We start from the raw sequence: 283,177 nt of genomic DNA on the forward strand, positions 1-283,177 counted from the left end.
CCACAGCAGGCTGTAGACCTAAAATGAAAGATAGCTGAGAGAAAAAAAAGCTGAGAGAAAAGAAAGCCGAAAGCAAGACCCTCAACTGAATATTAGCATGCCTAACAATCTCTGTATCTAGCTTAGATATGCAAAATCTGAATTATATAAAAGAACATTTTAAGCAGACCTGAGATCCAAAGGGTTCCTCTTTCTGTGATGGTGCTAGATACCCAGAATCTGTACGGTCTTATTAGGATCTACAAAAAAAAAAAAAAAATACACCTTATACAAATTATAAATACTTTTAGAAAATTTACTGAAATATAAGAATAAGCAATGGTAAAATAGTTCTTGGGCACAGCTGTGATTGATGCATGTCTGGGACACATGAATTACAGCTGCATCCACTATACTCATTCGGCATCCACTATACATACACACAAACATGCTCACTTTGCATCCGCTATACATACACACTGCATCCACTATATACATACACACCTTGCATCCACTACACACGCACTAATTTCATCCACTATACACACACACTGCATCCACTATACGCACACACATACACCCTGCGTCCACTATACATCCACATTACTTATCCTTGTGGACGGACTCAGGGGTGCGTCCAGTAGGCAGACTCGGAAGGAACACTGTCCTAAGCCTTGAGCTGTGTAAGGGCCACAACATTTCTGATGGCAGCCCTGAATACACACACATGCTCACATTCATATACACATATTACAATTCTCAATACACACATGCATATTCAAACACACCCACATACATTCACATTCATATATGCACAAATTGACAAATACTCACATTCATATACAAACTTATATTCATACACCTATACACATTTGATTAGTTTTAGGCTTTTATTTCTGGCAGTAGTGAACTTACCAAGGGGGTGGAGTGGAGAGGGCGGTCTTGGAAGATGGAGACTCCTGGGCCACTGTATTCACACTCCGCATCCACTACACTCACTTTATCCACTACATATGCACACTCTGCATCAACTTTACACACAGACACACATGGCATCCACATTACACAAACTGCATCTAATTTAAACACACACTGCATCCACTGTATACATACACACACACTTTGAATCCACTACAACCTTCATTCACTATACACACATTGCATTCACTATACACACACATACTTCATCCACTATATACACACCTTGCATCCACTATTTGCACAAACATATACATTAACACACTCACATTCATATACACATGTTGACCAACACTCCCATATATACACTTACATTCTTAAACACATACACTCACATTGATATACATATTTGGTTTGTTTTAGCTTTTATTCAAGGGTTGAGGGGGGTGGCCTGCTCCACATGACAGGTGAGGCGGCAGCGGGTGTACATAGCACCTCTCGTTCACCTGAGCCAGCACCTGCCATGCTGACAGTGCCTGATCTTCAGATTTAGATCCAGGCACACCACAGGCGTCAGAGAAGCTGCTGGGATCAGAATGTATTCTCACCGCACTACTCCCTCGCCACCCTGTACTAATGCCATGAGCTAGGAAGTAACATCACCCCTGTAACGGAGCTCCCTGTACCCCTGGCTGGGTACCTCTGCCAATTACCGCTTCGTAGCTGGACAAGGGGACAAACCGCAGCACTTCTGCCCACAGTCGCCGTGGCTTGACTGGGGCCCTGGAACCGCTCCTTCCTGGAGCTGAATGGGGAATTAGCTCTAGTCCTTACAAGGACTTTCCCCGTTGAATCCCCTGCAAGCTGGAACAGCAGACACAGGAGTAAATCTTCTTTCCCTCGAATAACAGGATGACACACACAGTTTTGGAGTGTAAGCTGGAATAGATTTTAATAATGACACACTTGGCCTTTCATGCAAGTCCCCAAGCAAGGGGTACGCCCACATGGACCTTGTTGGGGACAGGGACACAAACTTACAAACCAATAATAATACATTTACAATGTAAGGCACTCCCACACATTACACACAATCCCTCCCCTCTGCCTGGGAGATAATTGGATCAGTAACTGTACTAATTCTAATCCAATTATCTCCAAGCACAGAAAAAAACATACATTTCTAAAAAGTCCCAAAAGTACCCCAAAACACATGATATCCCCACGAACATCGCCTGATAGCCCTGATCTGGGTGACCAACATATCCAAAAATCACCCAAATCAGTTTAGGGGTTCAGGAATTTCCTGGAAGTTGTAATTTTGACCGACCATGCACATGGTCCTATGCCCAAACAGTTCCATAACAAACGGTCGGTTAAGTTTGGTAGTCTTTTACAGGTTTCCCTGCAGGGCCCATAGTCTGTGGGCAAGAGGCTGACAAGCAGGCTCCTCGAGGAGCTCGTGGCAAACTCACTTGGAGAGGGGAGTTTCTCACAACCCCATTCTCAGCGTCAGTATCATAGCACAGACTGATCCCAAAAAAAACAACTAAACACCATATGAAAAGCCTAAATATAAAATCAAACATGTGCATGAGTGTATATGAATGGGAATAAATGTGTGTACATATATAAATATACGTTATGTCTATAAATGTGAGTTTGTGTCCATATGTTTGCGTGTGTGCATATGAATGTAGCTCCCAGCATTTGTACGGAGTGGCGAGGCAGTTGTGCAGAGATAATATATACTGATCCCAACAGCTCCTCTGTCACCTGCGATGTCTGCCGAGGTCTAAATCTGTAGTGCAGGCACTTGCCACGCATTTCTGTCTCCGGTAGGCAGCACCTGCTCTGGCAACAGGGGGTGCTTTGTGCACGCCTTTGCCGCATTTCACCTGTGGTGTAACACACCATGTCCCCCAGGCAAGTTGCTAATAAACCTAGGTACACGTAATATACCCCACAAACTTTCCTATTATTATTGAGAACAATTACTGTAAAAATAAAATACTAAACAGATTTTCTTTATAACTGAAAGCATGTCCCAGCTGGATTGTCGCGATTACGAGACAGCCACCAGTCCTGCTTTCACCTGCCTTAAAAAAAATCAGTTGTAGTGTAAAATAGTAAGCTCCTTTGAAATCATAATCAGTGCTGCAAGGAGTCTCAAACCACAGTCTTGACATATGCATAGTTACCTATTTGGAATACGCTTCATATAACCTCTCCAAAAAACCAAGGATACTCAGACACCTTATTTTTGGTAAAATTATCACAGCTTTAAAAATTTAAAATAAACACATAAAAATGTAAAGTCATTGTCAACAACTTTCAACATTACAGATCAACCCCAAATCCCTTAACAATTCTACCCCAGACAATGACTCACATCAACAATAATTGATACCACATAACATATACATGACATATAAACCATTGCCACCGAGGGCATGATCTTCACAGTTTCACAATGTAGGGGTATACCAAGATACACCCTACACACACCAGGTTCGGAGCTACCAATGAGCACAAACCTAGCAATAAATGGAGAAACAAAAGGTGGAATAGCGCTAAGTTGAGGGTAGGGAAGGCAGCACACCTAAACGGGTACGTCTCTCTTAAAAACCCTGGATGGGTCATCGAGGATGCTGAGCTGGAGAGTGATAGAAGAGCCCAACAGCCCAAGGGCTCTTCTATCACTCTCCAGCTCAGCATCCTCGGTGACCCATCCAGGTTCTTAGTAGGGAGAATACGAGGGGGATTCTAGTACACAAACCGCTGAGACCAGGAACCGGCTGACCTACAGTTTTTTATCTTTCCAGTGAGCACCTCACAAAGTATCCCTGGTGGGGATTATACCATCCACGCTGATTATACTGAGCGGATTATCTGCTCAGAAAAATGTGAGTATTATTCATTTATTCTTACTCCTGGTTTTATACATTTTATAAAACATTGCTAGGAGACAGGCATAGAAGTTGTGTAGTGTTGGGGACTGGCTAGAAAAAAATTGGAGGTGGGGTTTTTGCTATAGGAATATATATTGGGGCCATTTTAGATTAGGGGCCATCTTAATGTTATCCTCACTTACCTGTTTTTGTCCCACCACCCCTCCCTTTGTTTTTAGCTTCTGTTTGATCATGGCGGCAGGGAATGGATAGACACTAGTTTTGCACCCCTTACTTTTATTTCCACATATTACCTGCCAACAAGAAACGTACCGGTCAATACTTTCTACCAGATCCCTGAAGTGGGGGAATAATTCCACTGCAAGTGCTTCACACTAGAGCTGGTTTTAGCTCTACCACATGCATATTTACCTGAAGATACAGGCAAACTTTTATAGACTTACTCACACTTTTATATCTCACCCTGGACTTTTTGCTTGTCCTTTTTACGTATATACAATTTTATATTATCTTATTGGCAGTGTATTATTTGTTTTTCATTTGTCTTATTGAGTCTTCATTTGTCTTATTAACACCTTGATCCCTAACCCCTGGCGCACCCTATTGCTCTGTATTATTACAAACCTACTAATATACTTCTAATCCTATTCTTAGCGAACTAAAACTATCTAAACATCTGAACAAATGACCTAAGCCCTAACTTGTCTATCCATTCCCTGCCGCCGTGATCAAAGGGATGGGGGTGGGACAAAAACAGGTAAGTGAGGATAACATAAAGATGGCCCCTGATCTAAAATGTCCCCTATATATATTCCTATAGCCAAAATCCCACCCCTAATTTTCTCTAGCCAGTCCCCAACACTACACACCTTCTACAGGGAGTGCATAATTATTAGGCAAGTTGTATTTTTGAGGATTAATTTTATTATTGAACAACAACCATGAACCCCAAAAACTCATTAATATCAAAGCTGAATATTTTAGGAAGTAGTTTTTAGTTTGTTTTTAGTTTTAGCTATTTTAGGGGGATATCTGTGTGTGCAGGTGACTATTACTGTGCATAATTATTAGGCAACTTAACAAAAAACAAATATATACTCATTTCAATTATTTATTTTTACCAGTGAAACCAATATAACATCTCAACATTCACAAATATACATTTCTGACATTCAAAAACAAAACAAATCAGTGACCAATATAGCCACCTTTCTTTGCAAGGACACTCAAAAGCCTGCCATCCATGGATTCTGTCAGTGTTTTGATCTGTTCACCATCAACATTGCGTGCAGAAGCAACCACAGCCTCACAGACACTGTTCAGAGAGGTGTACTGTTTTCCCTCCTTGTAAATCTCACATTTGATGATGGACCACAGGTTCTCAATGGGGTTCAGATCAGGTGAACAAGGCCACGCTGTGGAGTACTTGGACGCGTGTGATGGAGCATTGTCCTGCATGAAAATCATGTTTTTATTGAAGGATGCAGACTTCTTCCTGTACCACTGCTTGAAGAAGGTGTCTTCCAGAAACTGGCAGTAGGACTGGGAGTTGAGCTTGACTCCATCCTCAACCCGAAAAGGCCCCACAAGCTCATCTTTGATGATACCAGCCCAAACCAGTACTCCACCTCCACCTTGCTGGCGTCTGAGTCGGACTCGAGCTCTCTGCCCTTTACCAATCCAGCCACGGGCCCATCCATCTGGCCCATCAAGACTCACTCTCATTTCATCAGTCCATAAAACCTTAGAAAAATCAGTCTTGAGATATTTCTTGGCCCAGTCTTGACGTTTCAGCTTGTGTGTCTTGTTCAGTGGTGGTCGTCTTTCAGCCTTTCTTACCTTGGCCATGTCTCTGAGTATTGCACACCTTGTGCTTTTGGGCACTCCAGTGATGTTGCAGCTCTGAAATATGGGCAAAGTGGTGGCGAGTGGCATCTTGGCAGCTGCACGCTTGACTTTTCTCACTTCATGGGCAGTTATTTTGCGCCTTGGTTTTTCCACACGCTTCTTGCGACCCTGTTGACTATTTTGAATGAAACGCTTGATTGTTCGATGATCACGCTTCAGAAGCTTTGCAATTTTAGTCCTTCTTTTGACCCATTTTGCCAAAGGAAAGGAAGTTGCCTAATAATTATGCACACCTGATATAGGGTGTTGATGTCATTAGACCACACCCCTTCTCATTACAGAGATGCACATCACCTAATATGCTTAATTGGTAGTAGGCTTTCGAGCCTATACAGCTTGGAGTAAGACAACATGCATAAAGAGGATGATGTGGTCAAAATACTCATTTGCCTAATAATTCTGCACTCCCTGTATTCCTGTCTCCTAGCAATGTCTCTTTATGAGTATGTAGTTAAGCCTGGAGACAGTCTAGTCACAGTGGTGAACTAGCATGTATGGGTTTGACAGACATCTCCTGTCCTCTTTGTCTAAAGGTGGAGTAACAGTTTTATACATAAGAATGTGGCATATTTGTACAAAACTGGTGCAAACATGAATGTGACAATAGTTACACATAACCCCCATGTGTCTATATTTGTAAAGTAAGTGAAGAAGTGTGTGTGGGAGGTGGGGGTTGGTAGTGATTCTGCTTTGGAATATCATTTTCCGAATCCCTTACTTTCCCCTCTAAGAAAATACTTGTGTGCCGGGTAGGTAAGGCTTTGAAGTAGGACAGCAGATTGAAAGTGTTCTCAGTGCAAGTTTTTAGCAGCCATCTGTTTTATTGCACAACAATGAGTACAACAAGGCAGCAAGTGATTAATGCAGTGTCTGGGCTGGCAACTTGTTAAATAGCTTATGAAGGTATAAGAAAACTGTTGAGGGAGACATACTGCAGATCCAAGTTTGAGATTACGTTGAAGTACCCCTGCAGCACTGCCTTTTAATATTTTGTGCATTTTCAAGCAACTGGTACCAGGGTATGAACGGATATCCCAGTGAACCTCTGCTTTTAAGGTGAATTGGCCAAAGGGAGGTGTGAAGCAGGGCCAGACTGACCCACCGGGATACCGGAACATTTCCCAGTAAGCCTGCATACTTTCATGGCAATGCAACCATAAGGCGCCATAGGTAGCGGGTGCAATCGCCGGATGACTGGAAGGAGAGGAGTGCATAGCACTGCCAGCCCGAATAGAGGATACAGAAGATCCTCCACCTTGGTCTGCCCGACCACACTAAATGAAGGGAGGCCAACCGGCATGGGGGATGAGATACCACAATATGAGGGGGATGGAGGAGAGACACATAGAAGTGCTGGGGGTAAATGAGACACCCAGAGGGGCTGTGAGAGGGAGAAAGAGACAGGGTTGGAGGGGAGGAGACACGCAGAGGGGCTAAAAGAAGTGACACATAGAGGGGCTGGTGGGGAAGAGACGCACACAGGGGCTGGGGGTGAAAGAGAAACACAGAGGGGCTGGTGGGAGAAAGAGACACACAGAGGGGCTATGGGGAAGAAAGAGACAAACAAAATGGGCTGTATTGGAGAAAGACACACAGAAGGGCTGGGGAGAAAAGACACACAGAAATAAGGGAGAAAGACACAAAGGGGTTTGGCGGAGAAAGAGACACATAAAGTGACTTGAGGAGAGAAAGAGACACACATAGAGGGGCTGGGGGAGAAAGAGACACATAAATGGGATGGAAAAGGGGAACTAGAGACACACAGAGGGGCTGTGGGAAAAGATACACACAGATGTGCCTGGGTGAGAAAGGGTCACACAGAAGGGCTGGGAAAGGGGAGAAAGAGAAGAAAAGAGATGGGGCTAAGAGACACTGAAAAGGGCCTTGGAGATAAAGACACACACAAGGGGCTGGGGAAAGATACAGAGGGTCTGGGAGATACCCAAAGGGGGGTTATACGGGACACACAAGGGGGGCATAAGACACATAAAATGGAAAAGGGGGATAATATACAAAATTACAATAAAGAGGTGATAAGAAACACAAAAGGTGAGTCTCCTGCTCTCCCTGTAACTCATTTCTTCAGCACAGGAGTCAATGCCGATGAGCTGACTAACAAGTGAGAGAAAGACCTCTTTATAAAATACGTTTATGTTCCAATGTATACATTTTGCCAGCAATCCTGCTAACACAATGTACTGATAGAAGTTGTAATTGATGTGATACATATAAACAAATATGCATGTATATTAACATGTGTATTAGTCACATATATATATATTTGTAGTCGGGGACAAAGGCAGAGAATGAAATTAGTCGGTTGTATCGTGCCAAAACCGACGTTTGGGTAAGCCTGTATAAAATAAAGAGGGCAAAAGGTTCTAATGAAAATACACACTTTATTGCATTTATACAACATATTATAATACCAAAGTTTGAAATGCTTGTCTTAATTCTAATTCTGGTTCTGGGATATACCTAACATGAATTTGGTTGTAGTTAGGGGATGCTCGTGTAAGGGTAGTAATGGTGTATTACATGAATAAGCTGTGAAGTCTGACTATATTCGTTTAGGACTGATACAGGACATCATTTGTTTCCTGTGGGGTAAAATGCAATTTCTACTGCCGGACCTGTTTGTTTATTTTTGTTGTGTTTGATGATAATCTTGTAATGATCTCCTGTTCTAATGAGATCTCTGAATTTCAAACATTGTGGTGCCTCCACTGAGGAACCTATGGTAAATTCACAAAGGCGTAAGAAACCATAAAAGGCATTGGCTTGGGAGTATGTGTATTCAGCGGACTGTGTGTGTGTACTCAGCAGTCTGTGTGTGTGTATGCTCAGCAGTCTGTCTGTATGTGTATTCAGCAGACTGTGTGTGTGTATTCATCAGTCTCTGTATTCAGCAGACTGTGTGTATGTATTTAGCAGTCTGTGTGTGTATGTATTGCATTTGTTGGAGATACTAATAAATATAAGCTTAATTGTATCTATTTATATCATTATTTAAAAATTGTATAATTTAACTCTCTGTTGTTGTGTTCTTTTAAAACAAAAGTTGTTAATTAGTTTGGACAACTGTACGAGTTGTTTTTTCTAAACTTAAACCTCAGTATTCAGGTTTAGTTGCCGTGTTGGCACTTTAAGGAAAAAAAAGTTGGCATGTATTGCTGTTTGGGCACTCGGGTTCAAAAAGGTTCGCCGTCACTGCTCTAAGCCATGTGAGTTTGCTACATTTAAAGTCTTTCCAAGCTATTTAGTTCCAAGCATACTGCACCAATTGTCTCCATTTTTTTTCTCTAGATACTTCCATACTATAGATTTGTATCCCCTATTATAAGGGTAAGTTTTTTTTTTTAATAAAATAGCGCTCCACTGGGTTTTGTTTGTTGTGACAATTCTGTCCCACTAATAATACTCCACTTCTTTGCATGCATCTGTGTTAACCCCTTAACACCGCAGCCAAATGTACAAGTTGTGAACGAAACAAAACGTAAACAAAACCTGGCATTTGCGCTATATGTCTGTCCAACCGTAATTCACCTCTTTCATATTAAATGCACCCCCCCTTATTATATATCATTTTATTCAGGGGAAACAGGGCTTTCATTTAATATCAAATATTTAGCTATGAAACATAATTTAATATGAAAAAAATGGGAGAAAATAAGATTTTTTTTTATTTTTTTCGTTCTTCATGACATTTTAACTGTCAATGTCATAATACTGTTTGCTTTTACTGCAATAAAATACACATATTTGTATTCAGCAAAGTCTCACGTGTAAAACAGTACCCCCTATGTACAGGTTTTATGGTGTTTTGGGAAGTTACAGGGTCAAATATAGCGTGTTACATTTGAAATTGAAATTCGCCAGATTGGTTACGTTGCCTTTGAGACTGTATAGTAGCCCAGGAAATAAATTTACACCCATAATGGCATACCATTTGCAATAGTAGACGACCCAAGGTATTGCAAATAAGCGATGTCCAGTCTTTTTTAGTAGCCATTTGGTCACAAACACTGGCCAAAGTTAGCGTTTGTATTTGTTTGTGTGTGAAAAATGCAAAAAACGCCAATTTTGGCCAGTGTTTGTGACTAAGTGGCTACTAAAAAAGACTGGACATACCCCATTTGCAATACCTTTGGTTGTCTACTATTGCAAATGGTATGCCATCATAGGGGTAATTTTCATTCTTGGGCTACCATAGGGTCACAAAGGCAACGTAAGCAATCTGGCGAATTTTAATGTGAAAAAAATTAAACACAAGCCTTATATTTGACGCCATAAAACCTGTACATGAGGGGTACTGTTGTACTCAGGAGACTTCGCTGAACACAAATATTTGTGTTTCAAAACAGTAAAAAGTATTGCAGCAATAATATCGTCCCTGTAAGTGCTGTTTGTGCGTGAAAAATGCAAAAAACGTCACTTTTACTGGCGATATCATGGTTGTAATACATTTTACTGTTTTGAAACACTAATATTTGTGTTCAGCGAAGTCTCCCGAGTAAAACAGTACCCCCCATGTACAGGTTTTATGGTGTCTTGGAAAGTTATAGTGTTAAATATAGTGCTAGCAAATTAAATTCCCTATACTTTCGGCATGGGTGGTCAGGCAGGTCCCGCTAATTGTAATTAATTAGGATACCTAATTATGTAAAATTATTACATAAATATATGTGTAGAATTAATATATGTATATATATACATATGTGTATATATACGTATATATATATATTTTTTTTTTAAATATTTTTATTTATATATAGGTATATATATAGTGATATATACGTATATATTTATGTATATAGATATATATATTATTTCGTTATAAGTGTATTTTGATATAAATATATATATATTAATATCAGAATACAGTTAGAACGAAATAAAACACATCTATATATTTTTTAATATTTTATTTTTAATTATTTTTTTTATTTAATTTTTTTACGTATTTACATATTATTTTTTTTTATATTATTTATAAATATATATATAACAATAATTATATATATATTTAATCAGTATCAGTCTACGTGTAATTTGATATTAATATATATATATAATTATATATATATTAATATTAAAATACACCTAGACGGTGTATGTGTATGTGTGTATATGTGTATATATATACTTAGATCATATATATATAATATATATATATGATCTAAGTATATAATTTATTTATTTTTACACTGTTTTAACATTTTTTTATTTTATTTTCAGCCAGCAGGGGGACCAACTGTCATTACAGTTGGTCCCCCTGCTGGAAATGCAGCAGGCAGCTATACCGGCCATGTGATTGTGAGGTCCTCGCAAGGACCTCACTCTCACATGGCCGGGAGGGCTCCTGGAGGGCGGACGTGCCGCGGGGGGCTCCCTGGGAGTCCCCCGAACCGCGATCGCCGGCGTGGGACCGCCAGCGACCGGGTAAGTTACTAAAAACCGGAGGGCGTACTATTACGTCCGGCGGCGTTTAGAGCCGCTTTTAAAAGGACGTAATAGTACGCCCTCCGGTCTTAAGGGGTTAAGGTTAGAGGTACCTACACGTGTGTTGAGCTGCTCACCAGATTTGGGTTCTGTATTATATTGAATTTAAGCGCCTATATTTCACAGTTTATCTGTATTTTGTAAAATTTGGTCAGTGTTCATGCTATTTAACAATATCCAGATGTTGCAATTTCAGATGGACAGCTGTATGCTTCAAATTCAGGCCTGGATTTTAAAATTGCAAACTATATGCCTGCTGGTGCACTATGGTTCAGATGGTTAAAAATCTTTGGCAGCTGGGGAGGCTAATGATATGGTGATATATACATATTGCTGTTTCTACCAACAGGTGGCGCTTTACGGCTCCACAGCCAAATCCACCTACTTGGTAGCAAGCATCAGCAGGACAGAAGAGCACACAAAACATATATCAATAAAACAACAATGCATAATAATGGGTACAGGGTGACTTAGACATAGGCGTAGTCCAGAGTCCTACATAAAGTGTCCGTATAAATCTCAGGTGTTGGTGATTACCGTCACACTACCTCACCCTAATAAACGTTAGTGTGGGGCAATAAAACCAACTAATACCTGTAAAGTAAAAAAATTATATATATACTCACCATCTGTTTTTCTTCTAACGTTTCTTTTCTTCAATCCCAAAGAGGCCAAATAAGATATTAATTTTATTGTATCTAGGTTTTGGATTTTTTTTGCGATTCAGGTTTTTTGGTTTGTGTTTTTTTGATTGCATGATGCTATTTTAGGACAAAAGAAGAGTTAGAAGAAAGGCATGATGGTATATATATATATATATATATATATATATATATATATAAATAAAAACAAAATAATTCCTGCACTCACGCTAATGCATCCCTTAGTGACCGGGTGCCAGCCATACGTAGCTAGTGTATCCAAAAAATCCAAGTAGATGACTGCACTCACGGTTTTATATAAAAGTCCAAAGTTTATTGAAGAAGCATAAAAGTATTTGCGATCCGCAAATACTTTTATGCTTCTTCAATAAACTTTGGACTTTTATATAAAACCGTGAGTGCAGCCATCTACTTGGATTTTTTATATATAGAAGCATAAAAGTATTTGCGGATATATTTTACAGGTATTAGTTTTATTGGTACCACCCTCACTATTAGAGTTGAAGTAGGTTGGTTGGAGTCATTATTTTTAATGGGGGGTACCTAAGGATTGGATGCCCCCTAGGTCCTCCCCTTTAATATTTAGTTAAGGCCCCCACAATGGGAGGAGGTGTCCAGAGGAAGGATACTAAGTCCTCCATCTTCAATATTATAATTATAATTAGAACCCCCACCCAGGGGTGAAGACCAAGGGAGGACTATAATTAGGGTCCCCATCCACCACCCATGGACAGCACTAGGCCCCCCTTATTTTATAATAGCCCCAACCCTCTGACTACAGGTGGGGAGAGGTGGGAGGGACTATGCTGCCCCCCATTTATAACATACCCTATCCCCATGGAATGGCTCCTTTCCAGCAAATGGGCAGCAATGGGTGCATGTGGGGGCATAGGGAGGTTTCAAACCTCCTTTATAGTAATATGGGGGTCTTATTGACCCCATAAGCTTTTTATTAATTTATATTTAACTATTTAACTTGGTGACTGGCTGGCAAGCACTGGCCAGCCACTATATAATTTACCCTTTCCCTGCCGAGGGTAAAATAGTTGTACTTAAGATTTATATTGCCAGATGCATTCAGTTTCAAATTTTAGTTAAATTGGTGGGTTCTGAATCTTCTGAATCCTATACATTGTATAGAGTTCAGATGCAAAAGCACTGATTTTAATCTGGACACTAAATGCATGCATGCGATTGCTGCAGATTTGCTCTGGTCATTTTCACTTGATTTTGTACACCTGAACAAAATAAGGTCTTTAGTGAATAACACCATGGAAATCTGTTTCAGTTCAATTGTTTTTAATACCTAAACAGCAATTTGTTTATCAATGCAATTCCACGAATCACCACATGAGGGATGTCACTGGTAAGGAGATGTAGCAGTTGCTGTAGCACTGTTATGCAAAGGCAGACACACCAAATAGCATTGTGTTGTCCTAGGCATAGGCAACCTTCGGCACTGCAGATGTTTTGGACTAACCCTTCCATGATGCTTTGCCAGCATTATGGGTGTAAGAGCATTATGGGGGGTGTAGTCCACAACATCTGGAGTGCCAAAGGTTGCCTACCCCTAGTCTGTATATTACATATATGTTTATAATATTAGAGTGTTCCTCTGCATGTTTAGATTATGGGCACCTCGTTTAACAAAAAAAATAATCACATTTAATCCAGCTGTCCCAGTTTCAGCACTGCAGTCGTTTTGATAACCTGAGCTGGGATTTACCAAGGGGCAAGCTACTAAGTTTCTCTAAGCTTTTGTCAGGGCAGATGCGGCCCAGTGCGCACCGGTCGGGGGGTGCCCAGGGCCCTCTAAGCCTGTACAAGTGTGTTGTTTTTTTTAAAACATCGCTCCACTGGGTTTTGTTTGTTGTGACAATTTTGTCCCACTTATAATACTCCACTTTTTTACTGACCAAATTTAGCAGAGAATAATCCCATCAAGTGAGAATTCAAAGTGAATTAAAAAAGTTATTCCAGGGGTATTGATTCTAGGACCTCCCCCCCCCTCATCTTAATATTCTTCCTCTGACCCCTGTTGTCTAGTATGTTCACCTGTCTGCAGGTTCCAGTCTGCTTGTAGTTGTTGTACATTTCATAAGCATTGTGCCTTTTTAGGCAGGAAAAGGTTGTTGCAGCTCATAGAACTCATTTAAAAATAAAAACAATTTATTGTATAAACATACATAAAATATAAATAAAATACCACCTTTAGGCCTTGCTTTAGGTCAAACACTTCTTCCTCGGTGGCCTGGGTGCGCGCTGTAACGGCTTGTACCACAGTGGTGAGCAGGGGCGTATTAGCCGCGAGGCAAACAAGGCATTTGCCTTGGGCGGCATTTTCCAGGGGGCGGCAAAAAAAGCCGCCCCCAAATGCCCAAGGCAAATGTCTTGTTAGCCTCGCGGCTAACAGACATGCCGGCGGGCTGCTGGGCGATCGGGCGGCACTGCCTGGCGGGCGGCCGGCGAGGGAGCACTTCCCCTGAGCTGTCTGCTCAGCTCCCTCGCCAGCCGCAGAGTGAGGCTGGGAGGCGGAGCCGGAATATGACGTCATATTCCGGCTCCCAGCCTCACTCTGAGGCTGGCGAGGGAGCTGAGCAGACAGCTCAGGGGAAGTGCTCCCTCGCCGGCCAGCCGCCCGCCCGCCAGGCAGTGCCGCCCGATCACCCAGCAGCCACTGGACCACCAGGGAGGAAGAGACACCCCCCCTCCCCAGCATTCCCAAAGGTAAGGAGGCGGGGGGGGGGGGGGGGGTGGTTAAATTTAAAAAAAAAAAATGTGTTAAAAATTAATTTTAAAAAAAAGGGTTAATGTGGGTGGGTGAGTGTGTGTCTGTGTCTGTTAGTGTGTGTGTCTGTTAGTGTGTGTCTGTGTCTGTTAGTGCGTGTCTGTGTCTGTTAGTGTGTGTGTCTGTTAGTGTGTGTCTGTGTCTGTTAGGGTGTGTGTCTGTTAGTGTGTCTGTGTCTGTTAGTGTGTGTCTGTGTCTGTTAGTGTGTGTCTGTGTCTGTTAGTGTTTGTGTCTGTTAGTGTGTGTGTGTCTGTTAGTGTGTGTGTGTCTGTTAGTGTGTGTGTGTCTGTTAGTGTGTGTGTATGTTAGTTTGTGTCTGCTAGTGAATGAGTGTGTTTGTCTGTTAGTGTGTGTGTGTTTCTGTTAGCGAGTGTGTGTGTGTGTATTTAGAATGCGGGGTGTGGGGAAAGGTTGGGTGGGGGTGGCGCGGGGGGAGGCGGGGCGCCTGAGTTTTGTCCTGCCTAGGGCAGCACAAAACCAGGATACACCACTGGTGGTGAGTACTGCCAGATCTGCTTCCCACATTTTCCTGAGGTCGTGCTGGAGACCGGTAAGCATGTCCTGTGTTTCATGTTTCGTTGCGGGAGTTGTTACCTCTGATGTGCATGGAGTCGCTTGGTTCGTTGGTTCGTTGGCGCAGGGCTCCGAGGTGAGACCCTGCCGTTGGATTGTGAGGGTGATGGCTAATGCAAGGGTGATGGCTCCCGTGAGGCCGGCGCTGGCAGGGCCGCCATCAGGGGTGACAACCATGATGGTTGTAACGGGCCCGACGACCCTGGGAGGCCCGGCCGCCTGAGCCCCACATGTATGTGTCTGCATGTATGTATGTCTGTTTGTGTATGTATGTATGTATTTATATGTCAGTGTGTATGTCTGTGTGTATGTCAGTATGTGTGTATCTAATTATCTATGTATGTATGTGTATGTATGTCTGTTTGTCAGTATGTATGTGTGTATGTATATATGTCAGTATGTATGTCTGTGTGTATGTCAGTATGTGTGTATGTATGTGTGTATCTATCTATGTATGTATGTGTATGTATATATGTATGTCTGTGTCTGTGTGTATGCCTGTATGTCTGCATATATCTATCAGTATGTATGTGTGTATGTATATATCTTTCTTTATGTGTAGGTATGTCAGTATGTATGTATGTATGTATGTATGTATGTCTGTTTGTATGTCTGTATGTCAGTTTGTATGTATGTCTGTTTGTCAGTATGTGTGTGTGTGTCAGTATGCGAGTATGTATGTACGTCAGTGTGTATGTGTCTGTATGTGTGTGTATCTGTATCTCCTTATTTGTGTGTGTCTGTATGTGTCTGTATAGGTGTGTGTGTCTGTTTCAGTATGTGTGTGTCAGTATGCCTGTATGTGTGTATGTCTGTTTCAGTATTTGTGTATCTTTTTGTGTGTGTGTCTGTGTCCTTTTGTGTCTGTGTGTGTGTATTCATGTGGGCGGGATTTGGAGGCAGGGCTTGGAGGTGGGCACCCAGGGGCCCAGACCTTGAGCTGTGTTAGGGTCCCCAAAATGTCTGATGGCAGCCCTGGGCGCTGGTGCTGGTGTTGGAGACTGCAGCATCTGGCCGATGTCGCGTTGCGTCCTGGCGTTGCTCGCTGGTGGTTTTTGGAATTTTCTGTTGTTGGACATCAGTGCTGTCAGGCCTGGATCGCTCCACATTGGAGAGGCTGGCCATCCACGCAGTAGGCCTTGAGGTTTTAGCTGCCTTTTTGTCTTGCCCAGAGTGAGAACGGGACAGGGCGGTGTTCTCTAGTTATAACTGCCCTTGTGTTGGCTGTTTGTGGTAAGATGCAGCCGGTATTTAGTAGATTGTGATTCTGGCACTCAGAGCTTTGAGATATGGCGACTGCTCTGGTGTGCTGCTCTGCTCCGCCCCAACAGCTTTGTAATTTTGGCCTGATATGTTTTAGTATAGAAACCCTGACAGTTTCCACTTATATAAAGAAGTGCAATCAATCTTTAACTGTCACACAGTGGCGTACACACAATCCATGGGGCCCTGGTGCGAAACTGATCCGTGGGTCCCCCTCCCCTATTCCCCACACCCCCTCTCCCTATTCCCCCAATCCCTCTTCCCTATTCCCCCCCCTCCCGACACACACACACACACATATGCATACATACACATAGACACATACAGATAGGCACACATATACACAGACAGACACACACACACCGACACATACAGACAGACAGGCACACACACAGACAGGCACACACACACACACACACACATATACAGGCACACAGACAGACACATACATACAGAGACACACAGACACATACAGACAGACACACACATACAAACAAAGACACATACATACATACAAACAGACAGGCACACATATACACTGGCAGACACATAAAGACATACACACATACAGACAGGCATACATACATACATAAACATACACACACACTCACGCAAGACGCACATACATACAAGCACACACATACAGACAAGCTGACACAGACAGACAGACACACACACACATACACATACATACAGACCGACACATACAGACAGACCGACACATACAGACAGACAGGCACACACACAGACAGGCACACACACACACATATACAGGCACACAGACAGACACATACATACAGAGACACACAGACACATACAGACAGACACACACATACAAACAAAGACACATACATACATACAAACAGACAGGCACACATATACACTGGCAGACACATAAAGACAGACACACATACAGACAGGCATACATACATACATAAACATACACACACACTCACGCAAGACACACATACATACAAGCACACACATACAGACAAGCAGACACAGACAGACACACACACATACACATACATACAGACAGACCGACACATACAGACAGACAGGCACACACACAGACAGTCACACACACACTAACATATACAGGCACACAGACACACACATACAAACAAAGACACATACATACATACAAACAGACAGGCACACATATACACTGGCAGACACAGACAGACAGACACACACACATACATACACAGACAGACACACATACAGGCAGACACACACACACAGACAGACACACATACATACATACAAACACACACACACACACAATATTTAAGTCACCCTCCTGTTTCTTACCTTTTAGGTGCAGGAGGGTGACTGGGGTCCAGTGGTGGCTCAGGTGGATGGGAGTCAGAGTTCTCACTCTGACTCCCCCTGCTTCCTCACGCGCAGCTCTCACTGTTAGCTGGGAGGAGTGACGTGCGATCACTTCCTCCCAGCTCTGTGTGATGTAATCACAGGGGGCCCAGTCGCGCTGGTAAAGCGCCCAGCGCTGACAGGGCCCCTTTACAATCCATATCCATCGGGTGGCCCTGACACCATGGGCCACTCGATGGACCCCTTGGACGGCGGCACTGGCGGTTTGCCGCGCGGGCCGGGGCCGCGAAAGATAATGGCGGGTAACCGGTCGCAGGGGTCCGCAGGGCGGCCGGGCCCCCTGGAGTGATGGGCCCGGTCACAGCTGCGACCCCTGCGACCGAGGTATGCACGCCAGTGCTGTCACATCTATTAAAGCAGATCTGTCTGTTCGGAACCTGAGGAGGCAGGCAATGCTAGCCAGATCAAGGAGCATGTGTGAGTGTGGGGTGTGTGTAGGAAAGAGTGATGGGATGGGGCTGGGTGTGGTCAGCAGTGAGTGATTGGCATGGCAGGGGGTGTAAATAGCAGACATGTTCTGTACTTCCCCCCTGCCATTTTATAATTGGCTAGGAATTTGTCCCTACTTTCTGCCATGGCATAGAGCATGGATATTGACGCAGTGCTCACTGTTCTTAGAACTGAGGCCCTTCTTGACAGTGGCAGGCACCTTCAGACACAACTTGCTCATCTGCAGGCTGCTGCCGTAGCTCCTGCCCCTTTGCAGGGTGGCCTAGACACTGTGAGGTGCAGGGGCGAGGTCTCCGTCCCGCTACAGCCCCTCTGGCTCTCCGCCGGAGGCATGCCACAGTAGGAGCCCCAGCACTGGCCCACAGGCTGGTTGCTCCGTGGCCAAGGGTCGGGTGGCTGCTCCCTCTGGTGTTTAGTACCAGGATGTCTATTGTGAGACTGCATCGGTTTGTTTTTTGATCTGCTGTTCTAAGATGGATGTGTTGGTGCGTGGAGCATGGGTTGCTTTACAGGGCATCCTAGGGTCGGTGGTCTGATCGGTGACTTGTTTTCGTCAGTTTCTGGTCCTCCACCCCTCATGTGGGGGCCCCCTCCTGGTACACCAGGATGCTAGTTTTCTATCCCTGTTTCAGTTTATCCGGGTGTTTCGCTTGGCGCTGGATGCTCTGGGTATCCCGAGTTCTTAGTTTTGGGGGCATTCATTCCACATCGGGTCTGCTACGGAGGTGTTGCGCCTTGGGTTTTCTGAGCAAGCCATTCACAGAATAGGGCGCTTGGAATCAGGGCGGTTCAGGAGTTATGTTTGGCCCTGTGGTCTGATTGCGTTTCTCCCTGTTGTCTCGTACATCTACTGGGCCCAGCAGAGGGCCATGGTCCGCCCCGGAGGATGTCAACTGAGTCTGTCCCTGGCAGCAGCGAAGGTGTGATTGTTTGGGGTCTGTGGTATGCAGTGGGCGCAGATTGTTTTTGACTGGTCTGTTTGTCCCGTCTCCTGGGAGTTCCTGACGTGCTGATTATCCATCTTGGGGGCAATGATCCCTGTGAGGGAATTTTCTTACTTAATTTTGCAGGACTTTTACAGTATTTATGTGCTGTTCCCTGACCTCTGTCAGGTGTGGTCCGAGCTTGTGTCCCGTAATTGTTGGAGGTTTGCCAGGGATCAGAGGGCCCTGGATCGGTGTCGGGTGAAGCTCAATAGGTGGGTTTCTAGGTTTGTGTTGGGAGTTGGGGGCTTTGAAGTGCGACATCAGGTGTTTGAACAGTAAGTAGACATGTGCAATTTGATTCGTTGTAAATGCAAATTTGACGAATTTTCGAAGTGCCGAATTTCGGAATGCCGAACCGAGCCGCTGAAGTGCTTTGGATTTCAGGAAAGGGGCAAAACAGGAGAGGGTTGGGGTAGGGTTAGTAGGTCGAGCACCGATGTCTGAGTAGGCCCCCTCACCAAATCTTGAATATACCGATACTATTGTGGTTTTCAGCCTTGATTTCGCAGTTAAGCAACTACCTACCTGACACTACAAGGTAGAGGGATCCCTTGCTCCATTATTGAGCTTATTGGGCTAGACACAAGCTGTAAATGTGTGGGGCTTCTACCAACTTAAGATGGCCAACGACATTGGTGTGGCTGAGCTCCACAGGGAGGTCAAACAGCAACAGTAGTGGTAGAAGGCAGTTTTTGATGCCATATGCACTCGATCCTGGCGCAGACAGGAAGCAAAGTCACATGAACCATCTTTACCTGCGGATAAGTGAGCTGCTCCACTTCTGGGTTGGAGGCGGGTGGGAGGCTTACCCCTACTTATAGTCAGTACTGTACCATTCAAGATCTCTGCCTTGGGCACTAGCACAGCAGCCGCCTCCGAGGACCGTCAAGCGGGCATTCAGCACCTCCCGACTGAGAACCATGCACAGCCTTCAGTCTGTAGCTCTGCTGAGTGCAGAGCTGCAGACTGAAGTGTCTCGTATGTTACCTAGGCAACACTGATACTTCTGGAGATACCAAGACTTACCATGTGGTCTGCAGCTCTGCACCCTGCGGAGCTGCAGACTGAAGAGCCAGCTCACCGGACCAGCAGGGAAATCTACCGGACCACCAGTATAATAATACAATAAAAAAAAAGGTATTTATGACCCCCTTCTACACCCTGTCACAGCCTCTACACCCTGTCACAGCCCCTCCAACCCATCCACTATACCCTGTCACAGCCCCTCAAACCCCCCTCTACACCCTGTCACAGCCCCTCCAACACCTCACCGTCACAGCCACTCCACCCTTTCACCCTGTCACAGCCTCTCAAGCCCCCAACGATGTCACAGCCCTCCTACCCTGTCATAGTCCCCCACTCTCTCACAGCCCCCATTACCCTCTCACAGGCACCCCTACCCTGTCACAGCTCCCCCTCACCATTTCATAGCCCCCCTACCCTGTAACAGCCCCACACACCCTGGCACCCCTCTACACACAAATACACACCCTGTCACAGCTCCCACCCACACACACACCGGTCACAGCTCACACACACACTTTGTCACACACTCAGAAATACACACACCAGCACTAATGTATACACGACTGCAAGGCTATGTAACCATACCTTGCAGTCGTGTATAAATGATTTGCATAATTGCAAATTAATTTAGTTTGCAAATTATGCCATAACTACAAAGAGCTCACAACGCAGCGGCACAGGGAGCCGCGACACTGCAAGCCTCTGAGCAATGAATACAGAAACTAGCTCTCTGTATCCAGCACTGCAAGCTTGTCCTTCTATACAACTACAGCACCTTATACACACAATGCACCAATATTTCTTTTTTTTTACTTTGGATGTTAGTGGGGGACTCATGTTTGAGTTTCCTCACAAAGTCTAGAGCCGCCACTGGATACAGGGTCAAATATATGGCTTGCAAATTAAAGGGAAACTATAGTGCCAGGAAAACCGTTGCGATGGCCTGTTGGCGCTCACATTAGTACTTCCCCCATAGGAAAGCATGTATAAAAGCCGTCTAACGACCTGGATGTCCCTCCAGTGGCTGTATGATAGACAGCCAGTAAAGGTGGACTTAACTCTCAAAGGTAATCATCGCAGTTAATAAAAAAACTGCAATAATTACCTTTGCAGGGTAAAGGGACCTGGGAAACTGCACCCTGGGTTGTCAGGCAGGTCCCTCGGTATATAATTAATATAATCACATAATTATGTAAAAATAATACTTACATTTTTTTTTATTAATTAGGACTAATTATGGGATCTGTCTAACAACCCAGGCAGCAATGTTATTTGCCAAGCCAGCCATGTGTTTAGCAGATAAATCCCCCAGTGAATACATGCATTAATTTTTTCTATGGACAGCAGCCTTTGCAGTCAATTATTTTCTCTGTAATAGACTACCAGGGTTATTCACCAAAGTGAGAATTCGAAGTGAAGCAGAAACGTGTCACTGAACCACCATAAAGCATTGGACCCGGGGAACTCAGGTAGGGGGTCAAATCTTTGCTAAATGGTTTGCCCCATTACCGAGGAACCAGGCCAGGTTACTTCTGCCATCGTAACAACTACAGCGGGCTGTATTGATTATGATGCGTGGAGGAACCTTTTAATATGCGGTATCACACTAAAAACTGCTATGTCCTATCTATCGTATGAGATCATTTACCCCTTAAGGACCAAACTTCTGGAATAAAAGGGAATCATAACATGTCACACATGTTATGTGTCCTTAAGGGGTTAAACCTTATTACACATCAGCTCTTAACCCCTTCCTGCCCCAGTATCTAGAGCGGGGGTAGGCAACCTATGGCCGGTGAAATAGCTCAGTGGGCTAATGCATCAGCAGAATCTGTTCTAACCTTTGGGTTGCAGGTTCAAATCCTGGCAGCCCTTCATTCTTCTGAGGTAGATAAAATGAGTACCATTAAATAACAACCCTTGGATGTTTGGCTAAGGTAACATCCCCAGGATGTACTTGGAAACCAGAGTAATCTGAATGTACCTTTCCTGGTTAAATACTTTGTTGTTGTTGTTGTTGTTATTATTATTATTATGTGTGCCAATCAAGGCGTCTTTGCACGGCCCTCAAGGCTGCTAGAACCAAACAGGCCTCTTTGTCCTATCAGGAGTCCCAGTGAAACTTTTCATATGTGCTAATACGAAAAAGTGGTGAAGGACAGTTCTCAATTTATGCATTGCAGCACAGTAGAGGAAGTGATTTCAGATCACTTAATTCCAGCATTGTGAATGGGAATCCACACAGGAGTAGAGGAGCCTGTCCTGGACCTGGTCCCCACTGGACCCCAGGGAAACCACCCACACACATAGATGTACACATAAATGCAAAATAACCTTCATACAAATAATACGAACAGCCCAAACACAATCCGCACAAACGTAACACCACTAACAATCCACATACATGCACACAACCCCACACGCAATACCCCAAACAGCCACACACACTACCAAACACACAATGTGACATATCCATCCACACACATCTCCACAAGCAGCCCCCCAAACACAGCCCACATTCATAGGTATGATACACGATACCATAAACTACTCATGAACATATACAATATTATAGCTCATATACACACAAATACACCGATACAAAGCAACTGCTGGATAAATAACACAAGCAGAATACAGCATCATACACACCTCAATTAAAAATAGGACTGGGGCGCTACAGGACATCAAAATCTTATTGCGGCACAGTGCTGCCTACCCCTGGTCTAAAGTATTAACCTTAGGATAAAGATCATAAAAATGCTTATCTTCAAGTTAAAAGTCACATAAGCACAAGAACACATAAAAAAATACAATATTTAAACGCCAATCTCTAAATATGCTCTTATGACCTGTGGATTTAGCTATAAATGCAAATAATAGGAAATTAAAGAGATCTGGCACAAAACAACATTTATTATTATTCCTTGCTACACGTCCATAAGCCCACTAATGAATTCCCTAGTTAGTAGATACAGCCCACCAATCCTGCTGGAGAAGTGAGAGGATCAGCAGGCAGCATGGGCACATTCCTATTGATTTGCGACTGCCTTTCTACTTCCTGTACCAAACGGTGTCACCTGATCCCTCCAGTCACGTGACTGCAGTGACATCACTGGACCTTTAGTTGGATAGGAAGTAGCTGATGCTGGTGCAGCTCATCAGACTCTGCTGCAGAGAGATCATATGCTTGGTAAGTGATCAAGGGAAAATGACTCTCAAAATCCAAAGTATAACATTTTAGCATTTTTCTTTTCAATTTATTTATTTTTCCTCTATAATGTGTTTAGTTTTTTTGGGGGGCTGCATGGCATGGTTTCACAGCTTACTCTGCAAGAAATCAGAAAGAATCAGACACTCAGAGTGACTATTTCAGTGCCAGTCAGTACAGTGAATTGTTATAAACTATCACCAGTCCATACGCTCATCACTGTAAATTTAAGGCATGCTTCACGTGTTCCAGATATTTAACACATTAACACATTAATACATTAATACATTAAAGCTGCTCTGTCAGCTTTTGGGGATCTTTACATAGACATAAGACAAAGTAGTCCCAACTCAGTCTTTATGAACATTTCATAAAGTTGTTATTCTCATAACTAATTTTGTGGTGACATAGCCTCTTAAAAAATAAAATAAAACAAATGTTTGCCTCAAGTCCACATGATATTACAGTTTCTATAATTAATGAACACCAAACCAGGAACTGGCTGAATCCACCCAGCCTATTCTGGTGCCATTAATATAAAGGAATGGGATGAGTATATGCACTAGAGCCCTTTAGTATGGCATTTGGGACCTGTCATTTTTTTATGGAATGGAAGGATAAGCTATAAAAAAAAAATGCTTTTTAAAGTTAGCTTTTTAATTGTCCTAAAGCCAGAATATTTTTTTTCTGATTGGGCACTGGCATTGCACATGAGCTCTTGCCTAAAATCCATGATGGAGCTTCTCAGAAATAAGCTATATGTCACCTAAAATGTCTGAAATAACTACCTACACCCACGCTTATCAACTTGAAAGCATACCTCTGGTAATATCTTCTTTGTGTGTATGCAATAAGGATGTGTTAAGATGTTTGAAACATGGTTAGCAGAAGAGGTGTAGCAAAATTACATGTAATCTATCTCCACATGCTGATACTATAAAAATATGTTTCTGTCATTTTGCATTTCTTGTGGTCCCCAGCCCATATTAGTAAATCTAGATATGGGTCGCACTTTGTGCACAACTTATTATATATATGTTGGATGTGGTTGCAAGAAGAGGTGTAACGCTTTTTTACAAGTTACCTGTAATTTTATGTACCTTGTGGTCCCGTGATCCAGTTTACCCATCCAGCTATACAAGCAATCAATGAAGAACATGGAAAGGTGTGCAGATAGATGTTCACAATATGGTCAGGATGAGCTGTGCAATGTAAAAAAGGAATGGAGTAGTCCTTTAACTTATTTTGTTGATCAGTAGGCAATATGACACAATGATTTTATTTACACAGTCTAGGTTGAAAAGAGACTAAAGTCCATCAAGTCCAACCTTGAATTGATTAAAGGGTTACTCCAAGCACCATGCTCACTTCAGTGATTTGAAATGGTCATTATACCTAGGTCATTTGTTTGCGCAGTATATAGCATTGAAACACTACACATACAGAGATTAACCCCTTATCTGCCAGAGGTGTAATGTATTTCTGCATGTTGTTACTGCTAAATATGTTAGCTGTATTTTAAAGGAATACTATAGTCACACTGACCATTCATCTTAATGAAGTTGTCTGGGTGCAGTACCCCTGTCCTCTCAAAGGGAAGCTATATTGCCCAAATACAAAATAAATAAAAATCAATGTTTTGGATGTACTCCAAATGAACACTTGCATGCATTTAATTACCGTATATACTCGAGTATAAGCCGACCCGAATATAAGCCGAGGCCCCTAATTTTTCCCCAAAAAACTGGGAAAACTTATTGACTCGAGTATAAGACTAGGGTGGGAAATGCAGCAGCTACTGGTAAATTTCTAAATAAAATTAGATCCTAAAAAAATATATTAATTGAATATTTATTTACAGTGTGTGTATAATGAATGCAGTGTGTGCGTATGAGTGCAGCGTGTGTGTGTATGAGTGCAGCGTGTGTGTGTATGAGTGCAGCGTGTGTGTGTATGAGTGCAGCGTGTGTGTGTATGAGTGCAGCGTGTGTGTGTATGAGTGCAGCGTGTGTGTGTATGAGTGCAGCGTGTGTGTGTATGAGTGCAGCGTGTGTGTGTATGAATGCAGCGTGTGTGTGTATGAGTGCAGCGTGTGTATGAGTGCAGCGTGTGTATGAGTGCAGCGTGTGTATGAGTGCAGCGTGTGTATGAGTGCAGCGTGTGTATGAGTGCAGTGTGTGTGTGTATGAGTGCAGTGTGTGTGTATGAGTGCAGTGTGTGTGTATGAATGCAGTGTGTGTATGAATGCAGTGTGTGTATGAATGCAGTGTATGAATGCAGTGTGTGCAGGGCCGGTGCAAGGATATTTGCCCCCCCCATATGTCCTGACCTCCCCTCCTCCTCCCTCAGTGGTCCTTACCTCCCCACCCCCGTGTTCCTTCACCCCCCTCCCCCAGTGGTCCTGACTCACCCCTCCCCTAGTGGTCCTTACCCTCCCCTCCCCTAGTGGTCCTTACTTCCCCCTCCCCTCCCCTAGTGGTCCTTACTTCCCCCTCCCCTCCCCTAGTGGTCCTTATCCCCCCCTCCCTCCCATAGTGGTCCTTATCCCCCTCCCTCCCATAGTGGTCCTTATCCCCCTCCCTCCCATAGTGGTCCTTATCCCCCCCTCCCTCCCATAGTGGTCCTTTTCTCCCCCCCTCCCTCCCATAGTGGTCCTTATCCCACCCCCTCCCTCCGATAGTGGTCCTTATCCCCCCCTCCCTTCCATAGTGGTATAGTGGTCCTTATCCCCCCCTCCCTCCCATAGTGGTCCTTATCCCCCCCCCTCCCTCCCATAGTGGTCCTTATCCCCCCCTCCCTCCCATAGTGGTCCTTATCCCCCCCTCCCTCCCATAGTGGTCCTTATCCCCCCCTCCCTCCCATAGCGGTCCTTATACCCCCCTCCCTCCCATAGTGGTCCTTATCCCACCCCCTCCCTCCCATAGTGCTCCTTATACCCCCCCTCCCCTCCCACAGTGGTCCTTATACCCCCTTTTTTTTTATTTTTTTTTTTTTTTTATTATTATTAGTATTATTTTTTATTATTATTTCTTTTTATTTATATTTGTATTTATTTTTCGTCCCCCCTCCCTGCTTGATACATGGCAGGGAGGGGGGCTCTCCTTCCCTGGTGGTCCAGTGGCAGTTCAGTGGGGGGGGGAGAGGGGTGCTGGCAGAGCTGTACTTACCTTTCCTGCAGCTCCTGTCAGCTCTCTCCTCCTCTGCGCCGTCCGTGCAGCTCCTTCTATCAGCTCACACTGTAAGTCTCGCGAGAGCCGCGGCTCTCGCGAGATTTACACTGGGAGCTGACCGAGGTGCTGAACGGACGGCGCGGAGGAGGAGAGAGCTGACAGGAGCTGCAGGAAAGGTAAGTACAGCTCTGCCAGCACCCCTCTCCCCCCAGTCTGTATTATGGCAATGCAAATTGCCATAATACAGACTCTGACTCGAGTATAAGCCGAGTTGGGGTTTTTCAGCCCAAAAAATGGGCTGAAAAACTCGGCTTATACTCGAGTATATACGGTATGTATTTTTTCAATGGGTGTATATGTAATATGGCTTGCAAAACTGCTGCAGTTCTCTTGTCTGCAGTCTTTGTAAGCCTTCCCTTTCTAACCCTTCCCAGACTTACTGTTGCTGTCTAGTCACAGACTTCCTAATGTAGCTTAAGGACCACTATAGGCACCCAGACCACTTCAGCTCAATGAAGTGGTCTGGGTGCCAGGTTCCTCTAGTTTTTACCCTGCAGCTGAAAACATAGCAGTTTCAGAGAAACTGCTATGTTTCATTGAGAGTTAATCAAGCCTCTAGTGGCTGTCTCCCTAGAGGCGCTTCCGCGATTCTCCCTGTGAAAATCACAGTGAGAAGATGCTGGACGTCCATAGGAACGCATTGAGTAATGCTTTCCTATGGGCAGTTTGAATGCGCACGTGGCTCTTGCCGCGCATGCACATTCGGATCTGACGTTGGCAGGGGGTGGAGCGTTCCCCAGTACAGAGGAAGCCCGGCAAAAGGTAAGTGGCTTAAGGGGTTTTAACTCCTTTAACCCAGCGGGAGGGAGGCCCTGAGGGTGGGGGGTACCTAATGACCCTAGTTTGTTTTCCTGACACTATAGTGCTCCTTTAATGAGAAATGTTTGCAAAACAGGTGCTCTGAGCAATTGCTGCCTTGTTAGTTTAGCTCCACTGAGCTAACCAAACCAGGAAGTAAAAGGACCTGTTGTCTGCTTGAAAGTAAAGTGGGTGTTACCATTTATAAAAGTGTTGATTTCTTTTGTAATCTGCACTTTTTGCTAAATTAAAAAGTGGGCACACTCTTCACACATAAAGCTTTTCAGTAAGCTAGAAGTCTCGGATGTCTCTTTAGCCCTGTAATTTTAAAACATTGCACTTATTGAGTATTAATTATTTACATGTATTGAGAATTAATTATTTACATTGTACGGTTAAAAGGACACCGTAGACACCCAGACCACTTCAGCTAATTGAAGTAGTCTGGTGCTATGACCCTTTTGCACTTAGTGCTGCAATGTAAAACATTGCACTTCCAGAGAACTACAAAAAATACCAAAACGGCAATCTACAATACAGCAATAGAAATAGACATAGGGCAATATTGTTTGCAAAAATTATGGGTTAATAGATAAGGATGATTTGCACTCACAAACCCAATTTGATTGTAGGCATATCACTAGAATCAATGTAGCGACTTCAGGACTTTGGAGCCTCAGTAGCATGCATAGGAAGAATAGAAAATAATAATAGTGCAGAGTATCTCAGTAAAAATCACACATTTTATTAAATGTCACACTTACAAAAACGAAGTGTCAGATAGGCACATCAGGTGGAAAAACTCTTGATCCGAAATCCACAAGAGCAGGAAAGCCAGATAAAACAAATGAATACAAAATACATAAAAAATAAATAACTAAATACTCTGTACACTAAAAAAGCCCTACGCGTTTCGTTCAAAGTTGAACTTCCTCAGGGGCAAATATCCAGATGCTGTCCTCATGCAAGCATAACATGAAATGCCAAACTTCTCCTTTTTAAATCCGTTTTCGGCGCGAAGTAATCAGCCGTGCGCCATACTTCCGGGTTCGGGCTCCGGTGCGCTTCCGGTTACGCCTACGTTGCGTTCCGGAATTGGTAACCAAGCCTCGTTTTGATTCTCATCAGTAAGGACGGCCAGCCATGCGTTCCAAATGCGTTCGAATATTCGAAAACGAGCAGAAAGTCCCCAAAGTAGAAAACCACAGTAAATATAAAAATTAAATAGTCAATCAAGGGAAAACATCCCAAAAAGTAAAATATCAGTATGAAAGAATGGATAGAAATAAAAAATATGGGTAAAGAAAAAATAAGACAAAATACAATAAAATAAAATAAAATAGATACAATTCTATTTTATTTTATTTTATTTTATTGTATTTTGTCTTATTTTTTCTTTACCCATATTTTTTATTTCTATCCATTCTTTCATACTGATATTTTACTTTTTGGGATGTTTTCCCTTGATTGACTATTTAATTTTTATATTTACTGTGGTTTTCTACTTTGGGGACTTTCTGCTCGTTTTCGAGCATTGGAACGCATGGCTGGCCGTCCTTACTGATGAGAATCAAAACGAGGCTTGGTTACCAATTCCGGAACGCAACGTAGGCGGAAGCGCACCGGAGCCCGAACCCGGAAGTATGGCGCACGGCTGATTACTTCGCGCCGAAAACGGATTTAAAAAGGAGAAGTTTGGCATTTCATGTTATGCTTGCATGCGGACAGCATCTGGATATTTGCCCCTGAGGAAGTTCAACTTTGAACGAAACGCGTAGGGCTTTTTTAGTGTACAGAGTATTTAGTTATTTATTTTTTATGTATTTTGTATTCATTTGTTTTATCTGGCTTTCCTGCTCTTGTGGATTTCGGATCAAGAGTTTTTCCACCTGATGTGCCTATCTGACACTTTGTTTTTGTAAGTGTGACATTCAATAAAATGTGTGATTTTTACTGAGATACTCTGCACTATTATTATTTTCTATTCTTCCTATGCATGCTACTGAGGTTCCAAAGTCCTGAAGTCGCTACATTGATTCTAGTGATATGCCTACAATCAAATTGGGTTTGTGAGTGTAAATCATCCTTATCTATTAACCCATAATTTTTGCAAACAATATTGCCCTATGTCTATTTCTATTGCTGTATTGTAGATTGCCGTTTTGGTATTTTTTGTATTTGCTATGAGGACATGAGAGGAGTCCTTTCATCTACAATACTTTGTAACTAAGGGTAATTTTTGTGTGTTCTCCTTCACCCATTACCCACTGTGTGTGTTTTGATCTGCACACAGGTGTATTTGTACCTATTTGTTGTTTTATATACTTCCAGAGAACTGCAATGTTTACATTGAAACGCTAAGTCTGCCCTCTGTGGCTGTCTAACAGACAGCCACTAGAGGGCTTAAAGAATTCAAACGGACTTTTGGTCCGTTATCTGACGCTGGGCGTCCTCACGCATCTTGAGCATCAGATTTTCCACATAGGAAATCATTGAATAATGCATTACTTAATGCGGGGCGTGTGGGCGAAGCCTGACAGTGCCGAGGGACACTGGTAAGTGGCTGAAGAGGTTTTGGATTCAGGTAAGTGTTTGAAGGGGTTTCAACCCCTTCAGCCCCAACGGGAGGGGGGCACTCCAGTAGCCTATAGTACCAAGAAAACGGGTTTGTTTTCCCGGCACTATAGGATCCCTTTAACTCCTCCTTTGATTTAACCAGCACAGAGTGGGAAAAAAGGTGCATTATTATATTCCTTTAATGGTACATAAATACATAATGGTGAACTATGTATTATGGGAAACTATTAGCATTGCAGGATATTGGAGACATCATAACAAACCATGCGAACAAAGGTCAAGTGATTTACAAACATTTTCAGAACCTCAAGATGGCGTTACCTCCCTCAATACTGTCATCATCAGGTTATATTTTATGTAATATATTTTTTAATAAGTGTTGGTATTAAGGTAATGCAGAATAGTACTGTACTTTAAAAACAGGTTAGTTTTTTTGTTTTGTTTTGTTTTATTTTTTTACGTACGTTGGAGTTATCGTCCCAAGTGGCGTCCTCCAGCTGCCACTAATAAATTCCACAGGCATGTAGATAACAGTGCTGTTGCTAGGAGACTGGAGCTGGCCTGGCTCACAGGTCGTGAGCAGCAAAATGACGGGAAACTGGTAAAGCATGTAAGCAGCGTGTTAGCGTGCACGGACGGACCACCTCATTACTGCAGAGCTTACTGGCTCAATGGTTATGGAAAATCTGATACCTTAGCTGGCAGATGTTGAAATTGGTTGAAGAGCTGTTTTTGGATCTGTGTGCTTCACGCATTTATTGAGTCGACTAATGGAGCTGCCACATGAGAAGGAAGGTGCCCTAAAGTCTTCATCATTGTATAAGCATTCATGTGTGAAGAAGCAAAGGAGAGTTGCGACCTGTCAGCAAGTAGATGGAAGACATGTTACCTCAGAAAAGAGTTCTCTGTTAGGTTTTTAATTAAATGGACGCTATAGGCACCTAGACCACTTCAGCTCATTGAAGTGGTCTGGTGCAGTGTTCCTGTTCCCTTAACACTGCAATGGTAATTAGTGGCTAGCTGTCAGGTTTTGAAGATTTGGAGCAGCATATACCGATTTATTGTTTCTACTGCCTTTAGTAAAAATAAATAAGTACAAATTCTGCAGAGCATAAACCTTGGGTGAAGTGTAGATTAATTCCACGCTCATTTGATAAGTTATAAACATTTTTGTATTTTCAGCCATTTATAGGAAAAAGAATATCAGTATTTTATAGTGGATTTTTCAGCAGTTTAAAGCCATTTGAAGGCTTATTTAAAAACAAAACAAAAAAAACCTTTAAGGCAGGGCTCGACAAATCCCAGATGTCAGGTTGCCATGGGATTTGTGAGCCTGTTCAGCCCCCCGAGGTGAGTGGCTGCCTGAGAGCACAGGTGGGCAGTCAGCTCACAGAGGGCTGAGGTAGGCGGGCAGCTCATGGAGAGCTGGAGGGGGGAGGTGCTCAGCCGGCTTTCTATCTCATGGAGTGAGGCGGGCGGGTGGATAATGGAGAGCTAAGGGAAGGAGGCTGGCGGCCAGGTAATGGAGAGCTAAGGGAGGGAGGCGGGCGGTCGGGTAATGGAGAGCTGAGGGAGGGAGGCGGGCGGCCGGGTAATGGAGCTTTGAGGGAGGAAGGCGGCTGACTTACTGCGGCGTTGTGGGAGGGAGCTGTAATCTCCCTGCTCTGCCCCTTGCGCACTTTGCAGTAATGCCTGGAGCCGGAGTATGACGTCACTCTGGCCCCAGGCTCGCTAAACCATGAGAGGGAAATGACAAAAGTCTTACTGCACCTCAGGGAAAGCTGATCCACCCCAGCTCTCCCAAAGAGATTATCAAATTTGATGATCTCAGCCAATCCAGTAGGAAGCATTGGGAGGCTATTGCACATGCACGGCAACATGCCACAGCACCAATCAACGTCTCCTCATAATGATGCCATGAATCAATGCATCCCTATAGGGAACATTAACGTAGGTGCTGCACAGTGTGAAGCTCTGAACCAGAAAGCACCTCTAGAGGCTGTCTGTGTGACTTGTCACAATAAGGTGTCAACATCTCAGCCAATCCAGTAGGAAGCATTGGGAGACTATTGCACATGCACGGCAACATGCCACTGCACCAATCAACGTCTCCTCATAATGATGCCATGAATCAATGCATCCCTATAGGGAACATTAACGTAGGTGCTGCACAGTGTGAAGCTCTGAACCGGAAAGCACCTCTGGAGGCTGTCTGTGTGACTTGTCACAATAAGGTGTCAACAGGCAGCAATGTAAACACTGCCTTTAGTCTGAACAGTGAACTTAAAAGCAATTAAAACTCACCTTATTTCCAGCGCAGCGCGAGTCTCCCGGCGCTGGCTCCGCCCACTTGACATAATCAGAATCGACGATTTATAGCCAATCCAATGCTTTCCCATAGGGAAAGCATTGCATTTGATAAAATTGGCAAGGGGGCGGGGCCAAGCGCTGTTTTGGCCAATCAGCACCTCCTCATAGAGATGCATGGAATCAATGCATCTCTATGAGGAAAATTCAGCATCCCCATGCAGAGCGTGGAGACGTGGAACGGCAGTGCTGCCTACTGTGCAGCACTGAACCAGGAAGCACCTCCAGTGGCCACTTGGAGGTTTCCCTAGGGGCAATGTAAACACTGCCTTTTCTCTGAAATGGCTTGAATATAATCAAGCTGAAGTTGTTGTGGTGACTATAGTGTCCCTTTAAATGTGGTATGAGTTGGAAACCTCTGGGGTTGCCCCAGAGGTTTGTAACATCAAATTCACACAGGTCAACATCTGTTCAAATTGCTTCTAAATGCTGAACAGCCCACTAGCCAGCTTAGCTGGCAATCTCTGGGACAACATTAAATTCAGCCATAGACCAAGTTCAGTGAGCTGCTTTAATAGCCTTACAGTATTGTCCAGTCAGGGAAGAGATTCAATTCACAAAAGAATGGACTCCACTAAAGTTGGATAGCCGCCTTCCTTATCTACAAATGTATCCATGCAAGGTGAAAGCCAAGAAAGTATTGTTTTTGCTGAAGGTTTTAGGATCCATGTTGTGTCTGGTTTGGGATGCATGCTTGTAAACTCAAATTCTGTTTTGGGCTAATTCTCCATTTATAAATTGCCCGGTTGGTGCGTCATGACATTTTGTAATGACGGTTGCTAAGTGTCCTGTGCATTGTTTGTTGATGCACTTAGCTAGATTTTTAGTTTATGAGCATGGACTTGGTGGTAAATGGTATGGAAGTTGGTTAGATCATGTAGGACTGACTGGCAATTTGGTGATGTTTAATACATAAAGTTTGTAAAGTTATGTTATTTGTTTAATCGTTTTAAAGTGCATGCTTGTTATGCCCCCATTGAGCTTTAAATAAAACACTGTGACCTAGCCCAGTAAAAGTGACCAATTTGTGTCTGTTTTCATTGTGTGGTCTCTTTATTCAAATATATAATTTTGTCTACCATACATATATTGCTGTGCGCAAAGGTTTTATTACAATGAAAACAACTTGCACTGTGTGAGAGGATTCACTCCAGACCCTATGAAAGATCCCCATATGTTGTAAAACTACAACTCCCTTGATGCTTTGCACAACATCTGGGATCTACCTTTTGAGCACCCCTGGTGTAGCACAATTTGAGATTTCCAATAAAGTGGTAGCATCTGCTGCTCAAGGTCCAGTAATCTTGGCCAGATTCCTGATTCCAGATTCAAGAATAGAGCCCCTAGATTGCACAGAGGGGATCCATGATTTATTCCTTGTTCACTACAAGGAATAATGGCAAGGATGGTGTTCAAAAACTTCTATCTATCCATCTATCTATCTATTTGTGTGTGTTTATATGTGTATAGATATGATCTAGATAAAGTGTTAATACAAATAGTCTGAGTGTCACCTAAAAGTATTATATTAAACCTTTAACGAGGCTTGTGCACAAATGAGTGTCATCTGCTAGAAATTAATCTGATGCCTTTTGTTCTGTGCCCTGGCGGATCAATTTGTTCGGGCACAGATTAAAAGGAAATTTGATTAATTCATAGCAGATGAAATTCATTTGTGCTTAAAGGACCACTATAGTGCCAGAAAAACATACTCGTTTTCCTGGCACTATAGTGCCCTGAGGGTGCCCCCACCCTCAGGGTCCCCCTCCCGCCTGGCTCTGGAAAGGGGAAAAGGGGTAAAACGTACCTTTTTTCCAATGCTGGGCGGGGAGCTCTCTGCCTCCGATCCTCCTCCGTTCCGCCCCGTCGGCTGAATGCGCATGCGCAGCAAGAGCTGCGCGCGCATTCAGCCGGTCGCATAGGAAAGCATTTACAATGCTTTCCTATGGACGCTTGCGTGCTCTCACTGTGATTTTCACAGTGAGAATCACGCAAGCGCCTCTAGCGGCTGTCAATGAGACAGCCACTAGAGGATTTGGGGGAAGGCTTAACCCATTTATAAACATAGCAGTTTCTCTGAAACTGCTATGTTTATAAAAAAATTAGTTAACCCTAGCTGGACCTGGCACCCAGACCATTTCATTAAGCTGAAGTGGTCTGGGTGCCTAGAGTGGTCCTTTAAGTTTAATATTAACCCTAAAGGAAAAAATGGATGGTAAGAGAAAATCCACCCACAAACGATACGTGTTTTTGTAATCCCCCAGGTACTTTCTCAACCATTTTGAGAAAGCAACAGGGGGGTGCGAAACGCGTCCAGGGTACTCACTGTCTCTTTTCAGCGGGTAGTGGTGTTGGAGGTCTCCTTCACGTCTGGCAGCAGTAGGTATTGCAACTTTGTGTCTATTTGGTTTTTAAAGTGCTTCCATCTAGCAAACATGTTGCCTCTGCTTGGAATTTCACTATCATGTTTGGACATGTGAACCCTATGCATACTGCTTGATATACCTACCTTTGCATTCAGTATCCTGATTTCTGCCAAGATAATTTTTATGTCGTTGACCGCTGCAATTTTGTTTAAAAATGTGCACTTTCATTGTTTCTTTTGTTCATCATTTATTTTTCCGTGGATCTTAACAAGCTCTATTCCTCAGTGCGGACTACATCATCAGTTCTGTTCCAGGAAACATTGACTTTGAATATATGTTAACCCTTTTAGTTGCAGTCAGGCTAAAGCTTTGTTAGCCCGAGCAACACAGAGGGGAATAATCTGCGGGAAACTCTCAATTAGCATAAAAAAAAAAATAGAAAATGTTGAAAACACTAAATGGAAGGACAACAGCAACATGGTATTCCAGAAATTATAATCACTTCAGCAATCAGCTCTGGAGTTTATGTTAGCCATTTAGAGATGCCAGTAATAAATAAGCTGAAGCAGTTACAGTGCCTTAAATGTCCCTTTAATAGCTGTGCTTATATCATTGAAAGTATATATTAACCTTTTCAGTCCTGGAACTGGCATTGGCAATGAATAAATGTTAATACTTTAGTACCTGGGCCTGGTAAAATCAGGTACTTAATTTTGGAACGGAAAAGGTTAATATACATTACATGAGAATCTATGAAGATGGGAAGTATTTTATAAGCAGATGGAGATAGGAAAAGGGAGCAGACAACTTTTGTGTTTATAAAAACCAAAATGGTAAACATATTGTTTAATAAGTGGACGGGAGACCAAGGGTTTTCCTACTTTGTAGAGGGAGAAAGGTGTTTTTTTAAAAATAGATATTTTTTTATTTTAGCAGTGCTAGTGATCTAAACAGAGCTGGTTTATTGAGTTGTCAGGATTTTTCCCAGCGTTTCTCACAATATGGGCATATTCCTAAAAGATTTTTGCAGGATCCTGTGTGCTCTTTTGTACCTGGTTCTTTAAAGTGACGGAAGTATCTGAGCTGGTAAAAAAGGTATATAACTTGGGTTAGGAGATGCCGTGTACAGTAGAATAAACATTCTGTCATTAATCCTTATTACATTTAATTTTTACTTGAAGTGCAATTTTAATTTATAGAGTACCTGAATGAAACAATAAGTACTGTAATTTATTTTTACATATTTGTATTACTATTTAAAACAACCATATGCTGCTAAATGGAGAACTAGATATTTAAGAGTAATTTTTTTTCTTGTCGTGAGTGGCAGTACTGCAAACAGGTGGGTAGTCACTTCCTTAAGTGGACAAGAAGCTTTGCAAGTTAAAGGACCACTATAGGCACCCAGACCACTTCAGCTTAATGAAGTGGTCTGGGTGCCAGATCCAGCTAGGATTAACCATTTCTTCTATAAACATAGCAGTTTCAGAGAAACTGCTATGTTTATAATGGGGTTAATCCAGCTTCTAGTGGCTGTCTCATTGACAGGCGCTTCCGCGCTTCTCACTGTGATTTTCACAGTGAGAAGACGCCAGCGTCCATAGGAAAGCATTGAGAATGCTTTCCTATGGACTGGCTGAATGCATGCGTAGCTCATGCCGCGCATGCGCATTCAGCCGATGAGGAGGAGAGTCCCCCGCCTGGCGCAGGAAAAAGAGGTACATTTAACCACTTCCACCCCCTAGAGCCTGGGGGGGGGGGGGACCTAGAGACCCTATAGAGCCAGGAAAACGAGTATGTTTTCCTGGCACTATAGTGGTCCTTTAAGGGATTTAAATTTCCCTCCTCCCTGCCTATAAAAGGCCATAACATCCCCATGGATATTTTTATATTTTCTTATGTTATTTCCAGCCCTGCATCTCCAGAAAAAACAGATAAAGAGAAAATGCGAGCACCTACGCACAAAAAGGCTACTTGTAAGGCCAAACATTTTTGCTGTAGTGCAGGGCTTGACAAATTTGTTTGTTTCAATAGCTGTTTTGTGTGAATTTTTTTTTTTGAGAGGAATAAATTATTTGGTTCCCCACTGGAAATGATCATAAAGCAGATGGCGAACACCAAAAAGGACATTTCTAGGTTTTTTTTAAAGCTGGTTTTCTGAAACGTCTTCCAAGGCTTTCTTCTTTTCCCACATGGGATTTGTCCGTTGTTCTCAAGGCTTTGTGCAGTCCTCCTTTTGAACCATTGGATACTATACCTTTTGAAGATTTTATCAATCAAAAGAGCATTTTTGGTGGCTGTTACCTCCGCTACAAGGGTTGAAGAATTGCATCCTGCTCTGAGTTTACAGTTTTTCACAAAGATAAAGTGGTTTTACACCCAAAGCCTTTTTTTTTGCCGAAAGTTCTCTCCAGACGAAACCTTAACGAACCTATCGTTCTACCTTCTTTCTGCCAAGCTCAATCTTCTGACTCTGAGTAGAAATGGTACTGCCAGGATTTTAAGAGGGTGTTTTAAGCTCATCTCCTCCGCTCTGCTCCTCATAGACAATCAGATCATCTGTTCATCAATTTCCAAGGTGCTTTTAAAGGAAAAGCGGCTTCTAGTCCAACTATCACTAGATGGTTTAATAAATATGTTGAATTTTTAAAGCAACTAATCTAATGCATTTAGCGAGATTTATCGTATTAATGCTCATTTGAGGTGATTGCGATTCCAGTAAAAACCATTAGTTTCTCAGAGTTAACCTATATAGTAGCACAATAGCTATAACTAAAAACATGTATTACTAACAAGTGTTGTTATGACTATTTAGATTACCACCCCCCTCAAAAATGTAAATATATAATATACTTACTGATGTTAGGACATGTTATGTTAGGACATGTCGTTGCGTCATGAGCGGCGTGGACTTGAACGGCGCTAGGGTGTAATGACCTATCCTAACATCTGTGACAGTGAAGCCTCCCCCAACCCATCTCCCCCATTATACTTACCTCGCCGGAATCAATGGGGGGGGGGGGAGGGGGCTGGCTGACAACAGAAAGAAGTCTTCTCGCTGCCATTCCTACAGATCCAATCTGGTGTCATCGCGATCACATGACTTGGATCAGCTGGATTGAACTGCCTGGGTTGTCAAGCAGATCCCCCCCCCCCCCAACATGTAATGAATAAAACAAACATCTCATATATATAATGCATATCACACACTTGGAATTACATTGTATATGTTCTGCAGTATATTCTAAATGTATTTTGATATGTATTGTGATTAAAAAAAAATATATATATAGGGGTGTGTGTGTGTGTGTATATGTATATAGGTAGACTTTACAAACTAATTGGTTCCAAAGCCACATCCAGCATCTTCACCTCCAAGATCGTCTGAAACCAGCCACCCAGACAGCTGCTGCAACAATCGGTTTGCATAACCAAAACATTTCTGCACAAACTTTCAGAATCCGTCTCAGGGAAGCTCATCTGCATGCTTGTCGTTCTCATCGAGGTCCAGACCTGACTGCAGTTTGTCATCATAACCGACTTGAGTGGGCAAATGCTCACATTCGATGGCGTCTTGCACTTTCAACAGGTGTTCTCTTCACAGATGAATCCCGGTTTTCACTGTACAGGGTAGATGGCAGACAGCGTGTATGGCATCGTGGGGGTGAGCGGTTTGCTGATGTCAACGTTGTGGCTCGAGTGGCCCATGGTGATGGTAGGTTTATGGTATGGGCAGATGTGTGTTATGGACAATGAACACAGGTGCATTTTATTGATGGCTTTTTGGCCCGTTGTTGTGCCATTCATCCATGCCACTCATCCATGACCATCACCTCATGTTGCAGCATGATAATGCACGGCCCCATGTTGCAAGGATCTGTACACAACTCCCGGGAGCTGACAACATCCCAGTTCTTGCATGGCCAGCATACTCACTGGACATGTCACCCATTGAGCATGTTTGGGATGCTGTGGATCAGCGTATACGACAGCGTGTTCCAGGTCCTGTCAAGATGCAGCAACTTCGCACAACCATTGAAGAGAAGTGGACCAACATTCCACAGGCCACAATCAACAACCTAATCAACTCTATGCGAAGGAGATGTGTTGCACTGTGTGAGGGAAATGGTGGTCACACCAGATACTGACTGGTTTTCGGACCCCGCCCCCCGGATCCTCCTATACAGTAAAACTGCACGTTTTAGTGTGGCCTTTTATTGTGGCCAGTCTAAGGCACACCTGTGCAATAATCATGCTGTCTAATCAGCATCTTGATATGCCACACCTGAAAAGTCTTAGATCTTTGAGTTCAACTCATGAAAAATGGGGGCAAAAACAAGTGTTGCTCAATATAAAAAAAAATCTCTAAAAAGAGAGTGTTACTTTACAGTGCCCGAAAAGTAAAAGCTGCTCAACACTAAAAGTGGAATACCGTTACCCACAATAAAAAACAAATACACAAAAAATAAGGTATACATATTATACCAAACAACAACATACCAAAATAGCACGTCAGGAACTCCATTGGGGAGTGTGCTATTCCCCCCTAAAATAGCACTTTGTTTATCAACCTCAGAGCCGGGATTTCAGGGCTCTGGAGAAGGTGAGCGCAACTATTTACACTTTTGATTTTATTATAGTATGTGCTATTCTACACAGTCGCTTTTCTGGTTTCTTTCTCGTTGTGTATTCCTGGAGGGATACTGCCTGGGCTAAAGGGGTGTTTGCTGCCCAAAGAGCATAAAGGATCCTTTTACAGAGCCAATATTGCATAGGCTCCTGTCCATGTGAGTGGTTTTCAGTCATTTATTACCATCAATTGTCTATTTTGGGAAACCGTCTGCACTATATTTCTTATTTTCTTGTTCCCTTTTATATGTACATTCAAGTTTTTCAAGACTGTCACTGTACTTAAGGGGTGAGTGAATCCCTCTACTGTTTAGAGTGCTCCACTTGTTTGGTATAATATTTATACCTTATTTTTTGTGTAAAAACAAGTGTTGCATTTATAATTTCGTTCAATGTGTGTATATGTATGTATGTATGTATGTTTGTATGTATATATCTATATAACCGGGGGGACCTTCCTGACAACCCAGGCAGAAATAACCGAGAATGTAATTTGCAATTTGCCCTATAAATTTAATTTGCCCTATATTTGACCTTGTAACACCCAAAAATTTTGTTTAAATAATAAATAATTATGAATTTAATAATAATTATTATACCAGTATTGATTTATTTAAAACATTATTTTGTTTCAAAACCCTAGTATGTGGCACATGTGATAGGGGTAATTCTCATTCCTGGGCTGCCATACAGTCGCAAAGGCAGTATAAGCCAAGCAAACCAAACTGGCAAATTTCAATGGGTAAAAACTGAAATGGGCAAGCCCTATATTTGACCGTGCACCTTTCCAAAACCCCATGACACCTGTACATGGGGGGTAATGTTGTACTTGTGAGATATCGCTGAACACAAATATGTGTTTTTAGAGCAACGCAATATATAATGATGATGACATCATTTGTGAAAGGGCAGTTTTTGTGTGAAAAATGCAAAAAACAAATATGAACACTAACTTTGGCCAGGGTTTGTGACTAAGTGGTTACTAATAAAGACTGCACATACTCCATTTTGAATACCATGGGTTGTCTCCTTCTACAAATGGTATGCCATGATGGGGTAATGATGCTTAGACATTCTTTCACAAGGGCAAAAACTCTGTTGGCTGCCTTTAATTTCTCTCATCAGGTTCAGGCAGTAGGTGCACACTGGGATCAGTGAAATCCAAACATGCACCCGCTCACCGGCTTTTAATTTTAGTTTTTTGGCTAGATCTCAAGCATTCTTGAAAGCATAGTTCAAAGTCTAATGTGGATGAAGAAACATGATATGAGAGAGATACTGGAAGCCTACAGTTTTGATTACTGCACAGCACAAAAAAACAACCAATACAAAGTATGTTCCTTTATATATTTATTTTATACTGAGGGCATTTGCTAGGCTCACAAATAATGCAGTACAAATTCTGACAGTGTGGCTTTTAAATTAAGATTCTGGCATTGGTATGATATTTCTTTCACAAAACAGAAATATTAACAGGATTTTGATTTTTTTTTTTTAACGCTTTTTGCTGTCTAATGTTTGAATTATTAGCAGTCTTTTTAACCCCTTAAGGACCAAACTTCTGGAATAAAAGGGAATCATGACATGTCACACATGTCATGTGTCCTTAAGGGGTTAAAGGACTACTCCAAACACCAAAACCCATATGGCCTGGCAGGAGTAAATTATTAAATTGTTTAATAACAGTTTGACAACTTGGTTCCTGCTGGGTGTTTCTTGCTGCCTCCACTTCTGCCGTATGCTCTGCCACTGAGCTAATCGTGGCCGTGCACGGACGCACATGCTGCCTGAGAGCAGTCAGCTGATGCTTTCAACCAATGAGCCGATTTAAATGGCATTGTAGGAGTGTCTGGCAGCAGGGGAGGCGGTGACTGGCACACTTAAAGGAACACTATAGTCACCTAAATTACTTTAGCTCAATAAAGCAGTTTTAGTGTATAGATCACTCCCCAGCAAGTTCACTGCTCAATTCACTGTCCTTTAGGAGTTAAATCACTTTGTTTCTGTTTATGCATCCCTAGCCACACCTCCCCTGGCTATGATTGACAGAGCCTGCATGAAAAAAAAAAAACTGGTATCACTTTCAAACAGATGTAATTTACCTTAAATAATTGTATCTCAATCTCTAAATTGAACTTTAATCATATACAGGAGGCTCTTGCAGGGTCTAACAAGCTATTAGTATAGCAGGGAATAAGAAAATCTTAATTAAACAGAACTTGCAATAAAGAAAGCCTAAATAGGGCTCTCTTTACAGGAAGTGTTTATGGACGGCTGTGCAAGTCACATGCAGGGAGGTGTGACTAGGGTTCATAAACAAAGGGATTTAACTCCTAAATGGCAGAGGATTGAGCAGTGAGGCGGCAGGGGCATGTTCTACACACCAAAACTGCTTCATTAAGCTAAAGTTGTTCAGGTGACTATAGTGTCCCTTTAATTGGTTTGACAACTTTGGGAGGGCGCTAGGGCACAGTGGACTGTAGTGGTTATTAGAGATCGACTGATAGAATTTTTCCAGGGTCAATGCAGATACAGATTATCTTTAATCTTTCAGCTCAATTCTCGATAACTGGTGCCTATATTCTGTAAATTTATTGTTTTGAAAAAGCAACATGAATTTTACACAAATCTGGCATTAACTGAACCTCACTGAGATTCCAGCATGTTCAATGCTGTTACTAATCGGTGTGGGATTGCTTTCAAATCATACTCCTCTCATTATCAGGAAGACAGCTCAGTATATTAGAGCACATTATTTGGAGAACAACATATTTTCCTAGACCTCAATGGCTGGTACTGAGCTGATATTGTTATATAGCTTATATACACAATATTTGCTTAAAGGATCACTCTAGACACCCAGACCACTTCAGCTTAATGAAGTGGTCTGGGTGCCAGGTCCAGCTAGGGTTAACCCAATTTTTTATAAACATAGCAGTTTCAGAGAAACTGCTATGTTTATAAATTGGTTAAGCCTTCCCCCAAATCCTCTAGTGGCTGTCAAATTGACAGCCGCTAGAGGCGCTTGCGTGATTCTCACTGTGAAAATCACAGTGAGAGCACGCAAGCGTCCATAGGAAAGCATTGTAAATGCTTTCCTATGCGACCGGCTGAATGCGCGCGCAGCTCTTGCCGCGCGTGCGCATTCAGCCGACGGAGAGGAGGAGGAGAGCTCCCCGCCCAGCGCTGGAAAAAGGTAAGTGTTACCCCTTTTCCCCTTTCCAGAGCCGGGCTGGAGGGGGTCCCTGAGGGTGGGGGCACCCTCAGGGCACTCTAGTGCCAGGAAAACGAGTATGTTTTCCTGGCACTAGAGTGGTCCTTTAACTTTTTAACTTGTATCTTGTCTAGCATTATCTAACCTTTCTGTTCATATTTACATTTGATGTTATTATAAACAGTATTTTTCCTATCAGATTAGAGGCAGTGCTTACACCATAGGGATATCCAATCTGGAGGGAAAAAACAGGCAGGCAAATCTCCAAACATTTTAACCCCTCCCCTAATTACCTCCTTTCCAATAAGTAGCAGCTCCTCCTGATCATCCCCAGTTATTTGCCTGCCTTCGGCAGGGGAGGTTATGCAGGAAGGTTCTCCAGGAAGCAGGTGAGAAGGGCTGAGGCTCGGGAGGCTCTGCTTCCTTGATGTTCGGGTAAGTAGCGTTTAACACGCCGGACGGCGTGGTCCCTCAGAATTTATTCCGTCTCTTGCCGTGCCAGGTGCCGGTCTGACGAAGGACGCAGGCGTGCGTCGGCTGGGAGGTCCTGTCGGTGGAACGCACACACAGGTTGCGTTGCGTTCCACCAGGGAGTCGCAGAGCGCTATGCACATGCGCAATGCGAACCTGGATTCAGGCGCCAAATTTGAACTTGGCGTTTTTGTTTGGTTACAGGACTTAAAAGGAGCATTACCAGCAGCAACCTCTGTTTGCCAGGAGCTCTCAGAACGGTTGCAAAGTGTGTTTCTCACCTGCCCTCCAACACACTCTCAGGCCATTTAAGGTAAGACTGATTAAGTTTTTATTTAAATGGTTCTAGCCTGAATCTTTAGGGAAAAATTTTGTTTATTTTCCCTTGTTTGTTTTCTGTTCCCAGTATATAATCCTGAAAATTTGGATAAAGTTGCTGAGAAGGGGAAATGTACATCTAGCCAAGCATTTAATGTGCTCTGTGTGTGGCCATCTTATGCCAGATGGTTGTAAAAAGGAAACTTTGCTCTGTGTGTTCAAAGAAGCTTCAGAGGAAGCACAAAGAACAGATATGTCCACTTTATCAGCTGGTTGCAACAAAGTATGCAGCAAACAGTTGTGGATATGTGGTCAGCAGCATTACAGACAATCCAGGCTTCGGTTGCCCAGGATTCTCAGATTGTGATACATGCTAACAAAAGCCTAAGATCTTGGGAAGTTCCGATTCTAGTTTGGAACTAGTGGTTCTGAGTATGGCGATAATTCAGCAGTGTCTCATCAAATGAGGAATCTGCATTCCCAGTAGAATCCATTTGGGGTATTGATTAAAGAAGTGCAGTGGCATTTGAACTTGAGGAACAGGGTAGAAGTCCAATAGGTTTCTTTTTCACCCACAGATTGGGGAGTTGATTTAAAAGATTGGAAAATTCCCAAGTCACATGCTGTTTATTGGCTAGACAGTTTTTAAATCTCTCTTTTCCATAGGAGCGGAACAAGACTGTAAGCTGGATACTATCCCTGTAGTGGGCGTTCCTATTGCTCAAATAGGTAAGAAGACTACATTACCAATTGGAGATTCAAGCGGGCTCAAGGAGGTCATGGATAAACGCATGGACTCCTCCTTAAAGATGTTGTTCATCTCTTCTGCAGCCCAAGCTAAAGTTTTGATTACGGGGTCATCCGTTACCAAGGCCCATAAACTTGGTTGGAAGAACTAGAAAAGGTATATACGGGAGAAGCTAAGGAAGACCCGTTAAAGCTATTAAAAAATATCAGTATGGCATCTGATTTTTTTTTTTTTTAGTGGATGCCTCTGCAGAAAGCCTGAAATTATCGGCCAAGAATATAGGTATTTCAACAGTCGCCAGAAGAGCGCTTTGGCTTAGAAATTGGTCAGCAGATGCGGCATCTAATAATTCACTGTGTGAACTGTCTTTTGAACCAGGTAGACTTTTCGGTTCAAAACTGGATGAGTTGCTGAAACAGATGAAGGAAGGAAGGAAAGCTTTACCAGTATCATATAGGAAGCAGTTTAGAAGCCGTAACGCAGAGACACTTCCCTCATTTAGAAGTTCCTTTCGTAGAAACTATTTCAAGGGTCAACAGAAAAGAGCCTTTGATTATAGGAAGAAGGAAAGGTTTACTGCCAAGAGAAATAAAAAATGATGACGCCAGGCCTGTAGGTGGAAGGTTGAGTCACTTCCTAGAGCACTGGAAAGAGACAACATCGGATCGCTGGGTCCTTACAGTGATGGAGCACGGATACGCTCTAGAATTATCACAAGCCCCAAAGAACATGTTTCTATGTTCCGAGATTCATTCTCTAGATATGGAACTCCCTCTGATGCGGGAAGTATCGACTCTGTTACTAAAAAGAGTGGTGGAAGAAGTTCCTCTAAAGGAAAGACATCAAGGCACCTATTCAAGACTTTTCTTGGTGCCAAAACCAGATGGTTCGTTCAGACCTATCCTAGACCTAAAGGCCGTAAACAAGCGGATTATCAAAAAGAAATTCCTCATGGAAACAGTAAAGTCAGCTGCTCTGCTTATTCACCCATAAAGTTGGTTTGCGTCCCTGGATTTGAAAGATGCCTATCTTCATGTACCCATAGCAGAATCCAGCAAAAGTTTTCTACGGTTGCGGTGTGCTGCCAATCGGTAACCAAACATTACCAATTCAGAGCACTGCCTTTCGGCCTGTCATCAGCGCCCAGAGTATTCACAAAGCTTCTAGTAGTAGTTTCAGCTTTTCTAAGAGGTATGGGCATCGCTGTCATTCCATATTTGGACGACTGGCTGTTCATTGCAGAGTCCCAAGTTCAACTACAGTTAGACCTGGGGACAGCCATCAAATCGCTGGAAAAGCATGGCTGGCTAATAAATTTCAACAAATCGGAACTAGTGCCAGTTCAAAGGATCCAGTTCTTGGGTCTAATTTTTGGATTCTATCGCGATGAAGTTATTCCTGCCAGAAGAGAAGATACTAAAGATCAAGCGGTTAATCCGGAATCTCAGAGAAAAAAGTGTGTTTTCAATCAGAGAAGCCAGGTGCTTGCTGGTTCTGTTTACAGCCTCAATCCCGGCAGTCGGTTGGGCAAAAGCCAGAATGAGACCTCTACAAAGAAACATTCTGCAAGTTTGGTATCGACAGGATCTCGGCCTAGATGGGCTGATGAGGTTTAACGATCTAACTTTGAAAAGTCTGCAGTGGTGGACATTTTCTCGATTCCTCCACGAGGGTCTGTCAGTCCGGATGAAGTCCTTCACTATCATAACAACAGACGCTTCTGCGCTGGGCTGGGGGGCCCATCTGGGAGACATAAAGAAGCAGGAGTCCTGGCAAGAGAAGGATATGAGAAGTTCCTCGAACTTCAGGGAATTAAAGGCCGTATGGATGGCACTCTTGGCGTTTCAGTTTCTCATCAAAGATCAACATATTCAAAATCGTTCAGACAATCGAACGACAGTGGCATATTTGAACAAACAGGGAGGTACGAGATCAACAAGATTAGTAAGCCTTTGTTCAATAATCATGCTGTGGGCAGTAGTGCACCTTATGTCAATCTCTGCAGTTCACATTTTAGGAAAGTTCTATGTGGTGGCAGATGCCCTGAGCAGGCATCATTTGAAACAAGCAGATTGGTCCCTGTCATGCAGAACTTTCAAGTTCATCACAGACCGCTTCGGTGTTCCAGAGATAGTCCTGATGGCATCCAGAGTGAACAGGAAGACAAGACGTTTTGCATCCCTAAATCCAGCAGACAGGCCGGATTTCATAGATTCCCTGTCAGTACCGTGGAAGTTCAACCTGGCATATATCTTCCCGCCAGTAGTGCTTCTTCCCAGAATACTTCAAAAAGTAAGGCTGGAAAATGTAAGTGTTATCCTAATCCTTCCATGGTGGCCAAGAAGAAGTTGGTTCTCGGTTCTCCTGAACTTTCCGGGGGCCACCTTTTGGAAGCTTCCTCTTTCAGGAGTAATTCTAGAGGACGCCATGGTGCCTCTTCCGGCCCTTCGGAGATTCCGTTTGACGGCCTGGTTTCTGAACTCCAGATTTTAGAGGGTAAAGGTCTGGATCCTGAAGTTATAAAAAATTTTTTTTTGGCATCTTACAAGGAATCTACTTCAAGGTTCTACGTTAGGATTTGGAAGTTTTTTCAGCGGTGTTGTGGGTTTGAAGTCAACCCTGTTTCCGCGTCCATCCAGAAGATTCTATGCTTCCGTCAGATGGGATTTGCAAAGGTCTTAAACCTGCTTCATTTAGATTACATGTTTCTGCTATCAGTTGCTTCTCCCTCAGATGTTTCACCTCGAAAATTCTGATTTCAAGGTTCTTCAGAGCTCTGACACGTTTGGTGCCCTTTGTTAGGGAAGCCTGTCCTCCTTGGGATCTGAATTTGGTCCTTTCCGCGCTTTGAGTACCGTCTGTTGAACCATTGGAAGAAGTTTCCCTGAAGATGTTTTCGTTGGATACCGTTTTTTTTTTGGTGGCTATTCGTCAGCTAAAAGAGTATGTGAGATCCGAGCGCTTCGGGAGTATTTTCCCTTTTTGGTTTTCATCAGGACAAGGAGGTTCTGAAGCTCGATCCTTCAGGTATCACTAAAGTTTTTTCTGTTGCCAATGTCAACCGAGAAGTGGTTTTGCCGACCGTTTGTCGGAATCCGTCTAATGCCTTGGTAAGTAATTTTCACTGCTTAGACGTAAAGATATGTCTTTGGCAATATCTAAAAGCTACGGAATCCTTCCGGTAGGATATCAGTATGTTTGTCTTGTTCATAGGCACAAAGAAAAGGTATGTTGGTTTCGAAGAGTTCTCTGGCTAGATGGCTGAAGGATTGTATTCTGTTATCTTATTCTAAGAGTAGCACGGAATTTGCAGGCCCTATAAAGGCACATTCTACTAGAGCTGTTTCGCCGTCATGGGCTCTGCGTGCAGCTGCTTCTCCGTCTCGAATTTGTTCAGCTGCTATTCGGTCCTCTCTCCATTCGTTCTCAAGACACTACAAGTGGGACATACTGGCCTCGGAGTATGCAGCTTTTGGGCGCAGGGTGCTTCAAGCAGTAGTGAACTGAAACCCGCCCTCAGGATCTGCTTTATTATATCCCTATGGTGTAAGCACTGCCTCTAATCTGATAGGAAAAACATAAATTTTACTTACCGAAAATTTCTTTTTCCTGAAGATTAGAGGCAGTGCTACAATTCCCGCCCCTTTTTCTAATAAACTCAGTAATTTTGCAGCTATTTGGCTTATGTATTGTCTGGGGATGATCAGGAGGAGCTGCTACTTATTGGAAAGGAGGTAATTAGGGGAGGGGTTAAAATGTTTGGAGATTTGCCTGCCTGTTTTTTCCCTCCAGATTGGATATCCCTATGGTGTAAGCACTGCCTCTAATCTTCAGGAAAAAGAAATTTTCGGTAAGTAAAATTTATGTTTTTTTTGTGCAGGCTTGTTAGGAGACCAGGAAGTATAACTTACAATGTTGCTGAGCCCAGTAATTTCAAAGTTGGCAGGAAAAAGAGTGGTGCTGGCTAGTGCATCTCCTCGAAGGCAAGACATACTTTCCAATGTAGTAAGTATTTTTTAAAAAATGTAAAAAAATAGCCGCATGCATGGGGAAAAAAAAAACATATAAGAGTTTAAGGGAAAAGGGAAATTCAGGTGTTGGCTCTAACCGCGTCCTCGTTTTAGTAAACTTTCCCAATTTGTCTACAAATATTCCCATAGACTTTAGTGGTGACTTCTATTGACAAATCATTCATAACGTTTTTCCAATAGTATTGAATCACTTGGAAAGCTTATTAAAACGAGGCCCACGTTAGGGGAAATATCTGGGAGGGTAATGACAAATGTGGAGCAAAAGAACCTCGTCAAATACTACATTTCCAAAATAACATTATTTGATTAAATTGCAAATGTACCGGGGTATATCAGTGCAATATATCAATAGCGACCATTTATGTCTGACATACTGAATTTAGTGTTGTGCATTCAATTATGTTTAACAAAAAGACCCAATTCACATGCACATTAAGTTACTTTTTTCAATTAAACCATTAAATAAAAACTACCGAATACATCTTTATACTAGCGAATACAAAACAAATGGTTGTTTGAGCCCTAGCATTAACCATTTTCACAGGAGGTAAGATTTTTTTAATGAAAATATTTAGATCATCTTAACCCACGTCTGCTGTCTGACCCCTCTCATACTTCTCTTTTGCTGTTTACTTTACTGCACTATGTGATGTAAGTTTGTACCCTGTGACTGAACAGAGTTGGAAAAAAAATAGCACCATTGGAGTAAGAAGAGACAGACAGATAATATGTAATTGCACGTATGCCTGTAGAAGTGGATATCCTGATACGCAAGGTGCAGTGTTTGAATAGAGTTAATTATAGTGGGCAGATTTTTTTTTTTTACATTTTTTTTATATGCATCCTCCCTACCTTGCCCTGTATCTTCTCTTCCTCCAATAGCATCATCAGGAACACAGCTAATGTTTTGGGGTGTTTTATGTCAGCTAAGCGATTTTAGTATGTAGAAAGTGGATAACTGACAAACATTGCACTGAAACCCCTTCCTTCTCTGTCCATAAAGTAATGTCAGTACTTGTCATAGAACGTTATTCCAGCATCCTGATTGATTAATGCCTTCCTGGTCTGGGCAATGGTCTTGCGAGGGTGCATATTATTGCAATCGCAGCAACTTAAAAGCAAATGTTAATCTGAAATTGCAATAAATTGGGATCATAAGTGGGATCATAACATAAAATGACTTTTATTTTTGTTCTTGTTGCTTAGGGACTTCGATTTGAAGTTGTTCCTTCATGGTTTAAAGAGACGCTCGATAAGTCTGTATTTTCAGCACCTCATGATTATGCAGTCGAAACAGCTAAACAGAAGGCACTGGAAGTAGCCAGGCGCATGCATTTGGTCAGTATAACCTATACTCTTCTTCTTGTTTGTTTTATCAGGGGTATTCCTCCACATTCATTGAGGATAGAGTAAGTTTTACTCTATTACAAATTGGGCTTAATGTCAACATATAGTCTGACAGCAAAATGTAAACATTATGGTGTTTTGTAATGGCGGTGTTTTACTTTGCCAGACAAAAGGGGCAACATATATGCACCAAAACCACAGCATTAAGATGTAATGGTTTTAATGCTTAGAGCATCCATTTAAGGAAGTTCAACTTGTGGCTCTCTGTTTGTCAGTCACCACAGGTGTGGTGTCTGACTAATTTTTCCAGAAACGACAATGCTTTACATTGTCATATAGAAGCGTCTGAAGTTCCCAGGCACCATGCAGCAGTATTTGTCAAACCATTGACAAGCAATTACTTGCTGTGTCCGGTGTTTATGGTTCTCTCAGTGTGAACTGGTCTTTTAATTCTGTTATTTTCTCATTTCAAGTTTGGTCAATGTTCATTGGCTGCAAGGGTTAAAGGACCACTCTAGGCACCCAGACCACTTCAGCTTAATGAAGTGGTCTGGGTGCCAGGTCCAGCTAGGGTTAACTAATTTTTTTATAAACATAGCAGTTTCAGAGAAACTGCTATGTTTATCAATTAGTTAAGCCTTCCCCTATTTCCTCTAGTGGCTGTCTCATTGACAGCCGCTAGAGGCGCTTGCGTGATTCTCACTGTGAAAATCACAGTGATAGCACGCAAGCGTCCATAGGAAAGCATTATGAATGCTTTCCTATGTGACCGGCTGAATGCGCACGCAGCTCTTGCCGCGCGTGCGCATTCAGCCGACGGGGAGGAACGGAGGCGGAGAGGAGGAGGAGAGCTCCCCGCCCAGCGCTGGAAAAAGGTACGTTTTAACCCTTTTCCCCTTTCCAGAGCCGGGGCGGGAGGGGGTCCCTGAGGGTGGGGGCACCCTCAGGGCACTCTAGTGCCAGGAAAGCGAGTATGCTTTCCTGGCACTAGAGTGGTCCTTTAACTGATGGTCTCTGCCTGTTAAATACCAATTCATAAAATGTTTATTTTTTTTTTACATTTAAATGGTGGAGACTGGCTAGCAAGTCAGCTGTAACATGATTAAAACTTGCACTGCTGAGGGATTTTGCTTAGGTCTGAAATGATTGCATGGACAAAATTTGGATGAAACGTTCTGACATGTATTAAATTCTGTTGGTCTGAACAAACATTTTTCTGGAGAAACCAATTGTTTTTGCCGTGCATGAGTCTAGTATGTATTGTTTAAAAAAAGATATTAGTAACTCAAGTTATTTATTTGAAATTATATGGTGGTACATATATTATGCAAATAAGTTCCCTGGGATTTCTGTTTCAATTCAAATGTTAGAAACGCATATTAAATATTAAAAATACATAGGCTATTCTACTGTACTGTTGTTAAGGCTGAGTTTAAGTGTAATACATAATGTACACTCTTTGTTCTATTTTCAGAAGCATCTTAAAACACCTGACATTGTTATTGGAGCAGACACTATTGTGGTAAGTTACAAATCATGTCTTACAGTTGAAATAAAATGTAAGAATTAAACATTGGTTGCCTTAACTTACCTTGCAGGTTGCATCAATCACTTTTTCATATCTAATACATATTACAATTGGTCACGTTTAGCTGGGATTATTTATTGGGGGGAAAAAAGCATGCTACTGAGATTTGAAGCATGTGCATTAGTAGTTCTGACTATTGCATTATCAACTGTATTTGCAATTTATAATTGGTGTTTGGCATACTGTAGGTGGTCAATTTTCTTGACTTCCTGTGGTTTGGATGCCTTTACATTACTAGTCTTCTGTATTGTGTCCTGGGACATATTGGTTGGCTCTATCTCAAATCCAATGCATAATCCTGATCATAATAAGCTACTGTGTCTGTTTAAGGAAGTTCCTACTCAGGAACTTCTGGCTTTCCACTGATGCTAGACTGACTCCAACCTTAAAGGACCACTATAGGCACCCAGTCCACTTCAGCTCAATGAAGTCCATCTAGGGTTAACCCTGCCTGCTGTAAACATTTCCGAGAAACAATGTTTACAATAGGGTTAATCCAGCTTCTAGTGGCTGTCTCACTGGCAGCCGATAGAGGCGCTTCCGTGCTTCTCACTGTGATTTTCACAGTGAGAAGACGCCAGCGTCCGTAGGAAAGCATTGAGAAATGCTTTCCTATGGACTGATTGAATGCGCGCTGGGCTATTGCCGCCATGCACATTCAGTGGAAGAGGGAGGAGAGCGCCAAGGGACACCTTCCTCCCCCTTCAGACCGGCGGGAGGGTTGCCATGAGGGTGGGGGGCCCTATTAACACTATAGTGCCAGGAAAATAAGTTTGTTTCCCTGGCACTATAGTGGTCCTTTAATCAAAAGATGTTCAGAATGATTTACTAAAGTTAGAATTGTAAAAATTCAAAGTGTATTTCACATTTAAGGTCACATTGGCTGAATTGTAGAAATTATCCAAGTCAGCTATGCTTTCAGTTCGGCTGTTTTGTTTTTTTCTAAAATTTGAAATATACTTTGAATGCTCAGCAATTTTCATTTTAGTGAATAGCTCTGTTATGATGTATAAGACAGCAATTCTGATCATAAACACTAGTCATGTGTTTTTTAGTGGCTGCCAGTGGTGTGTGAGAACCTGTTTGGTATGAAATGAAAATTAGTGGTAATAGCCTTACACAAACAAGAATTTCCCTTTTGATTGAATAAACTCACTCTTGTAGTATAGATGTAATACTTAATGTATGCAAGATGTATTTGTTTTCTAATTTGAGGTTTTCTGAAATATCTTACAGACTTTGGAAGATGCAATCCTGGAAAAACCATTGGATAAACAAGATGCATATAATATGCTATCAATGTAGGCAGCCCTTTTATTTCTTTCTTTTAAGGATAGCTGATCTTAAAGAGGTTTGAAATACAATTGAAAAAAAAATTACACAATTGTAGAAGAAACAACAATAATATATTGCAAAGGCATAGTGGTTTTTGGAAATCTGTCTGAAATAGAAAGTTTCTAAATTCTTTTTGGAAGAAAAGCTATTGTTTACCACTGGGAATTTAATGTACTCTGCTCTACGTACTAGACGTGGACGAGTCTGAATCAAATTAGTTTTAACCCTTTAAGGACACACTACATGTGTGACATGTCATGATTCCCTTTTATTCCAGAGGTTTGGTCCTTAAGTGGTTAAACTACACCCAATCCACCCATCTGGTATTTACTTGTGGAGTCTTGCTCCTGGAAAATCATTGTAAATCTGTGTTCAAGTGTGGAATAAAAGGAGTTTGGTTAAGAGAAACCAGCAGCAACATATTTTTTTGTACAAGACTACTGCAAACTGTGTGCATGTCATTGTCTCTCTAAATGTACTGTACTTTCACACTTTAGGTTTCTTTTGGATTATGTATTCTTATTTTTAATAACGCCAACTAATTCCGTAGCACTGTACAATAGGTAAAGTAACAGACATGTATTTGCAACAAGACTAGTTGGACGCACAGTGTTGTGAACCCTGCTTAAACAAACTTACGTTCTAACTCTTCTGTTTGCAAGATTGAGGCCCAAAAGATTGAACTGGAAAGTCTTCAACTGTTCATTATTTATTAAACCCTTAACCCCTTAAGGACCAAACTTCTGGAATAAAAGGGAATAATGACATGTCACACATGTCATGTGTCCTTAAGGGGTTAATTAAAGACCAGTGATGACCTATTTCATCTTGACACTGTTCTTTAAGGATCTTATTTTAGAACGGAAGAACATTGTACGGCTAGTTGGAGTTGGCAGACCTCAATAAGTGGAACATGCCATTTTGGTATAGGGTGTATGTTGATAAATTGTAATGACAGTATAGAATAGAGTTTGGTCCCTAAGGGGTTAAATGTGCAAGTATGCTGCCTATAGTGTTGGGTTCAGGGCTAGACAAATTTCTCTACATTTATAGAGCCAGACGCTTGTTTCATTAAACCTTTGAGTACCTGATGTCTGCAAAGTACTGTCTAGAAGTGAAATTAATCATTCTTTCCTTGGCATCTACTGACAGAACATGCTGTCTCTGCTTACTGTGAGATTAGTGACTGCTTCTGGAATTTACTTGCTTTCTAACTTAACATTCAAACAGAGCATCAGGTGGAGGTGATATGAAGTCATGTCCTTCTGACACTAACACTTGCCAAACTACAAATCTCATGAACCGATGCCAGCCCAAAACACAGATATTGACTAAAAACATTGCTCCTGTCATAGAATGTTGTCTTTCGTTGAGCTGTATCACATCTCTCAAAATATACTGTCTGCTGTGGGTTAAAATATTGTACCTTTTTTGACTTTAGGTTGAATGGTAAAGAGCATAGTGTGTTCACAGGTGTCGCAATTGTTCACTGCAAAAGCAACAAAGGTAAGGTTTTAAAATCCATTCTATTTTTTTTTTTTTTTTTTTTAATTATTATCATTCTAATTTTAAATGAAAAATTTAAAAAACTTTCAATTATACTGGATTCTGTAGATACAGGTCCAGTAGATCTAGTGTTCAAACAAAAATCAATATGTAACAATGAAACCAGATATTCACATAATGTTTCCACTTCTACTGTTACGAAAAATGTGCGGACTAACCAACTATTCCCCAAGTCCCTTTAAATATTCCGTTACAAAGGTGCTTGTGTTAGCTCAGAAATTTAGTTCCCAGGAACTGCTTACCTACTGACTGAGGTATGGGGGAATTTAGCTAGCCCTTTGCTATGTTTCTATTCTATACTATGATTTTCAGTAGGCTGCTTTCACACTGCAGCTGTGGTGTTTTCTGTATGTAGCCATATAGTTGTATGTTAATGTAGATCACAGGAATAATCCACCTGGTGAATGAGGTTTTGGTGAATTCAACTGGCATTTCTATCTAGTTAGCTATTGCTGTCTTCTTAGCCATATTTGAGACAGTATACAGTAAGGATAGACTTATAGAGGGAGTCTGCTTTGAAACCCTTGTTTGTAATTGGGCGTTTCAACACCTGAGGTTGTCAGTCACTTAATTGTACTGATATGTGTGTGGGGGGGGGGGGGGGTTCTTCATACAAAAATGTATATTAAAACAACTAATACCAAGTAGGCTTCCTATAATTTGATGACTGGAACATAGACCCCGTCTTCACAGTTTTTAAAAAGTTAGGTAGTTCAGAAACAGAGAGTTATCTCTATATCTTTTGTCCTTTTTTTATTTTTGATTAATGATCGTGGGCCCTCTCGGTGACATTTCAGGTCAATAAAGCTGTGTTTGAGATACCTTGGCACTATTTGTTACAATTTAAAGGGACAGTTTCCACTTGGAGGATAGTTGGTTAGTTTGCATATCTTTGTAACAGTAGATGTCTGTGAATACCTTGTTTCATTTTTGTTTGAATTCTCAACACTACATCTGCTGGACCTGTCTGTACAGGGTTATGCCATATACCAGTTCTAGTGCTCGTACTGAACCATGCTGACCTACTGGTTAGTCTGATATTTCTCTTCTTTGATTTTAAATAATGTTTGTCTTTGGATAATTGTATTTCCTGTTCTTGTAGCACTATAATTTTCTTAAACTCCTAATCTCTCCTCTCTGTCTAGTCTTCTGTTGAAGTAAATCAGTAACCCAAAAGTGACCAAGGGAACTAGGAAACTACCTTTTGCTAGCAGATTTGCAAAAGCATACACAGATAAAGTTGAGAGCTGCTGTTCAATGACCTTTTCCGTACTTTGTGACATAATTGACAGCGTGATGCATAGTTGGCACTTTTTCTACTTTTTTCCTTTGTTGGATAGAACTGCTACTTTATTATAAATCATAATGGTTAAAACCTGTTTCCAAAGATCACATACATATTAATAGAATGTGATTTTTACTAACTTTTTATTTACATTTTATTTTCATGGTTTCTCCATATCTGCATTTTCAGGTCCCTGAACAAACTGCATTTCTACCCCTTACCCACCCCAACTGTTTCATTTTGATGTTTTATCCCTTCTTCTTGCATATTCTGCATTAATCAGACTTGCTTAACCCCTTAAAGACACATGACATGTGTGACATGTCATGATTCCCTTTTATTCCAGAAGTTTGGTCCTTAAGGGGTTAAATTGACTGCATGCAGCACCCAAATAAAATGATCAGGAACCTGACATGTGAAACCAGCAGTAACCTATTAGAGGAGAGATGAATCATTTATGTCCTACAGTAATGTTCTAAAAGTGAAGCAATCACCTTGGAAACCAGTGGCATCAGCAGAAAAATGTCATTGGTAATTGTTTCATTGTTAGAACTTTTCCATAGTTTTCTATGAGAGACCCATTTCTACATCTCTCAAAATGTTAGGTCTGACTTCAGCAAACAGGTAAGATCTACCAGACCTCTGGTGTTAAAAGGACACTCAACACCAGAACCACTACAGGTTAATGCAATTGTTTAGGTGCAAAACAACTGTGCCTGCAGTTTGTACAGTGTAAACACTACCTTATCTGTAAAAAGGTAGTGTTTGCATTGCTACTTAAAGACAGCTCTGTTTATGTTACGCAGAAAAACTGCATTTAGGTGTCTGCTAGCCATGCTTCTTATTGCCGTCATTGTTTGCAGGACTAAGAGTCTTCATCTTCATGCTTTCCATGCATATGCGCAGTAGGCCTCCCGCAATGCTTAACCCTAGGGATGAGATTATCGGGGTTGGTAGGGAAGGCAGGGGGCTGTGACCAGTGTTCCCCAGGTAAATTGTCAAACTGTCCTTACATTGGGAGAGGTGCACTGGGCACGTCTGGCACCATAACTACTACAGCAGTAGTGGTTATGGTGCTTGCAATGTTCCTTTGAACACACTATGCAATAAGAGATGTTTAAATATCGGGCCTCTTTCAATATATATAGGGAGGCATTTTAGTCAAAGCTAGGTGTGGATAGGGCTGCTTAAAAGGACACTATAGTCACCTGAACAACTTTAGCTTAATGAAGCAGTTTTGTTGTGTAGAACATGCCCCTGCAGCCTGTGGCAAACCTAGCCACTTCTGGACTGTAGTTAGTAAAGGTTGTCTGTAGGCTGAATATGTACTGTATATTTTAACCTGTGTATGTACCGTATTATGGCCGTTCGCATGCTGGCAGCCGTACGCTGCCAGCATACAAATCCCTTTCGTTTGACGAAACACGGCTATCCAGGCCGTTCGCCATACGAATGCGGGCTCCCCAGGTAGACCACCCACTCACCAGTCGTGTGGCATCAATTAACCGATTGCAACAATGTTGCAATCGGTAATTAAGGGCTCTCCTAGGTGGCCGTCGTTCGGCTACCAACCATGCGGCGGTCGGCCATCTTGGATCCTTTGTCTCTGCAGCGGTGTTCGGTCGTCGAGAGCCTGGAACTGAAAACGGCTACTCAATGATCCGAACACCGCTGGACTTCCAGAGCGTTCGGGAGTTCCGCGTTCGGTACATTCTGTTCCCCATATATGTTCGGTACTTTTAAACCGAACTCAATGTTTTAACGTATTTTGTGCGGCGTTCGGTTAGTTTAGCTGGGATCGGAGCGGTATTCTCACTAAATGTGCCTGCCGACCCCAGCTATCTACCGAACGGTCATTCGTCTAAAAGCGAGTAAAAATGTATAAAATATGGATTTCTGTGTAAATTGTCGGTTTTGCTCCACGAGGGGATAATCCACTTAATCGTCCATTTTAGTGGGAGTATCCCTCTCGTGCAGCAATGCCTGTTGGGATAATTACAATGCCTGATGGGAGAAATCCCCTGTAACATCTGTAAGGAAACCCCTTGCAAGGGGAACTGCATAAATATGGAAGTCTGTGAATAAAGCAAGTTAGTTGACTCCCAAACTGTGTTTCGTCCGGTTATTGGGAGGATTGGGGAATATTGCCGTGCTTTCTGCTCTGACTGTGGATTACCTGAATATACCAACGGATATCGTGGACTAATATACTGCATTCCGTTACAATTGGTGGCAAGCGACGGGATCCGAACCTTACAGCCGAAAAAGCAGTGTTCGTATAAACTGGAAACTACCGAACAAGGAAAGCAAGGGCAATTCGTATGGAGATTGATTACACCATACTGAAACGGCAGACTTTAAAAGAGCTACTGGAAGCCAGGGGTAAGATAGCCAGCAACAAATCTAAAGCTGTGCTGATCGCTGAACTGATGGAAGGAGACAGAGCAAGCAGCGCTACACCTCCACCAGCCATGGAAGAGACCCCATACCAGAAAGAGCTAAGAACCAGGTTGGCGTTTCTGCCACAGCCAGTACCCTTGGAAATATTGACCGTGCTGATATCAGATGTGCATGATTATCTGATGGCAACCAGCACACCAGAGACACCGCCTAGGGCAGAGTCTGTTACTGCCTCCATATACGGACCGGTAAAACCCAAAGTCCCACATCACGCATTTAAAGCGTTTTGTGAAGAAAAGGACGAGATCGACGGGTATTTACAGGATTTCGAGAGGCTGTGCGATTTGCACGACTTGGAACCCGCAGTATGGGTACCCCTACTGGCAGGCAAATTATCGGGTAGGGCAGCTGAAGCCTACCGCGCTGTGCCCCGAGAGGACAGCAAGGATTACCCTAAAGTAAAGAGGGCGATCTTGGAGAGGTATGCCATTACCCCAGAGGCGTACCGGCGCAAGTTCAGGGGCTTGCGCAAACCTGAGAAAGATTCTCATGCAGAGTGGGCGCACAAGCTGGATCAAGCATCGCAAGGCTGGATACAAGCCAGCAACGCTACTAACATGGAAGAGTTGCGGCAGTTAATGCTGCTGGAGCAGTTCTTTAATGGTTTGTCCCCAGAAGCACAAGAATGGGTGAGGGATCGTAAACCACTCACCCTAACCGAAGCCGCTAGATTGGCGGATCAGCATTTTGATGCCAGGAGGCATCACGGACTCTAAAATAAGACTCTCCCTCGGATTACCGGGCCACCCAATACTTTTTCTCCTACCGGCCCCACAGTACCCCTGTCCAGGCCAGCACTGAATAATCCACCACCCCCTTCCCGATACAATGGCCGGGCTAACATTCAGTGTCACACCTGCAAGCAGTGGGGGCATATTTCTCGTGAGTGTACGCAGAACCGGAGCCGACAAGCTTGGAACCAGGTGCGACAAAATTTGACACCCAGGGCTGCTGCGCATCACTACCAGGTAGCACCAGCCACCCAGGAAATGTTGAGCGCTCAAATCGAGGAACCTCTAGGGGTGCTCCACGAAGTAATGTCGGTCCGAGCCACCGACAACCGACAACATCATCGGCAGCTAGTGACCCTGGAGGGGAAGGAGGTACAAGGGCTCTGGGATTCAGGAGCCACCCTAACTTTGGTTGCACCGCATTTGGTAACAGGCGCAACCCACACTGGCGGATCAGTGGCAGTGCGGGTGGCAGGGGGAGCAGTATACCGGCTACCCACTGCCAAGGTACATTTGGATTGGGGTGTGGGAGAGGGAACTGTGGAAGTGGGGCTTATGCAAAATTTACCCGCAGATGTTGTACTGGGGAATGACTTGGGCCAGATGACTTCCGCTTTTATTCCCCAGGCTCCGTACCAGGAGGCCCATCCCGTAACCACACAGCAACATGCTCGCACCACGGCTACACCGATACACTCTGAGGCTCAGGTAAGAGGCCATGACCCCCAACCGACTTCCATGTCCTGGGATACCCCGACTACCTTTGCAACCGAAGTCCAGACAGACCCCACCCTACAAGTATATAGGGACCGGGCACAAGCTGACCAAGCAGGGCTAGAGGGGGAGCGGTACACGTGGGAGAAAGGGTTATTATACCGTGTCACGGCAAAAGACGTGGGGGGGCTGTCACCTTGACTAACAAACAGTTAGTGGTACCGCAGAAGTATAGGCAGGAGCTACTTAGAATCGCTCATGATATCCCCTTGTCAGGACACCTAGGGATGACCCGTACCCGATACCGCTTAACGCATGCCTTTTTCTGCCCCGGAATCTCTCAAGATGTGCGGCAGTATTGCACCTCCTGCGACGTCTGCCAGCGAGTAGGGAAACGAGGGGATCGCCACAAGGCCAAGCTATGTCCCCTACCCATTATCGCAGAGCCCTTCAGCAGGGTAGCTGTAGACATAGTAGGACCCCTGCCAAAACCCAGTCCCTCTGGCAAAAAGTACATTTTAACTATAGTGGACTACGCCACCAGGTACCCCGAGGCTGTGGCCCTCACTAACATTCATGCGGAGACCGTAGCTGAAGCCTTAATGAAAGTGTTCTCCAGGGTAGGGTTTCCCCAAGAGATAATATCAGACAGGGGCACCCAATTTACGGCCGAAGTCACCCAACATATGTGGAAGGTATGTGGCATTAAGCCAATAGTTAATTCCGCCTACCACCCCCAGTCCAATGGACTATGTGAGAGGTTCAACGGGACGCTGAAGCAGATGCTTCGGACGTTCGGGGAGACCCACAAAGATTGGGAGAGGTTCCTGCCTCACCTACTCTTTGCATATAGAGAGGTTCCCCAGGAGTCGACAGGATTCTCCCCGTTTGAGTTACTATTTGGGAGGAGGGTGCGGGGACCCTTGAACTTGATTAGGGAACACTGGGAGGGAGAGAGTACCACTAACGAAACCCCTATTGTATCCTACGTACTGGAGTTCAGAGACCGTCTGGAGGCGCTGACTCAGGCTGTGCACACCAACCTCCAGGCGGCTCAGCAACGCCAGCGACGCTGGTACGATAGAGGAGCCAGGGACTGCAGCTTTCAGGTGGGACAGAAGGTGTTAATTTTAAAACCCGTCCACACAGACAAGCTGCAGGCCATCTGGCAAGGCCCATACCAGGTAGTGGAGCAGCGATGCGACACTACCTATGTGATTGGCCCCTGCTCAGGGGTAGGGAAGAGACGCATGCTCCACGTGAACATGCTCAAACCCTACCATGAGAGAATAGAAGATGTGACGGCGATCTGTGCCTCCTCCTTAGAAGATCAGGAGAACCTGCCCCTACCTGACCTACTAGAACCAGAAGAACCGATAGAGCCCTCCCGGGGAGTTCAGCTGGGAGAGCGGCTAAGCGCCCATGAGCGTGCCCAGGTACAAGCGCTGATTGTAGCTAAAGGGGCTACCTTCTCTAATTTACCTGGATACACTCCGCTAGCCACCCACCGAGTAGAAACCCCGGGACAGCTACCTATGCAACAGGCTCCATATAGGGTTCCGGAATCAGTCAGAACCCATATGAAAGCCGAGTTAGACGAAATGATACAGCTAGGGGTTATCGAACCCTCCGATAGCCCCTGGGCATCGCCGGTAGTCCTGGTGCCTAAAAAGGATGGCACCACCCGATTCTGCGTCGACTACCGGAGGCTAAATGACAAAACGGTGTCTGATGCCTACCCGATGCCCCGGATAGACGAGCTGTTAGATAAGATGGCACGGGGCCAGTATCTCACTACCATTGACTTGTGTAAGGGATACTGGCAAATTCCTCTAGCCGATGACACAATCCCCAAGTCGGCGTTTGTCACTCCGTTTGGCCTGTACCAGTTCAAGGTCATGCCTTTCGGAATGAAAAATGCTCCGGCTACCTTTCAGCGGATGGTAGATCGGCTACTGGACGGCTTTCAGGAGTATGCCTGTGCCTATTTAGATGACATAGCCATCTTTAGCCAGACCTGGGAAGATCACCTACGCCATATAGGGGCGATCTTAGACCGTATTGGGGAAGCTGGGTTAAAGTTAAAACCTAGTAAGTGCCACATAGGTATGGCCGAGGTGCAGTATCTGGGACACCGAGTAGGGTGTGGGCAGCAGAGACCCGAGCCAGCCAAGATTGAGGCCGTAGCCAAGTGGCCTACCCCCAGGACTAAGACTCAAGTGCTGGCGTTCCTAGGGACGGCTGGCTATTACAGGAAGTTTGTTCCCGACTACAGCACCCTGGCCAAACCCCTAACGGACCTGACCAAAAAGAACCTTCCCCGACTGGTTGTCTGGGCCCCAGAGTGTGAACAGGCATTCCAACAACTCAAGACAGTTCTAACTAATGCTCCTGTGTTAACTGCTCCTGATCCAACTAAAAGATTTCTTGTTCACACAGACGCTTCAATGTTTGGATTGGGGGCAGTGCTGAGCCAAGTGGGAGCCGATGGCGGAGAACATCCCGTAGCCTACTTAAGCCGAAAGCTGTTGCCTCGTGAAGTGAGCTACGCCGCCATTGAGAAAGAATGGCTGGCCGTGGTGTGGGCCCTTAAAAAGTTACAGCCGTATTTGTATGGACAACCTTTTTCATTACTCACAGATCACAACCCGTTGGTGTGGTTGAACCGTGTGCCTGGGGACAATGCCAGGCTGCTGCGCTGGAGTTTGGCGCTGCAGCCCTTTGACTTTACCATCCATTACCGCCCAGGAAAGCAAAACGGTAACGCCGACGGGTTATCCAGACAGACTGAACTCGAGAAGTGATCTGTGAGTACTCCCCCGGACATCCCCAAGCCGATCCGTTGGGATCAGACTGTGTATGCCGGCTTGGTTCTGGGGGAGCATTGTGGCAAACCTAGCCACTTCTGGACTGTAGTTAGTAAAGGTTGTCTGTAGGCTGAATATGTACTGTATATTTTAACCTGTGTATGTACCGTATTATGGCCGTTCGCATGCTGGCAGCCGTACGCTGCCAGCATACAAATCCCTTTCGTTTGACGAAACACGGCTATCCAGGCCGTTCGCCATACGAATGCGGGCTCCCCAGGTAGACCACCCACTCACCAGTCGTGTGGCATCAATTAACCGATTGCAACAATGTTGCAATCGGTAATTAAGGGCTCTCCTAGGTGGCCGTCGTTCGGCTACCAACCATGCGGCGGTCGGCCATCTTGGATCCTTTGTCTCTGCAGCGGTGTTCGGTCGTCGAGAGCCTGGAACTGAAAACGGCTACTCAATGATCCGAACACCGCTGGACTTCCAGAGCGTTCGGGAGTTCCGCGTTCGGTACATTCTGTTCCCCATATATGTTCGGTACTTTTAAACCGAACTCAATGTTTTAACGTATTTTGTGCGGCGTTCGGTTAGTTTAGCTGGGATCGGAGCGGTATTCTCACTAAATGTGCCCGCCGACCCCAGCTATCTACCGAACGGTCATTCGTCTAAAAGCGAGTAAAAATTTATAAAATATGGATTTCTGTGTAAATTGTCGGTTTTGCTCCACGAGGGGATAATCCACTTAATCGTCCATTTTAGTGGGAGTATCCCTCTCGTGCAGCAATGCCTGTTGGGATAATTACAATGCCTGATGGGAGAAATCCCCTGTAACATCTGTAAGGAAACCCCTTGCAAGGGGAACTGCATAAATATGGAAGTCTGTGAATAAAGCAAGTTAGTTGACTCCCAAACTGTGTTTCGTCCGGTTATTGGGAGGATTGGGGAATATTGCCGTGCTTTCTGCTCTGACTGTGGATTACCTGAATATACCAACGGATATCGTGGACTAATATACTGCATTCCGTTACACAGCCTCACTGCTCAATCCTCTGCCATTTAGGAGTTAAATCCCTTTGTTTATGAACCCTAGTCACACCTCCCTGCATGTGACTTGCACAGCCTTCCATAAACACTTCCTGTAAAGAGAGCCCTATTTAGGCTTTCTTTATTGCAAGTTCTGTTTAATTAAGATTCTCTTAAACCCTGCTATGTTAATAGCTTGCTAGACCCTGCAAGAGCCTCCTGTATATGATTAAAGTTCAATTTAGAGATTGAGATACAATTGTTTAAGGTAAATGACATCTGTTTGAAAGTGAAACCAGTTTTTTTTTTCATTCAGGCTCTGTCAATCATAGCCAGGGGAGGTGTGGCTAGGGCTGCATAAACAGAAACAAAGTGATTTAACTCCTAAATGACAGTGAATTGAGCAGTGAACATGCAGGGGAATTATCTATAACTAAAACTGCTTTATTTAGCTAAAGTAATTTAGGTGACTATAGTGTTCATTTAACCCCTTAAGGACACCTGACATGTCATGATTCCCTTTTATTCCAGAAGTTTGGTCCGTAAGGGGTTAAACAAAATTATTTAACTACTAAATGGCAGAGAATTGAACTCTGAAAATGCAGGAACATTATCTGTGCACTAAAACCACTTCATTAAGCTAAAGTTGTTTTGATGTATGTAGAAAATTGGGCAGACTAGATGGGCCGAACGGTTCTTATCTGCCGTCACATTCTATGTTTATTTAAACCTATTCCTTGTTCAGTCTCAGCATTTTTTTTTCCCACAGATAATCAGTTGGAGACCAATATTATTGATTTTTATGAGGAAACAAAGGTAAAGTTTGCAAATTTGTCAGAGGATCTGCTATGGGAATATGTTCACAGCGGAGAACCAATGTAAGCACGCAAATCATTACCAAGTACTTACTTTCTGAATATTTCTGTAGTAAACCCTTTCTTTTACTGAGGTGTAAGCATTTTAACAAATGCTGCCCTTCTTACCTTGTATGCATGTATTTATATATTTATCTTACACCTTTCACCCAGTTTATCAGGTTTTACTGCTCAATCCTAACTGTTCCCCACATTTATCCCCTCAAATGTATTTATTTTTGTGACCACTAGTCCCTTATGTTTATGGCTATGGTTCTCAAGTTTAAGTATGTGTTGTCCTACGTTTCTTGGACATCTCTGCACTTTTATGCTTATCACTAGGCAATTTTACATAACGCCTGTGCTTGTATATACATATTATCACCTTTTCTTTTAATAGCACCTCCTTTTTAAAAAATAAATACAAATTTCAATCAATAAAGTTGTTTCAAATTAATTAGGTCATAGCTAATAGGATTTCTTTTTTAAATCTTTCCTGGTAATCTCTCCCAACTGGTTACGAGCTAGAGCCAATGCAGTCGCCATTCATTGGATGAGAGCATCAGCTGATTGCTCTCAGCCAATGAATGGCACACTGAGCAAAATAAAATTTGTACAGGATTGACATTCGCTCTGGGCTGACTGATGACACCCCACGACCCTGCCAGAGGTGAAGTTACACTTCCAGCACCCAAGGAGTTAAACTCTGAATGTGCACTTTTCACAGCGAAACATTGCACATATAGACTCCAGGCATAATGACCACTTAAAAAAAAAAAAGCTGAAGTAGTCATTGTGCTTGGAGTAACTTTTTAAGGAAATGTTGATTTGTTAAAACCTGAACATTTGGATTTGATCATCACTCTACTATTTTTAAGGCATATTTTATTAAATTGGTGAAAAACCATAAATAAACTTAACTACTGTGACCTTTTTAGGTTTATGGATTAATCTGAAAACGAATATACTTTGCTAAACAGGACAGAAGTTGTTTAAAAGAAATAGAATGTGAAAATCATAGGGAATTTGAAGTTTTATAAAAGCCCTATCTATCTATCTATCTATCCACATTTAATATGTTTATTGATTACTTGCTGTTCCCACTGTTTTATTGCTGCAAAGGTTGTCGCTATGTAAACCCTAATGATACCACAAGCACTTTCCTGAATACTAATCTAATCAAGAACATTGCAGTAGCTTATGAAAACTGTAATATTAGCAAGTTTTACTAATTACTTTAAATTTGACTTTTGTTTTTTTTCTTGACAGGGATAAAGCAGGGGGATATGGGATCCAGTCGTTAGGAGGGATGCTTGTCGAATGTGTCCATGGGGATTTCTTAAATGTCGTAGGATTTCCTCTGAATCACTTCTGCAAAAAACTAACTGAAATCTACTACCCGCCATCTAAAAGCACCATTCACAGAGTGAAGCATGACTCGATTCCTTACGTAGAGACATTTGAAAACTTAAGTGATGTGGAGACAGACTGCACCAGCCAGAGATCATTATTTGAAGGAAATAACATTTTAGAAGAAAAGAGCGTTCCTGGCTATAGTAGCGAAGATTTGGACTGTTCTTTGCAATATACATCAGGGTTCCAGAATGGAATTGTAGAAAAACCAAGAAAAGATTGTAAACTCCCATCAAATATCCTCAAACTTTTGGATGGATTTAAAGCATCTAAGGTATAATATCCGTATGCAGTAAAGATATATTGTTTTATTTGTAACTGTAAAAATATAAAATCTAACAAAATTGCTCACCATATGTTCCTTTGTTCATCTAAAACAAAAACTATGAACGGTCAAACATCTCTCATGAACTTTAGTTTTTAGGGTTTAGTCTTTATTATGATAGTGTGTATTTTGTGTCGTAACTTTGTATATAAATAGCCTAAAACAAAACTTACATAGGCTTGAATTACAAAGGCTAAGATACTCTAAGCACCAAATTTAGCTTAAAATGTTACTCCAAAATCCATGATCACTTTTGCTTTTTGAAGTGGTCATGGAGGAAGGAATCTAAATGTACAGTGTTTCAGCTTGGAACACTGCACATCCAGAGATATTTGAACTTTTGTTCTGGGGCTGTTTTCAACCCCTGCACATGTGATTTTTGGCATCCTGGAGAAGCTGTGTTTATGTGCAAAATTGACTTATTGTCAGCAAGCACTGCACACTGGCATCAGATGTTCCCTGCTGCCCCCTTTACATGCAGAGCCTGCAAGTGGAAGCTTGTGTAGCCCCAGTCTCTATCACTGCAACCCTTTTGCCTCCCTAAACCTTCTGTTTTTGTTTGTTTGTTTTTAAGTTCCCTCCCTGTCTCCCTTTCCTCCCCACTCTTTCTCCCCATCTCCTTGCTGGCCCTGAGCTCGCCTTTTGATTCGACCTGTCAATGGCAACTGTGACGTCAGATTAGGGGAGGCTGAGCAGCACCGGGAGCTTCGGCTGTTGCTGGATTTCAGGTGAGTTATTGCTTATTTTATTTTAGCATTTGTGGGGTGTAACTTACTAAGCAAAAAAATATTGCTAAAAAAGGTTCAAGTGACCCTTTAAGAAGCAGTTTTGGTGCCTAGATCATAACCCTGCAATCTTGGTGCTCAATGCTCTGCCTTTTAGTAGTTAAATCACTTTGTTTATATATCCCTAGCAAACGTTATAAAAAGGTTTTATTTTTACAGTACATTGTGTTTATTTCAGAGGTTCTTATTTCCTGCTCTTTCAATTTAACTTTAATCACACACAGAAAAGAAATTGAGCTCTGTTTCAGGAAGTGTGTAGGCAGGTTGTGTGAGTCCCAGCCAGAGAAGGTGTGGCTAAGGCTTCATAAACAAAGTGATTTAATTCATATGGCAGAGAACTATCTATACCCTAAAACCAAAACTTTTAATAGCTCACTAGATGGTTAGTACAACAAATAAATGAAAAGCAAGGCTACAAAAATACATAAACCTGTATGCAATTTAATTTACAAATCAGCAAGCTGTAGTGATTAGTGTGCCCTTTTAAAGTTGTGATGAACTTTAGGTTAACCTTTTGTTTGTTCTCAGTATGTGTTTGTTTTGCCTTGGGTTTCCACTTATAAAAATCTGTCCATCAAATTTGTTCTAGGTTCTTGTTTTGAATCAGGCAATATATTTAAATTAAAAAACGCTGCAAATGTGTTATGAAACTTTTTTTTCTCTACAGTAGAGGTAGCAGATTTACTAAACCACAACTTTCCAAAAATGGTTAAATGTTCTTAAAACTTTATATTCATCTGTATCAAGTGGTCAGTTCTCCAGGTACTTCTCAATCTAAACTTCATTATCTAAACAGATTATTATCTTAAAAAACTGTTTTGAAATGTTCAACTTAGTTTGTTGTCTCTTGATTTTCTTGTTTCTTCTTCTGTGTATAGGCATTGTTTGTGGCATCTAAATTTAAGATCTTTGATAAGTTGAAAGAAAATGGTACCTCGAAGGCCGTTGAAATTGCAGATATGATTAATGCTTCCGTACGTGGAACAGAGCGGATTCTTGATGCTTGTGTTGCCCTTGGCCTGCTCGAGAAAACACATCAAGGTGAATCTTATTGGTAATTTATTTCCATGAACTGTTATTCTTGATGGCAAAGTATTGGTTGGGACATGTCTTCAGGCAGTTGATTTCCACAAGTTAAATTGCTAGAGCTACACTTGGAATGCACCAATTTGATTTTTTCCTGATTTTCAAACAGCCAGAATGTAAATTTAGAAAATCCATCCCTTCAAGTCCCATGAGCTGAAACATTGCTGCTGTTAACCCTGTGGGAATAAAGGCACTGTGATCAGATCCTGTGTGCCCTTACTTTTCTTCCTTTTACAATTTTGGAGTTGGCTACTACAACCATGGCGCACTAGGTACATTTGTAATAAGGATGCTATTCTGGTTCACAGCTTCTTCTAATTATTGGTAAGGCTAGAACACTAAAATACAAATACAGCCATGCATTGTTGGGAATTCACCAGGGTATTTGAAAATTCTAGGTCAAGTTTGCTAAATTGGGATATTTCTCCAAGACAGCTATTTTCCAATACAGCAATCGGTTATTTGATGAATTCCCTACATTTTACGGCTGAGTAAATAAGGGTCTGCTTTGTAGTATTTTATTTCTCGATCACCACTTTTACAGCTGAACAAAATAAGCAGTGGTATACTTAAATCATATTTCAATTTGGTGCATTTTGGTGCAGTATTAGAATCTGAATATTGCATGTACCTAATGTTTATATTTCAATATATAGCCCAGAATAAACAGATAAGAACTGGCTTATTCTTTTTTGTCTTTTTTTTTTTTTTTTTTAGTGTATAGCAACACCAAAGAAGCCAATACATTTCTGGCTTCTGATGGTGAATTTTCTGTTCATGACTATATTATCCATACAAATGACAACTTGTGGCCAATGTTCACACATCTGGAATCTGCTGTCAGAGATGGGACACGCCATCGAGAAAATTCCCTCATGAAAAGCACAGAGACCTCACACTGTGTAAGCTTTTGTTTTACCTTTGTGTTTAATATATACATAAAACCTATTGACAGTGCTAAAAAGTAAATAAAATACTTAAATGGTCCACTTAAAATCCAATACTATGCATGGAGCAGTTTTGGTGTACAGATCATGGAGCAGTTTTGGTGTACAGATCATGATCCTGTAGTTTCACTGCTCAATTCTCTGCCATCTAGGAGTTAAATCATATTTATGCATCCCCACCTCCCCTCAATGACTCATAGCCTGCATCATTTTTTTTTTTTTACATTTTTTTATTTTCAATTAGATGTTAATTTGCATGTCTGTAAATTGAACTTTAATCACACACTTTTGCAGGCTGTAGCAGTTTATTAACAAAAGGAGATACGAAATTCTAAATTAAACAGATTGTGCAATAAAGGAAGTTTAAACTTTAGAGCTCTCTTTATAGGAAGTGTTTAGGAAGGCTGTGCAAGTCACATGCAGACTAGGGCTGTATAAACAAAATTAGTTGACTCCTAAATGGCAGAGAATTGAGCATTCAGACTGCAGGGTCATGATCTATACACCAAAACTGCTTCATTAAGCAAAAGCTGTTTTGGTACCCTTTAAAAATAGCCTTTGGAAATTGTATGGATTTGGAACAAATGTCTTTCTTACACAGGGTATCAACCCAAATTGTAGCAAACTTGTGGAATCGGTTTATCATCATTCCCATGTGTACAAAACCAAACAAACTAGACTTAATATAATATTAATATTAATAACTTTTTTTTTTTTTTAATTCTTTATTTGTAATGTGCCACAACAGCACGCATAGTTTATCCATCAAGATTTGCAGGTTGGCACGAAAAATACTGCACATTTTTCTTTTTTGTCATCGTTGTTACAAGCTATTAACAGTTTTAAGCATATGTAGATAGATATCAATGGCATTATATCGTAGGTGTATTACACATAAGGAGCACAACAAGTCATAAGAGTAACAACTGTACAAAGCGTAACATGTTCAAGGCATTTTAGTGTACTACACAAGTTTTTAGAAGTGGTTTGTTAGAAGTATTGGGCATGCAAACTTACAGCGTGCAGTAACAGTAGGTTAAAGTAAAATGAGTGAGATAGACTAGTAGAGTGTGTCTGATGTGCGAGGTGTGTGGATGAGACAAGAGTGGAGTGTCATACAGCGTTGGAGTGTGTACAGTGTGTTGTTAGAAGCTTAAAACAGAAGGCATATAACATAAAACATAGTTCAAGAGTCAGCATGTGGTTGCGGGGTAACCTCGGGCAGTCTCTGATAGGCATTCAACCCACTCCCGACCTCAGGATTCGCCGCGGCACAGCCAGCTGAACCTCCATAACCCAGCGATTCCATCTGGCACTGATGAAGCAGGATGACTGCAGAAGTATGAGGCTGGGAGATATGGGCATCTTGCTCGGGAGGTGATTCCGCTGGGTGCCCTGCCGAGGTGTGAATTGGTGCGGGCCCCTGGTCCGGCATGTGGGCACAAACGTCGGCCTTGTGGGTTTCAAGCTTGTCCCCTGGCTCCTTGTGGTCAGATGTGGTCTCGACTGTGCTCGTTGTGGGGCAGAGTATGGAGGAGGGTGCCCGTGCAGGAGCCTGGGAGGAGCAGCGTGTTGGGCTGCGGGGTTGCATGCGGTCATCCGTTTCACCCGCTGCTTGCGTTTTATCCGCCGCCCCTCCGCTCCGGAGGCCCGTAGAGGTCGCTTCTGTTGCCGTTTTCGGTCGTTTGGGCGGCCCCGGTTTGGAGTAGCTTGGTCGGCTGACCCGTGAGTGCTGGGGGTATCAAGCACGGTTAGCCTGGCCCAGAAGGCGTTGAACAGGCGGTCTAGCCGCTCCGCCAGAGGGGGCAGAGGTGCAGGGTCCCATGCTTCATCCGCCATGTTGGATTGTCCTCGTTTCTCGCAGCAGGTAGGCCTCTGTTGGGGCTTCTCTCCTGTGTCACACTCTATGCCGGGATATCCCTCATCGGCAGAGGGGGGGGGGGGATAGAGTGTACTGGGGAGACCTCCGGTCCTTGGTACTGCAATCGGCAGAGGGAGCGGCCGTCTCCCCCATGTTGTTCAGATAGGTCTCATGCAGGCCGCAGATCTATCCCCAGGTCGTGGTGGTCAGTACAGGCTGAGAGCTTGCTGGCGGTTTGCTGTGTTTGTGGTCCCCCCGTCGCCAGGGTCAGTGCACTAGCTTTTGGGGCTACTTGCTATGGGTCTTGGCAGAATTCAGGCTTATTACAGGATTTTTGGCACGGAGCTCGTCCGCCATGCGACCGCTCAGCTCGGCTGTTAGCTCCGCCCCCTAATAATAACTTTTTAAATACAATTTAAACTTTGAACTATTCTTTTTAGGTTGCTCATCACTGCCATCCCGAGGCCAAGAAACAGTTTATGAGTGCCATGCATGGCATCCTTAAAATAACTTCAAACGATGTTGCTGCTGCATTTGATCTCTCCAAGTTTGACTCTGCTTGCGATCTTGGAGGTATGTACTGTTTTACTTGACAAATTTTAATAATTGTGATTTTGAATTATATTCTCTTACTCTTAAGAGTATAACATTGTTTTTTGTGTGTAATATTCTTTGGTCCCATTGCACTTGCATCATGCCGGAGTCCTCTGTAAGCCCTATCACCTATGCACCAGAATATTTGCCCTTTTATCCTTCTTACATTTCGAAACACTTTCTTCTACAGTTTCTTATTCTTTCCTGATTTATATTGTTAGTAATATTTACTTTTCTCATGTTTATTCAGCCATGTTCAGACCTCCTTTTAGGGGCACACTTACAATATTAACAGTACACATGAAGAACCATGCCTGATTAGTATTGGCCTGGTACCTCAACACATTTATGTAAATACAATAAGATGCAAGTATAAACCTGTTCTGACTTTTATTCTTTATGAAGGTTGCACTGGTGCACTTGCTTACGAACTGGTTCATCTCTACCCAAATATGAGGGTGAATGTATTTGACCTACCCGAAGTTATTCAGCACACTCCTCAATTTCAGAATTCTGATTCTGATTGTTGCCAAGATTCCTAGAAATAGAGCAACACAACACGGGCGCGGACATTAAAGAGGCCTCCCAGTGGCTTTCTTGATTTCTTAGATGGTGTTTTGGTTTGGAGATTCCAGTGGGAAACAACCTAAAATGTAATTCCTAGTTATATTTAAAGTGAAATGATAGAATATCTTATTTTAAGGCAGGTAAATTGTTAATGAAGGAGAGAGTAAACCGGATGCGTTTTAATAACTTTCTAATATGGAACCGGATTAAAGAAATGTAAATTTGTACCTAAATAGTAGAATTTCTTGAAACTTCTAATTTCTAATTCATCCACTGTTTGCCGTTTTTTCCGTCCATTATTGTTGGTTGTTTTGAGTGGAGACCATTACTAAAAAGAATTTTAAGTAGTGAGAAGAATTGGCAGTTCGTGTAAATTCTATGGCTCCCTACAATCTTTAGAGTATACACAATCAAAGATGGATCCGCACAACAGACTTTGCAACAGGATTTTTACTCCCTTATGGTGTGCGGCTCTGCCATTGCTTTTGTCTACTGAATAGAAAAAGGATGGACAGTATTGATGTATGAGATAATAGTAAGCCCCATAAAATATATCATGAGGATACAAAACACAAAAGTAACATCAAATATTTTTAAACAATGGAAAAATATATTTACCCTGGGCTAAAGGGGAATAACTAAAATGAAAACGAAGCAGCAAGTAGAAATTATCACCATAGATCAAACTGTCAAATTTGTCGATCAGCAGATAACAATTCCAAAGTATGGCCAATATAGTATTTGTTTAGTGCAATACCCAAAACGACCAAACTGAATTAAAATAAGAAGTATTACTGAGTTTGAAGGAGATTTCATCCTAACAAAGTGGAGATGAGACCACCACATGTCAGGCTGTTCCCACTAGTCAACTGGAAGTCGTATATCAAATGTAATCACTTGTATCACTTGGCATAAATTCTGTTTCACCACTAAAAACTGAAGTACAGGTAGTAAAATGTGCTATTCTGAAAATACAAATTATATTGATAATAGAAGTAAATTTGTATACTATGCAATGCCTCTGATGCTGTATAAAAATGGAGATTATTGTTCTTTTTAAACTTCATTGTAATGTGTGTGTTTAAAATACATATTTCTTAATGCTGTTAAAAATACACATGTATTACTTTTCCAATATTCCATTCCTAATTGCTGTAAATTAATTTTTATTTTTTTTAATTTTTTTTAGCTGCAGAAGTTGTTTCAGCACATAACAAATTCTTTCCATTTCTAATAATCTGGAAAAAAAAAATACAATGTTGCAGCTTCTTTGATGCTGTCAATACATAGTCTGCAAGCTCCGGAGGTTTATTTATTCTTCCCAATGAGATACTTATCTTATCTTATCTCATGCCGGAGTCCTCTGTAAGCCCTATCACCTATGCACCAGAATATTTGCCCTTTTATCCTTCTTACATTTCGAAACACTTTCTTCTACAGTTTCTTATTCTTTCCTGATTTATATTGTTAGTAATATTTACTTTTCTCATGTTTAATTCAGCCATGTTCAGACCTCCTTTTAGGGGCACACTTACAATATTAACAGTACACATGAAGAACCATGCCTGATTAGTATTGGCCTGGTACCTCAACACATTTATGTAAATACAATAAGATGCAAGTATAAACCTGCTCTGACTTTTATTCTTTATGAAGGTTGCACTGGTGCACTTGCTTACGAACTGGTTCATCTCTACCCAAATATGAGGGTGAATGTATTTGACCTACCCGAAGTTATTCAGCACACTCCTCAATTTCAGAATTCTGATTCATCTCGGATTACATTTACAGCAGGTATGGTTTGGTGCTGCAAATTAGTAGATCTTTCACAATACTGTGTGAGCATGTGCATTTGATAACATTATCTGCATTTCACCTTATTTGGAGCAATTATTGATTTGTCCATATTATATTTTCATTTTGTGACTTTTATACTTCAGATTAATAGTTCTTACACTCAACCTTTCATACATAATATTTACATTATGTCATACTTAATTTAATGATATTCGTTACTACCTTAAATCAGGCTTGTTCTCCAATATGGGATTAATTTAAAGAGACACTATAGTCACGAGAACAATTACAGCTTATTGTAGTTTTTCTGGTGTGTATAGTCTGTCCCTGCAGGCTTTTTAATGGGGCAGTGCAGCACCTTCTGAATTTTTCACATAGAGATACATAAATTCAAAGCATCTCTATGAGGAGATGCTGATTGGCAAGACTGTCATGTGACCCTGCCCTGCCTCCTTGACGATAGCCAATCCAATGCTTTTCCTAAGGGTGTCAGCGCTGGCAGACCCGCGCTCTGCTGGAAATAAGGTACGTTTTCTTATCATTTTAAGAGGGGGCAAGCCACCTAAATGGTGGTTTTAACACTATAGGGTCAGGAATACATGTTTGTGTTCCTGACACTATAGTGTTCCCTGAAATATCAATGTCTGCACATTTCATTGAAATCTAAAAATGACTTTCTAAGGAGTACTTAGGAATGTATTTTTCTAGTCCTGCAGGGGTACTTCTCCGTAAAAGGTTGAGAAATATTGGATTTATGCACACCAGTGTCTCTCAGAACATGGCTAATAATGTTTTTCTTGCAGGAAACTTCTTCGAAGACAGTCTCCCGGAGGCTGAGTTGTACATTCTCGCCAGAATTGTGCATCACTATTCTGATGAACAATTAAACTGCTTGCTACGCAAGATATCTGAAAAATGTCATAAAGGTATAATGTTACATGTTAATGTATATTATTTTGTTTTACAATGCATTGTATGTTTAGATTTTAGAAAAATGTTTAGATCGCAGAAAAAAAAAAGATTTAGCTTTAAAAGAAAAGAATAGCTTTAAAAGAAAGCTCACAGTGTGAATGTGAAATCTTCACCAAATAGTTTAGAGCAGAGGAGAGCACTTGAGACGGTGTCTTAGAGCATCCTTTGTGTTTGGATAAATCTAAGAGAAAATACTGACCCAATAGAATCCAAAGCATCTTTAGACAAAGTCCATCACTGTGACAAGGAGATCAAAAATGAAATAATCAAAAGTACAAAGAAAAGTCGAAAAAAACATTATTCAAATTACTATAGGCTTCAAAACCACTTCAGAATAATGAAGCAGTGATGATGTGTAGATCATGCACATGCAGTCTCATTGTGCAATTCTCTGCCATTTAGGAGTTAAATCAATTTTGTTTCTGTCCATCCAGCCATAGCCACACGTCCCCTGCCTGTGACTGGCACAAACTTCATGAATATATGGTTTAATTTTCAATCATTTGTTAACATACTTTAGAATTTTGTATTTCCTTCTCTGTAAATTGATCCTATATACAGCAGGTTTTAAGAGGCTTAACAGAACAGGTGATAAGACATTTTCAGTTAAACAGAATGTGCAACAAAGGAAGTTTAAATGTTAGATCTCTCTACAGCAGTGGTTCCCAAACCAGTCTTCGTGGAACCCTTACCAGTCCAGGATTTAAGGATCACTCTGTTGTGTCCAAGGTGTTTTCTTTTCTTTTTTTCTTAAAACACCTTGGACACAACAGAGTGATCCCTAAATCCTGGACTGGTAAGGGTTCCACGAGGACCGGGTTGGGAACCACTGCTCTACAGGAAATATTTAGGAGGCCGTGTAAGTCGCATGCAGGGAGGAGGTGTGACTAAATCTGCATAACCGATGTGATTTAACTCCTAAATGGCAGAGAATTAAGCAGCGAGATTGCAGAGACATGATCTATACACCAAAACTGATTTATTAAGCTTTAGTAAAGATACAAACCATCTCTGGAGGGCTCACTTAGGGACTCTATATCAGAGGCTGTCATAGTGTCACTGTCTGCAAGAGTGTCCCTATCAGAGTCTCACAAAATGGCATACACTTCCTCTGCCGTATAACAGTGCATGATGATAGGGGGATTCATTTAAGCTATGTTATTAAGAGGTTATTTTAATTAACCTACTTGTCTAGCGCTCAGAAAACAAAACACCTAACCCAACAATTAAAATACATTTTTTTTTTTGTCTGTGTATATATATAGACCAAGGTCGGGTCCACGAGGTCTGACCACTAATAGTAAGTTTCCTGACGGGTGCCGCTTAGCACACCGTCAGGACCAGTGGCCTGGTCCCCTTCCTACTCACCGGGTCACCACGCTATCAATTCACGGACCCACCCACAGACACGCTGGGTTTACCAGCTATTCCGCGCCACGTTTGGCACTTTCATTTCGGCTCTTTACGAGCAGTCTTAAAATAAGGGTAAGGGATATTGCATTCTGCTAATTTCAGCGGATTTTCAGCCATTCGTTTAAGAGATTTGCAGGTGACTATGCCAATATCGCCACCATGTGGCCTGTCAAAGTAAATATTTTGTTAAGTACTATACTTTGTCTGGGTTAGGTTTGATTCCTGATTAAGGTATGGTTTTCTTCAGCCAGGAATATTTGGTTTCATTGGGCGCATTTTCCGCTTTCTTGTCGCTTCAGCTTTATTAAGTCCAACATATCCTGACCTTGTTAGCCAAATCAGAAGTCCCAAGTGTCTTTCGCATATGTTTTAAGATCCTGTCTCTTACTGCGTCAAGTGTATGGAATTTTGGTTTCCAGCATATTCAGGCCTAATACTCTGCGCCGTCAAACAGGTTGATGGTCATTGCGGTCTCATGTCCGTACTATCACTTTAGCATTTTAGAGGTGCAGCACCCCTGTCTTCAGAGAATCCAATGTTAGAAGATGTTAGCCTCCACTGACCCCCTCCCAGCAGAGGAGCTGGCATCCGGGCAGAACACGGTCGGCCCCTGCCCTCCCTTGCCCTCTTGGTCAGAGCCTGAATACCTACCGGCCAACCCAGCAGAAGCGCTGGCATTAGGGCAGAGTGCCGCTAGCCTCTGCCCACTAGTTCCCCTCAGCAACCTGGGACATACAGGCCAGAGCCGGACACCAGGAATCACCAGGTGCAGTAATGGTGTATTGTGGGTGGGCTACTCTGTTAACTTTTTGTTGTGGGTGGGCTACTTGACAAACTCAGGTACTGACCGACAGAAGGTCAGGTACCTGGTTTGTCTCCCCCCACCCCCCAATGGGAAGATGTGTGACGAAATGCCCTTGGCCACTTGTGCCTGGAGAGGTCTAATTAGTGATTTTCAGACACTAGGGAGTGAGACCCCCTAGTGTCTGTAAAGAATCTGGTTGGGTCTCCCTGCATGTCCCCCTGCAACAGTGGCTTTGGCTGTGCCAGTTGGACAGCACCAATCACATTGTATTGGCAGTGCTAGCATGCAGGACTTGCAGCATTAAAGTGAGATCTCCATCTCATCTCAGCTGGGAAGTCCCTCTGCTAATGTTGGCACTAACAACAGCAGAGGGAATTCCTTTAAAGTAGGCTTAGAGTTGGTGTTAGTTATAGGGTTGGTGTCGGGTCAGAGGAAGAATTGGTGGTAGGGTTAGCTTTTAAAAAAATGCCAAAGCTTGATTCCGCTCAGTACAGTGATGGTGTCACTTCACCAAATTGCATCCCTAGTAAGTGAGCAAAAATGGTTGTCAAAAGGGCATGTCTGTTTATTAATCCTACATATCCCTCAAACTCCTGGCAAAGGTATACATGTGTTGTACTCAAGAATAGTAATCTAACAAGAAAGAGAATGCACACCAAAAAAAGCCACAATAGTCACTTAACCTGGTTTAATAAGCCAATATCAGATACAGGCAAAAACAAACAATTATAATTAGAGTGACAAAATTAGGCACAAAAAAATAAATTTAAAAAAAATCAATGATTATTACCAAAAGTTTTCACAAGCCTAATAGGGCAGAAACAGGACACAAAAAGTAACCCCCCAATGTTTCGGCAGCTCCTGGTTGCCTTTATCAAGGGAACATTATATCTAGGTACACCACAGTTCCTTTATAAAGCAATAAATCACCTGATGGCCATCAGTATGGAAGAGGAAAGTCGAAACCGGAAGTGACATCATCACTTCCGTCCTCAGACTCATCCACTTCATATAACACATTAAGAGAAAAAAAAAAAAACGTGATCAAACATCTATGCGTCCTGAAAGAGAAAAAAAACGCCATAGAGGTTCCTGTCTAAAGCCTTAGCCCTAGCAGAGCATGCGCAATGGTGCACTAAACGCATAGAAGGACTCGCGTGTATGCAAAACTTCATAGAGGTTACTAGCAAAAACCTCTTTACTCATGCCGCGCATGCGCAAAAATGCGCTAAGCTGGTTACATTTCACATGCGTGCGCATCAGCAAGCATAGTTGCAAGAACTAAGTAATATATCTACGGAAAGATAACCATTAGCATAAGAAATGTGTTATACATACCAAACTGACCCACCACAAAGAAATGAATATAAAGCATGCAAAAGTGAAAATTTACCTACAAAAATAATCATAAACTAAAAAGAAAAGTGGTGCTTAACATATAGGGTTGCTAATAATACCCAAATATTAATACTATTGGTAATAATACACCAACACCATTATCTTAAAGTAACACACCTTAAAAAAAGTGATATTATATATAAAAGTGCATCAAATGTTAATTAATTATCTTCAAAGTGAAAACCAACAATAGATTGGTAATTCATACAGTTATTTTAATAAATTTACATTAAAGCAATATTGGATCAAACCAATGGTTTCTATCAATATAATACTACATATATAATTCACACAAATATGAAATATGATATAAGTATATGACAGTGTATATCTTATAATTTAACAATAACAAAGTTAAATAAACATTTATACATATATGCTGTAACCTCTGAATTATGTAGACGCATTAACAAAAAGTATAGAAGTAATCGCCAAGGCACACTATATTACCAATAACGCATATATAATTCAACTAGATATAGCTTATAAATAAGCCATATCGTCTATTTTCACAATATCAAAAAATTAGCTGACTATAGTCTACTTCATACAAGGTAATAAACGGTTACAATTCATCTTGAAAATCATATAGTATAACACTGAGTCATTGCAACATATACAACATATACTATATATAGATAGAACAATATAATACTATCCATTACATTATCCCATAGGATCCAATATAATATCCGTAGATCTATACATATTTCATGATCAGTCTTCAAATAATCTGATCAAAGGGATTTTTTCACCAATTCCATATTTCGGCACCAAAACCATCCAAAACGGTACACTTGAAGATCTAAATAAACAAATGAAATTAAAAACAATCAAACAAGATATAAGGAACAATACACAAGCAAGGTGGATACCTATACTATCAAAAAAGGAGACAGAGAGGAAGTCACAAGAAAGGGGAAAGATCACGTTCTTCATTGAGACCTTTAGGATATAAAGTCTGCAACTCGTATATCCAATACAATTCACGTTGTTTCAACGTCAATTCTCTAGATCCTCCCCTAGCCAGGGGTTTCACCACCTCCAAGACCATATACCTCAATTTAGATACAGTGTGTTGTTTCTCGGTAAAATGTCGAGCAACTGGATACTGTGTTTTTCCAGTCCTAATACTGCTTTTGTGTTCCCTCAATCTTGCAGTAAATTTCCTAGTGGTTTCACCCACATACGCTAAGCCACAAGGACACTTAAGCATGTACACTACAAATTCCGTTTGACAGTTGTGGAATTCCTTAATGGGATATCTCTTGCCAGTTCTTGGATGGACAAAATAGTCCCCAGTGATTACGCCACTGCAATTAATACAGTGCCCACATCTGTACATACCTACTTGTGCTTTGAGCCATGTTTCGTTTGCAGCCGTAGTTGCTTGTAAGTTCACGTTTCGCGTCAGTCGGTCCCGAAAGTTTCTGTGCCTTTTGAATGAGAACAATGGTTTCTTATCAAAACAAGATTGTAACTTGGAATCAGATTGTAAGACATTCCAATGTCTATTCACAATATGCCTAATCTCTTGTGAATGTGTTGGGTAGGTCGTCACACATGGGATACCAATATTCTTGTTTCTTATTTTCTTAGTTAGCAATTGCTCTAGACAATGATTTTGCCTTGTTTTTACAATCAATTAAAGTCTCAGTCTTGTATCCCCTACTGGAGAAAGCTGTGATTAAATCTTCAGCACGTTTGTCAAAGTTATTATCTGCAGACACAATGCGTCTTGTCCTGACAAATTGCCCATAAGGTAAGTGTTTAATAAGATGTGGTGGATGAAAAGACCTAGCATGTAGGTAAGAAGCACGATCTGTAGGTTTTTGGTAAAGATCAAAAGTGATGCGCCCATCACTCACCTCCATTGAAACATCCAAAAAATGCATCCTCTGTGCATCAAATTCTATTGTAAACGATAGAGTGTCTAATCTGGTGTCCAATTTTTCTTTAAAGAGAAGCAGGTCTTCCATGCTACCTGTCCAAAGAAAGAAAATATCGTCAACACAATGAATGCATGGCAGCCGCAGAGCATCACAGAGCCACCACCATGCTTAACTGTAGGCAAAATTTTCTTTTCAGCGCATGCTTCATTCTTCTTCCTCCAGACATAACGCCGATCCATTGGGCAGAAAAGTTCCAGTTTAGTTTCAACGCGCCACAAAATAGAATTCCAAATCTTCTTTGGCTTATTTATAGGATTTTGAGCATATTGGAGCCGACTTTTCTTGTGCTTTTGGGTTATTAGTGGTGTACTTCTTGGTGATCTGACATTAAAACCTTCTGCGTTTAGTATGCCCTTACTGTACTTACTGAAACTTCAATGCCTGTTGCCACCAGCTATTGTGCAGGTCTTTTGCAGTCACTCAAAGGTTTTTCACACTCTACCTTCTCAGAAATATGGTCCATTGATAGCTTCCTTTTCCTTCTCCATTCAGGTAGGGTAACCACTGTTCCTTCAACTTTGAACTTGCAAACTATGCTTCCATCGCTATCTCCAGGAACATTCAGTGCCTTTGCATCTTTTTGTAACCTTTTCCTTGTTTGTGAAAGACAATGATCCCTTCTGTTAACTTTGTGAACCATTCCTTTGACTTAGTCATATTTTTAACATGCAGTCAAACGTGACACTCAACAAAACGCTTGCTTGTTCGGGTATTTAGAGTGTTCCTGAAGCTCTTGATTAGTTGCATCAGGTGTGCTTGAGACGACACCAGTTTTGCATATTTTTGCTTTTGTGAGGGATACTATTTAGGGGGTGAATGGTGTTGAGACTACTATTAAACCTGTAATCTCAGCATGTCACATCTTGCAAAGGTTTACCTTTAAAACTGTTATTCACTCCTTGAAATGTTTGTTCTACAACTTCCAAAAATTTATTGAAATCCTAGACATATTGGGCATTTTAACAATCAGGAAAAAAATGTGTTTTGTAGTTATGTATGCATATAGATGATAAAAAAAAAAAGCCCTATATCTCCTTTACATGTTAATGTATAATATTTATTGGTGCACTTAAACAGTTTAATTGTGGTAGAATGAAAGGATGGATTGCAGATGTGCCAAAAAGGCTTTGGTCATAAACTTGTTGCATCTCGAGATATTTGGTCCTTAAGGATTTAATATTATTTATCACTATTCTTTTAGTGGCTTATTTACCGGAAATACTGTTTTTGCGCTTGCCTTTTTGAACATTTGCTATAAAACATGAGCTGTATAATTTGCAGGCAATTTGTGTTCAAGATTTCTCAGTGAATAGTAGAATGAATAATGTCCAGCACAGATAGAAAAGTCTGTGCTGAACATAAAGGGGATGGTTTACAGTTGCAGAAACTAGTTATTCCTGTTTAAGAATTTTTTATAGAGTGCTAGCTTAAAGGAACATAAATGTTTTGATATATCCCTCTCAATGACCCTCAGTTACACTTTCAGGATTATTCACAAACGTATATTTTTTTTCTGAAATTCTAAATGAAGTTCAAATTACAGCCCAAAACAGACAAACTGTATATCTTTGGTTTTCATTTGACTATTTTGACCTAAAATGTGAAATACAGTTTGAATACCTTATAATTCATACTTAGCGCGTGACTCCATGTAAGTTTTTATATATATATATATATATATATATATTTATTTGTGTAAGGGGCAAAGTATTTGTATAAGAAGTGAGACTTCAGTAAGAAATGGGAATAGTATAAAAGAGCAAGTCGGTTGTGGTGTGCCGATACCGACGATACGGTAGGCCTGTAAATAAAGAGGGCCCACCAAGTAGTATGAGAGTAAAGAAAATGGAAAGAAAAGAAAGAGAAAAGTGTTGAAATGAGGAGTGGGTGGGAGGGGCATTCAGACGCTGACCTTGATCGGTAAGGAGTCAGGTAAGGGGTGTAGCTTATATAGGGTGGTGAGTTAACTTAAGCCCCTCCCACAAATACAGGCCAAACGGCCTTATTATATATATATATATATATATATTTATAAGTGTCTGTGTGTGTATGTATGTATATATGGCTTGTTCATAATTGTTTTAAATAACAATATGTCTGTTGTCTTTGGTTATTGCAGGGTCGGGTGCTTTACTGGTGGCTGAAATTGTTCTTGATGAAGAAAAAAAGAAACCAAGAGCTTTATTGCAGTCTCTCTCAATGAATGAAGGAAAGGAGAGAAGTAGCACGGAATACTGCAAACTCCTTGAAAATTTTGGATTTAATAGCGTGCAAATTAAAATTACAGAGAACCTGTTGGATGCCATTTTGGCTACGAAGACATAATTTAAAATAATTTTAATAATTTAATATTAAAGAGTAATAGGTACCAACATTTAAATAAAGCTTTTAATACGCAAAAAAAAAAATTGGGATGAATATTTGTATCAATAAATATGAGGTGCATGTAAATTAAAAACATTTCCACAAAATAAGTATTTTAACTAAAAGTTTCTTTACTTCTTGCTTTTAAGGTGAGGATGTAAAGGTAACATTGATCATGAGTAACTATTGTGCTGGTTTTTTTTTTTTTACACAAAAACACAAAAAGTACTATATCCAGTACAGCCTGCCATAGTGGTTATAGTGCCAGGAGTACGTTCTAACAACTTATCTGTGTCTCATCCAGGCACCTATAGATACATCTTTTGCATCCATCCTTTTCCAGCAGCAGAAGCTGTAGAGCAAAGGAGGGCCATGCAAGACTATTCTAACTGGCTAAGGAGCATCTTTTATTTTATTTTGAGATTGTGTTAGGGCACTCCTGGCACTACAACTAGTATAGCATGTGGTAGTTGTCATGGTGCCTGCTGTGTTTCTTTAACTTTTATACTGCCCATTCAGTTATGTGATTTAATCTGTATTTCTATAGTCTAGTCTAGTGCAAGCAAAATCCCCCCTCAAAAATCCCCCCTCAAAAATCTTGTTTTATTCATTCCATATGCTAACCCGTTTCCACCTTTTAATCCAGCTAAACAATACAACTACATCTAAAAAACTTGCAAGTTTGATATGTGCATATTCTATGCACAATTATACATTCTAAACATTTACCCACCTTGCAAATATTTCTATAACACCCAAGTTAATTTCCCACAGTGCAGCATATTGGACATAGTCTATACATCCTTGCCATCCTGTGCACGTTGTGTTACAGAGTCATATGCAATGAATATCACACTTCAGAGCCCCGTGGCATTAAAATACAGATATCTATCTGTAACGGAACCGCTGGCACCCAGACCGGGTACCTTCCGCTGATGGATGCTCCTAGTGCTTACCGAGGACTCCAAGCACTCTGCCCGACACCATAACCACTGCAGACCCCACGAACAGCTGCAGCTTGGTTGGGGTCTCGCCGTCTCCACCCACTCTGGACCCAAGACCAGGGTCCAGCTTCCAATAGGTCGACCTCTCCGAATTCCAGAGAGCAGGAACAGGACCAAGCTCTTAGCAGAGCTTCGTGATTATACCCTGGGGAGTATAGTGATTATAGCAATCCATAGAGTGTAGTTCTCCAATCCCCCAGACATGAGACGAAACTTCATGAAGGTACAAGATAATCTGCTTTAATTGGCACCAAAGGACTTTCTTTTATGCAGGTTTTACACATACAGTCCCGCCCACAGGGTTTTGTAGAACCACCAATCAAACACGTACATTACAGTAACACACTCCCAGCAATTGCACACAAACCTTCCCCTCTGCCTGTGATATAATTACTGAACACAATGGGTTAATGTAATTATCACAGGCAGGAAAAATACACTTTTTATACATACACTGTAACTTTCAAAATATGCATTATTTTCACATACATATTCAGAATCAGCATACTTTAAATATAAACATAACCAAAAATCATACAAATCCCTCCAGTACATAAAAAGTTAGATGGAAGTCCTTTATGACCGACCGCAAGCACATTTTCCTGCCCAAAACAGTTCCATAGATTTGGGCTGTGCGGCCGGTCAATTTTATGCAGAAAAATGACTAAGTCCCATTCGAATGCACGAACGAGGCCGTTCGTGCATTTAGCTTAGTATAGCAGTGAGTTCAAACTGCCGAACGGGACTTAGTCTCTGCGACTTCAAACTTAGTGTAGGAGAAGGTATGGGTCAGCGGTGTTCGTCTAAATGTGTAGCCGATTTCAGTTCCATGAATTTGGCTACACCTACCGCTGACCTCGTTCGAATGAACAAAGATGGCCGCTGCCACGTGTTGGTTTGCACGAACTGCGGCCACCCAGCGGTCGGCAATTTACCTACAGCAGGCTCCCAGCCTGGGAGGTAAATTGCCTGCATACTTTCTCTTCTGGGTGGTCCGCCTGTGTGGTACTTGGTTCAGTAAGCTCCATTTACTGAACCAAGTGAGAGAAAGCCATAGACTAAGTATTTTAAAGGTCTGACGGTTCTTAAAGGGCCAGCATGGTCCAATACATAATATAAGCCACAATGCAGTTCTTAAAGGGCCAGCAGCAGCACAATATAAATCCATTAGCCCAAATAATGTTTGTAAAGGGCCATACAACCCAGGGCAATAGTCATGAGGCAGTAGGCTGGCAATCAGGCCCCCGCAACAACCAGGGGCAAAGGGCAGCTTGTCACCTAAAAAATCAAAAGGCATTTCGTCACACTATATATATATGTACACAAGAAATGAATAAGCGCTAATATATCAATGGGTAGGCAGCAACCACAACAAAGGGGATCCCTCTCACCCTTTGAACAAAAAACAGAAATGTACAAAGATAAATAGGGGCTGCGCCACAGGGAGTAATGGAATATAGTCAATGACAGGAATTCCAAAAGGTATAAAACAAACATTTAGGTTCACACCAGATGGTGTCTTTATGGTATATTCAACAGGAGATATGAATTCTCAAAGCTTGGGAATGGTTTCCTTAATCAGTCTCTCCGATATTCAATAATATGAAACAGACAGAAGAAGAGAAAAAAGGACTTAATCGTGCAATATGTATCGTATAAAGTGGTTATGGTGGAATAATAATGCACTCACATTTGGCAGAGCTATAGCCAGCTCTAGCGTCTAGCACTTGTAGTGATACAATCCAAACTTCGGGATATACTGTAGATATCCCCAGTTTTTGGGTTAGCTGGAGCTCAGACGACAACAAAAGTAGGGGGGCAACAATAGTGCTCTCAATAAGATGAAAAACAAATGTGAAAAGATATATAAAATATACGTCCACAACGTAGAGCAGGCTGACTGCTCTGTGGTATCGGCTCTGGTGGTATGATCCCCACCTCGGATTTCTTTAGAGTGGTGGTTAAAAAGCCAGGTAACAAAAAATTTTAAATAATTGCTTTTGAATAATTAAAGGAAATTCGCACAAACCTAGGTATATTTGCCCAAAAGAAGTCCTTTATTTAAATACAAAATAAAACATCCAATAACGTGTTTCGCTGTTGTGACTTTTTCAAATGGGGTAAAAAAAAAACATGCAACTTGGTGTTTAAGTAGGGTAATTAAAAAATCAGTCATGGGCTATTCTCTAATAAGATATAATCTTTTTGTAAAGTGCACATTTTGAAAACCATACATATAAATATGATACATCATTTGATGGGAGGTGAAGATATATGATTATATTGTATAAACTAAGTGTATTAAGTATACTAGCGGCTTTTAAAGCTGGGACATGTGACCTGCGTCATAGTATCGACCGCTAAGCCTTCTGGAAGCTGTAGTTTTCAACATGATGTATGCGATGTCGGCAAAATCATATTGCCCGACATCAAAATAGAGCTGTCAGCATTTGATTAGTGTATCGTTTAGATGGAGGATGACAGGATAAAGCCACTTTAAAAATATTTTTTTAGAGAGAAAGATAATACATCTAATCCACCAACCCTATCCCCCATGGTACATTCAGATGAACTTCAAACTATTAATACTAACTTGAAAGAAAGATCCAAATTTTATCTGTCCCATTTTGAATAAGCTCCTCAATCATGTTTGAGAAATTAGTTTGAAAAGATCTTGAGAAAATTCAACACATTAAATATGACCCCCAGAACCTATCACAAACAGGAAGAATGGCAAATAAACAACCACAAGAAGATATAAATATAGTCATTAAACCAGTAGACAAGGGCAGAGGGATAGTCATACTATCCAATGAGATGTATGTAGAAGAAGCTAATAGGCAACTTAATATAAAGTACGTATATGAAAAGCTTAATGTAAAATTCCCCAAAACTCCAGTTATTTATTTCCTGCCCAAGATACATAAAAATGAAACAAAACCCCGGTAGACCCATTGTGTCAGGGAGTGGTTCCCTGTTAGTTATGTAACCTTTCACAGTATATAGACATACTTTTACAACCATCTATTAAGGAAATGAGATCCTTCCTGAAAGACTCCATGTCACTTTTAAGATTTCTAAATAATTTTAAATGGCAGACAAATTTTATTTTAGTAACACGTGATGTAACATCGCTATACACCATAATCCCGCATAACAACGTATGTTGTCAAGCTGTAAAACAAATTGTATCCAAAGAAAAAAGAACCCCAACCACCCAGATTGATTTTAACAAATAATTATTTTTGTTTTTTAGATTCTTTTTACCTTCAAAAAAATGGGCATTATGATGGGGACCAGGTTTGCCCCCAGCTATGAAATCCGTTTTATGGCAGATTGGGAATCCCAAGCCATTTAGGGCGGACATACCTGGTGGGCAAATCTGGTCTCGTACTTTAGATACATAGATGGTCTATTTTTTATATGGGGAGGCTCAGAAGATTCTCTCAGTGCTTTTATTAATCATCTGAATAACAATAACAGAGGATTTTTTTAACATTTGAGTACAGTAGCGAGTCTATTCATTTTTTAGATTTAAACATTTTTATTAAAAATAGTGAAGTCAACACAAAAACTTTCTTTAAGAAAGTGTGCACAAATACTGATATTGACCAGTCTAACTGCCATTACAAGCCGTGGCTACAAAGTGCCACAAAAAGTCAGTTCTATGTTTATGCAGGAACTGTACTGGTATGGATGATTTTAACGAACAAGTTAATTTTATTAAACAGGAATTCATTGAGAAAAACTACTTAACAAACAACCTTGACAATACAATTGAGATCATTACAAAACAAAAAAAGAGAAGACCTTTTAACGTACAAAGATAAACAGAAGTCAGATTCCCTGACCCATCCTATTATTTTCAATTTTAGTAACAAATATGGTCACATGAATAGAATAATTAATAAAGTGTTATACCCATCCGACCTAAAATTGTTTTTAGAGGAGCCCCAAATCTCAAATCTATTTTAACGAATAACTATACTGGAGGCAATACAGTAGGCAAGAAACTAACATGCTCATTCTGTGGTCTACAACGTCGGAATGACCACAAGGAGCCAAGCATTTCATCATTCACAATAAGGATCCCATATTTTTAAACTGTATCGGAATAAAAAAAAAATGTACCATCCCCTGGAGAGGGGGCAACATACAAAATATCCTTGGGAAATCGGTTATGGAGTGGGTGTTCAATTTACAAACTTATGGTCTTAACGCAGATTTTGACCTTTTTAATTTCTTATAACTTTTTTATTATTTTTTTTATTTTTTATGATCTTTTATTCTTATCCTGTCATCCTCCATCTAAACGATACACTCATCAAATGCTGACAGCTCTATTTTGATGTCGGACAGCACAATCATTTTGCCGATATTGCATACATCATATTGAAAACTACAACTCCCAGAAGGCTTAGCGGTCGATTCTATGACGCAGATCACATGTCCCAGCTTTAAAAGCCGCTAGTATACTTAATTCTGTCTACTACAATTTCCAGGTAAAATTCTAAGTAGGTGCTGACTTGAAAGTAAATATTTAATTTCTTGCACACCTACCTTATGCCTGTTAATAACTATTATTATTTTAAAAAAAGCCAACAAATTCTGCAGCGCTGTACAATAACAGACAAGTATTTCTAACCAGACGAGTTGAACGTATAGGAACAGTGGGGGTTGAGGACTACGCTTAAACGAGTTTCACAGTGAAACCGTGTAAACCTGTAAATTGCTGATGTGTGAAAATGCTGTGCAGTGCACCATATGCCATAGATATAGATAAAGAGAAATGCCCAGGGGGGAGATCTCAAACTTCGTATTTGGACAGAACTATGTCTCAATCCCAAGGTAGACAGCAGTCAGATGTGGGGAAAGGGGTACAATTTAGCAACAGTGTAATCTTACTTCTGTTACTTATTCGGTGGTTTATAGGCTTTATTTTTTCATTGCCAAAATGAACACTGAAACAGAAGTGCATCCCTATTTGCTTACTAGATTGTCCCTATTTGCTCATTAGATTATGGGTAGCTTCTAAGGTTAAAGTGGATCCCAGTAATCCTTACGCAGAATGAAAAGCTAGACTCCCAAACTACCTAGTTCAATATGTAAGGATAGCTAACTAATTAGCCATCCTACTAGTTGCATGGAGTTTGGTCTCCGATTAAGAATTGCATTAACGGAGAGATTCACTAAACTGTCATTTGACTAAAATACAGGTACCCTAAATGGGGATGCTTGATAAGGTACATTTGTCATCAGTGCACACTGCTCTCTTGCACCATATGTAATCTAATCCTCCCCTTACAGGCACACAAAACTTGTATCTTCCCTCCTTTCTTCACTGCAGCCCTTCCGCCTCCCTCTCTCAACTGTTTTTTTTATTTTATTTTATTCTATTTTTATCCTCTCCACTCACTCTCCCTCTCTACTTGCTGGTTGAGAGTGTGTGCATACCAGCTAAACGGTCCAATGAAAGGCCCAATAGGGCATTACTCATTTAAAAATACAAATATAAGTGTTGGAGTAACTCTTTAAGTTATTGAGTCATCTGTATCTGTACAGATATTTATTTTTGTTTTGAAATGCATTTCCATTTTTCATATATTGGAAGGCTTGGCCTGAAGTTGTGGACCTTTAAAAGGGACTCCCCCCTTCCCTACCCTACCGTGATTGGTCTGACGAACTGCTGCTCTGCTGCCGCCATTCCTGCTAAAACACTGGTATCCGGCTGTCATCCAGATGACGAAGTTCTGAATTTTGCAGACGTCGGACTACGGCAAGTTTGTTGGACACAGCTGAGGCTCCACACCACCTCGGGTCAGACATCGCTGACCTACTTACCTTGCAAACTACTTCAGAGTCAGATCTCGGTCTCCGGGTCCTTGAAACCAATGAACAGTGAGTCTACCCGAACAGGCTAACAATTCATATAACAAGGGACCATATGCACAGTCTCGCTGCATGAACAATTCGTTAGCATGTTCCTTCCTACATGTACCCTTCAACACGTTCGGTAGTTGACCATTTAGTCGAATGCTACCAATCTAACTGTACCAAATATAACGCTGCCCTCTAGCGGCCTCTGGGTAGATTGCATCGTTTGGTTTACAGTGCACTATTCTCCAATTAACCATCACTTCGGTTATTCCTACTGGCAGTTTCCATAAGGCAATCTATCTGCCCCCTGCAGTCTATAAAGTGTGCTTGTCATATAGATATGTCACTGCTGTGTCCAGTCACGGCTTCTATAATTGTTGGTTTTCAACCAAACCGGAAAGTTTGTTTGTTTACCATTCGGATATGGCAATTTTTTTTTTCTGTAAAACAAATTCAGCCTATTTTAATCGTACATAGCACGCCTCATTATGTTTACAGTATTTGGCCCTCTTTAGACCATATCGACTTGTATCATATGTAGTTTAGTCACCCTGCAATCTAATGTTTCACTCTACATTTTAACGTTTTCTTTGTCTGTCCTGGGTATTCATGCACTTTTTAACCCCTTAAGGACGGAGGACGGTTCAGGACCGTCATCGTCATTTTTGCGTTGCCGACCGGTGACGGTCCTGAACCGTCCTAACCGTCCAATGTACTTACCCGATCGCCGTCGTTCCCCCGGCGGCGAACGGCGGTGCTCCCGGTGTGGGGAGACTGCCTGCAGCCCAGACAGTCTCCCCATGGCGGTTTAGGACCCCTGTGGCCATGTGATCGCCTCACAGGGCGACCACATGGTCACAATAGGTGTCCTAGTGTCTGCCTGCAGGGGGATTGTCTGTGCTGACAGGCAGTCTCCCTGCAACTGTAAAATCATAAAAAAATTTAAAGTTATAGTTAATAAAAAAAAAATATTATTATATATGTGTATATATATGATATATAGACATATATTATACCTATATAATATATGTCTATATATCATATATATAATGTCATGCTAAGTGTATTTTTATATTAATATGTACATATATTAATATAAAAATACACTTATAACTAATTTACACACGTATATATATAATATATATATAATAACTATATATATATTATTATAAAATACGAATAATAAATAATTTAAATTAAATTAAAAAAATTAAAAATAATAAAAATTAAAAAAAATTATATATCTATACGAAATTTTATTCTAACTGTATTTTGATAATATATATATATATTTATATCAAAATACACTTAGAATGAAATTGTATATATATCTATGTATATATAAATAAATAAAAAGAATGCGAACTATTCATGTCCATATACAAAATTACATAAATAATTATATAAATATACACGTGGACTTCAAATATAAAAATATGCATATATATTTAAATTCTACGTGCGTATTTATGTAATATTTTTACATAATTAAGTTATTTTATTGATTGCAATTTAAGGGACCTGCCTGCCAACCCAGGCCGAAAGTACAGAGAATTTAATTTGCTATCACTGTATTTTACCCTGTAACGTTCTACGACACCCTAAAACCTGTACATGGGGCGTACTGTTTTACTCGGGAGACTTCGCTGAACACAAATATTAGTGATTCAAAACAGTAAAACATATCACAGCGATGATATTGTCAGTGAAAGTGACTTTTTTTGCATTTTTCACACACAAACAGCACTTTTACTGATGATATAATTGTTGTGATACATTTTCCAGTTTTTAAACACTAATATTTGTGTTCAGCAAAGTCTCCTGAGTAGAACAGGACCCCCCATGTACAGGTTTTATAGCGTTTTTGAACGTTACAGGGTCAAATATATGGGTAAAATATTTTTACATTGAAAATGGCCAGGTTGGTTACGTTGCCTTTGAGAGCGTATGGTAGCCCAGGAATGAGAATTACCCCCATGATGGCATACCATTTGCAAAAGAAGACTACCCAAGGTATTGCAAATGGGGTATGTCCAGTCTTTTTTAGTAACCACTTAGTCACAAACACTGGCCAAAATTAGCGTTCAATTTAGTTTTTTACTTTTTTCACACACAAACAAATATGAACGCCAACTTTGGCCAGTGTTTGCGACTAAGTGGCTACTAAAAAAAGTCTGGACATACCCCATATTGAATACCCTGGGTTGTCTACTTTTAAAAAAATATGTACATGTGGGGTGTTATTTAGCAATTTATGACAGAAAATAGTGTTACAATGTCACTATTGATACATTTTAAAAATGTATGTTTTGAAACCGCAATATCCTACTTGTACTTATAGCCCTATAACATGCAAAAAAATAGCAAAAAGCATGTAAACACTGGGTATTTTTGAACTCAGGACAACATTTTGAATCTATTTAGCATTTTTTTTCATTCGCTTTTGTAGATGAGTAAAAGATTTTTCACATAAAATTCAAAAAAACGTGTATTTTTTAAATTTTTTTATCATATTTTTTCATTTTTTTTTAAATTAAATTACATGAGATTATATAAATAATGGTATGTAAAGAAAGCCCCTTTTGTCCTGAAAAAAACAATATATAATTTGTATGGGAACAGTAAATGAGAGAGCGGAAAATTACAGCTAAACACAAACACCACAAAAGTGTCAAAAAGATGCCTGGTCGCAAATGTACAACATCGCAAAAAAAGTCCGGTCCTTAACCCCTTAACACCGCAGCCAAATGTACAAGTTGTGAACAGAACAAAACGTAAACAAAACCTGGCATTTGCGCTATATGTCTGTCCAACCGTAATTCACCTCTTTCATATGAAATGCATCCCCCCTTATTATATATCATTTTATTCAGGGGAAACAGGGCTTTCATTTAACATCAAATATTTAGGTATGGAACATAATTTAATATAAAAAATATATAAAAAAATGGGAGAAAAAAATAATTTTTTATTTTTTTTTAGTTCTATGTGACATTTTAACTGTGGATGTCAAAATACTGTTTGCTTTTACTGCAATACAATACACATATTTGTATTCAGCGATGTCTCACGTGTAAAACAGTACCCCCTATGTACAGGTTTTATGGTGTTTTAGGAAGTTACAGGGTCAAATATAGCGTGTTACATTTGAAATTTAAATTTGCCAGATTGGTTACGTTGCCTTTGAGACTGTATAGTAGCCCAGGAATTAAATTTACACCCATAATGGCATACCATTTGCAATAGTAGACAACCCAAGGTATTGCAAATGGGGTATGTCCAGTCTTTTTTAGTAGCCATTTGGTCACAAACACTGGCCAAAGTTAGCGTTAGTATTTGTTTGTGTGTGAAAAATGCAAAAAACGCCAATTTTGGCCAGTGTTTGTGACTAAGTGGCTACTAAAAAAGTCTGGACAAACCCCATTTGCAATACCTTGGGTTGTCTACTATTGCAAATGGTATCCCATCATAGGGGTAATTTTCATTCTTGGGCTACCATAGGGTCACAAAGGCAACGTAACCAATCTGGCGAATTTTAATGTGAAAAAAATGAAACACAAGCCTTATATTTGACGCTGTAACTTTTGAAAACACCATAAAACCTGTACATGTGGGGTACTGTTGTACTCGGGAGACTTCGCTCAACACAAATATTTGTATTTCAAAACAGTAAAAAGTATTGCAGCAATAATATCGTCCGTGTAAGTGCTGTTTGTGCGTGAAAAATGCAGAAAACTTCACTTTTACTGCCGATATCATCGTTATAATACAGTTTACTGTTTTGAAACACTAATATCTGTGTTCAGCAAAGTCTCCCGAGTAAAACAGTACCCCCCATGTACAGGTTTTATGGTGTCTTGGAAAGTTATAGGGTTAAATATAGTGCTAGCAAATTAAATTCCCTATACTTTCGGCATGGGTTGTCAGGCAGGTCCCGCTAATTGTAATTAATTAGGATACCTAATTATGTAAAATTATTACATAAATATATGTGTAGAATTAATATATGTATATATATACATATGTGTATATATACGTATATATATATAATTTTTTTAAAATATTTTTATTTATATATAGGTATATATAGTGATTTATACGTATATATTTATGTATATAGATATATATTATGATATATATATTATTTTGTTCTACGTGTATTTTGATATAAATATATATATATTATTATCACAATACAGTTAGAACGAAATAATACACATCTATATATTTTTTAATTATTTATTTTTAAATATTTTTTTAATTTTATTTTTTTACGTATTTACATATATATTTTTTATATTATATATAAATATATATATAACAATAATTATATATATATTTAATCAGTATCAGTCTACGTGTAATTTGATATTAATATATATATATATATAATTATATATTTATTAATATTTAAATACACGTCGTGTATGTGTAAATGTGTGTGTGTGTATGTGTATATATATATATATATATACTTAGATCATATATATATATAATATATATGATCTAAGTATATTTTATTTGTAACTAATTTTTTTAATTTATTTTTTGAACTAATATTTTTTTTTTTTTACAGGACAGGGGGCAGAGACAGTGTCAGCCAGTGATTTCACATCACTGGCTGACACACAGGATCAGTGATCACAGTGACTGCCTGTCACTGTGATCACCTCCTGCAGATTGGGTAATTGACCACAGGGGGGAGTGCCTGGGTGGTACAAGCACTCCCCCCTTCCAATCTGCAGGGGGATCATTGTGCCAGTTACATGTGTCCGCCAATAGGCTGACACATGTAACACTGATCGCAGTGACAGGCTGTCACTGCGATCAGAGTGCTTTGAGATCGCAGTGACAGCCTGTCACTGCGATCAGACTTAGCAGATCGCGGTCACTGACCCCAGGGGGACTGCCTGGGGGGCCAGGTAAGTCCCCCGACCGCGATCTGCACAAGGGGAAAGCCGCCGGCCGCATGTGTCAGCCGATTTGAAATCGGCTGACACATGCTGAATACTGGTCGCAGTGACAGCCTGTCACTGCGATCAGAGACTGCAGATCGCGGTCACCGGCCACAGGGGGGGTTGCCCGGGGGGCCAGGCATCCCCCCCGACCGCGATCTGCAGCGGGAGAATACCGCCGGCCACGTGGGCGGCAATAAAAGCGAGGACGTACTATTACGCCCGCCGGCGTTTAGAGCCGGTTTCTGCGTGGCGTAATAGTACGTCCTCCGGACTTAAAGGGTTAAGGGGTTAAACCTTCAATGTTTAGTAAATATGTGGCTAGGTGTTGCAACTGACCGTGTCTAGAGTTGCATCAGGCCCCCTATACATGTGGTAAAGGGAAATGAAACTTGTATATACATTCTCTGTACACATAAATGTAAAATTCCTTAGTTTCTGTAAAAGGGGGATATATTTTAAATATCTTTCTTTCATCTTCTTACTAAATTACCTCAAATTCATAAAACCGTATCATATGCATTTCTGTTAGTCACCCTAAAATGTAATGTTTGTCTGCCCTCTGGGTATTTAGGTACTCGTTGTGCCAACATTGTTTGGTAATTGTAGATTATGCTAGCTTTAGTATACCTATAATCTTAATTTTATTAATGACAGGAGGCGAGTATTTGCTTAAGTCTCTCTTTACTAGAACTCCACAGCAGCACAGAAAACAACCAATCAGAAAAAAGTTAGGTACTATAAAACTCCCCTCCCCATGCATCATTTCCTCTTTCAAGCTGCGACAAAACAGAATAAAAGGCAGAGAAACATCATGGGGAAGAAACGAAGTCCTAGGTACGATGAAAATAACGATGTCCATCATCCGAGAGTAACCGTCCTACTAGATAGTGTTGATGGACTGTAAACTGAAACGAGAGAAAAACAGAATCGAACAGGTTGATTATCCAATGAAATGCACTCTGAACAAGCATGTAGGTACCCAATGTAGCAACCAAAATTAACCTTAATATGTAGATATCCCAACCCTTCTTATGAAAAAAGCACAGACATAAGGAACAAGCGACAGGTAGCAGAGACAACAAACAGAGTTGCATACGTACCTGATAATCTAAACTAAAACATTAAACAAGGGAGGGACAAGAATGGGTGGGAAATACTCGCCTCCTGTCATTAATAAAATTAAGATTATAGGTACACTAAAGCTAGCATAATCTACAATTTTATAACATGACAGGAGGCTTTGTATTTGCTGTTTCAACGCTCAGTAAACCAATCCAACGCTGTTTGTGTCGCTGGTATCTATTCCAGGAAATTTCAGGGTAATCCTAATCGGACATTCCAAGAACGATAAACGACAGCAGACGGATCAAAGAAGATGCCAGTCGACGAAGCATCTCCAATACAGAAAAAAGCACCATCCACTGGTAAATCCATTGTACGCGGTGTTGCGACCTGTTTCCCAGCAGTTGGCCCATGAGCTGGCAAGCTGACTTATTAGCCATATTCCTGTAGTTGTATAATATTGAAGTTCAAGCTCGGACACACGATCCGTAAGGCGGCTCCTCCGATCGTGCCAGGGTCCTTTGGCGATGCGGCCTTGCAGATAGATCTCCAATCTCGAGGAATGCGTCTAAGTCCCCCACCAAAATCGCAACAGAAAAACCGAGGAAGATCTTCCGTTCCTTCCTGTCCTACCCGGTGGGATGTCTCATCCGAGGATAAAATCATAATGCAGGCAAGAGTGTGGCCAAACCAGCCCTACTCTAAGTGATACCAATATTCCAAATGGACTGTGGAAAACTCGGACGCAGTAGAGAAAAAGACTCCAAAGGACGTCCATTCAGGGTTCCGAACTGAACTTGTGTGGAGGAAACGGTGGTCGACTACTCTGGGAATAGTGAATCCCAGAAATCTTCAAAGGAATGGAAAAAGCAAACTGGAAACGCAGACTCCCATCCAGAAATGCCCTCGTCCAAGAGTGAAAGATGTCTGTGTAGGAGTCGGGGCACACCAGGAACCTCCATGAAGTCTCGTAGGTCTCCTTGACGATAGTTGAAAAGTAGGTAGCGCGAATCCAACAAAATGGCTCTCGTGAGGGATAAGTAGAGCATAGACGGAGGGTCCTCCTCCGAGGAGACGGGGCAGACCAGCCGTCTTATCCCAAGATCATAAAGACCGGGGAATTCAAGACAACCGGGGTTTCCGGTCTTACCCTGTGATACGTACGGTTTTATCTTCAGACCGGGAAATAGGCCTTCCATAATCTTGTTACCCGAGCGAGGCAGTGCCCGTCTGCTCCATGAAGGTCTCCATATCTCCTGACATCTAGACATGGGAGAAACTGTCTGCGCAGTTTGTTCGTAATGGTCTGGATATCCAAACAGAAAGCAATCTCTGTATTACATTGTGCAGAATATGCCCAAAAAAACTGCACACTCCTAGCACCGGAGGGCCATCCGTTAGCCGTACCAACTCCAGGAGTGAGTGCCAATAAGTGGGAGGCTCCCCCCGTTATACCTCTGAGTATTTCTTGCGCGTTTTACAGCGGTCCGGACCCAGGGATCTAGTCTAAACATGTAAGTCTTGCATGACCAGGCAGATCTCTAGAACGAAGTCAGTAGCGTGGAAGTCCGCTCTAATTGAATGTAGGAGGGACGTCCCTCTATGTAGTCATCTATGTTTTGCACAGGTACAAGTCTGTGTGATGAATAAATGGCCGGTACAGTAGAGCGTCGAGTGTATGAGAGAGCCGCGCTCTCTACTACTGTGATCGCATAACGTGAGAGCGTCCGGCTGTTAGCCTGAGCGGGCTGCACCCGTTAGTAACCAACAGCAGAGTCCACATCCGTGACCGGTTCTCTCTATGCGAGTGGGTCCTCTCAACCTGTCCTCTGAATCCAGCCCGGTATCTGGTTGAGGACAAGTGAGGGGTTGCGCCCTCTAATAACAAATCAGTATCCGGTTCAGTATGAGAGGGCTCGCCCTCTTTTTCCGAAAGTAAATATACCCGGACCGCGGTGATGGAGGTCCGCACCCTCCCGTGGTGTAAATTAGAGTCCTTAGAGGTTCAGGGGGACCAAACTGTAGGGCGCACCAATTATTAATGGCAGCATAAGGCTGAGGGCAATCTTCGGAAACAACGATGGAAAACTATCAACCGACTATCCGGATCCCGTGCGTGCGCGCGGGGTCCAGGTAGACCGTTGGTAGTCTGAGGAAAGCTGGAGACGTTCTCCTGCGATCCACGAGTGCCCGGGAGGTCGGAGGAGGTCAAGTCGGCCTCCCGACGACCCGAGCGAAAAAGAAAAGGAAGTCAAGAAAAAAATAAAAAATCAACAATAAACGTAGATAAGAGAAAATACCCCCATTCTATCTCGGATAGAAGGCAAACAGCAGGCCGGAAGGTAAGAAAAATAAGTCCCACTGGACAGGGCCAGGAGCTAACCCAACGCAGGAAAAAACTACCGAACCCATAAGGATTCCGGGAGGCAGATACGGAGTAGCAGGTAAAGACAAGGAAAAACACCGCTTTCTCCTGTAGGAGACTGAGTACCGGTCCTTGCCTGTGCGAAGTTCTCCTTGGAGATGTGCCGACGCCGGTTTGGAGTAAACCGTGGGTGTGTCCGGGGTCTTCCTAAGAAACTTTGCCCTTCAGTCATGAGGCTTAGGGTCTTCACCCTTCCCACCATCTTCAGATGGCCATATACTGGTGTCCCCTTGAACACTATGGCAATGGTGTTCGTCTGGACACCTGCCTATCACCATGTCACTGGTGGACACTGGGTTTTCCCCAGTGATATTACCCCTGGCCTGCGGCCAAAAAGGGGTTCGGCACCAATAGTGTACCAATAGTGTAGGTCCGTCAGTAGGGCATAGGCCCAGTAGGCCAAACGAATGGACACAGAAAGGCATAGTCAGGCATATAGTCACAGACATAGCAGGCCATACATAGCAGGCACCGACATAGCAGGCTATTCAATGGGGCACAGACATAGCAGGCTATTCAATGGGGCACAGACATAGCAGGCCACCCAATGGGGCACAGACATAGCAGGCCAATCAATGGGGCACAGGCATAGCAGGCCGTTTAAAGGGCACAGGCATAACAGGCCATTCTTATAGGCACAGACATAGTAGGCCGTTCTTATGGGCACCGACATAGCAGGCCATTCTCATGGGCACAGACATAGCAGGCCATTCTTATAGGCACAGACATAGCAGGCCATTCTTATGGGCACAGACATAGCAGGCCAATCAATGGGGCACAGACATAGCAGGCCAATCAATGGGGCACAGACATAGCAGGCCAATCAATGGGGCACAGACATAGCAGGCCAATCAATGGGGCACAGACATAGCAGGCCAGTCAATGGGTTGTGTATTACCATAATAATATATTTAACATGAATTTATATAGCGCCTTCCAATGCCGTAGCGCTTTACAGTGGGTATTGAATGAGTAACGGGGACCTCTGAGTTCGGGTAGAGGTCCCTAAAAATAGTAGATCCTCAGGGCACCTTGTGACATAAGACCCTTAGACAATCAACCCTTTTAGACAGCGTAATGCTGTGTGAGTAACTTGAACCGGGACTGGCAGTCCCTATGTGCCCAGCAGTCAAATAGTGATATTTCAGCTGTATTGGGTATAAGCGGAAGTATTCCAGTGACCATCATGTCCATGAATGTAAGGTACACTAGGCGCTACTGTCCATGAACTGTGGGTAGGTATGCACCTGCACACACGGATCTGTTTTGAAAAAAACAAAACAAAAAAAAAAACAACTGTATCGTATCGGTGAAGACTGGTCTCCCAAACCCGTTGGAGTCAGAGCCAAATCTGCTAATTAAATTTCTGCCATGGACAGCGAAATCATATTAGAGTAGTCCCATCTGAAATCTCACAGCTGGGCCAGAAAAAATATATACTGAGAAACGAGTGAATTCTAGCGTTAACTGACACTGCATACCCCTGTACAGAGCCTGTATAACAGTTTCAATATACCCGAAATACACAGTAATCCGTGATACACCCTGACAGTAGAACGCACAAAATTAGTGATATGCACTCTCCGCAAAAACCCTCAGCGATCTGAGGTACCACTGTCAGTAAATACACAGCAACCTGATCTGCACTGGCAGCCAAACAAAATCTAGAAATACACTGTCAGTAACAGCACACAGCAACCAGTGATATACACTGTCAGCAAAAATCCACAGTAATCTGTGATATACAGAAATCTGTGATATACAGCAGTCTGTGATATACAGAAATCCGTTATATACAGAAATCCGTGATATACAGAAATCCGTGATATACAGAGATCCCTGATATACAGAGATCCCTGATATACAGAGATCCATGATATACAGAGATCCGAGAAATACAGAAATCCGTGAAATACAGAAATCCGTGATATAATATGTGATATACAGAAGTCTGTGACATACATCGGTCTGTGACATACAGCGGTCTGTGACATACATAAATCTGTGATATACAGTAATCTGTGATATACAGTAATATGTGATATACAGGAATCTGTGATATACAGGAATCTGTAATATACAGTAATATGTGATATACAGGAATCCTGTGTGGTACACAGGAAACTGTGGTACACAGGAATCTGAGATATGCAGTAATCTGTGATATACAGAAATCTATGATCTATAGCAGTCTGTGAAATACATAAATCTGTGATCTACACTAGTCTGTAAAATCACAGCAATCGCAGTTAGTTATGCTATTAAAAACTCCTGTCATAGAAAAAAACAGCAATCTGACAGGTAAGAAATCAGAAGACCTACAGTGAGCCTGAGATCTACACTGCAAGAAAAAACTAATAGGCATAACTGAAGGAAAGCTGGCAAACTGAAGCAGTCCGCCGGGGAATCCCAGAAGGGTGACAAAAACACCAAGCTCCGACCCGAAGACGGAGGGGGAGGGGGGGATGCGAGTAGGCGCACTCTCCTCCACCCGGTCGGCTGCCCGCGGCTCTGAAAGAAGCTGAGCGCGGCGGGCGGCCACGTGGCGAGCGGGGCGGCCGACGGCCCGACGGGTACTCGCGTCCGACCGCGAGTGCCTCTGAAGCCGGAAAAGAACAAAGGGATTCGGGGAAATCAGGAGACAGCCCGAGGCTAGTCTCCTGAAACCCCAATACAGAGCATGCAGCCCGCGGAAAATGGCGGGATAAGGAGAGTGGGGTAGCGAGGGGAGGGGGCAGAAAGCATACAGGGAACCCCAAGAAACTCCCCAAACCACCACAGAAAGGGAAAGGTTATCCCAAGAATACATGGCAAGCAAAAAATCAAAAGGGCAGTAAGACCAACCACAATCAATATATCGAAATGCAATACAAATAACCCACATAAGCAGTAGGAAGAAAAAATATACATCACAAAAAAATATAAAACATATAAATATATAGAAGAGAAAATATGATACTAAGAAAAATAACTAAGTAAATACAAGAAGATATCAAATATAAAATCTAATAAATCATAATAAACCCAAAACCACCCCCTAGAAGCAGGAGGTAGTGGTACTCTGACCTGTACTGATGCGGAGCAGCATAGAAAGAGGAAATGATGCATGGGGAGGGGAGTTTTATAGTACCTAACTTTTTTCTGATTGGTTGTTTTCTGTGCTGCTGTGGAGTTCTAGTAAAGAGAGACTTAAGCAAATACTAAGCCTCCTGTCATGTTATAAAATTCACTGTTTAGTAGATATGCCCCAAGGGACAGCTTGCACGCAGTTAATTATGTAATTATCATTGGGGTATAATCTTAAATAGCTAGCTAGACCTGCGGTTCTCTTGTCTGCTGCTTTTGCATTCCCTCACTTTCTAACACCACCCAGACTTTCTTTGTATGGTCTACATGCATTAGGATCATCATTCAGTCATGTTCAGTTAAAGGACCACTCTAGTGCCAGGAAAGCATACTCGTTTTCCTGGCACTAGAGTGCCCTGAGGGTGCCCCCACCCTCAGGGACCCCCTCCCGCCCGGCTCTGGAAAGGGGAAAGGGGTAAAAACTTACCTTTTTCCAGCGCTGGGCGGAGAGATCTCCTCCTGCTCTCCTCCTCCGATCCTCCTCTTCTCCTCCCCGTCGGCTGAATGCGCATGCGCGGCAAGAGCTGCGCGCGCATTCAGCCGGTCACACAGGAAAGCATTCACAATGCTTTCCTATGGACGCTGGCGTGCTCTCACTGTGAAAATCACAGTGAGAAGCACGCAAGCGCCTCTAGCGGCTGTCAATGAGACAGCCACTAGAGGACATAGGGGGAAGGCTTAACCCATTCATAAACATAGCAGTTTCTCTGAAACTGCTATGTTTATGAAAAAATGGGTTAACCCTAGAAGGACCTGGCACCCAGACCACTTCATTAAGCTGAAGTGGTCTGGGTGCCTAGAGTGGTCCTTTAAGCAATTAAGTTTTATATCTGAGATATTCTAGCATTATTCTAGCATTTCCTGTTGCTTTCAACCCTAATCTTCTATGCCAGCTGTGTATGCATAAGTATTTATTATCATCTTAAGCATTCCAGGTGTAGTTCTTTTTTATGTATGTCTTATATCTATCTTTTCCTATGTATTATGTACGCCCATCACGGCCTCTAGCTTGCTCAGCCACTATGGTTTTCTAGAGGCCTCGGTTACTGTTTTTTATTCTGTCTTTCAACACCTCATTTTATTGGGCTCAGTGCATATGGATATTGAATAAACTAGATGATTATTCGTAACTATCAGGTTCTCTACCATCTCATCACCAACATGTCTTAGCTACATACACAAGCTCCACAACTTTTCTCCGATTCACATCCTACCTTCACCCGCATTTATCCCAACACAACCCGCACAGTCACCCTGAAACTCTGGATACAAATTGGGATACGCATATTTCCTACTCCTGGCACCACTATGCCTTTACAACGTGTGTTCATATGCCCTGTAATGGGCAACCCGCCACAGGCTAATTCGGCATCTTGTTTGGGCATGTCATTGAGACATTTATAGATTTTTGGATTAAGAATATGTTTTGTTTTAGGTTCTGGGTAGTACAATTATAGGCACCTAGTATACAGATATCACTATTTTACAGTTATGTAGCGGTAATATTCCTCAATCTGATTATGATAATGCAACAAACAGGTATGACCTTCGATGCAGCATATTAGATGAGTTACGATAGACAATACGTCTTGGGCCACACTGTCTATATTTACATTTGCATTTCCGCACAGTCTACGGCTTGCTTACAAACATATTTATGTTTTATGTCTAATCATATTTTGAGATTTCCCTAAATATGATTGCATGGTTTAACACTACAGTTCCTGTCTGCGGATATTTGGTCCTGTGGCTTTCCAGGATGCCATGGGGCCTGTACATGGGGGGTACGGTGGTACTCACAATATCTTGCTAATATGCATTTCCTTATGTCTTATCAAATCTTATTATTTTATAGGTTATCAATTCGGAGCATCATTTGCTTTTCAGATCTCGCACCCATTTGTCAGTTACAGTTCTTTTCATAGGTTATAAGACCTCTCCTTTCCCTCTCTGCCTCCTTTAGGGGATACTGAAGATTTCAGGTTCAGGTTACAACCATGCCATACAGAACTACACGGGCTCTTATGCGAATTCAGGTAAATTTTTAGCCACGATGGCTCCCCCGCAATATAGACCTCTTTAGTGAGTAGGTTTTGCTGGCTTATAGGGATCTAGGTGATCAATAGATGTTAAGTTTCTGGCATCTCTGCCTTGGAGTTAGTGGTCCCGCGAGGCCAACACCTATCCCAAACGCATGAGGTATTATGCCCCCTGGGCCAATACATAGTTAGCCGCCTCGCACAGTGGCATAGAGAGGGCCTCACGGTGGCCACGAATCCCCTCACGCCAAAGCATAGATAGAACATCTCAAGCCACTTGGCAACTAGCAGGGCCTCACCTGTCATCGACCTAGTGAATTGCTTCGCCACTTGGCATTAGCTAGCCAGCCAGTAAAACAATCTGGATTCAAGCTAATTATTAATATATTGCAGTATGTTTCAGATCTCTGTAAGAAGGTTATGACAGTCTGGTCCACTGCACCGACGCAATGTTCCTTTCCTAGCAACGGCCGGTAAAGCGGAACTGTTCAGGCTCATGCGTACCAATACGGACAATGCTGATGCTGGAGTAGGCACAAATTGCTCGAGCAACACCAGCCTCCATGCAACGTTCTCAGCCCTCGTGTTCTCTGAGGTGTAAATAAATGAGAGACTAGTAAGACTAGAAATATGCATACAATTATAACACAATTTGATATTGAGCACGTGCACCTGTACGTTCAGATATACAACGGGATATTGACTTTCTGTCATGTTATCTGACTTTCGGTCTGAAAGTTTTACACTAATAGGTGAATTAGGATATAGATTCTGACATCATTATCATTATATGAAACATGTCGTCTTTAAGTTGAGCCGGCCCTACCTCGTACTCATAGAAGTCGCCATGGCGGGCCTGCCACGGCTGATTTAATCGGTTTCTACTAACTGTATGTTTGTTCTTTCACGGCTATTTTCACTACTATTATAGTCAGCATTTCATTAATACGTAGCTTACCAGTGATTACCAGTGATGCCTACTGCAGCTTCCGGTATAAGGCCCCGTACTGGATCATATCGACTTCTATTATATGTCTTGGCCCCGTACATGGTTAAGTGTCGCTATTGACTGTCTCAATCATGTCAAGCCCACCTTGGGCCTACATATAGGGTTCACAAATATAATCTAACTTGTTTATACATTCTCTGTACTTGCATTAACTACACCCCTCATGGGACTCATCAGCTAACAAAGGTTTACTTTGGTTTAGTTATACGGATTATGGATTGTTGGTTGGCTAGCTTGAATTGTCCACCGTTATGGTCCTTGTAGATACTTTTAACTGTATATTCTTGTTGATACTAGGGATCTATGCTAATTTTTGGTTTTCTACAGTATTGATACTTTCCCGTATATTAGTTGGTTTGTCAGCTTGGCCCTAGCTATATTAATCACTTATCTAAGTTCATCACCAAGTTCATCTGTCTCCGGGCTATCCCATTCTTTACAGGCAACATTGGCTGATACATGTGACCGGTTCACTATTCACTTACTTTCCAGAGTTTATGCATTATTAGAATTTTGCTATATGCCTTAGTGCTATTCAGTTTAAGTTTGGCGTCGTAGGCTGGTATTTTCATATTCATGCCACCTGGTTTAGTCTAAGTCGCTCGTGTTGCCCCTCAATTGTTGGCAAGGTATATTTTGGTTGTCACTTACATGTTTGCAACTATTTCCTTGGCCCTCATTGGGCTCACGTGTATGGTAGATTCCGCTATTTCAATGTGCACGGTGTTACTCCTCCAGGTTCTGGGCTGTTTCAGGTTGTGTCCTTGGTGGTCTCCCAGCGGTTGCTGTCACCAAGTCTTTCCATTGCTATTCACGTCACAGGTAAGTGGTCCTTCATTACATAATGTTGGTTATTATGTTCGCTAACTTATTTTGCCACCTTCAATTTAGGCTATTTCACTATATTATCAAGTTACGCCTGACTGTCATTCAACATCACGTTTCTCTACTTTCCAACAAAGCCAGATATTATCACATAAGTGAACTAATGGCTTACATGAGTACCTCATGGATTCAGACTGGAAAATGTAGTCACTGAACCTGTCCCGTATAAACATGAACAACTGGTTAAGGCTACGACAGTGTCCCCCTAATACCACAAATTTAAATGGTCATCTAAACTGGTTGCCAACTTGCCAACTCCAGTTCTGGGATAAGTTCCCGAAGGTCATGTATCTCTCATCACATCCTACCACTCCATCATTTATCCTAATAATTTTATAAGTAAATAATATCAGATAAAGACAGATGTAAGCAGGCAACAGTAACTCAGTAAATAGTACGAAAAGTGTTTGCAAAAGAAAATCCTGTTATCCTATACGCGACCCTTCTCCCGCCCCCTGCCCCCATCCGCTTCAGCTTTGATACATGCCAGGAACTCCATCCATGGTCTCCCCACCTCCACATGCTTTGCGTGATGTCGTAGCAATAATGCATGCAACTCCTCGTGTTTAACTTTTAACCACAAAATAATGTTTGTGTGAGATTCAAAATATACACCTGTTTATTTTCCTAAATGTAATTTTTATTTTGCAAAACAATATGTTTTTGCATAATTTTACTCGTTGTCACCATAACCAGCACAAGATCTGTTTGTGTGTGTGTGTGTATGTGTGTGTATATCTATATCTATATAATAGAATATATAGTAATGGCTTGAAAGAGGTCCATCAGTAGATATCTTCAATTATGGTGGTGACTGGTCCATCACTTAACGTATGGTTCTCACCATCGTTTGCCTAGGGAAAAAATACAAAGCATTTGATAAATGATTCATGTATATTGTTTCAGAATACCAATGATCTATAATAAGGATATTGAGAAGTCTTGGAATCTCCTAAATAAACTTGGAGTAGAGAAAAAGATTGAAGATATATATACCAAGGCTATATTCAGTGACATGATAAGAAAAAAAGAGATTTTCTTAACCAACATAAATTCTACAAGAAAAACAATAAAAAAAAACAACTATTGAAATTATTAATGAAACTTACAATTCAAAACACTCGCAAGTGCATGGAAATAACTCAATTAGTACATATGGATAACAAAAATCATTTATTGTTATGTCTAAGATGTTTGTTTTCTTCCTAAGATGGTGAAAACCCATAAATAATCGCATAAGGGATGAAATTTATCTCAAATAAAGGAGACAATAACACTTCAAATGCCATGCTCTTCTATCGTTAGCCCCCCACCTGAAGTCTTAATCCTGTTTCTGCCTCCCAGGAAAAAAGTGGATTAATTGAAGCTCTGACCGAAGAAAGATTTATTTGGTTTTGTTCTACATGGTTCAGGGTTTGACCAAGGAGTTCATGGGGTTCGCAATGGTTTCCAAGAGGACTTACTTTCATCCAGACTTCATGGCTTTCCTTCACAGTCCTAGTGACAATAGGTTAAGTTATTTCAGAGCCCCCTTTGGGAATTTGAATGGGTATTCTTGGGGAAAGGGTTTGGGCTTCTTGTCATGGGGAAATCTTTCGGCGACATGCTTATGTTAAGCTGTTATTACTAACCTGGGTAGTACTATGCTCCTTGCTCTAAAACTCACAAATGTGCCTAGCTCACTAATTCACACATGCTCATTTCAGACAAGTTTACTGGCACACATGCACACTACAGACAAGCTCCTTAACACACACAAGCTCATTACAGACAAGCTCACTGACACACATATATGTTCACTACAGAAAAGCTCATGTCACAGAGATGCAGATATGGAGAGAGCTCAGGATGCAGAGATGGAGGCGAGCACAGTCACCAAATTATAAGGTCTTTTTTTTGTAACGTAAATGCAGGTTTCATAAGCAGAAAATAAAGGGACAGTAAAGTAATTATTTCAATGTGCAAATAAATGTCTTTAAAGAAAATAGAGCCCATTACCAGAGTTACTTCACTAGGTAAGGCAGTCCAAATGAGAATCAGTGTAGCAAGGGTTAATCCAATGTGAGGTAAATTAGGCAAAAGTCCTTTAAAAGGGAATCAGCGCTGCAAGGGTTAATCCAATACGAAGTCAAATATGCAAAAGTTCTTTTAAAAGGGAATCAGCAGGAAACAGGAATACAGGATACACAGCAAGGGTATTCCATAAACAATGGTAGGCAATATGCCTTCGGAGATGGCTCTTTACTCCTAGGGATGAACAAAACAACTGAGCACAGAACCAAGGGTGTTCCATGCTTTCATAGGGGAAAGGGAATAAGGATCCCTCCCATGAGGAGGGGTCTAAGGACCTTTATAAGAAAACAGGGTAACCAGCGGTCAGGTGAGACAAATCCCCTATGTGGCCGGGACGCTATGTCCATTTTTATACTCACTGACCTCCACACTGCCTCCAGGTAACTTATACAAGGGTGCACATGATTCTAAGAGTTTAAATAGAATCTTGGAGAAGCATGGGGGTCATGGTACACATGTCACCTGATCCACCCGCGGGAGGAGAAACACACCGGCGGACAGGAGAGGTTTGCAAGGACACTTCTGCAAACCGATGCGGAATGGCAGGGAATACAGGTAAAGGAATCCGGTAGCAGACGAATCAGAGCAGATACTGAACCCACCTAGTGGACAGCAAGGTAGAGAACCTGACTGGGATGCTGAAGCTGTGAGTTCAAACCCAGCCAGGTCTGTTAAAGGGGTGGCCATGTCTTGCTGTCTGTGTGAACAGACAGGACCTCCTCATTAGATGCGGGATCTGGTTCAGACTCAGATAGGGAATCCAGATCTGTGTAGGCATCAGGATCCAAAAGTTTTGGAATGTTTTGTAAATTATATTATTCTTGGAATTGGCAGTGGAGGCAAGGAGCAGTAGTCACCTGAGGGGATGCAGTTTTGGTTTTAAGAGCCTGCTCAAAAGCGTCTAGGTCCTGCCTGCGGACCACGGTTACATTAGAAGTAAATTCACTGTATTAGAGCAGGTAACGTTTGGGGACACACAGGTTAAGGGGGTTGAGGACTAAAAGGTTGATGCAACGACCTCCTTTCGAGGCTCTGTAACAGGAGTAGGGTTAGCCAGGATTGTGAAGGTGCCAGTGGCTTGGTTAAGTAATCCTTTCTGCCTGGTCGCCTGCAGAGTTCTACAACTGCAACAATTATGCTTCATAGACTGCCATGGAGGACTTGCTGAATGTTGACACAGAGTGCCCACATAGCCATGTTTAGGGCGAAAAGGATGTACCGGGCAATAGCTGATGTAGTGGTCTTTCTTGCCACAATAGAAACAGAGGCCTTCGGTTCTCCTTCTGGCCTTTTCATTTATAGTGCGGATGGCATTCAATGTTCCAATCTGCATAGGTTCATCAGTTTGAATGAAATAGGTAGATGGTGGGTCAACAGTAGGTAGAGTGTGGTAATTAGCATTGGTGGCAACACGTTCTATCCTCTGTTCTCGTAGGTGTCTGTCAATTTGTATTGACAGTTGTGTGTACCAAGTTATTTGGTACCCCCACACGGGCAAGTTCATCCTTTATCGCCTCAGATAGACCAAGTCAAAATTGATCTGTTTGGGCCCCTTCATTCCAGGCAGTATCAGCAGCAATATGACGAAAGCCTGTAATATACTCCTCCACTGTTCTTTTTCCTGATTTAAGGTCCGGAGGAACACTTACCTGCAATTCCGAAGCCAAAGCTGGGCCTGACAGCACCAGACTCAGCTCCTGTCACCACTGCCATTCTGAGAGAGCTCCTGGCAAACCTGGAAAACATCCTCCGAGCAGATATGGCAACGATCCAGGGAGACCTACAGAGCCTGACAGGCTGCATCGAAGTGCTGGAGTTCTGAAAGAGCTACTGGCAGACCTGAAAAACACCCTCCAAGCAGATATGGCAACGATCCGCAGAGGCCTACAGGGCTTTACAGGCCGCATCGGAGTGCTAGAGGAAGCCTCCCACAAAGGCACACAGCACATAGAAACACTGCAACAAGCGGTCCGAGAACTGCAAAGGCAGAACCAAACATATGAGTGCTGCTTCTCGGCACAAGAGGACACATGTCAGAACAATTTAAAAATCTGAGGGATCTCTGAGGACGTTCCAGAAGCCAAATTAGCACACCTAATGAGAAGACTTATGGTCGCCTTAATGCCACCGTGGCAGGCTAAAGCAGTAGCTCTGAATGGCCTCTTCCGCATCCCCAAACCGGCTAAAGAAACGGCCCTGATGGTCCACTTCCGGAATGGAACAGACAAAGCAGCAGTCCTTGCGGCCCTCTAGGGGACATCCCAATACCAGTTTGAGAACAGGACCCTGGCTTTCTACCTGGACCTCTCAAACAGCACCCTGGCCTGGCGTAGGTCCCTCAAGCCTTTTACCTCACTCTTGCAGCAAAGAAATATATACGCTACTGCTGGTGCCTGACCTGCACACTCCTGGTCATACACAGAGACTCAACTTTCGCACTACATGATCTTCAAGGAGGAACAGCATTGCTGCGTGACCTGGGTCTACCACAGGACAGTCTGACCAGTAAAGCCCCCATCACCGCTCCAAAACCTCCACATATGTGGAACCCGGCGAACAGCCCTGGTCGGACTCGTATGTGACTGCCATGACTTGAGAGCAGTCACATACTTTAAAAGCATAGGTCTTGTTTTCTCTTGTATTATTTTATAATTTTAGCTGATCATAGCCTTTTCTCTTTGATAACTCCCCCAGGCAATATAGACTGACCGATACAGACACCTGTTTACTCCCCCCCACTCCCCGCCTCCGTATACTACTTCCTAGCTCTAAGCACTTACTAGACGAGTGAGTTACAATCTCCTTTATACACACATAGCTGACACCATACAAGGCAATGCATATGGTTACATACCTCAACGCCTGATTTTTCTGTTTATATATAGTTACATAGTTACATAGCTGAAAAGAGACTTGCGTCCATCAAGTTTAGCCTTCCTCACATATGTTTTTGCTGTTGATCCAAAAGAAGGCAAAAAGCCTAGCCTGAAGCGCTTCCAATTTTGCAACAAAGTAGGAAAAAATTCCTTCTTGACCCCAAAATAGCAGTCAGATGTCTCCTTGGATCAAGCAGCTATTACCCCACTAATTAGAAATTATATCCTTGTATGTTATGTTTTTGCAAGTGTTTATCCAACTGCAGTTTAAACATCTGTATAGACTCTGATAAAACCACCTCTTCAGGCAGAGAATTCCATATCCTTATTGCTCTTACTGTAAAAAAAACTTTTCTTTGCCTTAGATGAAATCTCCTTTCTTCCAGCCTAAATGTGTGACCTCGTGTCCTATGTATAGCCCTGTTTATGAATAGATTTCCAGATAAAGGTTTGTACTAGCCCCGAATATATTTGTATAATGTTATAATATCCCCTCTCAGGCGCCGTTTTTCCAAACTAAACAGATTTAAATTTTTTTAACCTTTCTTCGTAACTAAAATGCTCCATTCCTTTTTGTAGCTCGTCTCTGCACTTTTTCTAGTGCCATGATATCTTTCTTTACAAGAGGTGCCCAAAATTGCACAGCATATTCAAGGTGTGGTCTTACCAGCGATTTATAAAGAGGCAAAATTATATTTTCATCCCGAGAATTTATGCCCCTATTTGATATTACTCTTTTTCACTACACCATACTCACCTTACCCTCCTTAGCCCTGGAAGGGCAATGTAGGCACCAGTGGTACAGTAACCTGTTCTTGCCTAGCATATGTGTTACATGGGGTTCGCTGTTCGTATAATTCCTGTGCAAGTTCTATAACACATATTTAACTAGACATGTCTTACCTAAGTTCACTAACACGTCGGCTTAACTCACTTACTAGTTTTGAACTCACTACTGTGACATACCTATCTCTTCTCTTAACATAAAAATTGTGCCTATATACAAACTGTCACACCTTGTATTACATATTGAATTCCTATGCACCCTGATACCGCTTGAATTCCTATGTACCTTGATACCGATTGTACCGCTGTTGTGGCGTACTGAGGCTACTTGTTAATTTGTGCACAACAAAAATAAAGAATTAAAAAAAAAAAAAAGATTTTTCCTAAAATTATATATCTTCAAAATTAATGGAAATTTTACAGATAAATTTGTGTATTAAAATTTCAGACGTAGTACCTAGTTTCATATTACAATCTTACCCTGGATTATAAAATGATATATAGAATCACCTTGGGCATATCATATCTTGATTCACTATTAATAAAAACACAAATGTAAATAACCAGGTTACCATGTTCTGTTCATTGGTATGTTGAATATCAAGATATATCTTTGGCTTTGGAATTGTAGGAAAGCACTTGTCCCATTGCCTGAAAGAAACCAATAACTGAGTTATCACTCACGCTATCTTGCATGTTATTTTGCAATTCATGGTTATAAAACATTTGGTATAAAATCTGGTGTATTTCTTTGCCTATAATACTCTTTCCTAGTTACATTAGTGATTCCAAAAACAGACAATAACAAGCTAAGATCTATAATACTTATCCTTAGTTCACTAAAAAATATCCCTAAATGTTATCTATTTTTACTTTCTATATACTGGTCCCTATATGGATATTTCAGTCTGTTATATATTATACAACGACTTTTAAAAAGCCTCTGTAAATGTTGAATTATAGATATATTAAATTGGAACCTTGGTGAGAATTAATTTATACTTATTATGGCTCTCCCTTCTGGAGATTTTAAAAAACACAGAACCTCTGTCAAAACATTATTCGTCTGGTTTGGTAGCAAATAAAGGGATTACCTGCTACACAGTGCAGTAGTGCTGGACATATGTGAATTTTCAACATTTACAGGATTATTTAATAATGTAAGAATTCAAAGTGAATCTAAGATCTGTAATGTTAAACTGGAAATGTTCTCTAAGACAGCTATGCTTTTACTTATACTACTCTGGCCTTAAAGGTCAACTTCTCCTTTTTAAAAAAAATGTTTATTACATTTATTAAAACTTAATGATGTATTTTTTAATGAAGTATAACATTTATTTTTTATTTTTTTTAGAAAAATTCACTTTTTATTTGACTAATCAGCCATGTTGGGTAAGACTCTACTGTTATCTGATCAACTGCCACTCAAGCTAAGTTGGCTGCCTCTGTGATAGTTTCATTAAATGTTATTATTAACTTTTAAAAACTGAAAAGTGGGCATTTTATAAAGTGACTTTGAATAAGCACTTTACTGAATACAAATTTATAAAGAATATGAAAGACTCTGTTGTAGATTGTGACTGCGACCTCACATTGTTATTCACTAAACCACGAACAGCCAGGAATTAACATGGACATTTTAGGTGAAAGTACTAGAAAAATAGTGTAGTTGAAGAAATTCAAATTTTTTTATATTTTGGCAGAAATTTTTAAATACTCAGTGAAATGTCCTCCTAAAGTGAGAAAAACAAATCTGTCTGAATCTGTCTTGCTGATATGTATGCAATAGAAATATTTCACTTAGTGCCATTTATACAATATTAACTATGAAAGAATAAAAAAAACTTACCATATGCATATTGAAAGTAGAATTATGATTGTTACCAATACACCAGCAGCAACAAATGAGGGAATGAGTACATTGTCCATATTAATGTTTGAATACCCTTGGGAAAATGGGAAAAAAAAACAATCAATAACTAAATTGTTTCAGATAAAAATGGTTCAGTCTACTATTTTAAGAAGAGAAGCAACAATCTATAAACCCAATGTAGACACCATAACCACTATAGTTTGATGCCGCCATAATAATCTGTTCCTGCAAGGTTTGAGTTAAACTGACAATATGGGCACCTGCATAACGTATACTCATTCAAGATTTTGTTTTGTTAACGTTCAATTCTATTTAGTTTTATTTAAAATGTGTACTGTGTAAGTTTTATTGAAAAACTTAAAAAATGTTGGACTGTGTAAGTGTTGCCAATCCCTTTTTCATGATAAAACATGGTAGCATTTACTAGCCTTGCCCCTATCCTGACAGCAGTAAAGAGAGGAAATAGAACTCCAAAATTGGTATAGAAAATATACATAGCTCCAACAGTGGTGGAACTAATGTAGAGCGGACCTTGGTGCAAGAACATTTTTTGGCCCCCTTCTCTAGCACAAGAGTGACTAAAAGATAGATTCCCATCTGTCGTCCAACTATAACGATGCTATGCCAACTGGGGATCTACCATTTGTCCATCCTTGTAGGGTTGTATTTGTAAGCAGTGTTTGTGCGTTTGAATGTAAGTATGTGTTTTGTATAGAGTACATGTGTATTTGTATACACTGTTGCCTTTGAAATGCAGTGCTGTACTTGTGTTTAGTGTTTGCATTTAAATGCAGAGGTGTGTTTGTATGTAGATTTGTTTCTTAAGCCCTTCCCGCCGGGTGACGGACGATGGCGGGGAGCAGTGGCGTACATACCAGGGTCGCAGGGGTCGTGGCTGCGACCGGGCCCGGCCGCCCCTGCGACACGGTATTTACGCACTGGTTACACCCGGCGGGCAGTCAGGCTGGCCGGTGCGCGAGGGAGCACTCTCCCCTGAGTGCTTCCTCTTCAGCTCCCTCGCGCACCGCACTGATACCGGAGCCGGTATCAGTACGCGGCGCGAGAGGGAGCTGAAGAGGAAGCACTCAGGGGAGAGTGCTCCCTTGCGCACCGGCCAGCCTGACTGCCCGCCGGGTGACCGGCCCCCCAGGAGCCCAGCAGCACCACTGGACCCCAGGGAATCCCCTCAGCACTCCAAAAGGTAAGGAGGCTGGGGGGATTAAATTTAAAAAAAATGTGTTAGTGTGTGTGTGTGTGTTAGTGTGTGTGTGTTAGTGTTACTGTGAGTGTTAGTGTGTGTGTTAGTGTTACTGTGTGTGTTAGTGTGTGTGTTAGTGTGTTTGTTAGTGTGTGTGTTAGTGTTACTGTGAGTGTTAGTGTGTGTGTGTGTTAGTGTTACTGTGTGTGCTAGTGTGTGTGTTAGTGTTACTGTGAGTGTTAGTGTGTGTGTTAGTGTTACTGTGAGTGTTAGTGTGTGTGTTAGTGTTACTGTGTGTGTTAGTGTTACTGTGAGTGTTAGTGTGTGTGTTAGTGTTACTGTGTGTGTTAGTGTGTGTGTTACTATGAGTGTTATTGTGTGTGTTAGTGTTACTGTGAGTGTTAGTGTTACTGTGTGTGTTAGTGTTACTGTGAGAGTTAGTGTGTGTGTTAGTGTTACTGTGTGTGTTAGTGTGTGTGTTACTGTGAGTCTTATTGTGTGTGTTAGTGTTACTGTGAGTGTTAGTGTGTGTTAGTGTTACTGTGTGTTACTGTTACTGTGAGTGTTAGTGTGTGTGTTACTGTGAGTGTTAGTGTGTGTGTTAGTGTGAGTGTCAGTGAGTGTGTCTGTTAAGGGGGGGTCTGATAGTGAGTGTCAGTGAGTGTGTTACTGTGTGTGTCTGTTACTGAGTGTGTTTGTGTTAGTGAGTCTGTTTGATGTCTGTTAGTGAGTGTGTGTTTGTCAGTGAGAGTGTATGTTTTGTAAGTGAGTGTGTATGTATGTCTGTCGCTGAGTGTGTCTCTGTCAGTAAATGTGTGTGTCTGTTAGCTAGTGTGTATGCGTCTGTTCGTGAGAGTGTGTGTGTGTCTTCAGCACTTACCTTTCTCCAGCGCCGGACTCCCTTGGCGCTGGGGATCCCTCCGCCGCTCAGCTCCGAATGCGCATGCACGGCAAGAGCCATGCGCATTACAACCGCCCATAGGAAAGCATTACTCAATGCTTTCCTATGGACGTTCAGTGTCTTAGAATTGCGGAAGCTCCTCTAGCGGCTGTGAGTGAGACAGCCACTAGAGGCTGGATTAACCCTCAGTGAAACATAGATGCTTTCAGCTGCAGGGTTAAAACTAGAGGGACCTGACACCCAGACCACTTCATTGAGCTGATGTGATCTGGGTGTCTGTAGTGGTCCTTTAAGTGTGTGTGCATCTGCATGCACTGGTGTACATACCGCGGTTGTAGCCCTGCAACCCCTGCGACCAGGTGCCCGCCGCCATGTGTTATGGCCCGGCCTGCGTGGAGTAAGCGTGCGGGGGGGCCCACGGATCAATTTTTGCACTGGGGCCCCATAGGTCATGTGCACGCCACTGGCGGGGAGACCCTTAACACCGGGCGATGGACCTTGTCCGTCACGCATTAAAATTAACACCAGATCGCGGCAATGGCGGGGTTAACGGTGCTCCGGTCTGCCTCTATATCAGAGGTAGACCGGGAGCACCCGATTGTGCTGCCCCTGCAGCAGTGCTCGCTCTGACAGGCTGTCAGAGCGAGCTCATGTACTGCATGTACTTACCTTCCGCCTCCCTGCACTTCCGGGTTCAGTATGAAGTGCAGGGAGATGGATCAGTGAGGATCCTGCTTCCTGTTAAAAAAATAAAAAATAAAGTTAATTTAAAATCCCACCCCCCTTTACCCATTTTAATAAAAAATTAACCCATTCCCTGCCAATTGATAACTGAGTACAGTGATCAATTGGCAGGGTATACATTTTACTATGATCTGATTTTTTTTTAACCCCTAATTTTATTTTACTAATTAATTTAAATATATTAAAATAATATATTTAGCTAGCTGGGGTGGGTGGAAGTTAGTGGGGAATTGGGGAATTTGGTGTTAGGCTAACTAGGGGTTAACGTTAAAAAAAGTTTTAAAATAAGCTTTCGAAAGTTAAAAATAAATGTTTTAATAACGTTTAAGTAAAAAAAAAAACACCCCCCTTTACCCAGTCCAAATAAAAATTAACCCCTTCCCTGCCATTTTGATCACTGCCTACAGTGATCAAAATACAGATCACAGTATTATACTGTGATCTAAATTTTTTTAACCCCTGAGTTTTAACTATTATTCATTTTTTTAAGGGTTCAATATATTTAATTAATTAATTTAAATATTTTATAATTATATATTTTGCTAGCTGGGGTGGGTGGGAGTTATGGGAACGTGGGGAATTTACTGTTAGTGCTGCTTACTGCTAGTTAGGGGTTAACGGTAAAAAAAAAAAAAGCTTATAAAAATGTTAAATCTGTAAAAAAAAGTTTTAAGAAAGTTTAGGAAAGTTGAAAAAAATTAATAAGCAAAACAAAAGTTTAAAAACTAGTTTTAAAAAGTAAAAAAAAGTAAAAAAAAAGTAAAATAATACATTTAAAAACGCTCATCACCCTCCTAGCCCGGGCACTCAACCCCAAACAACAGTTCAAAACCATAACAGCGATCCGAAACAAGACAGGGCAGATCACACACGACCCCTCGGAAATCAACCAGGTCTTTACGGAGCTCCTGGCAAATATATATGACCACTCCCCGGACGTAAATAGTAACAATGCGACATATGCGAACACTGTCGCAAACTACTTGAACAAAACAAAATTACCACATCTCACGGCGGAGAACATGCTGACACTAAATGCCCCAATAGAGGATGAGGAGGTCGACAAAGCCATCTCAGCACTTAAAGGTAACAAGGCCCCGGGACCGGACGGGTACGATGGTTCCTACTATAAGATCCTTAGAGACACCCTAACCCCACGACTAGTTAAGGTATATGCGGAATGGATGGACGGAGGACATCCCAACCCAGAAACTCTAACAGCAGACATCACCCTCATCCCGAAACCCGGTAAAGACCCGTCGGAGGCGGGGAACTATAGGCCCATTTCGCTTATAAACTTCGATGTTAAGTTGTTCGCCAAAATTCTAGCGACTCGTCTAAACCCCTTGCTGACAAAACTGGTCCACCCGGATCAGGTCGGTTTTGTGCCATCTCGACAATTATACGAGAACACTAGGAGAGGCGCTGATGTCATATGGTGGGCAGTGAGGACCCGGACGCCTTCTCTGGTCCTTTCCCTGGACGCGGAGAAGGCGTTCGATAGGGTCCTGTGGCACTACCTCTTCTCGCTCTTGGAGCACCTCCGAATGCCGGAGAGGTTCATAAGGGGCATAAAGGCCCTATACACCGCACCCAGGGCGCAGACAGCTGTCCCAGGAGCGGCTACGACCCCATTCACGCCTGCCAACGGCACCAGGCAGGGCTGCCCCCTCTCCCCCTTATTGTTCGTCCTAGCGCTTGAACCACTTTTGCAACGGATAAGGGAAGACGGGAACATCCCAGGCATAAAGGCAGGGGGAGAGGAGTACAAAGTTTCAGCGTACGCTGACGACATAATGGTCACAATCACCAACCCCCAGAGATCCCTGCCACACCTTCTCTCCCTCCTAGACGAATACGGGCAAGTATCAGGCTATAAAGTTAATCTTGATAAATCAGTGGCGATGCCACTGGAATTGAATACAGCAGAAATCATTGCCATACAAGCCAGCCACCCCCTTCACTTCTCGAGAACCGAAGTCAAATACTTAGGGATCAAATTAACCGCAGACCCAGAGAAGCTTTACGACGCGAATTACACACCCACGGTGCAAAAACTATGCAAAGACATAGACAAATGGCAAGAGAAGCCAATCTCATGGATTGGGCGGCTTCATGCCATAAAAATGACGCTGCTTCCACGCCTATTGTTCTTGTTTCAGGCTCTACCGGTCAAAATTAGTAAACAAGACCTCACCACACTACAAAGACACATAGATAACTTCATATGGGCACAAAAACGACATAGAATAGCCAGACAGGTGTTGTATCGACCGAAGTTAAGAGGAGGGCTTGGACTCCCAAATTTACATCTTTACTACTTAGCGGCCCAATTAGCCCAAATAGTGGCGTGGCACGCTCCAGAAGGCTCCCATAGGTGGGTCGACCTGGAAACTAAGCTCATGGGCCCAGACCTACCACAATACTGGATATGGGTCCCCAAACAAGACAGACCCGCCCTAAACACTACCTGCCCGGCCGTCCTAAACTCAGTTAGAATTTGGGACAAGACGGCTATTAAATACGCACTCAAGCACACCCCCTCGCCACTGACACCGTACTTGAGAAACAAGGCGTTTGAGCCCGGGCTGAGCGCAAGGGACTTTAGGGGCTTGGAGAGCACGGGGATGCAGAGATACAGACAAATGTACGAAGGTGGAGCCTTCAGAACGTTTGACAGTCTTAAACTCCTGACGACCCTGACTACAAAGGACGTATTCCGCCACATACAACTACGAGACTTCGCCAGATCTCCAGAGGTTAAAAAAGCAGCACACGCCCCAATGACATTCTACGAACAGCTATGTAATGCCGAAACCGTACAAAAAGGCTTAATAACCGCTATTTATTCACATCTTAGCGCCCCCGTCAAAGACGACACAGATCCGCGATATATTAACCAATGGGAGACGGACCTGGGAGGGACGTTGGAGGGAGAGGACTGGGTTGACATATGGGAAGCGACAGCCAAAACCTCTATTTGCGTACTACACCAAGAGCAATCCTATAAAATGCTTATGAGATGGTACACCACACCAGTACAACTACACAAAATGGGTAAAACCACGACCGACATATGCTGGAAGGGATGCGGGGGTAAGGGCACCTTCATACATATGTGGTGGGAATGCCCCGAAATGCACAAATACTGGACGCGCATACAGACGCTCTTGACGGACGTTCTTTTGAAACCTATTGCGCTGGATCCCTGGTCGATCTTATTATCCAAACCCATAGACGGCCTCCCCAGGACAGAACAACGACTCTTTGACAAAATCACACTAGCGGCCAGAAGGGCCATTGCCCAAGCATGGCTAAAACCTGACCTACCCACAGACGCAGACGTAACTGTAAAAATCAAAGACACATACCTGATGGACAAACTCACTGCCCAAATCAGAAACACAGAAAAATCTTTTCAAAAAATATGGCAACCCTGGGAAGACTACCTAGACGAATAGGGACCTTACGATATGACACTGACAGACAGAGGCTGCCTCACTCCGCCGCACCCCCCCCCCCCCCGCGACCGGTGCTTCCCCCCTCCCCCCCTCCCCACCCCCCAGCCTCTCATCCCTTCCCACCCTTCCCACCTCCCCCCCCATTGTTCTTATTTTTCACCATTTCCAGCTGTTGGTTGCACAAACAACAATCAGCTAGACATATTATAACAGATTCTTATGCTTCTCTCGAACACAACAATACATTACCTTGTCCTCTTTATCTATACGCGGCCTAAAGACCGTAGAGGCTAATATACAACTAGCTTACGCTACAAGACACACATCGCATCCTGGAGGTCGACCTCGGTATGAGCCGTAACACCTCATAGAGCCAGCTCAGCACCGACACGACTCACAGTTGTCAAAGCCTATACGGCCACAGGCAACACAAACCGTAAATCACCACCATGACTCACTCTATGTGAAGCGACTTATCTATAACACTGTCCATCTACAATGTATTGTTCTGATTCATTTCAATGTTTGCATTGTATTGTACTGTTCTATTTTTATACTATTGTTTTTTCCTGTTCCCCTGAATACAGGGCTGAAACGGCCCCCCCCCCCTCCCCTTTTTTTTTTTTTTTTTCCTTGATATTTCATTTAAAAGCGACACGGAGCGGCATGAATCACCACCTAATATGCGAAAACATCATCTGTCTACTGATGTATAACCTGTAAAAATGTTTGTACTCGGCCCCTGCGTGAGCCACTGTATTTCGAAATGCCGCACTCCGTGCCGACTCAAAAATAAAGAATTTAAAAAAAAAAAACGCTCATTACCACTACATCTGGAACAAACTAGAGAAAAAAATGATCCCATGCTAAGGTTTCAAATACGCCTTTTGAATTACCCCAGGGTGTATGCTTTAATAAATAGTATGTGTTTGTGGGGAAGTCTCAATAACCAACCATCTAAAGTACTCCAAAATGAAACATGGACACAGCGTAAAACTTCAAAGTTAGAAAAAAACTGAATGGCTGCATCTCAAATGTGCCCCTTCAACATCCACATATGCCTGGCAAAGGTACGTATTGCTGTACTCAGACGACATAGCTGAGCAACATATGTAGTATAATACAGTCGTAGCACACATCAGGTTTGCAAAATATGCTGTGCAAACTCACTTTGTGTGTCAAAAAGGCAGAAAAAACGCTTATTACCACTACACTTGGTACAAGCTAGCGGAAAAATTATCAGTCAAACTGCTATAATACCCCAAATTGAATTAAAGGAACACTATAGTCACCTAAATTACTTTAGCTAAATAAAGCAGTTTTAGTGTATAGATCATTCCCCTGCAATTTCACTGCTCAATCCTCTTTCATTTAGGAATTAAATCACTTTGTTTCTGTTTATGCAGCCCTAGCCACACCTCCCCTGGCTATGATTGACAGAGCCTGCATGAAAAAAAAAAAACTGGTTTCACTTTCAAACAGATGTAATTTACCTTAAATAATTGTATCTCAATCTCTAAATTTAACTTTAATCACATACAGGAGGCTCTTGCAGGGTCTAGCAAGCTATTAACATAGCAGGGGATAAGAAAATCTTAATTAAACAGAACTTGCAATAAAGAAAGCCTAAATAGGGCTCTCTTTACAGGAAGTGTTTATGGAAGGCTGTGCAAGTCACATGCAGGGAGGTGTGACTAGGTTGCATAAACAAAGGGATTTAACTCCTAAATGGCAGAGGATTGAGCAGTGAGGCTGCAGGGGCATGTTCTATACACCAAAACTGCTTCATTAAGCTAAAGTTGTTCAGGTGACTATAGTGTCCCTTCAAATCAGCCTATCAAAATTCTACTGTAAATACTGAAAAAGACAGGTCTATATGGCACTGTAGCTTCACGAAATAGTGCCAAAGACATACAATCGGGGTAGCGTTGTACTCAGCAGATGTAGCTGAACACAAAATAAAGTTTTGTGCAGGAATAGCACACACCAACTTTACAAAATACACATGAGAAGTTCTTTGTTATAAGTTTGTGTGCCAAAACCCCCCCAAAAAACACAATTTTACTTATTTAGAAGAGATTGGCGGTGAAATGGCTACATTGTCGAAAAAATTGTCGAAACAACCTTAGGTAAATAGCCTGTGGTGTCTACTTTATATAAATATATACTTTTGTGTGGCAATTTTGTTTTCTTTTATGGCTATTAAGCTTACAAGACAAACATACCAAATTCTAAAATCGCTCCACATTAAAAGTTTATTTTACTCCTTGTGCTTTGTGACCTGTAACTACCAAAAAAAAACCTTAAAATTCCAGACACAGTATATATTCTGTAAATCAGAACAACCAAATGAATTTATTTTTAATTACTTTCCTTAACCTGCACTATTCATGCACACATGAAGAGCATGGAGATGCTGAACGCTAGTGAAGCACACTGTATTAAGCTGCACTTCTGGTGACTATAGTGTCCCTTTTTTTTTTTAACAATATGCTATATCCTCCTTTGAAGGAGGGAAGCAGTGAAATATTTGAACAAGTCAAACTAAATTGTTGATGATTTTTCACAAGGTAGTTTGAAATATTTTAAGGCTGTCAGAAAATGCAAAAAAATGTATAGTTAAATCACTTAAATGAATATTTTAGGTATTGTAATACTTTTTTAATAACTATGCTTATTTTTTGCATGACTCATAATAACTTGGTTGTTTCAGTGACTGGACTTTTTTTCCCTCTCTTGGTAAAGGGAAGCACTTAAATTCGGAATAATTTATAATAATATATTAATACCAGATTAAGAGTAAATTGGAACAAGTGGGAAATGCCACAAATTAAAAAAAATATCTTTAATGTATCTACTTTATTATTTTGAATATTATAATATTTAATGTTAAGTTTTGGAAAAGGTTCAAATAGTGAACACTTGTTAAATAAAACACAGATGCTTATCAAAGAATGGGTTGAAACACATAAAGATTGTTACGAACCTAATAATTTTATGTTTAATGCACTTATCTACATTTTTGGGATATCATAATAAGTGAATATCTCCATTCATGTGGAACCACTTAAATAAAATAATACCTAAGTAGTGATATTTACTGGGATGTGGTTTGAATAGGTGAGGACTGTCACAAAGTAAAAAATGAACACTTAATGTTTATTTAGTTTTTAATAATAATTTTACAATATATGTTTTGGGAGCACTCCTTATATATTACAATATTTAGGGATTAGGTTTAAATTGTGTGTGTGCTTTCTCTTCACTATCTTAAAGGAAAGGAAGTAATATACCCTCGGTAGTCTCTCCGTATTTGCGGGTTAAAGTATTGCAGATATGTCTTATGGGAAGTCATATGTGCGAGTATATTTTAAAGTTTCACTGGGGATTGTGGGATATTGTATGTATGTTTGAAAGTTAGATTTTTAACAGATTATTCCTACGGGAAGCCATATGTGTGAGTATTTTTAGGAAAATATAAAAAGCCTCCCCGGGAATTGAAGGTTATTGTATGTATGTTTGTATGATGGGTTTTTATGTGTTCTGGTGTATTGCGTAAAACTTTTGGCTATTGGTTTATTATTAAACATATACTCTCCTAATATGAAGCAAATACATTTTATTAACAGACTCTTGAACATTTTTCAAAATTGCATTGAATGTACTTTTTAAGTATAGGGGATAGAGATGTCCCGAATAGTTCGCTGGCAAATAGTTCCTGGCGAACATAGCTTGTTCGCGTTCGCCACGGTGGGCGAACATATGTGATGTTCGGTCTGCCCCCTATTCGTCATCATAGAGTAAACTTTGACCCTGTACCTCACTGTCAGCAGACACATTCCAGCCAATCAGCAGCAGACCCTCCCTCCCAGACCCTCCCACCTCCTAGACAGCATCCATTTTAGATTCATTCGGAAGCTACATTCTTTTTTTTGTATTCTTTATTTTTGAAGTGCAGTGAACATACACATAGTGACAATGACATATGGTGCAACGCAAAACGTTGGAATACAGACTTAGAGTTATGAAACAAAATGTCAAGAGGAGCTGCACATTTTTAAAATATAAAACAATCATGCTAGGTAAACTTGTCTTGATATAAGTGAAAAGCATGGCATAGGGAAATCGTCAGACATGTTGAGAGTGTTCGCAAGTTTGAATACACATGCTTGAACTGAAGAGGGGTAAGGGGATTAACACCACCAGTTATAGATCAACATGTGTGAATCAGAATATCAAAACTAGAAATAAGTAGACTAAATAACCTCTTAGTGAGTGCTGTTAAATGCTAGACAACTGACTACACCTCATAACAAGGGCATTTTAGATTCTCAGCAGCAGAGATGTTTTAGCCAATTCCTCTGACATGCTTCAGAGAGTGGTGGTCTCTACTCGCATCCATGTGCCGCTTAGTAGTGCTTCCACCGTCTGCCCGGTGCACCAGAGGATCGCTCAGACCACGAGGGTCAGCAGGTCGGCACATCAGCACCCTTGCTCCCCGAGCCCAGTCCACTGTGGAAGAAGATGCCTGGTCGCCCCCCAGCCCTCCAGCTTCAGTATATGTAACATGTGAGGTTCTGGGATCGGTCCTGTTCAGTCGTGGCCGGCTGGTTGGCGTGCCATCCCCCCTGGCTCTCTGTTCCGAAGGAGAGCACAATGCTGGGGCACCTCTGGAGATCTCTTCCATCCTAGGTGAGGTGAGTAGCAAAGCCCTCTGCCGTGATTCAATCCGATTCCAGAAGGCTGCACAGAGAGCATCAAAGGCTGCATGGAACTTAGCTTCCCAGTGTGGGCTTGATTGCTCTGTCGGAGTGGTGGCCATCTTAGCTGTGACACGATGGCTCGTTTTGTCAGGGTGAGTAGTGGCCATTTAGCCTTGTGGGTTACTTTATCCTTTCCCTGGTAGGGACCGGGATAACCCCCACCGGTCCAGAGGGGGGGGGGGGAAAGGGGCTGAAGATATGAGGTGCAGACACGATGAGAGCTCCAGGCCGGGAGATTGGCCGCTTCTCCCTGCCTCAGAACCCCCAGAGCAGATAGGCCGCAGGACAGTGCGTAGTCATAGGCTGCTACAAACTTGATCGGGCAAGCTCCCTGGTGTTCAGGAACTGGTAAGTGTTCAGTGAGCAACCTCCAAAGGTATTATTCCCTCTGTGGGTCTCACTTTGCAGGCTGTATGCAGGGAGCTCACTTCATGCACGTCCGTCCGCCATGCTGGCCAGGCCCCGCCCCCCCCAGAAGCTGCATTCTTAGTGAGAGGAGGGACAGTGTAGCTGCTGCTGATTTAATAGGGAAATCGATAGCTAGGCTAGTGTATTCAGTGTCCACTACAGTCCTGAATGACTCATCTGATCTCTGCTGTAAGGACAGCACCCCAAAAAGCCCTTTTTAGGGCTAGAACATCAGTCTGCTTTTTTTTTTTTTCCTGTGTAATCTAATTGCAGTTGCCTGCCTGCCAGCGTGTGTGTCAGGCTCACAGCGTATACTGTGCCCACTTGCCCAGTGCCACCACTCATATCTGGTGTCACAATAGCTTGCATTAAAAAAAAACAAAAACTTTTTTGACTGTAATATAATAGCAGTCAGTTTCCTTCACACGTGTGCGTTTCAGGGCCTGTCAGGGCAACTCATATCTGGTGTAACAGTAGTGTACATTAAAAAAAAAAAAAACTAGAAATTTGAGTGTGAAATAATAGCAGTCAGTTTCCATTACACGTGTGCGTTTCAGGGCCTGCCAGGGCACAGTGTCACACCAGCGCAACTCATATCTGGTGTAACAGTAGTGTACATTTAAAAATAAAAAAACAACACTCTTTTGACTGTGAAATAATAGCAGTCAGTTTCCTTCACACGTGTGCGTTTCAGGGCCTGCCAGGGCACAGTGTCACACCAGTGCAACTCATATCTGGTGTAACAGTAGTGCACATTAAAAAAAAAAATATTTTTTGACTGTAATAGATTGAATAGCAGTTAGTTGTCTGCAAGCGTGTGTATCAGGCCTACAGCGTCTACTCTGCCAACTTCTGCCAGTGCACAGTGCCACTCATATCTGTTGTCACAGTAGCTTGCACGCATAGTACCACTAATCGAAAATGACAGGCAGAGGCATGCCACCCCGCAGGGGCCTTCATGGTCGTGGTGCTGTGATTCCCTTTGGCCCTAGAATAATGCCCAGTGTTCAGAGGCCACATACCCTGAACTCGAAAAGTTCTGAGGACATAGTTGACTGGCTAACACAGGACACCCAATCTTCTACAGCTTCCGCTCGGAACCTTGACGCACCATCCTCCTCCAGCTTAGCTTTGGGCACCTCTCAAGTTACCACTCGCCCGCCTGCCGCCACCACCAACACTAGCACCACAGCCGCTTCACTTGATCTGTCAGAGTAGTTATTTACACATCAGTTGGAAGAAATGAGTGATGCGCAACCATTATTGCCAGAGGATGTAGATAACAGGGATATGTCTCAGTCAGGCAGCATTACACACATGGACGTACGGTGTGATGATGATGTTGTACCCGCTGCTGCTTCCTTTGCTGAGTTGTCAGATACAAGTGAAGCGGTTGATGATGACGATGCGTCCGTGGATGTCACGTGGGTGCCCGCTAGAAGAGAAGAAGAACAGGGGAAAAGTTCAGATGGGGAGACAGAGAGGAGGAGGAGACAAGTTGGAAGCAGGGGAAGGTCATCGCAAGGAGCTAGTGGCACAGTCAGACAGCATGCATCGGCACCCGGGGTCAGACAGACAGCACGCCAATCAACGCATGCTGTTGCCACCACCAGAATGCCGTCATTGCAGAGCTCAGCAGTGTGGCATTTTTTTTGTGTGTCTGCCTCTGACAACAGCGATGCCATTTGCAACCTATGCCAAAAGAAACGGAGTCATGGGAAGTCCAACACCCACCTAGGTACAACTACTTTGCGAAGGCACATGATCACACATCACAAACACCTATAGGATCAACACATGAGTACAAGCAGCACACAAACTCAAAGCCGCCATCCTCCTCCTGGTTCAGCATCTTCAGCCACGTCAACCACTCCTGTCCTCCTTGCCCCCTCTCAACCATCCGCCACTCCGTCTCTCGCCTTGAGCAGTTCCTGCTCATCTGCCAACAGTCAGGTGTCTGTCAAGGACATGTTTGAGCGTAAGAAGCCAATGTCACAAAGTCACCCCCTTGCCCGGCATCTGACAGCTGGCTTGTCTGAACTCTTAGCCCGCCAGATTTTACCATACAAGCCGGTGGAGTCTGAGGCGTTCCAAAAATTTGTAGCTATTGGGACACCGTAGTGGAAGGTACCCGGCCAAAATTTATTTGCACAAAAGGCAATCCCCAACCTGTACTCGATTGTGCAAAAGGAAGTAATGGCATGTCTGGCACACAGTGTTGGGGCAAGGGTCCATCTGACCACTGATACCTGGTCTGCAAAGCATGGTCAGGGCAGGTATATCACCTACACTGCGCATTGGCTAAACCTGCTGACGGCTGCCAAGCATGGAATGCGTGGCTCTGCAGAGGAGTTGGTGACACCGCCACGACTTGCAGGCAGGCCTGCTGCCACCTCCTCTACTCCTCCTACTCCATCCTCTTCCATAACCTCCTCGGCTAAGTCCTCTTCTGCTGCTGCGTCTTGCTCCACATCAACGGCACCCCCCCAGCTCCCCAGGTACTATTCCACATCCTGGATACGGCAGTGTTATGCCGTCTTGGGGTTGACTTGCCTGAAAGCAGAGAGTTACACCGGACCAGCACTCCTGTCCGCCCTGAACGCACAGGTGGATCAGTGGGTGACTCCGCACCAACTGGAGATCGGCAAAGTGGTTTGTGACAACGGAAGAAATTTGTTGGCGACATTGAATTTGGGCAAGTTGACACATGTGCCATGCATGGCACATGTGTGTAATCTGATCGTACAACGCTTTGTGCATAAGTACCCAGACTTACAGGACATCCTGAAGCAGGCCAGGAAGGTGTGTGGCCATTTCAGGCGTTCCTACACGGCCATGGCGCACTTTTCAGATATCCAGCGGCGAAACAACATGCCAGTGAGGCGCTTGATTTGCGACCGCCCGACACGTTGGAATTCCACACTCCTAATGTTCGACCGCCTACTCCAACAAGAAAAAGCCGTTAACGACTATTTGTATGACCAGGGTGCTAGGACAGTCTCTGCGCAGCTGGGAATTTTTTTGCCACGTTACTAGACACTCATGCGCAATGCCTGTAGGCTCATGCGTCCTTTTGAGGAGGTGACAAACCTAGTCAGTCGCACTGAAGGCACCATCAGCGACATCATACCATTTGTTTTCTTCCTGGAGCATGCCCTGCAAAGAGTGCTGGATCAGGCCATAGATGAGCGTGAAGAGGAAGAGGAAGAGTTGTGGTCACCATCACCACCAGAAACAGCCTTATCAGCATCGCTTGCTGGACCTGCGGCAACGCTGGAAGAGGATTGTGAGGAAGAGGAGTCAGAGGAGGAATGTGGCTTTGAGGAGGAGGAGGAAGACCAACCACAACAGGCATCCCAGGGTGCTCGTTGTCACCTATCTGGTACCCGTGGTGTTGTACGTGGCTGGGGGGAAGAACATAACTTCATTGAGATCACTGAGGAGGAGGAACGGGAAATGAGTAGCTCGGCATCCAACCTTGTGCAAATGAGGTCTTTCATGCTGTCGTGCCTGTTGAGGGACCTTCGTATAAAAAGGCTGAAGGAGAACGACCTGTACTGGGTGTCCACGCTACTAGACCCCCGGTATAAGCAGAAAGTGCCTGAAATGTTACCGAATTACCGCAAGTCGGAAAAGATGCAGCAGTTCCAAAATAAATTAAAAAGTATGCTTTACACAGCGTATAAGGGTTTTGTCACAGCACAACGGGAATCTAACAGGGGGAGAGGTGAAGATAATCCTCCTCCTCCCACGACCACGCCGGCAAGGACAGGACGCTTTACAGACGTGTTGTTGATGGAGGACATGCGGAGCTTTTTAAGTCCTACGCATCGCCACAGCCCTTCGGGGTCCACCCTCAGAGAACGAGTCGACCGACAGGTAGCAGACTACTTAACTGCAGATATCGACACTCTGAGGAGTGATGAACTCCTTGACTACTGGGTGTGCAGGCTTGACCTGTGGCCTGAGCTATCCCAATTTGCGATAGAACTTCTGGCCTGCCCCGCTTCAAGTGTCCTGTCAGAAAGGACCTTCAGTGCAGCATGAGGTATTGTCACTGAGAAGAGAAGTCGCCTAGGTCAAAAAAGTCTAGATTACCTCACCTTTATTAAGATGAATGAGGGATGGATCCCGAAGCGACTGACAGTGGGCGATACATTCGACTAAAAAAGGCTTGATTAAACTGATAAGAATAGTACTACTTAACACACCACTCCTATCTGGTGGCACATTAGATTGCACGCGCAGTGCCCCAAATTTGAAGTAGGAGGACCGACGAAGCATCTTTTTCCATCTCCCGGTTCCTAAAATCGATGTCATATACACGTCCCCTGATAGGGGACGTAATAGGGATTAAACTGATAAGAATAGTACTACTTAACACACCACTCCTATCTGGTGGCACATTAGATTGCACGCGCAGTGCCCCAAATTTGAAGTAGGAGGACCGACCAAGCATCTTTTTCCATCTCCCAGTTCCTAAAATCGATGCCATATACACGTCCCCTGATAGGGGACGTAACAGGGATTAAACTGATAAGAATAGTACTACTTAACACACCACTCCTATCTGGTGGCACATTAGATTGCACGCGCAGTGCCCCAAATTTGAAGTAGGAGGACCGACCAAGCATCTTTTTCCATCTCCCGGTTCCTAAAATCGATGCCATATACACGTCCCCTGATAGGGGACGTAACAGGGATTAAACTGATAGGAATAGTACTACTTAACACACCTTATAATAACGCAGAGAGAGGCAATGCAGAGAGAGGAGTCTGAAGAAGAGGAGTCAGAGGAGGAAGGTGGCTTTGAGGAGGTGGAAAACCAAACACAGCAGGCGTCCCAGGGGGCTTGTTGTCACCTTTCGGGGACCCTTGGTGTTGTACGTGGCTGGGTGGAGGAAGAGACCTTCAATGACATCAGTGAGGACAAGGAACGGGACATGGCTAGCTTGGTATCCAACCTTGTGCAAATGGGGAGTTTGCGGTTGTGCAAATGGACTGTTTGCGGTTGTTTGCGGTGCGTTAAACGGGGAGTTTGGTCTGTCACTGTGAAGCGGGCGTAACCCTTACACTACCTGATCGATACAACATCATACCTGATGTTTTAAAGCATGTTTTTCCAAACAATTTAGGAATGTTAGGTGATTTATGCCCTTTATAGATTAAAACCAGACTCTGCATCAACTATGTAATTTTCCATGGGAGTTTTGCCATGGATCCCCCTCCGGCATGCCACAGTCCAGGTGTTAGTCCCCTTGAAACAACTTTTCCATCACTATTGTGGCCAGAAAGAGTCCCTGTGGGTTTTAAAATTCTCCTGCCTATTGAAGTCTATGGCGGTTCGCCCGGTTCGCCAACATTTGCGGAAATTCGCGTTCGCCGTTCGAACGGAAAATTTTATGTTCGCGACATCTCTAATAGGGGATTTTAATTGTGTAGCAAGCATCTACATGGACAACGCAGGATTTAAATTTTAGAGTGCTTGATTTGGTAAAAAGATCAATATAACATGGCAGAGAATATTCAAATTTATTAAGAAATTTTTGAACTCTAAGTGCGAACCTAAGCCTGAGAGGGTTCTGCTTTAATTTAACCTCTGTATCCTTCCAGCTAACTTTAAAGTGTTATTTCAGGTTTTCCTCAAAAAGAAAACAATTATAGCCAGGAATTGAAAAAATTGACATAATTTAGTGGAAGGAAGTTAGAAAGCAGATAATTTTAAAGTTTTAGATAATTTCTGAAAATTTCAGATAGTTTCTGAAATTTGAAATATCAAGCAGTGATAGAAAATAGCTACTCTATTGCAAATCATTAAAGGTACACTAAAGTCACCAAAACAACTTTAGCTTAATGAAGCCGTTTTGGTGTATAGACCATGCCACTGCAATCTCAATGCTCAATAATCTGCCATTTAGAAGTTAAATCACTTTGTTTATGAACCCTAGTCACACCTCCCTGCATGTGACTTGCACAGCCTTCTTAAACACTTCATGTAAAGTCATCTAAAGTTTATCATTCCTTTATTGCAAGTTCTGTTTAATTTAGATTTTCTTATTCCCTGCTATATTAATAGCTTACTAGACCCTGCAAAAGTCACCTGTATGTGATTAAAGTTCAATTTACAGAGCAAGAGATACAATTGTTTAAGGTAAATTACATCTGATTGAAAGTGAAACCAGTTTTTTCATCAGTCTGTGTCAATCAGAGCCAGGGGAGGTGTGGCCAGGGCTGCATAAACAGAAACAAAGTGATTTAACTCCTAAATGGCAGTGAATTGAACAGTGAAACCTGAGAGGCATGATCTATACACTAAAACTGCTTCATTAAGCTAATGTTGTTTAGGTGACTATAGTGTTCCTTTAACTAACTAAATTTTGTGCAATGTGTAACCCCTGGGTAGCAGAGACCCCTAAATTTTAAAATAATTAAAATAATATAATACAGGATAATCTGCATGTAGAACTAGTCACCATGGAGCTAAGCAGGACACCATTAATGTGATGTATTTGTGTTTATGAATAAGTGTATATTATAATAATACTTTTAACCAGTTTTGTAAAGACACTTTATGTTTGTAAAGTTGTATGTGCTATAACCTATATGCTGAATAAAAATTAAAAAAGAACACCCTAGCACTCTATTAACCCCTTGAGGACCGATGACGGTTCAGGACCGTCATCGGAAACATCCCCTTGAGGACCGATAACGGTCCTGAACCGTCATAACGGTCTTGGGGTACTTACCTGATCGCCCCAGCGGCGATCAACGTGTTACCCGGTCCAAGGAGACTGCCTGTCTGCCCAGACAGTCTCCCCGCGGCAGATCAGGACCCCGCGGCCACGTGATCGCTCGATCACATGACCGCAATAGGTGCCTGTGTATCTGCAGAGCATATCATACATGTTTAGATACGACTAGTTCGTTGCTTCCCCACATGAAAAAACAGAAATCATCCCCAGTCAGCGTCATAAGCATTGATCGGCTGTAATTACAAAGGTAAAAAGTGTAGCCAAAGGTCTCCTAAGCTGTGCCTTCGTGGGCACCTGTCTAAAGTAAGAAGGAGTTAGCTAACTGTGCTCTGGGAAAGAAAAATAGAGAGATAGCCCTAAAGGGTACTGAGTTAAGTAACGGTTCAACTAGACTGTGCCTTCATGGGCACCTATCGGTATAAATACAGAGCTGAACTAGACTCAAACTGTTAATGTATCCTATGTTTGTAAGTCTAGTACAAAGAAAAGATAGCTGCACCCTCTAAAAATATACCAGAGTTAGGCTACAATCAAGCTGGTGGAGAGATCTGTTTAAATTCGTCTGATTTGGTAGTCAGCAGGAGGAAGGGGATCCGAGGTGTAGCAAGATAACAAAATAAATAATAGTCTATGGACACGGTAGCCCAAGAGAGAGTATTTAACATTAACGTCAAATCGGATCCAGTGTCAGGAGCCCCGACGCGCGTTTCGCCGAACATAGGCTCATCAGGGGGAACTGACTCCCCAAACAAGGTAAGTTTAAATAGCCCGCCATAAGTCTTGATTGGACCAGCCACAGAGGTGACGTAATGGGCTGGCTTTCCAACCTACGGTGGCTCGACACACTCAAATAAGTGAGAAAGGCGTTTTGAAGTATATATGGAATAGAATATAGAATAGTATATTGCCTGATAACGAAGTGATTGAACATTAGTAAGGAGAATCAAGAACATTAATATATACTATTCATATTGTGCAAAGCCAAAATTGTAATAATAATGATAAGGTTTGTAAAGAAACAAGATTAGTTGAGAAGTTCCCCAAAAGAAAGTTAAAATATCTGCTATCAAAGCATAAGTGGTAATTGTCAACATTTATTTGGATACAATTTGAAGACAATTGTAGATTATGCTAGCTTTAGTGTACCTATAATCTTAATTTTATTAATGACAGGAGGCGAGTATTTGCTTAAGTCTCTCTTTACTAGAACTCCACAGCAGCACAGAAAAACAACCAATCAGAAAAAAGTTAGGTACTATAAAACTCCCCTCCCCATGCATCATTTCCTCTTTCAAGCTGCGACAAAACAGAATAAAAGGCAGAAAACATCATGGGGAAGAAACAAAGTCCTATATACAACGATGTCCACCTTCCGAGAAGAGCTGTCAAACCAGATAACGTTGATGGACTGTAAACTGAAACGAGAGAAAAACAGAATCGAACAGGTTGATTAGCCAATGAAATGTACTCTGAATAAACATGCAGGTACCCAATGTAGCAACCAAAATTAACCTTAATATGTAGATATCCCAACCCTACTATGAAAACAGACATAAGAAACAAGTGACAGGTAGCAGAGACAACAAACAGTTGCATACGTACCTGATAATCTAAACTATAACATTAAACAAGGGAGGGATAAGAAAGGGTGGGAAATACTCGCCTCCTGTCATTAATAAAATTAAGATTATAGGTACACTAAAGCTAGCATAATCTACAATTTTATAACATGACAGGAGGCTTCGTATTTGCTGTTTCAACGCTCAATTCACCAATCCAACGCTGTTTGTGTCGCTGGTACCTATTCCAGGAAATAGAGTAGTCCTAATTGGACACCCAAGTACGATAAATGACAGACGGATCAAAGAAGATGCCAGCCAACGAAGCATCTCAAATACGGAAAAAAACACCATCCATTGATAGATCCATTGTACGTGGTGTTGCGACCTGTTTCCTAGTAGTCGGTCCACGAGCTGGCAAACTGACCTATCAGCCATATCCCTGTAGTTGTATAATATCGAAGGTCAATTTCGGACTTAGGGTCGCGAGAAGAAACTGCCACCATGTCTCAACTCATGATCCGTAAGGCGGCTCCTCCGCTTGTGCCAGGATCATTCGGCGATGTGGCCTTGCAGGTAGATCTCCAATCTCAAGGAATGCGCCTAAGTCCACCACCAAAATCGAAATAGAAACCGAAGAGGATCTTTTGTTCCTTCCTGTCCTACCCGGTGAGATGTCTCATCCGAGCATAAATTCATAATGCAGGCAAGAGTGTGGCCAAACCAGCCGTATTCTAAGTGATTCCAATATTCCAAATGGACTGTGTAATCCTCGGACACAGTAGAGAAAAGGAAAACCATTCAGGGTTCCTAACTGAACTTGTGTGGAGGAATGGTGGTTGACTATTCTGGGAATAGGGAATCCCAGAAATCTTCAAAGGAATGGGAAATGCAAACAGGAACGCAGATTTCCATCCAGAAATGCCCTTGTCCAAGAGTGAAAGATGTCTGTGTAGGAGTCGGGGCACACCAGGTACCTCCCTAAAGTCTCGTAGGTCTCCTCGACGATAGTGGAAAAGTAAGTTAGCGCGAATCCAACAAAAGGGCTCCCGTGAGGGATAAATAGAGAATAGACGGAGGGTCCTCCATCTCCGAACCATGATCACCAGGTATGCGCTCCGAGGAGAGGGTGCAGTCCTGCCATCTTATCCCAAGATCTGATGACCAGGAGGTGAAGACAACCGGGGTTTCCGGTCTTACCATGTGATCCATACGTACGGTTTTACCTTCAGACCGGGTAATAGGCCTTCCTTAATCTTGTTACCCAAGCAAGGCAGTGCCCGTTTGCTCCATGAAGGTCTCCGTATCTCCTGATATCTTGACATGTGAGAAAACAGAAAGCAATTCCCTGTATTATATGGTGCGAACATACCAAAACCTGCATTCTCGCAACACCGGAGGGCCATCCGTTAGCCGAACCATCTCCAGGAGTATGTGTAAATAAGTGGGGGTCTCCCCCCGTTATACCTCTACGAGTATTTATCGCGTGTCACAGCGGTCCGTATCCAGTAGATCCATACAGGAGATAGAATAGAGGGATCCAGTCTAAATAATGATATCTAGCATGACCATGTAGTCCTCTAGGACGAAGTCAGTAGCATGGATGACATCTCTAATTGAATGTAGGAGGGACGCCCCTCCATGTAGTCATCAACGTCTTGCACAGGAACAAGCCTGTGTGATGAACAAATGGCCGGCGCTGTAGAGCGTTGAGTGTATGAGAGAGCCGCGCTCTCTACTAATGTGATCGCATACCGTGATAGCGTCTGGCTGCTAGCCTGAGCGGGCCGCACCTGTTAATAACCAACAGCAGAGACTACATCCATGACCGGTTCTCTCTATGAGAATGTGTCCTCCAAACCTGTCCTCTGTATCCAGTCCAGTATCTGGTTGAGGTCGAGGGAGGGGCTGCGCCCTCTAATAACAAACAGTATCCGGTTCTGTATCTAAGAGGGTTTGTCCTCTGTCCCTGAAAATAAACATACTCTGATCGAGGTGATGGAGGGCCGCACCCTCCTGTAATGCAAACTAGAGTCCCTAGCGACTCAGGGCGACCAACTGCAGAGCACACCTCTTATAAATATCAGCATAAGGCTGAGGGCAATTTTCGGAAACAACGATGGAAAAACTATCAACCGACTATCCGGATCCCGTGCGTGCACGCGGGGTCCAGGAAGACCGTTGGTAGTCTGAGGAAAGCTGGAGACGTTCTCCGCAATCCCCGAGTGCCCGGGAGGTTGGAGGAGGTCAAGTCAGGCCTCTCGACGACCCGAGCGAAAAGGGAAAGGAAGTCATAAAAGACAAAAAGGCAACAAAAAACGTGGATAGGAGTAAATACACCAATTCTATCTCAGATAGAAGGCAAATAGCAGACCGGAAGGTAATAAAGGCAAGTCCCGCTGGACAGGGCCAGGAGCTAACCGAACGCGGGAGAAAAACACCGATACCTATAAGGATTCCGGGAGGCAGATACGGAGTAGCTGGTAAAGACAAGGAAGAAACACTGCTTTCTCCTGTAGGTGTCTGAGTACCGGTCCTTGCCTGTGCAAAGTTCTCCTTGGGGATGTGCCGTCGCCGGTTTGGAATAAACCGTGGATGTGTCCAGGTCTTCATAAGAAAACTTGTCCTTCGGGCAAGAGGCTTAGAGCCTTCACCCTTCCCACCATGTTCAGATGGTCGTATACTGGTGTCCACCTGGACATTATGGCAATGGTGTTTGTCAGGACATCTGCCTATCTCCATGTCTCCAGGCCCGCGGCCAAAGGGGGTTCAGTACCAATAGTGCAGGCCCGTCAGTAGGGCACAGGCCAGCCAGGCCAAACGAATGGACACAGAATGGTTAGCCAAGCGAATAGGCACCGACAGAGCAGGCCATTCAAGTAGGCAGCGACATAGCAGGTCGTTCTTATGGGCACAGACATAGCAGGCCATTCCTATGGGCACAGAGATAGCAGGCCGTTCTTATGGGCACAGACATAGCAGGCCGTTCCTATGGGCACAGACATAGCAGGCCGATCTTATGGGCACAGACATAGCAGGCCGATCGTATGGGCACAGACACAGCAGGTCGATCTTATGGGCCCAGACATAGCAGGCCGTTCATATGGGCCCAGACATAGCAGGCCATTCTCATGGGCACAGACACAGCAGGCCGTTCTCATGGGCACAGACACAGCAGGCCGTTCTTATGGGCACAGACATAGCAGGCCAATCAATGGGGCACAGACATAGCAGGCCAATCAATGGGGCACAGACATAGCAGGCCAATCAATGGGGCACAGACATAGCAGGCCGATCCTGGGTTGTATATGAGATCATATGATTATATGTTATTTATATAGCACCTTCCAATTCCGCAGCGTTTAACCATGGGCCTTGAATGAGTAAATTGCAGATCTTCAGAGCACTCTGACATAGGGCCCTCAGACATCAACCCTTTTAAACAGCGTAATGTTGTGTGAATAACTTGAACCAGGCCGGGCAGTTCCTAAATGCCCAGCAGGCAAATAGCGGTATCCCCGCCGCATTGGGTATAAGCGGAAGTTGTGTCAGTGATTACCGTGTCCATGAAAGTAAGATGCATTGAGCGATACGCTCCTTACTGTGAAGTGGTATGCACATGTTCACACAGATCTGCTCGATGTTGCAATCATTAATATAGATACCATCCTCATCTTTGGAAATATTGTAAAGTATCAGTGCAGACTGGTCGTCCCATACCAGTTTGAGCCAGATCCAGGTCTGGTAACCTTACATCTATGCCATGGACGGTGAATTCTCACCATAGTAATCTCCTCTGAGACCCCATGGCTGGACCCGAAAAAATATATACTATGAAGCACATGAATCCTAGATCCTAATACCTGTAACTCACAGAAATCCGTGATAGACACTGTCAGCAAAAAACTCACAGTATCCTGAGATATAGACAGTCAGCCAAACTCACAGCGATCTGTGATATACGCTGTCAGTAAAACTCACAGTATCCCACGATATACACTATCAGCAAAACTCACAGAAAACTGTGACATGCACTGTCAGTAAGACACACTGCAATCTGCAATATACACCGACAGTAAAACACGCAGAAATCTGTGATACACACCATCAGCAAACTGCGACGAACACTCTCAGCAAACCGCGACGTACACTGTCAGCAAACTGCGACGTACACTGTCAGCAAACCGCGACGTACACTGTCTGCAAACCGCGACGTACACTGTCAGTAAACCGCGACGTACACTGTCAGCAAACTGCGACGTACACTGTAAGCAAACCGTGACGTACACTCAGCAAACAGTGACATACACTGACCGTAAGCAGTGACATACACTGACCGTAAGCAGTGACCTACACTGACTGTAAACAGTGACATATACTGACAGAAAACAGTGACATACACTGACATAAAACAGTGACATACACTGACAGAAAACAGTGACATACACTGACAGAAAACAGTGACATACAATGACAGAAAAACAGTGATATACACACACACACACACAGTAAAACACATAGCTAGATAAACAACTGTCATAGAACACATAAGCCTGACATGAAAGGAAATCTTATATAAAAACCATAAAGCTCACAGCCAGCTGTGAGATATATACTGTATGTAAAACTTTAATCATGTTGTAGAAAAAACGGTAGATCTGCTGAGGTCCGCCGGGGGATCCCAGCAGGGCAGCAAACGCCGAGATCCGACCGTGGAAGGAGGAGGGGCCGCAAGCAGGCGCCCCTTCTCTAGCCGGTCGGATCAACGTGGCAGAGAGAAACCCGGCCGCGGCAAGGCGGCCACGTGTGTGAGCAGACCCGGTCGCGGGGTACTCGCGTCTGACCGCGAGAAAACCCCGGGCGCCGGCTGGCTCACATCAGAGTACGGGGAGTCAGAGGAGGCAGCCAAGCGGCTAGTCTCCTGACATCCCGAGCGGAGCGCCCGCAGCCCCAGAGGGGGGGGGGGGAACTAATAAAATGGTGCCAGGGAGAGGGTGGAGGGAGGGGGGTAAGCAAACCGAAGGGGGACCCCCCAAAAAAAAACACCACATCTCCGGGAAAAACATCCCCAAAGACACAGGGGAAATGAGTAAAAAAGGGGGGAAATCCCAAAGCAAAATAAATAAATAAAATAACGAAAAACACTATAAATAATCTGCAAAAAAACATATAAAAGGAGAAAGGCTATAACTAAAAAGCATAGCAGAAATTATATACAAGCAATATATATAATCAATATAAAATGATATCAAAATAATAATCATGACAAAATACAAAATACACAATATAGATATAACTAAATGCTATAAACAAAAATATATAATATATAGATATAATGAAAACATAATTAAACCCAAAGCCACCCACTAAAAGCAGGAGGCAGTGGTACTCTGACCTGTACTGATGCGGAGCAGCAAAGAAAGAGGAAATGATGCATGGGGAGGGGAGTTTTATAGTACCTAACTTTTTTCTGATTGGTTGTTTTTCTGTGCTGCTGTGGAGTTCTAGTAAAGAGAGACTTAAGCAAATACGAAGCCTCCTGTCATGTTATAAAATTCAGCATGTATAGTGGATGGTCCATATAGTAAAAAGTGGAGATGAATGGGGAATATCTCCTAAGTGAACAATAGAACTGTTTAAGTAAATTAATAGAAATGTGTGGGAAATAAATCAAAAGCAGATAAGGGAACATGGTCCTAACTGCTTAGAAAATAACTGAAAAATAAAATAAAAATAGAAATATTGAGCTATAATGCCTGAAAGCGCTAGTGATTAATGAATAAATGCGGTGTAATTAAATTCTTCATTTAGTCCAAATGGGACCAATGTCTTAAAGAGATAGATCCATTTGGATTCCTTTTGCAACAAGATTCGATTGAAGTTGCCTTTTCTAGGGTTAGGCAGTAATCTTTCAATTGCCTGAAACCTTAAATTGTCAACTTTGCCTTCATGAAAGTTATTAATGTGTCTGGCAACTGGTGTAGGTGTGATGGTGTTATTGATGGAATTAATATGTTGTAATATTCTCCTCCTAAACTGCTGGAATGTCTTCCCTATGTATTGGGTGCCACAGCTGCACGTTATGATGTTGATAACCCGTGTAGTGCTACCAGGGGCGGACTGAGAACCCTCAGGGCCCCCAGGCAATATAAATCACGGGCCCGCTTACAGGCCCCACCCATACTCCACAGCAAGCGCCACCCATGTCCCGCCTCCAGCCACACCCTACACAATCTTTAGACACAAGGAACAAAAGTGCAATAATCCCTTTGAGGCCCCAGTAGAGACTACAATTGAGGGCTAATGGGCCATGGAAGGGGGTCTTTCTGGCAGAGGCTATCTCAGTGTCCTTTAGAGATTGTGTTAGAAAGAATCCCCTCCAGGCCCTATTAGAGACTACAATGGAGTCTAATAGGCTTGGAAAGGGGGTCTTTCTAACAGAGGACATCTCAGTGTCCCTGCTGGAAACAGTCGCCTCCAGGCCGCAGTAGAGACTACAATTGAGGGTTAATGGGCCATGGAGGGGGGAGCATTCTAGCAGAGGCTATCTCAGTGTCCTTTAGAGAGTGTGTTAGAAAGAATTTCCTCCAGGTCCCATTAGAGACTACAATGGAGTCTAATGGGGCCTGGAGGGGGGTCTCTCCAACACTCTGGTTCCTATTCACAATATAGCAACACAACATAGCTTGCTGATACCTAGGCCAAGTTAGCTCCTCTTACCTTAATTACTGTTGCTGGCTGGCAGTCTGTGGGCTTGCTGGAAGGCTGTGGGCTTACTGGCTGCGGCTGGCAGGCTGTGGGCTTGCTGGCAGGCTGTGGGCTTGCTGGCAGGCTGTGGGCTTGCTGGCTACTGCCGGCAGGCTGTGGGCTTGCTGGCTACTGCCGGCAGGCTGTGGGCTTGCTGGCTACTGCCGGCAGGCTGTGGGCTTGCTGGCTGCGGCTGGCAGGCTGTGGGCTTGCTGGCTGCGGCTGGCAGGCTGTTGGCTTGCTGGCTGTGGCTTGCTGGCTGCGATTGGCAGGCTGTGGGCTTGCTGGCTGTAAGCCTAACTGGTGGCCTGTGGGCTGGCTGGCTGGCCGGCCTGTGGGCTGGCTGGCTGGACGGCCTGTAGGCTGGCTGGCTTGCTGGCTACTGGGGCACTTGTAGATTATTTAAATAAATAATCCATGCACAATAACCACTACTGCTCTGTGTAGTCGTTATGGTGCCAGGAGGGCCGGACCCCCCTTTCAGAGTAAGTAGTTTGACAACTTACCTGGGGTCTGCTGGGATATGAGGCTGTAATAGGGTATAGGAGCAGTGGTGCAATGTGTAAGGGGTGCAGTGTGTGTGAAAGGTTCAGTGTGTGTGAATGTGTAGGGTGTGTGGGGCAATGTGTGTATGAGGGGCTGTGTATGTGTGTGGCAATGTTAGTATGGGGGGCTGTGTGTGTATGGGTGGGCAGTGTATGTGTGTGTGTGTGAGGCAATGTGTGTAAATGTGTATGGTGTGTGTGGGTGTATGGGGGGCAGTGTGTGAATGTGTATGGTGTGTGGGGGCAGTGTGTTTATGGGGCTAGAGTTCACTCTCACCACTGCGACCAACAGGAATCCCTGGTGGTCACAGTGTTGAGAGTGAACTCTAGCCCGTAGCTCCCTTCTTACTCTCCCCCTTTTCTTACTCCCCCCTCTTCTTATTCCCCTCCCCACTCTTCTTACCCCCCTTCCCCCTCTTCTTACCCCCTCCCCCCTCTTCTTACCCCCTCCCCCCTCTTCTTACTTCCCCTTCCTCTTTTTACTCCCCCTCCCCCTCTTCTTACTCCCCTTCCTCTTTTTACTCCCCCTCCCCCTCTTCTTACCCCTCTCCCCCTCTTCTTACCCCCCTCCCCCCTCTTCTTACTCTTCCCTCCCCCCTCTTCTTACTCTTCCCTCCCCCCACTTCTTACTCCCCTCCCTTTCTCTTCTTACCCCCCTCTCTTTTCCTACCCCCCCTCCCTCTCTCTTCTTAACCCCCCTTTCTCTTCTTACCCCCCTCCCTATCTCTTCTTACCCCCTCCCTTTCTCTTCTTACCCCCCTTTCTCTTTTTACCCCCTCCCTTTCTCTTCTTACCCCCCTCCCTCTTTCTTCTTACCCCCTCCCTCTTTCTTCTTACCCCCTCCCTCTTTCTTCTTACCCCCTCCCTCTTTCTTCTTACCCCCCCTTTCTCTTCTTACCCCCCTCCCTCTTTCTTCTTACCCCCCTCCCTCTTACTTCTGACCCCCTCCCTCTTTCTTCTTACCCCCCCACCCTCTCTGTTTATTCCCCCCCTGTTCATTTCCCCCCTCCCCCTCTGTTCATTCCTCCCCCCCTCCCTCTCTGTTCATTCCCCCCCTCCCCCTCTGTTCATTCCCCCCCTCCCTGTTCATTCCCCCCCTCTCTGTTCATTTCCCCTCCACCCCTCCCTCTCTGTTCATTCCCCCCCTCCCTCTCTGTTCATTCACCCCCCCTCCCTCCCTCTCTGTTCATCCCCCCCCTCTCTGTTCATTCCCCCTCCCCTCCCCTCCCTCTCTGTTCTTACCCACCCCCTCCGCTGTAGCGTGGCCGGGCGGCTCTGCTGTCCGCGGTGCCCGGCCGGAGTGATAGGAAGGCACCTTCCTGTGAGTCCGGCCGGGTACAGGAAACAGAAACTCCTGTTCCGCGCGGAACAGGAGTTTCTGTTTCCTGTACCGGGCCGGACTCACAGGAAGGTGCACACTCATTGTGCACCTTCCTATCACTCAGGCCGGGCACCGCGGACCGCAGAGCCGCCCGGCCACGCTACAGCGGAGGGGAGGTGAGAAGCTGCAGCCGCCGGAGGCTCTTAAGAGAGCGCTCAGGCGGCTGCAGCATTTAAAGGGGCGGCCGGGCCCCCTGATGGCGGGCCCCCCTCCCGGCCGGGCCCTCGGACCATGTCCGAAGTGCCTGACCGGTCAGTCCGCCCCTGAGTGCTACAGTTCACTAGAGAGTTCGTGGTTACATTGATTTTTGATTGTGTTGAATGAACGATTTTAGAGGGAGTGATGTACTGACATGCCTTACAGTGACCACATCTGTACGTTCCTTTGGTGTTAGACAAACAATTAGTAGGTGAAGTAGACAGTGTCAGGTGACTGTGGACAAGAAGGTCCTGAAGATTAGTAGGTCTGCGTGCTGTAAGGGGTGGATGGTTAGGTAGAATATTTTTGAGAAATGGATTATGAAGTAAAATAGGCCAGTTGTTGTCAAGTATATGTGACATCGTGTTCCACCCTTGATCGAAGGTGGCAACACACCTTGGAGTCTTTGAGTCAAGTTTTGGTCTGGTGGTGGTCAGACTCAGGTGTCTGTCAATGCCACTGGCCCTTTGGAAAGCCTGTTTCAGAACCCGATTCGGGTACCCTAATTCTTTGAATTTAGACTTTAAGAGTTGACATTCTCTGTAATACGTGTGGTCTTCAGAACAATTTCTTCTGGCCCGTAAGTATTGGCCAAAAGGAATGGATGCTTTTAACCTGTAAGGGTGATGGCTGCCCCAATGAAGGAGACTATTGGTAGAGGTAGATTTCCTAAATAGTTCAGTTTGAATGGTGCCATCTTGTGTTAATATGATTTTTAGGTCAAGAAACACCAATTCGTGTTCCTCGATGACATATGTCAGTTTCAAATTTATGTCGTTCTTATTTAAAGCCTGAACAAATTCCTCAAACGATTGGATGGAGCCTGTCCATAAGAGCAGCACGTCGTCAATATATCTGTGCCAGCTCAAAATAAAGCCATGAAAATGGCAAAATTGAGCTGATGTGACGACATGCTGCTCCCACCATCCCAAAAACAAGTTAGCATATGTGGGTGCACAAGTAGTGCCCATAGCGTTCCCAGATATTTGTAAATAGTACTGTCCGTTAAAGGTGAAGTAGTTGTGGGTCAGTACAAAGTGTAGAGCGGCGATGAAAAACTTTTTCTGGGAGTCATTATAAGAAGTGTTGTCCAAAAAATGTTTGCAGGCTGTAATTCCCATATGGTGGGACTATATACTATTGTATATATATATATTATTATAAAATACAAATATTTTATCAAATAAATTAAAAAATGTAAAAATTATTTTTAATAATTAAAAAAATTGTATATATATATATATATATATATATATATATGTAATTTTATTCTAATATGTAATTTTATTCTTTGATATTAATATCAAAATACACTTAGAGTGAAATTATATATATATCTATGTATAAATAAATAAAAATAATACGAAATGGGGGGCGGAGCTTAGCAGCAGGGCTGAGCAGTTGTGCCTAGCTTCAGCTCCTGCACAAAACGACACAAATCGGGGGTGAAAACCCCAAAAAACTGGCACAAAGCAGACCAAAGTGGAGCTAGCAAGACGGGGACATCTGGGTGAACCCTCTGACACCAGAACCAAACGTTTGACCCACCGGAACCCTGCTCTGCAAACCTGAGGCCCACCGGAGATCGCGCTATGGAGAGACGGCCGCTCTCCAGGCGGCCTGACCTGGGTAGGGGTCCCTCGGAGCTCTCACCTCCTACCCCCTGGACCGACAGGGGTTATCTCGGTGCACAGCATACGGCAGAAGGGGTAGGTACGAACCGACCCAGAAGCCGGAGGAACGACAAAAGCAGGACGGCCTGGCACATGGCGCTCTCAAAATGGCAGTGACAAGCCTAACAAGCAAACATCCTCACAAACCTGAGCTGGAGAAAAGCAACGACATACAGCAGCGCATAAACACAACATTTGGCCGATTCTGGTCCAGGCTCAGAGAAAAGATGCAAACTCCCCAGACAAAACCACAAACCCAACCACCTAAGGGCGAGCAAAACCATAAGCACAAGGTGCGGAGAGAGGCATCCCGGAAGCATAGGGAGGCGAAATGGCAGCATGTGAGTGAGACGACACCCTGCACAAGGCGCCCCAGGCACCAGCTACCCGTACGGAAAACCCGCACTCACAGGCACCCCAAACAGACTCCCCGGGGTCCCCGACCGCGCACACCCATCAGACGCCCTAATAAATTAGGTCGAGCTCGCGGTCAGGGGGATGGGAAAAAAGCAAAAACAACGCCGCCTCTACAAGAGCGTCGAAAGCCAACACGGCACGGGGAAACACACCTTAGAGTCAGACCCAGAGAGACAGAGGATCTGACCCTCATCCAACCTGTAACCCACAGAATGGTGACGCACACCCAGCCGGAATCCAGGAAATGGTATGGGGCACGGAACTGGCGAGACACCATAGCCAAGCATCTGAACATATCTGCCCATATACTGCTCAAGGCATACACAGGGCACGGAGAATTCATACAGCATCAGGTCGCTGACCTCCCGGTGACAGGCATTGGCTGAAGGAGCCAACGGCACTACAGTAGACTTCCCCCAGCCATACCTAATTCTTTGAACTGCCCGATTTATATTATCTTTTTGATTTGCTTTCTCATATGTTTTATACACAACTCGACTAATGACCAGATAGGTCCACATATGACCGCTCCCAGGCACATAACACAGCACAACATACTTGACTACAGTTTAGGGACCATACACACCGCACCAGCTGTAGCCATACATTAGTACTGCTACCACTTATCATAACGACACAGCGGCATTGACACCCCAATCATCACATATAGCTGTGGGACATAGCGACACTGTGCGCCCCTCCCAGCCAAACGCACTGCTCAAACCCAGGAGCGCCAACTAAGCGACATATCCCCCCTCAATAGCACAGTCAGATGACAAAACTAACAACCGCATCAGCCCGCACACTGACTATCAACACACTACTGTTCGTTTTTTCTTAAAAACATAAAAATGTGCATTGTTTATCACGCCTTAACACTGTTTTAACATGTTACTTGGAACGCTAGCAGCTGCTGTTGGGGCACTGTGAGCAATTTTGTACAGTTTTACCTCTGCACCAAAAATAAAGAATTAAAAAAAATAAATACAAAGAGAGATACAAAGCAAATGCAGTATAAATAGCACAAGCAGAATATGGCAACATGCACACCTCAATTTAAAGAAATCGGAATGACACGCTACGGGACATCAAAATCATATTTTGGCACAGTGCCGCTAAAAGGTTGCCTACCCCTGCACTAGAGGCTAGATTAACCCTGCAATGTAAACATAGCAGTTTTTCTTAACCCCTTCAGGACCGGCCTGTTTTTGCGATGTTTGTACGTTAAGGACCAGAGCAGTTTTAACACTTTTGTGGTGTTTGTGTTTAGCTGTAATTTTCCGCTCTCTCATTTACGGTTCCCATACAAGTTATATATTGTTTTTTTCACGACAAGAAGGGCTTTCTTTACATACCAGTATTTATATTATGTCATATATTGTATTTAAAAAAAATAATGAAATATGGTGAAAAATAAAAAAAAAAACATGTTTTTGGACTTTTACTTGAAAAATCTTTTACTTATCTACAAAAGCTAATGAAAAAAACTGCTAAATAGATTCAAAATTTTGTCCCGAGTTTAAAAACACCCAGTGTTTACATGCTTTATTGCTTTTTTTTGCAAGTTATAGGCCTATAAATACAAGTAGGAAATTGCTGTTTCAATATATATATATATTTTAAATGTATCAATAGTGACATTGTTACACCGTTATCTGTCATAAATCCCCGAAACACACCTAACATGTACATATTTTTTAAAGTAGACAACCCAGGGTATTTAAAATGGGGTATGTCCAGTCTTTTTTAGTAGCCACCTAGTCACAAACACTGGCCAAAGTTAGCATTTATATTTGTTTGTGTGTTAAAAATGCAAAAACCGCTAACTTTGGCCAGTGTTTGTGACTAAGTGGCGACTAAAAAAGGCTGAACATACCCCATTTGCAATACCTTGGGTTGTCTTCTTTTGTAAATGGTATGCCATCATGGGGCTAATTCTCATTCCTTGGCTACCATACGCTGTCAAAGGCAACCTAACCAATCTGACAAATTTCAATAAAAAAAAAAAAAGTAAAATCAAGCCTTATATTTGACCCTGTAACTTTCACAAACACTATAAAACCTCTACATGTGGGGTACTGTTATACTCAGGAGACTTCGCTGAACACAAATATTAGTGTATCAGAACAGTAAAATATATCACAGCAATAATATCCTCAGTGAAAGCTGTTTGTGTGTGAAAAATGCAAAAAACTTCACTTTCACTGACAATATCATCGCTGTGATATGTTTTACTGTTTTGAAACACTAATATTTGTGTTCAGCGAAGTCTCCCGAGTAAAACAGTACCCCCATGTACAGGATTTAGGGTGTCATAGAAAGTTACAGGGTTAAGCACAGTGCTAGCAAATTAAATTATCTGGACTTTTGGCCTGGGTTGGCAGGCAGGTCCCTCAAATTGCAATCATTAAAATTACTTAATTAGGTACAAATATTACATAAATATGCACGTAGAATTTTAATATATATACATATTTATATATTTGACGTCTACGTGTATATTTATGAAATTATTAATGTAATTTTGTATGTGGACATATGTATATTTTGTATTATTTTTATTTATTTATTTATACATAGATATATATATCATTACATTCTAAGTGTATTTTGATATAAATATATATATATCAATATCAAAATACTGTTAGAATAAAATTGAATATATATATATAATTTTTTTTTAATTATTAAAAATTATTTTTATTTTTTGTTATTTATTTTTATTAACATATTATTTGTATTTTATAATAATATATATATACCATATATATAGTTATTATATATATTGTATATATTCGTGTGTAATTTAAATATAAGTGTATTTTTATATTAATATACGTATATATAAATATAAAAATACACTTAGTGTGACATTATATATATGATATATATACATATATTATATATATAGATATAATACATGTATATATATCATATATATATATACACATATTATTATTTTTTTTACACTGATTGTTTTTTTTTTCACTTTATTTTTTTATTTTACACTTGCAGGGAGACTGCCTGTCAGCACAGACAGTCCCCCTGCAGGCAGATACAAAGACCCCTATTGCGGTCATGTGATCGAGTGATCACATGGCCGTGGGGTCCTGATCTGCCGAGGGGGGACTGCCCGGGCAGACAGGCAGTCCCCCTGGACCGGGAGGAGAGCTGATCGCCGCCGTGGGACCGACGGCGATCAGGTAAGTAGCCCAAAACCGTTATGACGGTTCAGGACCGTCAGCGGTCCAAACGCACGTTTTGCCGCTGACGGTCCTGAACCGTCAGCGGTCCTGAAGGGGTTAAACTGCTATGTTTACATCTGAAGGGTTAAAACCTGGGGGACCTGGTACCCAGACCACTTCATTGAGCTGAAGTGGTCTGGGTGACTATAGTGGTCCTTTAAACATTGCAGTTCCAGAGATACTCACAGTGGCTGTCTACCAGAATTAATTAAGCAGTAGGAAAAAATAGAATATAAATATGGAAAAAATAAGCTAGATTATAATAAAGAATATAGGCTATATTGGTGAACCAGAAAACAGTTTGTGTAAGTTACTTTATATGATAATGCATTTTAGCACACCCGTGCAGTTTTGTCTTTAAATATATATGTTTTGGTTTATGAACTTACCACAGGGTACTTGTTTACTCCATTCACCCCATTCTTTGGTTAATCCACAACTGTGCATTCCTCTTGCTCTGATTTTAAACCAACAGTCCTCTTTAAGAAGGCTTGTGTGTACTGTATAATTTTCAGTAGAAATTACATCCTATGAAAGATAAACCTACTTGTTAAAGACAGCTGGGAGAGTAGGAACACAAAAAAATGTATCAACATACCAAGATAGCATACATCAAATGTAACTTTTCTGCACAGGCAAATAAACAAACTGCACAATATATATGTATTCCTGTACTCCTGGCACTATCGCTCCCCCTCCCTACCCGGTAAATAAAGGGTTCAAACCCTTTATTTACTTAACTTATCCAAGCGCCAATGTCCCTCAGCGATGGGATGACACTCCGCCACTCCTCCGTCCCACGACGTGTGGGCTCTAATGCGTGCATTAGACCTCCCCATAGGAAAGCATTGAATTAATGCTTTCCTATGGGGAAAAATGTGATGCTGGAGATCCTCATGCAGAGCATAAGAACGTCCAGCGTCAGATACCGGACTAAAGGTCAGTTTCAAACTTTCTCTGGAACTGCAATGTTTAACATTTCAGCACTAAGGGCAATAGGGACACTGTATCCAGACCACTTCAATGAGAAGATATAGAGCTTTATTGATCATCAATATGCATACATAATACATCATTATACACATCCACACAATGGAAAAAAAATATTTTTGTATACTATAGTAATTAAAACTCAACAGGTGCAACTAAAGGCAAGTTCTGTCTAACTTACACTAACTCTAATCTCTAACGCTAAACTCTAAAAAAGATACTGTGCAGAACCCTCAAACTCCTAGGCCTCTGGTAGAGGACCCGAGAATGAGGAATACACATACCACCCAGGAGGGGCGAGAAAATAAAAATATATTATATATATATTAAAGGGACACTGTAGGCACCCAGACTACTTCAGCTCATTGAAGTGGTTTGGGTACAGTGTCGCTATTGCCCTTAGTGCAAAATATTTTTGTAAACTATAGTAATTAAAACTCAACAGGTGCAACTAAAGGTAAGCTCTGTCTTACTTACACTATCTGCAATCATAGGGTTAGGGTTAGCTAAGCTTAACACAGAGTTATTCACTAGAATTGTGAGAATTGTCAAGAATTCAAAGTGAACAATATCGACTAAATAGAATTTTAGGTGACTTGGAGAATTTTTCTAGTTTAGCAATTTTTTAAAATTCGGTTCACCCAGTTGTGTCAACTGAATAAAATAAACTGATTATGTTCATGCTTTGGTTCAGTTCATCCAAATGTATGTTCATCCCACATATTTGTTTTGAATGAAATTTGGACAAACCAATCTCCTTTTTACACTCCTTTTTTACACTCCTTTTTACACTCACCTAAGGAAAAATCCATACTAACTAGGATACAAAACAAATAATTAAATGTGTATTTGAAAAAAAAATTTCTGCAGAAAATAGGCTCCATGTATAAAAAGCACATCCTAAGCACAAGTCACTTTTTTTCCCACTAAATTTAAAGAAACCTGCATGATTTTTAATTAAAAAAGTTTTACATAAAAAGGGTTTATTGTGTTTTTAAGACAAGATTATATATTGAAAACGGAATAACTTTAATGGAAATGCTAAAAAAGGCTAGCAAAGCACTTTTTCTGTTTTATATGTAAAGAGCATACATAAGAACATTTAACTGTACACTTCTTTCTTTTATCTTCGTTTTATTATTGCAATTGAGCCAAATAGGCTCCAAATATGGACTTGGCAAATCGCCACTTTCGAATTACATTCCCCATAAACGACCGGACGAAAACCGGAAGTGACGCGCTGGGCGCAAAGCACTCTGGATCCTGTAGTGCCGAAAAACCGGAAGTGACGCGACGGCTGTTCAGCCACGTCAGGTGATCGGAAGGACCATTCCGATTGGAAGGACGCATTTTAAGCGGGATTTTACAGATTTAAAAGTACAGAGCATCAAGAAGTCTTTTACAAGCTGACTGAGGAAGCCGTTTTACCGGCGAAACGCGTTTTAGCTTTTAAAGTGGACTTAACATTTTTATTGGAAACCACTAATACTTATAATATATTTGTTCTTATCTGTTTTTTTATTTTCTAGAAAGTATTTTATATTGATTATTTATACATTGTAATAAATTCATCTATTTTTTACTACCAACTGTATCCAGCACCAGTGATTCCAGGGAAGGGGCAGTGTCACCCCACAAATTGACACTAGGTCTGCATACTTAGAGCCAGTTACCAAAAGGCTCTAAACAAGGTGAGCATTTTAATCTCATTTCTTAAAACTCACAAAAACTACAAAGGATGCTACACTTAGCTCGTTAATTCTGTGTCTTTTATATACCGTGTGGAGAGGAGAATACACCATCCAACTTGGAGAGAGGGGTCGTGTGATCTACCTTTAAAGACACAGACGTGCACAAGTTTAGAGCCTAATTCACTTGAAAAGGCTCTAAAAAATGTGAGTGTAGACATAATTGTGAACTCACTCAATTTCCAACCACAGTGTTTAATATACTGCACAATTATTTGTATATATTCTTGTTTTCTTTTGTATATTCACTACATTGGAGAACGCAAAGGGTACCTGTCTTTGAACCACAGGTAACTTACTGTAATCCTTCACCAAACACAGCACTGCACTCTTAAAGGTAGAGGACCCAAGGGGTGGCAACACCAATTGGGCCTGAAACCTTTTTTGTATCTTGGTGATTATCTTTGTATGGTGGGCTTTTGAGGAGTACCCACAGAGTGTTTTTCAGCAGCTAGAACCCACTGTTTATACCTATTACTTAGCGCCATATATTCCACACCTATTGTGTAAAAATCCAATCTCCTTTTTAACCTATCACAAATATATACTTCACTTTGGTCAAACCGCATGCCTCAAAAATAAGACATGCAAAACGTGTAATTTTGATCCTTCAGTGGGTTGAGTAAGGGGTATGGGGAAGAGGGATGTAAAACAGTACTACCCAATCTCAAATACGGGATTGTGGAAGGAACATTGATCTGTCCACTCCTTTTTTTCTAATTTACATTTTTAAAAATCTGCTCATTTGTTGCTGACCCCTTCTAATTAAGCTGACTCGACTTTGCTCTGCAATCTGTTGATATGTTCGTTATTACTAACCTCCTAGTAGACTCAAAGTGGGTTTTAAGTGTTGTGGCAAAAATAAAATTACAAAAGAGAAAACAAAACAAAAGAAGATTACAACTAAATGTTTTTCTTTTTATTTAACAAATTACAACTGTTTAACAAATAAATATATTTAAATATATGGTTGTGAACAAAGAATTACCAGAAATTCTGTGATGTACCAAAATGTTTTCTTTTTAATTTAACACACCTTAATTTTTTCGTCTATCTGAATGTTATATTCATAGCAGTTATTCCCAACAGCCTCTTGTTCACTCAAACTGTAGGGTCTCGCCCATCGTATTGTTATACTCTGAGAAGAACGCTCCAAACTGATATGCCCTGGAGGATTTAACATTTCTTTAAAAAAAGAAAAAAGAAAGAAAAGATTTGTAAGATAAGAGATGTATGTACATATTTAAGTCACATACATATTTCCTTAAACTGCCTTAGCTAGAAACAGTATATTTATGTTGCTTTTAAGTCAAGATATTCTCTCACAAGTTTTCTTTACCCCCATCATGGCACACCATTTGCAAAAGAAGATAATAGACTTGGAGATTCATTTTGGGTCAAACTGCTATTTGATCGATTTCAAACTGATTGGGTGTTGTGACAAAATTCTTATTTGAAGGCTGCCACATTTTTGGCAGAATTTTGGGAGAATTGACTCTCGCAAGCCCACACATGCTTGCGTCACTTCTTGCTTCTGGGGCCAGTACTTAAGAGAATATAAAAGAGGCTGCTAGGTGTTTATTTATTTTTTTGCTGTGGGGGCCAATAAGTAGCTTAGATTTCCATGACGGACAAGAGGTCTGCCAAATTATGTGGGCTGTATCACCTGTTCAATCAAGAGGTAGCAGAAAAAAAAGATGATTTGTGGTTAGGAAACAAACTGCGAATCTTGATTTTATTCAAAGATCAAATGACAACTGACCAATAGAGGGAAAAATGGAGAAACAGTGTAACAATCTATATTTTCAAGCAGGCTTTTCCCAGACACTTCAACTGCAGCTACTGAGGGAGGGATACCAGCAGTGATATTGTGTGTTTACTCTTGCTGTGCCAGTGTGGGAGTGGGAGATAAATTGATTCTAACATGAGACCAGGTTTAGCTTGTTGCTGTATTTAGCTAGTGGCTACTGCCAAGTCACTTGAAACATTTTTTGAGTGGATGGAGATTAACATTTTGTCATTGATCCTACTGTGAGACTAGGTTACCAATACAGGCATTTCCCGGTTTACGAACTCCCGGTTCACGTTTTCCCGCCTTTACCTACGCTTTCCGGACGTGCCGCCATTTTGTTTTGCCGATATTTTGTTTCAGCGCTCCGTGGATGCTGACGGAGGAGCATGCTTGGGAGCATATAAAAGATGAATTTGTGGCCAGGAGAAGACAGGAAGAGAGAAAGGTTAGTGTAAAAAATGGGTTTGTGTGTGTGTGTGGCTGAGATTGATGTCTGTCTGTGTGTGTGGGATGGCAGAGAGGCCCCCAAAACGGGTCTGGAATTATACAGTAATTTAAAGGACTTACATTTTTTCTATCATCAAAAAAACCACCATGGCTATTAATGCAAACAATTGTGACTCAGAGCAAAGCTTAGTTATTATTTACATGTTCTAATCATGCCTTCAAGCGACATGATTGTGTGAACAATCTTTCCCCCCCTCAGTGTGGAATATTGATCTCAGACTGTGCAGGGGGTGTCATTATTTATTATAATGAGGATCATTATGGACTCCTCAGGATTATTCATTAATCAGGATGATGAGACTGTGCTGTCCTCTGCATTTCACAAGACCTGGAATACAATATTATTATTATTTTTTAATTATTTTGTACTTCATTTTTGCTGTACCTGGTGCTCTTATGACCTAGGCTACAGAAGTGTACCTTGTGATGCAGTTTTAGGAACAGTTTGTATAGTTAGGGCTGCTTTGTATAATGGTGTACTCACCTGAAGGTGCTGTGAACTGTAACAGCCATCTCAGGGTACACCTGAACCTTTATTAGTGCAGATAGACACAGAGTTGGAAACAGAAACTGAGAAATGAAAGCCAACATATATTTGCTATGCTTTCATTTTGTATTTGTGCTTAATTATTTAGGTTTTAATGGTAAAACTTATTGGTCAGGAACGAAACCCATGTTTATTACATTGCGGTCTATGGGAAATTAGTTCTCACTTTATGAACCCTTACTTTATTAACTAGGCTTTGGAACCAATTAGTTTGTAAAGTCGGTGTGACAGAGCGCTGGCACTCCGACTGAGTACATCCGCCAATCAATGCTCCTAGCGCTTGCCGAGGACTCCGAGCACTCCAACTGACACCATCAGCACTGAGGACCCCACTTCCAGCGATGCAGCTGGGCCGAGGTCTCACCGTCTCTCACTCACCCTGGATCCACGACCAGGATCCAGCTCCCAGTGGGTGAACCTCTCCTAAACCCAGAGGGGGTAGCAGGAACAAATCAAGCTCCTACAAGAGCTTACTCTGGGGAGTAAGTGATTATAGCAATCCCCAGAGTGTAGGTATTCCTTCCCCCAAGCATGAGCCAAGGCTTCAAGAAAGGTGCAAGTAGGTCTGCTTTATTGTGGGCTACCTGCCCGGTATCTATGCAAGTGTCCACCAGGTGGACACTCCCCTAGGGGACCTGATGGAACAATAGGACACATATTGGATATTAGCCAATCACAGACAATACAAACCAAACACTCCCACAGTGACATCACAATCCCTCCTCTCTATCCTGGAGATAATTGGGGAGTAATCAAATTATCTCCCAGGACAGAGGCAAGACTTCATTAACCACATGGTTGCAAAAAGACATAAAATTACACAATGTTACAATTACTATATATAACATATACATGCAACATATCCCCAGATAGATTAGATCTGAGTGCACATTATTACCGAATGGCACTCAGATCACCTACATACAGTTCAATCGCCATGGATTTGTTACCCAAATAGACTCCATGGCATAGCTATCTGGGGTAGCACTACTCACATACTGAAAGTTCCGAATGCCTCGGCAGAAATACACAAATAAACCTTTCTGCAGGAGAAAATACAGCTATCAGCATAGGGGCCATAGTCAGAAGGCAGGAGGCTAGCCAGTAGTCCCCTCCAGGCACAAGTGGCGAAGGGCACTTTGTCACAGTCCGGAACTACCTGTATATAGTTGTTAAAAGTTTTTTTTTGTTAACTGAGAAAGAAAATCCCCCCCCCGCCCCCCCCCCCCCCCCATTTTTTTTGAGTGTGGGGTTCAGTGAAAGAGAAGAAAAAATATGTTTCTCTGGACTAGTTGAGTCATTGATTCTAGTGGTAAACTAGGTTTCGCTTAATTCTATAGCTAGCTAGTTACTGCTGGCGGCACTTGAAACATGTTTGAGCAGATGATAGTAGACTGACATTTTGTCATTGATCCTAGTGTGAGGTGTGAGACTAGGTTACCAATTTGTTGTTAAACTTTTTTTTTTCTTCACTAAAATCCTGTTTTAATTTTTTCTGAGTGTAATCAGTTCAGTGTAAGCCGTGCAAGTAGTCAAGCACTGTGCAGTGTTGTCACAATATCTAGTGATCCAACACGCAGAGAGTAAATTATAAAAGATTTAACAATGTATACCGGTCCCTAGAGTAACCAGGCTTTACATTTGCTGGATAGAGAATGGTCACGGACAAGCCGAGTCAAGGAAACCAGGGAAGCAAAAACCAAAAACTGAGAATAGTCAGAATAGTTGATATCAATAAACCAGAAATATACAGAAAATACAAGCACCATTGGTAACCAAAACTAGAACCACAACAGGGCAATGATCCTTGCCCTATGAAGCCTTTTTATAGTCTGTGGCTTTAATTCCATAGCCACGCCTTCAAAGCATTTGAATTCAAATGTTTTGGCTGGCCGTGATGTTATTAGTTTCATGATGTTGGCGTGCGCTGCATCATAAAAGGGGACTGGGCAACAGCGGCCGGCGTCTGAACTGCTGAGGAAAGGAGAGTGACTGTGGGAAGTGTCCCTTTCCACCATATGGATGTCCCCAGGCTGTTTTGGACAACAAAAGGTGCTGTGACAAGTGTTTCTTAAAGTCAAACACAATAACGTTACAGAACATCTACCAAGCACCAATCCATTCAGCAACACAAGTACCTATTAATGCTGAATAAAGTTGTGTTTGTTTACACAATACACAATCATTCATTTCCACAATTTATTTAACAAATCCACCATAATCATTGTCACATGCTAATCCAAGAAGAATTTGAGGGATGGTAGAAGATGGGGTCCTGTTTCCCAATCCACATTTGGCAGTAATGTCATTGCTTTTTTTGTGTGTATGGGTTTAGAAAAAATACCCCTCTCTGTATCATTGTAGATTTTACCTTTTAGCTGGAAGCAGCCAAGTGAATTGCTAGCGTAGGACTCACCTTGATTTTTCTTATTAAAATTTGGCCAATTTGCAGTGAAATGAATAGCGACAGTTAAAAACATATTATTTTTTTAACTGTGCATTTCAGAGGCTTTATGTGCACTACTACCTTTTCTCCAGGTTTTGGAAGAACTTATAGGATCAAATAAAATACATTTTCTAATGTTGACTTGTCTCTTTGTCTTCTTTCTAGAGATGCAACTTAGTAAAAATAGACTATCTGTGCCAACATACAGACCAGTGTAACACTGTGATGTTATTTCTAACCCTAACAAAGTAGCCCTAACTTTAGCTAACCCTAGCTAAACTTAACCATAGCTAACCCTGATCTAATTCATATTTACCCTAGCTAAGCTTAACTTTAGCTAACCATAGGTTCCCTCCAGCTTATTACTGTATTTAGAGTCTCCACCTGCTGCCAAATATTCCAGCTCCTCGTTCATTCAAGCAATGTCCCCCACCTGCTTTAATATGTATTAATAGCCCAACAGTGGGGGTAGTGGGGGCAGCTGCTCACTATTTAATACACACTGTGATTATTACCAATTGCAGGTGGAAGAAGTTAACATTTGTGGCTCACTGTTGATTTTGATAATGTTGGTGTTTTTCATTTTTTACTTTACATGTATGGGGTTATGCTTTGATTGGTATCTATCTATCTATCTATCTATTTATCTATCTATCTATCTATCTATCTATCTATCTATCTATCTGTCTGATGCCAAAATACCAGAGTATTGCAGTGTGCAATGGTACCCTTTTTCTTGGACTAACATAATATTCTAAAGACAATCTTTCAAAAGGTTTACTCTCTTTCTCAGGTCTGAGCCTGTTAGTCCAATAAAAAAGAATAATACAATTAGAAAAATCTATCTATCTATCTATCTATCTATCTAAACTAGCTATCTGTCTTTCTAGCAGTAAAAAATTGGCTAGGTAATACTTAAATATCCGACGATCAACGTTTCAGTCCTCGGTATATATACAGTTCATAGCTCATATACATACAGTTCATAGAAGTTATGGCACACTCATGGTCTTTCTAGTGCAACCTTATTCATATATATATATATATATATATATATATATATATATATATATAACATACCTTTTTCAGCAGGTGTAAAACACATTACGAACATTTGTATGTTTTCTTTGCTTGATCCTTCTATTGTAATGCAGACATGTGCAAAATAATCTTTCAAATCAGAAATTCTGCAATTAACCTTTCTCTTTTGTGCATCATATTCAAATGTAGACATGTTATACATTAACTCCATATTATGTTGTCTGTAACCACAATGAGACAAAATATTAGCAATAATAATATTTCATGGATACACAAAGCAACACAACGACTAGAATAATATCTATACTTGGTATGAGTTGGAATGATAATGTGGAAGGTTGAACTTTTGATTTATAATAGCAACTCAGACCAAAAAGGTTGTTGGTGCTAAAAATGGCAAGGTTTGACAGATTACCAAAATGGTTTGACAGAATACTATCAGACATGCTATAGAGGGTGGGGTGCTTAAATTGCACATTTAACATAAATAGCACCTGTTATAAAAGTAATACACAAGCATATTTGTACACACAGGTAACAAAGGGACAGTGCATACCTCATAAAAAGTGTGTAGACAGTATCGTTGGGTGCATTTTTCCCATAATTCCAAGAGCAAGTTATGTAAGTGCTCAAAACCACACAAGAGACATTTTCTGCAGCTGTTCCTTTCATCCCTATAGTAAAAAATGCAGTGAAGAAGATATTGTTATCCCTGTGTTTGTAAATTAAAATGTAAAGTGGAAAACTGTACTGTACTGTGAAATGTAATTTTGGAAACTGTACAGGCCCCTGGAAGCAGGGCACATGTATGAGTGTGGATATGGATGAAACAGGATGGGCTGTGTTTATGTTGGGGGAGTGTTGTATGAGAGGAAGTGGGTGGTGACAATTGGGACCAGTGGCGGATCCAGAGCCTGATCTCGGGAGGGGCACTTGTAGATTATTTAAATAAATAATCCTAGCACAATAACCACTACAGCTCAGTGTAGTAGTTATGGTGCCAGTAGTGCCAGGATCCCACCCCAGAGTAAGTAGTCATACCATTTAAGAACAGTTTGACAACTTACCTGGGGTCTGCTGGGATATAGGGCATAGGAGAAGTGGTGTGTGTTAGGGGTGAAGTGTGTGTGAAAGGTGCAGAGTGTGAGCAGTGAAGTGAATGTGAGTGCGTAAGGGCGGCAGTGTGTGTGTTAGGGGGCAGTGTGTGTGTGAGGAAGGCGGTGTGTGTATGAGCGCACTGTATGTCTGTGTGGGGCAGTGTGCGTATGGGGGCACTGTATGTATGTGTGGGGCAGTGTGTGTATGGGGGGCACTGTATGTGTCTGTATTGGGGGGTTGTGTGTGTGTGGGGGGCAATGTGTGTATGGCACTGTATGTGTCTGTGTGTGTGTGGGTTTGCAGTGTGTGTATGGGTGTGCAGTGTGTGTATGTGGGCAGTGTTTGTGGGGCAGTGTGTGTATGGGTGTGCAGTGTGTTGTGGTGACATTCTGTCATCAAACTAATATGGTGACCAGGGGTCATGTGACCAAGCTCATGTATGCCTTTCTCACAGTGGGATAAGCTTTACCTTTGATATGGTAATTCAATACCTTTACAGGTCAGGAAAGAGATAACCACTCCCCCCTATCCCCATTCCTTCCTGTTCCTTCTTGGCTGTGCTACTAAGCAGACCCTTAAGCAGACATGGGCTAATTTTTATCATAGTGAACTGTGAGTGGGATCTGGTGATTTTATAAGATTTAGTTGTTATTGTTAGTTAGGTTGTTGTTGCTGTTGTTGTTGTTGGTATAGTTAGTTAGATTGTGTGTCATTATTTGTATGTTGTTGTTGTTTTGTCTCTGAATAAATATTTGTTAAAGTAGACGGACCAGAGTTTATATGTGTATGCGTACATAATAATTTATAGAGTTTGGTAATACACCACATGTGGCGACCATGAATTTTAGACTTCTACAACAAATGTTTGTGAGGCGCAATAACTACCATATTGATACATAATCTAAGAGCAAGAGACTTTATAGCATAGCCGACTTTATAGCATTGCAACAAGAGAGAGACAATACAGCACATGGGCTATTAAAAATGGCCAAAACATCAAAGGTTCCAATGCAGTGAAACTATTCAATTTTCCCTTTTTATCACCAATACTTTAAAACTGTACAGAAACAAAGTTAAACCTATAAATGCTACAATTTGCAACAAAATATGCTCTGTCAGTCACAATACACAAATTTAAAACAGTCAACAAAACACATATGTATATTTGTTTCAACAACGAATCCTATGCTATTGTGACCAAATGGCTACTAAAAAAGACTGGACATCCCTTATTTGCAATACCTTGGGTCGTCTACTATTGCAAATGGCATGCCATTATGGGTGTAAATTTTATTTCCTGGGCTACTATACAGTCTCAAAGGCAACGTAACCAATCTGGCGAATTTCAATTTCAAATGTAACACGCTATATTTGACCCTGTAACTTACCAAAACACCATAAAACCTGTACATAGGGGGTACTGTTTTACACGTAAGACTTTGCTGAATACAAATATGTGTATTTTATTGCAGTAAAAGCAAACAGTATTATGACATTGACAGTTAAAATGTCATGTAGAACGAAAAAAATAAAAAAAAATCTTATTTTCTCCCATTTTTTTCATATTAAATTATGTTTCATAGCTAAATATTTGATATTAAATGAAAGCCCTGTTTCCCCTGAATAAAATGATATATAATAAGGGGGGGTGCATTTAATATGAAAGAGGTGAATTACGGTTGGACAGAAATATAGCGCAAATGCCAGGTTTTGTTTACGTTTTGTTTTGTTCACAACTTGTACATTTGGCTGCGGTGTTAAGGGGTTAACCCCATAAGACCGGAGGGCGTACTATTACGTCCTTTTAAAAGCGGCTCTAAACGCCGCCGGACGTAATAGTACGCCCTCCGGTTTTTAGTAACTTACCCGGTCGCTGGCGGTCCCACGCCGGCGATCGCGGTTCGGGGGACTCCCAGGGAGCCCCCCGCGGCACGTCCGCCCTCCAGGAGCCCTCCCGGCCATGTGAGAGTGAGGTCCTTGCGAGGACCTCACAATCACATGGCCGGTATAGCTGCCTGCTGCATTGCCAGCAGGGGGACCAACTGTAATGACAGTTGGTCCCCCTGCTGGCTGAAAATAAAATAAAAAAATGTTAAAACAGTGTAAAAATAAATAAATTATTTACTTAGATCATATATATATATTATATATATATGATCTAAGTATATATATACACATATACACACATACACATACACCGTCTAGGTGTATTTTAATATTAATATATATATAATTATATATATATATTAATATCAAATTACACGTAGACTGATACTGATTAAATATATATATAATTATTGTTATATATATATTTATAAATAATATAAAAAAAATTAATATGTAAATACGTAAAAAAATTAAATAAAAAAAATAATTAAAAATAAAATATTAAAAAATATATAGATGTGTTTTATTTCGTTCTAACTGTATTCTGATATTAATATATATATATTTATATCAAAATACACTTATAACGAAATAATATATATATCTATATACATAAATATATACGTATATATCACTATATATATACCTATATATAAATAAAAATATTTAAAAAAAAAAAATATATATATACGTATATATACACATATGTATATATACATATATTAATTCTACACATATATTTATGTAATAATTTTACATAATTAGGTATCCTAATTAATTACAATTAGCGGGACCTATACAACACAAAATACACACTCAAATAGACTGTGCAAACACAAAATAAATAAATAAACTTAACTTAGCAACAGCTTCCCAACGGCAACTTTCCACATAGGTGCCAAAATAGAACAAATGGATATATATATCAGGGAAATCGCTGTCTGGACCTATAAAAATTAATAAGACATAGTGAAGACTGTTACATATATATATATATATTTATTTTATATATGTAACAGTCTTCACTATGTCTTATTAATTTTTATAGGTCCAGACAGCGATTTCCCTGATATATATATCCATTTAGCGGGACCTGCCTGACCACCCATGCCGAAAGTATAGGGAATTTAATTTGCTAGCACTATATTTAACCCTATAACTTTCCAAGACACCATAAAACCTGTACATGGGGGGTACTGTTTTACTCGGGAGACTTCGCTGAACACAAATATTAGTGTTTCAAAACAGTAAAATGTATTACAACCATGATATCGCCAGTAAAAGTGACGTTTTTTGAATTTTTCACGCACAAACAGCACTTACAGGGACGATATTATTGCTGCAATACTTTTTACTGTTTTGAAACACAAATATTTGTGTTCAGCGAAGTCTCCTGAGTACAACAGTACCCCTCATGTACAGGTTTTATGGTGTTTTCAAAAATTACAGCGTCAAATATAAGGCTTGTGTTTAATTTTTTTCACATTAAAATTCGCCAGATTGCTTACGTTGCCTTTATGACCCTATGGTAGCCCAAGAATGAAAATTACCCCTATGATGGCATACCATTTGCAATAGTAGACAACCAAAGGTATTGCAAATGGGGTATGTCCAGTCTTTTTTAGTAGCCACTTAGTCACAAACACTGGCCAAAATTGGCGTTTTTTGCATTTTTCACACACAAACAAATACAAACGCTAACTTTGGCCAGTGTTTGTGACCAAATGGCTACTAAAAAAGACTGGACATCGCTTATTTGCAATACCTTGGGTCGTCTACTATTGCAAATGGTATGCCATTATGGGTGTAAATTTATTTCCTGGGCTACTATACAGTCTCAAAGGCAACGTAACCAATCTGGCGAATTTCAATTTCAAATGTAACACGCTATATTTGACCCTGTAACTTCCCAAAACACCATAAAACCTGTACATAGGGGGTACTGTTTTACACGTGAGACTTTGCTGAATACAAATATGTGTATTTTATTGCAGTAAAAGCAAACAGTATTATGACATTGACAGTTAAAATGTCATGAAGAACGAAAAAAATAAAAAAAAATCTTATTTTCTCCCATTTTTTTCATATTAAATTATGTTTCATAGCTAAATATTTGATATTAAATGAAAGCCCTGTTTCCCCTGAATAAAATGATATATAATAAGGGGGGGTGCATTTAATATGAAAGAGGTGAATTACGGTTGGACAGACATATAGCGCAAATGCCAGGTTTTGTTTACGTTTTGTTTCGTTCACAACTTGTACATTTGGCTGCGGTGTTAAGGGGTTAACCCCTTAAGGACTGGACTTTTTTTGCGATGTTGTACATTTGCGACCAGGCATCTTTTTACACTTTTGTGGTGTTTGTGTTTAGCTGTAATTTTCCGCTCTCTCATTTACTGTTCATATACAAATTATATATTGTTTTTTTCAGGACAAAAGGGGCTTTCTTTACATACCATTATTTATATAATCTCATGTAATTTAATTTTTAAAAAATGAAAAAATATGATGAAAAATTGAAAAAAAATACATGTTTTTTGACTTTTATGTGAAAAATCTTTTATTCATCTACAAAAGCGAATGAAAAAAACTGCTAAATAGATTCAAAATTTTGTCCTGAGTTTAAAAATACCCAGTGTTTACATGCTTTTTGCTATTTTTTTGCATGTTATAGGGCTATAAGTACAAGTAGGATATTGCGGTTTCAAAACATATATTTTTAAAATTTATCAATAGTGACATTGTAACACTATTATCTGTCATAAATCGCTGAATAACACCCCACATGTACATATTTTTTTTAAAGTAGACAACCCAGGGTATTCAATATGGGGTATGTCCAGACTTTTTTAGTAGCCACTTAGTCGCAAACACTGGCCAAAGTTAGCGTTCATATTTGTTTGTGTGTGAAAAAAGTAAAAAACTAAATTGAACGCTAATTTTGGCCAGTGTTTGTGACCAAGTGGTTACTAAAAAAGACTGGTCATACCCCATTTGCAATACCTTGGGTTGTCTTCTTTCGCAAATGGTATGCCATCATGGGGGTAATTCTCATTCCTGGGCTACCATACGCTCTCAAAGGCAATGTAACCAACCTGGTCATTTTCAATGTAAAAATATTTGACCCATATATTTGACCCTGTAACTTTCAAAAACACTATAAAACCTGTACATGGGGGGTACTGTTATACTCAGGAGACTTTGCTGAACACAAATATTAGTGTTTCAAAACTGGAAAATGTATCACAACAATTATATCATCAGTAAACGTGCTGTTTATGTGTGAAAAATGCAAAAAAAGTCACTTTCACTGACAATATCATCGCTGTGATACGTTTTACTGTTTTGAATCACTAATATTTGTGTTCAGCAAAGTCTCCCGAGTAAAACAGTACCCCCCATGTACAGGTTTTAGGGTGTCGTAGAACGTTACAGGGTAAAATACAGTGCTAGCAAATTAAATTCTCTAGACTTTTGGCCTGGGTTGGCAGGCAGGTCCCTTAAATTGCAATCAATAAAATAACTTAATTATGTAAAAATATTACATAAATATGCACGTAGAATTTAAATATATATGCATATTTATATATTTGAAGTCTACGTGTATATTTATATAATTATTTATGTCATTTTGTATATGGACATATGAATAGTTTGTATTCTTTTTATTTATTTATATATACATAGATATATATACAATTTCATTCTAAGTGTATTTTGATATAAATATATATATATTAATATCAAAATACAGTTAGAATAACATTTCGTATAGATATATATATTTTTTTTAATTTTTATTATTATTTTTAATTTTTTAAATTTAATTTAAATTATTTATTATTCGTATTTTATAATAATATATATATACAATATATATATAGTTATTATATATATTATATATATACGTGTGTAAATTAATTATAAGTGTATTTTTATATTAATATATGTACATATTAATATAAAAATACACTTAGCATGACATTATATATATGATATATAGACATATATTATATAGGTATAATATATGTCTATATATCATATATATACACATATATAATAATATTTTTTTTTTATTCACTATAACTTTAATTTTTTTTGGATTTTACACTGGCAGGGAGACTGCCTGTCAGCACAGACAGTCCCCCTGCAGGCAGAGTCTAGGACACCTATTGTGACCATGTGGTCGCCCTGTTGGGCGATCACATGGCCCCAGGGGTCCTAATCCGCCATGGGGAGACTGTCTGGGCTGCAGGCAGTCTCCCCACAACGGGAGCAACGCCGATCGCCGCCGGGGGAACGACGGCGATCGGGTAAGTACCTCTTAAATTTAGGACGGTTCAGGACCGTCGTCGGTCGGCAACGCAAAAATGCCGATGACGGTCCTGAACCGTCCCGCGTCCTTAAGGGGTTAAATAGCAAAGTTTTTTGTTGTTGTTATCTTTTGTCTGTTTGAATAATTGAATTCAGGATAGGCGCATAATGTTTGTGCATTTTGACTGACAGAACGTATTTTGTTGCACATTGTAGCATTTATAGTTTAATTTTGTTTATGCACAGTTTTAAATTATTGGTGATTAAAGGGGAAGATTGAATAGTTGCACTGCATTGGTATTATTGATGTTTCGGCCATTTTTAATAGCCCATGTGCTGTATTGTCTCTCTTCTGTTGCAACTAACTAGAACTAAACTGAATATATTGTAATTGTTTTTAGATGTTACATTTTGTACATTTTGTGGCTTCACTGCATTCTAAGTTTAAATAGCAAACTGTTTTTTTTTTTTGGTTCTCTTTTGTCTGTTTGAACCATTGAATTCTGGGTAGGAGCATTGTGTTTACATGATAAAGGTATTGGGGCTGATACAGTGTGGTAGCTATTGTTTAGCCAGCTTAACATTTCCATTTTTACACTGGAGTGTGTTTAACCCCTTCAGGACCGCTGACGGTTCAGGACCGTCAGCGGTAAAACGTGCGTTTGGACCGCTGACGGTCCTGAACCGTCATAACGGTTTTGGGCTACTTACCTGATCGCCGTCGGTCCCACGGCGGCGATCAGCTCTCCTCCCGGTCCAGGGGGACTGCCTGTCTGCCCGGGCAGTCCCCCCTCGGCAGATCAGGACCCCACGGCCATGTGATCACTCGATCACATGACCGCAATAGGGGTCTGTGTATCTGCCTGCAGGGGGACTGTCTGTGCTGACAGGCAGTCTCCCTGCAAGTAAAAAATCATTAAATAAAGTGTAAAACAAAAAAATCTGTGTAAAAAAAATTATAATATGTGTATATATATATATGATATATATACATGTATTATATCTATATATAATATATGTATATGTATCATATATATAATGTCACACTAAGTGTATTTTTATATTTATATATACGTATATTAATATAAAAATACACTTATATTTAAATTACACACGAATATATACAATATATATAATAACTATATATATGGTATATATATATTATTATAAAATACAAATAATATGTTAATAAAAATAAATAACAAAAAATAAAAATAATTTTTAATAATTAAAAAAAAATTATATATATATATTCAATTTTATTCTAACAGTATTTTGATATTGATATATATATATTTATATCAAAATACACTTAGAATGTAATGATATATATATCTATGTATAAATAAATAAATAAAAATAATACGAAATATACATATGTCCACATACAAAATTACATTAATAATTTCATAAATATACACGTAGACGTCAAATATATAAATATGTATATATATTAAAATTCTACGTGCATATTTATGTAATATTTTTACCTAATTAAGTAATTTTAATGATTGCAATTTGAGGGACCTGCCTGCCAACCCAGGCCAAAAGTCCAGATAATTTAATTTGCTAGCACTGTGCTTAACCCTGTAACTTTCTATGACACCCTAAATCCTGTACATGGGGGTACTGTTTTACTCGGGAGACTTCGCTGAACACAAATATTAGTGTTTCAAAACAGTAAAACATATCACAGTGATGATATTGTCAGTGAAAGTGAAGTTTTTTGCATTTTTCACACACAAACAGCTCTTTCACTGAGGATATTATTGCTGTGATATATTTTACTGTTCTGATACACTAATATTTGTGTTCAGCGAAGTCTCCTGAGTATAACAGTACCCCACATGTAGAGGTTTTATAGTGTTTGTGAAAGTTACAGGGTCAAATATAAGGCTTGATTTTTTTTATTGAAATTTGTCAGATTGGTTAGGTTGCCTTTGACAGCGTATGGTAGCCAAGGAATGAGAATTAGCCCCATGATGGCATACCATTTACAAAAGAAGACAACCCAAGGTATTGCAAATGGGGTATGTTCAGCCTTTTTTAGTAGCCACTTAGTCACAAACACCGGCCAAAGTTAGCGTTTCTTGCATTTTTAACACACAAACAAATATAAATGCTAACTTTGGCCAGTGTTTGTGACTAAGTGGCTACTAAAAAAAACTGGACATACCCAATTTTGAATACCCTGGGTTGTCTACTTTAAAAAAATATGTACATGTTAGGTGTGTTTCAGGGATTTATGATAGATAACGGTGTTACAAGGTCACTATTGATACATTTAAAATATATATATATTGAAACAGCAATTTCCTACTTGTATTTATAGGCCTATAACTTGCAAAAAAAAGCAATAAAGCATGTAAACACTGGGTGTTTTTAAACTCGGGACAAAATTTTGAATCTATTTAGCAGTTTTTTTCATTAGCTTTTGTAGATAAGTAAAAGATTTTTCAAGTAAAAGTCCAAAAACATGTTTTTTTTTTATTTTTCACCATATTTCATTATTTTTTTTAAATACAATATATGACATAATATAAATACTGGTATGTAAAGAAAGCCCTTCTTGTCGTGAAAAAAACAATATATAACTTGTATGGGAACCGTAAATGAGAGAGCGGAAAATTACAGCTAAACACAAACACCACAAAAGTGTTAAAACTGCTCTGGTCCTTAACGTACAAACATCGCAAAAACAGGCCGGTCCTGAAGGGGTTAATAGAAAATGAACAGTTTGTATTTGAGGTAAATATTATGAAGTAAAGGTGCCTATGTTAGATTGTTATATGGTTGGGAATTATCATTGTGCTGAAGTTACAGTCAGGTATTTTCCAGTTCCCATATCTTCCTTTAAATTATTCTTTTTATTTGTAAACCCCCCACACCCTCCCCTTAACCCCTTAAGGACTGGACTGTTTTTGCGATGTTGTACATTTGCGACCAGGAATCTTTTTACACTTTTGTGGTGTTTGTGTTTAGCTGTAATTTTCCGCTCTCTCATTTACTGTTCCCATACAAATTATATATTGTTTTTTTCAGGACAAAAGGGGCTTTCTTTACATACCATTATTTATATAATCTCATGTAATATAATTTTTAAAAAATGAAAAAATATGATGAAAAATTGAAAAAAATACATGTTTTTTGACTTTTATGTGAAAAATCATTTACTCATCTACAAAAGCGAATGAAAAAAACTGCTGAATAGATTCAAAATTTTGTCCTGAGTTTAAAAATACCCAGTGTTTACATGCTTTTTGCTATTTTTTTGCATGTTATAGGGCTATAAGTACAAGTAGGATATTGCGGTTTCAAAACATACATTTTTAAAATGTATCAATAGTGACATTGTAACACTATTATCTGTCATAAATCGCTGAATAACACCCCACATGTTCATATTTTTTTTAAAGTAGACAACCCAGGGTATTCAATATGGGGTATGTCCAGACTTTTTTTAGTAGCCACTTAGTCGCAAACACTGGCCAAAGTTAGCGTTCATATTTGTTTGTGTGTGAAAAAAGTAAAAAACTAAATTTTGGCCAGTGTTTGTGACTAAGTGGCTACTAAAGTGGCTACTAAAAAAGACTGGACATACCCCATTTGCAATACCTTGGGTTGTCTTCTTTCGCAAATGGTATGCCATCATGGGGGTAATTCTCATTCCTGGGCTACCATACGCTCTCAAAGGCAACATAACCAACCTGGCCATTTTCAATGTAAAAATATTTGACCCATATATTTGACCCTGTAACTTTCAAAAACGCTATAAAACCTGTACATGGGGGGAACTGTTATACTCAGGAGACTTTGCTGAACACAAATATTAGTGTTTCAAAACTGGAAAATGTATCACAACAATTATATCATCAGTAAACGTGCTGTTTGTGTGTGAAAAATGCAAAAAAAGTCACTTTCACTGACAATATCATCGCTGTGATATGTTTTACTGTTTTGAATCACTAATATTTGTGTTAGAATTAGATTGCCTTGAGTGAAGATGGCATAAAGAATAAAGTGACAATGTATGCTATTTGTTCTATTTGGCTATACGCAGGGGATTAAATGGTTGTGGGTATGAGAATTTGCACCTACGTTCAATTGCGAATACATTTTTCACCCTTACATCTTTCCCACTCACATTCATGTATAATAATTTTCGGTTAAAACTATGTACATTCACCAGTAAATTATAAAATAACTAATATGGTTTTGTGTTCAACTCTCCATCAGGTGTATTGTTCTGGTATACGCTACGCCAACCTCAACAGCCTCTGGTCTTGGGCTCACCAGAACACATTGCTAAAGTAATGGAAGCCCTTCCCTGGGAGTGTCAAGAATTTGCCAGGCTTTTTGATCCAACACCAGCAGACTTAGAGATTGTACTAACTAGAGCTGACAATTGGTGGATTAAGCATCTTTCATCAGAACAGGCCTTCTCTGTTTCAGCCATAAGAACATTCAAGGTTGACTCTGGTAGAGATTTAGATGGTAAATGGAGAAGCCAGAGGTGGGATGTACCCCAGAACAAGAGGGATAATGAGAACTGGAGACCAAAACAGGACTTTGACAAAAGATGGAGAGATCCACAGAGGGACCATAGGAATAGGGACAGTGCTAAAAGAAGCAATGTAATGGGAGATAATTGGAAAAAATAGATTGGAGGGGCCTAAGGTAATCAATAATAATTGGAATAATAATAATACATGGGAGAGGCTAGAAAGGAGAGAGAATAGCTGCAAAAATCACAGTTGGCAAGAAAAACAGAGAAACAACAGGAACAGTTATTGGGAGAATAATTGGAGAAGGAACCATAGATGGGATGAGCATCAGACTAATAGACGGAATTGGGATAATTGGAGGAATAAAGAAGGGAATAGAGACTACTGGGACCTAAAGAGACAGACTGAGATATTGGAGGCAGACGTGAAAGCGCTTAGGGAACAGATGAGGGAGGGAAATACTGATCAATTGGGGGTCCCCAGTAATTAATAACTCCCATAATGTTTGTTGTCCTCTACATCTGTATGTATGCATGTTTGTCTTTCTTTTGTTTCTATATTTTATCTGTCTCACCATTATCTCGTAACACTCCAGTTTAAAGAGGACCTTAGTATGTATTGTTATATATATATATATATATATATATATATATATATATATATTCATATTAAGGATAAGCCTCTAAATTCATTAATTACAGTCAGGTGGGCCAAATTCCAAATATTTTTTGTTTTTATTAGTTTAGCACGCCTGCACTGCCAGCTATGTTTTTGTTGTTGTTGTTTTTTTTGATGCTGGATTAATAATTAAAAAAATCATAGTTTAAGTGAATTGTGGCCAACGTGAGGCTTATATTTGATCACACTGGAGAGATGTGATAGTGTAACTTTCTGTTGGTTTACAACAGTAAAAACATTAAAAGCATTTTTTTTTTTAATTGGTTCCCAACAAATATAGCCTCAAGTTGATTTTTGAATAGCAACAGACAGTTTTCTATAGATTGCACGCTGCCAAACTGTGTCATGGTAGCATTCAGTCTATTTTTTTTTCTTCTCTCTCTCCATCTTTGATGCTTTGTTTTTTTTTTTGTTTTTTTTGCTTTTTGTCATTAAGAATATAGGGAAATTAGATTGCCTTGAGTGAAGATGGCATAAAGAATAAAGTGACAATGTATGCTATTTGTTCTATTTGGCTTACATCTTTCCCACTCACATTCATGTATAATAATTTTCGGTTAAAACTATGTACATTCACCAGTAAATTATAAAATAACTAATATGGTTTTGTGTTCAACTCTCCATCAGGTGTGGAGTAAATGTCTAAATTAATCAAAATTTCAGGAGACATCATAGGCGTGCGCACGGTGTGTGCCGGGTGTGCCTGGGCACACCCTAATCCCCGCGGCACGCCTATGGATTGAGTCCTGCAGGAACGGAGTTCCTGCACTTTTTTTGTGCAGGAACGCCGTTCCTGCAGGCACTCAGCGCCCCCTTCCTCCCCCCCATGTCCCCCCTGTCATGGATGGGAGGGGGGGGGGGCAAGAGGTTATGGACCCCCCCCCCCGGTCGGCTCTCTCAATATCAGCCGCGGCGAGGGAGCTGTGAGCTCTCTGCTCCCTCTCACCGCGTGCTGCTTGCTGATGCTGGGAGCCGGAATATGACGTCATATTCCGGCTCCCAGCTACAGCAGACAGCCCGCGCGGCGAGAGGGAGCAGAGAGCTCACAGCTCCCTCGCCGCGGCTGATATTGAGAGAGCCGCCCGACCCACTGGACCCCAGGGACAAGTCCACGCCAGCACTCCAGGTAGGGAGCATGGGTGGACATTTTTTTAATTAAAAAAAATAATAATTTGTATGTGTGTGAATGTGTGTGTGTGTCTGTGACTGTGTGTGTGTGTGTGTCTGTGACTGTGTTTGTGTGTGTGTGTGTGTGTGTCTGTGTGTGTGTGTCTGTTTGTGTGTGTGTGTGTGTCTGTGTGTGTGTCTGTTTGTGTGTGTGTGTGTGTGTGTGTGTCTGTTTGTGTGTGTGTGTGTCTGTGTGTGTGTCTGTTTGTGTGTGTGTGTGTGTGTGTCTGTTTGTGTGTGTGTGTGTCTTTGACTGTGTATGTGTGTGTGTCTGTGTGTGTATGTGAATGTGTGTGTGTGTGTCTGTGAATGTGTGTGTGAATGTGTGTATGTGTGTGTGTATGTGAATATGTGTGTGTATATGAATATGTGTGTGTCTGTGAATGTGTGTGTGTGTGTGTGTGTGTCTGTGAATGTGTGTGTGAGTGTATGTGTATCTGTGAATGTGTGTCTGTGAATGTGTATGTGTGTCTGTGAATGTATGAGTGTGTCTGTGAATGTGTGTGTCTATGAATGTATGAGTGTGTGTGTGTCTGTGAGTGTATGTGTGTGTGTTTGAGTATGCGTGTCAGTGTGTGTATATATATATATATATATATATATATATATATATATATATATATATATATACACACATATACATACACACACTGGAGTGTATATTATTTTTTGGGGGGGGTGGGAATCTTGGTGGACATTTTTTTAATTAAAAAAATAATAATTTGTATGTGTGTGAATGTGTGTGTGTGTCTGTGACTGTGTGTGTGTGTGTGTCTGTGACTGTGTTTGTGTGTGTGTGTGTGTGTGTGTCTGTGTGTGTGTGTGTCTGTTTGTGTGTGTGTGTGTCTGTGTGTGTGTCTGTTTGTGTGTGTGTGTGTGTGTGTCTGTGTGTGTGTGTCTGTTTGTGTGTGTGTGTGTGTCTTTGACTGTGTATGTGTGTGTGTCTGTGTGTGTCTGTGAATGTGTGTGTGAATGTGTGTATGTGTGTGTGTATGTGAATATGTGTGTGTATGTGAATATGTGTGTGTCTGTGAATGTGTGTGTGTGTGTGTGTGTGTGTCTGTGAATGTGTGTGTGAGTGTATGTGTATCTGTGAATGTGTGTCTGTGAATGTGTATGTGTGTCTGTGAATGTATGAGTGTGTCTGTGAATGTGTGTGTCTATGAATGTATGAGTGTGTGTGTGTCTGTGAGTGTATGTGTGTGTGTTTGAGTATGCGTGTCAGTGTGTGTATATATATATATATATATATATATATATATATATATATATACACACATATACATACACACACTGGAGTGTATATTATTTTTTGGGGGGGGGTGGGAATCTTGGTTCCCACACTTTATTCCCCAGGACTTTATTCTCCCCTGTCGGCTCACGCAGAACCGGCGCTGAGTGTCGGCTCTGCTCTAGATCAAAGATCTACCTCACCGGCCCACAGCAGCATGAAGGGAGGCAGGAGAGGACCCGGGGAGCTCTAGACAGCAGCTCCGCCAGGTTCCTCTGGCGAGATCTGAGCGTTGCCGCGGCAACGCTCAGATCTCCCGAGAGTTAACTCTAGCCCCGCAGGCTAGAGTTCACTCTCCACTGGACCACCAGGGATGGCACATGGCAGCAAGGATCCCCCCTCCCTACATAAGGTAAGAAGGGAGGGGGGATATTTACTAATCTGCCCCCACCTCCACAATCTGTCCAAACATACAGCACACACACACACATACAGCACCCACACACAAAAAGCACCTACAGACATACAGCACTCTCACACAAACAGCACACACACAGCACCCTCACACACACAGCACCCAAACAGCACCCACACACATACAGTACACTAACCGCACCCTCACAAACACACACAGCCAGGGCCGGATTAAGAGCCCAGTGGGCCTGGTGCTGATAATTATGATGGGCCTTATTACAAAATCTTATTGACCAAAAACACTAAAACAGTCCTACCTCCTAAGCGTCATGTATCTGATGGAGATGATGCTGTAGGGAAACTCATAGGATGCAACTATGAGAAAACACATACCCTTTGCTAATCTCATGCTTTCATCTTTCAAGTAAACCCATACCCCCTAACAGCAGTGTCCAGTAAAGCAGGAAGTCTATGGATGCGGTAAAAGGGTGGGCTACTGACACAAATCACATAACCAAAACGGCCGAAAGGGCGAACATACACAAAAAGGGGGAATGTCTGTGTCCCTATGTCTCCCAGTCCCTTAGTGTATGTGTCCTCATGTCTCCCAGTGTCCCCATGTCACTAGGGGACATTGAGAGACATTGGGACACTGGGAGACATGGGGACACAGATACTAGGGAACACTGGGAGACCCCCCGGATTTTTCAGCTTGTGCTACTATTTTTCGTGTGAGAATACATTGCAATACCAGCGCTGGCCAGTAGGTGGCGCTGTGAATGGAGAAAGGCAGGAAGCTACAGCTTATCCCTGCCTCTCTCTCATGACTGAAACCGCAGGGGAGCAGCACAGAGGCAGCCTACAGAGCAGGCAAGTGAGGGATGGGGGGTGGGGGAGACCGCATAGAGGAAGGTAATGTAGAAGGAGCAGAAAGGTTCTGCAAGGGGCAGGAGGGGTCAGCAAGGAATAGAAAGGGGCAGCAAGAAGCAGGAAGGGGTCAAAAGGTTTTCAAGGAGCAGGATGGTAAAGTAGAAGGAGCAGCAAGGAGCAGGAGGGGTCAGCAAGGAGCAGGAGGGGTCAGCAAGGAGTAGAAAGGATTTGCAAGAGGCAGGAGGGGTCAGCAAGGAATAGGAAGGGGCAGCAGGAAGGGGTAGGGACGGTCTGCAAGGAGCAGGAGGGGTCACCAAGGAGTAGGAAGGGTCTGCAAGGAGCAAGAGGGGTCAGCAAGGAGTAGGAACAGGCAGCAAGGAGCAGGAAGGGGCAGCAAGGAGTAGGAAGAGGCAGCAAGAAGTAGGAAGAGGGAGCAGGAAGGGTCTGCAAGGAGCAGGAAGGGGCAGCATGGAGTAGGAAGGGGCAGCATGGAGTAGGAAGGGGCAGCATGGAGTAGGAAGAGGCAGCAAGGAGCAGGAGGGGTCAGCAAGGAGTAGAAAGGGTCTGCAAGGGGCAGGAGGGGTCAGCAAGGAGTAGTAAGGGTCTGCTAGGAGTAGGAAGGGGCAGCAAGGAGGAAGAAGGGGCAGAAAGGAGTAGGAAGGGTCTGCAAAAAGCAGGAAGGGTCTGCAAGGAGCAGGAAGGGGCAGGAAGAATCAGAAGGAACAGAAAGGATCATCAAGGGGCTGCAAGAAGCTGGAAGGGGCAGAAAGAAGCAGGAAGGGCAGTAAGAAGCAGGAAGGGTCTGCAAGAAGCAGGAAGGGCCATCAAGGAGCAGGAAGAGCCATCAAGGAGCAGAAAGGGATCAGAAAGAGAAAGGAGCAGAAGGGCGCAAAATAAGCAGAAAGTAGCAGAAAGGTAAAGGAGCAGAAGGAGCCTCAGAAGACAAAGAAGACTGTGTCAAATGAAGGAGAAGAAAATGAGATTGGAGCACTTCATTCTGGACACCACATCATAAGGCGTTGGTACCTGGGCCTGGCAGGGAAACTTTGGACCTTCTCATCAAACCAGGTAAAAACAAACAATATCAGTGTTAATGTGTTCACTTTTATTTATTGAGTGTCAGGAAACACAGAAGGCCGCTGGGTAGGGGTGCCGCTGATTGGCTACATGGGTCAGCTAGCACTCTAAGCCAATCAGTAGCTCCCCATTCATAAAAACGTAAAACATTTTTATGAATCGGGAACTAGCGATTGGCTTAGAGTGTCAGATGACCACTCTAGCCAATCAGCGGCACCCATGCCCAACGTCAATCTGCACTTACTGACACTCTGTTTCAGAAGTCGAATACCACTGAGCGACCTGGAGATCTGGAGCTGAAGGAAGCCTTTGGGGGTAAACCATTTGAGAGCGGTTTCACCCCTTCAAAGAAAGAGCACCGAGGGGCCGCCTTGCATCACAGCATTTTCATTTAGATAAAGTTGTTATGGTGACCAGAATGTTCCTGTAATTTGATGAAAGGAACACTATAGTGTCAGGAATACAAACATATATTCCTGACACCATAGTTGTGAAAACGCTATTCATCCTTGCTTTATGTGAAAATGACTATGCTCCTTCCCTTTCATGACACTGTCAAAAAGGGGCCAAGCATGGATGTCATTACAATTATGCCCCCCCCTCCCTCCCCCCCGGAAAAATTCCTGCGGACGTCCATGCTCAGGGTCCCCATGTTCCCCAGTGTCCCAATGTCTCAGCGTCCCCATGTCTCGGAGCTGCTGTCTGGACTCTCTGTGCAGAGCTGCTCCCCCGCGCATCAGTGAGTAGAGAGAGGCAGGGAGGGAGATGCCGTAACTTCTTATCACTGCCTCTCTCCACACAAACAGTGACCCCTACTGGCCGGCGCTGGTATTGCAGAATAATCTATGTTTATACTGAGACAGACATTTGTATTGCCGGTATTACTGCAATACCGGCACCGGCTAGGCAGCCTCAAATACCTGAGAAATACTTCTGAGAAATACCTGGCAACCCTAAGAAATACATGAAAAATACCTGGCAACCCTAAGTAGTGTGTAAAAAAAAAAAAAAAAAATGTAAAAATTTTTTTTTTTTTTTTTTTTTAAACCAATGGGCCTATTCCATGGGCCTGGGCCTGGAGCTGCAGCTCCATCAGCCCCTATGTTACAAACACACAACACCCTCACACACAGCACACTAACAACACCCTCGCAAACACACACACACAAACAGCACCCTCAGAAATACATGACACCCACACACATCACACAAACAGCACCCTCACACACACAGCACCATCACACACACATCACACAAACAGCACCCTCACACACACAGCACCCTCACACAGCACACTAACAGGACCCTAACACACACACAAACAGCACCCTCACACACACACACACACACACACACACAAACACCCTCACCCACATAGCACACTACCAGCACCCTCACACATACACACACACAGCAGCACCCTTACACACACCACCCTCACACAGCACACTAACAGCACACACACACACACCAATGTATGTATATATGTGTGTGTGTATATATATATATATATATATATATATATATATACATATATATATATATATATATATATATATATATATATATATACAGATACATGCGGCGTGTGTTTGTGCTTTAGGGTGCACACCCTAATGCAATAGGCTGCGCACGCCTATGGGAGACATTTGTGGGTCTTTTACCTACATCTAAAATGTAAACATAGCCTTAAGACACCACAACCAAATAGATTTTATTAGACAAAACTAGTTAAGCCTTTGACACAAGACAATACGCTGATTACTGTTGTACATTTTTCATTGTCTGTGTTTGATTCAAAGAACATTTTAATTGGAAGGCCCAGAGAGGTGAAGGTAACTGACATGTCCTGTCACAGTTTACTATACAGATGAAGAAGTGCTGGGATTACCAAGACAAACTATTATCATGAAAATGATTACTATTCAGATGAAGAGGTGCTGGGATTACACGTCAAACTATTATCCTGAAAATGGATACTATACAGATGAAGAAGTGCTGAGATTACCAAGTCAAACTATTAACACAGCCCAGAATGAGGATAAAGTAACAGCAAGAAGCAGGAATTTGTGTCATTTCAAGGTGGTCACAGAATGAGTTTCCCCTACACTCATGAACTTGCATGTGCCATTAAACGAACAAACCTCAAGCTTTGTAATGGATTGGCTAAGACAATATTCAAGGAGAATTCATTCTAAAATCACAGCTATCAAGCACACAGATCAGTCACAGTCTTCAGATTCCAGTCCCAGGCTAAACTAAACATCATATTGTGTCATAAACTAGTGATTATTACTGTATGGGGTTGATTGTGTCTGGATTTTACTTTACTTCACATGAACACATTGCCATATAATATTAATGAACAACTACCAGGGTTCTTACCAACCCACTAGGGCAGTAGTTAATTTAAAAACGGAACACCTGAAAACAATAGAAATTGGGGGAATGTGGGGTGATGCAACCCCTGTTTGACTATATTCTTTCTCTCACTTTTAAATGTGCTCAACATAAGAGAAAAATAAGTGAGGGAATGTGGTGACATTCTGTCATCAAACTAATATGGTGACAAGGGGTCATGTGACCAAGCTCATGTATGCCTTTCTCACAGTGGGATAAGCTTTACCTTTGATATGGTAATTCAATACCTTTACAGGTCAGGAAAGAGATAACCACTCCCCCCTATCCCCATTCCTTCCTGTTCCTTCTTGGCTGTGCTACTAAGCAGACCCTTAAGCAGACATGAGCTAATTTTTATCATGGTGAACTGTGAGTGGGATCTGGTGATTTTATAAGATTTAGTTGTTATTGTTAGTTAGGTTGTTGTTGCTGTTGTTGTTGTTGGTATAGTTAGTTAGATTGTGTGTCATTATTTGTATGTTGTTGTTGTTTTGTCTCTGAATAAATATTTGTTAAAGTAGACAAACCAGAGTTTATATGTGTATGCGTACATAATAATTTATAGAGTTTGGTAATACACCACATGTGTGTATGGGGACAGTGTTTGTGGGGCAGTGTGTATGGGGACAGTGTTTGTGGGACAGTGTGTGTATGGGGGCAGTGTGTGTATGTGGGCAGTGTGTGTATGGGGGCAGTGTGTGTATGGGAACAGTGTGTGTGGGACAGTGTGTGTATAGGGGCAGTGTTTGTGGGACAGTGCGTGCATGGGGACAGTGTTTGTGGGGCAGTGTGTGTATGGGGTCAGTGTGTGTATGGGGGAAGTGTGTGTGTATTGTGTGTATGGGGCAGTGTTTGTGGGGCAGTGTTTGTGGGGCAGTGTGTTTGTATGGGGACAGTGTTTGTGGGACAGTGTGTGTATGGGGCAGTGTTTGTATGTTGGGGCAGTGTGTGTGTGGGGGCAGTGTGTGTATGTGGGCAGTGTGTGTATGGGGTCAGTGTGTGTATGGGGTCAGTGTGTGTATGGGATCAGTGCGTGTAGTGTGTGCATGGGGACAGTGTTTGTATGTGGGGCAGTGTTTGTGGGGCAGTGTTTGTGGGTCAGTGTGTGTAAGGGTGAAGTGTGTGTAGTGTGTATGGGGGCAGTGTTTGTGGGGCAGTGTGTGTATGGGGTCAGTGTGTGTATGGGGTCAGTGTGTGTATGGGGGCAGTGTGTGTATGGGGGCAGTGTGTGTATGGGGGCAGTGTGTGTATGGGGTCAGTGTGTGTAAGGGGGACGTGTGTGTAAGGGGGAAGTGTGTGTAGTGTGTGTATGGGGACAGTGTTTGTATGTGGAGCAGTGTGTGTATGGGGGGAAGGAGGGAAGGGAGGCTTTTTAATAAATAAAACAATTTTATTTAAGAAAATAAATATATTTATGTCCCCCCTCCCTTCTTACCTTTATTGAGGAGGAGGGGGGGCATTATTGGATCCCTGGTGGTCCCAGTGGGGAATCCCTGGTGGTCCAGTGGTTCCAGTGAACTCTAGCCCGCGCTCCAGGACTAGAGTTTGATACTGGAGAAACTGACGGAAGCCAAGCACAGAGAGATGGACACAGGTTTCTTCAGGAAGGAAGAGATTCTTTATTGGATCACCGATCGGGACTCAGAGGGACTAATGTCACCAAAATACAGCAAGTTCTGAGCCCCGGACAAAAGTGCAGGCTCCTTATATAGGCACATAACTCCTCCCATATTAAGCTCTACCCGCACATTCTCTTGACCAATCAATACAAATAAGAATTAACTTCCTGCTTGACCGCATGGCTTGTCCAGCACAATGGAGGAGGGGAATACTACATCCTGTATTCTTGCACATGCTCCGTACACTACTGATCGTATCTTGCCTCGTGCAACCAACTGATCGATACGTCAGCATATGCACGTACACATGCCACGTGGTAATCTCGGCCTACTAAATTTATTTTTACCGAGATTCCACCACATTCCCCCCTTTGATGCCTCTTGATATTTCACAATTACTTGAGGCATCACTTAACCTTAGTTTGCATACACCGCAAGTTACCTTGAACCAGACCAGACTTATCTTATGATGTGAATCTTCAACACTCATCTTCCTGCATTGGTTCTCCCTGATCTAGAGCCTTATATTTATAAATTGCCATTATCTGTGCAGCAGCCTTCCTCTCTGCTATATTTTCTATCAGGCTTTGCACAGACCTAACTACTAAGGGTATAAGACACGGCAGGAGTAGACACAACATTAAAATCAGTAGGACTCCACCTACCACTGCCTTAAGCCCTCCAAACCACTCATACCAGCTACCAAACCAACTGCTTGGATTATACCCTTTCCATACCTGAGTAGGCACATGCGCTAGTTTAACCATATGGCTAGTAAGCTCAGCTATTGCTTGCCCTTCGTCATCTATTTGAAGACAGCAATTGCTCAGGTTAAACTTCCCACATACACCTCCCTCTACTGCCAAAAGGTAATCCAAGGCTAATCTATTTTGGTATACTGCTGTCCTCATCCTGGTATTGTGCTTCGCTAGAAGATTGAGCGCTTGTGATGTCTCGTTAGTAATGATCTCAACCACCGCCTGTAATCTTATAATACGGTTGAGCATATAACTAGGGGTTCTATAACCAAAGGTACCATCTTCTGCCCACGTGGCTGGCCCATAATAATCTATAATACGCTGGGGAGGCCATTCATTATCTTCCCAGGCGCCTATCTCTATGGGTCCCCTTTTCTTCCTATGATTCACATCATACACTTTAACACCTAAAGTCTCACCTGTTTCAATAGGTAACAAGAAGAAGGATGGTTTGAGCATACCCAACACACATGCCCCTTCCCAGTCCTGTGGCAACTCCGAATAGGCTTTCTTACCACAGATCCAGTACAAATTTGCTGGGGCTCTCCAGTTAGATATGATGGATAGATCAAACCACACATCCTTTAAATTGGCGTATCTAGCAAACGGGTTAGATGGTTCTGAGACATTTGAAGCCGACCACCAAGTTGTATTCTTTGTATCATCATCATAAGCTTTTTGCCCTAGACAAGTTAATTCTCCTACAGAAGTATTATACATCATTCCTTTCCTTACTATGCAAACATAACCTATGATGGAGGTCTTTAATCTCCACTCAGATTTACCTCTAACACTCATATGATAATCGGCTTGTGTAGATATTAATTGGTCAACTGCCTCAGAACCGGACATTACCTCCTTTGCTTCCCAAGGCCATTGGTCTCCCATGTTAGTACCTCCACACACATAGCAGTTGGTAACATTAAGACTACCGGCAATACTTTCAGCTAAATCAATAAACAGGTTTTTAGCATTATGGGGGATCTTATTATCTATGCTCATCTCTTCATAAAAGGAATGGTATACTTGATGAGTTTGGGAGGATACCGTATCAGTCTCTATCCCTATAAACAATACTGTCCCAGGATCTAAACCCGTCCCATATATTTGAAACCCAAATAAATTACCATATGTATCTAAGAACTTGTCAGGGTTATTTATAAGTATATGGACTGGATTGCATTCCATAGACTTACAATATGGGCTGGTAGGCAACTTAGTCACAATCATGTCCTTGTCTACTGTCTGTCCCCAAGTTGCCCACCCCACACAAGACCAATATGGGCAAAAGTTATAATCTCTATTTGGGCATCTAGGACTCACATATTTATTTTTACTACTGGGACAAATATATTTATCGTTAGACCCATACGTCCTCTCCCATCTAAGATCCCCACATACATTCCACGGCTTTCTACCACTTGATATCGCCTTACACGCATCAAATAGCAGAACACCCGAAGAATGTACAGATTCTAACACCGTCTTATTAATTAGGGTCCCCTGAGGATCTCCATTCTTGAGAGTCAACCAAATTGTACGAGGTTGATACTCCGGACTGAAGCACTTAGGTTCTCCTACTCCTAAATGGCACACACTATATTCTATATTTAGGTATCTACATCTTGATACATCTCCTTTACACTCGTATTGTGAATGCCAAATTAGGGTTTGGGAAATATGGTTACCTGTTCTTGTAGTCTTAATGCATACCTCACAGCTAGGAGTGTCGGTACCTCTACCTTCCTGAATATAAAAATACACATAAATAAACATTATTAAAAGCACTTCTTTCGTCGTCATCCTCAGTCTTCGTCCGTGCGAAGGCACCTCAGCTTCCAGGATGTAAGGGCTGCAGGGAATGGAGTTCTGCTCGTCTTCACAGGGGTCCCTTCAAGACTTTCCTGGCTTTTAAATCACACGTTGGTGAGCGGACAGGCTTTATTATGGCCGTCTAAACACTCACTTTACCAAATCTCTGAAACAATAAAATTTGTAATCCACAAGGTTCCTCGTTACTCCGACTGAGTCGTGCGCTTTAACCGGATCTTGCAGGGATTCTCTGGATCTGCTGTAACTTGCCAAGAATCGACTGCTGCTGGTTTAACCCTGGAGTGATGTATCCACGGAGTCACTTCGGCTACTTTTATCGCTGTAGGGGTAGACAAAAGAACAACATAAGGACCTCTCCACTTGGGCCCTAACGGTACATTATTCCACTCTTTAATCCACACTTGATCTCCTGGGTGGTAACTATGAACTGGGGGATAAATATTCACAGGTAATCTATCTTGTACCCATTTCTGTACCTCCTCCATAGTCTTACCCAACTCTACAACCTGCTGCCGGGTAATTCCTTCTCCCAACTGACTCAAATCCCCCCTTAAGTTACCAAGTACGGGAGGTGGTCGCCCATACATGATTTCAAAAGGAGAGAGGCCCATCCTTCTGGTAGGTGTACTGCGGATTCGCAATAGAGCTATGGGTAAGAGAACGTTCCACTTAAGTTGGGTTTCCTGACACATTTTAGCCAACTGATTCTTAATAGTTCTATTCATTCTCTCTACCTTACCAGAACTCTGGGGTCTATATGCCGTATGAAGCCTCCACTTTATACCAAGCATATGAGTCAGTTGTTGTAGGCACTGATGAACTAAAGCTGGACCATTGTCCGATCCTATAGAGCAGTGTAGTCCATATCGGGGTATTATTTCTCGTAACAGGAATCTCACAACTTCTCCTGCTTTCTCTGTACGAGTAGGACATGCTTCTACCCAGCCTGAATAAGTACACACAATTACCAGCAGGTAACGATGTCCACCCGATTTAGGCATCACTGTATAGTCAATTTGTAAATCGGACATGGGGAGTCCCCCCATAAACTGGACTCCTGGTGGCTTTACTGGTCCTTGCCTTGCATTATTCTTAGCACACGTTACACATCTTCGTACAATGGCCTGAGTCAAGTTGGACAATCTTGGTATGTAGAAATGTTTTCTGAGAGATTCTTCTGTGCTGTCTCTCCCAGAATGTGTCCCGTTGTGATAGTTTTGGACAATTTCTACCGCTAGTGATGCTGGAATGACTATTCTTCCATCTTCTAACTGAAACCATTTGTTCTCCAAATACTTTCCAGGTTCAGTCTTTAACCACTCCTCTTCTTGAGCTGTATAAACTGGAGTCCATTGAGACAGTGGAGTTGGTATAAGAGCAGCTATATGCCCCACATACTCCTGTCTTCCCGATTCAGCGGCACGCTTAGCTGCACTATCTGCCATCCGATTTCCTTTGGTCACATCACCATCTCCTCTCAGATGCGCTCGACAATGAATAATACCGACTTCTTTCGGCTCCCACACTGCTTCCAATAGTTGTAGGATTTCAGCTGCATACTTGATTTCTTTGCCTTCTGAATTCAATAGTCCTCTTTCTTTATACAAAGCTCCGTGGGCATGAGTGGTTAAAAACGCATACTTGGAGTCCATATAGATGTTCACTCTTAAACCTTCAGCCAATTGTAACGCTCGTGTCAGTGCTATCAATTCTGCCTTTTGTGCTGATGTTCCTTTCGCCAGTGGCCGAGCTTCTATCACCTTGTCTATTGTTGTTACTGCATATCCTGCATAGCGGATCCCTTCTTTCACATAACTACTGCCGTCGGTGTAATATTGAACATCGGGGTTCTGGATGGGAAAATCACGAAGATCTGGTCTACTTGAAAATACTTCATCCATTACTTCCAAACAATCATGTTGACTTTCAGTAGGTTGTGGCAAAAGGGTAGCTGGATTTAAGGTGTTTACAGTCTCTAAATGCACTCTTGGGTTTTCACACAACATTGCTTGATACTTGGTCATACGGCTATTACTAAACCAATGATTTCCTTTGTAATCCAACAACGTCTGTACTGCATGTGGGACTCGTACATAAAGTTCTTGACCCAGAGTGAGTTTATCGGCTTCAGCTAGTAGCAGGGCGGCTGCAGCTACGGCTCTTAGACAAGGTGGAAGTCCGCTGGCCACTGCATCCAGTTGCTTAGACATGTAGGCAACCGGTTTTTGCCATGATCCCAAGTACTGTGTCAATACTCCCACAGCCATTCTTCTTTGCTCATGTACATACAGGTAGAATGGTCGTGTGTGATCAGGTAGACCTAATGCTGGGGCACTCATCAAAGCCTTCTTCACATCTTCAAATGCCGTTTGCTGTTCTTGAGTCCATAAGAAGGGGTCATGCTCTGTACCTTTGATAGCTGCATACAGAGGTTTTGCCAGTATCGCGTAGCTGGGAATCCATATCCTACAGAAGCCTGCTGCCCCCAAGAATTCTCGCACTTGTCTTCTATTCTTGGGTATCGGTATTTGGCACACAGCTTCTTTTCTCTCTGGCCCCATAATTCTTTGACCTTCAGAGATATGGAATCCCAGATATTTGACAGTTGGCAAACACAACTGAGCCTTCTTTCTAGACACCTTGTATCCTGCCTTCCAGAGAATGTGTAGTAGATCGTGCGTTGCTTGCTGACATATTTCCTTTGTAACTGCTGCTATCAACAAGTCATCTACATATTGTAACAATACACACTCTCCTGGGATGGACTTGAAATCCAATAAATCTTGACTTAGAGCTGAACCAAATAGGGTAGGTGAATTTTTAAACCCTTGGGGCAGTCTTGTCCAGGTCATTTGGCGTTTTGAGCCCGTTACAGCGTTTTCCCATTGGAAAGCGAAGATACATTGACTTTCTGCGGCAATTCGGAGGCAAAAGAAGGCATCTTTGAGGTCTAAGACTGTAAAATAAGTAGCCCCGCCCGGAATTAAAGCAAGCAGGTTATATGGATTGGGTACAACTGGATGTATACTAACAACCGCATCATTGACTGCTCTCAAGTCCTGCACAGGTCGATACTCATCTGTACCGGGCTTTTGAACAGGCAGCAATGGGGTGTTCCAGGGGGAAGTACAGAATTTTAGGATACCATACCGTATGAACTTATCCAGATAAGATTGGATGTTCTTCTTAGCCTTCTGCGGGATGTGATATTGTCTTAGGCTTACTGGATAAACCCCAAGTTTTAGTTCGATTTTAATAGGTGGAATATTGCGGGACAGTCCTGGTGGGTTGTTCTCTGCCCAAACTCCTGGTATGTTGAATAAGGACTCATCACTCCTAGGGTTTTGGCTAGTCAACGCTGTATAAAGTCACCACTCTTCTTCCTTTGGTACGGATAATGTCATAATACCTGAAGGTCCATTAAACTTTAAGGATGTTGTTCCATTTGGTAGGAACGTAATCTGCGCTTGTAACTTAGATAGCATATCACGTCCCAGCAATTGGACTGGACATTCAGGCATATAAAGGAATTGATGTTTTACTATGTGGCCTCCCAATGTACAGAGTCGACTTTTAAGAACCGGTTTTTCAGCACTTCTTCCAGTTGCTCCTATTACAGTAATAGTTCTTCCAGATGGAGGAGCAACTAGATTAGTCACCACCGAATGTTCAGCACCAGTGTCGATCATGAACGCACTTCTTTTTCCCCCTATTGATACATCGACCATAGGCTCCGCTCGACCAAGGGGGATGGAGCCCGGTCGGTATCAATAGTCCTCCATGACCGTGTCAGCCAATCCTACAAAGTCCCTACCTTCTCTATCGCGGGACCTTTGCGCTGCTGGAAAATACCTATCTTCCCTAACACTTCCTCTGTTCCCATTACTCCCTCTATTACCATTATTCCCTCCGGGGCCTCCTCTACCTCTCGCTCTGCCTCTAAAGTTTCCGTAACCTGCCCTGGGTTGGTCTCTCTCGTACTGCTCTCTTTGTGGACACTCGTTCCTCCAATGCCCTTCTTCCTTGCAATACGCGCACTGATTTCGACTCAAAGGCTCCCTATTCCATCTACTATCGCCTCTATCTGGGCCCCGTCTATCTACGCCTGCGATCGCTACCGCTAGCATATCAGCCTTTTTACGCATCTTGCGCTCTTCCTCTTTCTTACTTTCTGTTTCCCTATTCATATACACTTTATTCGCTACCTCCATTAGTTGGGTGATAGACATTCCTGCAAACCCTTCTAACTTCTGTAGCTTGCGCTTAATATCTCCGTAAGCTTGGCTGACAAAGGCGGAGTTCACCATTCGGGAATTATCTGCGTCTTCCGGATTAAAGGGGGTATACAAGCGGTATGCCTCCAATAATCGGTCATAAAAGACACTGGGCGCTTCATCACTTTTCTGAATCACCTCAACTGTCTTCGACATATTAATGGCTTTCTTCCCTCCGGCTTTCATGCCAGCAATTATAGCGTCTCTATAGGCTCTGAGTTGAACCATATCTGCGCCATTTACATTCCAGTCGGGATCGGTGTTAGGATAATGTGTTGCGGCCCATGCTGCCGGATTGGCTTGATTCAAGGCACGGGCTCTATCCTCTAGCGCTTTAATGGCCGCTTGATTAATCCTTGTCCTTTCCTCATTATTAAACAAAGTCATTAATAACTGCTGGCAATCAGCCCATGTCGGGTTATGTGTCTGAACTATTGAGGTGAACAGATCGGTCATAGCTTGTGGTTTCTCAGTATACGAGGAGTTGTGGGTCTTCCAATTCAAGAGATCGGTAGTCGTGAACGGGACATATACGAAGACTGGGTCAGCATGTGCCATTTGACCTGCGGCATCGATATAGGCTGACCCGGGATTCAGACGAAGAGGCATCTGATAATGTTTTAATTGTTGGGTACCGGTCAGTTGTCGGGTTAGTATAGGGCTACGTGAAGGGGCGTCAGTTAGAGGTTCCGGTCGGGGGGTAATAAAGCATGAGGATGTGGGAGCTTGGTTTTGGGAAAAATTAGTAAATAGAACACTTCGAGCCGAGCTAGAAGAAGCTTGACCGGAAGTCTGAAGTGGCGCCAAATCAGGATATTCAGATCTAATGGGGGTTGGTTCTGGTTCCGGAAGGGGAGATTTAGTACGAGAGGGGGTGGATTCTGTACTGGAGGAGGAAGCGGAAGTGGATGGGGGCAATGGGGGAAGGGGTGCAGGACTTCCTGCATTCGCGTCACTTCCTCTTAAAGGAAAGTAAGGGGGCGGCAAAGGGATCTCGGACTCAGGGGGCGTGTCCAAAATGGGCCTAACACCAGTCCTAGTGGACAATCAAGTCCTAGCCACCATGAGGCGACATTGCTCCTCGTGGCATGTCTGAATCCATTTTGGCGAGTCATTTACGGCCTGTCTCCAACAATCAATATAAGGAAACTGCCCGTAAAGTTCAGGCCTACCCGATACAGCCACGTGTACGCGCTGTACCAGAGTTGGATCCAAACTGCCACGTGGCGGCCATGCCGCAACCAAAGTAGGCCACTCCCTAGTGCACAAAGTAACCAAACGTACAGGAGACATTTTAACCCCAAAATCACATGTTTTGAATCCCTTTTTAAAATTCTTTACCATACAACCTAAGGGATCCGGAATCGTTGACTCCGACGCTCCCATACTTATCAATGGAGCGTCGTTGACAACGAATACTATGCACACGTACTTTTCAACAGTCACACCCGTTTCCTCTGGCAACAGCACCACGTGGTACGGTTACCAAGTGAAACGTACACAATAACACAATAAACACTCAGGGAATTCCCGTACACGCACAGCTGTTACACCAGTCACTAAATAATCAATATTATGCCCTTTGGCGAAACTATACAGTCACCCACGCTATAATTCTCTATATATGAATTACCCGTCTATAACACACCCCAGTAACATCGTCTTTTACAAATAGCGGTTACAGTACGGTTAGCATAGGTCAAAGCACAATTTAAGGTCACAATACAATTATTAGTGGTTATGGTGTTAAACATGCAATAGACGACAATGATTAGTACTTATATACAGTGTCAGTAAATATACAGGGTTATGGTACCGTGCACTATGATACAGCAACACACTATTAACACTCTCGCTAGACGGCTGAGCTCGCGCAATCTAACAAGATATACACTTTACTAAACAATCTTTAACACATTTACAATCCCAACTAAACTATTGGCCAGTACCTTGAATGGACTACCTAAAACTATGTACACCCGTTTTGGTTAGCCACACTGCCCAAGCACCACATATAGCGAGCTAGAGGACCGAATTTACACAGGCGCCTCTTAGTCGATTACTATCAAAAATCTAGTGGGTTCCAAATTTACACGCCTTCCCACTTAGCCAAGATAGGTTGAGAGCTAGCGAACCGAATTTACACAGGCGCCGCTTAGTCTCCCGGTCCCTCCGACCTAGCGAACGTAATATACACCCTAGAACGCTAGTCTAGACAAGACACCGGTGTCCGGCTAGGGCTATTTACACCAGAACCCCGCCTGACTAACCAAATCAAACGGTCTGACTAAAGAGCGTTCGATTGAGCGGTGCGCCTTCGCTCCTTCCCTCCGACAGAGGGGGCAGATTCCATACACAAATAACCCCTTATGGGCCTACCGCACAATCGGTATACCCCTAGTGGGTCTGCCGTCTAAAACAGCAGTTGTCTTACCTCCTCGTTCCTGAACCTGAGTTCACACTCATCGACGGGGACACCCCAGCACTTCTTACGTAGAGGCCGATGATCTCCTGGACAACAGACCAGTGGCGCCGAGACGAAGGGAGGTGCACGCAGAAGTTCAGGGGTGCAGCCGTAGAGAACGTGGGCAAAGATAGACCTTCTCAAGCCTCTGCCTCTCAGCTACCGTTGAACGATGAGCTTCCCGGCCAATGCACCAAATGATACCGGAGAAACTGACGGAAGCCAAGCACAGAGAGATGGACACAGGTTTCTTCAGGAAGGAAGAGATTCTTTATTGGATCACCGATCGGGACTCAGAGGGACTAATGTCACCAAAATACAGCAAGTTCTGAGCCCCGGACAATAGTGCAGGCTCCTTATATAGGCACATAACTCCTCCCATATTAAGCTCCACCCGCACATTCTCTTGACCAATCAATACAAATAAGAATTAACTTCCTGCTTGATCGCATGGCTTGTCCAGCACAATGGAGGAGGGGAATACTACATCCTGTATTCTTGCACATGCTCCGTACACTACTGATCGTATCTTGCCTCGTGCAACCAACTGATCGATACGTCAGCATATGCACGTACACATGCCACGTGGTAATCTCGGCCTACTAAATTTATTTTTACCGAGATTCCACCACAAGTTCACTCTCGCGAGATTTGGAGCGTGGTAACCGTGGCAACGCTCCAAATCTCGCGAGAGGAGGACCCGGAGGAGCTGCGGGCTGAGCCCTCCCTCTCCCTCCCCTGCTGGCTGTCAGCACAGTGTCTGCAGACCGGGGAGGGAGATCACTGATTACCCTCCCCAGTCCGCAGGCACATAGCAGGGCTGGCATTTGGGCAATGCCAGCCCTGCACTAGCCAGCAGGAGGGAATCTCGGGGGTGGCAATTGCCCCGTGCCCCCCCCCCCCCCCCCCGGATCCGCCAATGATTGGGACTGACCTCAGTGCCACTTAGGAGCCGGGCCAGCAACAAGTTTCCCACCCACCCTCCCTTTTGTTTTTGGGCCCAGGGTGTTGTCACAGCAGGGGGGGAGGGGGGAGTTTGAAGGTTAGATGAAGGGGTGGTGGTTTTTTAAAGGTTAGATGAAGGTGGGGGGTAATGGCCGGGTCTCATCCTCCCCTGTCTCTTTAGTGAACCTTAAGGGGTACCAAGTTGGACGTGTCCCCACCGAGCTAAAGCCAGCTGGTGGGGAGCATTATGGTCGGGCCCCACCGAGCTAAAAGCCTGCTGGTGGGGTGCCAAAAAGGCAAGAGGAGTTTATTATGCCGAGGGGGGAGGTGAGAGCCTTTGGGAAGAAGGAATGAGATTGGCAAGGACGTGTTGGACAAGTACTGTATGACATCATGCAGGTATTTACATGTTATGTATTTATTTATGAGAATATTATGTAACGTTATACATTGAAGGAGTCATGCAGTATTTGTGTTTTAATAAATGCTGTGGCCTGTTACTTGGAGTCTGTCTTTATTTGGGGGGAAGCTATGGTTTGGTAAAAGGTCATCCCATCCAATGCCCACTACGTACATACATGTACAATTTACAGACGGTTTAAACATGCAGTAATAAGGGACACATAGATTAAATAATTGTCTATTAAACATTCTGGGTAAGTGAAAAAGATGAATTCTAAGAAAGTATGTAAAATGGAATTTGAACAGTCCCAAGCTAAATATGGTACTGGACTGGTAAATGTTAATGTTTGATGAAACGCATTAGCTAAACCCCAAATTACATTATTTATAATTCATGACCCTATCCAACTTTCCCAGCAGACATTTTATTCTCTCCCCTTAGGGCCAGAGCCATATGTTATTGCTCTATGTTATACATTAAGAACTAGATACACTTTGTTCACCTGAATTTTTTTTATTTTATGCACATTGACATGTTACTGTTGCTTAATAAATGATGGAAAGGGCTTTCATATGATATTCTATAAATATATAAAACCTTTCCCGAAGGTTTGTGAAAAGTTCACAAGACAGGTTTCAATACAATAACTTGCACACAACTATTTCAGCTAAACAAAAATAAACCAAAATATTCTCATCTATTTAATCTAATTCTGAGAATGCCTCATACGACTAGGAATTTTATCTATTTTTATAACATGCCATATATTTTCTGAGAAATATGTTCATGTTCCTAAGCTACTGGCATTGGATTTAAAGTTTGCTATGATGGGTTATAAATGTAATACATTTTATATATATAAATTTATAAATTTATAGACTCCCTTGGGTATTTGTTATATCTTGTTGGTTTGCACTGCATCCTTGCTGAGGGATACTGCAAAACATGTGTTCAGATATATACATTTATATAGTGATTTGGACACTTCTCTCTCAACAATTTTATCACCAGTCAAATCTGATGGTTATAATTAATGTTTTCTGTTTGTTACACACATTTCCTTTTTGTGGGAAATTTCACAGACTTTGCATGTCTAAAGATCCAATGTTTGTATTCTGCTGCTGCTCCCAAACATTCTCAATGTGGTTGTTTGACAGATTTTTTTTTAGATGTTATAGGGTCAAATTACAGACATGTCAATTTCAGTTTACACATTTCCAGTTTTCACCATTCCATTCACCGTGTGACTGTCCGCTTTGGAACAATATAATAGCCTCTGCTTGCAGCTTACCCTGGAATACTATTTGTAAAACAAAACAATTTGAGCTACCGTATATACTCGAGTATAAGCCGACCCGAATATAAGCCGAGGCCCCTAATTTTATCCAAAAAAACTGGGAAAACTTATTGACTCGAGTATAAGACTAGGGTGGGAAATGCAGCAGCTACTGGTAAATTTCTAAATAAAATTAGATCCTAAAAAAAATATATTAATTGAATATTTATTTACAGTGTGTGTATAATGAATGCAGTGTGTGCGTATGTGTGTGTGTATGAGTGCAGCGTGTGTGTATGAGTGCAGCGTGTGTGTATGAGTGCAGCGTGTGTGTATGAGTGCAGCGTGTGTGTATGAGTGCAGCGTGTGTGTATGAGTGCAGCGTGTGTGTATGAGTGCAGCGTGTGTGTATGAGTGCAGCGTGTGTGTATGAGTGCAGCGTGTGTGTATGAGTGCAGCGTGTGTGTATATGAATGCAGCGTGTGTGTATGAATGCAGTGTGTGTGTGCATGAATGCAGTGTGTGTGTGTATGAATGCAGTGTGTGAATGCAGTGTGTGCAGGGCCGGTGCAAGGATATTTGCCGCCGTAGGCAAAAAAAATTTTGCCGCCCCCTCCCCCCCATATGTCCTGACTTCCCCTCCTCCTCCCTCAGTGGTCCTTACCTCCCCACCCCCGTGTTCCTTCACCCCCCCCCCAGTGGTCCTGACTCACCCCTCCCCTAGTGGTCCTTACCCTCCCCTCCCCTAGTGGTCCTTACCCTCCCCTCCCCTAGTGGTCCTTACTTCCCCCTCCCCTCCCATAGTGGTCCTTATCCCACCCCCTCCCTCTCATAGTGGCCCTTATCCCCCTTCTCCCTCCCATAATGTTCCTTATCCCCCCCCATCCCTCCCATAGTGGTCCATATACCCCCCCCTCCCTCCCATAGTGGTCCTTATACCCCCCTCCCTCCCATAGTGGTCCTTATACCCCCCTCCCTCCCATAGTGGTCCATATACCCCCCCCCTCCCTCCCATAGTGGTCCTTATACCCCCCTCCCTCCCATAGTGGTCCTTATACCCCCCTCCCTCCCATAGTGGTCCTTATCCCACCCCCTCCCATAGTGGTCCTTATCCCACCCCCTCCCATAGTGGTCCTTATACCCCCCCTCCCTCCCATAGTGGTCCTTATACCCCCCCTCCCTCCAATAGTGGTCCTTATCCCCCCCCCTCCCTCCCATAGTGGTCCTTATACCCCCCTCCCTCCCATAGTGGTCCTTATCCCACCCCCTCCCATAGTGGTCCTTATCCCACCCCCTCCCATAGTGGTCCTTATCCCACCCCCTCCCATAGTGGTCCTTATACCCCCCCTCCCTCCCATAGTGGTCCTTATACCCCCCCTCCCTCCAATAGTGGTCCTTATCCCCCCCCCTCCCTCCCATAGTGGTCCTTATACCCCCCTCCCTCCCATAGTGGTCCTTATCCCACCCCCTCCCATAGTGGTCCTTATCCCACCCCCTCCCATAGTGGTCCTTATACCCCCCCTCCCTCCCATAGTGGTCCTTATACCCCCCCTCCCTCCAATAGTGGTCCTTATCCCCCCCCTCCCTCCCATAGTGGTCCTTATACCCCCCCCCCCCTCCCTCCCATAGTGGTCCTTATCCCCCTTTTTTTTGTTATTAATTTTTTTTATTATTATTATTTTTTTTTTTTTTATTTATATATTTTTTTTTTTTTCGTCCCCCCTCCCTGCTTGATATATGGCAGGGAGGGGGGCTCCTTCCCTGGTGGTCCAGTGGCATTGGCAGTTCAGTGGGGGGGAGAGGGGGCTGGCAGAGCTGTAACTTACCTGTTCTGCAGCTCCTGTCAGCTCTCTCCTCCTCTGCGCCGTCTGTGCAGCTCCTTCTATCAGCTCACACTGTAAGTCTCGCGAGAGCCGCGGCTCTCGCGAGACTTACACTGGGAGCTGACCGAGGTGCTGAACGGACGGCGCGGAGGAGGAGAGAGCTGACAGGAGCTGCAGAACAGGTAAGTTACAGCTCTGCCAGCCCCCCTCTCCCCCGGTCTGTATTATGGCAATGCAAATTGCCATAATACAGACAGTGACTCGAGTATAAGCCGAGTTGGGGTTTTTCAGCCCAAAAAATGGGCTGAAAAACTCGGCTTATACTCGAGTATATACGGTATTTAATATTGGTTGTTATTAAGTCATTTAACTTGGCTAGTTCATAACCTGCAATATATGTGCTGCCATATATAGCAGTTAATTTTATTTTTTTCAAATACATATAGACATCTAGTTATGAATTTCACAGGCCTTCTATGCCTTAGTACATCAAAGAACCCAGATTTCTCTTCAAAGTAGACCAATCTCCACATGTATAACTTGTTTACATGCCTTTGGCTTGCTTTCCAGAGAAGCTACACTTATCAGTCGCAACATTAAGACCATCTGCCTAATATCGTACAGATCCCTCTTGTGCTGCCAAAACAGCTCTGAAGCATCGAGGCATCGAGCTGGGGAATTTGGAGACCGAGGCAACACCTTAAACTCTTTGTCATGTTCTTCAAAGCATTCCTGAATAACTTTTGCAGTGTGGTAGGGTGCCTTATACTGCTGAAAGAGGAAACTCCCACCAAGAACACCATTGCCATGAAGGGTGTTAAGTGGTCTGCAACAATCTCTAGGCAGGTGGTACATGTCAAAGTTACATCCACATTAATGCCAGGCCCCGATCTATATTCAGGGCGCCGCCATCTTTGTGTGGGTAGGTGAAGTCCCTGTGGCCTTCCCCCGCCCTGCAGAGCTCAGTCTGCGCGGAGCCCTCCATGGGTGAAGATGGATAAAAAAAATGTTTGCGCTCGGTTTTTTTATTTTATTTTTAAGTTCGACGGGCATGATGGCTTTTTATTTGGCCTTTTTTGGGGCTGAAAAATTAAGATTTTAGAAAAAAGAAGACGTCGAATGGTAAGTTGAATTTTACTTTACAGGGTAGTAATTTTATTCCCCCCTCACTATTTTTTAGGGTGAGGGGGGTAGGTAGGGGCTTTTTATTTGGGTGGGGGGGGGGGGTGGATGACTAGGGGCTTGGGGACCCCTAGTCACCTTTGATGGGGGGGGAATTTTCATTTAGGGACCCACCTGCCGCTCAGGGGTGGGGGCCGGGGGGACAGTTGGTCCCCCCCTTATTGTTTTTTAGGGCCCCCACCCACGGCACAGGGGTGGGGGACGGGGGGAAGACAGTACTACCCCCCATTATTCTTTTATAGGGCCCCCACCCGCAGCTCAGGAGCCATGTTTACACGGTATATAGAGGGGAGCCATGTTACGCTGTATTTAGAGGTAGCCAAGTTACTCTGTATATAGAGGGGAGCCATGTTACGCTGTATTTAGAGGTAGCCAAGTTACTCTGTATATAGAGGGGAGCCATGTTACGCTGTATTTAGAGAGAGCCAAGTTACTCTGTATATAGAGGGGAGCCATGTTACTCTGTATATAGAGGGAGCCATGTTTACACGGTATATAGAGGAGAGCTATGTTACTCTGTATATAGAGAGGAGCCATGTTTACACTGTATATAGAGGGAGCCTTGTTACTCTGTATATAGAGAGGAGCCATGCTTACACTGTATATAGAGGGGAGTCATGTTACTCTGTATATAGAGGGGAGCAATGTTACACTGTATATAGAGGGAGCCATGTTACTCTGTATACAGAGGGGAGCCATGTTACTCTGTATATAGATGGAGCCATGTTACTTTGTATATAGAGGGGAGCCATGTTACTTTGTATATAGAGGGAGCCATGTTTACACTGTATATAGAGGGAGCCATGTTACTTTGTATATAGAGAGGAGCCATGTTTACACTGTACATAGAGGGGAGCCATGTTACTCTGTATATAGAGGGGAGCCATGTTACGCTGTATATAGAGGGGAGCCATGTTACGCTGTATTTAGAGGGAGCCAAGTTACTCTGTATATAGAGGGGAGCCATGTTACTCTGTATATAGAGGGAGCCATGTTTACACGGTATATAGAGGAGAGCTATGTTACTCTGTATATAGAGAGGAGCCATGTTTACACTGTATATAGAGGGAGCCATGTTACTCTGTATATAGAGAGGAGCCATGCTTACACTGTATATAGAGGGGAGTCATGTTACTCTGTATATAGAGGGGAGCCATGTTACACTGTATATAGAGGGAGCCATGTTACTCTGTATACAGAGGGGAGCCATGTTACTCTGTATATAGAGGGAGCCATGTTACTCTGTATATAGAGGGGAGCCATGTTACTTTGTATATAGAGGGAGCCATGTTTACACTGTATATAGAGGGAGCCATGTTACTTTGTATATAGAGAGGAGCCATGTTACTCTGTATATAGAGGGGAGCCATGTTACACTGTATATAGAGGGAGCCATGTTACTCTGTATATAGAGAGGAGCCATGTTTACACTGCATATAGAGGGAGCCATGTTACTCTGTATATAGAGAGTAGCCATGTTTACACTGTATATAGAGGGGAGCCATGTTACTCTGTATATAGAGGGGAGCCATGTTACTCTGTGTATAGAGGGAGCCATGTTTACATGGTATATAGAGGGGAGCCATGTTACTCTGTATATAGAGAGGAGCCATGTTTACATTGTATATAGAGGGAGCCATGTTACTCTGTATATAGAGAGGAGCCATGTTTACACTGTATATCGAGGGAGCCATGTTACTCTGTATATAGAGGGGAGCCATGTTACACTGTATATAGAGGGAGCCATGTTACTCTGTATATAGAGAGAAGCCATGTTACTCTGTATATAGAGGGAGCCATGTTACTCTGTATATAGAGGGGAGCCATGTTACTTTGTATATAGAGGGAGCCATGTTTACACTGTATATAGAGGGAGCCATGTTACTCTGTATATAGAGAGGAGCCATGTTTACACTGCATATATAGGGAGCCATGTTACTCTGTATATAGAGAGTAGCCATGTTTACACTGTATATAGAGGGGAGCCATGTTACTCTGTATATAGAGGGGAGCCATGTTACTCTGTGTATAGAGGGAGCCATGTTTACATGGTATATAGAGGGGAGTCATGTTACTCTGTATATAGAGAGGAGCCATGTTTACACTGTATATAGAGGGAGCCATGTTACTCTGTATATAGAGAGGAGCCATGTTTACACTGTATATCGAGGGAGCCATGTTACTCTGTATATAGAGGGGAGCCATGTTCCTCTGTATATAGAGGGAGCCATGTTTACACGGTATATAGAGGGGAGCCATGTTACTCTGTATATAGAGGGAGCCATGTTACTCTGTATATAGAGAGGAGCCATGTTTACACTATATATAGAGGGGAGCCATGTTACTCTGTATATAGAGGGGAGCCATGTTACACTGTATATAGAGGGAGCCATGTTACTCTGTATACAGAGGGGAGCCATGTTACTCTGTATATAGAGGGAGCCATGTTACTCTGTATATAGAGGGGAGCCATGTTACTTTGTATATAGAGGGAGCCATGTTTACACTGTATATAGAGGGAGCCATGTTACTTTGTATATTGAGAGGAGCCATGTTACTCTGTATATAGAGGGGAGCCATGTTACACTGTATATAGAGGGAGCCATGTTACTCTGTATATAGAGAGGAGCCATGTTTACACTGCATATAGAGGGAGCCATGTTACTCTGTATATAGAGAGTAGCCATGTTTACACTGTATATAGAGGGGAGCCATGTTACTCTGTATATAGAGGGGAGCCATGTTACTCTGTGTATAGAGGGAGCCATGTTTACATGGTATATAGAGGGGAGCCATGTTACTCTGTATATAGAGAGGAGCCATGTTTACATTGTATATAGAGGGAGCCATGTTACTTTGTATATAGAGAGGAGCCATGTTTACACTGTATATCGAGGGAGCCATGTTACTCTGTATATAGAGGGGAGCCATGTTACACTGTATATAGAGGGAGCCATGTTACTCTGTATATAGAGAGGAGCATGTTACTCTGAATATAGAGGGAGCCATGTAACTCTGTATATAGAGGGGAGCCATGTTACTTTGTATATAGAGGGAGCCATGTTTACACTGTATATAGAGGGAGCCATGTTACTCTGTATATAGAGAGGAGCCATGTTTACACTGCATATAGAGGGAGCCATGTTACTCTGTATATAGAGAGTAGCCATGTTTACACTGTATATAGAGGGGAGCCATGTTACTCTGTATATAGAGGGGAGCCATGTTACTCTGTGTATAGAGGGAGCCATGTTTACATGGTATATAGAGGGGAGCCATGTTACTTTGTATATAGAGGGTGCCATGTTTACACTGTATATAGAGGGAGCCATGTTTACACGGTATATAGAGGGGAGCCATGTTACTCTGTATATAGAGGGAGCCATGTTACTCTGTATATAGAGAGGAGCCATGTTTACACTATATATAGAGGGGAGCCATGTTACTCTGTATACAGAGGGGAGCCATGTTACACTGTATATAGAGGGAGCCATGTTACTCTGTATATAGAGAGGAGCCATGTTTACACTGTATATAGAGGGAACCATGTTACTTTGCATATAGAGAGGAGCCATGTTTACACTGTATATAGAGGGAAGCCATGTTACTCTGTATATAGAGGGGAGCCATGTTACTCTGTATATAGAGGGAGCCATGTTTACACGGTATATAGAGGGGAGCCATGTATATAGAGGGGAGCCTCTGTATATAGAGGGAGCCATGTTACTCTGTATATAGAGAGGAGCCATGTTTACACTGTATATAGAGGGGAGCCATGTTACTCTGTATATAGAGGGAGCCATGTTATTCTGTATATAGAGAGGAGCCATGTTTACACTGTATATAGAGGGAGCCATGTTACTCTGTATATAGAGAGGAGCCATGTTTACACTGTATATAGAGGGGAGCCATGTTACTCTGTATATAGAGGGGTGCCATGTTACACTGTATATAGAGGGAGCCATGTTACTCTGTATATAGAGAGGAGCAATGTTTACACTGTATATAGAGGGAGCCATGTTACTCTGTATATAGAGAGGAGCCATGTTTACACTGTATATAGAGGGGAGCCATGTTACTCTGTATATAGAGAGTAGCCATGTTTACACTGTATATAGAGGGGAGCCATGTTTACACGGTATATAGAGGGGAGCCATGTTACTCTGTATATAGAGAGGAGCCATGTTTACACTGTATATAGAGGGAGCCATGTTACTCTGTATATAGAGAGGAGCCATGTTTACACTGTATATAGAGGGGAGCCATGTTTACACGGTATATAGAGGGGAGCCATGTTACTCTGTATATAGAGAGGAGCCATGTTTACACTGTATATAGAGGGAGCTATGTTACTCTGTATATAGAGATGAGCCATGTTTACACTGTATATAGAGGGGAGCCATGTTACTCTGTATATAGAGAGTAGCCATGTTTACACTGTATATAGAGGGAGCCATGTTTACACGGTATATAGAGGGGAGCCATGTTACTCTGTATATAGAGAGGAGCCATGTTTACACTGTATATAGAGGGAGCCATGTTACTCTGTATATAGAGAGGAGCAATGTTTACACTGTATATAGAGGGGAGCCATGTTTACACTGTATATAGAGGGAGCAATAGGTTGCCGGGTATTGTTGCCAATGCTATTCGGTGGGTTTGTCCTGTAGCCTCCTGGACTGTTTGCGTTTGTTTGCGGTGCGTTAAACGTGGAGTTTGGTCTGTCACTGTAAAGCGGGCGTAACCCTTACACTACCTGATCGATACAACATCATACCTGATGTTTTAAAGCACGTTATTCCAAACAATTTAGGAATGTTAGGTGACTTATGCTGTGGTGGAATCTCGGTAAAAATAAATTTAGTAGGCCGAGATTACCACGTGGCATGTGTACGTGCATATGCTGACGTATCGATCAGTTGGTTGCACGTGGCAAGATACGATCAGTAGTGTACGGAGCATGTGTAAGAATACAGGATATAGTATTCCCCTCCTCCATTGTGCTGGACAAGCCATGCGGTCAAACAGGAAGTTAATTCTTATTTGTGTTGATTGGTCAAGAGAATGTGCGGGTGGAGCTTAATATGGGAGGAGTTATGTGCCTATATAAGGAGCCTGCACTATTGTCCGGGGCTCAGAACTTGCTGTATTTTGGTGACATTAGTCCCTCTGAGTCCCGATCGGTGATCCAATAAAGAATCTCTTCCTTCCTGAAGAAACCTGTGTCCATCTCTCTGTGCTTGGCTTCCGTCAGTTTCTCCGGTATCATTTGGTGCATTGGCCGGGAAGCTCATCGTTCAACGGTAGCTGAGAGGCAGAGGCGTGAGACGGTCTATCTTTGCCCTCGTTCTCTACGGCTGCACCTCTGAACTTCTGCGTGGACCTCCCTTCGTCTCGGCGCCACTGGTCTGTTGTCCAGGAGATCATCGGCCTCTACGTGAGAAGTGCTGGGGTGTCCCCGTCGATGAGTGTGAACTCAGGTTCAGGAACGAGGAGGTAAGACAACTGCTGTTTTAGACGGCAGGACCCACTAGGGGTATACCGATTGTGCGGTAGGCCCAAAGGGGTTTGAATCTGTGTATCTGCCCCCTCTGTCGGAGGGAAGGAGCGAAGGCGCACCGCTCGATCGAACGCTCTTTAGTCAGACCGTTTGATTTTGTTAGTCAGGCGGGGTCCTGGTGTAAATAGCCCTAGCCGGACACCGGTGTCTTGTCTAGACTAGCGTTCTAGGGTGTATATTACGTTCGCTAGGTCGGAGGGACCGGGAGACTAAGCGGCGCCTGTGTAAATTCGGTTCGCTAGCTCTCAACCTATCTGGGCTAAGTGGGAAGGCGTGTAAATTTGGAACCCACTAGACTTTTGATAGTGCGACTAAGAGGCGCCTGTGTAAATTCGGTTCTCTAGCTCGCTATATGTGGTGATTGGGCAGTGTGGCTAACCAAAACGGGTGTATATAGTTTTAGGTAGTCCATCAAGGTACTGGCCAATAGTTTAGTTGGGAATTGTAAATGTGATAAAGATTGTTTAGTAAAGTGTATATCTTGTTAGATAGCGCGAGCTCAGCCGTCTAACGAGAGTGTTAATAGTGTGTTGCTGTATTATAGTGCACGGTACCATAACCCTGTATATTTACTGACACTGTATATAAGTACTAATCATTGTCGTCTATTGCATGTTTTAACACCATAACCACTAATAATTGTATTGTGACCCTAACTTGTGCTTTGACCTATGCTAACCGTACTGTAACCGCTATTTGTAAAAGACGATGTTACTGGGGTGTGTTATAGACGGGTAATTCATATATAGAGAATTATAGCGTGGGTGACTGTATAGTTTCGCCAAAGGGCATAATATTGATTATCTAGTGACTGGTGTAACAGCTGTGTGTGTACGGGAATTCCCTGAGTGTTTATTGTGTTATTGTATACGTTTCACTTGGTAACCGTACCACGTGGTGCTGTTGCCAGAGGAAACGGATGTGACTGTTGAATAGTACGCGTGTATAGTATTCGTTGTCGACGACGTTCCATTGTTAAGTATGGGTGCGTCGCAGTCAACGATTCCGGATCCCTTAGGTTGTATGGTGAAGAATTTTAAAAAGGGATTCAAAACTTGTGATTTTGGGGTTAAAATGTCTCCTGTACGTTTGGTCACTTTGTGTACTAGGGAGTGGCCTACTTTGGTTGCGGCATGGCCGCCACGTGGCAGTTTGGATCTAACTCTGGTACAGCGCTTACACGTGGCTGTATCAGGTAGGCCTGAACTTTACGGCCAGTTTCCTTATATTGATTGTTGGAGAGAGGCCGTTAATGACTCGCCAAAATGGCTTCAGACATGCCACGAGGAGCAGTGTCGCCTCATGGTAGCTAGGACTTGTTTGTCCACTAGGACTGGTGTTAGGCCCATTTTGGACACGCCCCCTGAGTCCGAGATCCCTTTGCCGCCCCCTTACTTTCCGTTAAGAGGAAGTGACGCAAATGCAGGAAGTCCTGCAACCCTCCCCTCATTACCCCCATCCACTTCCGCTTCCTCCTCCAGTACAGAATACACCCCCTCTCGTACTAAATCTCCCCTTCCGGAATCAGAACCAACCCCCATTAAATCGAATATCCTGATTTGGCGCCACTTCAGACTTCCGGTCAAGCTTCATCTAGCTCGACTCGAAGTGTTTTATTTACAACCTTTTCCCAAAACCAAGTTCCCACATCCCCATACCCTATTTCTCCCCGACTGGAACCTATGACTGACGCCCCTCCACGTAGCCCCATACAGACCCGACAACTGACCAGTACCCAACAATTAAAGCACTATCAGATGCCTCTTCGCCTGAATCCCGGGTCAGCCTATATCGATGCCGCAGGTCAAATGGCACATGCTGACCCAGTCTTTGTATATGTCCCATTTACGACAACCGATCTCTTAAATTGGAAGACCCACAATTCCTCGTATACTGAGAAACCACAAGCTATGACTGATCTGTTCACCTCAATAGTACAGACGCATAACCCGACATGGGCTGATTGCCAGCAGTTATTAATGACTTTGTTTAATAATGAGGAAAGGACAAGAATTAATCAAGCAGCCATTAAAGCACTAGAGGATAGAGCCCGTACTTTGAATCAAGCTAATCCAGCAGCATGGGCCGCAACACATTACCCCAACACCGATCCCGATTGGAACGTAAATGGTGCTGATATGGTCCAACTCAGAGCCTATAGAGACGCTATAATTGCTGGCATGAAAGCCGGAGGAAAGAAAGCTATTAATATGTCGAAGACAGTTGAGGTGATTCAGAAAAGCGATGAAGCGCCCAGTGTCTTTTATGACCGATTATTGGAGGCATACCGCTTGTATACCCCCTTTAATCCGGAAGACGCAGATAATTCCCGAATGGTGAACTCCGCCTTTGTCAGCCAAGCTTACGGAGATATTAAGCGCAAGCTACAAAAGTTAGAAGGGTTTGCAGGTATGTCAATCACCCAACTAATGGAGGTAGCGAATAAGGTGTATATGAATAGGGAAACAGAAAGTAAGAAAGAGGAAGAGCGCAAGATGCGTAAAAAGGCTGATATGCTAGCGGTAGCGATCGCAGGCGTAGATAGACGGGGCCCAGATAGAGGCGATAGTAGATGGAATAGGGAGCCTTTGAGTAGGAATCAGTGCGCGTATTGCAAGGAAGAAGGGCATTGGAGGAACGAATGTCCACAAAGAGAGCAGTACGAGAGAGACCAACCCAGGGCAGGTTACAGAAACTTTAGAGGCAGAGCGAGAGGTAGAGGAGGCCCCGGAGGGAGTAATGGTAATAGAGGGAGTAATGGGAATAGAGGAAGTGTTAGGGAAGACAGGTATATTCCAGCAGCGCAAAGGTCCCGCGATAGAGAAGGTAGGGACTTTGTAGGATTGGCTGACACGGTCATGGAGGACTATTGATACCGACCGGGCTCCATCCCCCTTGGTCGAGCGGAGCCTATGGTCGATGTATCAATAGGGGGAAAAAGGAGTGCGTTCATGATCGACACTGGTGCTGAACATTCAGTGGTGACTAATCTAGTTGCTCCTCCATTTGGAAGGACTATTACTGTGATAGGAGCAACTGGAAGAAGTGCTGAAAAACCGGTTCTTAAAAGTCGACTCTGTACATTGGGAGGCCACGTAGTAAAACATCAATTCCTTTATATGCCTGAATGTCCAGTCCAATTGCTGGGACGTGATATGCTATCTAAGTTACAAGCGCAGATTACGTTCCTACCAAATGGAACAACATCCTTAAAGTTTAATGGACCTTCAGGTATTATGACATTATCCGTACCAAAGGAAGAAGAGTGGCGACTTTATACAGTGTTGACTAGCCAAAACCCTAGGAGTGATGAGTCCTTATTCAACATACCAGGAGTTTGGGCAGAGAACAACCCACCAGGACTGGCCCGCAATATTCCACCTATTAAAATCGAACTAAAACTTGGGGTTTATCCAGTGAGCCTAAGACAATATCACATCCCGCAGAAGGCTAAGAAGAACATACAATCTTATCTGGATAAGTTCATACGGTATGGTATCCTAAAATTCTGTACTTCCCCCTGGAACACCCCATTGCTGCCTGTTCAAAAGCCCGGTACAGATGAGTATCGACCTGTGCAGGACTTGAGAGCAGTCAATGATGCGGTTGTTAGTATACATCCAGTCGTGCCCAATCCATATAACCTGCTTGCTTTAATTCCGGGCGGGGCTACTTACTTTACAGTCTTAGATCTCAAAGATGCCTTCTTTTGCCTCTGAATTGCCGCAGAAAGTCAATGTATCTTCGCTTTCCAATGGGAAAACGCTGTAACGGGCTCAAAACGCCAAATGACCTGGACAAGACTGCCCCAAGGGTTTAAAAATTCACCTACCCTATTTGGTTCAGCTCTAAGTCAAGATCTACTGGATTTCGAGTCTATCCCAGGAGAGTGTGTATTGTTACAATATGTAGATGACTTGTTGGTAGCAGCAGTTACAAAAGAAATCTGTCAGCAAGCAACGCACGATCTACTACACATTCTCTGGAAGGCAGGATACAAGGTGTCTAGAAAGAAGGCTCAGTTGTGTTTGCCAACTGTCAAATATCTGGGATTCCATATCTCTGAAGGTCAAAGAATTATGGGGCCAGAGAGAAAAGAAGCTGTGTGCCAAATACCGATACCCAAGAATAGAAGACAAGTGCGAGAATTCTTGGGGGCAGCAGGCTTCTGTAGGATATGGATTCCCAGCTACGCGATACTGGCAAAACCTCTGTATGCAGCTATCAAAGGTACAGAGCACGACCCCTTCTTGTGGACCCAAGAACAGCAAACGGCATTTGAAGATGTGAAGAAGGCTTTGATGAGTGCCCCAGCATTAGGTCTACCTGATCACACACGACCATTCTACCTGTATGTACATGAGCAAAGAAGAATGGCTGTGGGAGTATTGACACAGTACTTGGGATCATGGCAAAGACCTGTTGCCTACATGTCTAAGCAATTGGATGCAGTGGCCAGCGGACTTCCACCTTGTCTAAGAGCCGTAGCTGCAGCTGCCCTGCTAGTAGCTGAAGCCGATAAACTCACTCTGGGTCAAGAACTTTATGTACGAGTCCCACATGCAGTACAGACGTTGTTGGATTACAAAGGAAATCATTGGTTTAGTAACAGCCGTATGACCAAGTATCAAGCAATGTTGTGTGAAAACCCAAGAGTGCATTTAGAGACTGTAAACACCTTAAATCCAGCTACCCTTTTGCCACAACCTACTGAAAGTCAACATGATTGTTTGGAAGTAATGGATGAAGTATTTTCAAGTAGACCAGATCTTCGTGATTTTCCCATCCAGAACCCCGATGTTCAATATTATACCGACGGCAGTAGTTATGTGAAAGAAGGGATCCGCTATGCAGGATATGCAGTAACAACAATAGACAAGGTGATAGAAGCTCGGCCACTGGCGAAAGGAACATCAGCACAAAAGGCAGAATTGATAGCACTGACACGAGCGTTACAATTGGCTGAAGGTTTAAGAGTGAACATCTACACGGACTCCAAGTATGCGTTTTTAACCACTCATGCCCACGGAGCTTTGTATAAAGAAAGAGGACTATTGAATTCAGAAGGCAAAGAAATCAAGTACGCAGCTGAAATCCTACAACTATTGGAAGCAGTGTGGGAGCCGAAAGAAGTCGGTATCATACATTGTCGAGCGCATCTGAGAGGAGATGGTGATGTAACCAAGGGAAATCGGATGGCAGATAGTGCAGCTAAGCGTGCCGCTGAATCGGGAAGACAGGAGTATGTGGGGCATATAGCTGCTCTTATACCTACTCCACTGTCTCAATGGACTCCAGTTTATACAGCTCAAGAAGAGGAGTGGTTAAAGACTGAACCAGGAAAGTATTTGGAGAACAAGTGGTATCAGCTAGAAGATGGAAGAATAGTCATACCAGCATCACTAGCGGTAGAAATTGTTCAAAATTATCACAACGGGACACATTCTGGGAGAGACAGCACAGAAGAATCTCTCAGAAAACATTTCTACATACCAAGATTGTCCAACTTGACTCAGGCCATTGTACGCAGATGTGTAACGTGTGCTAAAAATAATGCAAGACAAGGACCAGTAAAGCCACCAGGAGTCCAGTTTATGGGGGGACTCCCCATGTCCGATCTGCAAATAGACTTTACAGTGATGCCTAAATCGGGTGGACATCGTTACCTGCTGGTAATTGTGTGCACCTATTCAGGTTGGGTAGAAGCATGTCCTACTCGTACAGAGAAAGCAGGAGAAGTTGTGAGATTCCTGTTACGAGAAATAATACCTCGATATGGACTACCCTGTTCTATAGGATCGGACAATGGTCCAGCTTTTGTTCACCAGTGCCTACAACAACTGACTCATATGCTTGGTATAAAGTGGAGGCTTCATACGGCATATAGACCCCAGAGGTCTGGTAAGGTAGAGAGAATGAATAGAACTATTAAGAACCAGTTGGCTAAAATGTGTCAGGAAACCCAATTTAAGTGGAACGTTCTCTTACCCATAGCTCTATTGCGAATCCGCAGTACCCCTACCAGAAGGATGGGCCTCTCTCCTTTTGAAATCATGTATGGGCGACCACCTCCCGTACTTGGTAACTTAAGGGGGGACTTGAGTCAGTTGGGAGAAGGAATTACCCGGCAGCAGGTTGTAGAGTTGGGTAAGACTATGGAGGAGGTACAGAAATGGGTACAAGATAGATTACCTGTGAATATTTATCCCCCTGTTCATAGTTATCATCCAGGAGATCAAGTGTGGATTAAAGAGTGGAATAATGTACTGTTAGGGCCCAAGTGGAGAGGTCCTTATGTTGTTCTTTTGTCTACCCCTACAGCGATAAAAGTAGCCGAAGTGACTCCGTGGATACATCACTCCAGGGTTAAACCAGCAGCAGTCGATTCTTGGCAAGTTACAGCAGATCCAGAGAATCCCTGCAAGATCCGGTTAAAACGCACGACTCAGTCGGAGTAACGAGGAACTATTGTGGATTACAAATTTTATTATTTTTGGGATTTGGTGCGTGAGTGAGAAGGCCATAATAAAGCCTGTCCGCTTACCAACATATAGTATATAAGCCAGGAAAGTCTCGAAGGGACACCTGTGAAGATGAGCAGAACTCCATTCCCTGCAGCCCTTACATCCTGGAAGCTGAGGTGCCTTCGCACGGACGAAGACTGAGGATGACGGCGAAAGATGTGTTTTTGATAGTGTTTATTTATGTGTGTTTTTATATTCAGGAAGGTAGAGGTACCGACACTCCTAGCTGTGAGGTATGCATTAAGACTACGAGAACAGGTAACCATATTTCCCAAACCCTAATTTGGCATTCACAATACGAGTGTAAAGGAGATGTATCGAGATGTAGATACCTAAATATAGACTATAGTGTGTGCCATTTAGGAGTAGGAGAACCTAAGTGCTTCAGTCCGGAGTATCAACCTCGTACAATTTGGTTGACTCTCAGGAATGGAGATCCTCAGGGGACCCTAATTAATAAGACAGTGTTAGAATCCGTACATTCTTCGGGTGTTCTGCTATTTGATGCGTGTAAGGCGATATCAAGTGGTAGAAAGCCGTGGAATGTATGTGGGGATCTTAGATGGGAGAGGACGTATGGGTCTAACGATAAATATATTTGTCCCAGTAGTAAAAATAAATATGTGAGTCCTAGATGCCCAAATAGAGAGTATAACTTTTGCCCATATTGGTCTTGTGTGGGGTGGGCGACTTGGGGACAGACAGTAGACAAAGACATGATAGTGACTAAGTTGCCTACCAGCCCATATTGTAAGTCTATGGAATGCAACCCAGTCCAGATACTTATAAATAACCCCGACAAGTTCTTAGACAAATATGGCAATTTATTTGGGTTTCAGATATACGGGACGGGTTTAGATCCTGGGACAATATTGTTTATAGGGATAGAGACTGATACGGTATCCTCCCAGACTCATCAAGTATACCATTCCTTTTATGAAGAGATGAGTATAGATAATAAGATCCCCCATAATGCTAAAAACCTGTTCATCGATTTAGCTGAAAGTATTGCCGGTAGTCTTAATGTTACCAACTGCTATGTGTGTGGAGGTACTAACATGGGAGACCAATGGCCTTGGGAAGCAAAGGAGGTAATGTCCGGTTCTGAGGCAGTTGACCAACTAATATCTACACAAGCCGATTATCATATGAGTGTTAGAGGTAAATCTGAGTGGAGATTAAAGACCTCCATCATAGGTTATGTTTGCATAGCAAGGAAAGGAATAATGTATAATACTTCTGTAGGAGAATTAACTTGTCTAGGGCAAAAAGCTTATGATGATGATACAAAGAATACAACTTGGTGGTCGGCTTCAAATGTCTCAGAACCATCTAACCCGTTTGCTAGATACGCCAATTTAAAGGATGTGTGGTTTGATCTATCCATCACATCTACCTGGAGAGCCCCAGCAAATTTGTACTGGATCTGTGGTAAGAAAGCCTATTCGGAGTTGCCACAGGACTGGGAAGGGGCATGTGTGTTGGGTATGCTCAAACCATCCTTCTTCTTGTTACCTATTGAAACAGGTGAGACTTTAGGTGTTAAAGTGTATGATGTGAATCATAGGAAGAAAAGGGGACCCATAGAGATAGGCGCCTGGGAAGATAATGAATGGCCTCCCCAGCGTATCATAGATTATTATGGGCCAGCCACGTGGGCAGAAGATGGTACCTTTGGTTATAGAACCCCTATTTATATGCTCAACCGCATTATAAGATTACAGGCGGTGGTTGAGATTATCACTAACGAGACATCACAAGCGCTCAATCTTCTAGCTAAGCATAATACCAGGATGAGGACAGCAGTCTACCAAAATAGATTAGCCTTGGATTACCTTTTGGCAGTAGAGGGAGGTGTATGTGGGAAGTTTAACCTGAGCAATTGCTGTCTTCAAATAGATGACGAAGGGCAAGCAATAGCTGAGCTTACTAGCCATATGGTTAAACTAGCGCATGTGCCTACTCAGGTATGGAAAGGGTATAATCCAAGTAGTTGGTTTGGTAGCTGGTATGAGTGGTTTGGAGGGCTTAAGGCAGTGGTAGGTGGAGTCCTACTGATTTTAATGTTGTGTCTACTCCTACCGTGTCTTATACCCTTAGTAGTTAGGTCTGTGCAAAGCCTGATAGAAAATATAGCAGAGAGGAAGGCTGCTGCACAGATAATGGCAATATATAAATATAAGGCTCTAGATCAGGGAGAACCAATGCAGGAAGATGAGTGTTGAAGATTCACATCATAAGATAAGTCTGGTCTGGTTCAAGGTAACTTGCGGTGTAAGCAAACTAAGGTTAAGTGATGCCTCAAGTAATTGTAAAATATCAAGAGGCATCAAAGGGGGGAATGTGGTGGAATCTCGGTAAAAATAAATTTAGTAGGCCGAGATTACCACGTGGCATGTGTACGTGCATATGCTGACGTATCGATCAGTTGGTTGCACGTGGCAAGATACGATCAGTAGTGTACGGAGCATGTGTAAGAATACAGGATATAGTATTCCCCTCCTCCATTGTGCTGGACAAGCCATGCGGTCAAACAGGAAGTTAATTCTTATTTGTGTTGATTGGTCAAGAGAATGTGCGGGTGGAGCTTAATATGGGAGGAGTTATGTGCCTATATAAGGAGCCTGCACTATTGTCCGGGGCTCAGAACTTGCTGTATTTTGGTGACATTAGTCCCTCTGAGTCCCGATCGGTGATCCAATAAAGAATCTCTTCCTTCCTGAAGAAACCTGTGTCCATCTCTCTGTGCTTGGCTTCCGTCAGTTTCTCCGGTATCAATGCCCTTTATGGATTAAAAGCAGACTCTGCATCATGTAATTTTCCATGGGAGTTTTGCCATGGATCCCCCTCCGGCATGCCACAGTCCAGGTGTTAGTCCCCTTGAAATAACTTTCCCATCACTATTGTGGCCAGAAAGAGTCCCTGTGGGTTTTAAAATTCCCCTGCCTATTGAAGTCTATGGCGGTTCGCCCAGAATAGCATCAGAATAGCCACCTGTGCGGAATACCAGAGAAGATTGGTGGAGATGCACTGCTGCCCTTCATTCACTTGGTCTCAAGAGGGGCGCTGACCCCAAACTGCTGTCAACTGTATTCAGAGTTTGCAAAGCCACAACAGCACCGGCAGGAGCACTCAGCGACATGATTGCAGTCACCAAGGACGTTGTGTTTAATCTGCCATCCTGGCCAGTTCTAGAGAAATGGGAAAGATCCAATTTGAAGGTTGCACAGTGGCAATCTACAGTGAGCTACCATTTGCTGTCCTGCTGGAAAAAACAACTATTGGCATCGATCGCTGGATGACTGCATGGACATTCCGTGAGATACCACTGGGGCAGGGATGTCACGCGGATTGTCCCACATGGAGATACCAGCCTGACTGTGTCCTTTTCTGGGGATATAGAAAACTGATCCCGCCGGCTGTGCAGTGAGGGGTGCAGTGTGTGTGAGGGGTTGCAATGTGTGTGTGAGTGCTGAGTGTGGATGAGGGGTGCAGCATGTGTGAGGGGTGCAATGTGTGTGAGGGTTGCAGTGTGTATGTGTGTGTTAGGAGATATTGTGTGTGGGTAGGGGATTAATGCAAATGTATTTTATTGATTTTTTAAAATTAAAAAATATGCGTTTATCCCTCCTCCCTTCCTACCTTTTGCTTTGTATGGAGGACACTGCTTGTGAAGCCCTGGTGGTTCTAGTGGAGAGTGAACTCCCTGAAAAGGCAGTGTTTATATTGAAAATCCTGCAGGGACTGACTATATTTACCAGAACAACACCATTAAGCTGTAGTTGTTCTGGTGACTATAGTGTCCCTTTAAATACATTAAGGGGTTAACCTCTTGGTGAGACATTGAGACTGGGCATAACCTCATCCACATGTGCATTGAAGGGGTTAACCCCCAAAACTCATTGGGCAAGGCCTAGACTTATAGTGCTAGGAATTATGGAGTTAAAAGGATTCAATCTCTCACAGTCACCTGCTTAATTATTTATTCATTTTATTATTTATTTATTTTTACATTTAATCTCTTTTTTTATCAGAATGACTCCTTAATAATATGTAATATGTGGCTAAATAATCTCTAATATGTACGTGTGTGTGTGCATGCGTGCGTGTTTGTGTATACACAATAAAAAAACATGGCTTCTTTTTATTTGACAGAAGGAATTGTTTAACATACATAGAATAGATGCTAGTTAGGAGGTGTAGCTAATGTTATTGTGATCGAATGTAATGATCCTGTCTTACCTTCAAAAATTACAGAAACTTCATTTGATTTAATTAGTGTTTCTCTGCCATTAATGTAAGTTGTCACCATAAGTTTTGTATCGGGATATAAGAGAAAGGTTTCATGTTTATTTTTGGTCTGCAAAAAACATAAAAATAATGATTTTTGTTTTGTTTTTTTTCCAAATCAAAGGAGGATTGGCTATTTCAGAAAAAAATGTTTTAATAACCACCACTGCTATAAAATTGTTAAATGCTGAATGATAAACTGAGACACCTAAATGTATCCATCAATTTGTTTGTGATGGCAAAATCATGGACAGAATGGTAACTGCCCCTCCATAGGTATGCCCCTCCTTGTTCCCTCAGCTCTGCCCTTGACCACCTCCTGATCGCTGCTCGCACCCGTACGGCCAACTTGCGCTTGCAGGACCTCTCGCGGGTGGCTCTTTTCCTATGGAATAGCCTGCCTGCCGCCATCAGACTCTCCCCTAGTTTTCAATCATTTAAGAAGGGCCTTAAAACCCATCTCTTCAGGAAAGCTTATGGCCTCCCAGAGTAACCTCTACCTTACATACCTGTCTCTTGCTCTCTCCTATCGGGCAGTGCTTTACTCTCTCCTCCAGCTCTGCTTCACTCCCACATTATTTGATTGATATTTCCTGTCCTAACGTGTCTTATACCCCACCTCTTATAGACTGGTAGCTCGTTTGAGCAGGGTGCTCTTCAACCTATTGTTCCTGTAAGTTTTCTTGTAATTGTCCTATTTATAGTTACACCCCCCCCCCCCCTCTCATAATATTGTAAAGCGCTACGGAATCTGTTGGCGCTATATAAATGGCAATAATAATAATAATAATAATAACTGAATGTAGAACTCAAAAACCCCTTTAATTAATTTCTATCTATATAAACACTCATGGTAGTGGTTATGGTGTCAGCAGTGCCAGGTGCTCCACAATCGGAGGAAATAACTGAGCTATATTATCATTTTTCAGTGCCTAGTACATGTTAGAAAAAAATACCTTTTATGACAAAAAAAGTGAAAAGCCAAAAAAATGTTAGATGCAAACTTGAAGATCAAGATAAAATAAGTTAAAAGCTGTATTTAGAATTTTTGAGTAAACTTTCTCAAATGCATTTTCTTTGTCAATGTATGCGTAACAATGGAATATATTTCTATGGACTATTACTTTGTAATATATTCCAAAACTAATTAAATATATTATTTAACTCCATAATACTTTACCGATCTCTTAGTAGGAAGAAAAGGATTATCCATTGTTACAGAGAAAGAAATGTTTTGTTGTATTTCCTTTGGTATATTACATTCCCAGGACACGTGCAATTTACGTTGAATAATTTTCCAAGTTAGATTTGTTAGATATAATAATTCTGTAAAAAAAAAAAAAAGCAGAGATAGAAAAATAAAATCTTGTAATTTGCATATTTTTATTCAAAGACTAAAATAAATAAAAGTTGCTAGTAATTTGTGTTTGGTTTATCTTATTTTAACTATACATATCTCAAACTGTTTGTAATATAACCTAAAATAATAATAATAAAAAAATGTAATGAATGAAATACATATTTGTATTTCTGTTTGCTCTGAAGCATAGTCTGACGCCTAGTCCTTTGAATGAATTATATTACCTATAACACATAATTGATTTCATGTGTTTCTTCAAGTCAAAGTAAATTTCAAACTTAAGACCAAAACATCCAAACTGAAAAATAGATCTGTCATATATTTTGAAATTCACTTGAATTCCTGGAAATTGTCACTTTAATCACCCTGTCTGTTAGTAGAAAATAATAAATGTACCCTTCTCTTGCAAACTTCCTTGTAGTTAAAACCCCTTAAGGATGGAGGCAGTTATTCATTTTCTGAACCAAAACCTTGAATTCGTGCTATGTGATTGTTCCAATGTTTCTCTTTATGTGCACCCATACATGTTATATATTGTTTTTTAAAGGACAGATATGACTTTTTTATTATTATCCTGCATGTATCCCTAACACAACATTACATTTCCAATTTAATAAGGTTTCCAAATTCAATATGTTAAAAATATCCATTCGATTTATCTACAAAAATTCCTGTAGACTTTAATGATGACTTCTGTAGATAAATCAGGTTGGCAAGTTTTTCTAACAGAGTTGCATCATTTTGAAAGTTTATTAAATTGAGGTCAAAGTATGGATACAATGTTAAAAATGAGAAAATATGAAAAAAATAAAAACATTTTTTCTAACTTCTAACTCTACGTCAACTCTATTGCAAGCCTATGCTTACACTAACTCTTAACTGTACGCCTACCCTATACTTACACTAGCTGTTTACATTGCTGCCTAGTAACACCTCTACTGACAGTTCCTCAGATGGCCACTAAAGCTCTTCCTATCTCAGAGCTACACAGTGTGAAGCACCCACAATCTGTGTCTCCATGCATGGAGGCGCTGAATATTCCACATAGAGATGCATTAATTCAATGCATCTCTTTGAGAAGATGCTGATTGGTGCAGCGTTTTGCCACACATGCGCAATAGCCTTCGAATGCTTTCCTAATGGAAATCATTGGATTGGCTGAGATCATCAAGCTTGATTATCTCAGCCATGGAGGCGGGACCCGCCGTGTTTAGACTGGCATGGTGTGGGAAAAAAGGTGAGTAAAAACACAATACCCATGCGATCGGAGGAGGGCTGGTCTCCTAAACATACACACTCACTAACAGACACATACACACTCACTGATATATAAACACTGATAGACACACACACACACTCGCTGATAGACACACAAAATCACTGACAGATATACACACACTAATTGACAGATAGACACACACACACTCAAAGATAAGGAATTGAGAGCATTGCAGAATGTAGATAGGCAGGAACTATTACCAACTGATACTGCACTCAAATGAGTGCAGTATGAGTTGGTATTTGATATAGTATAGTTTGAGGTTTTTGGAGGTGACCCGGACACCCGCACCTATGTTGTGATTGAATGCGAGCACACTTTGGAGCTCTTAGGCAGGAACTATTACCTGTTCTTCTTAATCAAAGACAACCAAAAGAACTGTCCACCAACAGAATGTCTTTTGTTGGTGACTTTGGTACACATTCCAAAGAGGTAGGTACTATTTTGAGAAAATATTGTCACTTTCTGCAATGGGCCCAAAATGATATATCTGAGTGTACTCAACCTCCATTGATAGCCAACTTTCCATGTTTGAATTGTAGCTCATGTGGTTCAGTGATCAAGCGCCAATCTTTTTCACATCCACATACTGGCAAACGGTTTGCAATTAAGCACTTTTTTTTACTTGTGAATCTACTTTTGTAGTTTACCTTGTCAAATGATGTTGTGGCTTAATTGTTTTGGTGAAACCACTAATAAAATCAGTTACAATATTTACAGGCAGCGAGAATGTGTCAGGTTGCTCGTTAAGGTGGGGGGTAACCCTATAAATAAGGATAGGAATACTGTTGAATCAGGGGGCGACTCGGGGTAAAAACAATATAGCCCTCACAAGTCTACCCCCTGAAGTTGGAAGAGCAACCCTTAAGCCAGGTAATAATAAAACATAACTTTTAATTTGTTAACCTAAAATCACAAAGTATATGGGAAAGTCCAATTTTCAATTCCTAATAGTGCTAGCTTACATTAATACACAAGCCTAATCCTAAATGTTGCTGTGAGCAAAAATGTAGGGGGGGGAGGGGTGAGAGGAAAGAGGAACCAAAAAGAGGTAAGGAAAAACCTAACTAACGAGTTAACTATGGAGGAGGTGGGTAGGAGCAAAGGAAAGACTAATATCTAGTCCAAAGGAGGCTAAGCCCTAATGTGCCTTCGAGGGCACCCCTTAAAAAATCTAAACCTTAAGTACCCTCTCACGTATCCTGGGTAGACTTGTATGAAAAGCAAAACCCTAATCCGACAGCCCTCAGCAGTATCAGCTTGTCTCTATCTGTAAAGGTAACTGCAGTATCATCCCTTGTCTGAATTCCTAACCATTGCTACATAAGTCCCGTTGCGCATTTCGCCAAGTGCTGGCTCTTCCAGAGAAAGATCTAATAAATACAGAGAGCACATGTCCAAACACAGATCTGATATTCATTAGAAGAGAACTGACAAACCTGTCACTGTCCATTTTTGTTCCCACAATTTTGCAATTTCTCAAATTAAATAGCATGTGATTGACTTTGTGCCCATACAATCCTGGTGTATTGTTAGACAAAAATCCCTTAAAAAGCATGAGACATTTTGGATCCACCGACTAGATTGTCTGGAACCAACAGGTCTCAATCGAGACTTTAATTTATCCCTATTCTTGTGATCTAATTGTTCCCACTGTATCTAGGTTTCTTATATATAGATATATGTTTTTATACATTATTGTACCTGTACATTTACCTGTAAGGTTGATGTGGTTTTCTCCTTTATCAAAGCTTTTTGAGATGTAGCAATTAAGTTGCATTGCAATTTTGTTAATTATAGTATTGGTATGATCATTATTTATATGTGAGAATTTAGGCATGCCTTTGAATAATATCATTTTTCTTCTTTGTTTATTATATCCTATGTTATCTAGAGTGTCTATTTGTATTTGTATTATGCTTTTCATGTAAAAAGTTATTTTGACATTGGATTACTTACTCCATGTGGAGTAGTTCCTTGTGCATCAATTAATGTAATTAAGAGTGCATTTAAACATTGTGATGTTAGTTGGAAGCTCAGCTTGACAAAGACACTGCATGTGACGAAAACTTTTCTGGTCCACTTAAAGGGACACTATAGGCACCTGAACAACTTTAGCTTAATGAAGCAGTTTTGGTGTATAGAACATGCCCCTGCAGCCTCACTGCTCAATCCTCTGCCATTTAGGAGTTAAATCCCTTTGTTTATGAACCCTAGTCACACCTCCCTGCATGTGACTGGCACAGCCAAACACTTCCTGTAAAGAGAGCCCTATTTAGGCTTTCTTTATTGCAAGTTCTGTTTAATTAAGATTTTCTTATCCCCTGCTATGTTAATAGCTTGCTAGACCCTGCAAGAGCCTCCTGTATGTGATTAAAGTTTAATTTAGAGATAGAGATACAATTATTTAAAGTAAATTACATCTGTTTGAAAGTGAAACCAGTTTTTTTTTCATGCAGGCTCTGTCAATCATAGCCAGGGGAGGTGTGGCTAGGGCTGCATAAACAGAAACAAAGTGATTTAACTCCTAAATGACAGTGAATTCAGCAGTGACATTGCAGGGGAATGATCTATACACTAAAACTGCTTTATTTAGCTAAAGTAATTTAGGTGACTATAGTGTTCCTTTAATGGTGGAATAAATCTTCATTTGGTTATGTTGTAGTGCTGCGGCTCTGTTATTCTTTTTACTTTGTGAAGGTGTTTGGAGAGTAACCTTGGAAGCCTGTACATGAAGAATGCTGGATTTCCAACAAGTACACACATACTCACAGACACACACTCACTGACACACACACACACACACACACACACTCACTGAAAGATTTGTTTTAATGCCACCCGGCCTCCATACCTTTGGGAGAGCTGGCGTGGATCAGCTTTCCCTGGGGTCCAATGTTGGGCTGTGCTGAAATCACTTGTGAACTGTTAAGTGATGCCAGGGCCTGAGTGACATCATATCATGGGTCTTGGTATCATTGCAGGTGTGTGGGAGCTGATCAAGAAGATTACAAGTAGACTCTATTCTGCACATCCAGCTTCTGGCCCGCCTTCACCCTCCCCCAGTCAGCCGCTAGCCCACATAAACACCCCCCCCCCCCCCACCCTTATTGTCCTTGATTTTCAGCCAATATTTCCCCCCCTCTCTTCACTGGCTTGTGTTCCCTACTATTCCTTATACCTTTTTTCCCTTCTACACTGTAATCCTTGTGATCATGGTCTCTCTGCTCACTATCCACGACTGTGTCTTGTGTCTTTTTTCTTTGAACTGCTTGGTTTTTTTTCCCTAATAGGTCTTCTTGCTATAAAATGAATTGTAGAAAAAACAAAACAAAACAAAAAACATACTTGCAATATGTAGCCTGGAAAGAAAACCTCTCTACATTAACAAAGTTGTAGATAAATTAGATCATTTAAATGCATTTCAAAATATCACCTTCCATTTATGATTTCAAATTCTAAACACCAAATAATATAACTGTACCATTTTGTGAAGGTTCAAACCAATTTAAATATATTGGTTGTATTTGATTATCATATCCTTCTGCAAAGATGGTCGTCTTGTTTGAGAAATCCCTTTGTAAATCATACAATGCACAATTCTCATCAGTTCTTCCTTGAAAATTATTTTCACAATAATGATATTGTGATTCTGCGTGTTGTCTTCTTCTAGAAAAATAACAATAAAGAGACAATATGTTTAGCCTCTTAAGGACAGAGGCAATTGTACAAATTGTAGCAAAATCAAAACAAAACCTGGAATTTAACTATATGTCTGTTCAACCATAATTTAACTCTTTCATATTAAGTGCACCTGCACTTATTGCATATCATTTTGTTCAGGAGAAATATGGCTTTCATTTCACATCTAATATTTCTATATGAAATATAATTTTATATGAATAAAATCTAAAAAGAGTGACATATTTAGTAATATTGATATTTCCCAAGTTCTGCATGGTATTTTAACTGTGAATGTCATAATAATGTTACTTTTACTGCAATAAAGTACATATATTTGTGTTCAGCGATGTCTCATGAGTACAACAGTGCCCATCATGTACAGGTTTTTTTGGTCTTTGGAAAGGTACAAATATAGGACTTTCAGTTTTTACACATTGAAATTTTGCCGAATTGGTTATGTTGCCTTTTAGACCGTATGGCAGCCCAAGAATGAGAATTACCCCCATCATGGCATACAATTTGCAAAAGTAGACAACCCAGGATATTCAAAATAGGATATGTCCATAGTGATGTCCCGAACGGTTCGCTGGCGAATAGTTCCTGGCGAACATAGCGTGTTCGCGTTCGCCACGGACGGCGAACATATGCGATGTTCGGTCCGCCCCCTATTCATCATCATTGAGTAAACTTTGACCCTGTACCTCACAGTCAGCAGCCACATTCCAGCCAATCAGCAGCAGACCCGCCCTACCAGACCCTCCCACCTCCTAGACAGCATACAATTTAGATTAATTCTGAAGCTGCATTCATGTTTTTTTTGTATTATATATATATATATATATATATATTGTGTTTATTATACATTATCCTCCATAGCCAGTAACCTGTGTTTATTATACATTATCCCCCCATAGCAAGTAACCTGTGTTTATTATACATTATCCCCCCATAGCCAGTAACCTGTGTTTATTATACATTATCTTCCCATAGCCAGTAACCTGTGTTTATTATAAATTACCCCCCCCCATAACCAGTAACCTGTGCTTATTATACATTATCTCCCCCATAGCCAGTAACCTGTGTGTATTATACATTATCCCCCCACAACCAGTAACCTGTGTTTATTATACATTATCCCCCACAACCAGTAACCTGTGCTTATTATACATTATCCCCCCATAGCCAGTAACCTGTGTTTATTATACATTATCCTCCCATAGCCAGTAACCTGTGTTTATTATACATTATCCCCCACAACCAGTAACCTGTGCTTATTATACATTATCCCCCCATAGCCAGTAACCTGTGTTTATTATACATTATCCTCCCATAGCCAGTAACCTGTGTTTATTATAAATTATACCCCCCAAGCCAGTAACCTGTGCTTATTATACATTATCTCCCCCATAGCCAGTAACCTGTGTGTATTATACATTATCCCCCCACAACCAGTAACCTGTGTTTATTATACATTATCCCTCCATAGCCAGTAACCTGTGTTTATTATACATTATCCCCCCATAGCCAGTAACCTGTGTTTATTATACATTATCCCTTCCATACCCAGTAACCTGTGTTTATTATACATTATCCTCCCATAGCCAGTAACCTGTGCTAATTATACATTATCCCCCCCCCCCCCTAGCCAGTAACCTGTGTTTATTATACATTATCCCTCCCGCATTTTTTGCCATTTATATAGCGCCAACAGATTCCGTAGCGCTTTACAATATTATGAGAGGGGGGATTTTACTATAAATAGGACAATTACAAGAAAACTTACAGGAACAAAAGGTTGAAGAGGATCCTGCTCAAACGAGCTTACAGTCTATAGGGGGAGGGTATAAAACACATTAGGACAGGAAATAGCAATCAAATAAGGTGGGAGTGAAGCAGAGCTAGAGGAGAGTGTAAAGTGCTGCTCTTTAGGAGAGAGCAAGAGACAGGTGTGTAAGGCAGAGGTTACTCTGGGAGGCCATAAGCTTTCCTAAAGAGGATTGGCCATGTATTAAGGCACTTCTTAAAGGATTGAAGACTAGGGTAGAGTCTGATGGGAAGGCTATTCCATAGGAAGGGAGCCACCCGCAAGAAGTCCTGCAAGCACGAGTTGGCCGTACGGGTGCGAGCAGCGGTCAGGAGAAGGTCACGAGCAGAGCGGAGGGACCGAGGAGGGGCATACCTATGGATCTGTAAAGAGATATAAGAGGGGATAGAATTGTTCAGTGCTTTATAGGTATGGGTTAGCACTTTGAATTGACTCCCATAGGATACAGGAAGCCATTGTAAGGACCGACAGAGGGGTAAGTGTGACAGGACTGACTAGAGAGGAAAATCATTCTGGCGGCGGCATTCATAACAGACAGGTGATATGGCTTTTGGGAAGAGGGTTAAAATAATCCATGCGGGAAATTACTAGAGCATGGACAAGCTCCTTGGTAGCATCTTTTGTAAGAAAGGGGAGGATGAGGGCTATGTTTTTAAGTTGGAATCTACACGATTTGGCAACAAACTGGATGTGAGGCTCAAAGGTGAGGCCAGAGTCAAGTATGACTCAAAAACAGCGTGCTTGCAAGAATGGACTTATGTGGATACCACTGACTTGAAGGGAGAGCGAGAGAGGAGGATCTGTATTAGGAGGAGGAAAGAGAAGGAGTTCAGTTTTAGAGAGATTGAGTTTCAGAAAGCGGGAGGACATCCAGTTAGAGATGGAAGAAAGGGACACGTTGCAGGATGGCAGGCGAGAGGTCTGGGTAGGAGAGATATATTTGGGTGTCATAAGTGTATGGGTGGTAGTGGAATTCAAAAGAGGCAACACGTTTCCCAAGAGAGGCAGTACAAAGAGAAAATAGAAGGGGACCAAGGACAGAGCCTTGGGGAACTCCAACTAAGACAGGACGAGGGGAGGAGGTATAGATATATAGATATGAAGTAACCTTTAAGAAATCCGCGTCAATTAGGAAAAATTTCTTCATAGGCCTCCATGCCTTAAGTTGAGTGGTCCCGCAAGGCCAACTCCCATCCTCACGCTCGGAGGTACAAGCCCAATGGCCCAACTCCTACTTAGTGCCTTGCATTGTGTCATAGTCAGGGCCTCACCTGTCACGGCCAATCTATTTTAAATCTCGAAAAAATGTCACTGAGAGACCAACACCCTGCCGCTTATGTCAGTGGCACCAAAAGCCCCACGAGCCAAATCATAGGTAGAGCCTCCCAAAGCCACTTGGCAAGTAGTGAGGGCGTCACCTGTCACCTAATTAGTTAGAATAATATAATTTAGCCTTTGGGCATTAAATCTAGGGAGCTGGGTTACTTCATACCTATCAGGATATCATATTAAAGGAACACTATAGTCACCTAAAATACTTTAGCTAAATAAAGCAGTTTTAGTGTATAGATCATCCCCCTGCAATTTCACTGCTCAATTCACTGTCATTTAGGAGTTAAATCACTTTGTTTGTTTATACAGCCCTAGCCACACCTCCCCTGGCTATGATTGACAGAGCCTGCATGGAAAAAAAAACTGGTATCACTTTCAAACAGATGTAATTTACCTTAAATAATTGTATCTCAATCTCTAAATTGAACTTGAATCACATACAGGAGGCTCTTGCAGGGTCTAGCAAGCTATTAACATAGCAGGGGATAAGAAAATCTTAATTAAACAGAACTTGCAATAAAGAAAGCCTAAATAGGGCTCTCTTTACAGGAAGTGTTTATGGAAGTCACATGCAGGAAGGTGTGACTAGGGTTCATAAACAAAGGGATTTAACTCCTAAATGGTAGAGGATTGAGCAGTAAGGCTGCAGGGGCATGTTCTATACACCAAAACTGCTTCATTAGGCTAAAGTTGTTCAGGTGACTATAGTGTCCCTTTAACCAAGTCATCTACCTCACACCCATAGCATGTCTAACGCTTCACTACAAGGAGATGACCTGTCGCCTACCAGCACCCGGACCAGATCTAATTCCCAGACGAGGCAAACCATTGTAGCCAGCCCAACTTCCACCTACAGATCTTGGACAATTCCAAAAACTACAGCCGAACTTAAAAGGAAGAACATTCCCTTTTCTGCTACAGTCAGGAAAGCCACACTATTTCTCTTGTTAAACATGCATAATGATAATGAAAGGCCTGGCCCTAGTTCTGAATGTAATTTCCAAAACAGTTTGTCAGAACTACATTACATGATCGCCTCTCTAGTGACTTCTGTAGTCACTATTAACAACCGATTGGATAATCTGGAATCCAATAATCAACCAATCCTCCCGGATGTCCAAATTCCCATAGCTCAGCCAGAACCAAACACAGGAGGTAACTCTTATCCTCTACCCACTAAAAGTACTAACATCATTAATCCAGTACATCTAATTCACCCAAACCTTAAACCTGACATATTGGAAAGCAAAGATATTAATCTGGCTTCTCTCCTCATTGCATCACAAGATATAATTGAAAACAGGTCATACACGTTTGATCAGGGCCGGACTGGGAGAAAAATTCGGCCCGGGCATTTTTTATCACAGCGGCCCACTAAGAAGGGGGCGGGGCAGAGGAGGTGTGTTTTTTCATCAACAATGACAAACACGCCCCCTCTCAAAGTGAGCATGTTGGTTCAATGCTTTTCCAGGGCAGACCATGCGCAGAGCTCTGCTGAAGAGCTCTAGCATGAGAAAAAAGCCCTGTATGTGTTCTGCACAGCGCAAGCAAATTTAATAACATGCTTGCACTGTGTTTCCTTGCAATTTGTCTCTGGTGTCTCTATATATGGATACCAGGAGACAAAAATGCCATTAAAGAGTACTGTGCATATGTTTGGAGCCTGCTTGTGGTATTGCGTGTGTATAGAGTGAGCTGATTGTGGTGTGGTATTGTGTAATAAGGTTGGTTTTAGTCATGTTGTGTTTGTGGTGTAATGTAGTGCATATGTGGCTAGGGGCTGTAGAGAATGTGTGTGTGTATAGGGGATATAGCAAGTGTGTGCGTGTGTGTGTATAGGTGATGTAGTGTTTGTAGAAAGTATGTGTTTAGGGGTGTAGTATGTGTTTGCTTACAAGGAATCTGTGTGCGTATGTATGTATGTGTATGTATATGTATATGTGTGTGTGTGTGTATATATATATATATATAGATATATTTGGAAGTAGTGTGTATGTAAGGGGTGCAGTATGTGTGTGTGATGTGTGTGAGTTCTGTGTGTGATGTGTATGATGTGTGTGTGATGTGTATGATGTGTGTGAGAGTGCTGTGTATGATTTGTGTTTGAGTGCTGTGTATGATGTGTGTGAGAGTGCTGAGTGTGATGGATGTGAGAGTGTGTGTGATGGATGCTGTGTGTGAGGGGTGCTGTGTGTGATGTGTGTGGTGTGTGAGGGTGCTGTGTGTGATGTGTGTGAGGGGTGCTGTGTGTGATGGATGTGAGAGTGCGGTGTGTGATGGATGTGAGAGTGCGGTGTGTGATGGATGTGAGAGTGCGGTGTGTGATGTGTGTGAGAGTGCTGTGTATGATGTGTGTGACAGTGCTGTGTATGATGTGTGTGGCATTGCTGTGTATGATGTGTGAGAGTGCTGTGTGTGTGAGAGTGCTTTGTATGATGTGTGTGAGTACTGTGTGGGAGTGCTGTGTATGATATGTGTGGGAGTGCTGTGTATGATATGTGTGGGAGTGCTGTGTATGATATGTGTGAGAGTGCTGTGTATGATATGTGTGGGAGTGCTGTGTATGATATGTGTGAGAGTGCTGTGTGTGATAGTGCGGAGTGTGATGGGTGTGAGAGTGTGTGTGATGGATGCTGTGTGTGAGGGGTGCTGTGTGTGTGCGGTGTGTGATGGGTGTGAGAGTGCTGTGTATGATGGGTGTGAGAGTGCTGTGTGTGATGGGTGTGAGAGTGCTGAGTGTGATGGGTGTGAGAATGCTGCTGTGTATAAATGTTAGAATGGATTGTGTGTGTGTGTGGGGAGTAAATAAACAAATAAAATAACAGGCATTATGTCCCCCCCCTCCCTTCTTACCTTTTAGCCTGGGAGGGGGGACCGGCATTGTGGTATCTGGGAGGGGGGGACCGGCACTCTTTCATCCCTGGTGGTCCAGTGGTGAGTGAACTCTAGCCTGCGAGCTAGAGTTCACTCTCGCGAGATCCGGTCGTTGCCATGGCAACGCTCCGGATCTCGCGAGAGGAACCCGGCGGAGCTGCAAGTTAGAGCTCCGCCGGGTTCCTCTGCTGGTAGGCTGGCTCCTTCCTTCTCTCCCCAGCCGGTGGCCGCGTTGGACTGCAGGTGGGCCGGTGAGGGAGATCTTTGATCTCCCCACCGGCCCGCCATGGACTACTGCAGGGCCGGCGATAGGATAGTGCCGGCCCTGCATAGACCGACAGGGGAGATCCTGGGACTTCCCCTGCCGGCCTCGGCCCCTGGCCACCGCGGCCCACCGGGCATTTGCCCGGTGTGCCCGATGGCCAGTCCGGGCCTGCGTTTGATGATTTATCCATGGTAATGAAGTCTAGAGATCCTAGACTTAACAGGAAGTTAAATATTCCAGAGTTTGTCTTAGCCTTTGGATTATATAGGGACATTACTTGCTCTTCTTGTTCACCACCATAGAGAGGAACTAGATTTATACTTACACAAGTTGGTGGACCTAGCTTATAAATTAGACGCAAACTATCCATTCCTGCAACATGAAGGCCATTTAATTTTGAACACTGCAGCTTTAAAAGACCCAAACTATCCATTCCTGCAACATGAAGGCCATTTAATTTTGAACACTGCAGCTTTAAAAGGTAAAAACAGATGCAGAAGATATTCAACTGGACGTCTTTCATTTTGTTACTAGATTATTATTTTACTATAATGATGCTACCATTGTTACATATAATTTACTACTGTAATTTTTTGTACTTACTGTTACATGTAGTTATTAATAATCTGGCTGATAGAATTTTGGTTAGCAAATATTTAATTGTTTATATCAAATGGCTGGCCTGCTCCATTCCTCCTCCCCTGCTTGCCACTCCCAGTTGTAAATTCCTTTAAAGTAAAGTAACTGCCTTATCTCTCTTCCTTAGACCCAAACTATCCATTCCTGCAACATGAAGGCCATTTAATTTTACTCGGCTCTACCCACCCTAGTTCCTTCTAGCTATATAGCATGCACCTCCAGCTGTTTTAAACCACACAAATCACCTTCCTATTAACTTCACATATTATCAGCTGCTGCAGTTATACCATTAACTCTCTCTGCCATCACATACACATTCCTCTGCTACCTCTTGTCTCATATCCCCATTTCAACCTTTAGATTATAAGCTCACGGGCAGGGCCCTCTACCTGTTGTATCGGTCTGTTTTTATTGTGTTTGTCTTTTTCCCAATTGTACAGCGCTGTGGAATTTACTGGCGCTTTAAAAATGCCAATAATAATAATAATAATAATAATAATTACGGAGGATACGCGTTCTACAATTACCATAAGTCCTTTTCAGCTAGCTCTGCTGCGTCACTGGCTCAATTCAATACTCCCACTGACTGGGGCCAATTAGACACAGAATTGTTTTGCAGACATTTTGCGGGACTTCTAACACCAGCTTGTGCAATATGTTCCTCAGCTTCACATACTGTTAACTTCTGTCCCAATAACATTGCTTTACCTTCCACTAGCAATGCCAACTCAGAGTTTCAACCAAATATGGCTCAAAGAGAGTTGAAAGATAAATTAGGCAGGCCTATCATTTTTCTTGGGAAAGCTCAAGTATGTAATAATTTAATGCAGGGGGATGTAGTTACAGTGCTTGCAGACTTCTTCACGTTTGCTCACTTTGTTTCAGAGTACACGCTAAAACAATGTGTCTGAATAAATTGTTCCCAAAAAAATCATTAACCCCAATAAACATACCCAATTTGCAACGTTACCTAACTGATTATCCTTCTTCAAATCTTGTCGACTTTCTCACCTCTGGTTTCTCCAATGGGTTTCACACTGGCTTTGTTGCACTCCCCACAGGTATTCTAGAATGCCCTAACCTACAATCCGCACTCATAGACCCGACTAGTCTGCAGGAACTCCTCAATAAAGAAGTTGAGAATGTTTTTTTTTTATGATAGGGCCCTTCACTACCCCACCATTCACTTCTTGGAGAACGAACCCTCTAGGCATAGCTACAGGTAAATGTAATAATAAAAAGAGACTCATCATCGATTTATCATCACCTCACTCTTCCACTACCTGTAGTTTAAATGCACTAATACCAAAAGAGGATTTCTCTTTACAATATGCAAAAATTGACGAGGCAATATGTAATGTTGACAGGCAACAACATTACATGTTAACTATATACCCAAACAAAACTCCAATCTTATCTTCGTATACAGTCAAAAGTGTCCTGAAAGATATTCAGAGACCAAAGTATCAGAATCCTCTTAAAAGACTTCCCATAGGTGGTAACATCTTTAGGAAGATCTATGAATTTTTATATAATAACTCTTTCGACAATCCCACTAATCTGGTAATCAAGTCAGTGGCATATTTTGCATTTTACGGTTTCTTGAGACCCAAAGAATTTTCTGTGGAAAAAAACATTTGACCTTAAGTCATGCCTTAAGCAAAAACACTTGACAAAAGTGAACGACCATTATATTCTGGCAATCCCTCATACCAAACCTAGCCAGACAGGCTCCCCAGTAGAAATTAAGTATTATCCTACCTTTTCCAAATGGTGTCCAGTACTAGCATTGGAAAACTTAATTGAGAATCAGATAACAAAAAACCCTGATTATCTTCTATTATTTCTTCAAGAAAAACCTATTACCACCAAACAATTCATGCTATACATATCATTAAGAATATTGGACGCTGGAAATCCTCTGCATACAACAGAAACCCAGAGAAGGAAATCAGACTTGCTTTCCATGATATGTCTAAACAATGTTTCTTGTGAAATAAATAAAAAAAAAATTATCATTGCTGCCCTCTTTTTTTACAGGTCTAACCTCACGTCGGTTTCGGCACACCTCAACCGACTTTGTTCTTATCAAACTACGATCTTTATAGAATGGCCTGAAACATTAAGGGGTTAAAACCAATATCTACTCAATAAAATAATGTTTGTACATATTCTTCTGTGCACTTACTGTAATGGTAATGAGTAGAACAGGTTTTCTCCAACATAAGAAATCCAATGGCATGTCGCCAAAGAACTGAAAACCATTAACGACACATTTTCCGTTGCTGTCCTGGAAATCCCTTAATTAAACAAATATACACTTTATTTTTATGTTGGTAATTATTGTTTAACTTTTTTATTTTACATCTTTTGAAGACACTTCACTAACTTCAAAATCTTCATAAAACAAAAACAAGTGGCTTTGCAGTGGTATGAATCTGGAGAAAATCCAACAAATTCAATATGCTCAGAGACTTTACTGGTTTACCTTTGCAAGACATGTGCAATACTCAAAAAGAAGAAAAGAGACACACATAGGGCGTAAGATACACAAAAAGAACAAAATTATTTTTAGAAGGGGCAAAGGAAGGGTTAAGTGAGTGACATGCAGGCCTACACAATCGAAGACACATTTTAGGAGGGGGTGTAAAATTGTGTCTTTGCCTTTGTAGCCAAAATACTTGTACAAACCCTGTTTTAGTCTATTGAATTTAATCTTGTCCTGTAGACACCTTTACACCAGAAATTTACGGAAGCAGTTTCACACATAACATAGAATGTCTGTAACTGCTCAATAAACTATTAGCAGCCATACCATTGATATTCAAACCAGTTCACTGTTGTGTGCTATGTAATGTTTCTCTTACACTACAGTAAATTACAAAGACCATGTGTAGATAGATGCCTTAATGTTAGAAAAAAAAATGGAAGAAAATGGGCAACATGTTTCAATGTTTAATCTTTTATAAAGCATCATTAATAATCAGAAAATTAAATACAGCAACTATAACAACAATATGGTCATTTCTTACCTTTAGGGATGACAGAAATTTCTTCTAAGAGAAGCACTGTTTTACTTTTTCTAGAAACAGTGTCATCCATTTTTCTGACTTTAAATTCTACATTTTTATTGAGCTTCAGGGTTGCCTTTTTTACATCATTTGTTGTCTAGAAAGAAACAGTTTATTTATTTGTGGTCACTTTTACAGATATATATATATATATATATATATATATATATATATATATATATATATATATATATATATATATATATATATATATATATATATATATATATCTATCTCTCCAGTAACTCGGTCCTGATGTGTATATATATATATAGAGTCAGGACAGAGTGACTGTAAGTTTTTTTCATATATTTTTCCCTGCCCCCCTCCATTCTGACAGGTGCAGGCTTTTCCTTTTTTGTATTTTGGTATCATTGCATTTTTCATTTCGGACTCCCATGAGGGAGATATACTCTGCATTAATTGACATGTGCTTGAAGATTTTGGATTGCCTCACACTTATGAGGTCTACACATATTTTTATGACATGTTGTTAACCATTTTTCTACAATAAAGTACGCACTTTCCATGATCTACCTGATGGATTATTTTGAGATCCTTATGAGTGCAGACTGTTTGGTTGCTTTTGTTAATTTCTACACTTGAGATTAATTCAGCACCAATATTAGGATCTGGGATTAGGGCTGGCTTTTGAGGTGTGCGAGCGGCACAATGGGAACAGGGGCACCAGGCAGCCAACACAGTTTGCACATGCTTGGACACTAGGGCTTGTTAATCCTTCCCTTGCTCCCTCTGTGGCTCTCAGGAGGTTAATATGGAGGCGAGCCGTGGGGGAGTAGTCAGGCTGAAGCAGTGGTCAATTTACCTGACTTCAGTGAACTCCCAGCGCTTGATTACTGATTAGAGGCATGCAGTATTAAAGAAGCTGTGTGTGGCTGCAGAGCTAAGGGGGAGGAGTTCATAGGGGAGCAGACCGTGTCAAATCTGACGCCCCCCTGTGCTTACTCATTAAGTAAGCATATTCCTCCAGCCCCCTCCTGTCCTTGGCTGCCAGTCACTTGCCTGCATTTTACAGCACTAGCCTCTTACATGGAGTCTGTGCTGCCAGTACACTCCCCTTGGAGGAGCTCCACAGCACTGCCCTGCCTTGCTTCCCCTGCTGCTGTGTGACACCCTGCAGTATCCTTATATAGATAGTGGAAGTGCACTCAACCCTTCGTCATGGAATCCAGGGTGCTCCATCGGACAAGTCCCAGTACCAAAGCGGACCAAATGTAAAATTTTAAATATAGAAAATAATCCAGGCACTCCAACGAATTCCAAAGCAAAGGCAATTTTATTAGAACCAGGAACCAAACGGCAACGTTTTGACCCCTTAGGGCCTTTGTCAAGCTTTCTACATTTAAAACCCTGCAGTATCCTGTCCAAAAGCTTAGAGCATGGCTGAGGATGGAGCTTATTGGCTGCTGCAGGTCACTACTATATGACCTGATATATCCATTAACTGTCTGTTATTGCCCCTACTCTTTTAGGACTGTCAAGCTCCACCCATCATTTACAGCCCTGTAGGAGCTTCCAAAATAATGTATCTGTAAACCACATAATGGAAATTTGCATTTGTAAACTGTTGTATGTCAGTGTCTGTGTGTGTCATTAGGTGCCATTATCAGTGTCTGTGACAGTGTTTATGCCAGGGTCTGGCCAAATTACTTGCAAAACTCACTTTTCATCTAGTGCCGTGCTCACTAAACAATCTCTCCTAATAACATGGTACACCTTGGTACCAAAACAGTTCTATTATTGTCCTAAAAAATATTACCTAATATCTTACCGTAATTGAATATTGATTGTTAGATTCTTGTGTGAAAATTACAAACTTGTTCTTGGAAGTTACGTTTATATCTTGACCTGTACAATCCCAAAACAGGTTTATTTCTTTTCCGATAATTTGCACATTCACATTTGTAGGTTGTAGAACTGAAAGAAATGGAAGGGTTAAAACAATAATTCACTTTTTTTATTTTTAACATTATTCACCTATCATGTCAACTGAACTACATGAGGATGTGGTAAAAATGTTTTCCCAAGAAATGGTGTCCAAGGGAAATTGCTAAAGTAATAAATCTGAAAAACGGAATTGCACATTTTTGATCACAAAATCCATATTAAACAAACAACTACAGCTCAGTTATTTTTCAAGCTTGACTACTTGGTTAAAAACTTGAAATTCCATTATTTATTTTCTACAATTCCTAGTTTAGTGAATCTCAAAACCAGAAAAGTAAACTGATTGTTAATATTATTATTGGCATTTAAATAGCTCCAACTTCTTCTGCAGCACTTTGCAATATAATAATTGGGAAATTTTACAATAAATGAGTCAGTTACACAATGTTACAGGAACAATATGTTGATGTGGAACCTGCTCATACAAGTTTCTATCTAGAGGGAGTGAGATATAAAAATACAACCAGAAGGGCATCAAACTTAGCAACTAAGGAACAAGGTGGGAAAGTAGCAGAACTGGAAAGTGATAGTGGAGTGTGGCCCTTAAAGAGGGGGGCAATATATAGTTTTGTGAAATAGATGTTACTCTTGGAGTAGTAAGGCTGTTCCAAAGGAAAGGAGGCTCCTGTGAGAAGTCTTGTAAGCGCGAGTGAGCAGTAATAGTGCAAGCAGCGAACAAGAGAAAGTCATCGTCAGAGCATAGAGACAGAGAAGGAAGGGGCATACTTGTGAATTAGTGAAGAAATGCAACAGGGGCTAGCGTTGTTTGGAGCTTTACAGGTAAGGGTTAGTATTTTGAATTGATTCCTATAGGGTACAGAAAGTAAGGATTGACAGAGAGGCAAGGTCTGCGAGTAGCGGCATGAGAGTAAAATTAGCCTGGTGATAGCATTCATTACAGACTGTAGCAGAGCAGTTCAGTTTCTGGGGAGGCCAATTAGGAGAGAATTACAATAATCAATGTGAGAAATTACTAGAGTATGAACAAGATCCCTAGTAGCATCTTGCTTGAAAGGGACAGAAAGAGGTAATGTTTGTAAGGTGGAATCCGCTGGATGTGGCAACCGACTGGACATGAGGTGTGAAGTTGAGGCCAGAATCAAACATAATACGCAGAGCTTGCAAGTACAGGCTGATGTGGGTACCATTAACTTGCAGGGAGAGTAAAAGAGGAGGATCAGTGTTATAAGCAGTTCAGTTTTAGAGAGATTGACTTTCAGAAAGTGAAAGAAGATCTAATCATAGATGAAAGAAATGCAAGCAGTGACGCATTCTAGGAGAGTGGGGGAGAGATTAGGGAGTAGAGATCTGGGTATCATCAGCATACAGATGGTAGCAGAATACAAAGAAATTCGTCCTCCTTGAGGTGTATGTTTGGAGTGGGACAGCAGCATCCAGGACAGAGGTGAGACTAGTGTTATATGAGGAGATAGCAAGGGAGGGAGGGATGAAAGTTGAGAATGGACATCAACTGACACTCGCTAGAGGTCAAGTGAATTCACGTTCCTCCTAAGTTGAGGAGGGTTAGACTGAGAATGTGGTGTGAGGGTGCTCTCAAGAAGAAAAATAAAATCTGACAGAGGAAATGGAGTGTTACAGAGATTAAAACGTGTACATGCATCTGAAAAAACAAGTTCAAGGGTACTGCCAGCTACATGGGTGGGAGCATTAGATCTCTGGAAAAGCCCAAGGGAAGAAGCAATTGGAATATGTTTTGCAGTTGACTTAGTGATGTTGCACACAGAGTGTGCATTCCAGAGGACAGTGAGGAAGGAGGACTTAAAGGGAGAGTTGCATGGGATGAAATTGATGTTCCAGAAATGCTATCTCAGCATTTAACATATATTATATTATCAATCCAAGAAATACAATATACGTGGGATTCAGCTGATAAATCTAAAATAAAACATAGCATAATACAGTTTATGGAAATATAAAATTCCCTTGCACTCACAGGATGTTGAAGTCATATGCGCTCTATTGGTGCCTCCCCCAATTATTTGGGGGGCTAATATCTCCCTCTTAGTATCAGGTATCACCCAATATCAGGAACCATGCAGGACTCCGACAGGTAAATAGGTAGAAAAAGAGGTTTATTGGTTTAAAAATAAGTAATAAAAGAGGATTCGTCCAATAAGGGGGGACCTATTGTCCCCCCGGCACCCACCCATGAGTTGCGGGTGGGGGCCCTAAGTATCAATGGTGGGGACCTATTGTCACCCATGAGTGGTGGGCCCTAAGTATTGTCTCCCCCTAGGTCCCCACCTATAAGCGGCGGGTAGGGACCCTAACAGACAATGGGGGGACCTATTGTCCTTCCCCCCATAGCCCCCACCCATGAGTAGCAGGTGGGGGCCCTAAATGACAATAAGGGGGGAACCTATTGTCTCTCCTGGCCCCCACACATGAGTGGCGGGTGGGGGCCCTAAATGACAATAAGGGGGGAACCTATTGTCTCTCCTGGCGCCCACCCATGAGCAGCAGGTGGGGGCTAAATATAAAAAATACCCCTCCACTCAAGTGACTAGAGCTCCCCCAAACCCCTAATCACCCCATCCCCAATGAAATTACCCCACTTACCCCCTTAGATGTCTTCTTTTTCTCTACATTTACCTGTCACAGCACTCTGATTGGTTGGCTTGGAATCCAACCAATCAGAGTGCTCTGAGTCATCTTATAATATAATCGGATGGTTCTTGGGAGTCCTTGGGAGTCCCCACCGATAAGAGATATCTTTTGCTCGCATGAGCTGCAGGTGTGGATGCAGAGAGCGGCGCCAGGCCAGTGTGCTTCTGGTGAGGTCCGGGAATATCTGCAACGTGGCTCCTTCAAACACTATCGGAGTTTTCCCTCTCACTGCTGTGAGGAGTAGGGCCTTGTCCTGCAGTGACTGGAACCGTACAATGAGATCCGGCGTTGCGGATGGCGGTGCACCTGCAGGTTTTTGTAAGCGGAACACGCCGTCGCGTTTTATTGCCTTCGTCTGCTTGTGAGGGATGTATGCTGCAAGGAATCGCCTTGTGTCTTTGTCCGCCTTGGGTTTCTTGTTTTTCCGACCCATATTGATTAGGGTGCGTTGGGCAAGGTTTGTAGCCTGTTTGTTCGCCAGGTAGCCTTTCTAAAAGAGCCTTTTAGGGCAACTTATTGCAGAGCTCGGAAATGTGTGGCCGCTCTGGTTCACTGCTAGGCTCCGCCCCCCCATGGATTTTTATTTGGCTTTTTGGGGGGGCTGAGGAAAGAAAAGAAAAGAAGAAAGAAGACATCTAATGGTAAGTATGCCATTTTATTTTACAGGGTGTTAGTTTATTGCCTCCACCCCTCACTATTATTAGGGTGAGAGAGGTAGGAAGGGTATTTTTATTGGGGGAGAGACTAGGGGCTTGGGGACCCCTAGTCACTTTATTATTTGTGGTCCCCACCCGCCGCTTATGGGTGGGGACCTGGGGGAGAAATTAGGTCCCCCTTTATTTATTTAATTAGGGTCCCTACCCGACGGTCATGGTTGGGTCCCTGGGGGGGACATTAGGTCACCCCCATTATTTATTTAATTAGGGTCCCCACCCACCGCTCATGGGTGGGGACCAGGGGGGACATTAGGTCCCCTCCTTTAATTATTAGGGCCCTACCTGCCGCTCATGGGTGGGGACCAGGGGGGACATTCGGTCCCTCCTTTAATTAATTAGAGCCCCACCCACCAGGCATGGGTGGGTAACTGGAGGGGACATTAGGTCCCCCCCATTATTTATTTAATTAGAGTCACCACCCGCCGCTCATGGATGGGGACCAGGGGGGACATTAGTTCCACTTGTTTAATTTATTAGAGCCCCACCCGTCGCTCATGGGTGGGGACCAGGGGGGACATTCGGTCTCCCCTTTAATTAATGGGGGTCCCCATCTGCCGCTCATGGGTGGGGGCTGGGGGGAAAGAGACGACAGGTCCTCCCCCTTTTGATACTTAGGACCTCCACCCGCCACTCATGGGTGGGGGCCAGGGGAGGAGACAATAGTTCTCCCCCCCTTTTGTTACTTAGGGCCCCACCCGTCGCTCATGGGTGGGGACTTGGGGGGGACATTAGATCCCCCCATTATTTATTTAATTGGGGTTTCCACCCGCCGCTCATGAGTGGGGAGCAGGGGGTGAATTAGGTCCCCCCTTTAATTAATTGGTGTCCCCACCTGCCACTCATGGGTGTCCTCCCCATTTTGTTACTTAGAACCCGCACCCCCTGCTCATGGGTGGGGGTCAAGGGGGAGACAATAGGTCCCCCCCTATTGATACTTAGCCACCCCTGCTCATGGGTGAGGGCTGATGGGGGGGGGGGGAGACAATAGGTCCCCCCTTTTGATACTTAGGGCTCCCACCCACTGCTCATGGGTGGGGGCCAAGGGGGGCTATTTTTTTTTTGTAGACCTGCCCCTACTCGCGGCATAGCAAGTAGGGGCATTCAGAAGATTTTAATTCCAGAAAACTGCATGTCACAGCAGAAATTCTTCAGAACAGGTAATACTTTTCCAGCTTTCTACTCCTGTGTCCACTTTTTGTGGCAGTTTTTTCCATTCCAATCAGACTGAATGCTGTCGTCTATCCACTTCAATTTCCATTATGCATTCCTCCTAACAAGGGACCAATTTTGGAGTGTGAGTGGAGGTTTGCCCATTGGCTGGTTGTTGAGAAATGTTAGATGACTTACTGATAACCATTCATGCAGCTAAACTATAATTTAGAACACAATGTGGCTTATTTGCACAGACTGCTTTCTATACACATGTATTGTAGTTTAAAGAAATGCTACTGTGAGTATTATTGCTATGAGTATTATTGACAATATGCAGTTCTTAGAAAAGAGGGACATTAAGATAGAAAAGAAGGATAGATGGATTGGGACCAAAAACGTGACTGTCTCTCTTGAATAGGGACACTTGGGATGTAAGCATTATGTTTTATTCAGATATATGTCTGCATTTCAGTTACTGTTGTCTTCAGTCTCAAAACTATTTACCGTATATACTCGAGTATAAGCCGACCCGAATATAAGCCGAGGCCCCTAATTTTATCCCAAAAAACTGGGAAAACTTATTGACTCGAGTATAAGACTAGGGTGGGAAATGCAGCAGCTACTGGTAAATTTATAAATAAAATTAGATCCTAAAAAAAATATATTAATTGAATATTTATTTACAGTGTGTGTATAATGAATGCAGTGTGTGCGTATGTGTGTGTGTATGAGTGCAGCGTGTGTGTATGAGTGCAGTGTGTGTATGAGTGCAGTGTGTGTGTGCATGAATGCAGTGTGTGTGTGCATGAATGCAGTGTGTGTGTGTATGAATGCAGTGTGTGAATGCAGTGTGTGCAGGGCCGGTGCAAGGATATTTGCCGCCGTAGGCAAAAAAATTTTTGCCGCCCCCTCCCCCCCCATATGTCCTGACTTCCCCTCCTCCTCCCTCAGTGGTCCTTACCTCCCCACCCCCGTGTTCATTCACCCCCCCCCAGTGGTCCTGACTCACCCCTCCCCTAGTGGTCCTTACCCTCCCCTCCCCTAGTGGTCCTTACTTCCCCCTCCCCTCCCATAGTGGTCCTTACCCTCCCCTCCCCTAGTGGTCCTTACTTCCCCCTCCCCTCCCATAGTGGTCCTTATCCCACCCCCTCCCTCTCATAGTGGTCCTTATCCCCCTTCTCCCTCCCATAGTGTTCCTTATCCCCCCCCATCCCTCCCATAGTGGTCCATATACCCCCCCCCTCCCTCCCATAGTGGTCCTTATACCCCCCCTCCCTCCCATAGTGGTCCTTATCCCCCCCCTCCCTCCCATAGTGGTCCTTATCCCCCCCTCCCTCCCATAGTGGTCCTTATACCCCCCCCCCTCCCATAGTGGTCCTTATACCCCTTTTTTTGTTATTATTAATTTTTTTTTATTCTTATTATTTTTTTATTATTTCTTATTTTATTTATATATTTTTTTTTCGTCCCCCCTCCCTGCTTGATATATGGCAGGGAGGGGGGCTCTCCTTCCCTGGTGGTCCAGTGGCAGTTCAGTGGGGGGGAGAGGGGGGCTGGCAGAGCTGTACTTACCTGTTCTGCAGCTCCTGTCAGCTCTCTCCTCCTCTGCGCCGTCCGTTCTGCTCTTCTGTCAGCTTACACTGTAAGTCTCGCGAGACTTACAGTGTAAGCTGTATACTTATGTATATGTTTATACATATATGCATTTTGGAGTGCCACTTCGTATCTGGAAACTACATGCAATCATGTAATTTTACCTGCATTTATATATTACCCCAGATTGGTGTTTCTCAAACCAGTCCTCAAGACTCACAAACAGTCCAGGTTTTGTCAGTATCTCTATTAGAATAAAACAGGGTAATATATATACATCCTGGACTGTTGGTGGACCATGAGGACTGGTTTGGAAACCACTGACCTAGATTATACAGCACTAGGCTCCACCATAGTGGAATTGTTAGATTAAGCTCTATATACTTACTACCTATCTCAGGATAAATTACAATCATACTGCTACTAGTACAGGTAGCCCAATGTTATTCTATATTTCTATAGTCCCTTGGTAATGAACATTTGCTTGAATTGTGCAATTTTGGGTTATCTCTGGACCTTCCTTATATTTCAGACAGTACTTGTTAAAAATCAGCCCTGTGCATATTTTATGGTATTGCGCTATTTGCCTTTTCTCTATATGTGTTGTTAAAATTCAATAAAACATACAAAATGTTTCTTCTTTGCACAAGTATAATTATTAATACAAACTACTTAATAAACTTTGCACGTTTATTGAAATATTAATATTAAAACATTCTCAACAATTCAAGAATTTGCTTTGGATGCCACAATACAAAAAATACCAAGCAGTTACGAGGAGTTGTTAGTAGGATATGAAAACTGGAGCAGCAAAACTCCAAAATGCCACTAGGATAAACAAAAAAACAAAACATAAAGGTCAGGTTAAGATAGGTTGCCAAGTGTAGGAATTCCAAATCCAGTAATAAAACTAAAAACAGAAATAAAGCAACTGCAAGCACTCAAAATTCACACGAGGATTAATTGTCACAAAACAAAACAAACTGGGAAAATTCACACCAAATGCCTAACGTGTTTCAAACCTACAGGTCCTTAGAATCCAAGGAATTAGGATAGTATAGTTAGGATAGAAGATACTTGTTGACTTGTTTTACTAAAGTACTGTAACTGCTCTCCAGTTTACAAGTTTAGCTTTAGACATCTTTGAATAACTATACTGTAAACCAGTAGTAGTCAACCTTTTTCTACCTACCGCCCACTAATGCATCTTTCTTGATGGAAAAATTTCCTTACTGCCCACCAGTTTTCGCGCAAGTGCAGAATATTTTTTAGAAAGTAGGGTGTTTAAAAAAAAAAAAAATGTACGGACATTTATCTTTTTTATTTCTACTTTATGCATGTTTATAATGTTTTTAACTTTATAAAGTTTAATGAGAAAACAAAGTAAATTGAAATTACCTTTACTAGTGATTAATGAGATCCTTGAGGTTGATGCTGCAAGACTAAATATTTGATATCTGGTTCGATTTTCATAAGGAACAAACAAAGGTCTCCTCTTTCAGTAATATTCAGTCGATTTCTCTGTTTGCTCATAATATGATTTCTCATCTGTGCATCAGCTCCCCTTCTCTCCCTCCTCAATTCCCCTTCCCACCTTTTTTCTATTTTTTAACCTTCCTTATAGCAATGCCCAGTAGGAAGGCTGAGCTAGGTAGCCCACTTACTTTTATTAGCCAACAATTCTCTCCTTTTCCTTCTTTCTCCTTTTCTTACAAGTACTCTACTCCTTCTTTCTCCTTTTTACAAGTACTCTGCTCCTTCTTTCTCCTTTTTACAAGTACTCTGCTCATTCTTTCTCCTTTTTACAAGTACTCTGCTCCTTCTTTCTCCTATTCTACAAATACTTTGCTCACAGACAAACACATACACACACTAACACATACACTTACAGACACACACACTCACAGAGAAACACATACACACAGACAAACATACACACACTCACACATACACACATATACTTACAGACACACTCACACATACACACTCACACATACACTTACAGACACACACACTCACAGAGAAACACATACACACAGACAAACCTACACACACTCACACATACACTTACAGACATACACACATATACTTACAGACACATACACATACACACTCACAAATACACTTACAGACACACAACTTATTAATATTAAATGTCCACCCAGCCTCCCTACTTGGAGAGCTGGTGTGGATCTGCCCTGGGGTCCAGTGGGGCTTCACTTCGGCGGGCGGCAGAGTTCCAATCCAAGGCGGTGAGGGAGCTCTAACCTCTCTGCTCTGCTCCCTCGCGGGCTGTCTACTGATGCCAGGAGCCGGAATATGACGTCATATTCCGGCTCCCGCGGCATCAGCAAACAGGGAGGAGTACAGAGGTTAGAGCTCCCTCGCCGCCTCGGCTTAGAACTCTGCCACGCCGGGGGGTCCAGAAAGTGGCCTGGCAGGAGGGAGCACTTCTCTCCTGCCGGTCACTGAAATCTTGCGCCTCCAAGCCGCTTGCGCCCGCCCGCCCACTCTAAAAAGGAGAAATCCTCTCAAAACGAGGATTTAGCTGCCGAAATTCCTACTGTCCACCTGGAATCCTGAAACGCCCACTAGTGGGCGGTAGGGACCAGGTTGACGACCCATGCTGTAAACAGTTCATTAACTACACACGCCAATATTCTTCAAGACTCACAGTTTTCACGTGTTTCATATAGATCCAGATGCTGATATATACATATCCCGAAAAATAATATGAACACTCTGGACTGCATTTCCCTTTGCTTCTTTTACCCTGTAAATAGAAGAATATATGAGTACGCAAATACACATCAAACATAGTGGACTGTAACACACATAGTGAATACAAGTAAGAAAACATTTAAATACTGTAAGGTAGCTAAAGAAATAATGGTGAAATTATGCTAGTGTAATGAACCCTGAAGTAGTAGCTAGGAGTTTGTTTGTTATTTACCCGAACGGCTAAGAGCATGAGTGATTATAGCTCGCTGTTCGGGTTTCCATTTGTCTCTTACTCGACGAATAAGTACAGCTTTCCCAGCAGAATTTCCCAATGTAGTAACCAGGTACCCAAACATCAGCCGAAACATGAATGTGTAACAGGAATTAATCTTTATTGTGCCACACTGGCTTTTATGCAATTCTCCAGGCCAGAGGAACACCCCCTGGACCTAATGGAAAACAGGGACATAACTTGTCACAGCCAATGACAATACAGGGATAAACAGTGACACTCCCAGTACAAACAGTTAATTCCCTCCTTTCTGCCTGGAGATAATGGGGTCAGATAAAGTAATAATTTAATTATCTCCGGGCAGAGGGAACATAATTTTCACAAAACTTGGGAAACACCCCAAAACATACAGGACCCCCATAAATGTCACATGCTCTGATATCCCTGATCTGGGTGACCAACATATCCAAAAATCACCCAGATCAGTTCCGGGGTTTTCGAATTTCCTGGAAGTCCCATTTGACCGACCGCACACGAGGCTCCTGCCACAAACAGTTCCATGGGTTTAGGCTGTGTGGTCGGTCTATTTCGTCAAGTCACAAAAACTAACAAATGCACAAACAGATCCCTCTGACCCATAATAGCAATTGTTCCCCTGGTTCGTGGGAACAAAACTACCGAACAGCGCTCTCCTAGCTGTTCGGGAAAAGGATGCAGGCGTTCGTTAGTTTAACCGGTGTGCAGGAAGTCGTGTGTCCGAATTTAGTTCCAGACACTCGACGACCAAGTCCCGCTGCCTCCTTTCATGCAAACAAGATGGCCACTCAGAGAGATTGCTTAATTGAAGATTTCCTTTAGAAATAATGAGCCAGAGGGGTGGTCGGTGGTTCGGGAGTTTAAAAAATACCGAACAAATAAACAAAATTGGAGAAATAACTGAAATATTGCCCGAACAAAGTTGAGAAAATGCTGGTTTTCTCACAGCTAGCATCAAGCATTTTACATATAAATATTTGGGTTCATTATGACTTTATTTTCATTAATTTATATAATTAAAGGCATGCTCTAAGCAGCATTAAATTGATACTATAGTGCATTAGGCCTCCCCATATAAAAGCATTGAATTAATGCTTTCCTATGGGGAAATAGCTGACTCTGGATATCCTCATGCAAAGCGAAGTGAGGACGTCCAGCATCAGTTACAGGACCAAAGATCTGTTAGGATCCAGGAAGCGCCTATAGTGGCTGTTTGGAAGACAACCACTGGAGTAAAACTTAGTGCAATGTTTACATTGCAGCACTAAGTGTTAAAGGGACACTGCACCAAGACCACTTCAATGAGCCGAAGTACTTTGGGTGCTTATAGTGTATCTTTAACAAGTAGTTGTTTCGATAAAAAAAAACCTGGCCCTTCACACTGTTATTTATAAGTACTAGCATTTTCACTAAGAGTGCCTCTAGTGACTGTCTTCACTTCCTCATGTCCAATGTCCCCAAAATGTTGTGAATTAAATGTAATTAATTGGCAGAGCATTGCAATTGTGTCAGATATGTCCTAGGGCCCCAGTGTTTCTCTTCGAGAAGCATTGGATTGACTTGAGATCATCTGTTAGGATGAACTCAGAAGTGGATTGTCTGCAGTGCTAAGACCTTAATGGCAATGGATTAACTTTAATTTAACTTATCTTTTTTATTTTCCAACTGGGGCCCAAAAAATATAAACATCGACAGGAACTCACTAATGTTATAAATAGACAGGGATGCAAATTTTTAATCTTATGCCACTACTCACTACATGCCTGGAGACCCATGTCACACTTACCAGGTATAAAATCCTTCTTGCCAGAGCTAAATTTTCACTAGCCAATGGCTAGCAGTGAGTGGAAATGTTGAGTCCTGTAAGTAAATATATGCATTTTCAATGTCAGAGTGTTCTATATATTGAGCCTTTTTAAAGAAATACGTAAGATAAGGGGAAATAAATTGTATTCACTTATACAAACAAGATATATACAGCTATAATAGAAGATTATGAAAAGCAAAACGTTTGATGCGTTTTTGTTAAAAGTTACCTCTCCATCCCCTACTATTTAAATAGTTTATATAAACAGTTTTATGTTTAAGACAAGCTAATGCAATGTAAAACATATGACTGTATCTGTATAACAGCATTATTGGAGATGTAGATTAAAAGTTCATGGCTTTTTTAACTAAGCACTTTAGATAAAATAACTTAAATTGCTAGATCTCAGCTCACGGGTAGGACCCTCTGTACCTTTTCTATGGGTTTGTGCATATTGTACTTTTTACAGGTTTTTATGACTTTCTATGACTTTATGGCAGATTTTTTTTTTTTACTTTCATTTAGTTTAAAAACAAATTGAAGAACAAGAATTACGTTTTCAACAGGTAAGTTTTTTTTCCCCACAAGTAAAAGCACCACTCCTAACACCTAACCATTTCAAGCCAATGAAGTACTTATGGGGCCCTGAGTACACTGGCTGCTTCTTACTTTTTTGTCAAGTGGAATTCCCCAGATGCTAGTGTTTCCTCTCCTCTGTCTTCTCACTAATGCAGAAGTATTTGCTTGATTGGCAGTAATCAGCGGAGAGGGTTTGTGTACTTTTCTGAAGCATTACTTGCTACAGGTAGCCTGTGATAGTCTGGAAACTTCCGTTGATATTATCATCCTATCAGTGCGAGTAGAGGGGACTCTGCTTCAGTGTTAAATTACTCAAACCAAAAAGAAGGCACCTTAGAACTCTGGTTACCATTACCACCTCATTGACATGTAGTGGCTTTATTAATTTAGTTGTACTATCTTTTCAAATATAAGGGCTCACCTCACTGTTAACTATACGTGTGAGAAAAGGGTCAATTATTTTGGGTTGGCTAGAAGATTGGCGATCCAGAGTGGAGGGTTTATTAACCCTTTCAGAATCAGAAGAATGGTCATCCTTTGGAGCTTGGAATATTTAGGTGTTAAGCCCTTAAGGGCCCCGGAAAACCATCTTCTGACCCTCGTTATATTCAGAGGGTATATTCTTATGGAGGTAACCCTTATTAGGGGCAACAATAGGGGTTAACATCTTCAGTTTATTTGTGTTAGAGAGAGACTATCCCCTTACTCAGAGTGAGTGAGCTTGTTACCTTTTACTATTACTTGCAGTGACAAAGGGGATAGCAACACATCGAGCTGCGTACCACTGCAGCACTGAAAGAGTGATATCCCTGTGTATAGACGCTATATTTCTTTTTACATGTTTTTACAAGTTATAGTTACAAAGCGATGAAGTGACTGTGTTTTGAGCTAGAATTCACAGGCCTGTTATGTACCCAGCATTGTGCAAAGTGTGCTCTAAAGATGGAAACATAAATCTGCTGGCTGAGCTCAGTTATGGCTAAAATCCTGCATGTGAGCTGCAATAGTAAATATCACAGATCTGTAAACTGATTTACCAAAAATAACTCATTTTATCACAGCATGTTTTATCATGCTGCTTAGTTGATATACTATTTGCAACTTTGTATATTTAGGTGTGTCTATTTCAATGAGGATTGTCAATACATCTGCATTACTTTTATAGTAAATGAACATTAATTTCCTTACATTATATTTTAATACACAACATGTGTTTTATTTATAGAATCTTTTTACTCTAAATCTGCATTTTCAGTTCTTCTTTTCTAGCAGTACTACTTCATTGACAATTTGCTCTATCTAATGTTCCCCTTTTCTATTTAAACTGACCCTCCTGGCACCAGAACTACTTAATCTAAATGAAGTTGTAATGGTGCCAGGAGGCCCCTGGTGGCACTCTTACCTCAGGGGTGTTAAACTGTGCTTAAACAGTTTAACCCCTAAGTTGTCTGCAGTGGTGATGTCCACTCCCCCCAAGGCAACATCTGGGTGGTGCCAGGCAGAGGCGCCGCTGATTGCGTGGAAGCGGTCAGTTATTGCTCTCAGCCAATCAGTGACTCCCCATTCACAAAACTTGCTTGAGAAGTGCTCAAGTAACTTTTTTCTTTGGCAGCTCATGTCATGACTGTTTCCATTGCATGAGGCGATTCTAAAGCAGCTAAAGATGGACTTTACAAGGTGGTACATGAAATAGCCTTATTGATGAGAAGCGTTGTTGGTTTCTTTTTTATTTAAACAAATTGACTGTTAGTTGATCACACTAATAAACCAGTTTTTTTTTTTTTTTTTGTTTTATATTGTTATTATAAATAAAGCACTGCAGTTCCTCTATGTTTGAACCTACTATCCTTTATTGTTATTTTTATTTATTTTACTCTATTATTATTCCTGGGACTATGTGAAGCACATCTTCCTCGAATACTCCCTTGAAATCCTTGGTGGGGATTGTTTCACCTATGCTGCAAACATTGAGCAAATACAATGCTCTAAAAAATGTGAATATATTTTTATTTCTCTCCATACATAATATTATGCAGAGAGCACTATCCCTGCTAAGAACTATATAATTGTTCTTATATATGTGAACACCACTGGAGGACAGGTGTATCAACTATATCCCTGGGCAGGGATTATACCACCTTATACCTGAAAATGTGAGCTTTAATTTAAAGTTCTACACTTGTGAGTCTACATTTAATATTCTTTGGCACTTTATGTACCCTGTAGTTATAATATTGTGCTATTGGATTTTTTTTTTTTGTCATTTCATGGTCTACTGGAAGATTGATTCTGACTACACTTAAATCCAATAGTGGGTATATGGTGCTGATATTACTGGAGCTTATACGTAAACTAAAAAAAATATGAGCAGGCATATAAGCTCTTTAATATCTGTCAATAACTAAGTATACTAAACACTACATTATTATTATTCCTCTTTATCTCTCTTCTATCCACATATACTCCCAATGATGACAGAATAGACTGCAAAAGAACTCAGGCCATTAGAAGAATTTTTTGATTTTATTTTATTCCTTATTTTTATTCTTGTTTTATTGTATTTTACTTAATTTTTATGCTATAGCAGTGGTTCCCAAACTTTTTAGGTTCAAGGCACCCTTTATATTTCAATATTTTTCCAAGGTGCCCCAAGTCAAAACACATTTCTAGGTAGTATATATGTACAGCGCTCCGGCATATGCTGGGCCCCTGTTCAGCAGAAATGTTTCCCGGTCAGGGACGGATCCAGAACCTAATCTTGGGAGGGGCACTGGTAGATTATTTAAAGAAACAATCCAGGTGCAATAACCACTACAGCACTCTGTAGTGGGTATAGTGCCAGGAGTGCGGTGGTGCCCTACCAGGGTAAGTAGTCAAACTGTTTAAAAACAGTTTGATAACTTAACTAGGATCTGCCTGGATAGGGGCTGTAGTATGGGAAAGGGGCAGTAGTGTGTGTGTGAGGGGTGAAAAAAAAATTGTAATGTAATGTGTGTGGGGTGAAGTGTGCGTGTGTATAGGGGTGCATTGTGTTTGTGACAGATGTAGTGTGTGTGTGTGTGACCCCGGGTGGCATTTGGCTTCTGAATTTTCAGATTCAGAAAGCACGTAGTGCCTCTGATTAGCTGAGAGCAGTCAGCTGACACTCTCAGCCAATCGGTAATGCCCCATTCACAAAACTGGGTTGAGAAAGGTACGTTTCTTTCCAGGGATGTTGTTATGTTTCCAGGAGTGTCTGGTAGATCTGGCAATTTCTCTGGAAATACAGAGCCAGTAGAATTCCATTGTGCTTAAATGATATTTGGAAAGATTTGGCTTATTTTTAAAAAAAAAAAACATGGATATGGCAGGTATGTTTGTATTACATAAAAAAAATTTGTAGCATCCAGCAATTTCTTTTGGACATACAGATGAATCTGGTAGGAATCCATTTTAATGAAATGTGAAAGGATTTGACTTAATTTGCCGAAACAAATACATGGATCCAACAAGACCCAACTATCTTTCTGAAAATCATACGGATCTGCATTTTACTCTTTTTTTTTTTTTTTGCAGTACATAAAGGTGTGACATACAGGCAAGTGGTACCCCAACGGCATTCCACTTTGCAGATAAAACATTGGTAACAGTGGGGTATGAGATATGTCTTGCACATTTTTTAGAATATAGGTTGCGGTTGCATCAATAACATGTAAAGATAGGTTGTGGGTTTTCAGTGGTTTGTGATAAGCATGCTAGTTAGGTAGTCAGTATACATAAATCAACGTTAGTTATACTTTGGCTTAAGTTATAGTATGTAGAGTACATGCTGTAAAACATAGCAGTGATAACAAGAAGAGAGTATAACATTTGCACATCATAGCTTGACTGTTAATTATAGGGTTAAATATTGGCTGTGCTTGTGTCTTGAGACTGCTGGAGTAGTTAGGGAAAGGCAGGGCATTAGGGAGCAATAATTCAGGTTATGTGAAACAAGTGTAAAAATTGGGGACTGTGTTAAACTGCGGTGGAATGAGTCCCTGTAGCTGCTAATCTTCACCTGATGCCTTTTATGTGCTCGAGCAGGTAGTTCCTTCTTTGACCCGTTAGGGGCACTCCGCCATCTCGCCTTGCAATGGAGGCGCTGAAGCCTCTTCTGTATGGTCTCCGGGTCTGGCTGAGGTTATAAGGCAGGCGATTAGAGCAGCCTGGTGGGATTGTGGCAGGTTAGTGGCTGCTTTTACCGCTTTTCTTGCGCAGGGCAGCCTGGCTGCTTTACGGTGGGCCGCGTGTGAGCGCTGTGTGGTCCGCCATTTTCAGGTTCTCTGCACCTTGGTCAGCTTGGGTTTGCCACTGGATCGGGAGGGTGTCTTTTGAGGTGAGTGTTCTGGCTTGCCTTGTGTCTGAGCCTGTTGGTGCCTCATTTCTATTTTTTCCCAAAAAGCTGTAAGCAGGTTGTTAAGTTTAGCATGTGGTGGCGGCCATGTTGCTTAGCTGCAAGTTTTCCGGCTGCTCCCATAGTTTTGTCTCTGGGGCTCTCACATTTAAGTTGCCTTTCCATGTTGGACCGGGATAACCCCCGCCGGTCCTGGGGGGGGAGCAGAGCTTTGGTGGGGTAGCACCTGCAGTGCATGGGCGAGGAGAGCGTCCGCCTCTCCCCGTTTCCATCATCAACAGGCCGCGGCTTTCCATCGTGGGTCCCCGAACCTCCAGACTCTCGATGTGGGTCTCAGGTTTATCACCAGGTCACCCCTGTTGTAGGTGGCGGGTCCCGGTGTGTTTTTGTCCCGCTTTCGGCAAGTTTTCTGTCGGGTTCTTGGAGTTTTAGCGGGAGCCCAGCTTAGATGCGACTTCTCGGCTTGCTAATCATAGTGTTCTGAGAAACTCTAGCATTATTTAAGCTCTGTGGGCACTCAACCTGCTCACCAGTGGTCGAACATCCACTGGTGCAGCGGGGCCTGCACACTAAAGGGGCCCATCTGGTGGCCCATACTCTTAGGGCCTACTGGTGTCAGCAGGGGTCCAGTTGAGTGCTGTTGACCTTTAACATAGCTACCGAGGGCCTTGCTTTTTAGCAGCATGGGAGGAAGTAAGAGCCTGTCAGTTTCTCCCAGGGAAACTGGAGCCCTGCAGGAGACTGAAGAGAAGGCAGAAAGGAGGGGGCATAGACCCGGAGAGAGACAGGAGGACAGAGCAGAGGAGAAGGCAGGAGAGGAGGGGGTGTAGACTGTGAGAACCAGCCCCTAACTCCCAACATCCTCAGCCTGCAGACTGGACACAAGGGAAGCCACCCCCCAGGACCCAAAAGGAAGGGATGCTATAAAAGTGTACATTTTGACCTGCATGTATATCTTTATGTCTGTCAGTATGTGTACCTGTTTATCTCTATGTATGTCAGTGTGTTTGTTTGTCTGTTTGTTTATATGTATGGCAGTGTGTGTCTGCATATCAGTGTATGTATCTGTGTATCTGTATGTTTTCAGTGTGTGTATCTGTGCAAATCTGTATGCATATATCTGTCAGTGTGTGTGTATATCTATATGTCTATCAGTGTGTGTATCTTTATGTCTGTCAGTGTCTGTGTATCTGTTTGTCTATTGATGTGTGTGTCTGTAAGTATGTATATGTGTGAGTGTGCCTCTGTATGTATCTCTGTGTGTGCATCTGTTTGTCTGTCTGTGTGTATCTGTATGTCTGTCAGTGTGTGTATCTGTGTGTGTGTCTCTATGTGTATCTGTTTTTCTTTCAGTGTGTGTCTGTGTGTATCTGTATATCTGGCAGTGTGTGTATATGTATGTCTATTGGTGTGTGTGTGTGTGTATGTAAGTATGTATATGTGTGAGTGTGCCTCTGTATGTATCTATGTGTGTGCATCTGTTTGTCTGTCTGTGTGTATCTGTATGTCTGTCAGTGTGTGTATCTGTGTGTGTGTCTCTATGTGTATCGGTATGGCAGTGTGTGTCTGTGTATCTGTATGTGTGTCAGTGTGTGTATTTGTTCATCTGTATGTTTTCAGTATGTGTATCTGTGTATCTCTATGTGTGTATCTGTGTGTGTCAGTGTATGTATCACTGTGCTTCTATCTGTATGTGTTTCAGTGTGGAAATATGTGAATCTCCATGTGTTTCAGTGTGTGTATCTATGTGCATACATCTCAGCTTAAAAACACATGATACAATGTGTCATGATTTTGTTAACAAAAAACAAAAAACAAAAGGGAGAATGTGTGAAAAACTAAGTACACCCTTACCTTTTCCATATGAATTAGGAGGCTTAGTAGCAGACAAGTGCAGCTAATGAAATGCCCTTGATTAATTGATCATCAGCAAGTGTGGCCACCTCTATAAAAGCCGTCAGTTTGCTGGTCTGGAGGATTCGGGTGTGTGTTAAATCAATGCCAAGGAGGAAAGGAATCAGCAATGGTCTTAGAGTAGCACCTGTTGCTGTCCATCAAACTGGGAAGGATTATAAGGCTATTTCCAAACAATTTAAAGTCCATCATTGTACAGTGAGAAAGATTATTCAAAAGTGGAAAATATTCAAGTCATTGGCTAGTGTTCGAAGGAGTGGACGCCCCAGCAAATTTACCCCAAGATCAGACAGTGCAATGCTCAAAGACATTCCAAAAAATCCAAGAGTTATAGCTCAGTCTCTACAGGCCTCAGTTAGCATGTTAAATGTTAAAGTTCATGAAAGTACAATTAGAAAAAGAATGAACAAGTATGTTTTGTTTGGAAGGTTTGATGAGAAGAGAATGCATCTTCTCCTATCAAACCTATCAAGAGCAGGTTTGCAAAGTTGTATCTGAACAAACTACAAGACTACTGGTACAATGTCAACAGACAGACAGACAAGAATAAAGTGAAGAAGTTTGGCCATAATGCACAGTACCATGTTTGGTAAAAAAACAAACACAGCATATCAGCACAAACACCTCATACCAACAGTCAAGCATGGTGATGATAGTTTAGGCTTGTTTTGCAGCCCCAATACATGGGAACCTTGCAGTTATTGTGTTAACCATGAACTCCTCTGTATACCAAAGTATTATAGCATCAAATGTGAGGCCATCTGATGGATTGGCCAAAATGGGGTCATGCAACAAGGCAATGACTCCAAGTACTCCTGGAAATCTACAACAGAATGGCTAAAAAACAAAAGAATCAAGGTGTTGCAATGGCCCAGTGAAAGTCCAGACCTCAACTCAATTGAAAGTCTGTGGCTGGACCTCAAGAGAGCTGTGAGTAAACAAATGCCAGCAAGCCTCAATGAACTAAAGCAACGCTGTAAAGTTAGTGGGCCAAAATTACTCTAGAACGACGTGAGAGTCTAATAAAGCCATAGAGAAAACTATTACTTCAAATTGTTGCTGCTAAAGGTGGTTCTACAAGCTTTTGAATCATCAGGTGTGCTTAGTTCTTCACACATAGCTTCTTAATTTTGGCTTTATTTTTGTTAAATAAATTATGACACTGTGTAATATGTTGTTGCTCATCCGAGGTTGTAATTACCTAATTTTAAGACCTGCTATGGAACAGATGATTGTTATTAAGTCCTGAAATGTAAAACCATAGAATACAAAGTGGGTGTATTTTCTTTTTCCCAAGACTGTACAAACACACTTCTGTATTAAACACCAAAGTTATATATAAAAAATCACCCCTGCATTTAAAAAAACAACACTGCACAGATATTTTTAATTTTTGCATTAAAATGCCAACACTACGTAGAAACACACCCCTACATTCACACACAACACACTCCATATAAAACATGCTTACAGTGCTCAGTGCTAAATACTTTATTTATTTTTTATGTTAGTTCTGACACCGCTCCCCCCGCAACCTATAACATATGGTCTTAAAACAAATTTTTCACAATTCTAGATTAAAATTGTAATTATTATTTATAAAGAGGCAACATATTTTCCAGTGTTGTACAATAAGGAAGTGAGTCAATCTGTTTACTCTGCTTTGTAATTGTGAAATAACCGTAAAAAATGTATTCAAATTTCACTGCACAATCTATCTCCACATAATACATATATACACCATATCGCATTGATAGGATATCTGTACCAAATATGGTATCAACAAGACATCCAAGACACATACAAGAGCCACATCATATCCACATATATCAACCTCTCATATTCTACCCCTTTCCCTTTTCTAAGCACATTTGAGTTGGGTGTTCTTCACCTTTTGTATCAGTCAACATCATTTGATGTCAGTACAGTATTTGTTGTGATAATCTTACTGTATAAATGTATATCAATTTTATAATTTTTCTTTCTGTTTTTATTTATTTTTTGGGATGTATTTCTAGGAGCCTTCAAAGAACCATAAGAACTTGCTCCAATAATAAAGGTATATTTTATTATTTATAAAGCACTCTTTGTGCTTTTTAGTTTTCTTTTAGATTTGTGTTTTTTAGTTTTTTTTTAGGGTAGGATTTTATTAGCGCTCACTAGAGGAAGATCGTGATATCGCAGTACACAGAGATAAATGAGGAGGAGAAATGTGCATGAACAGCTATATAAATATTGCCTATAACTTAGAAATGTATTATTAAATACACAAAACCCTTAATGCAACACATTTTATAAACAAATACATTTTTATATTTTTTAAAGCAATGTTGAATGTGGGGAGGGAAATTATTAAAATTAATTACAGCTATTTTTCCATAATGATTATTTTATTATTATTTTTGGCATTTATATAGCGCCAACTTAATCCACTTCACTTTGCAATATTATGACAGGGGGACATTTAACGATACATGAGACAATTACAAAATGTTACTGGGACAATAGGTTGCTGTTCAAATGAGCTCACACAATATGCAATAACATGACAATTTTTCTTGAAGACTTCCATAATCTATTCATTTGAACAAGAACGAATGGGAATTATTACATTTGCAATATTAATATAGCCTAAAAACATTGCTTGGTTTAAAAAATATATTAATTTTAAATAGATGCTTCATTAAAATAATCTGTTTAAAAATTTAATTTTAACCTGCAGCATTTGCAAAGTAGAAAAAATTGTTAAATAGAATGCTCTCTGAACAAATTATGAATCTGCAAGTAGTTCACACTTTGCTGTTCACCTATAAAAGGTGTTTCTGTGAAAGACAATAGTACAGTATATCCCAAGACATGAGGACTATATATGTTTCACGTGCAGTAGTTTATACTGACATCTTTTAGCATTTCAGAATATCTCCTAAGTTGTTTATTCATATAGCTGTGTTACTTAATTTAAATGTATTTTCTAAATGTTTCTGTTTTGTTTTATTTTTTACACATTGTTGTATATATATTATATAAAACAAAACCAATTCTATTACAAATTAATTAATATAGTCATGATCAGAGAAATGGCATGGCTAACAAATCTGTTTCATGTCTAACAACATCTGAATAATATAGACAAATATAAATATTCCTTGTCACATACAACATTTTTTTTTTTTACTTAACAAGATATATCCATGAGTATATCAGAGTAAACTGAAAAAGTATAATACATTATTGTAATGAAATATTTACCGTAATGCGCAACTCAGACGTCTTCAGTTTCTGTTTCTTCCATTTAGTAGTTTTCTGAAAACATCTGTGACACTTTCCCATCCATATTGTGATTTCATGTAATACTTCCTGTTCTTGTTTCCAGTTTAAAAACGTTGATTGCTTCATGGATGCAATTTGGTTGTGTCTGAGTATATTGTGGTTCTCTTATTCGCTATACATGGCAAACTACTTTGCACTTTGCAACATTGGGGTCTAGACTACGTACAATATTATGGGTTGCCATGATGAAAGAAAAGGTTCGTAAAGCTTGGGTTGGGACAGATGAGTTGGAAAGAAACCCCTTTCAAAAATTTAAATCAACTGAATTATTTTGGCTTAAGTGTCCCATGTCACAATTACTACCCCTTTTTGTACAGTTTTGTGCAACTTTGTTCAGGTTTAGCATTTACCCAATTACTTACTAAGCACAACCAACATGACTTTTCTTTTATAGACTGCATAACCAGTTCACTACCATTAACATGCATAAGTAGGCTAAACATCATTCTACATTGAAAAGCAAACAGAAAACAGTGGTCTTGCATTTCTTTCACTATAAGTGTTATACTAGCATATATCAAAGTATATATATAAAAAAGTAGTAATACTCATGGCAACTACCTCCAGCAAGCAACACCAAGCAAGGGGTCTATAAAAATCACTATCAGCATGTGGTGTATATATGAAGAAATCAATTAGTGTAAACAACTCACAGTGCATTGGCTTTCAGCCCTGATGCTGGTGTTGCAAGAGTTGTAAATGCTTTGTTTTAAAACTGAATCTTTATGCAGGTCAATAAGGCTGTGAATATAAAGTTACATAGTGTCGGGTTCATTCTTTAGTAGACGGAGACCAAGATGCAGAGTAATACTAAAAGCAATTGACCAGGTTTGCAGTACAAAGGGAATCAGACGAAGTGGTGTTCACACGAACAGAGGTGCCTTTGGCATGAAATTGAGCCAGGGGCGGACTGACAGGTCGGGCAGATCGGTCATGGACCGAGGGCCCGAGGCAGTCAGGGGCGCGGCAGCCCATCCATGCTCCGCCCGGGGAGATCAAAGATCTCCTCAGCCAGAACATGATTTTTTCGTTATTCCAGTGATCTGCTGCAGGACCCCTGTAGCATATCACTCTGTAGTTAACCCCCCTCCCCCCTCACCCATTTCCCCTCTCTCAGGGAGACCTGGCAGTGAGTATTCAGTTCTTGCTGCCAGGTCTCCAGCCGTGCGGTGCTGTGTGAGGAGGAAGAGGCGGGCCAGGTCCTGCCCTGCCTGAAGAGCACCCGGACGATAAGGAGCTACAGCAGCCAAGCAGACAGCACAGGTAAGCTAATTTTCATTCAGCTCAGTACCCCCTGTCTCCCTGTACCCACCTCTGCTCCCACATCAGCCCCCCCAGTACCCACATAAGCCCCCCCAGTACCCATCTCTGCTCCCACCTCAGCCCCCCTGCTCCCACCTCAGCCCTCCTGCACCCACCTCAGCCCCCCAGTACCCACCTCAGCCCCCCAGTACCCACATCAGCCCCCCGGTACCCACATCAGCCCCCCTGTACCCACATCAGCCCCCCTGTACCCACACCAGCCCCCCAGTACCCACCTCAGCACCCCTGTACCCACCTCAGCCCCCAGTACCCACCTCTGCTCCCACCTCAGTCCCCCTGTACCCACCTCAGCCCCCAGTACCCACCTCAGCTCTCACCTCAGCCCCCCTGTACCCACCTCAGTATGCACCTCAGCCCCCTGTACCCACCTCAGCCACTTGTAACCATCTCAGCCCCCTGTAACCACCTCAGCCCCCAGTACCCACCTCAGCCCCCAGTATCCACCTCTGCTCCCACCTCAGCCCCCTGTACCCACCTCAGCCCCTTGTACCCACCTCAGCCCCCAGTACCCACCTCTGCTCCCACCTCAGCCCCCCTGTAACCACCTCAGCCCCAGTACCCACCTCTGCTCCCACCTCAGCCCCCCTGTACCCACCTCAGTACCCACCTCAGCCCCCTGTACCCACATCAGCCCCTTGTAACCACCTCAGCCCCCAGTACCCACCTCAGCCCCCAGTATCCACCTCTGCTCCCACCTCAGCCCCCTGTACCCACCTCAGCCCCAGTACCCACCTCAACCCCCAATACCCACCTCAGCCCCTGTACCCACCTCAGCCCCCCTGTAACCACCTCAGCCCCCCTGTAACCACCTCAGCCCCCAGTACCCACCTCTGCTCCCACCTCAGCCCCCCTGTACCCACATCAGCCACCCGTACCCACCTCAGCTCCCAGTACCCACCTCTGCTCCCACCTCAGTCCCCCTGTACCCACCTCAGCCCCCAGTACCCACATCATCCCCCCTTTACCCACCTCAGCCCCCCTGTACCCACCTCTGCTCCAAGTACCCACCTCAACCCCCCTGTACCCACCTCTGCTTCCACCTTAGCCCCCTATACCCACCTCAGCCCCCAATATCCACCTCTGCTCCCACCTCAGCCCCCAGTACCCACCTCGGCCCCCCTGTACCCACCTCGGCTCCCACCTAAGCCCCCCTGTACCCACCTCTGCTCCCACCTCAGTGCCCACATCAGCCCCCTGTACCCACCTCAGCCCCCAGTACCCACCTCTGCTCCCACCTCAGCCCCCTGTACCCACATCAGCCCCCTGTACCCACCTCAGTGCCCACATCAGCCCCCCTGTACCCACCTCAGCCCCAGTACCCACCTCAGCTCCCTACCCACCTCAGCCCCCCAGTACCCACCTCAGCCCCCGGTACCCACATCAGCCCCCCTGTACCTACCTCTGCTCCCACCTCAGCCCCCAGTACCCACCTCTGCTCCAACCTCAGCCCCCAGTACCCACCTCAGCCCCCCTGCTCCTAGCTCAGCCCCCTGTACCCACCTCAGCCCCCAGTACCCATCTCTGCTCCCACCTCTGCCCCTCATTACCCACCTCAACCTCTTTTACCCACCTCAGCCCCCAGTACCCACTTCTGCTCCCACCTCAGCCCCCAGTACCCAGCTCTGCTCCCCCCTCAGCCTCCCTGTACCCACCTCTGCTCCAACCTCAGCCCCCAGTACCCACCTCTGCTCCCACCTCAGCCCCCAATACCCACCTAAGCTCCTCCTCCACACACCACATCTCCCCTTGCACCCACCTCAGCCCCCTTTCTCCCTGTACCCACCTCAGCCCCCCTGTACTAACCACAGCTCCACCTGCACCCACCTCAGCCCCCCTGTACTAACCACAGCTCCACCTGCACCCACCTCAGCCCCCCTGTACTAACCACAGCTCCCCCTGCACCTGCCTCAGTTCCCCTGCACCTACCTCAGCCACCATTCCTCCTTACACTCACCCCAGGATCTACCTATCCCTGTCCCCACCTAATCCCCTATGCACCAATCACAGCCCCTATGCCACCTCCACCTAGCATAGCTCCTACGCCTTCTAGTACCCACACAGCCACTATGTCCCTCCCTGTGCCCACTACAGCCTCTATGTCCCATCCTGTGCCCACAACAGCCCCTTGTCTATCCGCACCCACCACAGCTCCTTCTGCACACACCACATCTCCCCCTGCACCCACCTCAGCTCTCCCTTTACCCACCTTAGCCTCCTGTCTCCCTGCACCAACCACAGCTCCCCTGCACCCACCTCAGCCCCGTCTGCATCCACCACAGCTGCTCCTGCACCCACCTCAGCCCCCCTGCACTCACCTCAGCCACCATTCCTCCCAACACTCACCCCAGGATCTACCTATCCATGTTTCCACCCAAGCCCCTATGCTCCCACCACATCCCTTATGCCACCTCCAACTACCATAGCTCCTATCCCTTTCAGTACCCACCACAGCCCCTATATCCCTCCTGCGCTCGCCACAACATCTATGTCCCACCTCATAATCTGTCCAGCCCCACCCTCACTTCAGTCCCCGTGCCTCCCCGTGCCCACCTCAGTTCCCGCGCCTCACAGTGCCCACCACAGCCCCTGTGCCTCCCTGCACCTATTTCAGCATTTATCCCCCTACACACACACTACAGCCTCTATCCAACTTATACACAGTAGAGCCTCTATAATCCAAACACGCACACACTACAGCCCCAGTAACCACCAGATGCCTACTACAGATTCTATCCCACACACACTGCAACACAGCCAGCCCTCTCTACTCACATAATGCACTGCAAATAGCCCCATTCACACACGCAACAACCCACAAGGAGCCTCACTGTATAGACACACCACAAGCAGCATCCCCACACATACAAAATTACATGCAGCCTCCCTTCACATACACATCACAAACAGCATACCCACCATTGCAATACTGCACACAGCCTTCACACACACAACATTTACAATCTCTTATAAAGCGCCAACATATTATGCAGCGCTGTACAATAAGTAAAACAAGAGAAAGGATTAATCTAACACAACACTTTGACATACAGGAACACAACATCACTAGCCACATCCCCACACACGCAACCCCACAAGTAGACTCCAAACACATGTGGCTAGTTGTAAGGTTGTACATGTGGGGGATGCTGCTTGTGATGTCCTAAGCAAAATTAGTGGAAGTGTGTAATTAAATTTGCTTTATTTAAATTGCTGGGGAGGCACGCCAGCAAGGGTTACTCCATCTAAAAACAGTGTTTATTAAAACACTGGTTTTGGTTGGATTAACCCCTTAAAAGTAAATCTGGCCATTTTGGGGGGCACTCAGGGATGTGGGAGTCAGGGATGTGTGGCTCTCACACATCCATTCTATGTGCTGGGCAGCCTACACATAATATATGTGTAAAAGCACCAGAAAGAAGGGGGAGAAGAATAGCAGGGGACCAGAAAATCTTGTACCAGGACCAGGAGGGAGGGCCCTTGGAGGTGTCAGTCCGCCCCTGAATTGAGCCATCGGCGTGGGTGGTTGAGCTGACCTTGCTGTCTGGGGGGTCGTTTTCTGACACGGTGTCCTCGTGGAGTGAGAGACGCGGCGTGGGAGCGCAAGGTGGGTGAGTGTGGTCCTGAGGTCCTGATACATAGTTATATAGTAATCCACTTTGAAAAAAGACTTAAGTCCATTAAGGTCAATTTTTTAAACCTTTAATACTAAAAAAGGCTCTAAAAAAAAACATTTGATTTATATAACTCTTTATGAATGGCCTCTTTCATCCCTCCTTTTTTCCTTTCTTCTTTATTTTTTCCTTTTTTACAGTATGTTTATACATTTTACATTTTTTATATTTTTTTCAATTTTCGAATGTTATATAGTATTTTATATATTTTACATTTCTTATATCTTTTTTTGTGCTTATTATTTTTTAGGTTTTTATGCTACATTGGATTTTATAATGTGTATTGCCTCCTTTCCATTTGTATTTCTGGGCTTGCACAAAATGTTTATATTGCAACACATATATATAATTATTTATGTATGTGAAAAAATATACAGGCTTTTTATTTTTGATTGCTATTTTGATTATTATTCAGTTATTATGCTGCTTTTCAGTTTTTTTGCTATCTTTAGATGTGAAAAGCCAATAATGAACTGTTCAACTCCTGTTGAAGATGTGTGTAGTGACTACACGATCGGGCTATGCTAATTAAGAGAGTTTTGAAATGTCTCCAGTTGGAGTACTAGTTTATCGGACTTGGCTAATTATGCACATCCTCACGGGTTGACTTAAATAGGTGGAAATGGGTGAAAGGGGGAATTCTGATTAAGCCACTTTAGGCAAAACACGTCATCACGTTATTGTATACAGCAGAAAATAATCCCCATCTCCCAGAACTTTGACTGGTGATCTAGTGAGTTTGCTGGCCTTTGGATAACCCCAGAGTGCCTTGTATCGTTTATATTTTAATCTGTTGAAAAAAGTTTAAAGCTTGCCACAACTTCTGGATGTGATACTGAGCATGTGCACTCAACTTCTTTGGTCGACCATGGCGAGGCCTGTTCTGAGTGGAACCTGTCCTGTGAAACCACTGTATGGTCTTGCCCACTGTGCTGCAGCTCAGTTTCAGGGTCTTGGCAATCTTCTTATAGCCTAGGCCATCTTTATATATAATTATTTTTTTCAGATCCTCAGAGAGTTCTTTGCCATGAGGTGCCATTGAACTTCCAGTGACCAGTATGAGAGAGTGTGAGAGCGATAACACCAAATTTAACACACCTGCTCCCAATTCACACCTGAGACCTTGTAACACTAACGAGTCACATGACACCTGGGAGGAAAATGGCTAATTGGGCACAATTTGGACATTTTCACTTAGGGGTGTACTCACTTTTGTTGCCAACTGTTTAGACATTAATGGCTGTGTGTTGAGTTATTTTGAGGGGACAGCAAATTTACACTGTTATACAGGCTGTACACTTATTACTTTACATTGTTAGCAGAGTGTCATTTCTTCAGTGTTGTCCCATGAAAAGATATAATAAAATATTTACAAAAATGTGAGGGGAGTACTTTTATGAGATACTGTATATATATATATATATATATATATATATATATATATATATATATATATATATATATATATATATATATATATGTATACTCTCTATCTCTCTCTCTATATATATATATATATATATATATATATATATACTCTGTGGAAACGGCACTGACCAAAGTATCCAATGATCTACTCACTGCAAAATATCGTGGTCACTACTCTATCCTAATTCTCCTTGACCTGTCTGCGGCTTTTGACACTGTTGATCATCAACAGCTTCTTCTCATCCTCTGCAATATCGGTCTACAAAATATTTCTCTCTTCTGGTGCTCCTCCTACCTCTCCCAGCACTCTTTCAGTGTTTCTTTCTCTGGCTCTACTTCTTCTCCCCAACTCCTCTCTGTTGGTGTCCCCCAAGGTTCAGTCCTTGGTCCCCTGCTGTTCTCCATCTATACTGCCTCCCTTGGGAAACTCATTAGCTCCTTTGGCTTCCAATATAATGTCTATGCTGATGACACGCAAATCTACCTGTCCTCTCCTGATCTCTCCCCGTCCCTCTTGACTAGTGTCTCTGACTGCCTCTCTGCTATTTTTAACTGGATGGCTGCCCAGTTCCTTAAACTAAACTTGACCAAAACTGAAATTCTGGTCTTTCCTCCCTCAATTGTTGTTACTCCTGTGTCTGTCTCCCTCCAAGTCAACGGTGCTACCATCAGCTCCACCACGCAGGCTCGCTGCCTAGGTGTTCTCTTTGACTCTGACCTCTCCTTCAAGCCTCATGTTCAATCTATCACCAAATCCTGTCATTTCCATCTCAAAACATTGCGCGCATCCGCCCCTACTTAATGCCAGATGCGACTAAGGTGCTAGTCCATTCCACTGTCCTTTCTCGCCTTGACTACTGTAATCCGCTTCTCAGTGGTCTTATGTGCTCCCAACTTGCGCCGTTACAGTCCATAATGAATGCTGCAGCGAGGCTCATCTTCCTGTCCGCCCACACCTCCCATGCCTCACCCTTCTCTCAGTCCCTACATTGGCTTCCTATAAAATATAGAGCTCAATTTAAAATTCTGGTTCTTGCTTTCAAATCGCTACATAATGCTGCTCCCAGCTATCTATCCTCCCTTATACACAAATATGTCCCATCTAGGCCCTTACGATCTTAAGACTTACGTCTATCTTCTGTCTGTACTCCCACCTCTGATGCTCGCCTTCAAGATTTCTCGAGGGCTGCACCGTTCCTGTGGAACTCGCTTCCCTCCTCCGTTAGATGCTCACCCAGTTTCCACTCCTTCAAAAAATCGTTAAAAACCCACTTCTTCATAAAAGCGTATCAATTGTTAATAGCTCCTGACTGATTCCTCTACTGCAACTGTCACTAGTCTAATACTATCCTTACCTTCAACCCTTCTGTTCCTGTGTGTCCAACTTGTCTGGTTACAACTACATGTCTATTCGTCCACCCATTGTGGAATTTGATGGCGCTATATAAATAACATAATAATAATAATAATAATAATAATATTATATGGAGTGAACTCACAGTGCTTGTATTTACTGTGTGCACTTTATTGTCACATTGCACAAGATTGTTTGCACAAGTCAAAATATTGCACAAATTGGTTAATGCACCTTGTTTGATAGTGCACTTTATTTTGCACTTTATATATTTATTATGCACTTTGAATAATTTTGTGTCTCAAAGACATAGCACACTTATTTTTTCCCATGGATGGGGGCATGCTCTTATTATTTAAGAGACCCCATCTCATGTGAGGGTGTCCAATTGATTCAATGTCTGGATTACAAAATCCAGATATTATTGAATAGTAGGAACAATGCCCAGATTTTGCAGTGCAAATTGCACTGTATGTAGCCAGATTGTTTTGCCCCATTCAGTTCGTAATTAAAGTGAATTATTTATTTATTTATCTTTATTTGTTAACATTCATTTATTTTTTATTTGAAACATGTATTTATCACCTTCTTACTCTGTCTGCTAATCTTACCACTCCTCTCATCTCTACCTTCGTGGGCTTTAACAGAATTCCATTTAATTTGTACACTATGTACCATACAAACTATTTTACTTCTGTGCCATTCACTACTCCTCACCCAACCATCTAGCCACCCTCTTCACATCATAAAAGACTTTCTCCCATTCAAGTTGAACCCATCATGGCTATAAATCTATAAATATTATACCCAAGCACAAAATCGTCTCACTGCTCTAGAAACCCAACACCCTACTGCAGCACATGACCAGGCAGTATCTCGAGGTCTTCTTCCAGACATGCATACATACAGCAGACTGTGCACTGAGTCAAATTTTCTGTCTTCTGAAGACTCATACTTGTTCCACTAAAACAAATGAAAAGTGTATTCCAACTCCTGTATTGTTGTATGCTCTCTTGGTTCAAACTACTATATAAAGATAGACCATTCTTCCTTACTTTTGTTTGCATTTCAAGGAGTGTAAAGATGATTAATTGTGATTCATATAACCTAATAGTCTGGATTCTGTCCTCGTCACTTTGTCGAAACAGCTGTGACAAATGTATCCAATGAATCTAATTGCTTTAAAATCCCATAGGCACTATTCTATCTTAATTCTCCTTGACCTTTCTGGTGCTTTTGACACATCAACATCAGCTTCTTCTTATCCTCCCCAATCTCCGTCTATAAGATACTGTTCTCTCTTGGTGCTCCTCCTACCTCTCCCTGTGCTCTTACAGTGTATCTTTCTCTGGCTCTGCTTCTTCTCCCAAACCCCTCACTGTTGATGTTCCCTAAGGCTCTGTCCTTGGTCCCCTACTGTTCGTGATCTATACTGCCTCCCTTGGTAAACTCATCAGCTCCTCTGGCTTCCAATATCATTGCTATGCAGATGACATGCAGATCTCTCTGTCCTCTGCTGATCTCTCGCCGCCCCTCTTGATTCCTGCCTCTGACTGCTTCTCTGCTATTTCCAACTGGATGGCTGCTCACTTCCCTAAACTTAACCTGTCCAAAACAGAACTTCTTGTCTTTCCCCCTTCAAGCTATTACTGTGTCTGTCTTCCTCCAAGTCAACGGCGCTACCTAAAGCTCTACCTCACAGGCTAGCTGCCTCTTTGATTTCAACCTCTCCTTTGCCCATCATATCCAGTCGATCGCCAAGTCCTGCTGCTTCCATCTCCAAAACATAGCACCTATTTGCTCCTATTTAATGTGGCTAAGGTGCGGATACATGCCACTATCCTCTTTCGCCTTGACTACTGCAATCCACTTCTCAATGGTCCCACATGTTCCCAACAGTCTATAATGAATGCCGCAGCGATGGTTCATCTTCCTGTTCGCCCACACTTCCCACGCCTCCCCCTCTGTCAGTCCCTGCATTGGTTTCTCATTATATATAGGGCTTAATTTAAAATTCTGGTACTTGTTTACAAATCTCTACACAACGCTGCTCCAACCTACCTATCCCCCCTAATACACAAGAATGTCCTTGTAGGATGCCGAAGACCTTCGTCTATCCTTTGCTTGTATTCCCACCTCTGATGCTCCCTTCAAGACTTCTCACTGTTTCTATGGAACTCCCTTCCCTTCTTCGTTAGACTTTCACCGAGTCTCCAGTCCATTAAATAAATCATTGACAACTCACTTCTTCAGGATGCATATCAACTAAATTGCTAACAGCTTTCACTCCTTGGAACCTGATTCCTCTCCTGAACTGTCATAAAATAAAAACACACTCAATTCCTCAGCGAATAATATTTTAGCAACCATAGTTTTCTACTCTTCCCTTACCTTTTGTGTCACTATACCCCACTACCTCTAGTATGTAAGCTCATCGAGAAAGAGCCCTCAACCCCATTGTTTCTGTGCATCCATCTTGTCTGTTTCTAACTATGTGTCAGTCCACCCATTGTACAGCTCTGCGGAATCTGTTGACACTTTATAAATGAAAATAATAATAAATAAAATATATAAAAAAAATTATATGGGTAATACAACAAAAGATGCATAAAACCAGTCATTACTAAAAAGTTCTATTTTCACCTTAGTGCAGTCTTCTGAAGTATTATTATTATTATTATTATTATTATGATATTAATAGAGCGCTGTCAAATTCCGCAGCGCTTTACAATGGGTGGACGAACAGACATGTAGTTGTAACCAGACAAGTTGGACACACAGGAACAGAGGGGTTATTGGCCCTGCTCAATGAGCTTACATGCTAGAGGGAGTGGGGTAAAATGACACAAAAGGTAAGGATAGTATTAGACTAGTGACAGTTGCAGAAGAGGAATCAGTTGGGAGCTATTAACAGTTTAATTGATATGCTTTTATGAAGAAGTGGGTTTTTAACGATTTTTTGAAGGAGTGGAGACTGGGTGAGAATCTAACGGAGGAGGGAAGCGAGTTCCACAGGAACGGTGCAGCCCTCGAAATATTGAAGGCGAGCATCAGAGGTGGGAGTATGGACAGAAGATAAACGTAAGTCTTCAGCAGATCGTAAGGGCCTAGACGGGACATACTTGTGTATAAGGGAGAATAGATAGGTGGGAGCAGCATTATGTAGAGATTTGAAAGCAAGAACCAGAATTTTTAATTGAGCTCTATATTTTATAGGAAGCCAATGTAGGGACTGACAGAAGGGTGAGGCATGGGAGGTGCGGGCGGACAGGAAGATGAGCCTCGCCGCCGCATTCATTATGGACTGTAACAGCGCAAGTTGGGAGCACGTAAGACCACTGAGAAGCGGATTACAGTAGTCAAGGCTAACTTCATTAGACAGGTACAGCTTTGTATCAATGTTGTATCAAGATGTATGCTAAATTTGTGCCCACTCCAATATAACAAAGTAACACCTAAATAAAAGAAATGCATTGCATAGTTTAATACTGGATGTTCATTAAACTAGCATACACACACTAATTAAAACCCTTACACAAAAGATATTTAAGACTTATCTCTTTGCTCCCAAAATAGCAATTAAGGTGATATGTGCCCAATGTCCACTACCACGTTCTTTCACATAGTGCACTGTCCACCAGTTGCTGTGTCCAAAAATGGGAGCTGCAGTATTTGCAAGAGGCTGTCTGGAAAATTCCTTAGTCTCAAGAAACTATGAGGTCACTGCTCATTTCGCCTGTTTAATTGGTCCTTGCTAATATTTTTTTGTTCATGTATGGTGAGGACACTTTCTGCGTGTAACTGGCACCACTATGGGGACCAGGTTTGCACCTTGCTATGCCAATATCTTCATGTCACATTTGGAAAGTTCTTCTAAAAGGGCAAACCTGGTCCTAAGAAAATCATTGTTGATTGTTTTTTATTTGGAAAGGACTAGAAAACCAACGTATTGCATTTTTAGAGCACATTAATGGCAATCATGTTTGCATCTCCTTTACTTCAAACTACAGTAAGAGCAGCATTGCATTTTTAGATTTGGAGTTATACATAAACTAATCTCACATTAAACCTGGTACTTAAAAAAAAAAAAAAAAAAGTATATGTAAATAGTTTTATTAGCTTGGACAGTTGCCACTATCCCCCTTGGTTAATCAAATGTTTCTTATAGTCAATTAAAAAGTGTTAAGAAAAAGCCGCACTGAATTAAAGGTGTTCAAGGAAGAGGCTAATGGGTTAGACTAAAATATGTTTAAAAGTCAGATAATCACGAAATATTGATGCTGTGCTCATAGGCGTGCGCAGCCTATTGCATTAGGGTGTCCACCCTAAAGCACAAACACACACTGCAGGGCTAGAGTTCACTCTCACAAGATCTGAGCGTGGCTGTGGCAACGCTCCGACCTCGCGAGAGGAAACCAACGTATTACATTTTTAGAGCACATTAATGGCAATCATGTTTGCATCTCCTTTACTTCAAACTACTGTAAGAGCATTTTTAGATTTGGAGTTATACATAAACTAATCTCAGGATATCATCCCCTTTACTGCCACGCTAGTAAAAGGAAGAATGCTTATGCTGTCTGCATCTCTCTTCACACTACTAACACTGGTGAGTTGGTGAGGGAAAGAGTGAATTCATATGTTTGTGTATGTATAGATACAAGTGTTTAGTTATTTCAATATATTTGTGTGTTTGACTATTTGTGAATGAAGGTTATTCACTAAAGTAAGAATTCAAAGTGAATTTCAAAATAGCAGAACAGAAAAAAATTATTCCAGTCAGATATGCCTTCAGTTTGGCTACTTTAGCTTTCAATATGAAATTCACTTTGATTCACTTTCACTTTCACTGCTTGTGGAGTTGCATTTGTGAGGGTAGGCTACATGTAGTGTTATTAGTTTCTGGGATTTGTGTGTGTGGGGATGCTGATTGTGTGTAAGCTGCTTTTAGGGTTGTGTGTGAGGGAACAATGCTGCTTGTGTGGTTGAGGGTTTTGTGTGTGTATGGGACTGTTTGTGATGTAGTATGTGTATGTGACGGGATGCTGAGTGTGGAGTTGCATGTGTGGGGTGGTTACTTGTTGTGTAGCATTTGTGAGGGTAGGTGGTAAGTGGTGTTACTTGTATCTGGGGTTTGTGTAGGTGGGGATGTTGCTTGTGTTATTGTGTATATGGGGTAAGCTGCTTTTAGGGCTGTGTGTGTGGGGGCAATTCTGCTTGTGTGGTTGAGGGTTGTGTGTGTATGTGTATGGGGCTGTTTGTGATGTAGTATATGTGGGCATGTAACTAGGGGTTTTATGTAGATAGGGGCTATAGTGTGTGTGCTAAGAGGCATAAGGCCTGTACTGTGTGTGTGTGTGTGTGTGTGTGTGTGTATGTGTGTGGATAGGGTCTGTATGGTTTATTTGGTAGTATAGGGGCTGTAATGTGTGTTTGTGAAGAAAAATGGGTCTGTTGTGTGTGTACTGGGAAAATGGGGTTGTACATAATGTGGGGGAATGAGGTCTGTAGTGTATGTGTGCAGGCGATGGGGGCTGTAGTGTGCATTCCATGGTGATAGGGACTGATGCTTACCTTGGGTCATAGAGGCGGGAACCTGACTCAGGATGGTCCAGTGGGAGCTGTTGTTGTGTGCACCCAGATTGGTGGGTGAGCTGATTCATTGAGGTGGGATTTGGGAGGAGGAGGCAGACAGAGGTGTGGGTTAAGATATAGCGGAAAGAGGGAGTTAGGACACTGGACAGAGTTGAGATATTGTGGGTGTAGGAGGACTTAGGACCCTATATGCATCCATTGCTATGCTAACAACAGTAAGAAACGGAAGGAGCAGGGAGGGAGCAGAGAGGGGCAGGCACTGGTAGCCTGTGTTTCAGCAAAGGTGGAGCTCTGGAGATTGCAGAGTGCTGGGGAAACTCAATATGCGTGAAGGAGCCATGGCCTCAATGGCCTGCAATTCTCACTTTGCAGGGTTCTTTACTAAAGTCTGGAAGGCCCCCGAATCAAATGGAGGAAAAACCATCTGGCTGCATATGGGGCCATTTTGACTGCAAAATCCAGACATTGTTGATGTCATTTATCAAAGTCTGGATTGTGTAACTTTAGCCCTGAATGGGCATGAATATGTATTTCTCCAGAAGCAAACACCACTGGACACTTAAAATCAGGACCAAACTAGATTTATCCGGACCCAGGAACTTAAACTCCAGGCCTGCATTAAAAAAAAATTAAAATCCAAACTATTTGCCCATTGGTAACACTAGTAGCCAGTGGACAAATAGTTAAAAACCCTTGGTTACCGTAGCTTTCATTACGTGGAAGGGCTATCGCAAAGTGTAACGGACCGTTTCACTTACAAGAGGATAAAACCCAGTTTAGGCGATATCCCCCTTTTCCATAGACTAGCAGCTACTGCAAGCACCAATCTCCCGGACTGCAAACTGTACAAATTCTGGAAACTCCCGAACTGGAAACATACGAACCCTGGAATAGCTGAACAGGAAAAGCATATAATCCGCTTACACTCCTGGCAGTCAGCATACAATCCAATTCCCCCAAAAACGAGACGACACATCGGTTTGAGGGTCAAGCAGAATCTGAGGTCCTGGCACACCCAGCCTGGTTTTTATTACGGTTGTGCACATACAGGACACACCCAGGGGGAGGCATAAAATAACCAATCAAGTAACAGTACAACCCACACATCCCCTCCCCTCAGATAAGTAGTTAACATAATTTAATACATACAGTAAAAATACAGTTTCCACACATACTCTGTAACTTTAAAACCATACATCACATTCACATAAAAATACATATCCACAATCAATCCCTTCTGGGGAACAACATATTAAAAATTGGCATTAATCAGACCAGGGGTTCAAAAGTTAGTAAAAGTATCTTTTGGGCCCTGGCTGGCCGCATGGCAAAATCTGGCTCAAACAGTAAAAGTAAAACATCCCCACAATGCACCCTGGCTTCCTCCCTTCTGCCCTGGAGATAATTGGAGAAGTAATCCAATTATCTCCCAGGTCAAAGACAAAACTCCATTACACATGTGGGGACCTAAATACAGGATTATGTTTTAAAATATATAAAGTTACTTTTATTACACCAAACACAGACATGTTACATATCCCCAGATAGCTCAGGTCTGGGTGCACATTATTAGGTGAATGGCACCCAGACCACACGAATACAGTTTAATCGCCATGGAGCTAAAGTCTTTCCCATAGTCTTTCATTATATGAATAGGCTCCATGGCATAGCTATCTGGGATTTCACCGCTCACACAGGGCAAGTACCGAATGGCCCCACTGTATTTAAAGGGCCAGAATGAGTGACATGCACTCTGTTAGGGCCGAATACTGTTTTTAAAAGGGCCCAATCTCCCAGGGCCATAGTCCAAAGGCAAGAGGCGGGCAAGCAGCCCCCTCCAAGGACACGTGGCGAGGTCGGTTTCGCCACACAAAGCATGGATATTTTCCCATGCTTTGTGATAGCTGTTATAACGTGGGAAAGCCTATTAAAGGGTTTCCCAGGTATCAGCGCTAATTCTGCAGCGAACCCTACTTGGGTGAAGATACTTGTTTTTTATTGCAGCACATTTTTATATTTTCTAGTCAGTCCTTCTATTTCATTTTTACTTTTATTATTATTTTAATTAGTTGTGTCAGTTACTATGTTTTTTTTTATTTGGCCTTTTTTGGGGTTGAGAACAAAATAATTAGAAGAAGACGTCTGTTGGTAAGTATAATTTTTTTTTTTTTTATAAGTTTGTAAATTAGAAATCTGTCTGACATCCTTTTCCCAAATAATCCACTTGTGTCTTAAATAACTTATCAAATCAGATGGTGGTCTGAATGCAAGTTCACACGTCATATCTTCGAACAGCAAACAGAGCACTTCTTTGATGTCTGGAACATCAGGAGATGTGGAGATGACGTGGATAACTATGGTAGCTAAGATGAAAAGATATCCTAACATATAAATGTTTGTATTTGAGGCAAATTGTTTGGAATTTTCTTAAATAAACAAATTTCTGGAGTGAAGTCTTTTATGAAATCATTGATAGACTTAATTAAATTATGAATGGAATCCCAATAAGATATTAATTTAGGGCATGACCACAACACATGACACAAGGAGCCCACCTGGCCACACTCCCTCCAGCACGCGTTGGTATGCGTCATTCCTACCTTAAAAAGTTTGGAGGGAGTGAATCAATGAAGAATGTATTATTGAGACTCCGAGTGTGACACATGTTGAGCTAATGCAAATTCAAACCATTCAGAAAGATTGTATTCTTTGTCTAATTTCCATTCCCATTTAACCTTTGATTCACATTTTTGGATAACCATTCCAGACAGCAAGTTGTAGCAAATTGTTAGTTTCCAGGCAGTATCTAAAAGATATACTTTTTCCATGGTGGACATGTCCAATTTCCAATTAACCAGATCTTGTATGTAAAGTTCCATCAATATCAATAATGGGGTTAATCATTGTCTCATATATTGGGGCATCAGAACTATCCAAATCAAGCTTGTCCTTCAGTTGATGAAAAGAAAGCAGTATGTTAGATATTATTTTTTTTTTTTTATCAATATGTGTAATAAAGTGGGATGTCCAATTAAGTTTAAACTGAGAATATCAATCCTTAAAACTGTAATGGGGGATTCTCTAGACCAGGCATAAGCAACCTTCAGGAAATGTGTTGGACTGCATCACCCATGATGCTTTGTCAGCATTATGGGTGTAAAAGCATTATGGGGCATGTAGTTCACAACATCTGGAGTGCTGAAGATTGCCTATCCCTGCTCTATATCATAGTGAGGAAGGTTTCAGTTTCTTATAGATAATATCCCAGACCTTTATTGTGATATAGTGATAGGAAACATGTTAGCAATTTGTGGTATTTGAGAAGAAGGCATCTGTAACACCTATTTGATGAGATGTGGAAAAATCTTGTCTGCTTCCATCTCAAGCCACTGAAGATAATCAGAAGGTTGAAATTGAAAGCTACAGCAGCATTAGTGGCTTGGTAATAATGAACAAAGTCTGGCAAACCCATACCTCCATCAATCCTAGGCTTTTGTAACACAGCCAGTTTGATTCTACTCGGGTTCCTGTTCCAAATAAATGTCAAGAGGGTAGAATGAATTTTCTTAAAAAAGATAACGAAATACTGAGGGGGATTGCTCTTATAAAGTATAAAATTTTTGGAAGTATGTTCATCTTGACTGAATTTAACCTACTTATCACTGAAAGTTTAAGAATACACCATCTGTCAAAGTCGTCCCTAAACACCAGCCAGAACTTACCCAGGTTATAATCATGCATCTTAGACAGGTTCTTGTACAGGTTAATGGCCAAATAAGAAATGTAAGAGTCCCTCCAGTCAAACACGTACTTTTTTTTTTTTTTTTTAGAGTATCCAATTTAGACCATGGGAATAGACTGCTTTCTACTGTTTTAACTAAGGAATGTTATATTAGTAGAAGCAACTTATTTGCGTTAAGGGTAGGGTTAAGGCAAGTGTTAAGGTCTGGTTAGGTGTAGGCGTAGGGTAAGGTAAGGGTTAATACTGAGTTATTGTTAATGTTGTTTTAGGGTTAGGCTAGGGTTAACGTTAGGGTATACATTAAAGGGACACAACAGACCTTTAAAGCACTTCAGCATTCTAATGTGCTTAATCTGTGGAGAGTGTGTCCTCTTTTTCACTTTACAAAAAGTACAGATTTTTGTAGAAATTGTTACACCCATCTGGCTGTCAATCAGAGAACCAATCCTGTTATTTCCTTGTTGTTTAACTCAGTGGAGCTAAACTCAAGAGGCAGGCAACTGCTCAGAATAACTACCTTACAAAGACTTCTAAATAATCTACATCAAGAGGTCTGTATTTGGACAGACACAGAAAGTCTGGGTTGTTTTACATTGAAAGGGCTTGCAAATGCTTCAAATAAGGTATACGCAGCTTTTGTAAGCTGTTCTTAGATATACTCCTAATTAAAAAATGAATAATTAAATGCCTGCATGTTTTCATTGGCTGATTTTGAGTACAGGAGTGTCCCAATAATTACCAAAAATGTATTTAGATCCTAGACATATGAGACATTTAAAAGTCAGCATTGATAAGTTAATCTATTTTGAATTCTATTTCTTTAGTTGCACTAGATGTGTATAAATTATTGCAAGCATTCTTCTTATTATTTAAAATGTATTCACACCTTGTGTTAGATATACATATAGTATACATATAGATATTTTAAAAACACATTTCTTTCCTTTGAAAAAACCTCCAAAATATATATGGGGCCACGTAAAGAGAAAACCCTTAAATTGTGGTGGAATACATGGCACGAATTCAAGGTTTTGTTTTTTTGTTTAGAACTTGGACAACTGCCTCCATCCTTAAGAGGTTAAAAAAAAAAAAAAAAGTATTAACCGAGAGGAAGAATGGTCACTGCCTTCCTTTTCCCTCACATCATATGTAGAAGGTAGTAGGCACCAATAATTTAGTCAGGGATATTTTTAGCAGTCGGAAAATAGGGGATTTCCAAGTACCAAAAAAACAGCTCTTCTGCTTCTATCTAGAGCAATTACACATAAGCTTCACAGCTATATTATCTGTTTTAGTTTAGACAACACATGATAGGCTCTATGCATTGGGGAATACTTCACTTTAGTGGTTATTTATCTATCTGTTAAATGTATTTCAGATAATAGCTATATGTCTTGTTAAATTAACGTATTATTATATGTCATTATGCATCACTATCGAGAGATGAGCTTTAATTGAACCTTGATGATTACAATGGTTGAGCTAATGAAAAACAGGACAAACAGATTTTATAGAAACAACACAACTGAATGGATAATGTTGAAGTTTACTAGGAATACTTTATTTACAGTATATGCTTCATAATTAGTTTCATATTTATTGAATTCACAAATACATTTTACTATAATAGAAAACATTGATGCAAAGGGCAATTTAAATGTTTAGAATTACAGACCGATATCAAATAACTGCCTTCTTGTAAACAGGGCCTCGGACTACCCCCCAAAATGTTAAAATAACCATTTTTACTTTAATTCAGTATAATAATAATACTTGATACATTATCTTTTTTTATTTAACCAGAGCTACCCTAGCACTTTTCCGATGCAAGTTCTAAAGTTCAGAGTTAATTTATGAAGGTGAGAGCCAGGCCCTCTTGTCCTATTATCAATTGTATTTACAAGCAAGATCGTCACAACCAGCAATGTCAGCGGGAGACTAATAGTGGTTCTTGGGCAAAGAACTACAAAAGTAGTAATCACTGTAGAAATCAATACATAGTTTCACAAAATTTAGAACGTTGAACCCAATATAGCACATGTTTTGCCTTGAATAATTTCCTCAATAAAACTATAAACGTGAGCAGTCAGCATTATTATTCTACCTGATTCCATGTTGATATTGTTTGTCTTACCACAACCATAAAACTGTTACAATTCATAAACAGTTTAGCTTACTGTATTCAGGTCAAGAGACAAAGAACATTTTCAAGGCACTGATGACTAAGTTCATGAAATGCCTAATCTTGAAATGTTAAGAGCATTTACAACAGTGAAGACAGCAACAATACAACACCCTTATCCTGCCAAAACCACTTTATTCATATTTTAAATGTTAAGGATGAATAACTTGCCAATGAAATGTCTGTATTGTCTACATGAAAAATACATGAATATTACACATTGCGCCTTGCTAAGCTATTTGGATGGTGAAGTGAAAAGTACACATAACTGTTAATTTGCATTTTTCATTTAATTAGCCTTGTATGATGAAACAAAGTTTCATTAAAGACCAGTGTTTCTCTTTTTTATCTGCACTTGCTGTTTGACACTTTAGTTATCTTGATATTTTACCATTTTAGCAGTCTATACAGGGAATGTAATAAATACCTTAGCATTTTTGATCAAAAAAGTGTTCTCTCTTCTTTTCTCTTATTAGCCCTTCTTGCTCCAGTTTTTTTAGGATTCTTTTTGAATTTGGATTACTATCACACTTAACTCTCTCTATGAATAAGGATCAGGGTGTCCTACATCTGTCTTTTACTTTTTATCTCTCTCTCGCTCTCTCTTTCTCTCTCTCGATATATGTATATATATCGCCCCCTGGTGGCTCTCTTTAGGGGTTGTATTAGACACCTCTGGTTGAAGGGACTTCTACACTTATGCACTCAATATGGATCAATGTGATGCTCTAATGATGACTAACACCCATTCTTTAGTTTATTTTGTAGAATTGGGAAAATTGATATAGGAACACCTGGAATTGGTGTATACATCACTGATGATTCTTTTTTAATCCCAGCTGTGTTTTGAGATATTAAATTTTTTTTTTTTTCACAATCGATATTGTTTTCCTTTTGTTTTGGTAATGTCAACGTTTCATATCACATTAATTTTAAGAATGAATAATGTATGGAATATGAACTGATTAATGTTTTAATGTCAATAAATGTTTCAATATGATACTAAGTATATTGTAATTTGTGATCTACCACATATCTCTTTAATCTGCTAACTCTTATGACCATCTTTTAGTATATACCGGTACTCTCTCTGCATAGACAAAAAGACTAATTTGGAGAAATCAAAGTTCATTTACACTACTAAAAAAAATATATGCAATCTACTCCCACTCCCACAAACAAATCAAAAACTGGTATCTTAAAATCAATCCTTGGAGAAAGGGAATTAGGAGCAGCTTTTACAGGACATTATCCCAGCAAGACTCCTCACAAACAAAAATAATGTTAAAACAGGATCATAAAAATAGTGGTCTATTTTAAAATATATATATATTTTTTACTGCCACAGCCTTCTACATTACTGTTGTCCCTACTTAAAGTATATTGGAGAGATGTGAAGTGTGTACCTAATTTTCATTTTTGAACAAAAAAATGTACTCAACATTTGTGCGAAACACAAATTTATATTTCTTCTTCTTCTTTCTTATTAGTCCCTCTTCCTCCAGGCTTTGTAGGGTTCTTTACACATTTGGATTACTATTATGCAGTCCTCTGTCTTTTAAATAAGGATCAGGGGTGGGACGTGATGACGTGAAGACAGGACCATTACCACACATTGGGAGGCGGGGCTTAGGGGTGAATGAACCGGCGGTAGAATTCACCAGTAGGCAACAGCATCTGTGTAAAAGGGATCATGGCAGGAGATTAGAGTCGACAACTCGAAGCTCTTTGCAACAAGTGACTGGTAGTCTCCACTGGAATATGCAAGACACTGAGGAGATCTGTCCGAACGAAATAACGGAAGCTTGCTGAAAATGAAAAAAAAGGTCTAGAAAATCCCAGCAAGTATAAACACTAAGCTTATAAGTGTTTAAAAATGAAAAATCAGAAAAAATAAAATAACAGCGGATAACTGGTAAATACTGACATACATATACACAATATCCCCTAATCTGCTCTGTGTGCTGAGGAGAGGAGAGAGAAACAAAGATGAAGCTGATCTGATATTATTATTTATATAGCGCCATCAGATTCCGTAGCGCTGTACAATGTGTGGACTAACATAGATGTAATTGTAACCAGACAACTGGACATACAGGAACAGAGGGGGTGGAGGGCCCTGCTCAATGAGCTTACATTCTATAGGGAGTGGGGTGTAGTGATATAGAGGGTAAAAGTAGGAGTACGTAGTAGGTTGTTAGAAAAGCATTCACTGAGGGCTTAGTAGGTAATTTTTGACAGTTGCAGGAGATATGATCCCTAGAGGGAAATATGTGACAGCCTAAAATTAACTACTCAGAAAAAGCCTCTAAAACATCCCCATTTTTAGTATATGCCACAATATAATCTAATAGCACATAATAGTACAAAGAAGTGTCCAGAAGCTTAAGGTGTGAAAAGAAAGAAAAGAAGGAAGAGGAAAGCTAAAATATAAAGAAAGGAATAAAGGGGAAAGAAACAGAATCTCAAGATTTAAAACAAAAAAGAGTCGCTTAACTAAGTAGTGAAATAAAATGGCTACTGCAAAGATTCCAAGAAAAAAAGTTCTTAAAGACACCAAACAAGGCAAAGGAGTATCAGCTTTTTTCTCTCCCCAAAACAAACAAGATGGAGATAATTCGCTATCAGAAGAATCTTTAAAAGAGGATAGGAGAAATTCAAGGTTTCATTTGCAAAAAATTATCAAAATCAACTTGGAAAGTCAAACTGAAACATTTAAAAAAGAAATTAATAATAGCATGTGTCAACTAAAACTACAAATAGAAGAATCTGGTGCAAAAATAACCAAGATGGAATATGAAAAAATGGAGTTCAAATACAAGACGGTCACTGAGGGGCAAGAAAGAATGAAAATGATGTAAACACCTTGGAACAAAGAAGAAATCTATAGGAAGATAGGCAAAGAATAAAGAACATCAGACTGAAAAATATCCCTGAATCCATTACTTATGAAAATACAAAATAATTTGTGCTTGAATTTATTTTAGCCTTAGACATTAAAGGGACACTATAGTCACCTGAACAACTTTAGCTTAATGAAGCAGTTTTGGTGTATAGAACATGCCCCTGCAGCCTCACTGCTCAATCCTCTGCCGTTTAGGAGTTAAATCCCTTTGTTTATGAACCCTAGTCACACCTCCCAGCATGTGACTTGCACAGCCTTCCATAAACACTTCCTGTAAAGAGAGCCCTATTTAGGCTTTCTTTATTGCAAGTTCTGTTTAATTAAGATTTTCTTATCCCCTGGTATGTTAATAGCTTGCTAGACCCTGCAGGAGCCTCCTGTATGTGATTAAAGTTCAATTTAGAGATTGAGATACAATTATTTAAAGGTAAATTACATCTGTTTGAAAGTGAAACCAGTTTTTTTTTCATGCAAGGCTGTGTCAATCATAGCCAGGGGAGGTGTGGCTAGGGCTGCATAAACAGAAACAAAGTGATTTAACTCCTAAATGACAGTGAATTGAGCAGTGAAATTGCAGGGGAATGATCTATACACTAAAACTGCTTTATTTAGCTAAAGTAATTTAGGTGACTATAAGGTTCTTTTAACACACAAAACAAGGAACTTGTGATAGAAAACTTATATCGTGTGAGAAAACCGCCACATATTCCAGAAATAAGTCCGAGAGATCTGGTAGTTGTCTTTTATTCTTTTCAAATGAAACAACAAGCTATTCAAGCAAGTAGAGTGAAGAAACTAACAGAAGGAAGATTTAAAGTTATTGTAATGTACCAGGACTTATCATCATATACAAGAATGTGGAGAATGACAATTTTTACAGCCCTGATACGACTTAACCCCTTAAGGACACAACTTCTGGAATAAAAGGGAATCGTGACGGAATATATCCGTCATCTGTCCTTAAGGGGTTAAACAACACAATATAAGATGGGGGCCAAACAAATTAATAACAGCGTTCTGAAAAGACACTAAAAAATATTTTCTGAACCAAAGGAATGGGCAAAGGAACAGATAAAGTGAGGGAAGAAGAAGGGAGAAAAAAAAATTAGAAGGAAAGAGAGGATTTATTTATAACTACTGAATTAAAAGAGACAGAGAAATATACATTGGAACATAAGAAGAAGAGGAGGGAAACAAAATAAGAAATTATTATTATTTTTTTTTCTCTCTCATTCTTCTCTTTTTAAAGTGTGTATATATATATATATATATATATATAGGTTTAGGGAAAAGATAAATAGTGAGTTAGAAATGTAGAAATTTGAAACACGTGAGTAGTGATCTCGCGAACATAACATTTTCCGTTCGCGAACAGCGAACGCGAACTTCCGCAAATGTTCGCGAACCGTGCAAACCGCCATAGACTTCAATGGGCAGGCGAATTTTAAAACCCACAGGGACTCTTTCTGGCCACAATAGTGATGGAAACGTTGTTTCAAGGGGACTAACACCTGGACTGTGGCATGCCGGAGGGGGATCCATGGCAAAACTCCCATGGAAAATTACATAGTTGATGCAGAGTCTGGTTTTAATCCATAAAGGGCATAAATCACCTAACATTCCTAAATTGTTTGGAATAACATGCTTTAAAACATCAGGTATGATGTTGTATCGATCAGGTAGTGTAAGGGTTACGCCCGCTTCACAGTGACAGACCAAACTCCCCGTTTAACGTATCGCAAACAACCGCAAACAGTCCATTTGCACAACCGCAAACTCCCCGTTTGCACAAGGTTGGATACCAAGCTAGCCATGTCCTTGTCCTCACTGATGTTATTGAAGGTCTCTTCCTCCACCCAGTCACGTACAATACCAAGGTGACAACAAGCCCCCTGTATTTTTTTTTTAAATGTACACTACTGTTAAACCAGATATGAGTTGCACTGGTGTGACACTGTGCCCTGGCAGGCCCCGAAACGCACACGTGTGAAGGAAACTGACTGCTATTATTTCACAAATCTTATATAGCATTTTATGTTTGTTTGAGACCACCTTAAAAATATTGGATATCGCTAAAAATCATGATCACTATATACTTTCTCTACAAACCTCTAAAACGAACCAAACTACTCATCCATCTGCTATACCACTTTATCCCACCTAGAACTAGTGCCCAGTTAAAATACTTGACTCTTACTTACCCACACTCAGTCATGCCACACACATTTCACCACTACTCTCACTGAATCCCTCTGACTAAATGCATCTTCTACATCAGAACACTACTCCAAAGATTGGGTTGTATCCATGTCTCGGGTCTTTCATTTAGAATAGGGGCAGCTTCGGTCTCCTTCAACTCCAGTGCATATTATTAAAAGATTGGGCAGATGGAAATCCTCAGTCTACAACCGATATATTCCTCATCCCGAGAAAGAAATGAGGAAAGCTTTTAAAAGTTTGGCTTTGTAAATTTGATGCAATAAGTGTGTTTTTCTTTAATACCTTTTCACCCTCTTTGCATGAACCCGATTTACATATATTACTAATATGTTTCTGAACATATATATTATATTATTCACTCACTCACTCACTCACTCACTCACTCTGTGGGCCGGCCTAAGACATCATGCTACCTAGGTCCAACGATAAATGACTATGGGGGATAATGTATAATAAACACAGGTTACTGGTTGTGGGGGGATAATGTATAATAAACACAGGTTACTGGTTGTGGGGGGATAATGTGTAATAAACACAGGTTACTGGCTATGGGGGGATAATGTATAATAAACACAGGTTACTGGCTATGGGGGAGATAATGTATAATAAACACAGGTTACTGGCTATGGGAGGGATAATGTATAATAAACACAGGTTACTGGCTATGGGGGGATAATGTATAATAAACACAGGTTACTGGCTATGGGAGAGATAATGTATAATAAACACAGGTTACTGGCTATGGGAGGGATAATGTATAATAAACACAGGTTACTGGCTATGGAGGGATAATGTATAATAAACACAGGTTACTGGCTATGGGAGGGATAATGTATAATAAACACAGGTTACTGGCTATGGGGGGATAATGTATAATAAACACAGGTTACTGGCTATGGAGTTATAATGTATAATAAACACAGGTTACTGGCTATGGGAGGATAATGTATAATAAACACAGGTTACTGGCTATGGGAGGGATAATGTATAATAAACACAGGTTACTGGCTATGGAGGGATAATGTATAATAAACACAGGTTACTGGCTATGGGAGGGATAATGTATAATAAACACAGGTTACTGGCTATGGGGGGATAATGTATAATAAACACAGGTTACTGGCTATGGAGGTATAATGTATAATAAACACAGGTTACTGGCTATGGGAGGATAATGTATAATAAACACAGGTTACTGGCTATGGGGGGATAATGTATAATAAACACAGGTTACTGGCTATAGGGGGATAATGTATAATAAACACAGGTTACTGGCTATGGGGGGATAATGTATAATAAACAAAAACACACACAAAAATAAATAAATTAATGCAGCTTCAGAATTAATCTAAATTGTATGCTGTCTAGGAGGTAGGAGGATCTGGGAGGGAGGGTCTGCTGCTGATTGGCTGGAATGTGTCTGCTGACTGTGAGCTACAGGGTCAAAGTTTACTCAATGATGATGAATAGGGGGCGGACCGAACATCGCATATGTTCGCCATCCGTGGCGAACGCGAACACGCTATGTTTGCCAGGAACTATTCACCGGCGAACCGTTCGGGACATCACTTTATATAAACCTTTTAGCACTTGGCACTCTCCAAAGTGGAACATCAAAAACAAATAATAAAGGTAATAGAATGTTAAACAAAAACAGGGCTTTTGTTTAACATTAAATATTTAGGTATGGAACATAATTTAATATGAAAAAAATATAAAAAAATGGGAGAAAATAAGAATTTTTTTTAAATATTTTAGTTCTACGTGATATTTTAACTGTGAATATCAAAATACTGTTTGCTTTTACTGTAGTAACATACACATATTTGTATTGATCGATGTCTCACGTGTAAAACAGTACCCCCTTTGTACAGGTTTTATGGTGTTTTGGGAAGTTACAGGATCAAATATAGCGTGTTACATATTTCAGTTTTTTCACATTGAAATTCGTCAGATTGGTTACATTGCCTTTGAGACCATATGGTAGCCCAGGAATAAGAATTACCCCCATGATGGCATACCATTTGCAAAGGTAGACAACCCAAGGTATTGCATACTACTGTTATACTCGGGAGACTTCGCTGAACACAAATATTAGTGTTTCAAAACCGTAAAACTTATCCCAACAATTATATCATCAGTGTAAGTGCCATTTGTGTGTAAAAAAATGCAAAAAATGTCACTGTCACTGACGATATCATCGTTGTAATACATTTTACTGTTTTGAAACACTACTATTTGTGTTCAGCGAAATCTTCCGAGTAAAACAGTACCCCCCCATGTGTATATCATTTTTTTTTAATTATTTTTATTTATATATAGGTATATATATATATATATAGTGATATATACGTATATACTTATATTTATTATTTCGTTCTACATGTATTTTGATATCAATATATATATATATATATATATATATATATATTAATTTTAAAATACAGTTAAAATGAAATTACGCATGTATATATATTTTTTATCTATTTATTTTTTAATTTTATTTTTTAACGTATTTATATATTTATTTATATTTTATGATATATATAAATATATATATATAATGAAAATTATCCCCCTCCAAATCATCCCCTCCAAAACCTTTACACACCCTTTTACAGGCAAGTCCTACAAGATTAGACAACGTATTCATTGCAGAACTGAGTTTGTTGTCTATAAATTGACTTGCCCTTGTGGGCTCAACTATATAGGTAAAACAGAAACCGCACTCTGTGAGAGAATAAGAGGCCACAGGTCTAGTATCCGGCTTGCCTACCGTGATTGCAAATCGGACAAACCAGTGGCCAGACATTTTCTAGAATTTAAGCATCAACCAGCTTCACTCAGATGCGTTGCAATTGAGCATGTTCCATTGTCTGCCAGAGGGGGTGACAGAGCTAGGCTCTTATTACAAAGTTAGACCTACTGGATTTGCCAGTTAGGCACCCTAGCACCTCGAGGCCTCAATGAGAAATGCTCATTTGTTCCTTTCCTATAAGGATCTGAGCCCTGACCTTCACCTCTATGGGTTTAATGCCCATACTAATATAAATATTTATACGTCATAGGATTGTTTACCTCCACATCCGTTATTTTGTTATTTTGCTATTTACATGTCTATTTCTTAATTTTTTAACTTTTTTCATTTGCATATCATTATTGTTTATTACTTTATTCATTATCACTCTTATCTTGACTATTTTCATTTTATATTTTTTATTTATTTTTTTATTTTTAATTTTTATTTTTATTTTTTATTCTTATATTTATTTTTATTTCATTTTTATTTTTATTATTATTTTTTATTTTTTATTTGTATTATTTATTTTTTATTTTTCATCATTTTACTTTATTTATTATTTTTTTTTTATTATTATTTTTATTATTTATTTATTTTATTTTTTATTTCTTATTTTTTATTTCTTATTTATTTTTTAATTTTTATTTTTTATTTATTTATTTATTTATTTATTTTTTATTATTTTTTTATTTTTTATTTTTCATTTGTCATTAATTAATTTTTTTCATTTTTATTTTTTCAAATTTTCATTTTAATCTATCTTTATGTCTATTTCTATTTTCTGACAACTCTATCTTTATTTTTGTGTTTTTCCGTTTTTTTGTTTATGCTTCAGTACTGCTGACTATTCTTTTAATTCCATATTAACCTTACTTAATGTTATATGTAACAAGTATGTATCTAAGGGACTTACCCCAGGTGCGCAATTATCGAGTACTATATATGCATCTCACTCACACACTTAAGATTTAGTACTATCACTTAGGAGCTAGATTATCTTTACACATACATTTTCCACATTTCTGCAGCCTTTGGGCCTTCCCCCACTCATCACTTTAAAATACCAGACACATCACTTTGATTTTTTTACACATGTTTTATGTTTGCTGCCTTTGAGAATTTGCATGCATTTTTCACTGCTTATCAGCACTTCCTATTTTCACCACTACATCCATATACATCTTTTCACATTGTATATATATTTGTATGCAGATATACATCTTGTAGGTTTTTCCGTTTAGATCCTATGCGTTTTTGCACGTCTGCCGGAAACGCGTCCTGATCGCCATGACAACATTAAGTGTCATGAGGAAATTTGTTCCTCGCCGGCGCTGGTACTTTGGGAGCAACCACCTGAGATTGCTTACTGGTGTTGCCCCAGCAACGTACACAGCCTGATTAATTGACACGTCCTAGGGGGTCACATGACCGCGAACCCGGAAGTAAGGTTGTCTGTGAAGGCGGTCTCGGCGGTTCCGGCGGCGAGCGCAAATGCAGTGCACCTGGCGGTAAGTACCCATTAGTAGTAATTGTATGTCCTATATAAGAGTGTTTTCAGTGTTATGATATTTTGTGTCCTGATGAAAGCTCCTGTGAGGAGCTGAAACGTCGATCTCTGTCTTTGAAATAAATGAAGATTTGATGTGCTGTCAATCCTTGAGTGCCGGTATTTTTGTATCCTGTATTATTTAGCCACCAGAGCACCAGGTATTTTTTTAATTATTTAAGTTGGAGTGCAGGGGCTCTCTGGATTTGTATACTGAAAATTATATATATATTTAATCAATATCATTGTACGTGTATTTTGATATTAATATATATATAATTATGTATATATTAATATTAAAATACACATAGACAGTGTATGTATATTTATGTGTATGTGTATATATGTGTATATATATATACTTAGATCATATATATATACTAAATATATATATATGATTTAAGTATATATAATTTATTTTTACACTGATTTAACATGTTTTATTTTATTTTCAGGCAGCAGTCATTACAGGCACTCCCCCTGCTGGCATTGACATGGACGGCTATGCCGTCCATGTGATCGCGGGGTCCTCGCGATCACATGGCCCATGGGGGCCAAAGCGGACGGAGGGGCACTCCCTGGGCTCCCAGGTAAGTCCCCATACCGCGATCGCCGGCGTGGGATCGCCGGTGACCGGGTAAGTACAAAAGATCGCAGGGCGTTCTATGCCGCCCTGCGGCGTTGAGAGCCATCAAAATAGGGACGGCATAGAACGCCCTGCGGTCTTAAGGGGTTAAAGAAAAAAAAACCTGAAGGAATGCCATATTCAATGCTGTGGTGCGCTTGCAAAGTTATTGTAAGAGGATACTTGATACAACTTAGAAATAGAATAAATAAACAAAAAGGGGCCTCGAGGGAAGAATTATATATATAGAATATTAAAAACTATACCAAAAATAAAAAAAAATTTAACCAGCGAAATGATAACACAACTAAAAGAATTAAAAAAAAATCAATGAAATAGAATGTGAACGAATTAATAAAAATCTAGAAATAATGAAAGTGAACAATAATAAAATAAAATGGTTTTCCAATAAGCTGAGAAGCAAAGCTGGGAAAAATAGAATAACAGGTATTAAAAAAGATCAGATAGAACATAGAAACCTAGAAACTATAACATTTTCAAGACTTATTATGAGGACTTATATAAAATAGTGAAACAACCTGAGGAACTACAAACAGCTAAATATTTGATGGAAACATTCTTAATAAAGAGAAAGATCCTTTGGAACTTAAGAACTATCGCCCAATCTCTCTAATAAATGTAGACTCTCTCGGCAATATTAGCTGAGAGAATAAAGAATATTTTACCTAGTTTAATTCATGAAGACCAGATCGGTTTTGTTCCCACTAGACAGGCAAGTGCTAACTCGAGACGTTTGATCAATATTTTAGATTGGGGAGAGAGATCGGGGAGGCACCTTTTAACTACTCAGAAAAAGCCTCTAAAAACATCCCCATTTTTATTAACAAGGCAAAGGATGGGGATATATGTTTGGGGTCTCGGAGTCCATGGGGTTTTGTGGATGGATGAAAGCAGGAATTAAAACCATTTACCAAAATCTTATGGCCAGGGTTGTGGGTGTGGATTTATGCTCCGATTGGTTTACTTTTGGGTAATGGCATGCGTCAGAGATGCCTGCTCTCGCCAATATTATACATAATATCCAAGGAGTCCCTAGCAACTAGGATAAGGTCAAACTCAAATTTCAGGGGGATTCCAGTAGCCTTAAAATATCTTAAGATGTGCATGTATGCGGATGACATGATAATAACCTTGACTAACCTCATCGCTTCCATCCCACATTTAATGAATTAGATTGCACAGTACAGTGAGCTATCTAATTATAAGATAAATATAGATAAATCTGTGGTTATGTTCAAAAATTGTGATGCTGATACAAAAAAAACAAATATTAGAAATGCATAGCTTTAGAGAAGCTAAAGGGAGTTTTGAGTATTTACATGTTACGCTCTCTGACAAAACAAATAGAATTCTTGAAGAGAATGTCTTGAAACTGATTAGATCAACAAACCTAATGTTAAAAAAGTGGAATAATACATTTCCGAGTTGGTTTGGTAGAATTAATATCATCAATGCTTATATTCTCCCCATGTGGACATATTTTTTTTTAAATGATCCCTCTAAAAATACCAGACAGCTGGTTAGAAATTGTTCAGAGAAATTTTAGAAATATTGTATGGAGAGGGAAGAGACCACGCATCAACCTTAACCAGCTGACAAATAGTCCCAGCCAAGGTGGTATAAATTTCCCCAATATTAAAAAACATTATGAGGCTAGTATAATCCATCATATCCAAATTTGAACTAAATAGGAAGTGAGGGAAACATTATTATTATTATTATTATTATTAATAAACAAAAGCGGGAACAAAAGCAAGATGAATAAACCTGTCTGGCAAGAGAAAGGTTATCTGATATTGAAAGAAGTTAAAAATAAAATTATCTGCCAAATTATTCCAGTGTGGTTTAAACTAAGAAAAAAGATGAAAAATAATGGGAAAATGTATGGTTTCATGGAGTTGGATATTCTAGAATTGCTCATAGACAATCTAAATTTAGACTTGTGGAAAGAAAAGAAAATTAAAGATGTACGGTAAATAATATTATGAAAGAGGGAAGAATTAAAACCTTTGCAACTCTAATGTTAGAATATAATTTACCAAAATCTGAAACATTTAACTACTTAAGAATCAAATCACTTGTGTCTAAAAATTTTGAAGAGGGAAAAGTAAAAATGCCATCTATATGAAACAAATTTTTAAACCAATGAAAACGTTAAAACTTTTATCAAAATGCTATATGTTGACCCGAACGATGTCACAAATTATCGTTATAAAACAGTTTAAAAAATGGGAAACGGAGTGCAATATTAACATAGATGTTGGTGCTTGGGATTAAACCCTAGTTAGAGAAAAATGGCCATAATATAATTTTGATTAAAACCTATTTTAAAGTATGTAATAGGTGGTACTTGGTTCCGACCAGATTAAACAAGATGGACATTAGTGTCTCAAATGTATGCTGGAGATGCTTGAGGGCGGTTGGAAGCTATCTTCACATATGGTGGAGTTGCCCAAAAGTCAAAACTATGGGGTCAGGTTTTTAAAATACTTTATGATATGGTTAAGATTAAAATTGAAAAAAGCCCGATAACAGCACTACTGCATATGGGCTGGCCTGATTTAGCAACATCAAATAAATTTTTGGTAACACATAGTTTCCTGGCTGTAAAGATTCTCATAGCGAGTAAATGGAAACAACCCATAGAAATGAGTTACTATCAATGGGCAAAATAACTAACTTTCTAATTAAAGATGGAATTGGGTGTATGCTGGTCATTTAATTCTTTGGTCAATAATAAAATGATAAGAGAGAAATGTCTTGATAAAATGTTGGCATTTAATAAAAACTGAGTAAAACATTCACTTTAGAATTAGATAAGTCATATAAAGAAAAGATAGGAAATGATCTTCCCTGCTCAGTCCCTTTTTCCACACAGGTAGAATGTATTATGTATTAGTAAATGTTAAGTCTTTGTACACTAATGTTACATGTATTATGTACTTATTTTTGTGTGATAAAAACTCAAAGAATATTTAAATAAAAAAAAAAAAATAAGGATCAGGGTGCCCTACATTGTTGCAAGAATAATTCCAGGGGACATGTCCTATGTACCCCACCCAGTGGCAATTTCTGGTGCCCAAGTCACATGTACCCCTCCCATTGTACCCTTATACCCATTTTGTGAAGGACTCTCCGTCAGTCGATGCCCCTAGTGCTTACCAAGGACCATCAGCACCGCACCAGACACCATAAGCACCGCAGATCCCACGATCCGCCGCAGCTTGGTTGGGGTCTCGCTGTCCTCTACCCACCCTGGACCTACAACAAGGCTCCAGGTTCCAGTGGGTGAACCTCTCCACCAAGAGAGAGTAGCAGGAACAAGCTCTTAAAAGAGCTTAGTGATTATACAGAGTATAGCAATCCACCAGTGTAGATGCAGCCTTTCCCCCCACACATGAGACGAGGCTCTATGTTGAGGGTAAAACAGGAACTCGAGAAAAAGAGAGGAGGAAATCTGTCCTATATAGTAAATCTAGATATACGCAGTGTAGGAAAAACAGTTAAAATATAACCTTTATTGAATCAACAAAATAATAGAAAAACTTAACGAAAAAGGATTGAAATGCTGCTGCCCTACAGACGCCAAAATGGCCGTGCGATACACCTGCAGAGGTGTATATATAAGCTAATTGCCAATGCCAAGGAAAAGAGGGGGGGGGGGAGGTTCTGATAAACCATTAGCAGGCAAGTAAAAATGCTACAATTCCAGAGAAGCAAATATGGCATGTAGCGATATATGGTAATATTGGAGTATAGTATTGTAGTGGCAGCAAAAAAATAGTGAGTAGAAAGTAACAGTACCGTAAGTATCAAATAGTATCCAAAATTGAGTCTCTTCCGAGGAGCAATAGTGTAGCTCACAATGTTAATGACGTACAGTAGCTCAAAATGTCAAAGGTAAGTCTCTGACTGAGAACAATACCTAGTAAATGGGATATGAAGAAGAGACAAGTGATACTAGGTTGCGGTATAGAATATAGTATCACACAGTATCTAAAGGTGCGTCTCTAGCTGAAAGCAATGACCAGTGATTGTCAATATTGAAGAGACAAATTATACTAAGTAGCGGTATAATAAAGGGAAAGGAGGTGGAGCAGTAATGCAACTAAAAAATCGTCAGATTAAAGCACACCTCCCTCAGGGTACATATGTAAATACCCATGTAAGGTCTAACCAATCCTATTGATAATAGTCGCTGCCGTGGGGCAATCGGTGGCAGTGACTATATATAGGATGCTTCTCGTGCTGCCAGTCAAGTTCTAATCCTACACTTAGTCGGTGTGTACACAGTAGATTGAGAGATAGTGCAGGAAAGGTAGAATGGTGCCTTCATGGGCACCAGGTATAGTAAAGTGGCAGGAGAAGAGGAGGAGGGGAGGGTATAACCCTAAATATAGTCAAGTAAAAGATCAGTATATCCTATACACCAAGATAGGGATATTGGAGGTGCCCTGATTGGTATATGGGTTCCCTTACGATTGAGATTCCCTTGAAATTGCATAAGTGTTCAAGGTTCCTGCTCACTCAAACAGCAGGCTATCGTCCCGTTAAAATCGACGAACACCCAGGTTGCTATATGATAATGCGACCGGAGTAAGTGATACTCGTCAATCGGAGGATAGAGAGAGTGATGTCCGAGGGACAGAGGTAACCTTTGAAGGGACGGGTAGTGGTAACCTTGAACACTTATCAGGGTATCATCTGCAATTTCAAGGGAATCTCAATCGTAAGGGAACCCATATACCAATCAGGGCACCTCCAATATCCCTATCTTGGTGTATAGGATATACTGATCTTTTACTTGACTATATTTAGGGTTATACCCTCCTCTCCTCCTCTTCTCCTGCCACTTTACTATACCTGGTGCCCATGAAGGCACCATTCTACCTTTCCTGCACTATCTCTCAATCTACTGTGTACACACCGACTAAGTGTAGGATTAGAACTTGACTGGCAGCACGAGAAGCATCCTATATCTAGTCACTGCCACCGATTGCCCCACGGCAGCGACTATTATCAATAGGATTGGTTAGACCTTACATGGGTATTTACATATGTACCCTGAGGGAGGTGTGCTTTAATCTGACGATTTTTTTGTTGCATTACTGCTCCACCTCCTTTCCCTTTATTATACCGCTACTTAGTATCATTTGTCTCTTCAATATTGACAATCACTGGTCATTGCTTTCAGCTAGAGACGCACCTTTAGATACTGTGTGATACTATATTCTATACCGCAACCTAGTATCACTTGTCTCTTCTTCATATCCCATTTACTAGGTATTGTTCTCAGTCAGAGACTTACCTTTGACATTTTGGGCTACGGTACGCCATTAACATTGTGATCTACACTATTGCTCCTCGGAAGAGACTCAATTTTGGATACTATTTGATACTTACGGTACTGTTACTTTCTACTCACTATTTTTTTGCTGCCACTACAATACTATACTCCAATATTACCATATATCGCTACTTGCCATATTTGCTTCTCTGGAATTGTAGCATTTTTACTTGCCTGCTAACGGTTTATCAGAACCTCCCCCCCCTCTTTTCCTTGGCATTGGCAATTAGCTTATATATACACCTCTGCAGGTGTATCGCACGGCCATTTTGGCATCCGTAGGGCAGCAGCACTTCAATCCTTTTTCGTTACGTTTTTCTATTATTTTGTTGATTCAATAAAGGTATTTTAACTGTTTTTCCTACACTGCGTATATCTAGATTTACTATATAGGACAAATTTCCTCCTCTCTTTTTCTCATACTCACCATTAGGGTTACCCCCTGTTCTGTCCTTTTTGACTGGTTCGGCCACCCTTGTTTTTTCTATTTAAAACAGGAACTCAGCAGTTCTGAGGGTTTATTGTCTTTTATACAGGTTTCCCCACAAGGTTACCACCCAGGTTGACCTTGTGGAGCACAGGACACAGTCACAAAGCCAATCAGAACAGTATTGCACTCTGCCTGTGATACAATTAACAAAGACAATGGGCTAACTCAATTAACTCTAAACAGAAAAAAACATAAATTTTTACAAACCCCAAAATACAACATATCCTCACATCCCCTGATAGCCCTAATCTGGGTAAACAACATATCCAAAAATCACCCAGATCGGTTCAGGGTTTCAGGAATTTCCTGGAAGTCTTATTTTTACCCCACCATGCACATGGCCCATGCCCAAAACAGTTCCATACACTCGGCGACAAAAAATTGCTGGACAATTTAAGATGGCCGCCGCCACATGTTTGAAAGGGGCATTGTGCTAAGTCCCCATATGCACAAATAGTGTTTTTAAAAGGCAATACACCCCAGGGGCCATAGTCACAGGGCAAGCAGGCCTCTCCAAAACCCAGTGGCGAGGTTACTTTCGCCACACCAATTTACCATCATTTGGTTTACAGAT

General features: G+C 41.7%; 2 protein-coding genes across 2 annotated transcripts; one reads left to right on the forward strand and one right to left on the reverse strand.

Moving 5' to 3' along the window:
* The first annotated feature begins 23,469 nt into the window (after nt 1-23,469).
* ASMTL (acetylserotonin O-methyltransferase like) lies at nt 23,470-82,322 on the forward strand. The gene is made up of 14 exons (XM_063450180.1): nt 23,470-23,555; nt 48,172-48,296; nt 49,529-49,660; nt 51,144-51,191; nt 52,494-52,558; nt 54,034-54,098; nt 63,957-64,065; nt 65,311-65,728; nt 67,443-67,605; nt 68,368-68,552; nt 70,899-71,031; nt 73,276-73,413; nt 74,220-74,342; nt 82,076-82,322. The coding sequence occupies exons 2-14, from the start codon at nt 48,204-48,206 to the stop codon at nt 82,279-82,281; spliced, it is 1,878 nt and encodes a 625-aa protein (XP_063306250.1). The 5' UTR covers nt 23,470-23,555; nt 48,172-48,203; the 3' UTR covers nt 82,282-82,322.
* A 23,104-nt stretch (nt 82,323-105,426) lies between these two features.
* LOC134593676 (granulocyte-macrophage colony-stimulating factor receptor subunit alpha-like) lies at nt 105,427-228,241 on the reverse strand. The gene is made up of 14 exons (XM_063444600.1): nt 228,226-228,241; nt 226,096-226,241; nt 224,265-224,400; nt 223,421-223,532; nt 214,098-214,282; nt 209,155-209,300; nt 207,927-208,044; nt 155,936-156,053; nt 155,419-155,600; nt 150,083-150,231; nt 146,698-146,836; nt 112,290-112,386; nt 111,013-111,091; nt 105,427-105,559 (listed from the first exon to the last, which is right to left on the reverse strand). The coding sequence occupies exons 1-14, from the start codon at nt 228,239-228,241 to the stop codon at nt 105,491-105,493; spliced, it is 1,692 nt and encodes a 563-aa protein (XP_063300670.1). The 3' UTR covers nt 105,427-105,490.
* Nucleotides 228,242-283,177: the final 54,936 nt, after the last annotated feature.

This window comes from Pelobates fuscus, chromosome 1, assembly GCF_036172605.1.
Source record: "Pelobates fuscus isolate aPelFus1 chromosome 1, aPelFus1.pri, whole genome shotgun sequence".
Classification (NCBI taxonomy): Eukaryota; Metazoa; Chordata; class Amphibia; order Anura; family Pelobatidae; genus Pelobates; species Pelobates fuscus.

Excerpts from the sequence above, each read along its gene's own strand:
- ASMTL (XM_063450180.1), top strand. The coding sequence starts at position 48,204 with ATGTTGCTGAGCCCAGTAATTTCAAAGTTGGCAGGAAAAAGAGTGGTG. Across the intron at positions 51,192-52,493 it reads TTGGAGCAGACACTATTGTG|ACTTTGGAAGATGCAATCCT; the intron begins GTAAGTTACAAA and ends AATATCTTACAG. Across the intron at positions 52,559-54,033 it reads GCATATAATATGCTATCAAT|GTTGAATGGTAAAGAGCATA; the intron begins GTAGGCAGCCCT and ends TTTTGACTTTAG.
- LOC134593676 (XM_063444600.1), bottom strand. Across the intron at positions 223,533-224,264 it reads AATTTCTGTCATCCCTAAAG|GGATTTCCAGGACAGCAACG; the intron begins GTAAGAAATGAC and ends TGTTTAATTAAG. Across the intron at positions 112,387-146,697 it reads GAGTAAACAAGTACCCTGTG|GGTATTCAAACATTAATATG; the intron begins GTAAGTTCATAA and ends CATTTTCCCAAG.